This window comes from Mobula hypostoma, chromosome 5, assembly GCF_963921235.1.
Source record: "Mobula hypostoma chromosome 5, sMobHyp1.1, whole genome shotgun sequence".
Taxonomy (NCBI): domain Eukaryota; kingdom Metazoa; phylum Chordata; class Chondrichthyes; order Myliobatiformes; family Myliobatidae; genus Mobula; species Mobula hypostoma.
Window position 1 is genome coordinate 38,028,640 of NC_086101.1, and position 288,358 is coordinate 38,316,997.

The following is a 288,358-nucleotide window of genomic DNA, read 5'->3' on the forward strand; positions in this document are numbered from 1 at the left end:
TCTGGACCAGCTGTAAAAATGGGCTGGAAAATGGCAGATGGAATTAAATGCAGACAAGGGCAAGGTGTTGCATTTCAGTAACAGAGGAGATTTAACAGGATGCTGCCTGGTTTAGAGAGTATGGGTTATGATCAGAGATTAAGGGAGCTAGGGCTTTACTCTGTTATTTACTGTGGTCTTAAGGTGTTATACTTAAATGCACGCAGCATAAGGAATAAGGTGGATGATCTTGTCGTACAGCTACAGATTGTCAGTTGTGATATTGTGGCCATCACTGAGACGTGGCTAAAGGATGCATGACTCTGGGAGCTGAACATCCAAGGATACATGGTGTATCGGAAGGATAGGAAAGTAGGCAGAGGGGGAGGCGTGGCTTTATTAGTAAGAAATGATCTTAAATCATTAGAAAGAGGTGATATAGGATCGGAAGGTGCAGAATCTTTATGGGTTGAGCTAAGAAATCGCAGGGGTAAAAGGACCCTGATGGCAGTTATATATAGGCCTCCAAACAGCTGCAGTGATGTGGACTACAAATTACAACAGGAAATAGAAAAGGCTTGTCAGAAAGGCAGTGTTATGATAATTGTTTGAGATTTTAACATGCGAGTGGATTGAGAAAATCAGGTCGTCACTGGATCTCAAGAGAGAGAATTTGTAGAATGTCTGCGAGATGGCTTTTTAGAGCAGCTTGTTGTTGAGCCCACTAGGGGATCGGCTGTACTGGATTGGGTATTGTGTAATGAACCAGAGGTGATTAGAGAGATTGAGGTGAAGGAACCCTTAGGAGGCAGTGATCATAACATGATGAGTTCACTGTGAAATTTGGGAAAGAGAAGCCAAAATCTGATGTGTCGGTATTTCAGTGGAGTAAAGGAAATTATAGTGGCATGAGAGAGGAATTGGCCAAAGTTGACTGGAAAGAGACACTGGCGGGAAGGACGGCATAGCAGCAGTGGCTGGAGTTTATGCGAGAAGTGAGGAAGGTGCAAGACAGGTATATTCCAAAAAAGAAGAAATTTTCGAATGGAAAAAAGATGCAACCGTGGCTGACAAGAGAAGTCAAAGCCAAAGTTAAAGCAAAAGAGAGGGCATACAAGGAAGCAAAAATTAGTGGGTGGGAAGACAGAGGATTGGGAAGTTTTTAAAAGCTTACAAAAAGAAACTAAGAAGGTCATTAAGAGGGAAAAGATTAACTATGACAGGAAGCTAGCAAATATTATCAAAGCGGATACTAAAAGCTTTTTCAAGTATATAAAGAGTAAAAGACAGGTGAGAGTAGATATAGGACCGATAGAAAATGATGCTGGAGAAATTGTAATGGGAGATAAGAAGATGACGGAGGAACTGAATGAGTATTTTGCATCAGTCTTCACTGAGGAAGACATCAGCAGTATACCGGACACTCAGGGGTGGCAGGGAAGAGAAGAGTGCGCAGTCACAATTATGGCAGAGAAAGTACTCAGGAAGCTGAATAGTCTAAAGGTAGATAAATCTCCCAGACCAGATGGAATGCACCCGTGTGTTCTGAAGGAAGTAGCTGTGGAGATTGCGGAGGCATTAGTGATGATCTTTCAAAAGTCGATAGATTCTGGCATAGTTCCGGAGGACTGGAAGATTGCAAATGTCACTCCGTTATTTAAGAAGGGGGCAAGGAAGCAAAAAGGAAATTATAGACCTGTTAGCCTGACATCGGTGGTTGGGAAGTTGTTGGAGTCAATTGTCAAGGATGAGGTTACAGAGTACCTGGAGGCATATGACAAGATAGGCAGAACTCAGCATGGATTCTTTAAAGGAAAATCCTGCCTGACAAACCTATTACAATTTTTTGAGGAAATTACAAGTAGTCTAGACAAGCGAGATGCAGGGGATGTTGTATATTTGGATTTTCAGAAGGCCTTTGACAAGGTGCCACACATGAGGCTACTTAACAAGATAAGAGCCCATGGAATTACAGGAAAGTTACATACGTGGATAGAGCGTTGGCTGATTGGCAGGAAACAGAGAGTGGGAATAAAGGGATCCTATTCTGGTTGGCTGCCGGTTACCAGTGGTGTTCCACAGGGATCAGTGTTGGGGCCGCTTCTTTTTACGTTGTACATCAACGATTTGGATTATGGAATAGATGGCTTTGTGACTAAGTTTGCTGATGATATGAAGATAGGTGGAGGGGCTGGTAGTGCTAAGGAAACGGAGGGTCTGCAGAGAGACTTGGATAGATTGGAAGAATGGGCAGAGAAGTGGCAAATGAAGTACAATGTTGGAAAGTGTATGGTTATGCACTTTGGCAGAAGAAATAAACAGGCAGACTATTATTTAAATGGGGAGAGAATTCAAAGTTCTGAGATGCAACAGGACTTGGGAGTCCTCGTACAGGATACCCTTAAGGTTAACCTCCAGGTTGAGTCGGTGGTGAAGAAGGCGAATGCAATGTTGGCAGTCATTTCTAGAGGAATAGAGTATAGGAGCAGGGATGTGATGTTGAGGCTCTATAAGGTGCTGGTGAGACCTCACTTGGAGTACTGTGGGCAGTTTTGGTCTCCTTATTTAAGAAAGGATGCGCTGGCGTTGGAGAGGGTACAGAGAAGATTCACTAGAATGATTCCGGGAATGAGAGGGTTAACATATGAGGAACGTTTGTCCGCTCTTGGACTGTATTCCTTGGAGTTTAGAAGAATGAGGGGAGACCTCATAGAAACATTTCGAATATTGAAAGGCATGGACAGAGTGGATGTGGCAAAATTGTTTCCCATGATGGGGGAGTCTAGTACGAGAGGGCATGACTTAAGGATTGAAGGGTGCCAATTCAGAACAGAGATGCGAAGAAATTTTTTTAGCCAGAGGGTGGTGAATCTATGGAATTTGTTGCCACAGGCGGCAGTGGAGGCCAAGTCACTGGGTGTATTTAAGGCAGAGATTGATAGGTATCTGAGTTGTCAGGGCATCAAAGGTTATGGTGAGAAGGCGGGGGAGTGAGACTAAATGGGAGAATGGATCAGCTCATGATACAATGGCGGAGCAGACTCGATGGGCCGAGTGCCCGACCTCTGCTCCCTTGTCTTATGGTCTTATGGTCTTATTACTCTTTGGAGAGAAGGAGGATGAGAGGAGACATGATAGAGGTGTACAAGATATTAAGAGGAATTGATAGAGTGGATAGCCAGTGCCTCTTCCCCTGGGCACCACTGCTCAATGAACATGGCTTTAAGGTAAGGGGTGGGAAGTTCAAGGGGGATATTAGAGGAAGGATTTTAACTCAGAGAGTGGTTGGTGCCTGGAATGCACTGCCTGAGACAGTGGTGGAGGTAGATACACTAGTGAAATTTAAGAGACTACTAGACGGGTATATGGAGGAATTTAAGGCAGGGAGTTATATGGGAGGCAGGGTTTGAGGGCCCAAAGGGCCTGTACTGTGCTGTACTAGTCTATGTTCTATGTTCTATGTAAGACCAGCCAGGGTAGGTCTTACATGGTGAATGGTAGGGCACCGACGAGCAGCGCAGAACAAAGGGATCTGAGAATTTAGGTCCATAATTCATTGAAAGTCGCGGCACAGGTAGTTAGGGTAATGAAGAAACCTTTTGCTACTTTGGCCTTCATATATCAAAGTATTACATCTAGGAGATGGGTCTTTTTCACCTACCTACAGGAAAGATGTAAATAGGTTTGGAAGAGTACAGAGAAAATTTACAAGGATGTTAATTGGACTAGAGGACCTGAGACATAAGGAAAGATTGAATAGGTTAGGACTTTATTCCTTGAAAAGTGGAAGATTGAGGGGAGATTTGATAGAGGTATACAAAATTATAAGGGGTATAGATAGGGTAAATGAAAGCGGGCTTTTTCCACTGAGGTTGGGTGGGACTACAACTAGAGGTCACAGGTTAAGGGTGAAAGGTAAAAAGGTTAAAGGGGAACATGAGTGGAAACACTTCACTCAGAGGGTTGTGATAGTATGGAACGAGCTGCCAGTGAAGATGGTGCATGCAAACTTGATTTCAACATTTAAGAGAAGTTTGGATATATACTTGGATGATAGGGGTATGGAGTCCAGGTGCAGGTCGATGGGTGTAGGTAGCTTAAATGTTTCAGCATGGACCAGATGTTTCTGTTTCTGTATTTTTCTAGTTCTGTGACTCCTCCAATCGAAGTGTGGTCTCGTCATGATCATAGACTGACGTGTGGAATTAAAATGGGTGGCTACTGGGAGATCTCGCCTTTTTCTGGCCGACAGTGTTAGGTGCTTGACGAAGCGGTCATCAATATCCCTGATATACATGAGGCCACACCGGGAGCACCGGATACAGGGAATGATCCCAACAGACTCACAGGTGAAGTGTCACCTCACCTGGAAGGACTGTTTGGGGCCCTGAGTGGTAGTGAGGAAGGAGGTGTAGGGGCAGGTGTAGCACTTGTTCCGCTTGAAAGGATAAGTGCCGGGAGGGAGATCAGTGGGGAGGGACGAATGGACAAGGGAGTTTTGTAAGGAGCGATCCCTGCGGAAAGCAGTAAATGGAACGGAGGGAAAGATATGCTTAGTGGTGGGATCCCACTGGAGATGACAGAAGTTATGGAGAACTATGTGCTGGACACAAAGGCTGGTGGGACAGTAGGTAAGGACAAGAAGAACCCTACCCCTGGTGGGGCGGAGGGAGGATGGTCTGAGGGGCAGGTATGCACAAAGTGGAAGAGATGCAGTTGAGGGCAGTGTTGATGGTTGAGGAAGGAAAGCCCCTTTCTTTGAAGGAAGAGGACATCTCTTTAGTTCTGAAACGAAAAGCCTCATCCTGCGAGCAGATGCAGTGGAGACAGAGGAATCGAGAGAAAGGGATGGCGTTTTTACAAGTAGCAGGGTGGGAACAGTATAGTCCAGGTAGCTGTGAGAGTCCGTGGGTTTACAATAGACGTTAGTAAATAAGCTGTCTCCAGAGAGAGAGACAGAGAGAGCGAGAAAGGGGTGGGAGGTGTTGGAAATGGATCAGATAAATTTGAGGCCAGGGTGGAAGTTGGGGGCAAAGACGAAGACAACGTGCTTCGCACGGGTGCAGGAAGCAGCACCAATGTAGTCTTTGATGTAGCGCAGGAAAAGTTGGGGAGTGATACCAGTGCAGGCTTAGCAGACAAAGTGAAGGAGAATCCTAAGGGATTTTACAGGTATGTAAAGGGCAAAGGGATTGCTAGGGACAAAATTGATCCTCTGGAAGACCAGAATGGTAATCCATGTGTGGAGCCAAAATAGACAGGGGAGATCTTAAATGTATTATTTTTGCATCTGTATTTACTCAGGCGATGGATACAAAGTCTATAGAAGTGAGGCAAAGCGGCATCAAGTTCATGGACCCTGTACAGATTACAGAGGAGGAGCTGTTTGCTACCCAGAGGCAAATCAGAGCGGATAAGTCCCCAGGGCTGACATCGGTTGTGGGAAAGTTATTGGAAGGTATTCTCACGGACCGGATATATAAGTATTTGGATTGACATGGACCGATTAAGGTTGGTCAGCATGGCTTCATGTGTGGCAAGTCATGTCTAACCAATCTTATAGAGTTTTTTGAGGAAGTTACCAGGAAAGTAGATGAAGGGATGGCAGTGGATGTTGTCTACATGGACTTTAATAAGGCATTTGATGGGAGGCTGGTCAAGAAAGTTAAGTCGCTTGGTATTCAGGATAAGCTAGTAAATTGGATTAGATATTGGCTTTGTGGGAGAAGCCAGTAAGTGGTCGTAGAGGGTTGTCTCTCTGACTGGAGGCCTGTGACGAGCAGGGATTGGTGTTGGGTCCTTTGTTGTTTGTCATCCATATTAATAATCTGGGTGGTAATGTGGTTAAATGGATCAGCAAATCTGCAGATGACACCAAGACTGGGGGTGTAGTGAACAGTGAGGAAGGATATCATGGCTTGCAGAGGGATCTGCATCAGCTGGAAAAATGGCAGATGGAATTTAATGCAGAAAGTGTGACATTTTGCACTTCGGTAGGACCAACGAAGGTAGGTCTTCCACAGTGAATGGTCGGGCACTGAGGAGTGTGGTAGAACAAAGGGCTCTGGGAATACAGGTACATAATTCATTGAAAATGGCATCACAGGTAGATAGGGTAGTAAAGAAAGCTTTTGGCACATTGGCCTTCATAAATCAGTGTCTTGGGTGCAGAAGGTGGGATGTTATGTTGAAATTGTATAATCCTTTGGTGAGGCCTAATTTGGAGTACTGTGTGCAGTTTTGGTCACCTATCTACAGGAAAGATGTAAACAAAGTTGAAGGAGTACAGAGAAAATTCAGAAGGATGTTGCTGGGTCTGGAGGACCTGAATTATCAGGAAAGACTGAATTGGTTGGGACTGTACTCTTTAGAACATGGAAGACTGAGAAGTGATTTGACTGAAGTATACAAAATTATGAGGAGTATAAATAGGGTAGACACAAGCAGGTTTTTTCCTTGGAGGTTGGGTGGGACTACAACTAGAGGCCAACGGCTTTAGGGTGAAAGGTGAAAAGTTTAAGGGGAGAATGAGTGGAAACTTCTCTCAGAGGGTCGTGAGGGTGTGGAATGAGCTGCCAGCACAAGTGATCCAAGTGAGCTCGATCTCAACATTTGGATAGTTTGGATAGGTACATGGCTAGTGGGGGTCTGGAGAGCTATGGTCTGGGTGCAGGTCGATAGGAGTAGGTAGTTTAAATCGTTTCAGCAAGGACTAGATGGGCTGAAGGGCTTGTCGCTTTGCTGTACTCATTGAGGCTTTTGTATGCCAGAGATCTGGTGTGAAATTATGAACCAGATTTGGAATTGAATAGGAGAAAGAGGAGATGAAAAATGACAAGAAAATCTTGGTGGTTGTTGTGTATTTAATATTTTAATAATATTTGAGTAAACTTGTATGTATATTGTTTGATTAAGCATTCTTAATCATTTAAATAATTTGTTGTGCGTTTTATGTAAAAATACATTAATTTCTTATGTCATCACGCTTCCACGTGATACGTGCACGCCTTGTTTAAAGTAAAGACGAAGTTACACCCATATTTTTGGACTCGCTGTGTCTTTATTTGAATTAATTAAATGTTTGGAAGTTATAAAATATAACAGTGGTGCCAGGGACAGCAGCCAGTGGGGCCTCTTGGAGAGGAGGTCTTCTTAGTTTGTGTTGAAAATGAGAGCAGAAGCAATGGATTAAACAGATTGTCCTTATGTCTAGACTGCTCCTCGCCTGATGAGTAAAATGTGTGTCAGATAAAGACAGCTGATGGATTAGAAAACACTGCAGATGCTGGAAATCGGAAATAACACAAAAATCGTGGATACCCTCAGCAGCGCAGGCGGCATCCGCAGCGAGTTGACTTTTTAAGTCAATAACCTTTCATGAAAACTCAGAGTTGATGAAGGATTTTCAACCTGAAACATTAACTCTGTTTCTCCTGCTACAAATGTTGCCTGGCCTATGAAATGTCTCCAGTATTTTCTGTTTCCCACTAAAATATCGATTAATTTTGAACACCATCACTACATTCATAACAGCAATATTTACAGATTATTAGGAATTGTGCAACAAACAATATGCTGGAAAATCTCAGCAAGTCCAGCAGCACCTGGGAAGAAAGAATTTGTTGATGGCTTGGGTTTTGATCTGAAACATTGACAACTCCTTACCTCCATCAGATATTACTTGACCCATTGAGTTTTCCCAGTAATTTCCTTGTTGTTCTTTTTTCCACAAGTGCAGTTTCCTGTGTCTTCTTTATTAGCTCTGGTGCCTGCTTCATATAACCATATGACCATATAACAATTACAGCACGGAAACAGGCCATCTCGGCTCTTCTAGTCCGTGCCGGCCTGTGACTGTTGAAGATTACTAACCTCCAACACAGCAGCAAACTCTGAGTTCTACTTTGGCTGGCTGTCGAATGCTCCTCACGCTTTAAATCTTGCCATTTTGCAAGTACGATCTAAAAAACATTTCCGCTTCTAGAAATAAGATCAAGGGCAAGGAAACAAATCTTATTACACATATACGAACAAATAAAATTAAACCTACTGAACCAAAGCAAGTGGACCCACTGTCTCACAGCTCCAGTGACCCAAGTTCAGCTTTGACTTCTGGTGCTGTCTATGTGACGTCTGCACATCCTCCCTGTCAATATGAGGGTTCTCCTCGGATGATCCAGTTACCTCCCACCACCCAAAGATGAACAGGTTATTTGGTCATTGTTAATTGCTCCAAGGTGAGTGGTAGAATCGTGGGTGGAAGTTGATAGGAATCAGAATCAGAATTATTATCACCGGCATGTGTCATGAAATTTGTGAACTTAGCAGCAGCAGTTCAATGCAATACATAATAGAGAAGGAAAAAAAAGTAAATCAATTACAGTATATGTACATTAAATAGATTTAAAATCATGCAAAAACAGAAATAATATATATTAAAAAAGTGACACACACAAAAAATGCTGGTGAACGCAGCAGGCCAGGCAGCATCTATAGGAAGAGGTACAGTCGACGTTTTGGGCTGAGACCCTTCATCAGGACTAACTGAAAGAGATAGTAAGAGATTTGAAAGTGGGAGGGGTAGGGGGAGATCTGAAATGATAGGAGAAGACAAGAGGGGGAGGGATGGAGCTAAGAGCTGGAAAGTTGATTGGCAAAAGGGATATGAGAGGATCATGGGACGGGAGGCCTAGGGAGAAAGAAAGGGGGAGGGGAGCCCAGAGGATGGGCAAGGAGTTATAGTGAGAGGGACAGAGGGAGAAAAGAGAGAGAGAGAGAGAGAGAGATAAAGATAAAATAAATAAATAACGGATGGGGTACAAGGGGGAGGTGGGGCATTAACGGAAGTTGAAGAAGTCAATGTTCATGCCATCAGGTTGAAGGCTACTCAGACGGAATATAAGGTGTTGTTCCTCCAACCTGAGTGTGGCTTCATCTTTACAGTAGAGGAGGCCGTGGATAGACATATCAGAATGGGAATGGGACGTGGAATTAAAATATGTGGCCACTAGGAGATCCTGCTTTCTCTGGCAGACAGAGTGTAGGTGTTCAGCGAAACGGTCTCCCAGTCTGCGTCGGGTCTCGCCAATATATAGAAGGCCGCATCGGGAGCACCGGACGCAGTATATCACCCCAGCCGACTCACAGGTGAAGTGTCGCCTCACCTGGAAGGACTGTCTGGGGCCCTGAATGGTGGTAAGGGAGGAAGTGTAAGGGCATGTGTAGGAGTTGTTCTGCTTACAAGAATAAGTGCCGAGAGGGAGATCGGTGGGAAAGGATGGGGGGGACGAATGGACAAGGGAGTCGCATAGGGAGCGATCCCTGCGGAAAGCAGAGGGGGTGGGGAGGGAACCTCTTCCTATAGATGCTGCCTGGCCCGCTGCATTCACCAGCAATTTTTATGTGTGTTGCTTGAATTTCCAGCATCTGCAGATTTCCTCGTGTTTGTGGTATTAAAAAAGTGAGGTAGTGTTCACTTTTTAACATTAACAGGTTCAATATCCATTTAGTAATTGGGTGGCAGAAGGGCAGAAGCTGTTCCTGGGTGTGTGCCTTCAGGCCTCTGTACCTCCTACCTGATGGTTACAATGAAAAAAGGGCATGCCCTGGGTGATGGAGGTCCTTAATAATGGATGCTGCCTTTCTGAGACACCGCTCCTTGAAGATGTCCTGGATACTCTGTAGGCTAGTACGCAAGATGATGCCGATTAAATTTACAACCCTCTGCTGCAGCCCCCTCGTACCAGACAGTGATGCAGCCTGTCAGAATGCTCTCTACTGTACATCTATAGAAGGTTTTGAGTGTTTTTGTTGACATACCAAATCTCTTCAAACTCCTAATGAAGTATAGTCGCTGCATTGTCTTCTTTATAGCTGCATTGATATGTTGGGATGAGGTTAGGTCGTCAGAGATCTTGACACCCAGGAACTTGAAACTGCTCACTCTCTCCACTTCTGATCCCTCTATGAGGATTGGTGTGTGCTCCTTCACCTTACCTTTCCTGAAGTCCACAATCAGCTCTTTCATCTTACTGACGTTGAGTGCAAGGTTGATGCTACAACGCCACTAGTTGGTATATCTCACTCCTGTAGACCCTCTCGTCTCCATCTGAGATTCTACCAACAATGGTTGTATCATCAGCAAAGCTATAGATGGTATTTGAGCTATGCCTAGCCACACAGTTATGGGTATAAAGCGGGTAGAGCAGTTGGCTAAGCACACACCCCTGAGGTGCTCCAGTGTTGATCGTCAGCGAGGAGGAGATGTTATCACCAATCCGCACAGATTGTGGTCTTCGGGTTAGGAAGTCGAGGATCCAATTGTTGAGGGAGGTACAGAGGCCCAGGTTCTATAGGTTATCATTCAGGATTGTGGTAATGATGGTGTTAAATGCTGGGGTGTAGTTGATGAACAGTATCCTGACATAGGTGTTTTATTGTCCAGGTGGTCTAAGGGCATGTGAGAGCCATTGAGATTGCATCTGCCATTGACCTATTGTGGCAATAAGGCAAATTGTAGTGAGTCCAGGTCCTTGCTGAGGCAGGAGTTCAGTCTAGTCATGACCATCCTCTCAAAGCATTCCATCACTGTGGGTATGGGTACTACTGGGCAAAATTCATCAAGGCAGCTCACATTATTCTTCTTAGACACTGGTATAAGTGTTGCCGTTTTGAAGCAAGAGGTTAAAAATGTCCTTGAATGCTGACATAGGTGCTGGTTGGCACAAGTTTTCAGAGGCTTACCAGGTACTCCACTGGGGCCTTCCGCCCTGCGAGGGTTCACCCTCTTTAAAGACAGCCTAGTATCGGCCTCCGAGACAGAGATCGCAGGGTCACTGGGTGCAGCACAGATCTTCACAGCTGTAGTTATATTCTCCCTTTCAAAACGAGCATTGAAGATGTTGAGTTCATCTTGTAGTGAAGCATCACTGCCATTCATGCTATCGGGTTTCGCTTTGTAGGAAGTAATGTCTTGCAGACCCTGCCAGAGTTGTCATACATCCAATGTGCATCCAATGAGGGGAGTATATTCTTTACTATTTAACTGAGTCATAAATGCACATTATCATTTGTTAATGTATTTGTGATAATATTATTTTATGTGTTGTGTGTGAGTTTAATGTACTGTGTTGAGCATCCTGGTCAGGAGGAACATTGTTTCATTTAGCAGTGTACATTGTCATGTGTGAAGCCAAGCAGAGCTGCAGAACAGATGATGTTAATGAGAGAGATAACGAGACAACAGAGAGCCATTCAAAATGCTAATAAGAGAGAAGAGAGAGATAACAAGAGCGAGACACATAATTTATTATGTGATGTCTGCCACAGACAGATTGCTTTGAACCTGAACTGTTCATTAACAATCTTGCTGAGACAATAGGAAGTGTGAAGTTTGATGGACAGGTGATACCCCATCAGGGGTATAAAAATAGCGGGTTTGCTAAGACACGACACACACGCCACGAGACCCTGGAAAGAGCATTGCGCCCCACAAGTTGGTGGGAGTTTGGAGGACCGATCGCGGGAATCGGTCAGAGGCTCACAGGGTGTAAAGGTACGACTGGTGAGGACCTGTTGTGTGTCCACCCTTGCCTGGGTGCCAGGTTCACCACGGAAGAACGGTCGCATCCGGAACGGAGGGGTCACAGTCGGTGACCACAGCGGGATCAAGAAGGCATTGAAAGGTTTGCCTGATACCTCAACTGTATGTATGTATGTATGTATCTATCTATCTATCTATCTATCTATCTCCTCCACCGCCCCCCCCAACGGTACAACAACAGTGATTACTTCGGACTACACTAGACTGAACTGAAGTCTGCTTCACCTTAAGACCGATCATTTTACCCCTAGACTGTGATAGAGCTTGGTTGATTCCTATTACCCTATTTCTGTGTATATGAGTATACTATCATTGCTAACCTGTTACATTTATATCCTTGCAGTTAGTGTACTGTATTACTTATTTTTGTTAATAAAACTTTATTAGTTTCTAGTAATCACAGACTCCAACGAGGGTTCCATTTCTGCTGGTTTGACAACCCAGTAACGGGGTACGTAACAACATGTATGTGGCTGAAAGACAATAAACAAACTTGAACTTGAACTTGAGGGGACAGAAGTTTATAGATGATGGAATCTGTCAGGAGAGGAAGGAATGCAGGACCAAGTCAGGTGGGAAGGGAAGATGGGAACAGTGTGGGGGTAGGTGGGGAGGGGTCAAATGGAAGAAAGTGTGGACGATGGACAGATGGAGTAGTTAGAGGAGGGGGTAAAAACTGAGCGATAGGGTGGGGTTGGTGTGAGTGTCTATAGGAGGAACTGGATAGATAAGGAGGAGAGAGAAAAGGGACAGGGCAGACCAGGCTACTTGATATTGGAGAATTCAACAGTCATGCAGTTGGGCTGTAGACTACCCAGGGGAAATACGAGGCACTGTTCCTCAAGGTTTCATCTGGCCTCATGCTGGCAGTGGACAGACAGGTGAGTTTGGGAGTCAGGAGGGGAATTAAAATGGCTGAAGATCCCAGCATCTGCAGTGTCTAGTGTCTTGGGCTCATACTTCTATCCTGGGCCCTACGCAAAGAAGGCACACCAGCTGCTCCACTTCATTAGGAATTGGTGGCGATTCTCTATGTCACTAAACATTTTTACAGATTTCCACAGCTATACAGAGGAGAGCATTTTGACTGGTTGTATCTCAGTTGCTATGGAGGGTCAAATGCACAGGATCACCAGAAGCTGGAGAGGGGTTGTAGACTCAGCGAGCTCCATCACAGGCACAACCCTCCCCACCATCGAGGATATCTTCGAGAAGCGGTACCTCAGAAAGGTGACATCCATCACTCGGGACCCTCACCATACAGGACATGCCCTCTTCATGTTACTACTATTGGGGAAGAGGTGCAGGAGCTTGAAGACACACACTCAAAGATTTAGGAAGAGCTTCTACCATCAGATTTCTGAATGGTCCATGAACTCTACCTCATTATTACTTTTTTTGGCATAATTTTTTAATTTTCAATCAAAATCAAATCAAGTTTAATTATCATTCGAGCCATACATAGATACAGCTAAACTAGACAGCAATCCTCAATTTTGTAATTTATAGTAACTTTTTTATGTCTTGCACTGTACTGCTGCCAGAAAACAACGAATGTCACACCATGTAAGACGTGATACTAAACTTGATTCTGATTCGGATTCTCCACACTGAGATGGCCGTCAGGTCAAAAGCTGCTTGCATTATGGCTCCGGTCCTCCTGGGGGCGCACTTGGCACTGGAATTGGCAGCTGTATTATTAGCGGTGCGGCAGAATGGGAAGCAATATATCTTTGTCACACCAGCTGAGGAGCTTGACAACTACCCCTAAAGGGCTCCAATGCGTCAATATGAATAGTAAATGACTTTCATGCACTCTGACATCAGCGATTACAGGAATGAATAAGGGAGCAGATGAACTGCAGTCTATGATAGACCCTGGGCTGTTGGAATCAATGCAAGCATAGATTGTGTGTGGGCCAGTCTAAGCTGATGTAGGGACCAATCTTCATGTAGCTAAACAATGCACTTGCCTCGCAAACTATTGATCTCCAAAGATTAACTTAATTAGCAACCTTTGACCTTGAGCCTTTGAAGAACTATTTAAGCAGCTTTTAGTTTCACATGACTGCTTCTCTGCAATTATTGCCACCAGTAATTGTAATCTTCCGAAAATCATAAAGATACAATTGAGCTTAATGGCAGAAACAAGTGACGGGTCAAAAAGAACAGGGAAATGTTCTTAACTTGTTCTAGTGTCAATGACCAGAATAGAGAAAACTAATGGATGCGGCAGTTAGGTGTTTCTAGACTAAAGAATTGTGAAAGAGAGGTGGGGGAGAGGGAGGGCAACACAGAGAGAGTGATTTCTTCCCCAGGTGAAGTGGGGGTGGGGGAGAGGAGAGACTCCCTTGGTGAAGGAGTGAACAAGGGGCCAAGCAGCTTGGTACTGATGACAGGAGGCCCATCTTCATGCAGAGCCTGGGGCGCACTCCAGAAAGATGCAGTCGAGATCAAATAGAAATGACAAACTGACTCTGACAGATTTTTATCAGGCAACAGTATTGAGTATCACGTGTGCAAGGTGCATGGATAAAATTTCACAATAAGCCAGTGACAGCCTCACTGGATGACAAGACACAGCTCTAACTTGTATTTCCACATGTCTAAGGAGGCCATTCAGCCTCTCAAGTCTGTGCCAGCTCACAGAGCAACCCATAACCTACTAATTTCACCTAATCTTCTCCCATGTCCGTCAATTCTACTTCACTTACACACTAGGGACAATTCATAGCAGCCAGTTAACTTACCAGTCTGTAAGTTATTGGGATGTGGGAGAAACTGGAAGGGTAGCTCCCAAGGTTAGGATTGAGTCTGGGTCACTGGAGTTGTGCCACTACATCGTCCTGTAACTATTCTGAAACAGGGATGTAATGCAAATCGTTAAAGATTTAAAGATGAGCTTTATTTGTCACATGTACATCAAAACATACAGTGAAATGCGCCATTTGCGTTAACGACCAACACAGTTTGAGGATGTGTTGGTGACAGCCCACACGTGGTGCCCTGTAACCAGTGCTAATATAACATGTCTGCAATTTACTAACTCTAACCTGTGGGTCTTTGGAAACTGGAGCACCTGAAGGAGACCTACAGACCTACATGGACATAGGGAGAACGTACAATCTCCCTATCGACAGTGGTAGGAGTAGAACCCCATTCGCTGACACTATAAAGCATTTAGCTAGCCACTGTGCGGTCAGTTCAATCCTCTACCCTCCCACACGACAGCACACACATGAAGACTGTGGCCAGTCTCAATGGTTTCCACTCATAGGGTTCTCACAGCACTCGTCCAGCAGGAGCTCACACTCAGGAAAAAGTAAAGGCATTGCCTTCCTTACCACCCTCGCCCAAGGCACAAGAACCAGTAACCACACTCCAACTACCACTGGGGTTAAAATATTAACTTCGTTTCACTCTCCACAGATGCAAAAGGATCATAGAAAACGATCCAATCCATCATTAAACAAGCCATCCAGCCGGGATAAAATAATCTCAAGTCATTATTCCGAATCAGAATCAGGTTTAACGTCGCTGATGCTTGTTGATTTGTCACGGCTACTTTACCTGAATTTGGATAGTTTGAGGAGTGTGGTGTTACCTGGTTGGATTTTTACATACACCGCACATAGATTGATGTGTAGCCTCTTAGAAGGTGGGTTGCCAGAGTTTTCCATCACACATTCTGGTTGCCCCATTATAGGAAGGACGTAGAGGCTTTACAGAGGGTGCCGAAGTGGTTTATCTGGACTGCAGGCTATGTGCTGTAAGGAGAAGTTGGACGAACTGTATAAGATTATGAAAGGCACAGATAGACAGCCAGTGTCTTTTTCCCCTAGTGTCAAAATGTCTTTAACACCAGAGGGTATGCTTTTAAGGCAAGAGGGGGAAAGTGCAAAGGAGATGTTTAAAAAAAAGCACAGACAGTGGTGGGTGCCTGGAAGGTGTTGCTGGGTGTGGTGGCGGAGACAAATATAATTGAGGTATTTAAGAGGTTCTTACATGACTATGCAGTGATGGAGCGATATGGACTTGAAATTACAGGCAGAAATTACTTTAATTAGTTCAGTACAACATCATGGACTGAAGACGCATTCCTGAGCTATACTATGTTGTGTGTTCTAAAGAATGATTGACACTCAGCGTGGCTTCACCACTAATGGTATGGGCCCATTACCCTGGAATGACTGTGAATTGATTGAAAAACTTTGAGATGATAAGTGCTGACAGCTCAAAGAAACCTATTCAGCAATATTTATCTTGATCTTAGGCGACACGTGAGTTTTACCTAATGATAACAAAAATGAGAAGTTCATTCATACAGATTTTTGAATAAAACTTTGTCACAAATAGAGAAAAAACATTTCCCTCCTTAGCCTGTCACCATGCCGGAACTCCTAAAAATTTCTCCAAATGTTTACTTTTCTGCAAGAATGAGAACATAAGCAGTAGAAATGGAACAGGAAACACGCCCATTTTCACCCCAATTCCAAAGGGACTGGAAGATACAAAAGCCTAACATTGCACGTGCTGGAAACCTGAAATAAAAATAGAAAACTTGGCAGATTCCAGAAGGCCCAGACAGATGGACTGGAAAATTACAGACTGCAAAGAGAAACAGAAATAAATGAGTTACCTGGAAGAAAGGTTATTTTTTCTTACACCCATATCCTTTACTTTAACAAAAGCAGGAATTGGGAGATGTGAGTGGAGGTGTGATCATGCAGCAGAAAAAATGCAAAACACAGCTCACTTCAGGAAACGGTTAGACCATGTGCAGGAACAGGCTTAGGTTAAACATAAACCCAGACTCTGTAACTAAAAGGTGATTGAAAAGGCAACTGAGATGGATTGATCTGCCCTGATTAGCCTTCAGGAAGGAAATATACATGGAAGGGGGAAAGAAATGAGGACTGGAACCATTGCAGTTTATTTTAATGTCCTATGTAGGGTGTGAGGTGCAAGGCCAAAATTTGTTCTCATCTTCAGTGCCGTTGAGAAGACAGAGGTGAATCACCTTTTCGAAGTTTCACAGCTATTCTAAAGAAAATATTCTCTGAACGCGTTGGCAAGGTGTTCCAGGAAGTAAACCCAATGATGATGACAATACCGTATATTTTAGTTGGCACATGCTACATCTGGTGCAAGAAGCAAAATGCTGAAGTTAATAAATCAATTGAAGCTAAATTTGCTGGGTTGTCCTGGGTGATGTTACATTGTTGGAGCTGCACTCACCCAGGCAAGTGGAGGCACAATGGACTCCAGAAAACAAACTGGCAGGGGGGCATCTGCGGAGTGAACTGGACAGTCATTCTTTCAGGTCAAGATCCATCATCAGAATTGAGATCTCTGTCTGGATGAAGGCAAGTGTATCCTATCACACTCATTGAAGTCACTGAAGACTGGTAAAATCCCCAAGGGCTGGAGATGGGCTAATGTTCTCCCAGTATGCAAGAAGGGTGACTGCACTGACCCTGATAACTATAGCCCAGTAAGCTCAATGTGTATCGCAGGCACGATAATGGAAACAATAATAAAGAGTAAGATGGAAAAGCAGCTAATAAAAACAGGCTTGTTAGCAGAAAGCCAACATGGGTTCAGAAAGGGGAAATCATGTCTTACTGATATGCTGGAGTTCCATGAAGAGGCAACTAAATTTATGATAACAATAGTGGTTGATATAATTTACTTGGACTTTCTGAAGGCTTTGGACAAGGTACCCCATGAGAGGTTAATAATCAGATTACAAGAGGTAGGAATTCAGGGAGCGAATGTAGAACTGTCTCAAAAGCAGAAAACAAGTTACGGCGAAAGGATCATTTTCACACCTAGAAGATGTTAAAAGTCTGGTTCCACAGGGATCGGTTTTGGGGGCCACTGTTGTCTTTAATTTACACTAATGATTTGGATAAGCACATAACGAATAAACTAGTGAAGTTTGCCAGTGACATAAAATTAGGGGGACGGGCTGATAACATTCAGGCAGCAGAATCAATACAGTTAGATCTAAACAAAATCCAGATGTGGGCAGGTAAATGGCAGATGAAGTTTAATGTAAGTAAGTATAAAGTCTTACATATAGGAAGTGGAAATACTAGATATAAATATACAATGGGTGGGGGGTGGGTCTTGAGTTAGAAAGTGGACTGTGTGAGAGGGATTTGAGCATCCTGGTAGACTCATCACTATCAACATCCAGACAATGCACAGAAGTGATGAGGAAGACTAGTAGAATGTTGGGCTATATAATGCGCTCAGTGGAGTTCAAGTCTAGAGACCGTCCCCTTAAGCTGTATAATGCACTTGAGGCCACACCTTGAGTACTATGTACACTTTTGGTCTCTATATTTTGTGAAGGATGTAAAGGTACTGGAGAGTGTTCAGAGAAGGGCAATTCGATTCATTCCAGGTCTGCAGGGTATGAGCTACGAAGAAATTTTGAAAGAATTAAATCTTTTCAGCCTACGTAGATGTAGAATGAGAGAAGACATAATAGAAGTGTTCAAAATCCTTAAGGGTATAAGTAAAGTGGATGCCAGCTGCTACTTCAAAATTAATCCATCAAAGAGGACATGGGGACATAGGTGGAGGCTGGTTAAAGGGAGATTTCAGACTAACATCAGGAAGCATTCCTTTAGACAGCGAGTTGTGAACGCATGGAACAAACTACCTAGTTGTGTAGTTGAGAGTGTCACCTTAGAGACTTTCAAATCTGATCTTGATAGTTATTTCAATACAACATGTGAAAAGGAATTTGGCAAGCTTTGTTGGGTTGATAAAAGTTGGCTAGTAATTTTTGTGGCAGGATAGCTCTCCTTAAGCACCTCAGGTAGTATAGTGGCTGTTGTGCCTTCCCTACTTTTGAGGTTGTGTTGACGGACCCAGAGAGCTCCTTGGTGATGTTCATCCCTAAAAACTTGAAACTGAAGATCCTTTCCGCTACCTCACTATTTATGAATAGTATCTAGCTAACAATAAGCTAATTATAACCTCTGCTTCCATGACATATGTAAAGATTTCTGCTTCAATAACTAAACTCTGCAGAAGGATATCTCACTTGACGTTTCTCTGTATTGGTGTATCTTCCCTGAGACCCTTGTGCTGCCTCCCCAAAGTAGGAGGAAATAACTCGTGACCTATATCACAGAGTTAACAATCTTTGATTAATCTACACTTCCCCTTTCTTCTGCGGCGGAAATAAATCAGGAAGTTCAGTACCTAGATACAGTGTCATGCCCCTGCAAATACCTGAACTGGACATTCTTAATGGATTCAATGTGCATAAAATGCTCTTACCAATCTTTGGAGCTAAATTATCTGTTTTCCCCAAGTCTTGAACTTCAAGGAATTATCTACAAAATTCTAATTCGAAGTACTGAGTTCTTCCTGCTGTTTATATGCTGCTTTAAGACTATAGATGTGGTTCAAAGTTTAAAGTAAATTTTGTTATCAAAATACATATATGTCACCATATATAGCCCGAAGATTGATTTACTTGTGGACATATTCAGTAAATCTATAGAATAGTAACTTAACAGAACCAATGAAAGATCAGAGTGCAGAAGACAACAAACTGTGCAAATGCAAATATAAATAAATAACAATAAGTAATAACAAATAACAATAAGACAGAGATGGTAAGAATTGGAGGAGATGGCAGTTGTTTGCGTGGCTGAGGAGTTGGTGCAGGGAGCAGGGATTTAGATTTTTAGATCATTAGGATCTCTTCTGGGGAAGGTGGGACCTGTACAGATTGGATGGGTTGCACCTGAACTCGAGGGGGAGCAATATCCTTGCAGGTAGGTTTGCTAGCATGGTTCGGGAGGGTTTAAACTAATTTGCGAGGGGGATGGGACCCAGAGCGATGGAGCAGTGACAGAAGTGCATGGAGTAAAGCCAGATCTAACATACAGAGAGGCTTTGAGGAAAGAGAAGCAGAATAAACAGTGTAAAGACAGTAAGGTAGAAGGGCTGAAATGTGTGTACCTCAATGCAAGAAGCATCAGGAACAAAGGTGATGAACTGAGAGCTTGGATACATACATGGAATTATGATGTAGTGGCCAATACAGAGACTTGGCTGGCACCAGGGCAGGAATGGATTCTCAATATTCCTGGATTTCAGTGCTTTAAAAGGGATAGAGAGGGAGGAAAAAGGGGAGGAGGGGTGGCATTACTGGTCAGGGATACTATTACAGCTACAGAAAGGGTGGGTAATGTAGCAGGATCCTCTTTTGAGTCAATATGGGTGGAAGTCAGGAACAGGAAGGGAGCAGTTACTCTACTGGGGGTATTCTATAGGCCCCCTGGTAGCAGCAGAGATACAGAGGAGCAGATTGGGAGGCAGATTTTGGAAAGGTGCAAAAATAACAGTGTTGTTATCATGGGTGACTTTAACTTCCCTAATATTGATTGGCACCTGATTAGTTCCAAGGGTTTAGATGGGGCAGAATTTGTTAAGTGTGTCCAGGATGGATTCCTGTCACAGTATGTGGACAGGCCGACCAGGGGGAATGCCATACTAGATCTAGTACCAGGTAATGAACCGGGTCAGGTCACAGATCTCTCAGTGGGTGAGCATCTGGGGGACAGTGACCACCGCTCCCTGTCCTTTATAATTATCATGGAAAAGGATAGAATCAAAGAGGACAGGAAAATTTTTAATTGGGGAAAGGCAAATTATGAGGCTATAAGGCTAGAACTTGTGGGTGTGAATTGGGATGATGTTTTTGCAGGGAAATGTACTATGGACATGTGGTCAATGTTTAGAGATCTCTTGCAGGATGTTGGGGATAAATTTGTCCCGGTGAGGAAGATAAAGAATGGTAGGGTGAAGGTGACAAGCCTTCATGGGTGACAAGCGAGGTGGAAAATCTAGTTAGGAGGAAGAAGGCAGCATACATGAGGTTTAGGAAGCAAGGATCAGATGGGTCTATTGAGGAATATAGGGAAGCAAGAAAGGAGCTTAAGAAGGGGCTGAGAAGAGCAACAAGGGGGCATGAGAAGGCCTTGGCGAGTAGGGTAAAGGAAAACCCCAAGGCATTCTTCAATTATGTGAAGAAAAAAAGGATGACAGGAGTGAAGGTAGGACCGATTAGAGATAAAGGTGGGAAGATGTTCCTGGAGGCTGTGGAAGTGAACGAGGTCCTCAATGAATACTTCTCTTCGGTATTCACCAATGAGAGGGAACTTGATGATGGTGAGGACAATATGAGTGAGGTTGCTGTTCTGGAGCATGCTGATATTAAGGGAGAGGAGGTGTTGGAGTTGTTAAAATACATTAGGACAGATAAGTCCCCGGGGCCTGACGGAATATTCCCCCGGCTGCTCCACGAGGCAAGAGAAGAGATTGCTGAGCCTCTGGCTAGGATCTTTATGTCCTCGTTGTCCACGGGAATGGTACCGGAGGATTGGAGGGAGGCGAATGTTTGTTCCCTTGTTCAAAAAAGGTAGTAGGGATAGTCCGGGTAATCATAGACCAGTGAGCCTTACGTCTGTGGTGGGAAAGCTGTTGGAAAAGATTCTTAGAGATAGGATCTATAGGCATTTAGAGAATCATGGTCTGATCAGGGACAGTCAGCATGGCTTTGTGAAGGGCAGATCGTGTCTAACAAGCCTGATAGAGTTCTTTGAGGAGGTGACCAGGCATATAGATGAGGGTAGTGCAGTGGATGTGATCTATATGGATTTTAGTAAGGCATTTGACAAGGTTCCATACGGTAGGCTTATTCAGAAAGTTAGAAGGCATGGGATCCAGGGAAGTTTGGCCAGGTGGATTCAGAATTGGCTTGCCTGCAGAAGGCAGAGGGTGGTGGTGGAGGGAGTACATTCAGATTGGAGGATTGTGACTAGTGGTGTCCCACAAGGATCTGTTCTGGGACCTCTACTTTTCGTGAATTTTATTAACGACCTGGATGTGGGGGTAGAAGGGTGGGTTGGCAAGTTTGCAGACGACACAAAGGTTGGTGGTGTTGTAGACAGTGTAGAGGATTGTCAAAGATTGCAGACAGACATTGACAGGATGCAGAAGTGGGCTGAGAAGTGGCAGATGGAGTTCAACCTGGAGAAGTGTGAGGTGGTACACTTTGGAAGGACAAACTCCAAGGCAGAGTACAGAGTAAATGGCAGGATACTTGGTAGTGTGGAGGAGCAGAGGGATCTCAGGGTACAGGTCCACAGATCCCTGAAAGTTGCCTCACAGGTGGATAGGGTAGTTAAGAAAGCTTATGGGGTGTTAGCTTTCATAAGTCGAGGGATAGAGTTTAAGAGTCGCGATGTAATGATGCAGCTCTATAAAACTCTGGTTAGGCCACACTTGGAGTATTGTGTCCAGTTCTGGTCACCTCACTATTGGAAGGATGCGGAAGCATTGGGAAGGGTACAGAGGAGATTTACCAGGATGCTGCCTGGTTTAGAAAGTATGCATTATGATCAGAGATTAAGGGAGCTAGGGCTTTACTCTTTGGAGAGAAGGAGGATGAGAGGAGACATGATAGAGGTGTACAAGATAATAAGAGGAATAGATAGAGTGGATAGCCATCGCCTCTTCCCCAGAGCACCACTGCTCAATACAAGAGGACATGACTTTAAGGTAAGGGGTGGGAAGTTCAAGGGGGATATTAGAGGAAGGTTTTTTACTCAGAGAGTGGTTGGTGCGTGGAATGCACTGCCTGAGTCAGTGGTGGAGGCAGATACACTAGTGAAGTTTAAGAGACTACTAGATAGGTATATGGAGGAATCTAAGGTGGAGGCTTATATGGGAGGCAGGGTTTGAGGGTCGGCACAACATTGTGGGCCGAAGGGCCTGTACTGTGCTGTACTATTCTATATTCTATGTTCTATGTTCTATGTTCTAATAAGAACATGAGATAATGAGTCCTTGAAAGTGAGATTATTGGTTGTGTGAACATTTCATTGCCGGGGCAAGTGAGGTTGAGCGTAGTTATCCCCTTTTTATCCAAGAGCCTGATGGTTGAAGGGTAGTAACTGTTCTTGAACCTGGTGGTGAGAGTTATGGGGCATTCTACCTGATTGCAGCAGTGAGGAGAGAGCATGACCTAGGTGGTGGGGATCTCTGGCCATGGATGCTGCTTTCATATGGCAGCGGCCTATGTGGATGTGCTCAATGGTCAGGTGGGTTTTACCCATGTTATCCATGACCTTTTGTAGGATTTTCTATTCAAAGGCATTGGTGGTTCCACAGCAGGTTGTGAAGCGGCCAGTCAATAGACTCTCCACTATACATCTACAGAAGCTTGTCAAAGTTTTCGATGCCATGCCGAATGTCTGCAGACTCCTGAGGAAGTAGAGGCACTGCTGTGCTTTCTTCGCAGTTGCACTCACACACTGGGTTCAGGATAGGTGCTCAGAAATAGCAACACCCAGGAGTTTAAAGTTGCTGACCCTCTCTACCTCTGATCCCCTGATGAAGACAGGCTCATGGACCTTTGGTTTCCCTCTCCTGAAGTCTATGATCTTTGTGTTACTCCCCATCCCACTTTCTCCTGCTGTAGGGGATCCAGCGGAAATGCATGATTGCAGATGCTGGAATCAGGAACAAGACAAAATCTGCCAAATAAATCCAATGGGCTGAGCATCGTCCCTGACAGGGTTTTGATCTGAAATGTTGACAACTCCTTCCTTCACACCCAAACAAGCTGGCCGACCTGCTGAATTCCTCTAGCAGACTCTTCAGTGCTTGGGGATCCAAAGTCATAGTTGAGTTTATTGCCATTTGCACAATACATGTATGCTCAAGTGCAGTGAAAAACTTACTTGCAGCAGAATCATAGGCTACCAAGATCATTAAAACAGCATTCACAAGAAAAACAAACTAACTATAAATTAAGCACACATTTTACAAGAAAAAAATCAAATTAGAATTTTAATAAAGACAACTTTAGTGGAAAGTGATCAGAGTGTTAGGATTTTGCCAGTTGGTTCAAGAACTGAGCGGTTGAAGGGAAGTGGCTGTCTGGAGCATCTGTACCTCCTGCCTGTGTTTAAAATCTGATTTCAAAGTTGCCCCTGATTATCTTCGGTATTGATAACTTTAATGCACCGTGGTCCTCCCTTTGTGGTGTTCATTCTCTGGTTGTACATGGGGTCCATCTTACATGGCATGAACTTCTCATCACTCAGCCTGAAACATCAATTCCACCCCTCCATGTCATAAACTCTGTAATCCTCACTGCAAGCTGAGTGCATCCTTAATTACACTTCCTAAAGCATCCATTCCTGTGACAGGAAACAGACAGTCTCAAACTCCTAGTGTTTTGTGTGCACTGTGCTGTGAGCTTCAGATCAGAAATTTCAGAAGGCCTTCAGTTCAACTTCAGGTCAGGAAGAGGCTTCCCTATCACTCTAGTCAGTGATTATACCAATCTATATATTTGTCAGTGACACCACTATTATTGGTAGAATCTCAGAAGGAAATGAACGAGATAGATCAGGAGTGAACTACCCTTCCCACCATCAAGGAGGTGTCATCCGTCACTAAGGAACCACACCATCTGGGACATGCCCTCTTCTCATTCCTGTGTTACGAGAATACACATAAAATTAAGATGTTTGCTGGCCTGGGCTAGCATCAGTGGCATCAGCAGTTGGTCTGCCACCTGCCCTCAGGGGAAGGAGAGATAAGGAACAATGGAGCAGCGTCTGGAGATGTGTAATGAAGGGATGTGGGAGGAAGAGCTGTCTGGAGCGGCTCCCCCCTTTGAGCCCTGAACTGTTTGAAGTGATGGACAGGCGATACCCCAGCAGGGGGATAAAAAGGGACAGGTTCGCTAAGACACACACACACGCCACCCGAGGTAACGAGACCCTGGAAGCGGTGCGCTTCTCACGAGTGGGTGAGAAGTCCCAGACAACGACAAGGGTGGAAAGGTACGATCAGCGGGAACCCGGTGTGTGTCCGCCCTTGCCTGGGTGCCGGGTTCACTGCAGAGGATCGACCGCATCTGGAGGAGGGGTCACAGTCGGTGACCTCAGGTGACATCACCAAGGACCTGCCCAAAAGCTGTTTGTGAGCCATCTGGCTGGTCTGTGAGTGAAGCCGTTCTGAATGATCAGTTGTTCCTATTCTATGTCTCTCTCCCCCCACCTTGTCCATCGCCATGGCAACGATTACTGCGAACTGAACTACAAACTGGACTGAACTTTGAGTCATTTTGAAATTGGTCATTTAACCCCTAGACAACGATAGAGCTTGATTGATGCTGTTATCTTAATTCTGTGCACATGTGTGGTTATCATTGTTGAATTGTTGCATTTATTATCCTTTCGATTACTGTGTTGCTTGTCTCTTTAATAAAACTTTCTTAGTTCTAGTACTCCAGACTCCAACTGAGTGATCCATTTCTGCTGGTTTGGCAACCCAGTTACGGGGTACGTAACACCTGCCATCCAGGAGCATGAGGACCCACATTCAATGATTCAAAAACAGCCTCTTCCCCCCGCCATCAGATTCCTGAATAGCTCATGAACACTACCTCATTATTCCCTTTCTCCTGTACTATACGTTTACTTTCATAATTTATAGATGTTTATGTCTTTACACTGCTGCCATGAAACAACAAATTTCACACCATACGTCAGTGACAATAAATCTTCATCTGATTCTAAAATGTTGCTTCTCTGCATCATTATGTTCCCAGCATTGATGTACACTGGCATTGGTTCAGTAATACTCCCATTTAAGAACTCTACCCTGAAGTTCCCTCCATGGTCTGGGTACCCTATCTCTGTAGTCTCCTTCAGCCCTCTGACCCATGGAGATTTTTGGATTCTCTCAGTCTTGCTATGTGCAGCTGCACTTTTAACAGCCAGGACTTAAACTCCAGAATTCGTGCTTAAAGTCCCTCTGCTTCTCTCTCCTCCTTTATTAGCACTGGGATATTATTGTCACATGTACTGAGATATAGTGAAAAACTTATCTCGCGTACATATCACAGATCAAATCATCAGAATATGCATTGAGATAGAACAACAACAATGCAGAATTAAAAGTGTTACAGCTACAGAGAAAGTGCAGTGCAGGTAAACAAGGCAGATTGTAAGGTCAAGAGTCCATCTATTGTACAAGAAGTCCATTCAAGAATCTGATAACAGTGGGGCAGAAGCAATCTTTGAACCGTGTGGTACACACTTTCAGGCTTTTCTACCTTCTGCCTTATGGAGGAGTGGAGAAAGAAGGTCTGGAGTGGCTGGGGTATTTGATAATACTGCCTGCTTTGCTGAGACAGCGAGAGGTGGGGACAGAGTCCACGGATGTGTCCACAATTCCCTGCAGTTAGAATTATGCATCAAAAAAATGGTAAAGATTGATAGGGTCATGCCAAATTTTAGTCCTTTGAGGAAATGGAGGCATTGGTGTGCTTTCTTGGCCATAGGATCTAGGTGGTAGGGCCAGGACCACCAACACTAAGATCCACCTTCAACCCAACCTCCTTTAGCAAGATTCCTTCACTTTCTCCATATAATCCACAGGTGAGTACACTTCCAATTGATTATTATTACTTCTACAAAACACTTTGAGATAATCTTCTCACATAAAGGTGTTGTCGTAGAGTATTTCACTAAAACAATGCAGTGACGAACACATGGATTGGCTGCATGGTCAGAGTCCCGTATGTACTTACTGTGTGTGTACAACTGATCCTATCCGCACAACGTGAACCATGGACCTGGCTACGCCTCAGGTCAACCTTCAGAGAGCTGGGTTTCATCCTGACCTGGAGTTTCCCTCTGATCAGTGGGTTTCCTCTGGGTGCTCCAGTCCCCCCTTTTAGTATTTCCAGTTTGTGGACTGCAATATTCTCATTTTAGTCTGGTGACGTGCTAGTTTACTGAGCTCAGACACTGGGGCTTCCCAACTTTTCCACTCAGATCCTTGCAATAAAGGAGATTTCAGGCGTTTCATTAGCTGCTTCTCTCCACGGTCTGAGACTGCTTTGAGCTTGAGTGATGGAGGTCTCCATTTATGCTGCCCAGTAAGAGTTAAAACACAGCCTTGAGACACCTTGCTGCAGAAGTGCTTGCGCAAGACCTCTGGAAGTTCAAAGATTAAAATTTCCTGAATCTAGGAATACCCCTTGTTGTCAAACAAGGATTTTTGGAAAACAGGAAGCAGATTTTCTGTTGATAACAGAAGCCAATGTGGATTTGAAAGACTTTGGGCCTTCAGATTGATATTTTGAAATTTTGTACCATTAATTCAAAACAACATTCAGAGGGACGGGATGTAGAGAGTCATTTCCTTGCATTGTACTGCTGCTTAAGGTCAATGGAGAGTCTGAGTGGAATATTCCAGACGGGGCATTGTTACACTAGGAGGCATTATAGTTAACCCTTTCGTTGCTACCACACTTATTAACAGCAAATGAGAAGACTTACATTTGGATGGACACCTTCAAAAACTATGTGCATTTTAAGACTTTCATTCAACACTGGGGAATGCGTAGCCATATAGGAAATTGATACGTTGGTATCAAGGCACTGCAAAAAACTTTGCTTTGCATGCCATCCATAGAGAACATTTCAAAATATAAGCACTTTGAGGTAGTACATGGGAAAAGCAATAACAGAGTGCAGGATAAAGTGTTACAGTTATGGAGAAAGTGCAGTGCAGGCAGAGTCATAATGAAGTAGATGGTAAGGTCATGGGTCCATCTCATCCTAACGGGGGGCCATTTAATAATCTTACAATTTAATTGGAGAGAATTATGGAGAGTTCAAATTATGGAGAGGTCTGTGTTTCCCCACTGAAAAGTCAATGACTCTTAGCTCCTTGGTGGTCTACTAGCTCAATGAAAGTAGTACGATGGATGTAATATAATAAACAGAAACTTAAGAGACTGCAGATGCTAGAATCAAAAGTCTTGATGTAGGATTTTGACCCAAAATGTCAACAATCCCTTTCCTCTCACAGATGCTGCTCAACCTGCTGAGTTTCTGCAGCAGGTTGTTGGTTGTGTCAAATAATAAATAATCGGCTAGGATAACAGAAGCAGAAGAAGATAGGAACTTGCATAAAAATGCAGAGGTAATAAAATCAACACACAGAAAAAATGCAGGTGAACGCAGCAGGCCAGGCAGCATCTCTAAGAAGAGGTACAGTCTACGTTTCGGGCCGAGACCCTTCGTCAGGACCAACTGAAAGAAGAGCTAGTAAGAGATTTGAAAGTGGGAGGGGGAGGGGGGGATGTCAAGGCCTTAACCTCATTGCCCCATGACAGCTGTTTAAAGTTCTCCAGAAAGTTCCGCTCACTCTGCTCCTTCCTCATGCCCCCCAGTAAAGTCTTCCCTTCCTGATTTTCTCTGATTCCCTTTAGAAAGTCCCCATCAAATCTGCTTGCAGCACTTTCTCAGACGGTGCGTCCCAGAACACTACTCCCCGTAAGGAAAAGTTTGCTCACCTTTGCTCACTTCCTCTGTTGACTACCTCTGCTCCCTCTCTCAAACTCTTGCAACCACATTGATGCTAAAGTTCTTCTTTTGTTGTGATAAATGACTTGTAGAAAGGAAATGCTCAGAGCGTGACATCCAATTGCTAACGAAACAAAAACTTGAATCGGTTCCAAATACCAATCCTAACTTTAGCTTCTCAAGGCCAGATTGCAAAAACTCTACTCTGACCTGTACATACACACACGCACATTCACACATGAAAGTCATCTCTCCGCTGAAGAATAAAACCAAACATTTCTGATTAAATCACCAAGCATCATTCAGAGATGCTCCTCCGGGGCTTTTGTTTTTCTTGGATAGGTGCAGTTCCTTGAGTGGTTAATTACCCTGGATAAGTCAGCAATGGGTTCAGTAGGTGGATTATTCCTTTATTCCATCAGGATGTGATCCCAACGTTCCACCCCGGTGCTTCCAAAGGAGATTCCAGCCAATGGATTGTTGAGAAGAGCAGTCACTCCTGGAGCGTAAGAAACACACTTGTCAGTTTGCACAAAACAAGCCCGCAAAGGCAGGAAGGTGATAATGATGGAATATTTCACTGATCTTGGTCGCAATAATATTGGTCCTTTCCTTCTGCTAACAGTGAGCACACCATAGCCAAAAAAGCACACCAGAACCTAACATACCCTCTGTAACTCTCACTTCGGCTAGTGGCTTAATATAGCGGGTGATAGCCCCCGGCCCGGCCAAACTTAAGAAATCTCCTTTGGGTGGATGCTGCGCGGTATGTCCCCTGTTACAAATCAGTACCCTGAAATAACAAACTGTACACAATATGCGATTAAACGATTAAGCTTTATAATTCTTACTTTGACTATATGGTTAGTAAAGAAACAAAAAAAAGGGAAAAAAAGGGCCCAATCTTATTAAACAGTCTGCTGTGCATTGTTGGAGCTCACCGATGAGCTAATCTACTGTCGCGATGAGGCCACACTCAGCTTAGGGGAGCAACACCTTATATTCCGTCTGGGTAGCCTACAACCTGATGGTATGAACATCAATTTTTCAAACTTCCAATAATGCCCTCCCTCCTTCACCATTCTCTATTCCCATATCCCTCTCTCACTTTATCTCCTTACCTTGTGCATCACCTTCGTCTGGTGCTCCTCCCCCTCTTCTTTCTTCCGTGGCCTTCTGTCCTCTCCTACTAGATTTGCTTTTCTCCAGCTCTGTATCTCTTTCACCAATCAACTTCCCTGCCCTTTACTTCACCCATTCACTCTCACCACCCCACCGGTTTCACCCATCACCTTGCCTCCACCTTCTTACTACAACCCCTCATCTTTCTTCTCCAGTCCTGATGAAGGGTCTCGGCCCGAAATGTCGACTGTACTCTTTTCCAGAGATGCTGCCTGGCCTGCAGAGCTCATCCAGCGTTTTGTGTGTGTTGTGAGGTAGAGGGTGACAACATGCTGTGCAGAGTTTAAATTCCTTTGTGCGCTAGTCGCAAAAGATGTGTGCGTATGCACATGCGCACACCTTAGAGGAAACATTGCCAGATCCTCTACTTCCTCAGAAGGCTGAGGAAGTTCAGCATCTCCCTGATAACCCTCACCAATTTTTACAGATGCACCATAGAAAGCTTCCTATCTGGATGCACCCTGTGGCACGTGCTCTGTCTGTCACTGTAGGAAACTGCAGAGAGTTGTAAACTTAGCCCAGTCCATCGCACAAACCTGCCTCTCTCCAATGACTCTGCCTATTCTCCTACTTCAGATGGATCACTTGTACGGTAAAGATAAGCCCTTGATCTCGTCATGACCCTCTCACCTCATTGTCCATCTGTGCTCCACATTTTCTGTAACTAGCACTATATTCTGCAATCTGTTTTTTACCCCCCCCTTTTCCTGTTGTACTACCTTGGAATGGAATGATCTGCCTAACGTGCAAATGAAAACTTTTCACTGTATCTTGGTACATATGACAACAATAAACCAACTTCCAGTCACAGGATCTTTTACATCCACAATAGAGAAGATGTGGTTAACACTTGGAACCATAAGGAAGATTTCAATGCAAGTTTCTAGAGTGGAACTTGAACTTGCAACCTTCTGACTTGGAGCTGAAAGTGTGACACTGCCCCATGCTAACTTACTGTTTGTCAATGCACTGAACAGGAAGTGGTGTGACTAACAGGATATACCGTCCTTGCATAACGGATGTGTAGAGGATTGAAACAGTATGACATGACACAGAGAGCCCAGGCTGTGGCTGTAGCCTTTATACCAAATGAAGGCCAGGAATAGTTCATAGAGGATATTTTGCCATTTAAAGGAGGGACTCTGTGTACAGCTGACACAATCTGAGCCTGTCAACAATTATTTGATGACTTCTGCACATATCTCTTCGAACACAACAGTACAGCACTGGAAAAGGCCCTTTGGCTCTCCATGTCTGTGCTGAACACGATGAAAAATTAAACTAATCCCTTCTGCCAGCACACGACCTGTATCCTCCCATTCATGCCCAAAAGCCTCTTGAATGTGTAAATCATACTGGTCTGCAGTTCCAAGCATCCACAATTCTCTGTGTAAATAAAAACACACACACCTCCTTTAAGCTTTCTCCCCTCTCACCTTAAATGCATGATCTCTAGTATTTGACATTTCTACCCGGGGGAAAGATTTTGACTGTCAACTCTATCTACACCTCTAATAAACTTATAAGCTGTTCTCATGTTTCCCCTCAGCCTCAGATACTGCAGAAACTACAGCCCAAATTTGTCCAACCTCCTTATAGCTCAAATCCTCTAGTTCAGGCAGCTTCCTGGTAAACCTCTTCTGAACCTTCTCCAAAGCCACCACCTCCTTCCTTTTCTGGGGTGACCAGAATTGCATGCAATACTTGAAATGTGACCTCGCCAGAGTTTTGCAACACAACTTCCTGACTATTCATCAGCGAGCACCCGAAGTCGAGTTTGATTTTTCCTCCTGTTGGTTGATTTGGTCACTTGTGGGTCTTGAGATGACTGAAGAGGCCGATCTGTGATCTGCAAGTCCTACTGCAGTGTTGGCAGATGTATGTCATTGAGGTGGTGGTGGATGTATCTGGTTGGGCCTGTCCCAGTCTCTCCTTACGTTGAAGTCTCAGCAGCACGGTGGAAGTATTCTTCGAGCTGTGCAGATCCTCATAGACAGTCCTTCTCCAGCTTTCCCTATCCTGAACTGATTCCTCCCATCCATTCAGGTTGATGTGGCACTTCCTCAGGTGGGTCTTGATATCATCCTTGAACCGCTTTTCCTGCCCTCCAGCAGTGTGCTTTGCATCATTGATATGGCCAAACAGGAGCTATATAGGGAGCAGAGGGTCAGGCATTCGGATGATGGGCCGATCCATCGCGTCTGGTGTTGAGTCATGTGGCTATTGTGGCTATGGAGTTAATGTTAGCTTCCTCCAGGATGCTGAAGTTAGTACGTTTGTTCTTCCAGCTAACTCTCAGAATCTTTCAGAGGCATCTTTGATGGTAAGTTTCACAGGATTTTATGTGCCTGCTGTATGTTGTCCATGACCCTGCTCCATATAGCAAGGAGGGGAGGACTATAGCTTTATAGACCAGAAGCTTAATGTTAGTCTTGATATCTCAATCTTCAAAAACCCTCTTTCTCAGCCTGGCAAAAGCTCCACCTTGCCTATTCTGCGATTTATTTCAAGGTCAATGTTGGCTCTCGAAGAAGGCTGCCAAGATATGGGAAGCCATCAGTGTTGTCCAGAGGGATGTTGTCAACTTGGATGGTTGGAGGTTTAGGAGCTTGATGTGGAGCAGTTTGGTGCAGGACTTGGGTTTTCTTGATGTTTAGATCAAGTCCCAGGAGCTTGTGTACTCTGGCACAAGCATCCATTATGCACTGCAGATCCTCCTCAGAGTGAGCTACGAAGACATTGTCATCTGCGTATTGGAGCTCCATGATGGAAGTAGTTGACACCTTGCCTTTCTCTTTGCCTTGAACCTGTTAAGGTTAAAGAGCCCCTATCTGTCCTATAGAGAATGTGGACACCTTGTGGGAGGTCTTGGCCTGTGAGGTGAAGAACAGTTGCAATGAAAATGGCAAACAGTGTTGGGGAAATGATGCACCCTGTTTGACCCCAGTCTCAACCTTAAAAGGTGCTGTTTCAGAGCCACTGTTGCTGATGACTGGTGCACTCATATCATTGTGTAAGAGCTCACATCATTGATGTATTTCTCCAGGCACACAATTTTGGACACCTGCTTAAGGGCAGGACAATTTACAGAGTCAAATGCTTTTGTAAGGTCTGTGAAAGCCATATATAGTGAGAGGTTTTGTTCCCGGGCTTTCTACTGCAATTGATGTGCTGTAAAAATCATATCAGATGTTCCTCTGGCTGGACGGAAACCACTGAAACTCAGGCAGGAGATCTTCTGCCAGAGGTGAAAGCCGGTCACATAAACTTCAGGTGAGTACCTTTCCTGTTGTAGAGAGGAGGGCGATGCCTCTGTAGTTTCTGCATTCAGTTTTGTCACCCTTTTTGAAGAGTGTGACAATCAGGGCATCCCTGAGTCCAGCTGGAATCTTCTCCTGGTCCCAAATCTTGAACAGCAGGTCATTCCGTGCCACCTTCCTTGAGGATTTCTGCTGGAATTCTATCAGGCCCAGCGACCTTGTTGTTCCCCTGTTTCTTGCAAGCCACCTGCACCTCTTTGGTACTAGGAGGCTTACTCATGTCATCCTTCATGGGTCGTTGTGGGAGCTGGTTGATGACTTCAATGTCAACAGTGGTGTTAGCATTAAGTGTTCCTTCCATCAAGAATTGATGGCATCGTTATCCTTTAGCAGCCTTTGTCCATCTTTGGAGTGAAGCGGGTTTAGGTCATGATGGCTTGGACAATACACTGCCTTGGTGGCAATAAAGAAACCCCTGAAATCACCAGAGTCAGCAAGCTGCTGTATTTCTAGGGCCCTCAGTCGACCACTGATTTCTTATTTCCCTTACTTAGCTTTGGAGTGGGCTTCTCTCTTTGCCTTGCAGTTGATGTCCTTCTGCCAGGCACAGAAAGCTTTCCTTTTGTTGCTGATTAGCCCTTCTATTTCATTGTCATTCTCATCAAACCAATCTTTGTTTTTCCTGGTCTTGTATCCAGTGATGTTTTTACAAGTATTAAGGATGGTGGTCTTTGGTGTGGTCCAGTGTGCTTCAATGTCCTCAGGATACTGCTTTGGGAGTCTTTCAGAAAAGGCAGCCTGGAGATGTTGTACCTTTGTTGTGACTTTTAGGCTCTCGATGTTGAACCTGGGATGGCTCAGCTTCTTTTGCACTCTACTCCTCCGCTTGATTTTGATGGTCATTTGTGAGCGAATAAACCAATGGTCTGTCCAGCCATCAGCAGCACTGATCACGGCTCTTGTATTCTTTACATCTCTGCGATCCCTCCTCCGAATAATGACATAACCCATAAGATGCCAAGTCTTTGAACAGGGATGCATCCACGGAGTTCTTACCTTATTTGTCTGACGGAACAGGGTGCTGGTGATGTTCAGATCATACTTGGAGAGTATTCCACTGGAGTTGATGTTGCCAACACCTTCTTTCCCAATTGTGCCTTTCCAGGAGTCGCTATCCCTGCCAACTCTAGCATTGAAGTTTCCAAGAAGTATGGCCTTATCTTCCTTGAGAATATCTGATAGTATACAGTCTAGGTCAGTGTGCAAGGTCTCCCTTAACATTGTCTGGTGAATCTAGGATTGGAACATCGGCTCTCAGAGCTGTATCCATTTGGTTGTTAGTGAGCTTAAAGTGCATGGTCATGAGGCGTTCCTTGATGCTAAATGGCAATTCAGAGAGGTGACTGATCATGCTGTTCTTTATGGCAAATCCAACTCCATGGATTCTGAGTTCATACGCTGATTTCCCCTTCCAGAAAAAGGTGTATTCACCATTCTCTTCCGGGGTACCACCACCTTGTCATGGTGGAGAGGCTTGTGTGATCCTGAGAATGATGCCGCCTGGAGCTTAGCTCCTGGTAGGGTCACCCATGGTGGTAAGGTCAAAGGGGAGAATCGTTTCCATGGATGCTGCCCGACCTGCTGAGTTCCCCCAGCCTGTTGTGAGTGTTGCTTTGACCCCAGCATCTGCAGAGTAGTTTGTGTTTACTACTTCCTTATTAACTCTCGTTTAATTCCATTTGTTATTGACTGTAACTATGATTCCATCGCAATTTCCGACCATGTGCCTTTGAAACTTTCTATCAAATTAATGGATACATTTTCTAACAGTAGACAATGGCAGTTTAATTCTACTCTTCTTCAAGATTCGAAATGTGTTAATTTCATTAAGGATCAGATCGATTTTTTCTTTTCAACAAATGCTATGGAAGAAATTTCTAGGGGAATATTATGGGACACTTTTAAAGCATATATACGAGGACAAATTATTTCATATTCTGCTGGACTGAAAAAAACAAATTAATAATGAAATACAAATGCTGGTTGATAAGATCAAAGAAATTGACAAGGAATATTCTACTGCTCCTAGTAAGGAGCTTTATAAAAAGAGAGTTGAGCTTCAAATGGAACATAGCTTATTACTAACATCCTCGATCGAAAATCAGTTAAGTAAAACTAGGAGTCAGTTCTACATACACGGTGATAAATCTGGCACATTATTGGCTAATCAAATGAAAACTGCTTCGGTTAAACACCAGATTCTTAAGATTTGTAAAAGTGATGGTATCCTGACCGTTGATCATGATGAGATAAATAAATCCTTTCAAGAGTTTTATACTTTACTACACCAATCAGAATTTCCTGATGATTTTACTATAATGCACAGATTTTTAAGGAAATTGAATTTTCCAAAATTATCATTAGAAACTCCCATTACTGAAGGTGAAATTAAAAATGCTATTTTTTGATGAATTCAGGTAAAGCACCTGGTCCAGATGGTTTCACAGTAGAATTTTTCAAGTCTTTTTCTAATATTCTCTCACCTTGGCGAAATAGAATTTTTAAGGATGCATTATCTTTTGGTAAATTACCACAGTCCTTTTATGGTGCTTCTATTTCCTTAATTCTTAAGAAAGATGAAGATCCCACTGAATGTGCATCATATAGGCCTATATCTTTGTTGAATGTAGATTCCAAGATTTTTTCTAAAATATTAGCGACCAGATTGGAAAAAGTATTGCCTCAAATTATTTCTGTTGATCAGACGGGATTTATTAAAAATCATTATTCTTTTTATAATATTAGGAGATTAATGAATATTGTTTATACTCCTTCATCTAGAAGTCCAGAATATGTCATTTCAGTAGATGCTGAGAAAGTGTTTGACAGGGTTGAGTGGACATATTTATTTAGTGTGCTTGAAAAATTTAATTTTAGTCCGACATTTGTATCTTGGATTAAATTAATATACCTTACCCCTTCAGCATCGGTATTTACCAATAATCAAAGATCTCCCTTTTTTCAGTTGTTTCGCGGTACTAGGCAAGGTCGTCCTCTTAGTCCATTGCTATTTGATATTACTTTAGAACCTCTGGCCATTGCCATTTGTGAATCAACTAATATATTTGGTATTATCCGTGGGAATGAAACACGTAAGTTATCACTATATGCTGATGATTTATTACTATATATTTCTAAACCCGAAAAATCTATTCCAGCTCTACTATCCTTGCTTGATAAGTTTCATAATTTTTCGGGCTATAAATTGAACCCTAATAAGAGTGAACTCTTCCCTTTAAATATGCAGGTTCCAATTTATAGATGTTCACTATTCAGACTGGTTAATGATTATTTTACTTATCTGGGTGTTAAAATTACTAAGAAACACAAGGATTTATTCAAGCATAATTTTTGTTTACCTTTAATTGATCAAATTAATCAAATTTTTATTAAATGGTCTCTATTGTTTCTATCAATGCTTGGTTGAATTAATGCTATTAAGATGATTCTCCTACCAAAATTTTTATACTTGTTTCAAGCATTACCAAGTTTTATTTCCAAATCCTTTTTGGTACTTTATATTCTAAAATCCCTTCATATATATGGCAGAGCAAAAATCCTAGATTAAGCAAAAAATATTTACAGAAGTCTAAAAAGGATGGTGGTTTGGCTTTACCAAATTTTAGATTTTATTATTGGGCAATTAATATCCGATATTTAATATTTTGGACACAAGATTTGCATATAACTTTACGCCCACAATGGGTAAACCTGGAATGTAAATCTATACAAGGATTTTCTTTGACTTCCATTTTCGGGACTTCTTTACCATTTGTTATTTCTGAATTAAATAAACAAATGGTTAGTCCAATAATTAAACATACAATCCGAATATGGTTTCAATTTCGTAAATTTTTTGGCTTGACCCAATTTATTTTATTAAGCTCTATTACGTCTCATTTTTTCTTTCAACCTTCCATTATAGATCAAGCTTTTTCGGTATGGAAAAGGAAGGGTATATTAAGCTTTCGTGATTTATTTTTGGATACCTGTTTCATGTCTTTTGAACAGTTATCTAATAAATATAATTTGCCTAAGTCTCACTTTTTCAGATATTTACAAATTAGAAACTTTTAAAATATTAATTTACCCACATTTCCAACTTCACATCCAATTGATATTACGGAAAAAATTGTGGGTTTAACTCCTTTTCAGAAGGGTTTAATAGCATTCATTTATGATTTGATTATGAAAATAAATTCAGGTATATGTGATAAAATTAAGGTTGAATGGGAAAGAGAACCTCAACTTCATTTACCTATAGAAAAATGGGAACATTTTTTCAATTAGTTAACATGTCCCCTTTATGTGCTAAACATACATTGATACAATTTAAGGTAGTGCATAGCGCACGTATGTCTAAAGACAAATTAGCTCGTTTCTAGTTACATATAAGCCCAATTTGTGATAGATGTCACTCTGAAGTTGCTTCCTTGACTCATATGTTTTAGTCTTGCCCTTTCTTGCATAAATATTGGAATGATATCGTTTCTACTGTTTTGCATATTAATTTACAACCACACTCTGTTACTGCAATTTTTGGGTTACCAATGATGGAAGATGGTTATTTATCCCCTTCATCCTGTCGGATGATTGCTTTTTTAACATTAATGTCTAGAAAATTTATCTTATTGAACTGGAAAGAGGTCAATCCCCCTACTACATTTCAATGGTTTTCTCAAACTATCTCTTGCTTAAATTTAGAGAAAATTAGAAGTGGTACCTCAGACCCTTCGATTAAATTTGAAGAAACTTGGAGACCATTTATTCAACATTTCCATATGATGTAGCTTGACCTTTTCAAATCCTTTTTTTAAAAGAACTTAAATACACGGATAGAGGAGTGGAGTTAACGACATTAATAATTCTATCCAATGTAATATGCTAGCCAGTGTTTTTTTTCTATAGTTCTGTTTTTTTTAGTTTTATTTACAAACGTTTGTAGTTTAGGTTAATTATTTTTTTTTCTTTTCTAATTTGGATTTTTTTTTTAAAGAGTTTTTCTCATTTATCCCTCTACCATATTTAATTATATTTAGAGTTTGGGAAACTTTATACATCTATTATTTCCAATGCTATATTTGCAATGCCAGTTATTAATAATGTAATCCCAATCTCTGTTCATTAATATTGTTATGTTTGTAATTCTGAAAATTAATAAAAAGATTGGAAAAGAAAGAACAAAGGAGACAAGACATTGCAGAAGGTTGTAGACTCAACCTATGATTGGCACCATTGAAGACAGCTTCAAGGGGCACTGCCTGAAGATGGCATCCATCCCTAGTGGCCCTCACCACCCGAAACATGACTTCTCATTAGTACCGTCAGCGAAGAGCCTGATTCAGAAACCACCAAATACCTGAGCAGCCCAAGAACACTACCTTGTTATTCCTTTATATTGTACTATTTATTTTTTTTAGAATTTAAGTAATTTTTTGTCTTTGCATTGTACCGCTGGTCCAAAACAATGAAGTTCACATCATCTAACTCAGTGACATGTATCCAATTCTCTGGTGATAAATGAAGGCGAACACATGCCCAGAAGTATGGTGACGGGGACACAATTTAATATCATGCCCAAAGAGTGGTATCTCCAACAGTGCAGGATTCCCGTCGCAGGAGAGGGAGAAAAGATGCATAAAGTACAAACTCACATGTTTACTGCACCACTCCTTCATAACCTACACTTGCATCAACACACGTCAGAATCACTGAAACTTTGTCCGTTGTGCATGAGAACTTATTAAAAAAAAGGAGTAGCCCACTTGCCCCCCTCAAGTCTGTCCTGCCATTCAATAAGCTGGCCTCAGCTCCTCTTCAGTGCCAATATTCCCTGATCTTTCTATTTCTCTTTAAATACCTTCCCTCCAGCGATCCCGTTTCCTTAACCCTCCAGAGGGTGGTGAATTCGAGACTTATCACCCCCTGTAGGAAGCTGCCATGCACCTCAGTTTGAAATGATCAACAGCACCCCAACAAGTCTGCAGGCACTGTAAAACTGAAGCAATATGGCCAAAGAAACCTGCTCCAAGCCCTGTGAGAGTGACCTGGTAGACAGCTTGCCCTGGCAAGAGAGACCGCCGCTGGTGAAGCTGTTGAAAATGGCAGTGGTGACCACTGGAGACGTCTTGCAGACAGCACACAGAACTACTAGATACTCTAGTAGATATACTTCTGGGTTGTGATCGCTGCAGTCTGCAATTTCCCTTTTAATGATGTTCGTTTGACCCAACTAAGCAATTTGACACTTTTGCGATCTCCTGGAGGATTTGGCACACTAGACTCTCAAGAGTCTAGGTACAGCCAGAGCAGCCATCACTGGGGGTGGATGCTGCATCAAGGCCTAATAGTGCAGACGAATCCGTGGTTGGCTCCATTACTCTGCATCGATTAAAGCACCAAGCAAGATTAAAACCATCGAGGATGAGAGTGGGAAATGAGCAGGTGTTTAGCGCCGTCTGTCTGTCTTTGACCGGTCTCCCTCTCTTCCCTCCACTACCATAGAGCGGGAGAAGCACACCAGCAAGTTCAGGAGCTGTTGTTGCCCTTCAGCTATCGGGCTCCTGGATAGGCTTCACTCACCTCAGCGCTGAACAGGCCCCACAGCTATGGACTCACTTTCGGGGACTCTGCATGTTCCATCTGTTTTTGTTCACCTTCCCCCCCGCCCCCACTAATTGCACGATTTAATCAAGGCATCAAAGCCGAGGGCGAAGGACGAGCTGGTGTTCAGCTCACTACTCTGCGAGGTTCACTTTCTTCAGCGCTGAACTGACTTTGGGCCTGTCAGCGGCGTCAGCTGAGCTCTACGAGGACGTGTTTCTCACAGGTCGGTGGCGATTATTTAAAAAAAGATAGCTTTGTGGGCGTTTGTCCATTGTACGGGGCCTATCAGCGGCGTCAACAGAGCTCTGTGAACTAGATAAAAGTACAGAAGGGATAAGCAGAGCGGCCATTGTCGGGAGTAGGCCAGTGGCGAGAGTAGAAGCGACAGGCTTTGGCTCAAAAGAGGCTTCAGCTCTGTGTACAGTGTCTGTCAAGGTTTCCTTTGTTTTTTTTTCCTCTTACTGTACTATTTAAAAGGCTGTGGTGTGTACTTCGTGCTGGATGTTGGAGAACTGGGAGATCCAGAGTCTCCCGAGGAACTGCATCTGCGTGAAGTGCATTCGGCTGCAGCTCCTTGAAGACCGTGTTTGGGATCTGGAGCAGCAACTGGGTGACCTTTGGCTTGTATGGGAGAGTGAGGAGATAATTGATCAAAGTTACAGGGAAGTAGTCACCGCGAAGTTACAGGAGGCGAGTAGCTGAGTGACTGTCAGGAGAAATGGAAATGGGCAGTTAGAGCAGAGCACCCCTGTGGCCATTCCCCTCAAAAAAAAAGTGTACCACTTTGGATACTTTTGTGGGGGATGAACTCCCAGGAGAATGCCATGGCGACTGGGTTACAGGCAGTGAGCATGGGTCCATGGTGCAGAAGGGAAAGAGAGAAGAAGGGAGAGGTAGCGATAGGAGACTCAGTAGTGAGGGGAACAGACAGGAGATTCTGTGGACGTGAACGGGACACCCGGATGGTATGTTGCCTCCCAGGTGCCAGGGTCAGGGATGTCTCAGATCGTATCCACAACATTTTGGAGAGGGAGGGGGAGCAGCCAGATGTCTTGGTACATATTGGTACCAATGACATAGGAAGGAAAAGCAAAGAGGTCCTGAGAAGAGAATTTGCAGAGCTAGACAGAAAGCTGAAAAGCAGGACCTCCCGGGTAGTGATTTCTGGATTGCTGCCTGTGCCACGCGCCAGTGAGGGTAGAAACAGGATGATTTAGCAGATAAACATTGTGGCTGAGAAGCTGGTGTAGGGGTCAGGGCTTCAGGTTCTTGGATCATTAGGCTCTCTTCTGGGGGAGGTATGACCTGTTCAAAAGTGACGGCTTGCACCTGAACCCGAGGGGGACCAATATTCTCATGGGCAGGTTTGTTAGAGCTGTTGGGGAGGGTTTACACTAATTTGGTGGGGGGGTTGGGAATTGGAGTGAAGGGACTCAGGAAAGGACAGATGGTAAAAAAGTAAAGATGGCGTGCAGTCAGACAGTCAGGAAAGGCAGACAGGTGATGGGACTTAGTTGCAGCCAACAGGCTGAGTATCAAAACATTAGGGATGCAAAATCAGAAAGGATAGCAAATACGGTACTCAAGGTGTTGTAGGTGAATGCGCATAGTAGAAGAAATAAGGTGAATGATCTTATTTCTTACTCCTTTTTTGTTTTTTTCCCCTCTTACTGTACCATTTAAATGGCTGTGGTGTGTACTTCGTGCCAGATGTTGGAGAACTGAGAGACCCAGAGTGTCCCGGGGAACTACATCTGCGTGAAGTGCATCCGGCTGTAGCTCCTTGAAGACCGTGTCTGGGATCCGGAGCAGCAACTGGGTGACCTTTGGCTTGTACAGGAGAGTGAGGAGATAATTATTACAGATTGCCAGGTCTGATGTTGCGGCCATCACTGAATCGTGGCTGAGGGACGGTTGTAGCTGGAGCTGAATGTCCAAGGTTACACATTATATCGGAGGGATGGGAAGGTAGGCAGAGGGGATGGTGTGGCTCTACTGGTAAAGAATGGCATCAAATCAGTAGAAAGTTGTGATATAGGAACGGAAGATGTTGAATCCTTTTGGGTTGAGTTAAGAAACTGCAAGGGTAGAAGGATGTTGATGGCAGTTACATACAGGCCTCCCAACAGTGGCTGGGAGGTGGACCACGGCTTACAACGGGAAATAGAAAAAGTGTCTCTTAAAGGGCAATGTTATGGTAGTCATGGGAGATTTTAACATGCAGGTCGATTGGGAATATCAGGTTGGCAAAGGACGTCAAGAGCGTGAGTTTCCTGAATGCCTAAGAGATAGCTTTTTAGAGCAGTTTGTCGTTGAGCCTACTGGGGGATCAGCTGTACTGGATTGGGTGTTATGTAATGAACTGGAGGCGATTCCGGAGCGTAAGGTAAAAGAGCCCTTAGGAACCAGTAATCAAAATATGATTGAGTTCAGCTTGAAATTTGATAGGGAGAAAGTAGCAGTATTTCAGTAGAGTAAGGGAAATTAGTGGTATGAGAGGAGTTGGCCAAAGTAAATTGGAAGGAGCTGCTGGCAGGGATGTCAGCAGAGCAGCAATAGCATGTATTTCTGGGAAAAATGAGGAAATACTCTCATGGTAAAATAGTACAACTATGACTGACAAGGGAAGTTAAAGCATAAGAAAGGGCATATAACAAAGGAAAAATTAGTTGGAAGATAGTAGATTGGGAAGTCTTTAAACCCTACAGACAGCAACTAAAAAAAATCATTAGAAGGGAAAATATGAAATATGAAAACAAGCTAGCAAATAATATCAAAGTGGATAGTAAAAGTTTTTCAAGTATGTTAAAAATAAAAGAGAAGTGAGGGTGAATATAGAACCGTTAGAAAATGAGGCCGGAGAAATAATAATGGGGACAAGGAGATGGCTGATGAACTAAATGAGTATTTTGCATCAGTCTTCACTGTGGAAGACACTAGCAGTATGCCTGATATTGTAGTGTATGAAGGAAGAGACGTGGGTGCAGTTACTATTACAAGAGAGAAGGTGCTCAAAAAACTGAAAGACCTAAAGGTACATAAGTCACCCGGACCAAAGGAACTGCACCCTAAGGTTCTGAAAGAGGTAGCGTTAGAGATTGTGGTGGCATTAGAAATTTCAAAAATCATTGGACTCTTGCATGATGCTAGAGGACTGGAAAATTGCAAATATCACTCCACTCTTTAAGAAAGGAGGAAGGCAGCAGAAAGGAAATTATAGACCAGTTAGCCTGACCTCAGTGGTTGGGAAGGTGCTGGAGTTAATTGTTAAGGATGAGGTGATGGAGTACTTTGTGACAGGACAATACAGTACAGCATGATTTCCTTTGGGGAAAATCCTGCCTGATGAACCTGTTGGAATTCTTTGAGGAGATTACAAGTAGGATAGATAAAGGGGATGCAGTGGATGTTGTATATTTGGACTTTCAGAAGGCCTTCGACAAGGTGCCACACATGAGGCTGCTTACCAATTAAGAGCCCATGGTATTACAGGTAAGTTACTGATATGGTTAGAGCATTGGTTGATTGGTAGGAGGCAGCGAGTGGGAACAAAAGGATCCTTTTCTGGTTGGCTGCCAGTGACTAGTGGTGTTCCACAAAAGTCAGTGTTGGGGCCACTTCTTTTTATGCTGTATATCAATAATTTAGATGATGGAATAAATAGCTTTGTTGCCAAGTTTGCAGATGGTACGAAGATTGGTGGAGGGGCAGGTAGTGTTGAGGAAACAGGTAGGATGCAGAAGGACTTAGACAGATTAGGAGAATGGGTAAGAACGTGGCAAATGAAATACAATGTTGGAAAATGCATGGCCATGCACTTTGATAGTAGAAATAAATGTGTGGATTATTTTCTAAATGGAGAGAAAATCCAAAAATCTGAGATGCAAAGGGACTTGGGAGTCCTTGTGCAGAACACCCTAAAGGTTAACTTGCAGGTTGAGTTGGTGGTGAGGAAGGCAAATGCCATGTTAGCATTCATTTCAAGAGGCCTAGAGTACAAGAGCAGGATGTGCTGCTGAGGCTTTATAAAACACTGGTGAGGCCTCACCTTGAGTATTGTGAACAGTTTTGGGCCCCTCATCTTAGAAAAGATGCCCTGGCATCAGAGACAGCCCAGAGGAGGTTCACAAAGATTATTCCAGAAATGAAAGGGTTATCATACGAGGAACATTTGTTGACAAGAGGGCACATCATCAGGATAGAGGGGCACCCTTTCAAAACAGAAGTGGAGAAATTTCTTTCGCCAGAAGGTGGTGAATTTGTGGAATTTGTTGCCACATGCAGCTGTGGAGGCCAGGTCATTGGGTGTATTTAAGGCAGAGGTTGATAGGTTCTTGATTGGACATGGCATCAAAGGTTATGGGGAGAAGGCCGGGAACTGGGGTTGAGGAGGAGAAAAAAAAAGGATCAGCCGTGATTGAATGGTGAAGCAAACTCGATGGGCCAAATGGCCTAATTCTGCTCCTATGTCTTATGGTCTTATGGATTCTGCAGCCTTGGCCTGCACCCATCAGCAGTGAACTGGCTCCGTGTCTGTGGCCTGCAGGCATCAGGTTCCTGACCCGGCTTCACTCGACTCAGCACTGAACTGGCTCCGTGGCTGTGAACTCACTTTCAGGGACTCCGCAATTCATCTTCTGTGTCTTATTTATTTTTTCATTGTTTGCATGATTTGTTTCTTTTTTCTGCACACGAGGTGTTTGTTGTCTGTTTTTTTTTAAAAATGCGTTCTAATGTGTTTCTTCATTTCTGTGGCTGCCTCCGAGAAAACGAATTTCATACAGTATACATACTTCAATAATAACCAATGCACTTTGGTGGAAGCTGGAACAACTGGAAGCCATTTGGTGATGTTGGCTGAGGAATAATAAATCACACTTGATGTGTACAAGGTCTGATTCCCCACTCAGGATCTAGCCAGGAATAAACACTTGCTGTGCAACACCAGTCACACAGTGACCAATTACATTACCTCTCACTTCCATCTCCACCACCACATGCCGGGCACAGAACGTATTAATAAAGAACAACAAACATCTTTCAGAAAATCTCAGGCTGAAAAATGCACCTGGGGTTTCTGCCAGAGCCTGTAAACATCAGCTGATGCCAGGTGCTGCTCAAAGATCAGTGCTCTTACTGTTGTCGATAGGTAATTCTCAGCCCAGAGGACTAGGCAGCGAGAAAGCTTCCAGCAGAGTGTTCAGGGAGTGCGGTAACGTCAGTGAGGAACTTGCTTTACAAGTTACGGAATGCCAAAACAGGCTCTTCAGCCCACTGACGCCGTGCACACCATTGACCCTCCCCGCTTACACAAATCCCATAATTTGTATTCTCCCTACAGACACATTAACTCCAAAGGTCTATACCAGTACTGCAGCCAAATAACCTACTGACCTGTTGGTTGGGGGAGGAAGGGGGAAAGGGAGGAGGGGGAAGCGGGTGGAGGGGGAAGCGGTTGGAGGGGGAGGGGAGGAGGGGGAAGGGGAGGAGATGGGAGTGGGTGGAGGGGGAAGCGGGTGGAGGGGGAGGGGAGGAGGGGGAAGCGGGTGGAGGGGGAGGGGAGGGGAGGAGGGGGAGCGGGCGGAGGGGGAGCGGGTGGAGGGGGAGGGGAGGGGAGGAGGGGGAAGGGGAGGAGGGGGAAGCGGATGGAGGGGAAGCGGGTGGAGGGGGGAGCGGAAGGGGGAGAAGGCGAGGGAAGATTTAAACGTCCAAACCATGAGGGAGGTCATGTGCAGTGGGTGAATTTCAAGCTCGGACCCTACTCCCTGAGAGTTTGTTCTGGTGATGATAACTGAAGGAATACTGATTCCTATTCATCTGCAATCCAACCGACCAGGGTCAGGGAACCCAGGCTTCGTGCGCATGTGTAACTTTCCACTGGCCTCCGGAGTCACTTGTGGAGTCTGCCTGCAGCCTTTTCATTCAAACAGAGCATCATATTCACTGTAGAGTTCCCTTCAAGCTGATTACCGTTTTGAGAGTTTTGTGTAACTGACCAGAAGATGAAAAATCTCCACTTGATATCCCTCCGGCTTTGATCTCCTTCCCACAGCACTTCAAGATCTGTGTCAGTCAGATGAGAGTCTTGCTGCTCCTGTAGGATGCCATCCCTGCATACAGTCAGACTGAAAGGCCTGTCTCTGCTGGACATTCTGTGGAGCAGATCAAGGTCCTACCATCTTCTTTCAGTGGGGAATGGTGAAACTTCAACCTGTTTAGACATTCAAGTCTGCCCGTGGTTCGTAGGTCACAAGCTGACAAAAGATAGCAACTTAATCTCAAGTGTGGTGCAGTTTAAAGTGACATCAACGTCACAAGCAGCTGAGAGGCAGCACAAGGAATGGACACAAGGAAGCTGAAACTGTTGGGCCTGGACACCTCCCTCTGCAACTGGATCCTAGACTTCCTGACTGGGAGACCTCAGTCAGTCCGGAACGGGAGCAGCATCTCCAACACCATCACACTGAGCACGGGGGCCCCCCAGGGCTGTGTGCTCAGTCCACTGCTGTTCACTCTGCTGACCCACGACTGTGCAGCAATACACAGCTCGAACCACATCATCAAGTTTACCGATGACACGACTGTGGTGGGTCTCATCAGCAAGAACGATGAGTCAGCATAGAGAGAGGAGGTGCAGTGGCTAACAGACTGGTAGAGAGCCAACAACCTGTCTCTGAATGTGAACAAAATAAAAGAGATGGTTGTTGACTTCAGGAGGACACGGAACGACCACTCTCCGCTGAACATTGATGACTCCTCCTTTGAGATTGTTAAGAGAACCAAATTTCTTGGTGTTCACCTGGTGGAGAATCTCACCTGGTCCCTCAACACCAGCTCCATAGCCAAGAAAGCCCAGCAGCGTCTCTACTTTCTGCGAAGGCTGAGAAAAGTCCATCTTCCACCCCCCATCCTCACCACATTCAACAGAGGTTGTATTGAAAGCATTCTGAGCAGCTGCATCACTGCCTGGTTCAGAAATTGCACCATCTCGGATCGCAAAACCCTGCAGCAGATAGTGAGGTCAGCTGAGAAGATCATCGGGGTCTCTCTTCCCGTTATTACAGACATTTACACCACATGCTGCACCCGCAAAGCTAACAGTATTGTGAAGGACCCCACACACCCCTCATACAAACTCTTCTCCCTCCTGCCATCTGGCAAAAGGTACCGAAGCATTCGGGCTCTCACGACCAAACTGTGCAACAGTTTCTTCCCCCAAGCCATCAGACTCCTCAATTCCCAGAGCCTAGTCTGATGTCTACATAATTTATTATTATATTGTAACTTGTCCTCTACTATTCCTATTGTCTTGTTTATTAATTTTTGTACTGCCCTGCACTGTTTTGTGCACTTTATGTAGTCCTGTGCAGGTCTGTAGTCCAGTGCAGTTTTTATGTTGTTTTACATAGTCCAGTGTAGCCTTGTGCTGTCTCAGATAGTCTAGTGTAGTTTTGTGTTGTTTCATGTAGCACCAGGATCCTGGAGGAACATTGTTTCATTTTTACTGTGTACTGTACCAGCAGCTTATGGTCAAAATGACAACAAACTTGACTTGACTTGACTTGACAATGGATATCATTTGACACCATCACTTTAGAGAAGTTGACCAAAATCTTGGTGAGAGAGGCCTGTTTTAAGGAGTGCATGGGAGAAACTCTGGAGGTTAGGCTCCATTTCAGTGGCAGATTCAGTTGTCTTCAAAAGGATTGTCAAATTCTGAACATTTCATTCCAACCCCAGATCACAATCCACAGACAATGGCCACTTCGCCAGGATTATTACTTCATGCCACTTTATTCCTCCCTCTCTTGGTATTAATTTAATATTGTCACATGTACCAAGGTACAGGGGAGAAACACATTTCACTCGTGAAAATAGACAATAGGTGCAGGAGTAGGCCATTCGGCCCTTCAAGCCAGCACCGCCATTCACTGTGATCATGGCTAATCATCCACTATCAGTATCCAGTTCCTGCCTTATCCCCATAACCTTTGATTTCACTATCTTTAAGAGCTCTATCCATCTCTTTCTTGAAAGCATCCAGAGACTTGGCCTCCACGGTCTTCTGGAGCAGAGCATTCCATATATCCATCACTCTCTGGGTGAAAAAGTTTTTCCTCAACTCCATTCTAAATGGCCCACCCCTAATTCTTAAACTGTGGCCTCTGGTTCTGGACTCGCCCATCAGCGGGAACATGCTTCCTGCCTGCAGCGTGTCCAATCCCTTAATAATCTTATATGTTTCAATAAAATCCCCTCTCAGCCTTCTAAATTCCAGTGTATACAAGCCCAATCGCTCCGACCTTTCGACATATGACAGTCCCGCCATCCCGGGAATTAACCTTGTGAACCTACGCTGCACTCCCTTAATAGCAAAATCATTTCAGAACGTAAGTATTTTGAGGAAGCGCAAGAGAAAATTAATACCAGAATGCAGAATAAAGTATTATGGTTATGGTTGCAGTTAGTTACAGAGGAAGTGCCATAGACAGAGAAGGTGCAAGGGCAATGATTAGATAGATTGTGTGGTCAACAGAACATATTTAATCTACAATTTATCAGCTTTCCCCAGAACCACTTTGGATGGAGGCACTTGCATTCCGCTGCAATTTGCCTATTGCCACAATAGGTCAACGGCAGATGCAATCTCAATGGCTCTACACACGGCTTTAGACCACCTGGACAATACAAACACCTATGTCAGGATGCTGTTCATTATCTATAGCGTTTTACACCATCATTCCCACAATCCTGATCAATAAGTTGCAGAATCTGGGCCTCTGTACTTCCCTCTACAATTGGATCGTCGATTTTCTAACTGGAAGACCCCAATCTGTGTAGATTGGTGATAATATCTGCCCCTCGCTGATGATCAACACTGGTGCACCTGAGGGGGCACTCTCACTCTCACCACCCATGACTGTGTGGCTACTTGTAGCTGAAATACCATCTATAAAATTTGCTGATAATACAACCATTGTTGGTAGAATCTCAGATGGAGATGAGAGGGCGTACAGGAGCAAGATATACCAGCTAGTTGAGTGGTACTAACTATTCTATTAATTATACTTTTTCTGTTCACTGCAGCGCACAGCCTGTAATTTCCCTTTGGGAATTGTGTTTTTGAACTGTCTGTACAACCTGGTGTCTTTGTGGTATCCGGAAGGATCCAGTGAACTGGACTCTGGAGAACGATCAGCCGCGGCAGCCATTGCTGAAGCAAACTTGGGCCCGGATCGAAGCGGTGGGGCCCGGGCCCAGGCACAAAACACAAACAATGTTTGCCCAATTTAAGCAACGATACAGATTATAGAGGCATAATAAACTAATCACAGAAGAAGGCCCTTTAGCTTATCCCTTAATCTGCTCCGTCCCATCGATCTGCACCTCTCATCCATACACCTGTCTAAATTTCTCTTAAGCATCGAAATGGACACTGCATCCACCACTTGCGCTGGCAGCTTATTCCACAGTCTCACCACCCTCTGAGTGAAGAAGTAACCACTCATGTTCCCCTTAAAGATTTCATCTTTCACTCTGAACCCATGACTCCTAGTTGTAGTTTCACCCAATCTCAGCGGAAAAAGCCTGCTTGCATTTTCCTTATCAATACCCCTGATAATTTTGTATACCTCTATCAAATCTCCCCTCAACTTTCCACATCCTAGGGAATAAAAACCTAAACTATTCAACCTTCCCCTCGGGTCCTCAAATCCCAGCAACATTAAAACGATCAAGGTGTCAAGGCCGAAGGCAAATGACAACCCAGTAATCAGCTCACTACTTCCCAAGCTGTGGCTTGCAGTCATACGACCAGAAGACCCCTGAATTAGGTAATTGAGTCTTCTCTGCCATTCCATTATGGCTGATTTATTGTCCCTCTCGACCCCATTCTCCTGCCTTCTCCCCATAACCTTTGATGCCCTGATTAATCAAGAATCTCTCAACCTCCGCCTTAATGATTTGCCCTCCACAGGCATCTATGGTAATGAATTCCACAGATTCACCATCCTCTGGCCAAGGAAATTTTTCCTCACCTCAGTTCGAAATAGATGTCCCTCTATTCTAAGGCTATGCCTTTTGGTCCTAGGTTCTCCCACTAAAGGAAATATCCCCTCCCCACCCACTCTGCCTAGGCCTTTCAATATTCAATAAATTTCAGTGAGATCTCCCTCATTCTTCTAAGCTCCAGCGAGTGCAGGTCCAGTGCCATCAAACACTCCTCATAAGTTAACTCTTACATTCCTGGGATCATTCTCCTAAACCTCCTCTGAATCCTCTCCAATGCCAGCACATCTTTTTATAGACACTGGGTCGAAACTGGAAGGTGTTAAATTGTTGTGGGTAGAGCTAAGGAACTGCAAGGGTAAAAAGACCCTGATAGGAGTTATATACAGACCCCTGAACAGGAGTAAGGATGGGGTCTACCAATTCCAATGGGAGATTGAAAATGCATGCCAAAAGGGCCACGTTAACAGGGAGTAGGGGTAGTGGTAGTGTGTGTGTGTGTTAAATGGGTTCTATTGTGTTTCTTTCCTTTGCGGCTTCCTGCAAGATGAATCACAAGGTTGAATATACTACAGATACTTTGATAATAAATGTGCTTTAAACTTTCGGACCAAAACATCAACTGTTCATCCCCCTTCATAGATGCTGCCTGACCTGCTGAGTTCCTCTAGAATTTTGTACGTGTTGTCCTGAATTCCTGACATCTGTAGAACCTCTTGTGTGTAGGACTTAGTTCTCGACGTCTCCAATGTACCAACATGAGCTCGGACGACAAAGGCCCTTCAATAGCTTGAAATTGACCTATAATGTGAATCTAAGATGACAGCACATGAAATAAAGATGAATGCATATAGAAAAGTAATTCAATGTGTGGTTAAAAGGTATTAAGAGGCAAGGAAAGAGAATTTTGGCAGGATTATATGCTACACTTCATGAAAAGGAACCCACAACTCACACGACAGCTCTTTATTCAAGGTTTGCACAGAAGATACTCAACAACTAGCCTCCAGCCTAGCAAAGGTCGAGCAGTGCAGATCAGAATCTCAAGGCCCTGTTGCTAAATCTGGCAAAGGTTCAGTACCACAAATTAACTGGACAGTGAGGCAGCACATTTGGCTGCTTTAACCACCAGGCGTTGAGAGCCTTTACCGAAAGGCAAAGCCTCGTGAAGTGGGAACCAGCAAAAGAGCAAATGTAGTTTGATGTCTCTGCTTTAAAAACTAGGCCCCTCTGCAATGGACATCTGAGACCTCTCGGTACTGTTCTGAGAAAGAGCCAGTTGATGGGGTTGTTAGTTCACCCTAACATTCTGGCTGGTATCTCTCTTGACCAATTACCAACAAGACAATGTGATCTGGCTGTGCACAAAACTGGACCCAGCTCCTGGATGAGAGGAGTGACAACAACAAAAAAAATTGCACATTGGTATGTGGAAGGGAAAAAAACAGTGTGAAAGAATGGGAAACTGTTTTCTTTGCAAAAAAAAAATGAAGTCACCAAAATCCAGAGTCAGATCCTGTCAGCTCCGACTGTTCTGAGAGTAAAGCATGAGTGCACTGAGTCAGTGCAGAGACGTTTGCCTGCAGGCACAGTCCAATTACTGGACACTGTTTTTGCCCTTAAAAGCTTATCATGAGATGTGGTATTTGAAGAATTTTATACCCTGTTCTTTCAGTAGTTGCATACTTGCCTCAGCACAGACATCTTTGAACTTGATTAAACTGGGCAATATTTTTAGCTTCTTGAAACCCCAGTAACTGCTATTGATGCTTAATTCATTAACATGCAAGAGCTGTTTCCACTCTCCAGCCGGCATAGAGAGATGCTTTTGACATTAAGGTGCTAAATTCAATGACTGCCACAAAATACCACCTCTATTACAATATTTTGAATCATTTTTAAAATCCTGTTTAATCACTCCGATTTATTTCACTTAAATAAAAATGCACATGCTCCTATGTATTTCTCTGTTCCGGTAATGAATTTCCAGTGGATTTCTTGCACCACTGTTGGAAACATAAGCACGATAGAACAGTGCATCGCTGGAAAGCCCATTTGGCTCACAATGTTGTGCCAATCTAGATACCAATTTGTACTGCGTATCACCCCATCCCCCCAATATTCCCTTCATATTCATCTGCCTATCTAAGAGCCTCTTTAGCTCCACCAAACTGCCAGCTTCTCCTGCTACCCCTGGTATCCTATTCCACTCTACATTAAAAAAATTGCCCCTCACATCCTTTTTTGACCACAGGCATGAATGTGTTTATATTTTTCTAATTTCCTAGGAGTTTTTTCTGTCTGTAGATAATTGGGACCCTCAGTCCCAATTATCACCTCTCCCTCCAAGTTTGAGGCACGGAAGGTAAAAGCTTAATTCATTTTAAAGTGTCAACTTCCTTGTGTTCTTGAACGAGGAACCATGGAAGTGGAGACACAGTTAAGACACAGGAGAGAAGTTCTGGACAAAGTATTTTATATCATTGGTTCATAGACCAAAAGAAAAAACACACTACTGAGATTATGCCAACTCTTGGAAGCTAACCAGTTAGTCAAACTTTCCAATTTCCCCTACAATTCCTGTTCCCCTTTGAACCTATAAAACATGTTCAAAATATCACAGAACAGTACAGTATATGTTCAAAAGATAGAACAGTACAGCCCAAGATGTTGTGCCAACTAATTAAATGAACTAATCCCTTCTGCCTACACAACATCACTATCATTCAATTTCCTGCACATGTATATGTCTATCTAAAAGCCACTCGAATGCCTCTTTTGTATTTGCCTCCACCAACACAACATGCAGCGAATTCCAGGCACCCACCAATCTATGTAAAAAGAAACTTGCTCCACGCACCTTTGAACTTTCCCCCTCTCATCTTAAATGCATGCCCTCTAGTATTAGATATTTTGAGCCTGGGGAAAAAGATACCAACTGTCTACTCTATCTATGCCTCATAATTTTATAAACTTCTAGCAGATCTCTCCTCAGCTTCTGTTTCTCTAGAGAAAAGAACTCGTGTTTGTCCACCCTCTCCTTGTAGAAAATGCCCTCTGATTCAGGCAGCATCCTGGTAAACTTCTACACCTTCTCCTAAGCCTCCACATTCTTCCGATAAAAGGGCAAACAGAATTGAATTCAGAGTCAACTATTAATGTTTTATCCATTAAACCATTCAACAACCAATTTTCTGCTTGCTGCACCCAGTTTCATTGGGGCATCGCCTTTTCCTCCAGAGTCCTCTCGATCCTCATCAAGACTTCGTTCTGTGAAGCCCATGGGAATATGTAGCCATTACCCCCACCACATAACTGCAACTTTCACTCCATATTGTAACCTGAAATATTGGGATTATCATGGACAATCCTTGCTGTGACAGACCTGAACATTATTCAGTTATAGTATCACAGGAATGCACCCACTTACCACCTACCCCTACTCCCCAGGGAGATCTTATCCTATTTGTGGAAGAGTCTATCACTCTCACCTTTAGCTCATCACTCCCTTGAGAACTGCAGGCCCACAAAACCAGAGCTGGACCAAGTCTTTCTCAATCCCCAGTGACTGCCTTGGAAAAGGCTTCATCCAGGATCTCTATAAGCAAGGACAGTACATAATGGGGACAAGCTGAGATGTTGTCACAGACAAGACTGGGGTATGGGACTGAATTGGCCATGATAGAATGGCGGATTGCTGCTCGGTGAAAAAGACTTCTAAAAATACCTTAAAACCTTACAAGCCTTTTTTTTTTCCCCAAGTGGAAAGTTGATTTTGAGTGTGAGTACAGCAAGTTTTTGCTCAAAACTTTTGGGTTCCTTCAAGATGTCACACAGAAGTTTTATTAAAGGACTAAGAAAGGATTGGGGGGGGGGAGGGGTGCAGATTGCAGAAACATAACATAACTTGGAATCCAGCATTATTCTCACCTTTGCGAGATCTGGATGACCAGTGAGGTCTGCAGAAAGTTCAGATCCACTCATAACTTCAGTCAATGTCCACCTACAGAAAGATCTGGACAACACCAGATGCAGGGCAATAACCACTGATCACCTTCTGGCTTCTGTCTCTACCACCTCATCCCCTCCTAGTTCCATCTGCCCCCCCATCTCTCCTTATCTGTCGCAAACCATTACCCAGCAGCCAACATCTCAGGACTGCATCCCTGTCCACCTTGGATCCATTTGTCCACTGTGCCCCTGCTCACCCGCCTCCCCCTACGTTCTCAGGGTTGAGGATTGACTGAATGCCAATGGGGAACAATGTTTGGATCAGCATCAGATTTCCTTAGGAAGGATGCAGGAGTCAAACAAGACAACACAAAAGGAGATTTAACTTAAAAACTGCCGTAATTGCAATTGGGCATGGTGTGAATTCACAGGCCAATAGCACACCTAGTGGCTCTGGTGATGGTAAATCAATGATTTGGATAACCATAGGTGTGAAATACAGGCCAATAACTGCTGAAAATGAAACTCACCCTCAACATTCACCGAAGCTTAGCTGGGCAATATGATGCACTGATAGTCTGTTCACAACTTGTGTCCAAAGTAACACCAAATTCCTTCATATTCCACCCTTTTCCCAGTACATCTCATCCATTCAACATTTACCGACTGAACTTGCAAAGCTCGTAAAATGGGCTACCACCACCCTCACTGGGTAGTCTACAATCAGTGGCTTCCAACTTCACCCCTCCCTCAACCATATTTGCCATTCATCACCTGGTTCCACCTATTATCTGCTTGCTCCTGCCTCACCCCTCCCTCTAACCTCTTCATATTCACCAGCCATAAGATTTAGGAGCAGGATTATGCTATCTGGCCCATCAAGTCTGCTCTGCTATTCAGTCATGGCTGATTTATTTTCCTTCTCAATCTAAATGACAGTGCTAAATTGAACTGAACATTTCTAGATTGTTTCAATGACTGTTGTTTTATATTCTGTGTTTTTCGACGTTTGGTTGATTTGTTCTTTTCTTGTGTGTGTTGGGTGTTTGATACTTTCTTTGAAAGGGGTTTCATGGTGCTTTCTTTGTTTCATGGCTGTCTGTGGGAAGATGAATCTCAGAGGGGTATGTTAGAGTGGATTTCTTTTTGGGTAGATGATTTGTTAATACTTAAATGATTTTGGCCACCAGGCTTCTATTTTAACTGTTTGACAAAGGACTGTGGATTGAGTCCACCACAATGGGCTTCCTAAAAGGTGTAAATACCAGATGCTTCTGGTGCCTGCTGCTGTAGTTTCGAAGACAGTCTTATCTATACATTATAAATATTAATTGTCTTCTATGTTAGCATGTAAAATGCCAAATAAATGTATCGTGGATTGAACTAAAGGCTGTGGATACCAACACAGACATGTTGGCGTCAGAAGGAAAGGACGAAATCTGAAGGTGTGATGTTTGTATGTAGCTTCAAAAGGAAGCATTGTCTGTAACTTTTTAAGTAGCGATTGCCTTTGTGTTTAGCATATAAATATCGAGCCCACATTTTAGCTAGCAGACCTTTCTATGGAAAGCGTCTCCGTCCGTTAAGATGCCTGCTGTACCTTCTTGTGTCGAATAAAGAAGCTGCTTTGTATCTACCAGTGAATCTGTCTCTCCGGTAATTTCATCCACGCTACAACAGGGTATACTGCACACATACTTTGATAATAAATTTACTTTGAATTTTTGAACCTTTCCTGCCATCTCCCTGTAACCTTTGGCAACTTTACTAATCATGAACCTATCAACCTCTGCTTTAAATATACTCAGTGACTTCACCTCCACAGCCATCCGTGGAAATCAATTCCACAGATTCACCACCCTCTGGCTAAAGATATTCCTCATCTCTGTTCTGAGGCTATGCCCTCTGCTCTTAGACTCCCCTACTAGAGGAAATATTGTCCCTTCACTCTTCATTCTTGATGGAGGGTCTTGACTTGAAACATTCTTTCACTCTGCAGATGCTACCTGACCTGTGGAGTTCCTCCAGCAGTGTATTTCTAGCTCCAAAAGTCAGCATCTGCAGTCTCCTGTGAATCTCATTCCAGTTCATGACTCTCTGCAGAAAAATCCCATTGCCCACATTCAAAATTCTTCACTAATTACCTTAAATTGGGTCCCTGACATTCTGCCTCTGTCTACTTGAAACTTCCCCACAGTGTTGATACATTATAAACAAGAGTACTGCTGTGAGATGACTCAAGCATTTAACAGCTTATGATATAAACATAAACAATTGTGTTTTACTTGGCTACCAAAAAGCATCACACATCTACACTCACACAAAAAGCTAAATCACTTCTCTAGACAGGAGCCTTCAATTCTTTGGTCTTCCTTTCAACAACAAACTCAACAGGAAAATTAGAAATCAATGATAGTGAATGGGGGAAGGGACAGCAGGAAACCACTCTTTCCTGGTGCTATTCTCCGTCCAAGCTTTGTTCTTCAGAATTAGGCATACAGCACAGAAACCGGCCCTTCAGCCCATTAGACTATGCTGACCATCAACAACTGATCCCATTTTATCCTCCTCACATTCTACCACTACATTAGGGACAATTTACAGTGGCCAACTAACCTAATGAACCGCAAGTCTTTAGGATCTACAGAATGTGGAAGAAAACAGAGCCCCCTTGGGAAAATCACACAGTGACGCAGAGAAGGTGCAAATGCCACACAGACAGCTTTGGAGGTTGGAATTGAAACCAGATCTCTGGTACAACTCTTTCAGCAGAGCCACTGTGCCACCTTGCTTTGGGTGAATGTTCTATATTGTGTTTGATCAGATGATTCAATCACTTAGAACGGACACATTTTCTACAGATATTACTGAACCACTTTGTATGAATAACTACTTAGCGGCTGGGAGTGGCAGAAATCAGATGAGGTGATTCTCATTTGGCTTAGGTTACTGATAGGACAGTGCCAGCTCAGTGCATTTCCTACTGCTGAGATTGGCATTTTATTTGGGCAGCAATACCAAAGTATTGGACAATAGACAATAGGTGCAGGAGTAGGCCATTCGGCCCTTTGAGCCAGCACTGCCATTCACAGTGATCATGGATGATCATTCACAATCAGTACCCCGTTCCTGCCTTCTCCCCATATCCCTTGATTCCGCTATCATTAAGAGCTCTATTTAACTCTTTCTTGAAAGCATCCAGAGAATTGGTCTCCACTGTCTTCTGAGGCAGAGCATTCCACAGATCCACAACTCTCTGGGTGAAAAAGTTTTTCCTCAACTCCGTTCTAAATGGCCTACCCCTTATTCTCAAATTGTGGCCTCTGGTTCTGGACTCCCCCAACATCGGGAACATGTTTCCTGCCTCTAGCGTGTCCAATCCCTTAATAATCTTATATGTTTCAATCAGATCCCCTCTCATCCTTCTAAATTCCAGTGTATACAAGCCCAGTCGCTCCAATCTTTCAACATATGACAGTCCCACCATCCCGAGAATTAACCTCGTGAACCTCTGCTGCACTCCCTCAATAGCAAAAATGTCCTTCCCCAAATTTGGAGACCAAAACTGTACACAATACTCCAGATGTGGCCTCACCAGGGCCCTCTACAACTGCAGAAGGACCTCTTTGCTCCTATACTCAATTCCTCTTGTAATGAAGGCCAACATGCCATTAGCTTTCTTCACTGGCTGCTGTACCTGCATGCTTACTTTATTGGAGGCATAGATCGGGTAGAGGAGTCATAAAACATAGAACAGTACAGGCCCTCTGGCCCACAACATTGTGAGGTTTTAACTTACTCTAAGATCAATCTAGATACTTCCTCCCAATAAGCCCTCCATTTCTCTTTCATCCATGTTTCTAAGAGTCTATTAAATGCCTCTACCACTAGTCCTGGCAGGTTGTTCCACACACCCACCACTTTCTATACTTTTCTTCAATCACCGTAAAAATATGACCTCAATTTTTTTTGCACAGAATGGTAGATACTGGAACTCACTGCTATAGGAAGAGTGGAAGAAGATATGACAGTGATACTTAGAGGTACTTAGAAATGAACAGGTAGGGAATGGAGAGTCATAGACCACATACAGACAGACAGGGTTAATTAGATTGGCATTAATGTCAGCACAGACAAGTTGGCACAAAGGGTTTGTTCCTGTGCTCTTTAATAAACTGAGCAGCAGATCAAGGTAGCAATCACAGTTATGCTGTCCATGATGGCTGAGGGGCCTTTGGTGAAGTCTTACTCCATACTCAAATACAAAACCTCACTCCAAGCCCACATCCCGTGCAGTGCCAGACATCCTGCTGACTGGACAAAATGTTCAAGAGGTAAAGGCAGCAAACGTAGTATTAGCATTTGTTTCGAGAGGACTGGAGTATTAAAGCAGGGATGTAATGCTGAGGCTTTACCAGGCATTGGTCAGACCACACTTGGGGTGTCGTGAGCAGTTTTGGGCCCCGTATGGGCACTGGAGAGAGTCCATAGGAGTTTTACGGGAATTATCCCAGAATGAATGGGATCATTAATGTATCAGCAGTGCTTGATGTTTCTGGAGGCTTTAAAAATAAAATCTCATTGAAACCTGAGTATTTAAAGGCCTAGAAAATGTGGCTGTGGAGATGTTGTTTCCACTTGTGGTAGAGTCTAGGACTGGAGGGCACAGGCTTGGAATAGAACGTTCTTTTAGAACAGAGATGAGGATGAATATCTTTAGCCAGAGAGTGTGTATCTATGGAATTCATTGCCACAGATGGCCATTGAGTATATTTAAAGCAGAGTATAATGGGTTCTTCATTAGTAAGAGCTTCAAAGAAGACAAGGCAAAGGCAGTAGAATGGGGTTGAAAGGGAAAATAAATCAGCCATGATCAATAGGAGCAGAATTAAGCTATTCGGCCTGTCTCATGGTCTAAGGTTGCAAGAGAACTTACACTGCCATTTCACAGAGTAAAAGGCTGTCTCTCCTTGCAGCATCTCAACCAGAAACATTGACGATTTCTTCTTTCCCCAAAGATGCAGCTTGACTTGTTGAGTTCCTCCAGCAAATTGCTTGTTGCTTTCTCCAGATTCTTAGCCAACATGTAATTCTTAAATATCATCAAAATATATCTGGTAATAAATATGTTGCCATTTATTATGGTTGGTTGCATGCAAATTGTCTGCCTCCTTCCTCACTCAACAGTGAGTGTGCAGCCAAAACACTTCACTGACTTGGGGAGTGAGGGGGGTTGGGCAAGACAGAAAGGAAGGGGAGTGGGGCGGTCGGGAGTGAGGGGGGAAGGGGCAACCCTAGGAAGGGCAGGATTGGGAAGGGCAGAAGGGCTTGATGCAGACGGACAGAGGCACATGGTGCAAGAGGTGGAATGTGACACGACACCTGTAAGGTGGACAAGAGTGAGGGAGGGAGTTCAGATTTCTAGCTAGGCTCTAACCCATGGTCCCACAAGAGCAGAGACAAGATTTGATCAATTGCCACAGGATTCAGAGTAGACAGTACATAAATTGGTGATATTTGTAATCTTGGCATTTGCAGCTCTGTCTCCACACAACTCAGTTCTCCAATGTCAAAGGAAGATTAGCTCCAACTGGCAAATACTTGAATAATTGTAAACCAGCTGTGCCACAACAGGCAGGGTGTAGTGGTGGGCAGGCTGGGAGAGCAAAAGGATCCAGTGTTGCATTTATGTAGCACCACTCCAGATGTCTCAAAACAATTTACAAGTACATTCGCCATTTAACTTCCAACACAACCGGGGCACATCCTTCTCCATATTGGCAATATCTACAAAAGTTACTGCTTGAAGAAGACTACACCCATCATCAATGATCCTCACCATCTGGTCCATGACATCTCCTCACAGCCACCAGACTTCTATAGCTCTTGCCCAATGAAGTCCCATACCACCAGGTTCAAGAACGGGTACTTCCCTTCAACCATTCAGTTCTTGAACCAGCTGGCACAGCCCCATCAACCATTTCTGCGACACTATGACCACTTTGCACCAATTGTGTTCTTACTTATATAAATTGTGTATAAGACTTTGAATTGAGATTACCTGGATAAGGCAGGAGAATGGGGTTGAGAGGGAAAAATGAATCATCCATGATCAAATGGGACAGCAGACTCAATGGGCCAAATGGCCTAACTCTGCTCTACATCTTAAGCATAGTGAGACTAGATTATTGATTTTAAGGTTCCAGTTGAGGGAGATACAACACCCTACTATTCAGAATGAGATGGAAAGGTAAGAATGGTAAGGCCTGTCTGCATTCAAGCACCATGGTAAAGACAGTTCCTCCAATGCTACAACTTGCCAGTGGTGCAGATTTGAATCCATTACAATAACCAAGAAAGAGAAGCAAACAAAATTTACTTTTGTTGCAAGCAGAAGTACTGGTGATGTCTGCAACATGTGGCAGATTAATTTAATCCATGCTCAATTAATACAATTTTAGCGGATGAACATGTTTGGAAATTAAATACCATAACTACAAGCTCCATCATGAACTCTACCAAAGTCGAGTGGTGCGGCAAGTTAAATTAGAAATAAAATAAAATTATTACTGTTGTCATCATGACCTGTGTGATTATTCAATGTACATCTTCAATGTACTTTGCTCATTCCTTGTAATTAAATGGGCAGGTTCCCCAGAACTAAATACTTGTTCTCTGATTTCACAAATATGCAGAACACTAAAATGAGTCTAGTGGCTCTCGAGGTGGTTCAGTAATGCAGAGAATTGCTCAGCCTATTAAGTCATGCACATGTATGGCACAACTGTCTCAGGACTATTTCCTCTCTGACACAGGTGAACATCTCACCTCTTATCTCATCCACAACTATCTCAAGCTCATTTGAAGAAATCCTCAATTACAGGTGTGTTGTCCAATGCTAACCAGATCAGCTTGAGCTCATCTAAAACTTTGCTTCAGCGGTAATATTTCTCATGACAGAAACACTATTCCACAAAATTGGATCCCAAGGTCCATAAGGAACTTTCAAATGTTATCTAATGGAGTAGACTGTCAGTATCTTTTTCCCTCCCAGGGTCGAAATGTCCAATGCCAGAGGGATTACATTTAAGGGTGTGTATGTATATACACATATTTAAGGTGGGTGGGGGAGTTCAAAAGAGATGTGTGGGCCATGTTTTTTTAAAAGCAGTGTGGTGGGTGTCTGGAATATGCTGCCTGGAGTGGTAGTGGAGGCAGGTCAGATAGAGGCAATCAAGAAGCTCAAAGACACATGAATATGCAGATAATGGAAGGATATTGATATTATCTCAGTGGAAAGGATTAGTTTAGGTGGACATTTGATTACTAATTTAATTAGTTTGGCCCAGCATTGTGGGACAAAGGGACTATTCCTGTGCTGGACTATTCTATGCTCTAAAGAAGTTGGTTTTAAAAAGAGATGTTCTGAGGATCCTGGAGGGTCAGATTATCCTCTACAGTTTCAGTTTGTAAGAGATTAAAAGAAACAGACATTCAGGGAACAGTGGCACCATTTTAGCCCAAAGCCTTCAACTTGAGCTGGACTGAGTTGAAAAAAGAGTTTGTAAACAAGCTATTGCCTAAGTAGGAGCCAAAGATTAGCGGACCAAAAGCCAGTAGGCAAACATGACCTGTTTCAGGTCTGCTTTAGCTGAGTAAAGCAAATTTGCACTTTGTTCTGTCCAGACTCTTCTGCTCGTTCAGACATTTCATCATTTGTTTGATCCCCAGCCCAAACTATGACATCTTGTTATCACATCCTTGATAATCCAGGGTTTCCACAGCCCTCCTGTTGTGAGTGGGAATGTTCTGCAGGAATCTGGAATCTGTCTGCAGAAATATTAAGTATTTACTTCCAGTTTAATAAATGACTGAAACATTCAAAAAGACCACAGCACCTGTGAGTGTCTAACCCTTTGGCATTAACAAGGTTAAAATATTTCAGAGGCCTGCAGTTCATTCCCTAAAAGATCCATCACAAAACACACACGTTCTCAAAATTATATGTTATATTGACACCATTTACTCAAGATTTTTTACCTTAATATTTCAAGCAAATACATTATACATTAGATTTGATTTAAAGTAGTTGGGCTTCTTGGTGTATAGATGGCAAATACCAGTCCAGTTGTACAGCTGAGGGTCTGTACTGAAGACTGCACAATGCATTGATACTGGTGCTGCAATAAAATACCAGAAATATTCACTGCCGTACAGTTGGGACTGAGGTTGAGGTAACAGAGTTTTTGATCGAAGAGCAAAATCTTAACTTGCTGACTTGCATGATTCCACATTCTCCATCATAATTAAGAACATTGTATATTTCTGGCATCTTCTTCATAGTATGTTCCACAGTGTTGTGCCAAATTAAATGCCTTTTGTGAATTAAACTAACCCCTTCTGCTCTCTTCTAAACTTTAATTTCACCTCACCTGCACTAACATTTACAGTGGTGTGCAAAAGTTTGGGCACCCCGGTCAAAATTTCTGTTACTGTGAATAGCTAAGCAAGTAACAGATGAACTGATTTCCAAAAGGCATAAGGTTAAAGATGACATATTTCTTCAATATTTTAAGCAAGGTAACTTTCGTATTTCCATCTTTTACAGTTTCAAAATAACAAAAAAGGGAAAGGGCCGGAAGCAAAAGTTTGGGCACCCTGCATGTCAATAATTAGTAACACCCCCTTTGGCAAGTATCACAGCTTGTAAACACTTTTTGTAGCCGGCTAAAGTCTTTCACTTCTTGTTTGGGGGATTTTCGCCCATTCTTCCTTGCAAAAGGCTTCTAGTTCTGTGAGATTCTTGGGCCATCTTGCATGCACTGCTCTTTTGAGGTCTATCCACCCATTCTGGATGTTTAGGTCAAGGGACTGTGAGGGCCATGGCAAAACCTTCAGCTTGTGCCTCTTGAGGTAGTCCATTGTGGATTTTGTGGTGTGTTTAGGTTCATTATCCTTTTGTAGAAGCCATCCTCTTTCCATCTTCGGCTTTTTTTTTTACAGACGGCATGATATTTGCTTATAGAATTTGCTGGTATTTAATTGAATTCATTCTTCCCTCTACCAGTAAATGTTCCGTGTCACTGGCTGCAACACAAGCCCAAAGCATGATCGATCCACCCCTGTGCTTAACAGTTGGAGAGGGGTTCTTTTCATGAAATTCTGCACCCTTTTTTCTCCAAACATACCTTTGCTCATTGCAGCCAAAAAGTTCTATTTTAACTTCATCAGTCCACAGGACTTGTTTCCAAAATGCATCAGGCTTGTTTAGATGTTCCTTTGAACATTTTGAATAGAACTTTTTGGCCTGACCTAAACATTATCGGGAATCTGCAGAAAGACCTCAAAAGAGCAGTGCATGCAAGACGGCCCAAGAATCTCACAGAACTAGAAGCCATTTGCAAGGAAGAATGGGCGAAAATCCCCCAAACAAGAAGTGAAAGACTTAGCCGGCTACAAAAAGCGTTTACAAGCTGTGATACTTGCCAAAGGGGGTGTTACTAATTATTGCCATGCAGGGTGCCCAAACTTTTGCTTCGGGCCCTTTTCCTTTTTTTTGTTATTTTGAAACTGTAAAAGATGGAAATAAAAATGTTTTCTTGCTTAAAATATTGAAGAAATGCGTCAATTTAACTTTATGCCTTTTGGAAATCATTTCATTTTTCACTTTTAGCTATTCACAATAACAGAAATTTTGACCAGGGGTGCCCAAACTTTTGCATGCCACTGTAAATTTTCACTTCATACACAGGACAATTTTGATCTTTTTGCTAAGTACTCTCTTCTCCCATCATAGTCCTCCTTCTTCAGCCTTTCACCTTTTCCAACCATCACCTCCCAGCTTCTCACATCGTCCTCCCTCCCACCCACCCACCCACCCACCCAACTTCTCTCACCTGCCAGGGTATTCCTCCCCACCGCTTTCCTACTTCTCCTGGTTCTGGCTTCATCCCCCTACCTTTCCAGTCCTGAAGAGTCTCAGCCTGAAACACTGACGGTTCATTCCTCTCCATAGATGCTTCCTAACCTGCTGATGCTCTTCCAGCATTTTGTTTGTTCCACTGTATTTGCTCCCTTACTTTCAAAACCACAATTTTAAACACTTATAAAAGAAATCACCCTTCATTCTTCCAAGAACAACCTGATTTCTGATCAATTTACAGAACTGAGCATCCTTGGTCGCAATCTGTTTCCCTTCACCTCTGCACTACATCCCCATCCCGTTTCATCCGATGTGTGGGGCCAGTAATGAACAGTGTATTCTGACAGAGACTTTACCAATGTTTTACAGATGCTTATACAGAAGTGGTAAATTGATGCTCTGCAATGTATTGTGCTGTAGGTTTTTGCAATTTCTCAACCCTTCTGATTAACTGCCCCAAATTCCACTTACAGTTTAATACAGAAGATCACATTGAGTGGCAATAATCTTTTCAAACAGTGCCCTTAAAATTTTCATTGATCTACAAGCCTGTCTCAACACTCCCCCTCCCCCATCTGATTCTACTCATCTCCAACCTACATGCCTCACCCCTCTATTTCTGTATACTGGCCATCTTCTCTGTGCATCCTGTCCTGATACAGGATCTCTACCCAAAACGCCAACCACCTTTCTGCTTCCACAGATCTTTTGCCTGACCTGTAGAGTTCTTCCAGCAGTTTGTTTTTTTGCACTGTAATATTTCCCTGGAGCTATCAGACACTAGAGTACAATGAAATTATATGGTGAATGGGAAAAAACTTGATTACAAAGGGTGTATTCCCACTGCTGTCTGTAAGGAATTTGCAGGCTTTCCCCATACCATGTGGGTTTCCTCTGGGTGCTCCAGTTTCCTCCTACATCCCAAAGACATGCCGGTTATTTGGGTCACATTGACCTTGCTACATCTCTAAATAATAAATAAAATAAAAAGCAAGATTTTTCATGATCAGATTTTTCAAAAAGGTCTTTGGACCACAAAGTGAGCTAAGGCACAATATTATAAGTTCATACTGGAAAGGTTCTCCCACTTTTATGTTTTACTCTCACCCCTGATATCCCCGAGTAAATGTTTCATCACTCCATCTACAAACCAGTGAATAATTCAACCCTGGACAGTAGCAATCACCATTCCTGCTTCCAAACCAACTGCTTTACTGTCAGACTTGTTATATGGAAAATATCAATTCCCAAGTGTCCTCATTTGCAATTGCTGTTTTGATGCTCAGATTACAGATTCATATCTATTAAATCTATCGCCTCAAGGAATGCACATTTTTTTCCCAGTTCCGAAAGCCAAACATTTGCAGTTTGCAGCTGGGAACTTCTGTGTAAAGCTTTAACCTCATGCCACAAAACTGAAATACAGGGGATGTTGGCGATCCATGGAAGCAATAGGAGATACTCAGTAATCACACAGTGAGTGTTCTCATAGCCCCAAATCTCTTCCCCCTATATACTGTCTGAACATCTAGGAATTCCCAACATTTTGTTATCGTTGCTAGCCCACACACAAAACCATGCGTCATTCTACAATCAGCCTTCATTAAAAAGGCATTCAAAACAAAAAGCTGCTGCCTATAGAGCTGTAACATTACTTTTCCCTTCACTCCATTTTATCTTCCTACACAAGGCCATTAATAGCAGAAATCCCTACCTAAACATCTTTATAGTCCGGTATTGCATCCAGTACGGACATCATAGGTGAAAAGGTCTGCTCCTGTACTGTTTTACATTCTAAAAATACCACCTAATCATTAAGGCACAAAAAGAGGTTAGATTTCATTAAATAAATTTAATTTTGTTAAAATAATTTAAATCCAAATACAGTTGACATGTTTGCATCAAATTATATTTACACTTCTTGCTTAATTCAGAAACAAGGCTACAGCACAGTCAACACCTGGTAAAAATGGTGCCATTAAGTATTCAGCTGTGTTAGTGCTCAACAGTGAACTGCCAAAAAGGTTATGTCTTACTTCACTTCAGCAAAGCGCCAAAAATATATGTTAAAACTCAAGAGTTAACTGAACAAAATTCTAGAAAAAAAAGCATCAGAAACCATTAAAGCCAAAATAATACAAAATAGATTTTTAAAAAAATATCAAATGGTGGTTTGGTTTTGGTTTTAACAGGAAAGTAAACAATTTTCTGATACATTATAGTTAATACCAGAACCCAAGCCAATGTGTCCTGTTAAGGCAACATTCTTTACCAAGGTAAATAACTGGATCAATCTTTCCCAAAAAGCTATGGCAGCTATTTGGGTAGTTAATTGGCTACTTCCACGCCCCAACCCACTCCCAGCAGTGCTCACTTTGAAAGGTTAGAAACAAATGCAATGTGTGAGCCAACACACAAACCTCAATGGAATCAGTTGCTTTAAGTTTTCAACAGGAATACACATGGCAAATCAGAATGTTGGATGAATATCCCTGATCACAGTCTCCTGAAGAAGAGACTAATAAATGTATCTGGCATCGAAGTTTTAGTTGTTCAGAATTTAATTGCTCATTTGCATGATTCCGTCAGCTATAATTTTGTTCGAAAATGCATCAGTATTCGTTCCTGAGGTGAAGCTAAACTACGGGCATCCTTAGAACTTAACACAGACCTTATTCCACTGCTTTTGATGGGGTCTTCTTGCATTTACTAGTCGTCACTCCAGATTACAGGGTTCAGTTTACAAAATTAAAATGTCATAACTCACTCCCAAAAACCCTGATGTGAAGATGAAATGGTTTTTACATGGATAGCAACTAACTGATAACAAATATCTACGAAGTGGGTTGAACTCCTTGCCTCTCTTAAAAATAGGTACTAGAACCATTCAGCGGCAGAATAACCTTCTCAAGAATAGCAATACTACCTGAGTGTGTGTGGTGTTTGGGAAGTGGTGATATTATTGCAACCACCCTGTATTGCAGAAAACAGCAGACATTCTCCAACTTTAAAGATTGTCAAATCTTTTCACTAACATTCTAAATCAAACACTGCTGGACATGTGTCAAAGCATCAAACTTCTTAGAAAACAGAGAATGAGTAAGAAAAGTTTGGATGAAAATAGAACAGATTTCTACATTAGTCTACTCAACTAGAATAGGGCTCATTTCCTTCAGAAAGGTTTTTATTAGGCCAGAATGCTAATGTAGTGGTTTGGTTATACTTTGCTCCCAGTACAGACTTATATAAATTGCACACTACCCAGCCAATTCACAAGGCTATATTTCTTCTCTCACAGCACAAAGTGGCCATGGACTCCTTTAGTTAAATTAAATATACTTTATTACTCACAGATACTTTTAAGAATCATGTTTGCGAGAAGCAAGGGTTTTCTTTCAAACAACTTAGGAATGTTACAATTATCTCACATCATTTTCCCACATACACAAAATGAGGCCTGTGTCAAAAATATATGTGGGGGGATACGTTGCATGCCAAATGCATTAAGCATCATCATGTCCATTTCTGTTCTGTGCCTAGACATTTCCAATTCACATTGAGATACATCTTTTTGCTGTGAATAACCAGATTTTATTCCAGCCAGTTTATGTTGGAGGCTCAAGGATTTTAACATGTTTTCACACCCAGTACAAAGAAAAGCATCAGCAATAAAACTCTTCTTTACAAGATTACAAGCATCTTGACTAAAACTATGAACTGTGTTAAGCATCAGTAACACCTGCTTTTATTTGGGAGTCACAACTTGATGGATCTTCCTGCTGTTTTGGGTGCCATTTTGGACACAAATACTTGGCCAACACTTCATTGTATTTCTGAGAAAATGCTGCAGCATCAGAGGTGGATATAAAGAAAAAACACAAAGCACTATTGCAAGTGCAATGAAGCTCAACAGGTCACCCTGAATTAACAAAGAAAGCGGCTGACATGGACTCTGATGCACAAATTGCAATGGGCCACTGGAGGCAGGGAGTTGTGTCAGAACTACACAGGGTCTTGGTGAAAGCACAGAGAGATGAGTACAGTTTTAGTCTCCCTGCAGCGATGCAGTGGCTCACTGGATCAATTCCCGGGTGGGTCTATGTATCCAGGAGTTTAGAGCAATGGGCAATTGCCATAAAACTTTTAAGACTGGAGTTCTCAAAGTGCAGATGGTAATATTATCTGATTGCAGTGGGAGCATAACAGAAACAAAAGTGACTCCACTTTCGAATACAATCTCAAGATCAAGAAGGAGTTACCTAGTTGATCCTTACATGAATATTTTCTTCACTCCAATGTGAACATCCAGAACGCTTTATCTTAGAGCTGTAGATGGCCTGTCATTAACAATATTCAAATCCAAGAGTGATTTCTGGAAATTGGGAAGAATGATGGATGTGGGGCTAGAGATTAGAAGACAGGCCTGAACTTAAGTTTATGGAAGATGGATGAGAATAATGGATATGAATCTGGTGCAGCAAAGAGGTTTGTGCCTAGAAACTGGGAGTATTAAACAGAAGATATGTACAGGAAAGGATGGTTTATTTAATACAGGCAAGATGTGCTGCCCCAGTACCAGTGAAGACAAAGTTTACTAAAAACTGAGAGGCTTAAAGACCACATGGTCTGCTGTTGCTGTTATTTTGTCTGTTTTTATGCACAGCTGTGAACACCAATTTAAAGAAAACACATTTGACTGAAGTCCACTGGAATAATCAGAGGAATGGAGGGAAGCACTTGTGTGAGAGGTATATTTTGTACAAAGCACCAAAGTAATGAACCAAGAAATGGTTGACAGAAGACACTTTAAGTCTTTCTTTTGAGGGTGATTCAGGTGCACATGCCACCGTTTCTCTGTAAAACCAATGCCTAAAGTTCCATAAATTAATCTTAAATTATAGCAAAAGTGAATTGGTAGATGCACAATGGTAATAAAATATTAAATATATCTGATTAGATCTCAACTGTTGTAGTTTCCCACACAGGCTTCATAAAAAAAACACAAAGTCCTCCTCTTTTTAACATTTTCCTTAAACTAACCCAATCCAAATTTCTTAACAAACAAACCAACCTTCTCCACACATTTGAAAACCAGGTGGTCAGGGATTTGGTAAATGGAATGCTTCTTAAACTTAACAGTATCAATGGGAATGCGAACAGTTCAGTCAGCAAACTGCAGTCTACTCATATTTGTTCCAACATTCTCTTTAGCATCTACATCTGTACACAGGACACAAACAAATCCAAGTTTGAGGCTTTGACATATCTGGCTTTTCCCTTTGTGTTTGTTCACTAGGTGACTGTTTCAATACAGCTAGTAGGTTCTACGAAAACACTGAGGTTTTAAAATACTCCTACTTCATAAAATAAATAAAAAAGACAAAAAATGGAATAAAAACACTGATGAATAGCTCCTTTTATCCAGTCACCATAAACATTACATTATCAATGACATAACTTAAGCACACACGTCACATAACTAAATACTGTTCTAACCTGTGTATACAAACTGTATGCAACAGCTTTCTCACTCAGAAGATATTTGGACTGTTCTTGTTACTCCACAGCAAAACAAACAGAACAATCAGCATTTTAAATGGGTCCTGCTCAACCTGTTGTTGGGAACCTTCGTGACCTTATACTAAACAGTGGTCTAACACCAAGATTTCAAGCCTTTCCTAGAAACAGATAGCATGCATGCAACAGGAATTGATTACTTCCACCAAGTATGAAAAAGGCAGATATATAAATTTAGAAAATATTCAAAATAATTCATGAACACGAGAAAATCTGTAGATGCTAGAAATCTGAGCCACACACAAAATGCTGTTGGAACTCGGCAGATCAGGTAAATTCAATGGAAAAGAGCAAACAGTCGACATTTCGGACTGAGACCTTTCATCAGAATTGATGAAGGGCCTCAGCTCAAAATGTTGATGGCTTACTCTTTTCGATAGATGCTGCCTGGGCTGCTGAGTTCCTCCAGCATTTTGTGTGTTGCTGGAAATAATTCATAATTCTGGTTTGAAGGTGTTATTTTGGTACTATGACAAATTTAGGTAAATTTCATTTGTGGGAGGGAGAGAGAATTTCAGTTTTTAGTTTTGCCCAGTTGTTGTTTTAATTCAGATTGTAATACAGAAATTGTTCAAAACTGGGCTATGCAAGAGTAATATGGAATTTGATTCAGTTCAGATTCTGGTGGAAAGCTGTGAGGATAACTAGGACTTAACCACACCAATGGGATTTATATTCTAGTGAACATTTCATGGCACTGGGAACATCTGATCAGGCACCAGGTAATGTGTTTCTGCCCTCACTTGAACAAATTATTAAGAAAGCAATCAGTAAGCTCTTCCAAAAAAGCCTGAAGAAAATAAATGCCAATTGCACCAAGATTTAAATTTGTGTGGCAATTACATTTGACCTTAAACTACTGATCCTCCAGATTTTAAAATTAATGCTGACATCCAATGGCTTGCAACGTTTTGTGTTAAGTGCTCAATGTTTCCAACTTTTAATAGCTTACAATCAGATCAGAGCACAACAGCATCTCATCACATTTGAAAGGGGTGTGATGTGGTCAGGAAGACCAGCCACAGAGCATCAAAGAAATGTGAGGATGCTTGTTTACTATACCATCATCTATCTTAGAGAGAGATTGTTTTTAAAACTAGCTAATTTTACAATGAACGCACCAATTATTAAGGAGTTCTGCAGTACGAGACCCAGTGGTGGAATGTCAAAAGTAAACATGCTAAAAATGATATTAGCATCATTATGAGAGAGGCTGGTGGCAATTGTGCAGATTAGACATAAACCCCCACAATCACTCCCTTCCCTTCACAACTCCCATTAAAGTTACTTCCTTAGAACGATAACCATCATTTTCTGAACAAATGATCTCATCTAATTCCAGGAAGCATCAGACAGAAAAGAAATGTCTGCGTTTACAATAGCAATGTGCATCCGTAGGTCTTCTGTCCTTATGCGCAGGCTACCTTCTTCAAAATGTCATTTTAAGTGATGGCTGAACTTGTATTCTGGAAATTTAAAAGCAAAACCAATTTAAAATTGATATCATGCCAGTCCCAACTAGATTATGTACATTGCAAAGAATGTTGCCCACACAGATGTTTTTAAGGGGTGGGAAATAATAAAAAAATCAAATGAAACATTGCTGTAAATACACATTAAAATTCAGGTAAATAATAAAAACAATGCAAGACACCGTTTAAAAAAAAATGTAAACTGAAGCTGAGATATACGGATAACCAAATATATTTCTGAATGCTTAAAAATGTCCGCACGAGGCTAAGGCTTCCATCATCCTTTACAGAAACGTCATACAGAGTGGATCCCCATTTACTGCATTTTCGTTTATTCGACCAGAAATGATCTGCAGAGATGTCCTTTCACCCAATAAATCTGCGCTTGCGTTTAAAATATTTCTCCAACAGATGAAGTCACAGAATCCACCACAGATTGTTGAAGATGCAGGAAGTCATCCACAGGAAGGGTCAAAGCAGCTCCCTAGAACAGGAAATCCTCAAAAAAAGATCGCCGTGAATCTAGCTGCTTTACTTGTATTGGGTGCACACAAAACTGTTCAGATTTTCACTCAGACCCCAGTAAAGCACTCCCTGGGAAATCCTGTGGCAAAAGCTGAATACGGGGTGCATCATATCTCCACACAAGGTTTGTTTGATCAAGGGTTAGAACTTTTAACGACATTCCTGTTACTATTCTCTTTATAGGGATAGACTTGAAAAAAAACTTCATAATTCCAATTGTCGGTTCTATGCAATGCCATTTTAAAAGATAAAATATAAAATGCTCCTGTAACACAACTGTCATATTTAAAAGCAAAATAAGACAGCAGTGACCAAAACACTTCACTACTGCACTCAATTTTAACAACTACAGAATGCTTCAATGTAAGACTTCAGCAATGATCTGGTATTCAGCCATGCATACATTATATTCTTGGTTCAACAATAAAAAATAAAAATCCCATAATACTTAAAGTACTGAGCACCATTCATAAAAGAAAATATATTTCTGCCATTTCTGTATCAGAAAAGAAGGAAATTGAGGGGAATAATCGTAAAATTTGATCATTTCAAAAGGCTTCCATTCCTACAGAATCAAGCAGCAAATGCAATACCATTTTTCCTCAACGTGCAATACAAGAATCTGAATCACATTTGTCTAGATTGACTGTAGTTCCGATGTAAAGTACATTTTTAAAAATTTCAACTTGAAAGTTGTGGAATTTGAGAAATTGCCAACATGGTACATGTGATCTCAGGGCACACATTCCCCTTCAGCTCCACATACCACTGTACCCACTTAAAACATGCCTGCTAGCAGCCGGAAGTCATGTGTGGGTATGGGGGAACAACAGCCCCTTCTACTCTGCACAGTCTCAAAACCTAACTGAGGGTTCCAGCCAACCCTAGAGGTGCCTTCCCATCCCTCCCCACCCCGTCTTCGTTGCCCACATCTGTCAGAGTAAAGACTGTGCAAGGACATTTCCAACCCCTTTTCTTAGTGGAGAGCCACCACTTACAGGCACCCATTCAGAACAGGACCAAGTCCCACTATACACACCTGGGAAACAAATGTCACTGAACTGGCCCCTTTAATTCATTTACCCAAGAACTGTCATCTACAGGGCAGTGGAAAACCTTTGGTCACAGGAGGATTCTAATTTCCTTGTCTTGGACAAATAACAACATTTTATTTCTTGGCATAGCAAGCAATTGACTAGCTTCCCACTTGTACATCTTTCTGATCTGGCCACTGACATTCCACACAGAAAAGTTTTCCATTCCTTTCTCTCTCCCCTTCCACCCCACCCCACACAAAAAAGTTGCAAGGAATGGAAATTGCCATTCAAAAATGCATTTGGAGGTAAACATTTAAAAAAAAAGCCATTTGAAAAAGCAGGTAGTTTACCAAGTCTGGAAGCTGTACAAAGCCAATTACATTTTTTCCTGCATCACTAATGTGTTGGATAGCATTGATCATACTTTGACAAATTAAATCTTCTGTGCAAGACAGAAATTAGAGAAAACCTTTGCTTCCCCACCACCCCCCTCAGCTCCCTGCAGAGCCACACAAGACCACCACTAAGGGCTTGCACCAACACAATGCAGAGCAGTTAACATGCCACCCACAAAATTAAATAAAACTGAATTAAAAGCATTCTTCTTGTTTGACACAACCATTTTGGTGGATCAACAGTCGATTTGTTTCCCCTTTCCTCTGGCTTTAACAGAGCAACTTAATGTCCATCATTTCTCCTGCATGACATGTGAAATTACAGAACGGATTGTTAACGTCCAACATAATGTACCGAGGAAGGATTTGTGCTCACTGATGGGACCCTGAAGAAAAGCCCGTGACGTCACTGTTCTCGTGGCTCTAGAGTTTAAAGGTTCACTGATGTCTCCTTTACGTTGGTAAACAGCAGCAGTGCGCAGCCTGTTACTTCTTCCACGTGCACCAGGCAGCACGCGTAGGACGCATAGGTCGCTTTCCCTTTCACAGCAGAAGACAAGAACTTGACAAGTCTCTGCTCTCCCATTTTGGTTTTGTAGAAGATTCTTCAGCCGACTTACGTCCCTCTTTAAAATACAGATTTCAATTCCTCATTGGCATCACATTAGAAGAGGGCAGCCAGGCCTGTCAAGCGTGGAGTTCAACCTTGTTATCAAATTATTTGTGTATTTTTTTCTTTTTAAAAAAAAAGCAATCTTATAAAAGCAGTGCACATACACAATTGAAACACTGGCCATCATCTTCAGTCTTAAATTTCTGAATATCTCTTATTTGCTTTTTTTTCCATAATGGGATGAAACAGTCTAGTTCTCCCAGGCTGATGATGTCAGAACTGACGCATTCACATATATCATATCCAATTGAGATTGTTTCAAAAACAACATTACTCTTGTTTTTACTTTTCAACAGAATGAGACTGGAGGAGCGGCACTGCTCATTTAAAAAGCTCTTGATGATATCCTCTCGTCCACAACAGGGATGTCCGGCTGAGGTGGTGTAGGTCTCCCACGTAAAAGTGTTTCAGTGTCTGTCAGCCAATGACACTTGCTTGACTCCCTTTGCTGCAGGACACAGTAAGAACAGCAATTGGCGATTAATCTCATTTTAGTCATGAAGCTCTGCCGGTATCATCATCTTCTTGTAACAGCAATATGAAATAATCGAGTTGTCTCCTAGGATAGGAGAAGGTGCAGTTCTCCCCATCAGGGCTGATTCCATCTGGTCTCAACATTTCTGTTGTTATCTTTTACTGTAGTACACAGGAAGAACAGCACTGATCGTCCTTGTCAGGCTGAGCTGCATAATTCATCTGCCTTACGATTTCAGCAAACAGCTCATCCACCATGGTCTTGCTCTTGGCTGAGGTCTCCATGAAAGGGCAGCCCCACTCCTCAGCCAGGGCTCGACCCTCGAGCGAGGACACCTCCCTCTCGCTCTCCAAGTCCACCTTGTTGCCCACTAGGATGACTGGTACCTTCTCGTAGCGCTTGACGCGGATGATCTGGTCCCGCATGGGCCTGATGTCCTGGAACGACTGCTGGTTGACCAGGCTGTAGACCAGGATAAAGCCCTGGCCGTTCTTGATGTACAGGTCCCTCATGGAGGCAAACTGTTCAGTACCCGCCGTGTCCAGGATCTCCAGCACTGAGGGCGATGAGTCCACCTCGATCTCCTTGCGGTAGAAGTCCTCAATCGTTGGGTCATACTTTTCAATGAAAGTGCCCGTCACAAATTGCACCGTCAGAGCTGATTTGCCCACTCCCCCACTGCCCAACACCACTACCTTGTACTCCCTCATGACTTCCTACTGCCTCCTCCAGCACCCCCCTTTATCCAACCAAAGGCCAATGGATTGGAGCCAACCTCCCCTCTAAATGAGGGCAACCCTGGAGGCCTTTCAATTGATTAAAACTCGGCAGAACAGCACAGCACACCCTTCCTCTAGAGATTAAAAGTCGGCAAAGTCGGCAGCGGTACCTTTAACCGACCACTCCCCTTTAAATGATTAAACGTCGGCAGACTGGAAGCACGGTTGCCCTCCCCTTTAACCGAACGGTAGCCGGGCAGAAAACGGAGAGGGCGAGGAGGAATTAACGCTGGGGCGAGCGAGGATTTATCTGGCGACTGTTCCGTTTCAGAGGGGCGGCTGAAAGACAAAGGCCTCGGGGCCTGCCCGCCCGTCAGCAGGCTGACGGATCCTCACCCGCCCGGATCTCAGGGAGATCGGCGCCGGCTCTTCCACATTCTCCGCCCCCGACCCCGTTTGGCTCTTCGACCACTGGTCGAGTGGCTTCCTCTCCCCACCCCCTCCGGGCCTCGCCGCTCTTCAGCCGCCCGCTTCCTTCAGCACCGCCATTCTCTCTCGGGCGGGGAGTCTCCGCCCGCGCCGACAGTCACGTGATACTCGCCGGCCACCGTAGCGAAAACCGCGCCCCTCAGCTGCCAGACATTCGACTACGCGGACGACCAATCAACGTAGGGGATTCACAATCGGTCCCTCCTCCTCGCTCTGCCCATTGCCCCACTGACTGTCCATCAAGGAGTCGTCGACTGACGGTAGCACGGAACACAGCCAGCACAGCCTTTCTCCTTTCTCATTGGCCCAATAGCCGTCCGTCAAATTGCCTTCAACGAATCGCAGTGCAGAATTATACCAGCCCCGCCTTCCCCCCCATAGTTGACGTCCGTCAAGGATGGATTGTCCAATCGGAGTGGAGGACGAAGGAAGCCTCACCCACAGATTGGGGTTCACTGATTGACGATAAAGGAAAATTACTGCAGAAAATGCGGGAGATACTCCGTCGATCGGACCCCTTCAGTTAGATAACATTTCATACAAATTCTCTTTCCGAAGACGCTGCCAGACCAGGAGAATGCTTTCAGCAGTGAACAGAAATCACCCAATCAGGGCACGGTTGTCTGGGGCCACGCCCATTTGATGGCCATCATGGATTAACGTGTTCAGCCGACCACCCCGGCAACCCACTGCCATGTGACATCAAATCGTTCAATCGGCGGGTGCCTTCTCCCGGAAATAGATAGACTAAACAACCGATTGGACGCGGTATCTCCGACATTCAGCCAATTGGAAAATGACTAGAAGGGACCAGTCACCAGGTTCGCCGCCGGATGCGGTCGTCATGGGAACGCCCAGATTGACAGGTGTGAATTCCGGGGCTGATAGCTCGGCAAACTAATACAAAGAAGTACCGGCATTTGTGAGTCTTCCAAATTAAAAAAAAAGTTATAATATGCTTTTCATATACTAAAGATTATGCATTAGCATAATCAGCGAGTTTGCCCAGGCATTCCCTGTCATCTGGTGGTGGAGGAGATTCTGTCCGCCTACTGCACCCTTCTCGCTTGCAGACTGCAGTGATGCCCTTTTCCCGAGCTCCGACATCCGAAAGGAGAAGGCATTTCTAATAAATTGGATTAGCGGACAGACAGGGAAAGTTCGCCCCCCGGGGTGATGGGGTCTTGCATATATTGACTGGAAGATTGTGAAGATAGACATTACATTAAACAGCAAGTTCTAGACTCTGCAGAGATACGGCCGTGTGTTTGGTCCCAAGCCTTCTTTATTAACTTGCATGGTATCTTTTCGGACCTACTATCGGGCAGGAGGTACAGAAGGCTGAAGTCTCACACCGTCAGGTTCAAGAACAGCTACTTCCCTTCAACCGTTTTGTTCTTGAACCAAGTTGCACAACCCTAATCACCACCTCAGTGTCGCAACACCATGAGCACTTCAGACTAAAAATTGACTTTTTTGTTTTATTTGTGTCAGTTCTTGGAAAATTGAGTATAATTTATGTTCTTCTTCTGAATGCTGCTTTTCTGATGCCATGTGTCTGAAAGTAAGTTTTTCATTGCACCTGTGCATATGACAATAAACTCGACTTTCTCCATTAACAGATACATTGGTCTCCTTCAGATTTCCGGACTCTGTTTTCTTATAAAAATGCTCTATATGATAATAAACACAGAAAATGCTGGAGGTATTCAGTAGGCCAGGCAACATCTGTGGAGACTGAGAGGCTGATTTAGATTGATTTATTTATCGCATGTACATCAAAACATACAATGAAATATGTTGTTTGTGTTAAGAATGAACACATGCTACACATTCTGGTGCCAGCATAACATGCCTACCATGTTCAGCATAGAAATCTACAGCACATTACAGACCCTTCGGTCCACAATGTTGTGCCAACCATGTAACCTACTCCAGAATCTGCCAAGAATTTCCCTCCCACATAGCCCTCTATTTTTCTAAGCTCCATGTACCTATCTAAGATTCTCTTAAAAGACCCTATTGTATCCGCCTCCACCACTGTCACTGGCAGTTGATTCCACACACCCACTGCTCTCTGTGTAAAAAACTTACCTGACATCCCCCTTGTACCTACTTCCAAGCACCTTAAAACTATGCCCCCTCGTGTTAGCCATTTCAGCCTTGGGAAAAAGCCTCTGGATATCCACATGATCAATGCCTCTCATCATCTTATACACCTCTATCAGGTCACCTCTCATCCCTCGTTGCTACAAGGAGAAAAGGCCAAGTTCACTCAACCTATTCTCATAAGGCATGCTCCCCAATCCGGGCAACATCCTTGTAAATATCCTTTGCACCCTTTCTATAGTTTCCACTTCCATCCTGTACTGAGGTGACCAGAACTGAACACAGTACTCCAAGTGGGGTCTAACTAAGATTAGTTGTAACATTACCTCAGGGCTCTTGAACTCAATCCCACGGTTGATGAAGGCTAACAGACCATACACCTTCTTAACAACAATGTCAACAACAAAACTAAACAATAGCAAAACAACCCCCCTTTTCCCCCCACCCACTTACTCTCTCTCACACACACACACACACACGCCTCCAACCCCAAGGCAGGCCACGTCTGGGCCTTCGACCTTCAGACATGGGGCATCCAACAGCCAGTCCTTGGCCTGGGATGGTGTGAACAACCAATCACAGTATTCAAAGAGGAAATAACCCGTAGAGGTGTAGGACTGTAGCCCTGCAGAAGGATCTCGGACTGAAACACCAACTGTTTATTCATTTCATAGATGCTGCTTGACCTCCCGATTTCCTCCAGCATTTTGTGTGTTGCTTTAGTGGGACTTTTGTACGAGGAGCCAGACATGTTGAATGATCTCCTCCAGTGCCTACCCTTTCTCATGTTTAAAGTCCTGGTGTTTCAGGCTCATGATATTTCCTCAAATCTCTACTCCATATTAGAGCTGCCAAGCCTTCTACATTGAAGACCAATTCCTCGGGCATTATTGTCATTGAAGACTTTTCTTTAATCGATTATGAGAATACTGGAGAATGGATGATGCTGTGGTGCTGAAAGTCAGAGACTGTCCTGAGAGCATGCATTTTATGTTCATTTTCTTAACCTAAGTTTAATATGTTAGCTAAAATCTGGGGGGTGGGGTGGGAAAAAGGTTTGACTGGATGGCAAGGTTAAATTCAGAAGTTCTGCATTAATATATAGATGGAGATGGCGACACTAGCTACATCCTCACCTGAATTTCTCCAGCCCCTTCATAACTTAATGAAATTTGCTTCCTGAGGCCCTCACCATCCAGGGCATGCTCTCTTCTCACTGCCGCCATTGGAAAGGAGGTACTGGAGCCTTAGACCCCACACAACCAGGTCAGGAACAGTTACAGTATTAATTGATTGATTGGAATTGATTGTGAACTTCAGGAAGAGGAAATTGAGGTAACACACACACCAGTCCTGATTGAGGGATCAGCAGAGGAAAGGGTGAGCAGTTTCAAGTTCCTGGGCGTCAACATCTCTGAAGGTCTACCCTGGGCCCAACATATTGATGCAATTACAAAGAAGGCATGATGGTGACTACATTTCATTAAGAGTTTGAGGAGGCTAGGTATGTCCCCAAAGACTAGTAAATTTCTACAGATGTACCGTGGAGAGCATTCTAACTGGTTGCATCTGGTATGGAGGGGCCAGCGCACAAGATCAGAAAAAATTGCGTAAATTTGCACACTCAGTCAGGCACATCATGGAAACTAGCCTCCCCAGCGTCGAGGATATGTTAATACCCTTCCTCCACCATTGATGCTGCCCTCACCTGCACCTTCTCCATTTCCCAAACATCATCTTCCTGTTGCTTTAACAGTGATAGAGTTCCTCTTGTCTTTACCTACCTCCTCAGAAGCCTCCACATTCAACATATCATTCTCTGCAACTTGTGCCATCTTCAATGGGATCCCACCATCAAACATATCTTTACCTCTCCACCTCTCTGCAGGGATCACTCACTTTGTGATTTCCTTGTCCATTTGCCCCACCCCAATAATCTCCCTGCTGATATTTATCCCTGCAAGTTGTTCAGGTGCTCCACCTCCTTTCAGGGCCCCAAACAGTCCTTCCAGGTGAGACAGCACTTCACCTGTGAATCTGCTGCGGTAATCTATTTTGTCCGGTGCTCCCGATGCAGCCTCCTCTACATTGGTGAGACCTATTGTAAATCGGGGGACCACATCGTCCAGTACCACTGCTCTATCCACCAAAAGCAGATCCTCCCCAGTGGCTAAACAGTTTAATTCTGATTCTCATTCCCATTCCGACATGTTAGTCTATGGCTTCCTCTTGTGCCAAGAAGAAGTCACCCTCAGGCTGCAGGAACACCACCTTATATTCGGTCGGGGTAGTCTCCGACCTGATGGCAGAAATATTGATTTCTTCTTCTGGTAAACAAAAATTTCCCTACTCCCTCCCCTCTTCTTTTCCCCACTCTGGCCTCTTACCTCTTCTCACTTGCCCATAACCTCCCCTTTCTCCTACCCTATTAGATTCCATCCTCTCCAGCCCTTTACCTTTCCCATCAACCTGGCTTCATCTACTACCATCCAGCTTGTCTTCCACCCCCACACCTTTTTATTCCGGCATCTTCCCCCTTCCTTTCCAGTCCAGAAGAAGAATCTCGGCCTGAAGCATTGTCCATAGATGCTGCCTGACCTTCTGAGTTCCACCAGCATTGTGTGTGTTGCTCTGTATCTTCAAAAGGCGATGCCTCAAAAAGGCGGCACCCATCTTTAGGGATCCCCATCACCCAGGATACGCCCCCTTCTCATCGCTGCCATCAAGGAGGAGGTACAGGAGTCAGAAGACACTCATTGAACATTTTAGAAACAGCTTCTTCCTCACTGCCATCATATTCCTGAATGGACTTTGAGTCCGTGTACACCACCTTTTTTGCTCTCTTTTTGCACTAGTTATTGATGTTTTAAATATATATATATATATAAAATGGTAATTTATAGTTTTATTATTATGTATTGCAATGTACTGCTGCTGCAAAACAACAAATTTCACAAGATACACCAGTGATATTAAACCTGATTCTTCAACCATTAGGCTCCTGAACCAGTGTGTATAACTTTACTCTGCTCAACACTGAACTGATTCCACAACTATTGGACTCGCTTTCAAGGGCTCGACCACTCATGTTCTCCATAATTTGTTATTTTTTGCACAATTTGTCTGGCATGTTGGTTGTTTGTCAGCCTCTGTGTGTAGCTTTTCATTGATTCAATTGTATTTCTTTACTTCTCTATGAATGCCTACAAGAAAACAAATGTTAAGATAGTATATGGTTACGTACTTTGATAATAGTAATAAATTTACTTTAAACTTTGAAAGCCCTTCTGAAATGCAGGTATACTGTACACATTCTAGTACTGGGGATGTTGCACTGACACTTGAAAGCATTTCAGTGACAAGGTGGGAATTCATATAGACATGGAAAATGTAACAGTGGCTAGAAATGGACCCACAGAACTTCAACATCAAAAGCCAGAAAAAAAACCTCAACAGCTGCATAGATAGGAACCTATTTTTATAGGTTTAATATATAAAAGCACACCTGAATAATCAATGTATTTAGTTGATTGCAGGGGCTCATACCCCTGTAGCGTAGCTCTTAATTTAGTTACGACACACAAAGCGCTGGAGGTGCTCAGCAGGTCGGGCAGCATCTATGGAGGGAAATGGACAGTCAATTTGGGTTGACACTAGGAAGCCTGAAGGGTCTCAAACTGATACATTGACTGTCTATTTAATCTCCACAGATGCCATCCTGTTGAGTTCCTCCAGTGTCTTGCAGGTTGCTCCAGGTTCCAGCATCTGCTGTCTCTTGTGTCTCCGTTTTAATTTAGTTGCATCTTTCTCCTGTGCTGTAGTTGTATCTTGTCCCCAAGACTTCCATTCCAACTGGTTTACTGTTAATAAATCGGGAGCTATAAGACCACAGTTTGAGTTGTGCCTGTTTGTGGCCAGCCTTCTTATCATTCGAGCATGACAAATGCTGGCATAAAACTGTGAGCAGACACTCATCTACAGGAAACCTAAATCTTAAATAATGATTACAAACCGTTGCGAAGTGCCAGGGGACTAGATATTATGTGATCAAACCTCCAGACATATGTCCACCAAGGACTGCCAACTCTGCTGGACACTTCCCTTATTTAAAGGGCCAGCACTTTGAAATGGAGTAACAACAATACATATATGCAAGTTTAAAACTGTGACCAGGGTTGGGGCAGCAAGTTTAGGGCCATCAGTAGTGGGCTACCTAAAAAGGTGACTTGACTAGTACGATTAATGAAATCAGATGCCTGGAAGGATGGCCTTGGAGAATGGAGCAGGTTTGATCTGGAGCTCTTTGGATTCTGTTGAATGTGTCAGTGTTTATTAGAATGGGTGATTAATGAAGGAATGGGACTTGCCAGATGCAGCAGGATAAAACATTTTTTCCTCAAAATCACAAACGTAATTTTAAATTTATTTCCTTTTAATTTAATTGTTTACCTTTCCCAGAAGGAATTCGGCCAGCCTGTATTTTTTTTCCCAGAAATGAGATTCCCACATGAATCATGGTATCAGACAGAGATACGGCACAGAAACAAGCCTTCGGCCAGTCGAATCTGTAGAGACCATCCACCTGCAACTGTCCTGTGATTAGGCTAGTATTAAATAGGTGGGTTGTTGGACAGTGCGGCATGTTGGGCTGGAAGGGGTTTGTTCTGCATTCTTATCTAAAAATAAATAAAGACATTAATCCTACGTTCACAGGAACTCCCTCCTCCATCCCAGATTCTAACCCTCGCACTAGGGCCAATGAAAATTAACTGATAAACACAATTTTTTGGTCACAGGAAGAACGTGCAGACTCCACACAGCCAGCACCCGATATTAGGATTGAACCTGGGTCTCCAGGGTTATGAAGCAGCAGGTTTACCTACCACACCACTTTGCCACCACAAGTTTTTGGAGCCAAAGAATGCAAACATAACCATGCAGAATCATCAGAACATTGTGGAACACATGGAATGACAACTATTGATGGAGATCGTTCAGCCCATTGCGTTTATACTGGGCTATGCTCTTAACATTCACTGTAACACCTTTGGGAAGGGCATTGTTGAGCGAATTTTCATTGCCCTTTCCAGAAGCATAATGCAAATCATAACAATTCACTGCACGAACAATTATCTTAAATCGTTTTCCTATACTTACTGCTACAGTATTTCATTGTATTGAATACCTTTATGCACCTCTGATAAATGGAGAGATTTTATATTTTAGTGCCCCATTATCTCAAGTGCCAAGTTATGATCACAGGTACAGGATTGTAGCTGGACTGCACTTTGAGGATGTCCACACAATATAAAGGAAAAAGCAAGTACAAATGTTATGAAAGTTCCCAGGATAGAGAACAATTTACCAATTGATCTATTGATCTCATGGGCTTTAATCTTCTGGATCAGCCTACCATGAGACCTTTGTTGAAATCTTTTTCAAAAGTCCATATATACATTGCCCTGCCCTCATTAATTACCTTCAAGGCATGACTTCCCTTGCACAAAGCCATGCTGACCAACCCTGATAAAACCTCACTTTTCTAGATGCGAATACATTCTCTGCCAAGCATCATCAACAATAATTTCTCTGATGGAAGGCTCACCAGCCTATAAAGTCATGGTTTGTCTCGACTGCCCTTGTTAATCAGAGGACAACATTGGCTGTTCTCTAGTCCTCTGGGACCTTGCTCGTTAATGATGACATAAAGATCTCTGTCAACACCCCCTGCAATTTCCTCACTTACCTCTCTCAATAACCTGGGATAGTTGACAACAGGGCCTAGGGGCTTAACCACCTTAATGCCCTTTAAGTGCCCCAACACCTCTTCCTTGATTTCAACATGCTCCAGAATATCATCCCTCCTGATCTTGCTACCCTCCATGTCCTTCTGAAGTTGGAACGATCATTGAAACCAGTTTTGAAAAAGGAAAAAAAAATCAGCTTCAGGACACATTGGATTTGGAAATCTATTGAATTTATAATTAAGGTGGGAGGGAAGAGCGGTGAAGTACATTAAGCCAGATTTCCAGCATCTGCATTTTTCTTTTTGCTTTGCGACTTCCGGCATGTGAGCTTAATGTGAGTTGTAGGTCTTGAACCATATATCAGCTGTATGAATGGATAATCAAGACTCCTGAAATAATACAACAATTTTTTTCCCAAATATTTATTTATTTTCCCCTCAATGGTCATAAACAAATAGTTGCATCTTATGAAATAAAACAGTGAATCATTCAACATAACTAAACCATAAACAGTATATAATCTGGCAGTAATACAGAAAAAAAATTCGGTACTGTATACCTGGGAAGTGGAGGCTCTGTGTACAGACAATTGTTTCATTGCAGAGTGACATATTACTACACCTAATGAACCACTAACTGCACTCCATTTGTGTGTGTGTGAATGGAGATATTACATTCTTCAACTACTAAGATTCACCAAACAGCATAGCTAGTAAACTTATTTGGCCGCTGTCACTAGATTTCAAACTGGCTTTGTAAAATATTGAACTGAACACTTACCAGGCAACTGTTGCAAAAAACAGCCTGAGTCATGTTCAACTTAGCACTAATATTCTAACCAGAAGCCTGCATCAGGAATCGCAGAGTAGTGACTGTAAACTGTGGTGCCTGACAAAGCAATTCTTGAGATTACAACCCAGTTATCGTTGTAAATATGGTACAGTGAGTGAAACAGGTACATAACAACTTCCTGTTGGGTTGAAGATGTTGTGTCCTAAGGAAGGATGTTGTTTCTGTCAGATTTGTATGATATGTTTGAATATTTTATCTTCTATTGTTGCTCAAAGCAAGCTACAAGCATGAGAGACTAACTATAGTTAGTGCTCCCTAGTAGAGGCATGAATGTTCATTTCTTAAAAAAAAACTGCAGCATACAATTTTATATATAGTTTTAAAAAATAGTTTGTGTTAACTGCCTAGAATTCCAACAGGAAATATATTATATTTCAGTAAACAGTTACAATTCACGTCAAACTGTCTCTCATGACAAAGTTTTGAACGGAGGATTTAGTTTCTATTTAGAAACCTCCGCCCTGGTTTTACAATATAAAGACAGTTTTATTTATTACATAATTATTATGTACATAAGTGCAACTAGATCTGTTATACATATCCGTACATTACATTACCAGGACCAGGATCAGGACCAGGATCAGTTAGTTCAGCTGCATTTCAACTCTCAGATAGTGACAACACTCCTGAAAACAACAAACCCTTCGACGGACACAAACCAATCTGTTCCTTGGGTGAGAATGTCAAAAATATTCAAACAGTATCAATTTTATACCATCTGACAGTACACAGTTGGCGAAAGGCCAATATCTGCAGATCAAATGGTTCTTTTTATCAGTTGGAAAAAAACAGAAGTATAAAGACAAGTTACCTAACATTAAAAGTTTAAAAAAAATACACAGATCTACACAAGTACACATGTATCCTGCCATTATTGTGACATGATTATTTCATGTTAAGGATCAACTTACGTGTGTTAAAATATTAGTTAGGCAATACATTTTGTTACAAGTTTGAGTCTGAGGCCTTAGAAAACTAAGTGCGCTGGATAAGTGCTGTGGCCACAAGTGGTGCTCACTTATCATAGTGCAACAAGCTTTTAAGCTGAGTGCACCATTTCATAACAGAAAATATTGCTATAGCATCAGAAATCTGTAGAAAACTTTGTCCTTCTACAGAAAAACAGAAAAAGAAATATGATGGATATTGAGAATAAATGTGACTTTAAAAATAGCTCATAAATGTTATTATGATGTTAGCATTGAACTACGACAACTGTTCACCTGCACTGTTCTTCTGAAAGTTTCGTAGTGACATAGTTTCTTATCTGTTAATGGTATGTTTTACCACTATAAAATGCAGGTCTAGTTGACTTGGTAATGGACTGAGCTCTGCATGTATAGTATAAGAGCAGGATTTTAAAAAAATGTTACTACTACTATTAATCCTCAATAAAAGTTTCAAGAAAACAAAATCATTACATGTTATCTTTAGTATTAATTCTACTATAAAACCATTAACATTTCATATCATAAAACCAATCTTGTAAAAAGGTAAACCTATTATGAAAATGGAATATATACTTTGAACACAATAGAGATTCTGATCAAACTATTAACTAACTTCTAAGCATTATAATGGATGGACTTATCTATGATCTTCTAAGACTTTAAAAAGAATTCTTTAAATATAAACTATAATTAAAAAAAGAAAATTACCAAGCTATAGGTTTTTGTGTTTGCTATGTTCTGATGACTTTATGTAGTTACTGATTGATTTAACAGTATTTAGATTGTATGGTAGAATTCAAGGTTACATTAGGGTTCTGAGCCAACCTTAGTATATATCCTTGTTTTGTTTCTGTGTTGAGATATTACAACATAAATTTTGTGAAACAGTGTTTATGTCAATGTTACTTCTAAACCTTATATTAGAGTCACAATCACATTGTGACTTGCAGAATGAAAAAATAATCAAATTTACAGTTTTATGATGTAATTTGTTTGAAAGGATGAGAGAATCACCAGCCCCCATTCTTGATATTAGTGAGAAACTAGAGTGTATTTGGGAAGAGCCTTTTCTTAGAAAAAGAATAATTATTTTTTAAAAAATTAATTCTTCTTGTTGTGTACTTCAACTATACTTTCTTTGAATTGTGCCAGCTAATTCAGTCTCCATCATTAACATGAGAAAACACAAAATGCAATTTTGGTAAAACTTACACTTTGCACATATTTGTGAATAATTGCCCCCACCCTCTTTACTTTAGGCACTGTTACATAAATCATGTACTAGATTATAAGTGACTTTATAATACCGTGCATCTTTTGGAGTTGGAAGAATCTTTGGTAATGCAGAAAATATGGTGGCCAAAATTATTATCGCTGCAGTGAAACTGACCTGCTGTTTCCACAATCAATTGCTTTTGCAGCCAGTCGCACCGACTGAAGTTCCACTGTGCAAACCCAAAAGACAACTGCAGGACTGGCAGTGGGAACTTCACTTATGACATGATTCTTCAAGCTTTGAAACAAGCTGCCTCAGTAAATTAAACCAACTTCTCAGTGTAGGAACTACATATCCAAAAATGACTGCAATGCACTGGAAAGACGTCCTTTCACGATTTGCTCATATTACCACAACAAGGCATCAAGAGCATCAGCAATCAATATACAATAAGCTTTGGCAAGTCATTATGTCTGTGCAATATTTCAGATTAATATAAGAACCTTGGAGTTATTTCATAATTCACATCTATAAGATTTAGTTTACTTAATAGTCTTTTTTTTAGAAAATAAAAACTGATCATCATTGATCAAATGCTATTTTTCCCAGTAATTAATTAGGCTATTAAAAGGTTTAAAACCCCATTTTTTTTTGCACTGAAACCCTCAGAGTTTTGTGTACTGTTTGTATAAATGTCCATGGGGATTCTTCCAACTCAGCAGGTGCTGTTTTTTGTATACCATGATATCAGACAACAAATTATTAACAATAGAACCACATCACACTCTTTACAGAATGTAATGGTTTAACAGCTTCACAAAATGAGACATCAGAAATTAGATTACCATTGCCTAGATTGTAATATTTATCTTAAGTGCTAGTTATTTACAGGATATATGAATATTAAATATGTGCCTGAAATCATCTATATCCTTAAATTTGATAATGCATTTCCCATCAAGATCTTGTATTCTTGCTTAATCTAAATAGAATGTGTCTTAATTTAGTTAGCATGCTGGCTGTGGTAAGCCCAATATGGATGCAGGTGGGGAGTGAAGAGGGTAGTATTTACAGTAAGCTTGTTCGTGAGTTTCCATAGAGATGTCCTGGGAATTCAATAGCTTCGGGTTCACTATTTCAGCATGATCTGTTAGGAATACAGAAAAAAGGGATTTAGTGAGGCTTAAGGTAATGCAGACACAGGGAAGAGGACAGGATCTATAATAATTGGAATGACATATAAATTCCTAAATAACTGGCGCGACAGCATCAAACGACACATGCAGGTTGCTATGGAAACCACACATGCATACAAATGTGCACAGATCGTTATTCTCATCAGGGATTTATAAACTACTTAATGGCACCTTTGTCCAGCGCTGTAATTGTCTAAATCTCAAACTGGACAGTGTTAAACCTTAAACCTGCTGAACCGAGGAATGAACTAATTCCATGGGTCTAAACATGAAGATCCAATCTGTTGGACCTTTGGTTTTGCCAATATAGCTCAGTACCAAGTAACGCAAGAAGCATCAGAGTAGCGTACTCATCCCAATACATCATGGCATACCACCCCCACCAAAGGTAGTATTTACAGGAAGTGCTGCCCCAACAAGGGAACATCTATCATCAAAGATCCCCACCACCCAGGCCATACCATCCTCTCATAGCTCCCACTGAGCAGGAGATACTGAAGCCAGATGTCCGACACCACCAAGTTCAAGAACAGCTACTTCCCTTTTAACTATTTGGTTCCTGAACCAACCAGCATAACCCTAGTCACTACCTCAATATAGCGACACTTTGGACTAAAATGGGCTTTATTTTTTGGGTTACTTGTGTCAGTTCTTGTAGAAATCGAGTCTAATTTATGTTTAATAGAAATCTATCCAGCAAATACTCTTAAGTACTTGACGTTAAGTACCTATGATGCTGCTGCAAGTAAGATTTTTATTGTACCTGTATGTATATATACTTGTGCATCGGACAATAAACTCAACTTAGTCTTTTACAAGCAGCATTTCATTTCTCACTAGTACTTCGCTAACTCCAATTTAAACCCTAGCTACAGTGGACACATAAAGGTTATTGAAGTCAGCCATTTATGCTCAGCAGCACTAGAAACCCATCAAACTGATCACAATCTAATGAGAACACAACAAGAGGCAATATTTTGTTGCTTAATTAATTTAATTAAGTCTTAATTAACCCTCATCAGAACAGCAGACTGTAAGTGGCTGAGAGTCAACAAGTTTCAAATGCACAATGAAGCATTGCTGAAACTTAAAGATTGTTTGGCCTCACTGGCTAAGAACGATTAGCACCCATATCCCAACTGTGTCCCTATTTGTCAACGGAGCCGGGTTTTTGGATCTGAGTACCATTTTAGATGTGGCCCTGCTCCCTGCAGGTTTAGGAATGAGCCAGGAGCAACAGCTCTTATTCTACCAGGGTAACCTATGACCCAATAGTGTGAATATCAAGTTTTCCAATTTTAGGTAGCCCACCCCCACCAGCTCACTCATTCCTTTCCCTGTCTGGTCCTTCCATTTTTGTCCCCTTTCCAACCTCCTTCCTGGTTCCATTAACCCTCTACACACAGAGCAGACTTCCCCCTCCCTATTGGTTCTGCTTCTCTCTGCCCTACTAGTTCCCATTCTCACCTCCTTTACTTAACTGAGCCCAGCATTGGAAGGAAGTCTTTGTGTTTCTGCTTGTCTCCACCTTCACCCGCCCCTCCTTCAAACTACCTCTCATTTTCTCTCTTTGTTAGTCTCCATCCTCATTCACCTGCCTCTCTCTCCCACCTCCACCCTGGCCACCCTTCCCTAACTGACACAAACTGTCTGTCTTCTTACACCCCACCTCAGTCCACCAACTGCCTTGGACTCCAGTCTCACCACTCCCATCTCCCACCTCTACTCTTAGTCCTCATAAAGGGTGTCAAAGCAAAACACTGACATTATCTCCCCTTCACAGATGCTGCCCTACCCTCTGAGTTCCACCAGCAGATCACTGGTTGAGCCAGGTTTGGTTTGTCGGCCAGGAGGTGGTGATGTGAGAGAATCTCACTTCAGTTCAAACACTGGACTAGGCTTTTCACATGGAGGTCATATAATCAGAAAAACAAACTCACCTCTGTTATAAGTGAAGTTCTAACATTAAATCTTTAAATGACACCATGGCCAAAAGGGCTACCTTTTGGAAATGGGTGGCATAGAGATGTGCCAAAATGGCAATGAAAGGATGATCTATTTGAAGTATTTAGTGATCAAAGGTTCTCTCAGAATCAGTTTCAGGTTTATTATCACTGTCTTATATGACATGAAATTTGTTCTATTTGTTTTATTACAAAAGGGTGTTTAGAGAAAGGGAGTTAGCAAAGGACCTTAACTACTAGCAGAGGTTCAAGAAAATGTGATTATCTTTTTTCCTTGGAAAGTATGTGTGTTCAGTCAGTCAACTTGCCCAAAATCATCACAACTTTCAGTAGCACCTAAAGTGGTAAACTTGAGACGTACTCTTGCTACTAATCCAATGAGACTCTGAATGGAATAACTGACAGTGATTCTTTTGATTTAAGATTCCCAAATCTAGAGAGCATGTTCTAAAAAAATCTGCCTGATACCCCAGTTCCTTCTTGAGTATTGCATGCTGATGCTGAGGAAAACACTGATGTATCCTAACACTGGACAATCTGGATTTCTGGGTCAGAACATTCTTCACAAGATAAAGAGCCAGGCCATTTCTCATTCACCATGGAGTTCCAATGCAGCTGATAACTGTAACATGAAACTTGAAATACAAATGTCAAAGTATTAATGAGTGGTTTGATCTTGATCTCAATCCTTTGATCTTGACTTTAACGACTGTATTACATTTACAGATGAGTCTGGTGGAACATGTGCATCTAAACGAGCAGGGTGCTATCCCTAAATGCAAGTGGGATACTTTGGAGAAAAATTACTGGAATGGATACTCAAGCATAGCTCTTGATGTAGTCTAACTATCATTTTGGTCTTTGGCTTGTTCAGCTGGTAGAGACAATTGCCTTGAACTCAACTGATTCATTGCCCCTTTGACCACAAAACCCAGTAGGAACAGAAGATAAATAGGTGTAAGAGTTGGCCATGTGGTGTTCAGAGTATGCTGTGCTTTTCTTCCAGATCATTACTGATCATTGACTCAACATCTGCACTGCCTCCACTTCATACTCAGAATGGAACGGTGTCTCAGAAAGGCAGCGTCCGTTATTAAGCACCTTCAGCACGAAGGGCATGCCCTTTTCTCACTGTTACCATCAGGTAGGAGGTACAGAAGCCTGAAGGCACACACCCAGCGATTCAGGAACAGCTTCTTCCCCTCTGCCATCCAATTCCTAAATGGACATTGAATCTTCGGACACTACCTCACTTTTTTTTTAATATACAGTATTTCTGTTTTTTTAATGGATTCAATATACATAATTGATTTGCTTGTTTTATTTACTATTATTTGTTATTTTACTTATTAATTTTTTTTCTCTGCTAGATTATGTATTGTATTGAACTGCTGCTGCTAGGATAACAAATTTCACGTCACATGCCGGTGATAATAAACCCGATTCTGATTCTCATTCATCCCACCGCAGGAGCTCTACTTCTACAGTCCAGGACAACATCCCCTCTGTTCTCTCTGCATCCAGGAAACACCCCATGCATCATCCTAGAAACAACACTCCACCACACTGCTCGGCCTTCATCCAGGAAATACACCTGCCTGCACCCATGAATAATGCCTGTCAAGCCCTGTATGAATTTTGTAAAGTTCAGTGAAATCTCCTCTCATTTTTCTGAACCGGGGTTCCCAATCTTGGGTCCATGGACTCCTTGGTTAATAGTAGGGGTCCATGGCATTAAAAAAAGAGGTTGGGAACCCCTGTTCTAAACTCTTGAGAATACAATGTTAATAAGCTCAATCTCTCTTCACAAGACAAACCTGGAACACGTCTCGTGAAACTTTACTTTCTCTATGATAGGTATATCCTGTTTAGGCAATACAACAAGAAAATTGTACACAACTCTGCAGGTACGGGATCACCGAGACCCATGTAACCGAGGTAAGGCACCTTTATTCCTGTACTCAGACTCTCTTGTAAAGGCAAACAGGCCTGGTTCTGGTGTAGGATCTTTGGCTTGGAACATTAACTCTATCCTCTTCCCAAAGATGCGGCCTGGCCTGCTGTGCATTTCCAGCACTTTCAGTTTTTTATTTCTAACGTCCAGCATCTATATTTTTTCAATTTCCAACATATTGTTCATTTTCCTAATAAACTGCTGCACCCAAATACTGGTGTTCAGAGACTCATGTACAAGGGCCCCTTTGAACAACATTACCCAATCTGTCACCGTTTACACAACTGTTTTGCATCATCGTGGATCCCACATTTGTCCACGTTACACTGCATCTGCCATGTTCTTTCCCATTCATTCAACCTGTAAGACCATAAGACACAGAAGCAGAATTAGGCCAATTGACCCCTTAAGTCTGCTTCACGATTTGATCATGGCTGACTTATTTTCCCTCTCAACCCCAAGATTAGTAAGGTTGACAAATCCCCAAGGCCTGATGGGAACTATCCTAGGATACTGAGGGAAGCAAGGGAGGAGATTGCTGAGGCCTTGGTAGAGATCTTTGTGTCCTCTAGCCATTGCTAAGACCAGAGAATAGGGGTAGTCAGCATGGCCTTGTGAGGAAGAGATTGTATCTCACCATTTTGATTGAATCTTTTGAAGAAGAGAAGATGATTGATGAGGTTAGGGCAGTAGATGTTGTCTATATGCACTTTAATAAAGAATATGACAAGGTTCCTAATGGTAGGCGGTTCACAGTGGATTACTGGATACAAAATTGGCTTGGTCAGAGAAAATAGATGGTAGTGTAGAAGGGTGGTTTTCTTAACTAGCTCTCTGTAACTGGTGACATTTTGCCTGTAATAGATACCAATGATTTGGGTTGTCTGATTTGTAAGTTTGCAGATGAAGTGAAAAAAAATGTGTAGTTGTGGATAGTGAGGAAGGTTGTCAAAGAATACAGCAGGATATAGATACTATATCTACATCCCCTCAAAGCCCCTTTATAATGTTCACCTTATTCACAATCCCACTAAGTATTTATTGTATCAGCACAAACATGGAAACAGTGGAAATGGCCTACTTGGTTAAGTTTGAAAGCTCTGCAGAAGGATCAGCAGCTGTTTTTGATAGCACCTCAGTACAACAAAAAGTTGTTGCAGATATACAGTTCTATTCCTTAGGTCCTTAGAATATCCCACATCATTTCAAAGGGAACTGAGTTCTATCTCAGTGTTGCTGTTGTTGATAAGTGACAAACTCAGCAGACAATTCATACACAGCAAGATAAAGCAAGCACAACTGATCAGCCAATTTGGCTTAGTAATGCCGGCAATGGGATAAATTTAGGCCAAGAAATTAGGAAAACTGCTCTTAAATGATCTCAGGAATGCAAATATGGACTTGAGGGATAGGTCTAGATTTTGTTATTGGTTTCTTTGATGTGATGGTGAAACGTTTTAACCAAGATGACTAAGGTAATAAAAAAAACATCTTTTTGAAACACTTTAACCCCTGGGGAAAAAAAATATTCACCACTCAAAGGCCTCAGAAAGCGCTACCTTTCAATATTACTCTTTGACTATTTGACTACAAATTTAGGGTTCAAGGCACAACGTCAGTGACGTATGCTTATTTGTAAATTCTGATCTTATGTTATCTTCATTTCTTTATTAATATGAATTTAGATTAAAGAGCAAACATTTAACTGTTGCTTATGGTAGGAAAATATTACTTGTTACACTCAGAATACTTCAATATTCAATAATGTGATGCATCAAAATGCGATATTAAAATATTCAACTTCAGAAGTATTTGATGCTGCCACTACCTCCAGGCTTTTACCGATTGAAAACCTCAGCCCACATACAATTTCACGGGACTCAACAGATTTTTACACCTGTGTTGGGAGGCAGCAGTGAAGCTGAATGCATTAAATTACATTTCTAAAATTAATTCCCTGGAACGAATTGTAACTATGTGTGTGAACAAGTTATATTCTAGAAAGGTAAAAAAAAATGCTCCTTGTTTAGAGCTGATAAAACCCACACTATTTAACAAAAATGTAACTGGCGGTTGAGGAGTCTGTGCTGTTGGGATACAAATGTATCATTACACCAGGGGAGGTAGCGGGTGTAGACTAGGCACAGGTTATGCATGAGAGAAAAAGCTGGAAGTGTCAGTGGAGAGGGTGTTTTGAACGGGATAATCCAAAATAACCAGCTGCTGATGCTGGGCACCAGAAATACTAGGTTGTGTATCTGAAAGAAGGTTGATAGCTTCAACTTCTTAGGAGTGAACATCATTAACAGCCTGTCTTGGTTCGACCATGTCCAACCAACGCATTTGGCACAAGTGGCCTATCCTGTTGCTGTAAACTCTAAGCAATCAACAAGTCCAGATGCAAGGGGGGAAACAAAGAAGGGCATTTAAGTGGCAGAACCACTACTGGACTTGCATGTTACATCTTCGAAGTTAACACAGAGAAGAAAAATGTTTAATTGCAGATGGTGAAATGGGTCAGAAAAGTACCAAGGACAGGAGGTGCAAAGGACGGGAGGAGTTATATCACTTCTTGCTGCCTTGGTAAAGCAGCAAATATAATCAAAGACCCCACCTAACTCCATCATTCTCTCTTCTTCCCTCTCCAATCAGGCAGAAGATACGAAAGTGTTAAAGTATGTACCTTCAGGCTGAGGGACTACTTCCGTTCCACTGATATAAGATTAGGTTTCCTGACACAATAAGAGAGTTGTCCTCACAATCTCTATCCTAGTAAATTTGCACCTTACTATTTGCCTGAACTGTACTTTCTCTGTAAATGTAACACTTTACTGTGCATTCTGTTATTGCTTTGTACTGATGTGAAGAAATGATCTGTACGGATGGCATGCAAAGCCAAGTTTTTCTGCTCTACATCAGTACATGTCACAATAATAAACACATTTACAAATTCTATTTAGAAGAACTCTGAACTCAGTAAATGCTCCCCAAGAGCTGCAATGCTAATGCTTTGCTGAATTTAATGACTGGGCCTCATTAACATCCTCACAATCAGAGGGATATTCTGTTTGACCTTGAGCAAAAGCCCTGAGCTTATTCCCCAGTTCTTTTTCTTGATCATCTTTTAAGAAGCTTATCTCTCCTTTGCTGTACAAAGCTTTAACTTACATTAGAATATACCAAACATTCTATTGTTATTTAATTTCATAATATTAAGTTTCTTCAAATTACTGTTTGTCCCCCAAAGCATGCAAAGTTAGTTTCCTTTTATAATCCAGGATTAAATGAAAATATGTATTTTACTGTCAATTATGTTAAAGAAACATTTCAAACAAAATGGGTTCTAATGCAATTGATTCTTGTTCATGGGTTTCCTTAATTAGTTACGTTTATCATTTAAATATTCATCCCGTTCACCACTTTATTAACTACGGTTTGCCTCACACCATCTTCAAAATCCTACACCACAAAGTGCCAGTTGAAAATTAATCAAGCAATTCTAATCTTAAAAGTATCGAACTATTGAAAATACTTCATCTTTGCACCATAAGTTTGCCATGTTAATTTGTCCACATCTAGTCCTTGCATTCTCATTTTCAAATCAAAATATATTAGAAAGAACCCCCCCCCAGAATCAAATAAAAATTGATGAGTATTGATCGGGTGCATTCTTTGTTTCCCTCACTTTCTCAGGCTTACAATTAAACTGTAATGCCTAAATGAACCACTGGTTGTTCATAAAAACACCCCATCTGAATTTAGGATGGAAATACAAAGCTAAAGAAAGAAAGGAAGGTAAATGAATTCAACACTCAAAAATGCTGGAGGGACTCAGCAGGCTAGGCAGCATCTATGGAAAAGAGTAGACAATAGACAGTAGATGCAGGAGTAGGCCATTCGGCCCTTCAAGCCAGCACCGCCATTCACTGTGATCATGGCTGATCATCCACAATGAGTATCCAGTTCCTGCCTTATCCCCATAACCTTTGATTCCGCTATCTTTATCCATCTCTTTCTTGAAAGCATCCAGAGACTTGGCCTCCACAGCCTTCTGGGGCAGAGCATTCCATATATCCACCACTCTCTGGGTGAAAAAGTTTTTCCTCAACTCCGTTCTAAATGGCCTACTCCCAATTCTTAAACTGTGGCCTCTGGTTCTGGACTCACCCATCAGCGGGAACATGCTTCCTGCTTCCAGCGTGTCCAATCCCTTAATAATCTTATATGTTTCAATAAGATCCCCTGTCAGCCTTCTAAATTCCAGAGTATACAAGCCCAGTCGCTCCAATCTTTCAACAGTTGACGTTTCAGGCTGACACCCTTCAGTAGGACTGAGTCGACTGTACTCTTTTCCACTGATGTTGCCTGGTCTGCTGAGTTCCTCCAGCATTTTATGTGTGTTGCTTGGAATTCCAGCATCTGCAGATTTTCTCTTGTTTGTGAAGGTAAATGAATTACGCTTTTAGACCGTAATCTAACTATTTCCACTCTGGTACATGTCAACCTTTAATCATGACTTTTAGTGATCAGACTCCTGCAGTGCAATGCTCCTAAAATGATTCATGTATTTCACATCTCTCATACAACCTCAACTTTAAATGCTCTGTCTATTCACCAACTTCAGAAAACAAGCTTTGGACTCTATCTCTAAATTTCTCCTCCCGTAAGAAATGCTCTTCACCCTACAATCTGTCTAAACACCTCCCCTTACTTTACATACAGATTAGTTTTAGACTTATTTTGGGCCACCCTTTCAATCTACAAGTTCATGTTCAAGTATCATTCAACTATACATGAATCCGGGGCCAAGGTACGAAACACAATACTGACAGCACATAGCACATATGGCTACAATTTCAGAAAACATACAGTCACAAATTAAAAGAATACAGCCCAAGTCCGAGAGTCCTCCTTGTTCTTCTATCAAGTGAACACTGGGGGCAGCACAGAGCAAACACCAGAGGGCAACACTGAGCAAGCGTCGGAGAGCAACACTCAATCAGCATTGGAGGGCTGCACTGGGTGAATAATGGAAGAGCCAGCCTTCAATCCAGAACAGATTCCAATGTGCCCCCTGCTCCCTCCCACATGGCCTACAGCGTCTCCTCCCCCTGGTGACTGCAACAGGTGACTCTGCGGCTTAGACTTAGTCCTTGCCACAACCAAGGCAACGTAGCTCCCCTGCTGTTGGACCTGTCAATAAACCAGTTGACAGATCAATGAAAATAAAATTGCAAATATTCTCTGGATTTCCCAAAAACTATTTGGTTAAATTTTAGAGTACTTGTCTTAGCTCTTATTTCTGTTTCTACCTACAAATATTGTAGCATTTAAAAGGCATAAGGATTGGAAAGGTTTAGATGGATATGGGCAAAACAGGCAAATGGGCCAAGCTCAGGTAGGCAATTTGGTTGGCACAGACAGGTTGGGCCAAAGGATTTAGAGCACTCACACTGTTCTGCACACTCCTCACTCTTACTCAGTTCAGCAAGTGAACATGCCATGTGGAATATCTGCTTCTTGTTATTCCAAGCTGTCTAATTTAAGTTACATGATTATTTTACTTGGCAATCAATACCTAGTGTTTAAATAAAGCCAAGTTATTTTGATAAATTTGATTCTTTTAAATTAAAACAAGGCACTGAACTAGCTAATACATTCCTTTAAGACAGAGGAATCACAGCTTCTTCTAGGATGAAAAATGCTTTCAGTCACATTTGAAACCTTCTGGCAATCTGTAACATTACTCTTGACATGGATGTAAAACTAACCACAAAGACTGCTGCATGACAACATATTGAAATGATTACACATATTTTACTTTCTAATACTGTTCAAAATCTCTTAATTTACATGGGTTTTCTATCTCGTTGTTGTAGTTGAATTGCAAACCATTCCAGGTTTGGAGAAGAGACTTAATTTCCACCCCGAAAAACTGGGATAAGAGATTAGAAATTATTTCTAAACTACCTGACAACAGTTTACACTTATGAAGACTGGTGAGAAAATTTATTTGGTGGTATAAAGACAGCAAGTGAGAAAAATAATTGCAGAAAAAATTACCAAATCTCTCCAAATGCTTGTGAATAAATTGTACTAAGTGGGGTAGTACTTGCCTATGATGCCACCTATAACTTCCCAAGTGGTGACAACACAATCACCAAGGGATGAAAGGAAGTAACACAGAAACACTTCCATTATATCAGACTGGAACTACCATGTCCTCCCATAAGCTGCACAAAGTTTAAATTCAAAGTTCAAGAGTTTCCCCAACCTCAGCTCTTTCAGTGCTCCGAAACTGGCGGAGGACAGTTAATTCTGTGCAATTTATTTGTTGGTGCACCTATCAATGTTAGCCATTATGATCTATAGTGTCAACACAGTAAATCACAAATGTGGAAAATTCATGTGTCAACTCTAATTTAAGATCATGGTAATGGAAAAGAGATAGCAACTTCCCTAACTCAGTTAGAAAGGACATGAAGGAATGTAGAAATGAGTGATGAATGTTTCAAGACTTACTGTGATATCATGTTCCTGTTATAATGAACTTTAATTGATCTGCTGTGTACATTTGTTGAACCAGTACATGAGCATCTCTCACTAAGCTGTCTTTCCAAGAATTACAACTAAAGATTGGCATTGTAATGGCAAAGCGGTAAGAAAAATATTGATGAATGGAGAAACTTTGAAGCAGAACTACCAATAGTTTGTAAAACATGTGAACCGGATTTGAGAACATAGCAAAATACACCAGACGGAGGTATCAGTTACTCCTTAAGAATCTAAAATTATTTTTCAAATTTGTCAATATGTTTTCAAATACAAATCAAAGAAAACCTAACAGGTTATTAGTCACTTTTTGCCAAATGATGGTATCTTACTTCCACTTCAACTAACATATAAGCATTTATAAACCTTCATATGTAAAACTTCATATTAAACCCCGAACACTGAGCAAAATTAGGAACAACATTATTTAACTGTCAATACATTTTCCTGGTAGACTCTTCATAAATCTGTACTTTGAAATCACTCGTGTTGGGTGAAACTGCAGTATCCAGCAAGAACATTCACAGTTAGAACACAGATTATACATTGCATTGGCTATGGCTTTTAGTGCATGCAGCCTGTTATCAGGGATGAGAAGATTAGGTAAGGTCACACAGATTACCTTTTGACTAAAGTTAGTCATAAAATGTTATTCTCTAAGCATAAGTATAGAACAGAAATATTATGAACATGGCAAGCACAATAATAGCAGCTGTTAGCTGGATTGTTAAAAAAAAATGCAAAGCACATGTCTAGCCAGAATCACCATAGCATACCTTTCCCATGTGTCAGAAAGCAGCAGCTTAGGTAAGAACAGTGGCCCGAATTGAAGTCACGACAGATGAGCAAAGCTTCCACTCACTTGGATTAAGGATGGGGTATCAGCAGGTTGAACAGAAAGTTAGTTGAAAGAAGACATACCACAGGGGAATAGGGTAGGTCAGTATAACAAGCAAACAGTGCTAGGTTTAGTTTTGCATTGCAATGACAGAAAAAGGCAGTTTTAAAACACAAGACAAAGGAGACATTAAAGATGTAGATTAAGTTTTCTTTTCCACAATTTTCAACTTAATCTGTATTAAGCTTAAATGATCATAGTAGGTTGACTTAAAATGGTTGAAGCACCATTAACTTCTGTGATCAAGACCAAATACATTAAAAAAAATTTAAATTATGCATATATGAAAAAACTCTGCATCAGATACCCAAACATACTGCAATCCTTTGACAGCAAAATGCTTTGAATGAATGTAAATGTAATTGAAAAAAAAGTTAAGAGTAGATACTGAAAGTTAAGAATAAATACTGAAATCCTGAGCATATTAAAAGAGATTTTTAAAATCTCTTTTAATGCCATGTTGGTATCTATTTAAGTACACACAATGGGTGTGGTGTGAATGACGGGGAAGGGAACTATTTGCGATCCATTTCTCGGTATAATTACAATAATGATTGAGAGGCATTCTGGGCAAATGTAAGTGCTGAGCCCTAAATGAAGAACAGGAACATGCAAACCTTGAGCTGTTATATAAGCAATATAAAAGCTTTGAAGAAAGCAGTGCAACATTACAATCATGAATAAACGTGCAGGCAATTTCCTGGGGGGGGGGGCGCGGTCTGAAACAGCAAAATCCTAGGATTGTTAAATTTGAATTAAAAAAAAATAAAATCAAAGTACTTAAAGCTATTCAAAGATACTGCTTTGTGCTTTATCAGTATTTTCAACTGAACATAGTTAAATCAGTTCTACAAATACTCTGATGGCATCGTGATATGAATCAACAGGTTTTGCCCCTCATGGCTCTGGTAAAAATGTGAAGCACTAACAGTCTAATGACAGACACAAAAAATTCTGCAGATGCTGTAAATCTTGAGCAACACAAAATGCTGGAGGAACTCAGCAGGTCATGCAGCATCTATGGAGGGAAATAAGCACATGAAATTTCACAATGAAACCCTTCACCCGGACTCATGCCTTGGCCTGAAACATCAACTGTTTATTTCCCTCCAAGGGTGCTGCCTGACTTGCTGAGTTCCTCCAGCATTTTGAATATATGGCACTAAGTCTAACTAGACCACTGCAGTTCCAGGTTGCCAATGGCTTCGTTAAAATGCAAAATAATGAACTGGTGGAGGAAGTCAGCTGCACGGTCTTAAACCAAAATGTGGACTGTCCATTTGTCTTCATGACTGCTGCCTGACATGCTGAGTTCCTTCAGCAAACTGCTCTTTGTCTGCAGATTCCAGCATCTGCATTCTCTTGTGTCTCCCCATTTGATTAAAATATTTTTTTCCTCCCCTTTTCCTGTTACTTGTGTTAAACTAGCATTCTATTTCTATTACAGGGTATTACTATGAGGGCAGTATGTTTTAGCACAGTTTTCAAAAAAAAATCCAGCAATAAGAGAATTGTTTATTAACTACCCCATGGAAACACTTTGTTGTAGAAAGCATAAAGGACGACATGGTAGCATAGGGGTTAGCTCATCGTTTTACAGCACCAGCAACCCAGGCTCAGTTCCCGCCGCTGTCTGTGGGCTTCCTGCGGCATGCTCCGGTTTCCTCCCACATTCTGAAGACATACAGGTTAGTAGGTTAATTATTCACATGGGTGTAACTGGGCAACGAGGGCTCACTGGGCCGGAAGGGCCTGTACTGTGTTGTATCTCTAAATAAAAAATAAAGAGCATCACGTCACAGTAAATAAAATATGGAAATACAAGGACCCTCTCAAGTTGGAACTGCTTGTTCTGTAAGTGGCAACTACTTTATTGAAAAACATCCTTTTACATAATTTTGGATAACTGAGATAAAAGTATATTTCAGTTTCTTATCTAAGTTCACTGAAAACTACGTTGAGATTCCAAGAAAAATAGTTGTTATTGGTAACCAGTCATCCATGATAAGCAATAGCTTATGAAGAACACTACCACATTTCCTTTCAGATTACGTAGCCTAAACATGGTCTGTATTCTGAAAAAGGATTACTTCATTGGACTGGAACTCCTTCTCCTACCTCACTGCGCACAGCCTCTAACCCTCCCCACCAAAATGAGATCCTGAAACAGTTGTTAGAGGGAATAATTTTAAAAGAAACAAGTGCATTTATTGCTTTCACAATACACAGTTACTATTTATGCCAAATTGTAGGACTTCCCTAAAAGCATCAATACGATGACAATATTTTTAAAATCTATTTTAATGCCATGTTGGTATAATTGGGAGAGTAATGAGAGTTACAGGATTACTCTCCAGAAGCCAGTGTCAAGTCAATGGCCAAAACATTGAGTTATAAGGGTAGGAAATTGGAGAAGCAAACAAGGATGAAAGGAAAATTGGAAGAGGTCACATTGTGAGGTCTCAACAAAACAGTGTGGTTGGGACCTGTGTGGAACTGGAAATGATCTGTCTTCATGTGGTAAGCAGCAACTAACTACTGGAAACAAAGATAATTTTTTTTTTTTTTTTACACACCTTTGCTTAATTCTCCATATTAAACATGAAAAAGTAACGTTATAATGATAGTAAGACAAGAAATTTCAAAGTTTCATTCAGAATATCTTCTCCATGAATCATTACAGAAGAGAAAATGCAGCCCACTACTATGAAGAATGATATTTTGCTGCAATTATATATTCTACTGTTACAAAACCTTTAGTATGAGACCTCCTTAAGTTAAATAAAAAATGAAGAATCTGAATGTCAATAATGAGGTATCAATTATCCTAAGCTACCTGGCACTAAGTACACTAAAGGAGGCATTAGCTCCAAAAACTCTATGTGGGTACTGTTTAAAAGGTACATTCAATGATAAGTCTTCGCCAAATCAGGCAATGGTCTCAAAGATTTTGCATTTTAGTTTCTCTTTCATTTATTTATTTATTTATTTAATTTTATTTTTATTTGGATAAGGAATTCACAATTATCATGTACTTTTGGGAAGCTAAATCATTAAAATATTTAGGAATAACCCTGCCGAAGGATCTTTCAACACTGTCACAGGTAAATTATGCGCCATTAATCTCAGAGATAAAAGCAGATATGCATAGATGGAATCTGATCCCCTTTTTAAGTTTAAATTCAAGGATAAATACTATAAAAATGAATATTCTTCCTCGGTTATTATATCTTTTCCGTACTTTACCAGTGGAGGTGGATGATAATCAATTCAGGGAATGGGACAAATGGATTTCCCGCTTCATTTGGCAAGGAAGGAAACCTAGAATTCGATGTAACACCTTACAGTTAGGGAAGGAAAGAGGAGGTATGGTTCTTCCTTGCCGGAGAAATTATTTTTATGCCTCACAGCTAACCCCTCTGTTATATTGGTGTAATAGGGAATATAAGGCTAGATGGAAGGAAATAGAATTTGGATTAGTTGACAGTTTTCCTCTTCAGGCCTCAATAGCTGACATAGGATTGATGGCCCAGTTGGAAAAATTTAATAATGCTTGGATAAATCTTACATTAAAAGTATGGCAGAAAGTGGTTAATTCATGTGGAATTAATAACATGCTAAAACTCTTTAGATGGTGTGCATATGATACCGAATTCCTTCCCAACAGAGGAGATAAAAGATTTGAGCTATGGATAAAGAAAGGTCTTACAACCTACCTCTCATTTATAGATAAAAGAGTATTACAAAGTTTCCAAATCCTGCAGGACAAACATGGCCTAGAACATAATGACTTTTTTAGGTACCTTCAAATACGAAACTATGTTAACCAGAGTTGTAGATATACAGACCTATCAATAGTTTCTCTTTTAATGCTTAACAATCCTTCACTGAAATTTAATAAACATTTTGACAAAATTTCAGATGAAATATAGTTCAATGAATCAGGAATTCAAGGACCAACCTCAGAATCAGTAAGAAATTTGGAATGACTGGCTAAAGTAATTGCGGGCAAGAATGAAAGGAAAAATCTAACAGCCTCCCAGTGGGATGACTATCATGCACCATTTTGTTTGTAACCTCCATTAAAATTCTACATTCATTTACTTAGACCAAGAGTAAACTTAGTGTTGAAGTGGCACAGATAGACAGGGTAAAATAAAACTCAACACAAATAGAAGTAAATTAGGATGCCATTTCTTTAATTCTCAAATGGAACCAATAGTTCGTTCTTTGAAGACTGGATATAAAGACCTTTCACAGCCTATCAACATCTTTTGACATCCTTTCAACATCTCCCATTTCAAATGGAATTTAGCCTCCTATCCCTACATCAAATAACCTTCAACATGGGTGAGTTCTGAGAAACATGTTTTCTGCTTTAATCTAATTTTCTTAATGTACTTCATCCATACCTTTCCCACAACTCAACAAAACTTCTGGATAAGCTGGACCTTATTCAATTCACTCCTCTTTATAAGGCTTATGAATCTTTGTACTTAAGTCTCTTTGTACAAGTCACGATTCACAGCAGAGCATTATCTCAACTATTTCATAAGATGATAAATCCACTGAACTCATCTTCCACAGTGTTTCTCCTTTCCTAGTCTCCAAACTTTTGAAGCACAATTTCTATATGTCAGCTAATCACAACTTTTTTGTTCCTGCACCATGAACTTTGTTCCTGCAAAATAGTAATAAAGCATAGGAAACAAATAGCATTAAAAAAAATCCAAAGCCTGGTATGATACAAGAAGATAGCCTGAAATCTAACTTCCAAGGTGTGTGATTAAAGATTATAGGCGTATAAATCTGACAGTAGTTGCACATGTCAACTGCACAAGGTAACAACAGTTGCATGTACTTGTGATGCTGCAGCAAGTAAATATTTCATTGCACTTGTGCAAATGAAAATAAACTTGACTTTGACTTTGCATATTGGTCTGTGGGTCATCCTTTCATGAATGAGTAACGACTGTTGCCAGCACACGATGCTATTTACACTAATGCACACCAGTGTATTTCTGCTCACAGACCCAGTCATAATCTAAATTTGCCCCATTGCAACAGAGGAAACAATATTTTCGCCAAAGGTGGCGGTGGGGTGGCGGAGTCAGCTCTGGGATTTAGCAATGAGGACAGAAAGGGTATTTCTTGTTGCAAGTTAAGCTGAGGGCTAGATTTGTGGATCAAATCATCTTGGTAGCCTAATCACTTCACCTTTGAATATCTACAGTGTGCTGAAGGTTGCTACAGCAGCTTTGCTTGCAGGCAACCTTTGATGATGAGGTACACTTTGTAACAAAGTGAAATATCTACAGAAAATACTCGATTTCTTGATACCATGTACCATTTCTGCTTTCTCAGCAACAGAATTACCATTTTTTGCAGTTGTTTCATAAAAACTAGGAAGTTACAAAATTCCATGTTCATGATTTCCTCCCCTTTCACCAATTCCTGTAAAGAATCAACTTTAAGAGCATAAGATACTAGTTTTTCATTTTAAACTGTTGAAATATTATTTTGAAGTCAATACTCTACATTCAGGTAGGCTTCAATCAAATTCGGTTCTCTGCCATAAATGGACGTTAATGGTTCAATCTAATAGTTGGCAAAATCCAGACCTTTTTAGTGTAGTTCAGATTACTACAAAACTCTGCCATGAACTGTGAAAGGAGCAGGGCTGGGTATGAGGCTAGCAACCCCATTCTGTAGAATCCCAGAGCTACAGAAATGCCAACAGAAGCTCCAAAGACCTCATCCCTGGGAGAGGAAGGAACTATACCTGGGGACAACTTGAAAAACTGGCCCAGGACAGAGAACTCTGGTGAGCTGCTATTGGTGGCCTATGCCCTCGTGGGATGATGGCCACAAGTAAGTAAATTACTACAAGATTTGTATATTGGTATGGCCGATCAAAAGGCTTAGTAGAATTCAACACTTACTTTTCAAAATACTGCTTGGCCATATTTTCACATTTATTTATACTGAACTAAATTTGAAGTACTTAAATTATTAATCATAACATAGCAGATTATTAGTGGAATAAATGGGCTTCAAAGGTTGATTTTTATTCCCACGTCCGATTTAAAATGCTTGGGGGAATAAAGCCAAAGCTATTCTAAACCTGAGTAAGGAATTTTCCCTAAAGCTGAAGCCTCAGAAGGGCTGTGCAACTTTCATAATGCGCAACTGGAGCACCGATTTTTATTGATTTAAAGCTTTAACAACACCATTCTTATTCAGAATTGGTGTCTTAATTTTGTTTCAATAAATTTATCCATGTAACACAATATGTTAGGCTGCAGCAAAATGATAAAACTGGTTGTTGAGGTAACAGAAAGACCTGATGGCAACTGTGTTGCCTTGATCACTAACATTCATTGGCCATCAATCATAACTGTCCTCTTCCCCACCAGAGAAAGTATAATTGACTGCAGGGAAGGATTTAGGTCATTGTTCCAAATCTACCTCTTAAAGGAAGGATCACATATGGCACTTGTCCAGATTTGAGAAAACTCTGTAAGAGCACAAGGCACAGAAGCAGAATTAGGCTATTCAGCCCATCGAATCTGCGCTGCCATTCCATTATGGCTGATTTATTTTCTGTCTCAACCCTATTCTCCTGCCTTCTTCCCATAACCTTTGACATACTTACTAATATAAGAACTTTTGACCTAACTCAAAGGAAGGCAGCATTATAATTTCCAAACTGTCTACTTGCTGAGCAGATCAATACTACACCTGATTTGCCCATATAATTAATTATTTGCCCATATTTAGAAAAGAGATCTTAGGAAATCCTGCATTTTTACATCCATTTTAAATGCTACTAACTCAACTTGTTGCAAAACTATAATGAAAAGCAACAGCAAGCATTCAAAACACAGATAAAACAAATTTTCTCCAATATATTTACTGCACTCAAGAACAAAGAAACTTAATGAGAAGTACTGAAATATTTTCATTTTTGTGTTCAAACCAAAAAAACTTAAAAACATAATAAATTATGTTTTGCTGTATGATGCAACAACAGTGCAACTAAGATTTAATGAACTTCAAACAAAAATATTAGTACAGCAAGGTTGAAATTAATGAAAAATAATGCAGCACAGAACACACAAAAAACATATAACTGTCTGGGATAAATGACAACTCTAAACAAGTGTCCTCTGCATTCGCCAATTTTGAGTTGACAATTAAGTTGTACATCAGGCAGAGTTTTGAAGAGTTTTTTTTTGTGAGCACTGGTTTAGAGTCGCGGGGTGGAGGGTTTATGAAAGAAAGCTGTAAAAGGAGCAAACCTGATTGGCTGCAGCTGCGGCGGCGAAGGGAACGCTTGTGGCAGGTGTTGTTGCTGCAGAGACAGTGGCGGGCGTGGCACTGTGCATCAAGGGTACTTTCAGGAGGGGAGCCATGGAAGCAATGAACAGAAGGGTGCGGCACATGGCAACCGTGACATGTGTTGTATTTTTGGGCATGGCAGGTATCACATAGCAGAAAGCCATCGTGGAGGGAGGAGGAAGTTACACCAGCAGGTGACATGCAATCATAATGCAAAGCAAGGAAGCATGGGAGAAAATTAAAAAAAAGAGAAAGGAAAAAAGCTTATTACAATCACAATTAAAAGGACCAATGCCAACATAATCAGGGTTTCCCAGAGAACACACAATAGGAAGGTAAAACATGGGAATAAATGATCACATATATTATTCAGTATTTCTCCCACCCACTTATGGTTCTGGATTAAAACGTTTTAACAAAGCATTACTCAAATATTTTTCTAAATGGAGTATTAGTAAAGAAAGATTTTTCAGAATGCACCTGCCCACAATTCTCTGGAAGACTCTGATACATAATATATTAAGATTCTCTAATATATTTAAAATAGATTCAGTGTTATCAGGCTAAAACAAGTTTCTTAAACAGGTATTTATACAAAAGATTTAATGTGGAGAATGAGATTTCACATTAATTTTACAGTATATTTTTAAATTTTCAACTATCTTTTCATGGGTTTAGAGAAAGAGTTTTGAGTGGACTGTAGACACCACTTGGGGTAAATGTCAGGAACAGCAATTTTGTTTCCTTAAAAGCTAGTTTTTTCTCCAAAACATCCAAATGATTTAATAACTATTCAAACAACACAGAGATGCATGCAGTAATCTGTTACATCCATACAGTTACTTAAAATAATAGCAATTCATCAAATTGCACAAGTGGATTTAAAATTTGTTAAAAGGGGTAAAAAAAAGATATAAAAATTCTACGTGAACCAATTTAATAATATGTAAAAGGATTTGATGATATAATGCATAGTAAATAATTTAAGATGATTTAAAAAAGAAATTGACAATAAAAAAAGTTTCTCATTAAAATTGATTATATTAAGGTTAGGAAAAGACAAAACCTACCAACAGTTGTAGCTGGAGGAGTCATGCAAAACACCGACCCTGGCATCATGCAGTAGAACATTTAAAAAGATGAATTTGGAAAACAAAAGTATTAACAAATGCATGGTTAGTGTTAGATCTCAAAGGCAGGATTTTGAAGAACAAATATTAAATAACTTACTGTAAACTCAGTTAGTTTTAACAGGTGAAATTCCTAAATGTCCCTCCTTTCACTAACTATGTTACACCAAAGTTGAGCTCTTTGCTAACTTAAAAAAAACAAGTCCTTTTGAATTTTCTTATTTAAAATAGAATGCAGCACTTGTGGATAAATGTGTAACAAAGGTAGATGTGAAACAGGATGAGTTGCGAATTTTAGTTGCCTTTGAGAACACAATCAACTGAAAATGAGAACTTGAAAGATGAAGGAATATCCAAAAACAGCTTACAAATGTTAGGTGGGTAATTTCATTCTAACCATGATTGGCTGCACAACAGTCAAGTATAGTTTGGGGTAGGGCAGCAAAATAATAACAAGTTTTTAAATAGTAAAGGGGCTAATTTTATGTTGTAAAAAGCACTGGGCTTCAGTATTTAGGTAATATAGAAATATAATTACATTGAAATTTGGATAATGCTTTTTTATGGGGAGTTTCATGGGTGATTTTAATTATTTTTCTGATAATTTTTAAATAATTTTCAATAATAATAATTTTAATATAATCAGAGAGATATATAGATAGGTTAAGTGAGTAGGCAAGGGTCTGGCAAATGGAATACAACTCTGGTAAATGTGAGATAATACATTTTGAAAGGAAAAATAGAAGAACAGATTTTTATTTCAGTGGTGCTTGCTGTTGTGCAGAGAGTGCTTGTGCATGAACTGCAAAAGGTTGATTGCAGATGCATAAGGTTATCAATGGAATATTGGTCTTCAACGTTAGAGGGACTGAATTTAAGAGGAGGAGGTTATGTTACAGGTTGCCGGTGAGGCCACACCTGGAGTACTGTTTGCAGTTCTGTGGGGGGGTGGGAGGGGCATGGTTTGAGGGGATAGTATCAGCCATGATAGACTTGACAGGCCAAGTGGCCTAAATTCTGCTCCTATGTCTTATGGTCTTATTTGAGGAAAGGTATACTAGCTTTGGAGACAGTACAGAGGAGGTTCACTGGGTTGATTCCAGAGATGAGATAGTGAAGCACTTTACTCATCCAACTATAAGGGAACAAATGACCAAATGCATCAATATTCTTAAATAGAGAAAATAGATCAGCCAAGCACTTTAAAGACAAATTGTAATAGCCAATAACTCCACATAATCTATTTTTGTTATTATTGTGGTTGAGTACTCGGTGCTCATTATATTATGTGAGTGATCTTTACAACTTATCATCAGTGTAAAACTTCCCTGTTGTTAGTTATTGTGTTTGAGTAGCAATTCAAATACCCTGTGTTTAGGATTTCCTTAAAGAGAGCATAAATAATGAGAAGCATTTCAATTCATTTTCCTGACTTTTGCTTCTTCAATAGGAAGTAATCACTGTCAACTAATGTCAACTTAATAGTGCTAGTGACTAATTATTCAAGGAAAGATAAGGGCAAAGAGCATGGATGTTGGGGATTAATTGGACAACATTTTCATCGGTAGAATAGGATACAAGCCTTCTGTGTCAAAACTTTCGTAAAGATAACCAGGATAAAATAAAACTCCCACAACCTCAATCTCTCTATTTTTATGTATCATTTTAAATCAAAACCTGGCTTTATCTTTACAATTGTTTATTTTAAAAGAATACCATATCTCATTGGTACTTAACAGCTGGATAAATAGCACGTTTCGCCACTGATGGCAGTGTTATTGTAAGGGACGTGCTTAAAAAAACCAGTACATTAACATGCAGAGAAATTAATAGTGCAACCTTAAAGATGCCAAGACATGCACTTTTAAATATATATTGCCAAATAGTTATTTTGTTATGTGCCAATAGTTCAGTATTCTATATATAGGAATTTCACATCCATTGCAACCATTAAGTTATACATTTTTAAATAGCATCAGATTAAGCCTATCTTCATAAAATAATAATTCATAAGAAATACTTTGAAGCTTGATTAAAAAAATCTTTTGATCGATCCTTAAATACAATCTGTCTAGAAGCACAACCAGTCTTCAAGTCATTTAGGTAATCCCAAACAAATGAATGATTCTTTTAACTTGAACCAGGTTCAAAGCAAAAATGCAAAGAGGTTTCACTGCACAACATCAAAGGTTATTTGTTGTGTCTTGTCTTACCAGAATAACTAAAACACAGCACTTTAAAGTCATTTTACTTCATTAGCATGTTATTGTGAGTGCCAAGCACAGATTTAAAAGTGTTAATATATTTCTGAACATTTAATTCCTGCTTTAATAGTTTCATCACCTTATTGATCAAATTTAACAGTGCAGCTTTATAATACTTGCATTAAGGGGGAAAAGGACGTACCTGTTGGAAAAAATGTTGGCTGCTGCATATGTGCATTGGCTAGAGCCTGTTGATAGTGCAAAACACTAGGATTAAAGATTGTGCTGGTGCCATTGCTTTTTTCAAGGGCTGGTCTCTTTGGTAAATGGTGAAGAACACCAGGTGGGAAGGCCTGTGAATGAGGGATTTAGTAAGATATGTATAATAAAAAGAAAATAGAGAAGACAGTATGCAAATTTCTTTCATGCACTGAAAGTATCAATCAAAGCAGCTGAAAACACTTCTGTCTGTACACAAGCTTTCTGTAAGGGCACAGCACAGCTTTTAATAAAAGCAAAATGGTGCAGCATATTTTATACTGTGATATTTGAAAGTGCTACATAATAATAAACTACATTATTTTAAAACCTAAGTTACCCTCAACCTAAACATACATTTGATGAAAATATTGAAATTTGGAAATGAATTAACAAGCAATTTCAAAAAGACTGATACATGACCCTCACATTAAATAGCATCAATACACAAATTAAATATTAATTTAAGTTACAATACATAATAGCAAAGGCTATTTGCTGCTACCCTTGAAATGCAAAGAGCAAAGATCTGATGTTCAAAAATATAACCTTACATTTAGCACACTCCTGCTTATGATCAGTACGCTAAGTTAGTATGAACAATACTGTATATCCTTCCAACATCTAGAAGCACTTTATAATAAAATTAAAATAAAATCTACGTTATCATACTAGTTTACTATGGCTACAGTGCATGCAAAGCAAGAAGGTGAAAGGTCAAAGTACCAGGTCAAAGGTTGCCTCGAGGGGTCGTTTCACAGATTTGGCAGCCGACTGAGTCTTAAATAGCAGGCAGCGAGCATATGATGGCAATGGACCAATGGGATTCAAGCGTATTAACATACAGGTAAACAGCAAGCAGAAGTGCATCATGGCAGCAGCAGTACATTGCAGGTAGGTGAGGAGAAAAAAAAACAAAAAACAAAACCCTGAATGCAGTATACAACATACATAACACATAGCATGCATAAAATGAGTTGTCAAAGGTTGCAGTTACAAATACTGAATTAGTACTGTACAGCAAAATAAGCATTTACTGTACCTTTGTTAAAAGCATAAAGGGAGCAAAACACAAATATCTTTTAACTATTACTAATATCAACATGTGCAAAAGGTGTGCAATAATCATGTTTATAATTTAGTTATTGCATCGTTCAGGCTCTAACAAAATACCAAACAACACACAGATGGCTAGATTCTGCATTGCTCATTTAACTGCATCTTTAAGATTAATCTTAAAATCTTTAAGAGAATCTTAATCTTTAAGAGACAGTTAATCATCAAAAGACCATTTCCCCTCCTCAAAAATTACCATCCCAATAAAGAATTTTTGGAATCTAACCACTTTTATTAGCGTTTTATTTAAAAGGACAATACATTTTCATTTTCCTTTAAACACTGATTATATGATTAACCTCTTGGACATACCCATCAGAAAGATCACTGAGATACAATGTACCACCTGATTCAACATGGCCAGATTCGTAATAACAAACGTCCAGATTTATGTGTAATTTAGTAAAATTTCCAAGAGGGTACAATGGTTTCTGAAGTAGAGAAGATTGTGAGCATGGTGACCGACTGTCAAGAAACAGTTTGTCCAGATACCAACAGAAGGGGAAAGTGTGGTGGATGGGTAAAAGCGGGGATAGCATAACATTTGAGTTAGATTTCTCAGAAAATGCATATTTGTGGTAGAAAGGGTACACAATCATGCTCAGGTTAGAAGTGGGAGACAGAGAAGCTGATTCATCACTGGATGGCTCAAGAATAGGGATAAGAGATATAAAATTGTTAACAAGTTACAAAGGAAAAGTTATTCAGAGTAGCTGTGACCTGGAATATGCCAAGGATGTTCTAAATACCAAGGAGGGTGGAAATAGAATCAATCAGTATATTTGAAGGAAATTGGATGTTAAGAGGGAAAATAAGCACAGGAATGAAAATGGGGGATGGGGGTGACAGCTGGGTATACACTGAGTAACCCAAATGGATTTCACTGTGCTGTTATGATTCCACAAGGGTCCAATCATACTCAACAATTCAAGGGCTGAGCTTCACTGTCAAAATGCTCATCATATAATGTGATCACAGCACCAATTTGTTGTGGCAATTACTTACAGAGAAAGCTATTTCCATATTAATCCAAGTAGTTGGATGGGAAAAAAGAGAGCCTTGACTAGTGTGTGGCCAAGTGAACTGTAGCAGAAGGCCAGTCAATAAGTTATCCTCAATTATTTCTGATGTTTAAACATTTTCCAAGACAGATGGACATCTGTTCTGCCAAAATCTTTGCTGTGCACACAACAAATAACACTCTGCCTTTGGAAAAAGTGGCAAGTAGCTCTCACTTTACAAAATTTAAGGCCACAATCTTACTCTACACTTGGGGAACAAAACAATAAGGCTTTTCACACTGAGCAAAGTCACTAACATTGCAAATGAGTTCAGACAAGCCAGACATGAACTGGACATAAGAAGCTGTTGCTTTGTTTGGACAATGGACTTAATTTAATTTTCTCAAAAGAGATTTCACAAGATGTACAGTAACGCAAAGAGACGCTTGGAGTTCAACCCTCATTTTGTTGCACAATGAACTGAATTCTCAACCATAAGTGCTGGTAAATGGGATTAGGGTCAGCACAGGTATGATGGGCCAAAGGGCCTGACTCTGTGTTGTTTGGCTCTATAACATACTTCTACAAATATTGGTCAGGCCTCTCATCTAGCCTCCACCATATGGGCAGTGCTAATCTTTTGCTCAGCAGGTGAGCAAATTCAACAGAAGCATTTTAGAAAGTTTTCAGTGTGAGGCAGCACCTTTGGTCTGCAAGGTTCATGGGCAAGAGCAAAAGTCCAGAGTGTCAGTGGAAGCACTGCAATATTAGACATTTGACGTACAAAATAAATGGGAAATGGAGACTGCATCTACTCAGTTGGAAAACTTAACCGATACATATAGGGAGCCAGACAACATAGAGCAACATAGCACAGGAATAAGCATTCAGCACAATTAGTCCATGCTGCTGCTTATCCACCATTCAAGCCTCTTCCCATCCCACTTTCCCAAACATATACTTCCTTTCTTCTTTACTTGTCTATCTTTAGTTATATTTTTACTTCACCTCAATTGTTTCCTATAACACCACTGAATAAACATCTACCTATGTTCCTTGTTGGATTTAGGAGTAGCTACCTTATACTTATGACCTCTTGTTCAGGATCTCTCCACAAGCTGAGAAGTTTTCTCTGCATCTGTCCTATCGAAACTTCATAATTCTAGCCTCTCCGCTCACATAAAACAGCAGTGAGGAGAACTAGGCTGGCAGTTTCTGTAGTGATGGGCTTGTGTCCCGAATTGGGAGGAGAAGTAGATGCTCAACAAAGCACTAAGCCCTTCCAATACTAATGCTCAAAACATTCCACTGCCTTTGAAACATTGGATAGTTTATTCCTCTTTTGTAATTTGTGGAATTACACATTTAGGTTTCACTTGTAGCGCAGTTTGACAAAAACAGGATTTCTGAAAGTCAATTTAATGCTGGACAATTGGGCATCCATTTGTCTTCAAAAAAACTGATCATTGACCATCATATTCTAGATCAGGATGGGACACCTAAACCATTCCAGTTTGGAATGATGAAGAATGAGACAAGGGTGGGGAAATCTCAGTGAAACCTAGATAGAGTGGACGTTGAGAGGACGTTTCCTATAGTGGAGGAATGCAAGACCAGAGGGCACATCCTCAGAATACAAGGACATCTTTTTAGAACATAGATGAAGAGTATTTTCTTTAGCCAGAGGGTGATAAATCCGTGGAATTCACTGCTACAGACGGCTGTGGAGGCCAGGTCAATGGGTATTTAAAGTGGAAATTGATTGGTTCTTGATTAGTAAAGGTGTCAAAGAGAGAAAGCAGCAGAATTCCAGCCGCAATAGAATGACAGAGAAGACTCAATGGGTTGAATTGGCTAATTCTGTTTCTCTATCTAATGGAATACATCATATGCCTCAAGCAGAATCGCATGCTTCTTTGACAGTAGGAAACTGACAAGATATACAACTGGGGGCTGGTCTATCATTACCAGCTCTCAACCTGAACCTAAACTGAAGGTTACCCTTAATGAGTGATCTTTTGAGATTCAAAGACTGCAAATACAGCATAGCTAGACAAGTACTAAACTTCTTTCTAAATGGAGAGGAAAGGATTACTCACTACAGAAAAACATTCTTAAAACAAGTCCTTTCAAATTGAGCTTCCTGAGGCACTTTACCAAATAGCTTTTAAAAAATCCTGCGGTCACACATTGCATTTTCTTTGTAAGTATATTTAATCTCCTAAAAGAACACTATTAGGTTTGCGGTACATAACTCACCTTTTACTTGAGGTTGTGTCTTTTATCAACATACTGCATTAATTGCATATTAATTTTATATTACGATCTCTGGAAACTTATGAATAATTGACCAAATGGATTACTCTCCCTGTTCCCTCCTACCTTTCAACTGTAAGGTGCAATACACTCTAGCACAACTCCCGTATTTGAGATAGACTCATACAGCACCAGAGCAAGAAACTGACCCTTCGACTCATCTGTGCCAAACTGTTATATTCCATAGCCGCATCGACCTGCGCCTGGATCATAGCCCTCCTATTGTGTATTAATCCGAACTTCTCTTAACGATTCTGCAATCAGACCCACAGCCACTTCTGTTGGCAGCTCATTCCACACTCACATCACCCTCTGAGTGAAGAATTCCCTCCAGCTTCACCTTAAATATTTCACCTTTTACCTTTAACCTATGACCTCTAATCCTAGTCTCTCTCAACCTCAGGGGAAAAAGCCTGCATGCATTTAACCTATCTATACCCTTCATAATTTAGTATATCTCTATCAAATCTCCACTCACTTTCCTAAACTTTAGAGAATAGAAGTCCCATTGTATTCAACTTTTTCCTTATAACTCAGGTCCTCAAGTCCTGGCAACATGCTTGTAAATTTTCTCTGAGCTCTTTCAATCTTAATGATACCTTTCCTGTAGGTAGGTTACCAGAACTGCACACAACACTCCAAATTCAGCCTCACCAGCGTCTAATACAACTTCAATTTAACATCCCAACTCATGTACTCAATATTTTGATTTAAGAATGCTAATGTGCCAAAGGCTCTCTTTATGATCCTGTCTACTTGTGATGGGACCTGCAAGGATTTGTGATATGTGTTCCAAGATCCCTTCATTTTATCACACTCCTCAGTGCCCTACCATTCATTGTATGTGTCCTACCCCGGTTTGCTCTCCCAAAGTACAATTCCTCACACTTGTCTGCAATTAAATTCCATCTGCCATATCTCCACTCATTTTTCCAGATGCTTCAAATACTCATACAGTATATCCTGTCCTTCAGAATGCTTTCCATTAATTTACCCAGTACTGACCTCAGGCTTACTAGCCTATATTTTCCCAATGTATTCTTAGAGCCTTTCTTGAACAACAAAACATTAGATATTCTCCAGTCCTCTGGAACCTCACTCTTGATTAAAGACATTTTAAATACCTCTGCCAACGCTCCCACATTTTCTGCACTAACATCCCATTAAGATCTGAGGGGGCACCTTGTCAGGCCCTGGAGACTATCCACCATAACTTGCTTCAAGACAACAAGCACCTCCTCTTCTGTAATCTGGATACTGCCCATGACCTCACTACTGTTTTTCTCAGTTCTATAGACTCTGTATCTCTCTATTAAGTACAGATGCAAAAAAAAAAAAAAAAAAAAAAAAAATCCATTTACGGTCTCCCCCATCTCTTTCGGCTCCATGCATTGATGACTGCACTGATCTTCAAATGGACCAATATTGTCCCTTGCTATCCTTTTGTTCTTAATATATCTGTAGCCCTTGGGATTCTCCTTCACCTTGTCTGCCAGAGCAACCTCATGCCTTCTTTTAGCCTCCTGATTTCCCTCTTAGTGTTCCCTTGCACTTCTTATACTCCTAAAGTGCCTCAATTGTTCCTTGCTGTCAATACTTGCTATGCACCTCCACTTTCTTAAACAGGGTATTAATATCTCTTGAAAACCATTCTCTAAATCTGTTAGCCTTATCTTTTATTCTAACAGGAACATGTACACTCTGTACTCTCAATATTTTACTCTTGAAGGCCTCCCACTTGCTAAGCATCCCTTTGCCAGAGAAAAAAGCAGTCCCAATCCACACTTGCCAGATCCTGATACAATTAAAATTGGCTATTCTCCAATCCAAAATTTCATCCTGAGGATCAGTCCTATTATTTTCCACAATTAACTTGGAACTAATGGAATTAAGATCACTAGATCCAAAGTGTTCCCCTACACACACTTCTGTCACCTACCCTCTCATTCTCTAATAGGAGATCCAATATTGCACTCTCTCCAGTTGGGACCTCCATATATTGATTAAGGAAACTTCCCTGAACACATTTGACCAACCCTATTCCAACCAGTCTTTTTACAGTATGGCTGTCCCAGTCAATATGTGGAAAATTAAAATCACCTATTACAAACTTATTTTCTTGCAAATGTCTCCTTTTCTCCACTAAAACCTATTGATGATTGGGAGATCTATAATATTATTCCATTCATGTGGTCATCCCTTTTTTATTCCTCCGTTCCACCCATATAGCTTCAGTCTGTATTATAAAATAAAAATCTTCATTTACTTGAAGACTTAGAGATGAGCATATTGAAATATATAATATTCTAAGGTTGGTTGTCAAGAATGAATTGGAATTGGTTTATTATTGTCACAGGTATCGAGATACAGTGAAAAGCTAGTCTTGCGTACTATTCATGCAGATCAGCTTATTATAATTGATGCACTGAGGTAGAGCAAGGTAAAACAATAACAGAATACAGAATAAGGGAACAGTTTCAGAGAAAGTGTTGTGCATGTAAACAATAAGGTGCAAGATCATAACGAATTAGACTGCGAGATCAGGAGTCCTCTTTATCATACTAGGAAACCATTCAACAGTCTTACAACAGTGGGCTAGAGGCTGTCCTTGAGCCTGGTGGTACGTGCTTTCAGGTTTTTGTATCTTCTACCCAATGAGAGGAGAGAACAGAGAATGCCCTGTGTGGGTAGGGTCTTTGATTATGTGGATTGCTTTGCTCAGGCAGTGAGAGGTGTGGACAATGTCCAAGGAGGGAAGGCTAGTTTCTGTGCAGCGTGAACCCCCACCCCCACCCTAAAGTAGGTGTCTAGGTTCAAGGGTCAATGACTAAATTGGTCTACTGTTCAATCTTCAACAATCCCATAATGGATATTTAGAAGGTCTCTCGCTCTGGAGTCTTCTAATCGGTCATCAGGGTCTGGATTTGGGTAAATGGGGAGGGACGATTCACAGGATGGAATGCCCAGTGGTGATGCAAATATTTTTCAGTAATTGGAGAGTTGAAAGACATTAAATGAAAATGATGCTTACCTACCAACATGCCCCATACCCATCAAGAAAAGAACATGTTTCACTTTCTAATGTCTTTGTATCTTTCACTATTAAAGGTTGAGTTATCAAAGCAGATTTAGAACATTGGAAAGAGTAAGCCGTTTAGCTCCTCCTGAATGCTGCTTCATTCAATAAGTTCATGGTTCATGGTTGGATATTTTAACTCTGTGCAACTATCATTAAGTATTTACAGTGGGTGGGGGGGGAATTGAGAATTCAACATTTAGAATAAAGGCACTCCTGATCATTGCATTTCATAATAATCAAATATGTTTTCCTAAGACTGTGCCTCATTATCCATGATTCAACAGCCAGAAGTAGCCACTAACCGAATTATTTTTCTTCAGAATCTTTAAATGTCTTTGAGATCTCTTCCTCTTCCTAAACTCTAGTGAATATAGATCAGTCTGACTTCAACTCCTCTCAAACAGTAGATCAATCCCTTTGTCCTGGGAATCAATACTCTGAACCTGCAGCACACCATCTCAAGACGTTTCATCTTTTCTTAGGTGTGGAGACTTTAACCCCTCTGTACACAGTCTGAGTGCACAGTCAAAATAATAATATTTTCCCTAAGTCAGTGAGTGACTGAACACTTAGAGGAAAAGTCGTTTGGCTAGGTAAAACAAACCAGCAGAATGGCACAAGTCTGAGGTCTTTATGTAGGAAAAAGGAATCATTTTAGTCCTGCTAATCAGCAAGGTCACATTGGCATTTTCATGTATGTTCATAATTTGATTTCTGTGGAACATTATCAATTTAGGCTACAGTGTGTGAAAGATACAAAAGAACAATCAGTTCTCCACAGAATTGGCACTCCTATACCCTTGGTGACAATAGAAATGGAATATTACAATTATAGTAACTATTGTCCTAGTAATCTTCTGCCAATTCACATTTTAAGCATAGAATAATTAAAACCAGAGGACTTTTATAGGGTATTGTCGTCAAATTTTAGTAAATTTGAATACTATTTGTTAACCCCTAAAATCAGATGCAATGATCAGTAAACTGAAGCAGTACACAATTCTAAATTTATAAGGAACATAAATTAAGTAATCAGAATTCTACATAATAAACCCTTAATATCTAAGAGTAATTTGCTGTTGAACAAATTTCATTCAATGTAGTTAGAATCAGAAAATTGTACGGGTAGTTCACAACTTGCATGGCATTTAAAAAAAGTGAGGTACATACTTTTTCTTAAGAAAAAGTAAAACATTTGGGACTAATAATGACAAACAAATGTTTAGGGATTGAGGGAATCAGCCAATTATAATAAGGCTTCATAATTCAAACAAATATGGCTTATCCGCCTTCATAAGAAGTACAGCAATGCCTTCCTCTTTAACTAAGACTTTTTAAAAATCAAAATCTTATATTTCATATTCAACATCAACTGACTTTCCTCAGTATGCACTGTATCTAAAGTTTATAAGTGCATCAACATAGTGGATCCAGAGCTTGTAAGAATTCTAACCACTGCAATTCCGGTAAACAGTGAGGACGGTACCATTTTTACAATGTCACAGGAGATAGGTGTCAGTTTCAGCTGGTACACAGATTTTAAGATTGAGTACCAGAGGAATCTATTAATTGTTTTGTCATTCAAGAAGCTGAATCTTGCAGCATTGCATCAAAATTCATTGCTTATTTACATCCTGATCACATTATTGTCTAATATATCTTGTAATGTTAAATGTCTGCATGACTGACAGAGGATAAACTCTGCTGCCATCGCTGTAGAGAAAACAAAAATAATTGGATAAATTGCAAAACAGACAATGGGCAGAAAGTGCAACTTCAAACCTGAAACAAAGCAGAAAAGAGGACCTTTAGGCATCGTGTAAAAAAACATTTTCCTTCATCACTCTTAAATTATAGTGGGACTAGAAATTAATCTTTCAAGAATGGTTTATCATTTCAACTACCATCCAAACAGTTTGTATTACAAATCTGCATGAGAATCCAACTTTATGATGATATAATAAAATTATGGATAATACTGACTCATCGAAACCCAAAATATTTGGGAGTAGCTTGACTGAAATCATTATTACTGCTTCAAAGTTGGTTACTTGTGCTACATACTGTAATTGACTTTAAGCATTGCAAATCACTAATAACTTAACAGTACCCAACTGGTTCCACACTTAAATATAATTCTCTTTCCAACCAATAGTCTCCTTTCTGGTGCAATTTTACTTTTCACCCTTGCAATAAGTTTTAAATATGTATATCACTGTTGATTGTGCTGATAAAGGGGAATTTTCAGGTGAAGTAAATCTCTGTTCCCTACATCTTAAACTGTTGAAAGTCCTGTTCCTCACTTCACCCCAGCTGCCTACCCTATTCTGGTTCTCATTTCAGCAATGCATCAATTTTTAAAATCTTATCATTGTTCCCAAACCCTCCATGGTCTAACTCTGGCCTCTTGCTCATCCCTAAATGAATCTAACAGTGGTTTCTGTGCCTTTGGTTATCAACCATTGTATTCTGGGATTTGTACCATGATGGTCTATGCTAATCTCTCTCGTCTTCCAAGACTCCTCAAAACCTCTGTGACCCTGATATCTGCATGGGTTCATGTCAACCTGTGAAGCAGTCTAGAATATTCTTTTTGCTTCGGTAATGGTCACATATAAATATCAGTGGCAGTAAAACACTAAAGTGTGCTCATTATCCTTAACATTTCATGTTTTTTAGAGATAAAGCACGGTAACAGGCATTTCCGGCCCAATGAGCCCAATTATACCCCTGTCACCAATTAATCTACTAACTCGTATGTCTTTGGAGTGTGGGAAGAAACTGGAGCACCTGGAGGAAACCCATGCGGTCATGGGGAGAACGTATAAACTCCTTACATACAGCAGCAGAATTGAATCCGCATTGTTGGCGTTGAAAAGTGCTATGCTAACTGCTATGTTACCTTCAATGACAGAGACAAGAATTCTCCGAGAACAAATATATCAGATACAACACCACAGTGTGGTGCATCTTAAAGAAAATGTTATGTTTGAGCGGTGCGATAGCTTTGTTGTTTAATTGCGGCATTTTATCTCAAGAAATGACCTACCATTGCTGTTGCGGCTGCAGCAGCTGCCTGTGCTACTGCCACAGCCTGGTTGGCCTGGTGTTGAGCTGCCTTTATTTTGGCCTGTAAATGTGCAGGGGGGTGGAAGTACTTGCACTTCTCTCTTGAGCATCGACCTTTGATATAATCCATGCAGACAGTAACGGTGTTGTCATTGGTGTCTACCATTGTGCTGTCTGCAGGGTGAGCGAAGCGGCAGTCAGTCTCACCCCGAGTGCAGTTCCCTCGCTGAAATTCCCTGCACACCTGCCAGAGAAGGAAGAAGTTGTACTTTGCTTAGACTGATGAAGTTGTTTAACACTTAAGAGCTTAGAAACTATAGATGATGTAGAACCAAAGGTAAACACAAAAATAAAAATCAAGTTGATCGGGTGGTTCGGAAGATGTATGATGTGTTGGCCTTCATTAGTTAGGGGGATTGAGTTGAGGAGCAATGACGTAATGTTGCAGCTCCATAAAACCCTGGTTAGACCACACTTAGGAGTAGTGTGTTCAGTTCTGGTTGCCACATTATAGGACGGATGTGGAAGCTTAGAGAGGGTGCAGGAGATTTACTAGTATGTTGCTTGGATTAGACTGCTTGTCTTACGAGGATAGGTTGAGAGAGCTAGGGCTTTTCTCTTTGGAATGAAGGAAAATGAGAGGAGACTTGACAACGGTGTATGATAAGAGGCATAGTAAAGGTGGACAGCCAGTGATTTTTTTTCCCAGGGTTACAATGACTAACATGAAAGAGCATGATTTTAAGGAGATTAGAAGGAAGTATAGGGGAATACCAGAGGAAGTTTTTCTAAATATGAATCCATGGAACGCACTGCCAGGAGTGGTGGTAAAGATAGCTACATTAGGGACATTTAAAACTCCTAGAAAGACACATGAATGAAAAAAATGGAGGGCTATGTGGGAGAGAAGGGTTAAATTGATCTTGGAGTAAGTTAAAAGGTCAGCAAAACCTTTTGTGCTGAAGGTCCTGCACTGTGGTACACTTTTCTATTCATTGCTACAGGGCGCTGAAATATGTAAGTGGAACTAAAATTTAATGTTTTGGAGAATTCTGACTTTGTGTGAATATTATGCACCTCTGTTTGAAACAACTGAAGGAAATCCATGAGAACTTTTTATAAAGGTGAATCAGAAGGTTCATTAGTTTAGGAATCATAACTACTTTTTAAGACAATAATTCAGAACAACTATACAAGATATACTTAGCTCTGCAGGATCAATGCATTATTCATTCTGTTCAGATCCTAATAATCTAACTGTAATCTGATTAAAATTTAAATATATTTTGTGTTCTCAAACATGAAGACATAAAACCAGAAATAAAAATTATAGAAACATGATTAGCATATGCATGGTAAAAATATGCAAAACAGTAAACTCTTATATGACCGAAAAGTATAAAGACTGGTTGCTAACTTAAGTGCATTTTTTTGTTCATCTAATCTTGAAAAGTGACATCAATTCACATTTGATTGACTGACTGTTAGGTCACTAACTAAGTGCATCACGTAGTATATTATTGAGTAACAAACACCAGGCAGGATTTGGATATGAGCTTATCAGGTCCCTAGATTGATGACTTCAACTGGGATCAGATTTGACTAGATACATCACTCCTGGAAACAAAATTTATTAATAACCAGCCAGGGTTTGCTCTCTTGACCTCAATGACTTAACTTCTGTTGGCGAATGCACCCTTGCATTTGAAGAGGGCAAAATCTAGATCTGACAACAGCAATCTCAATACACTGAAACTGCAGGATGTGGACGTGCTTCATTCAACCCACACGAATGCTTGATCATTTCAATTTCTGACATTTTCTCCTTCGGTTCCCTAAGCAAGTTTCATAATAGTACTGAAACAATATCTTACTTATTCCTGGTCACTCGTTGGGTCTCTGATTCTAAATTAACTACTCCATGCCCAGTTGCTATGCTGTGGATATGAAACTACATCTAGTTCTCCTTCTACAAATGCTGCCCGACCTGCTGTTTCCAATATTTTCAGTTATTCTCCCAGTCTTTCTACTTCTGCTGCACTGCTCCAAATGACGAGATACTCTGCACACGTGCTTCTGAAATGCCTTCTTTTTTCCTGAATCGCAGCTTTCCCCTCAACAGTCTTGGTTAGAGCCCTTAACTCTGTCTCATTCTTGAGCTGTCTGCTCCTCCTCCTGGATGTGGCAGGAACAGAGTTCCGCTCCTCACCATCCACCCCAGTCACCTCCACAGTTGGTTCCTTGTAGCTTTTGTCAGCTCCAACATGACACATTCCCCTTCCCTCTCAGCATTTCCCTTTGTCACTCGTTGGTCTGCATCAACCATTCCCCGTCTGATGGCACTTCCTCATGCATCTACACAAGCTGCAGCGTCTATCGTTTCATCTCTTCCCTTCCCACAATTCAGAGAGTTAGCCAGTCCTTCCCGGTGATTCCCTTGCACTTCTTCTCAGCCAGGGCAGAACACTCAGTATTCACAGCGCGGTCTCTTCTACACCAAGAAAAACAAATACAGAATGGGTGATTGCTTTGTGGAGCACTATGTTCAGTTCTGCAAGAGAGACCCCAACTCCTGGTTATCTGCCATTGGAACCTCCCCTTCTAACCCCACTCTCACCTATCTGTGTGTGACCTCTTGCACTGCTACAAGGGCCAACACCTGATCTTCCCAGGGGGAAATGATGCAAATAAAATACAACGATAAATATCAAATTTTCCATCTTTAGATAATTCACTATTTCTTTCTGTCAGCAACAGAACTAGCCACTTCTACCTGTTACTTTGGGTCAGTTTTCAATTTTTTAATATAATCTAGCCTGCTGGGTAGATATAGTCTTCATACCAGTAACACAGTACCACAGACAAAGAAGCTTAATCTGATTCTAACTGCTACATTAACTCTTCTGATCTCATCCTATCAGGGAAATTTCCTTCTCTTCACCATCTTCTCTGCTACTGAAAGCTACCATGTTTTCTCCCTTTGCCAGGTCTGCACACCCAAATTATTCACTGTTTCTCTTTCCACAGATGCTGCCTGACCTGCTGACTCTTTCCAGTACTTTCCTGTTTGCTGAACATCTTGCTGAATGCTCCACCATTTTGTTATTTCCACAACCACTGTGAAACATGTTTAATTCAGTTATTCACATTCTTACTTCTCTCATACTTGTCAGAAATAAGACCTATTTTGTATACACCTTTTAATTCCGGAGTGAAATGTCATTTTTATATTTTATCTATTAAATATGCTGTTTGTTCCTCTCTGAGACAGCTAGGATAAGACCATAAGTAACTTTTGTGTTCCCATTTATCACTGCCTACAGCTGTTTCCACCTTCACTCTCCCTCCCCACTACCTGGCTGCCATTTTCTTTCCTTGTTTGCTTCACCTTTTACCTACCAGCCTCTGTCTCCTGCCCCATCTCTCCCCCTCCTGGCTCCATTGGGTCTGTCATCCTTCAGCATTCCTTGGTCCACCAATCACCTTCTGGCCCGTCTCACCTCTCCAACTCTCCTTTTATTCTGGCTACCTTCCCTCTTCACTCTCAGACCCGATCCAATGCAGGGTGTTGACCCAAAACATCAGCTTTTCTCCCCCCTCCCCCCCCCCGCAGGAGCTGCTCAGCCCGCCGAGCTTCCCCAGCTTTTTGCTCCAGATTCCAACTTCTGCAAGTCTCCTGTACTGCCTTAAGATATACTGTAGGTGCAAACCATGAAGTCACTCAAAATTCTTCTGTCACTCAGCATGATCTTTAATCATTCCCTTGGCCACTGTCCCACACAGTCCCTAATATTCCCACATTCTATAAGCATCCAACATTCTCAGCCTTGCACGCACCCAGCAATTGGTACCCATAGCACTCAGGAGGTAAAGCAATTCAAAGATTACAATATAAAGAGGTTCTACTCAACACAGTTGGAAGTGGTTGAGCCTTAATACTGAGACTATGCCCTAATTCTAGACAACTCTAGTTAAAGGAGCCTCTTGAAAGCTATGCGGTCAATCCTTCCCAGAATCTTTCCAGTCATAATGAAGTTAATTTTTATTTCTTCAGTTTCCAGTGTGCACTGGCCAATCTTAATCTTTCCTCAGCAAACAACCCATATTATGGCACTTTCCCATGCAGTTGAAGATGTAACACCTGTCCTTTCACCTCTTTCCTTCTCATTAAATAGATCTATGAAGAAACCAAATAGATCATCTACGTAGTAGCAGTACAGTATATATCTGAACTATTAAATTCTCCTATTACAATCGTATTAAGTTTTAAAGAGATTCTTTTCTCTGCCATTGCCTTCTGCATAAACAAAAGCAATTCTTCCAAGTGCAGGGATGAATGTCTACTTCTCTCTCTGGAATGAAATAAAGGGTAAAAGCAAGATCAACTCTGATTCTAGCGATTCATTTATCCACAGTGGCCACTTCATTAGCTATACCCGTATATCTGCTCGTTAATGAAATTATCTAATAGCCAATCATGTGGCAGCAGCTCTGTGCATAAAAGAATGCAGACATGGTCAAGAGGTTTAGTTGTTGCTTAAACCAAACATCAGAATGGGGAAGGAACGTGATTTTAGTGACTTTGACAGTGTTGGTGCCAGATGGGGCGGTTCGAGTATTTCAGAAACTGCTGATCTCATGGGATTTTCATACATAACAATCTTTAGAGTTTACAGAGAATGGTGTGAAAAACAAAAGAAAAAAATAAACCCACTGAGTGGCAGTTCTGGGGGTGACAACACCTTGTTAATGAGCGAAGTCCAAGGAGAATGGCCAGACTGGTTTAAGCTGACAGGAAGGTGACAGTAACTCAAATAACCATGTATTACAACAGTGGTGTACAGAAGAGCACCTCTGATCGCACAACATGTCAGACCTTGAAGATTGGCTACAGAAGCAGAAAACCACACCAGGTTCTACTCCTGTACCTAATGAAGTAGCCACTGAGTCTATAGTTTGCATGCTGAGTTTCATTTACTTTACCTCTAATCGGTCTGTTCTCATGTGCTTCTGCACATTTCCTGTTCCTGCAACTGAAATAGGTGGACTTCCAGGGACAAGGACTGGGGGGTTGGAGAGAATTTCTGTTGGAACTAAACCCACATTGGGAGGCATGGGTGCCAGGAAGGGGCTAAAACTAAAAGCATGATTATTTACTCCTGTGCCAGGGTTCATTGGAAACGTGGCCTGTGAAGAAAAAACAAACGTTTATCAAATCAGTATAAAAAAAATCAAGTTGCACAGAAAAAAAAAACTTCTTTTTCTTACATAAACCAAAGAAGAACTTGAATTATTTCTAGGAAAACATATTATTAATACCGCCATCAAAAAAACCTCCCTAAGTTTACAAAAGCTCATTAAAACAGATGAACGATGGTGCTATTATTTAAACAAAAAACTAATTGAACCCGAGAGCTAGTACGATTAAGCTCAATAATTAATATATCAGTCCAGGCCTGGGACTGGAGGTTGGAGGCCTGATATCTGTGAGTCTAAGAGTCTGGGGGAGATCTTGCGGGCTGCCAGCACATCCTTGGGCATGTTGGTTGTTAATGCAAATGACACATTTCACTGTATGCTTCTATGTACATGTGATGAATAAATTTGAATCTGAATCAGGACATCCCAGCCATCTGAGATTTCCAAGGCCCAATAATAGAACTGCAGATTGGTGCTTCTGGGAGAAGGAGAAATCTACAGGCCATGACACTCAGGGACTTGGGATATATTACTACTTTTTAACATTTCTTTTGTAACTATGTTTATCTGCTAACATAATTATAAATGCTATATGTGACGTGTGCTGAATGTAACTGTTGGTTCCGAGTTTTGCACCTTGGCCCCAGAGGAACATAGTTTTCATTTGGCTGCATTCATGTGTATGGTCCACTGACAATTAAACCCGAACTTGTAAAATGTGAGGACATTTCAGCCATTTGAAACAAACAAGTGAACTTTCTTCTTTATCAAATAATGTAACTTCCCCAAACATAACAAGCAAGGCTAAGTTAGAGAATAGCTTGCCAACTATTGCACTCGCTAAACTTGAAAAAGCATGAACGGACTAATACATTGCTCAGATTCTTATACTGTGCACATATAAAATATGATTAGATATTTGAAACCTTAACGATAAAAAGGAGATATTTTGAAACTATAACGGCGGAAAATTGCATGAAAATATTCATTCAAATTTTAATCCATTGGGTATTTATGTTTCTTGAAGTTATTTAAAGAAGTCAATACTATTCAGAAAATGTCTTTCAAGTTAACGAAATGCAATAATGGCTGGCTGGTACAACATATAATAATGATGTCAAGAAACAGCCTCTCAGAACTTTTGATGAAAAATACTAGCGGGCATAGATTTAATGTGAGAGGGGCAAAGTTTAAAGGAGAAGTTTTTATTCCACAGGGATAGTAGTAAAAACAGATACAATAGTAGAATTTAAGAGTCTTTCAGGTAGGCATGTTAACATGCAGGGAATGGAAAGTTATGGATCAGGTGTGGGCAGAAGAGATGATGTTTGATATTGTGTTCGCCATAGATATCGTGGACTGAAGAGCCTATTCCTGTGCTGTACTATACTATGTTTTATGTAAGTCAACAATATTGTTGTCACAGGCATACACATACAGATTATAAATACCATAAAAATCAGCTTTTTGCAGAAACAAAAGATGTGGGATGGTGGAATTTTTTTGGGGTAAAGAATCCTCTATTTCTTCCAGGTGTTCTGACTGTGGGTTGAGTTACTGCATCTGGACCTCCATTAATACAACACTAATCGCAAGGTATGTGAAGTAATATACACAGAATGCTGGAGGAGGATCTCAGCAGGTCAGGCTGCGTCTATGGAAAAGAGTAACCAGTCGACATTTTGGGCCTAGTCCTGCTGAAGGGTATCGGTGGTACGAAACGTTGATGGTTTACTCTTTTTCACAGATGCTTCTTGGCCTGCTGAGTTCCTCCAGTATTTTGTGTGTACTACTTTGATTTCCAGCATGTGAAGATTTTCTCGTTTGTGACGAGGTGTGTGAATACGACTTAGGGTCAATTACAGATTTACCCACTACCTCTGGGATCCTATTTTCCCTTGGGTGACTTCTCCCAACAATGCATTCACAACAAGAAGGAAATTGGCTAACCAAATGATGCCAGCTGGATCAACACTGCACCACAATTAGGTTCTCCACCACAGGATCCTCTTAACTCTCAAAGTTTATGTTTTAGACAAGATACTCACGACTGGCTGAATCTGTGCACCTGGCATCATAAACTGCATCTGCTGTGCCAGCATTGCTGCAGTTGTTTTCTGTTGGATGAGATTGTTACGTCCATTAATTTCTAACTGCGTTTTTAAATGCATTGGTGGATGAAGGTACTTGCAGTTCTCTCTTGTGCACCTGCCCTGTGGGATGCAAAGAAGAACAGTTTAGACAAATATTTTTAAACAGACAAAATGCATATTTATAAATCCCATTATAGTTCCCCAAAAAGCAACTGAACTTTATATGAAGCCAGTGCAAGTGTTCATTTAGTAATAACACAACAAACAAAAAAAAATCTGAACAGTTGGACAGACTAGATTTCATTCATTGTGCTTCCTTTTATTCTTTATATTTTTAGATGATATTTAAAAATGAAACAAACTAGACATTGTGGAAAATAAATGAACGTCCTAAAGCACAATAAAAATGTATCCCAAAATATTGCTTTCTCCATCTTGACACGGACTGGTTGGGCCAAAGGGCCAGTATCTGTGTTGTATTGCTCTATGATTCCACTTAGGTCATTGATCAAATCTATCAGTCATTTTCCATTGCAAAAAAAACCTGTAACTGTACAGCTTCACTGGTGAGGTTACTCTGCAAATATTTATCAAATGATTCCTGAGGACAGAAATTAGCCACTTGCCCTGTTGTAGTTCTGTCACACTGGTCCTTGATATGCGCTCAGTGGCCACTTTATTTGGTACCTCTGCTACTCTCGCCCATATACTTTAAGGTTTGACATGCATGGTTATTTGATTCACTGTTGCCTTTCTGTCAGCTTGAACCAGTCCGGTTATTCTCCTCTGAACTCCCTCATTATCAAGGTGTTTTTGCCCACAGAACTGCAGTTTAATGGATGTTTTTAGTTTTGCACACCATTCTCTGTAAGCTCCAGAGAATGTCGTGCGTGAAAATCCCAGGAGATAAGCAGTCAATCAGATGCTTCTTCCCCGTTCTAATGTTTGGTTTGACCAACAACTGAACCTCTTGACCATGTCTGTGTGCTTTTATGCATTGAGTTGCTGCCACATGATTGACTGATCGGATATTAGCATTAATGAGCAGGCATACAGATGTACCTAAAAAGCGGCCACTGAGTTTATTTTTCCATAGGAAGTATCAGAAGCTTCTTAAAATTTGAAAAAGACATCTCTATTGAAAATGAACAATGCTTAAATACATTATAACTTCTAATTTCATGCATTCACTTCCCAAATTCACTGATACTGCTGAACAGTAAGAAGGTTACTGGTTTCAATTCCCACTGCAGAGTCTTAAAACCTCAGCTAAGACTCCACCGCAATATTGTGATAGCGCTTCCTAAATAGCAGCAGTACCTTTTGTCCTACTTGTACTTTCAACTGAATTAATAAGATCCCATGGCACTACTTTGAATTAGAACTAGAAAGATAGCTCCAGTATTATGGACATTTATTATTCGATGAATATTGCAAAATAATCAACTATCTGTCAAATTTTAGAGTTCCATTAATGGGAGCTGGTTTCATAGACTTTGGTCAGTGTCTCCCACATTATAATAGTGACACTTTTCAAGAAGTCTTCACTGGCTGCAAAGTATATGGGAACATTTTGAAAATTAAGAGAGGCACTGTGCCTTTCGATGTGTCTTTCCTTTGAAACCAGGACATGTTCAATTCAAATGAAGAGAAGGGGTATTAGGCAAGGTATAGAGGAAGAAGGGGGTTAAAATTTAGATGGAGTACCTACTGTTAAGTAACCAGCTAACCTGAAACATTGCATCCCAGCATGAGGAAAATAATAATAATTTCTTGTGTTTATAGAAACAGAGAAAACCTACAGCACAATACAGGCCCTTCGGCCCGCAATGCTGTGCTGAACATGTATTTACTATAGAAATTACCTAGGGTTACCCATAGCCCTCTATTCTTCTAAGCACCATGCACCTATCCAGGAATCTCTTAAAAGACCCTATCGTATCCGCCTCCACCACCGTCGCTGGCAGCCTATTCCATGCACTCACCAGGCTCTGCGTAAAATACTTACCCGTGACATCTCCTCTGTACCTACTTCCAAGCACCTTAAAACTGTGCCCTTTCGTGTTAGCCATTTCAGCCTTGGGAAAAAGCCTCTGATTATCCACATGATCAATGTCTCTCATCATCTTTATCAGGCCACCTCTCATCCTCCGTTGTTCCAAGGAGAAAAGGCCGAGTTCACTCAACCTATTCTCATAAGGCATGCTCCCTAATCCAGGCAACATCCTTGTAAATCTCTTCTGCACTCTTTCTATAGTTTCGATATCTTTCCTGTAGTGAGGTGACCCGAACTGAGCACAGTACTCCAAGTGGGGTCTGACCAGGGTCCGATATAGCTGCAACACTACCTCTCGGCTCTTAAACTCAATCCCACAGTTGATGACGACCAATGCACCGTATGCCTTCTTAACCACAGAGTCAACCTACGCAGCAGCTTTGAGTGTCCTATGGACTCAGACCCCAAGATCCCTCTGATCCTCTACACTGCCAAGAGTCTTACCATTAATACTATATTCTGCCATCATATTTGACCTACCAAAATGAACCACCTCACACTTATCTGGGTTGAACTCCATCTACCACTTCTCAGCCCAGTTTTTCATCTTATCGATGACCTGCTGTAACCTCTGACAGCCCTCCACACTATCCACAACACCCCCAACCTTTGTGTTATCAGCAACCTTACTAACCCATCCCTCCACTTCCTCATCCAGGTCATTTATAAAAATCATGAAGAGAAGGCGTCCCAGAACAGGTCCCTGAGGGACACCACTGGTCACCGACCTCCATGCAGAATATGACCCGTCTACAACCATGCTTTGCCTTCTGTGGGCAAGTCAATTCTGGATCCACAAAGCAAGGTCCCCATGGATCCCATGCCTCCTTACTTTCTCAATAAGCCTTGCATAGGGTACCTTATCAAATGCCTTGCTGAAATCCATATACACTACATCTACCGCTCTACCTTCATCAACATGTTTAGTCATATCCTCAAAAAATTCAATCAGGCTCGTAAGGCACGACCTGCCTTTGACAAGGCCTTGCTGACTATTCCTAATCATATTATGCCTCTCTAAATGTTCATAAATCCTGCCTCTCAAGATCTTTTCCATCAATTTACTCACTGGTCTATAATTTCCTGGGCTATTTCTACTCACTTTCTTGAATAAGGGAACAACATCTGCAACCCTCCACTCCTCCGGAACCTCTCCCGTCCCCATTGATGATGCAAAGATCATTGCCAGAGGCTCAACAATCTCCTCCCTCGTCTCCCATAGTAGCCTGGATTACATCTTGTCCCGGAGATTTATCCAACTTGATGCTTTCCAAAAGCTCCAGCACATCCTCTTTCTTAACGTCTGTATGCTCAAGCTTTTCAATATGCTGTAAGTCATCCCTACAATCGCCAAGGTCCTTTTCTGTAGTGAATACTGAAGCAAATTATTCATTAAGTACCTCTGCTATCTCCTCCGGTTCCATACAGACTTTTCCATCGTTGCACTTGATTGGTCCTATTCTCTCATGTCTTATCCTCTTGCTCTTCACACACCTGTAGAATGCCTTGGGGTTTTCTTTAATCCCACTTGCCAAGGCCTTCTCATGGTTCTTTCTGGCTCTCTTAATTTCACCCTTAAGCTCCTTTTTGCTAGCCTTAAAACCTTCTAGATCTCCATCATTACGTAGTTTTTTGAACCTTTTGTAAGCTTTTCTTTTCTTCTTGACTAGATTTTCAACAGTTTTTGTACACCATGGTTCCTGTACCCTACCATCTTTTCCGTCTCATTGGAACATACCTATGCAGAGCGCCACTCAAATATCCCTTGAATATTTGCCACATTTCTGCTGTACATTTCCCTGAGAACATCTGTTCCCAATTTATGCTTCCAAGTTCCTGATTGTTAGCTTCATATTTCCCCTTACTCCAATTAAATGCTTTTCTAACTTTTCCAATGCTATGGTAAAGGAGATAGAATTGTGATTACTATCTCCAAAATGCTCTTTCACTGAGAGACCAGACACCTGACCAGGTTCATTTCCCAATACCAGATCAAGTACAGCCTCTCCTCTTGTAGGCTTACCTACATATTGTGTCAAGAAGCCTTTCTGAACACACCTAACACACGCTGCCCCATCTAAACCCTCACTCTAGGGAGATGCCAATCAATATTTGGGAAATTAAAATCTCCCACGACAACCCTGTTATTATGACTCCTTCCCGGAATCTGTCTCCCTATCTGCTCCTCAATGCCCGTTACTATAAGGTGGTCAATAAAAAAAAACAGTAGAGTTACTGACCCCTTCCTGTTCCTAACTTCCACCCACAGAGACTCAAAAGACAATCCCTTCATGACTTCCTCCTTTTCTGCAGCCATGCTCCCACCTCTTCTGCCTCCCTCCCTGTCCTTTCTGAAACATCTAAAGCCTGGCACTCTAAGTAACTATTCCTGCCCTTGAGCCATCCAAGTCTTTGTAATGGCCACAACATTGTAGCTCCAAGTACTGATCCATGCTCCAAGCTCATCTACTTTGTTCTTGAAGCTTCTTGCATTAAAATGGACACATCTCAAACTATCAGTCTGAGTGTATCCCTTCTCTATCACCTGCCCATCCTCCCTCTTGTACTGTCTCCAAGCTTTCTCTATTTGTGAGCCAACTGCTCCTTCCTCTGTCTCTTCAGTTCAGTTCCCACCCTCCAGCAATTCTAGTTTAAATTCTCCCCAGTAGCCTTAGCAAACCTCCCTGCCAGGATATTGATCCCCCTTGGATTCAAGTGCAACCTGCCCTTTTTGTACAAGTTGTGCCTGCCCCAAAAGAGGTCCCAATGATCCAGAAATCTGAATCCCTGCCCCCTGCTCCAATCCCTCAGCCACGCATTTATCCTCCACCTGATTCTATTCCTATACTCACTGTCGCATGGCACAGGCAGTAATCCCGAGATTACTACCTTTGAGGTCCTGCTTCTCAGCTTCCTTCTCAACCCCCTGTAGTCTGTTTTCAGGACCCCCTCCCTTTTCCTACCTACGTCGTTGGTACCAATACGTACCACGACCTCTGGCTGTTCATCTTCCCACTTCAGGATATCATGGATGCGATCAGAAGCATCCCAGACCCTGGCACCTGGGAGGCAAATTACCATCCGTGTTTCTTTCTTGCATCCACAGAATCACCTGTCTGACCCGCTAACTATAGAGTCCCCTATTCCTGCTGCCTTCTTCCTTTCCCTGCCCTTCTGAGCCACAAGGCCAGACTCTGTGCCAGAGGCACAGCCACTGTTGCTTACCCCAGGTAGGCCATCTCCTCCAACAGTACTCAAACAGCAATACAGTTGGCCCTCCGTATCCGTGGGTTCTGCATCCGCGGATTCAACCAACCACGGATCGGGATCGAAAAAAAAACCTAAGTTCTCTCTCCAGCACTCGTTGTTTGAGCATGTACAGACTTATTTTTCTAGTCATTATTCCCTAAACAACAGTATAACAACTATTTTACATACCATTTACATTGTATTAGGTATTATAAGTAATCTAGAGATTATTTAAAGTATATGGGAGGATGTGAGTTGGTTATATGCAAATACTATGCCATTTTATATATGGGACGAGCATCCGCGGAATTTGGTATCCGCGGGGGGGGGGGGGGGTCCCAGAACCAAACATGCTGTCTTCAATCTTATGAGAGATGGCGCACATGATCAAGTTTATCTGTGCCTGCTTATGCTGTTTCTATGCCTGATGTGAGAACCTACACACTGGATAGAAGCTTCCTTCACTGTGCTATCAGAATTTGGAACAGCCTTCCTGATGCTGTGGTTGGAAACATCTGTGACAATGGGGTTCAGGCCTTCAAGAGTCGAGTGCACAAACACCTATCATCTCTGGGAGGGAAGTCACATGCTTCTTCATAAGCTATCATGAAGGGGACCAGGATGGCAATGCTTGGTTGTTGGTAGATAAGGTTAATACCTGACTTTCAAGAGCACTTGTGAGCTATGTTCCGGCTGGACTTAGTCCTTAAACTGCTGGAGAACAGTGCGGAAAGAACAGGTGCTGTTTTCTCCCGATAAGGATTAGTTTTTAGTTCCAAGTGCTCCTGCCACGTTTTGTCACCCTGCAACCTTATCCTTCAATCTCTTTGAGTTATGGAGGACAGCATGTGTATAAATGTCTCCAGCAGACTTCATCATGACTCCAGTATTTCTACTATTTTTTTAATGTTTCTTAATTGTACATATGATTTTTTTTGTGTTCTATTGCTGAGCAGCAGTGAACCATCTGACTGGCCTATCAGAGTTCTCTTTGGGAACTAGCTGACTTGAGCAGCATTTCTGATCTGGCTATTGTTCACGACTGCACTTAATATAAAAAAATGCGAAGGGCCGACTGTACTTATTGTTAAGGGGGGGCAGTAACAAGGGTACACTCTAGTATCTGACTCTTGCCCTTCCCCTTCCTGACTGTTCCCCACTTATCTGTCTCCTGAGGCCCTGATGTGACTGTTTGCCTATAGCTCCTCTCTATCACCTCCTTACTTTCCCTAACCAGATGAAGGTCATGGAGCTGCACCTCCAGTTCCCTAACGCGGTCCCTAAGGAGCTGCAGCTCATTGCACCTGGCACAAATGTGGCTGTCCGGGAGGCTGGGAGTCTCCCGGACTTCCCACATCTGACAACCAGTACAGAACACCGGCCTCACAGACATACTTCCTGTTTCTATTCCTCACAGGCAACTTACCTCGCCTCAAAAATGAGCCAAAGCCCTACCACTCTGTCGATGACCACACTGCTAGGCAGTGTCTCCTTTTTATGCCCGAACCTTCCCTGCTATCTAACTCACGATTGGTGCTTCGGTTGTAGCCGCTGATAGGCCACGTATAATGGACAAACACTCTCGAAGCTCCCTTTTTAAATAACCACCACCGACCTGCGAGAAGTCCCACTTGGTAAAGTTCTGTTGACGCCGCTGATAGGCCACGTACAATGAAGAAACTAAGTAGTCTTATAACTATAAAGTACAGGACATGCCCTCTTCTCATTGTTACTGTCAGGCTGGAGGTACAGAAGCCTGAAGGCACATACTCAGCAATTCGGGAACAGTTTCTTCCCCTCTGCCATCCGTTTCCTAAATGGACATTGAACCCATGACACTACCTCTCCCTTTTTATACTATATCTCTTTCTCCACTATTTTTAATTTAACTATTTAATATACATATAGATATACTTACTAAAATTGATTTATTTATTTTTTCTATATTATCATGTATTGCATATAAGGACTCTCTGAAGAAATCCCTTGGTGCCTGTCACATTGACCATCGCCACTAGCCTCCGATCGCGAGGCCTGGTGACACACCATTCACCAGTCTGTCTCCTCCTTCGAGAACACACGCAGGGCTGGCATTGAGCACAAAAGGAGAAGGAGGATGAACCGTGACACAGCAGCACCAAACCCAGAACAGAATTTCCCTTGCAGCCGCTGTGGCCGGACCTGCCTGTCCCGTATTGGCCTCGTCAGCCACCAGCGAGCCTGCAGCAGACATGGGCAGCCTCCTTCCTAAATCTTCGTTCGTGAAGCCAAGCCATGTGTGTGTGTATCGTAATGCTGCCGTTAAGTTAATAAATTCCATGACATATGCCGGTAATACTAAACCTGATTCTGATATAATACCCAAATACGTTGATTAGGGATTATTGATCCTATGTTACTGATCATTTGATTTGGAAGATAAATGAACTCAGAATTAGGATTTGTACACTTACTGTGATCAAATTGTTCATGAACATGGGGTTGAGATGGTATCTGTTCACTGTTACCGCAGAATGCAGAATGAAATGTGCTTCTTAAATCTCCTTACTAACAAAGAATTCTGCATTGCTGCAGATTTTAATTCTCTTAAAAAGTCCTCATTTAAGGACAAAGATAGGTGAAAAATTGAATAACGTTAACTGGGTATTTACATGTTCAGTCAATCAATCAAGTTAGAAATGTTTCAGGTTTTTCATTGGGGAGAGATGTCTGCAGTTCTGCTGCAGTTATCAATCATACCCCATTGCTTGTCAGTTAGTTACTGGTCATGGAGGAAACAATGGAGATCTGACTGAAATTGAAAGTTAAGACATCTCCAGAAATTCAATAAGGTTAACAATTTTAAATCTACTGTAGCAGAAGTTAGTGATTAACAATATTTAAAACTTGTTATACTAAATGAACTCAGATCTGTAGAACCTTGACCCTACATCAGCAAAGGAACACCACAGACCACCTCCTGCACTACTATGGACTTGTCTCGTGTTTTCTTTTGCACTGGTGTCTTGGCTTGTAGACTTCTTTCACTATCATGTACAAATTACTGTAGTATAACTTAGATTCTGAATGTTGCTTGAACTGATGTGCCTGTGACACTGCTGAAAGCAAGCTTTCCACTGTAGCGGCACCTTGCCATTTTATGCATGTGGCAGTAAACTAAACTTGACTGCAGTTGATAGTTTCAGGTAATGAAACGGCCTCAAGTAAATGTAGACCCGGCTGTAACCCTGATCATTTACTCTTTCTTTCCATTGGCATCAGTATTGGCAATTTTGCTTGTCATTCCTCATCACTTTTTCTTTCTCCTTTCATTTGTTTCTTGTGGCTTGCACATGTCCTAGTGGGCTAGACCATACAACATTACCCAGACTCACTGCACAAAGGAGTTCACCTGACTACATTATTTCTCCCCATGCTCACCACTTTCTCTACTGTTTAGAATGCCGGAGGGGGGGGGTGGTCCCAACCTTTTTATGCCATGGACCCCTACCATTAACTGACGGGTCTGCGGACCACAGGTTGGGAACCCCTAGTTTAGACGAACTCTTTCTCAGTTCTGATGAAGGCTCGTTGATCTGATTGTTGACTGGCTTCTCTTTCCACAGATGCTGCTTGACTGGCTGAGTTCTCTCAGTATTTCTGCTTTTGTTTCAGATTTGTTGGATTGGGGTGTAGAATTATTACTTTTCTTGCAGTTCAACTTTCCTATGCTTGCTTGTACGCATGTATAATCACCTATATGCATCTAATTGTTCAGTGAATTTTCCGGGAATTATGTCACAGGTGCTTTTGTATTTTACTAGAAACTTCTTAGTTTCTAGTAGCAGGTGTCATGCTACTTGTGTCTGGCTAGTTTATAGGGTAATTGTAATCAGTGAAATTTTTATTATCTGTAGTCTATGAGGCAACCACAACTGCTTTTTCTTTGTCTGCTCAGCTCTCTCTTGTTCGTTTTTCGTTATTGTAACATTTAATAGAATGGCTGTAAGCAGCAAGTTTTACATCTCATTCTTCTGAAGAACCTTTGGATTGCAAAAGTATTAAGATCCAACAGATCCTTGCAACTGCAGTTCTATTTGCTTCCAAGGTACTAATCCGCAGGATATAGACTCAACAGCGATGAGCGATGAGGGTTCCAGCTTAGGGTGGTGGAAATCTGCAGACTGTAGTACTCCCATTGGTGAAACTACAAACAAGATGCTGGAGGAACTCAGCGGGTCAGGCAGCATCTGTGGAGGGAAATGGACGGTGAACATTTTGATCAAGACCCTTCAACCTGGACTGTACTCCCCCAGCATCTGGTGTGTTGCTCCTGATTGCAGCATCTGCCATCTTTGCATCCTGTTAGTGGCAGAGCCAGAGAGCTTGGGATGGGCAGTTAGAATGGCTTCAGTGAGTATCTGAACTGTTTGGATATGGTGTCTGGTTAACACACAACTATCTTGTTTTGCTTGGGTGTAAAATTTAAATCAGCAATCCTAATGTAAGAGCATGAAATGACATGGATGAAGTTTCACTGGCGAACTGCATGCGACTATATTAGTGTTCTCATTATAGACGAGATAAATTTCTATGCAAATATTCCTGCAATTAACCTGAATAGCAAAACTCTCAATTGGTCCATCAAAATCCACTTCAACAGAGCTAATGATAAAATGATTACTTTAGGAATATTGTTACTGTTGATCTATTTATTAAAGCAGGCCTGAATATACTTTAACTTTAAAACTATTCTCATTGCAACTTGGTGTTCAATTTCCTTGTATCTATTTATGAAGCAGCTTGGAAATTTCCCAATGTTCAACGGATGACTACCAATTTGATCAGGATATCTGGAATGGCAGAATTATATGAACTTGGATTCTGTAGTCTTGACTGAGGCATATAAAATAATGAAAAGAATCAGATTCAGATTGAGAATTAATGAGGTAATGATATTTTTTTAAGCCGATAAAGGAGTGTTTTAAAATTCAAGTGAAAATATTAAAATTCTATTAAACGTTACAATAACAAAAGCAAACAAGAGACAGCTGAGTGAACAAAGAAAAGACAAAGGAAAAGCAGTTGTGGTTATCTCATACTCAGACTGGAGATAATAACTTGCATCCAAGCTGCAAAATTCAATTGTTGGGTTGAGAAGGATGATTAAAATGTACAATGACAAGTAATAGGAAAATGATTTCTTACTGCGAGTGTTCTGATGGCAGACAATAACATTTTCTTGAGAAGAAAAATGCAGCAATAGAAAAGCTTAGCCTAAAAACTCCTGGTGAATGGGCAAGTGTCACCACCCGGATAACTTCTTATAGGCCATAAGACATAGGAACAGAATTAGGCCATTTGGCCCATCAACTCTGCTCCGCTATTCAATTGTGACTGATTTATTATCACTCACAACTGCATTCTTCTGCCTTCTCCATGTAAACTTTGACTCCCTTACTATTCAAGAACCTATCAGCCTCCAATTTAAATACACCCAATAACTTGGCTTCCAGAGCCGTCCGTGGCAATGAATTCCACAGATTCTAGCTAAAGAAATTTCTCCACATCTCTGTTCTAAAGCAACGTCCTTCTATTCTGACTCTGTGTGCCCTGTGGTCCTAGACTCTCACAAAATTTGAAACATCCTCCCCAAGTCCACTCAACGCCTTTCAAAAGCTGGTAGGTTTCAAAGTTATAGCAGCTTGTAAAGTGGTTGTTTTGTGGTAGGGCTGAGCAGAAGGGGCAAAGGGAGAGTCAGAAATTTCCCAAACAATGCCCTGAAGTGCCAATAATGAATCAAAAGGAATTTTTTTTTCCACTTGCATTTTAAATAGGAAAAGATGATAGAGCTACCAAAACTTTCTCTTTATCTCACATTACTGCTGCTGAGCACACAGAGAGCATTGATAATATTGTGTAGTTTGTTATTGACAGTTATGAAAAGCAGCTGATGTATCTTGTACTGGAAGTGACTTTGTTTTGCAGCTGTTGTCAGCTCTTTGTTTGGGTCGAAGGCAGCTGTATATAAAATTAGTTATTTTTCCAGTAACATTTTATGATAATCAAATTAAATGAAGCAACCAATTATGTAAAGCAGATATTTACTGTGTTGTGCCTCAAGTCAATAACCATATAACTATATAACAATTACAGCACGGAAACAGGCCATCTCGGCCTTTCTAGTCCGTGCCGAACTCTTACTCTCACCTAGTCCCACCGACCTGCACTCAGCCCATAACCCTCCATTCCATATATCTATCCAATTTAACTTTAAATGACAACATCGAACCTGCGTCAACCACTTCTGCTGGAAGTTCGTTCCACACAGCTACCACTCTCTGAGTAAAGAAGTTCCCCCTCGTGCTACCCCTAAATTTTTGCCCTTTAACTCTCAACTCATGTCCTCTTGTTTGAATCTCCCCCATTCTCAATGGAAAAAAGCCTATCCATGTCAACTCTATTAATCCCCCTCATAATTTTAAACACCTCTATCAAGTCCCCCCTCAACCTTCTACGCTCCAAAGAATAAAGACCTTCTCATTAAGCTTTCCCTACCATAGGTTTAGGGCACAGTATTTATTTGATGAAAGAAGACAGGAGTTCAAAAAACTATTTATTCCCCTCCATAGATGCTGCCTGATCTGCTGAGTTCCTACAGCATTTTGTGTGTTTTGCTTAAGATTTGCAGTATCTGCAGAATCTCTCAACTTTCATAAAGACGAGGACGGCACAGTAGCGTAGTGGTTAGCACAACTCTTTACAGAACCAGTGACCTGGGTTCAATTCCAGCTGCTGCCTGTAAGGAGTTTGTATGTTCCCTCTTTGACCGTGTGGGTTTGTCCTGGGTGCTCTGGTTTCCTCCCACAGCCCAAAGACGTACCAGTTGGTCACTGTAAAGTGTCCTGTGATTAGATTTTTTAGATTATGAAGACACATAGTCCTCTTTTATTGTCATTTAGTAATGCATGCATTAAGAAATGACACATTATTTCCTCCAGTGTGGTATCACAAAACACAGGACAGACCAAGACTGAAAAAACTGACAAAACCACATAATTATAACATATAGTTACAACAGTGCAACAACACCATAACTTGATGAAGAAGTCCATGAGCACAGTAAAGTTCAAAGTTTCTCAAATATCCCACATCTCACGCAGACGGGAGAAGGAAGAAAAACTCTCCCTGCCATGCCGACCACAATCCGACTCTAAGTCATCCGAAAACTTCGAGCTCTGATCAGCTCTCTGACACCGAGTACTGAGCGCCATCTCTGTCTGAACAATTCGACCTCCTTCTCGGTCGCCAAAGGCAGGCAAGGCCGGGGATTTTGAGGCCTACCCTCCGAAAGATTCCCAACCACACAGTAACAACAGCAGATGAGGATTAAATCGGGGGTTGCTGGGCAGCACGGCTGGGAGGGCCTATTCCACGCTATATCTCAATAAATAAAATGCAATGCTTTTTTTCCAAATAAAAACTTAAACCTTAACCAAAAAAGTGCTGTTAGCTTTCTCTTGCTACTTTCTTTCGAATTTGGTGGTTAAATTCGGAATATCCTGCAGCAGGGTGCATACATTCGAGTCCTTCCATTTTAACTGCTAGCTGTGAATTTTGTAATTACTCTTGCACCTCAGCCAGCAAATCGTGAATCAAAATCCCACTCCAGAGACATGGTGGAGAAAAACATACATTGATACTCCATCAACCAACAAAGCAGCACCAGGCTTACCACCTCTCGGAGAAAACATTACACTGAAGCACCAGCTGATCGCTAGGGGGTACAGAAGATCACAACAGATAAACTGGGATGTTATTCCCAAAGCCAGTATTTACCTCACAATCAATAAAATTCACAACACCATAAAACTGTTTGTGGAAGTTTGAGAGCTCAAATTTCCCTACGTACCTCCCACATTGTAACACTATTAATGTTTCTAAGGTCCTTCAATGGTGATGAACTGAGATAGTGAAAGGCACAACATAATGTCACGATGAAGGATCTTGGCCCAAAACTTATTTTTCCCTTCCATAGATGCTGCCTGACCCACTGAGTTCCTCCAGCATTTTGTGTGTGTTGCTGAAGATTTCCATGAGACCATAAGACATAAGTGCAGAATTGGGACATTCAGCCCATTGAATCTGATCCGCCATTCTATCATGGTGAAGGAGAGGAGGACAATTACTGGAAGCTCCAGAAATCGAAGGTCACACCATCAGGTTGGAAGCTACCCAGACAGAATATAAGGTGCTGGTCTCCAACCTGAGTGTGGCCTTAGCGTGCCAATAGAGGAGGCCATGGACTGGCACATAGGAATGGGAATTGGAAGTAAAACTGAAATGGGTGGCACTAAGAAATCACACTTTTTGTGGTGGACAGAGTGAACGTACTCGACAAGGTGGTCCCCCAATCTACGCTGGGCCTCCTCAACATATAGGAGGCTACACTGGGAGCACTGGATACAGTAGATGACCCCAAAAGACTCGCAGGTGAGGTGTCACCTCACCTGGAGGGACTGTTTGGTGCCCTGAATGGTAGTGAGGGAGGAGCTGTAGGGGCAGGTATGGCACTTGTTCTGTTTGCTTGGACAAGGGAGTTGCATAGGGAGCGATCCCTGTGGAAAGTGGAAAGTTGTGGGGGCGGGAATGGAAAGACGTGCTTGGTCATGGGATCCCGTTGATGATGGCAGAAGTTATAGAGAATTATATGCTGGATGCAGAGTCTTGTAGATGAGGACAACAGGAACCCTATCCCTGGTGTGGCAGTGGAAGGATGGGGTAAGGACAGATGTGTGTGAAATGGAAGAGATGCAGGTGAGGGCAGCGCTGCTGAGGAGGGCTTCTCACTTGTTCTGGAATGAAAAGCCTCATCCTGAGAACAAATGCAGCAGAGATGGAGGAACTGAGAAAAGTGTCAGGTGGGAAGAGGTATCGTCAAGATAGCTGTGAGTCAATGGGTTTATAAAAGATACCAATAGATAGACTGATTCCAGAAATGGTACATTAAGTGTTGGCATGTGGGTAACAGAAGAAACGGCACAATACATAGGTGGTGATGACCAGGACAGGTTCTCCCTCCTATCAGTAAAACAATACCTGGTAGGAAAGAAGGTGAAAGGGCATCAGTTCTCTGGAGACAGAAACAAGCAATTGTCCAAAGGCTTGCAGAAATAGACAACCATCTGCAATGTAATATTTGTTGTAGAGAGGTACAAAGCCAGAAGCATGGAAATGCAGAGAGACGACAGGCTCCTTCTGGTAATTCATTAAAATGTCAACGATATTTACAGAAGGTATCTAAGTGTAATGGTTTTCTGGTCTTTAGATCTATTGGGGAGAAAGAAAGCAGATGTTAAGATCCGGCTACATGAAGCCCTGGAGAATAACACCTGGGGCTTAGTGAACAGTTTTGGCCACCGCACATTGAGAATGATTCATTGCCTTAAAATGACTGCAGTGTAGAATTACCCAAATACCTGGTTACCAATAGTTAAATTATGAGCACCTATTGAACACAATGAGGTGGTACTCCCTGAAACATAGCAAGAGAATCAGCAGCTTAGGGCCACTTGCTTGACCATTTAGTAAGATCATGGCTGATGTTTTTCACAGTCTCAGGAACTGAATCCCTAAGATTCATTATCCTTTGGGTGAAGTAATTTCAGCTAAGCTGTTTCTATGTTGAAACTGTGCTTGGATTGTTGATTACCAGCCACTGTAAAACAACAACCCTGTCATGCCCCTTAAGTATTCTGTATATTTCAACGAGATCTGTTTAATTGCTCCGTAAACTCTTCTCGGGCTTTCAGCTGGGTCCATGTGTCGATTTTAACAGATGTTTTGATGACAAACTCCTCCATATTCGTCAAGGATGATGCCTAGGCACGTCTAGTCCGGTGATATATATACTGAACTCCCGTCATCTGTCCCTCCTGATTGGTTAGTCCTCAACCAATTAGGTTTCCATTGTCCCGTCTTGTTTAGAATCGTATTCCAGTTCTTACCGAGTAAGACATTCTTTACTCTCTGGTCTTAGTTCAATGGTGTCATTCACCAGGCAGTCCCAAAAGCCATTGGCACGGTGCAGTAGCTTTGTGCCGTCGACATCAATCCTGTGGTCATTGCATATGGAATGTTCTGCTACCGCTGACTTCTCCAGGTAACCCAAATGGATACACCTCTTATGCTCGTTGAGGTGGTTTGCACCGTGCATGACAACTTCCATTTCCTCCTCCCCATTCCAGGAATCAATCTAGTGAATCTCTGTTTGTTTTCTTTCTTTTTCTTTTTCTCTCTCTCTCTCTACCCCCCCACCCCCCTCCCTCCCTCCTGCAAGAACAACCTTAAACAGATTGGAACACTATACAATATTCCAAACGTGGTCTCCCTCCGCCTCTGCATAATTAGAGCAAATGATCTCTACTCTTGTAATCAAGTTATTTTACACTGAAGGCCAATGTCTTCTGTCCATCAACCTAACCTCAAACCACTTGAGTATGTGATCCTAAATACTGGGGAAGTTGTGTCTGATTTGATTGTAAGTTCAAAATGAAGTCGAATAGATAAGGTAGATGAAGAGAAATCATTTTAATTGGTTGTACAATTTAAGGCTCAGGCTCATAGTCTTAAATTCTGAGCTAGGTATTTCAGAAGTGATTTGGATACATCTCCTTGTGCATAGGTTGAAGTTCTTAGTTCATTTCCAAAAAATGGCAAAGAATCAAGGTTAATAGGTAATATCAAATCTGTGATTGTTAATTATTTGTAGCCAAAGATCTTAATAAGTTTGAATTAGGCCATGAGATCAGAGAGGAACTCATTATATGATAAGCTAAAGTTGTTTGACAAGAGCCTAAGTGGTTATAATCTTGAGAGGACGGACAGAATAGGCCATGATATCAATCTGTACTCTGCCTTAATATACACAGTCTTAATGATGTCTGAATCATAGCTTCTAGGTCAGGAGGAGGATTCCAAATCATCCTTAATGATTTGCCTTTAAATAAAAGACTTACAAGATCATTATTTAAAAAAGGTATTTTCCTACAGTCACTCGCTATAGCTTGGGTAATAAAATTTGCATTAATGATACTTTCAGTTACAATGCTTATATTCAAGTTTGATAAGTTCATTTTGCATCTTTTATATGAACGGCCGATTTCCTTCATGTGCAAGCATTTCCTGTTCAGCTGCTTTAGTGACAGCCATCCTTATCTTTGTAGTCTTTAGACAGATTCATACCATCTAAATGAGCTATATATTTTGTTCCACTCCCCCACTATCTCCTCATAGCCCTACAAATGTTTTCAAATATAGATTCAAATCTCTCTTGAAGTCCCTATGAATTCTAAAGTCAGTCAATTATAGACTATTCTTCACTTAGTGAAAGAACTGCTTTACATCTCTACCCTGGTTCTTTTGCGAATCATCTCAAATGTGTCCTACTAGCCAGTATCCGCTGTTTCTCTTCATTTTTTAAAAACTCCTTCACATTATTGAATACTTAAAAATCTCCCTTTAAGCATCTTCACTCCAGAGAGAATGATCCCAGTTGCTTTGGTTAGAATATGAATCAGGTTTATTATCACTATCTTATATGGCATGAAATACATTGATTTACGACAGCAGTAAATTACTGTACATTAGAAAATTATTTATTTAGAGTTACAATGCATAATCATTATCAGGTTTAATATTGCTGGCATATGTCGTAAACTTTGTTGTTATGTGGCAGTGTACATTGCAATACATAATAATAAAAAAAATAAATTACTGTATATATATATAAAAAAGCTAAATTAAGTACGTAGCGCAAAAAGAGAAAAAAAACTAGTAAGGTAGTGCTCATGGGTTCAATGTCCTTTCAGGAATCGGATGGCAGAGGGGAAGAAATTATTTCTGAATCGTTGAGTGTATGCCTTCAGGCTTCGGTCGTCCTTCTGGCCCAACGAGTCACACTGCCCAGCAACCCACTTATTTCATCCTAACCTAATCACAGGACAATTTTACGATGACCAATTAATCTACTGATACGTTTTCAGAATGTGGGAGGAAACCAGCATACCCGGAGGAAACCTATGTGTTCATGGGGAAGACACACAAATACTTTACAGATGCGTCTGAACTCCAATGCAGGGGAAGAAGCTGTTTCTGAATCATTGAGAGTGGACCTTCAGGCTCCTGTACCTCCTCCCCGATGGTAGTAACAAGAAGGAGGCAAGTCCCAGATGGTGAGGATCTTTAGTGATGGATGTCATCTTCTTAAGGCACTGCCTTTTGTAGATCACCTGAAGGAGCTGGCTGAGTCTACAAACATCTGCAGCACTTTTGATTCTGTGCATTGGAGCCTCCTTACTGGGCAGTGCTGCAATCACTCAGAATGCTCTCTGTAGAAATTTCCTAGTCTTTGGTGACATACCAAATCTCTTCAAGCTCCTAATGAAGTATAGCTGTTGGCACGTCTTCTTCAAGATTGCACCCATGTATTGGGCCCAGGATAGATCTCCTGAGACGTTGACGGCCAGGAACTTGGAGCTGCTCACTGTTTCCAGAACTGACCACCCAATGATGACTGGTATGTATTTTCATAACTTCCCTTTCCTGAATTCCACAATTAATTTCTTTATCTTAGTTGACATTCAGTACAAGGTTGTTACTGCAATACCACTCAAGCAGCCAATTTATTTCATTCATGTACACCTCCTCATTGCCATCTGCAATGCTTCCAACTGCAGTGGTGTTGACTACTCATCTCTTCTAGCAAATCTGTGCATCCTCCTTAACATCTGAAGTTAAAGATGGCAACCAGAATTGGCCAATCATCCAACTGAGAATTAAAGATATAACATTGTTTTTATTTTCAAGTTTAAACACCAACTTCTGAAGTGAAGGTTCATCCATTTTTTTCCCACGAATGTGAAGGCTTGATCTACTTGTCCTGTCATCTTTATATGAAGCACTTTATTCCTGCTTCCTTTGAAATGTTACAACATTGACTACTTTTCACATTGTTCTTTCTTACAATCTGCAAGCTCTTGTGCAAGTTTGCATAAAACTTGATCTGTCACACAGAAAGCCTGCAGCTTTTTCTTGCAGCCAGATCTTTTACATCACGTCAACATAACATCCTTGTACTTTACTGCCACACAAAAAACACGCTTTGCATTTTTGCATACAGATTACCTGCAAGGTCCCACCCATCTATGTACCCAAGCTGATCATTCAACGGTCAACATAATGGAATAGATCTATGCTATATTATTTGAGATCTGTGACTGTAAGATATAAAATACTGGTGGAAAAACAAGGTGAATAATTTACCATGAAAATATATACTTGCGTCTCTCCCTCTCCCTAATGTCATGCACTTGGACATTTTTCATCGTTTCTTCAATTTAATCCTTCCCTTCAATTAAGGAACCAGTATTTCCTCTCTTTTCACTTAAAAGAGTTAGAACAATATTAATCATCGTCACAAAGGACTTAAAATGTTAAAGCACCTAAAAATCCAATCATTACAGCTTCTTTGAAGAGGATTGCTGAGTGCCAGTACATAATGCACAAAGAATATTAGTATTGTTTTAAGAAGTTTCATAACTATAGGTTCATTCTGCAGGTAACAATGACATTTCTAAGTTTTTTTTTAGTGATAAATAAGCTCAAAAAAATTCAAGAACGGTTTGAGGATTCAGATTTTTTTTGTGTATAACGTGAATAAATTTACTAATGTATAGTAATAGGTGACGGGCTATTTCAGGTGGAGATGATGTTTCTGTGACGCAACAGACAAAAATGAGGATTTGAGATTAAGCTATAGAACTATTTGAAGCAGTGCTGCATTCTCAAATCAGGATCACTATCAGGTTTACCAGCACAGACATATGATATGAAATTTTCAGCATACAGTGCAAAGCCATAACATTAATATAAATTATAAAATAAATAAATGCAGAAGAAAAGGAATAATGTGGTAGCATTCATGGAGTGTTCATGGCAGAGAGGAAGAAACTGTTCCTAAATTGTTGAGTGCCAGTCTTCAAGCTCGTATTCATCCTCTTGATAGTAGTAACAAGAAGAGGGTACGTTCTGGATAGTGAGGCTCCTTAGTGATGGATGCTGCCATTTTGAAGCACTGCCTCTTGAAGATATCTTTGATGGTGGGGAGGGTTGCATCCATCATGGAGCTGGCTGAGTCTACAACTTCTTGTAATCCTGTATACTGGATCTTCCATACGAGGTTGTGAAACAACCAGTTGGAATATTCTCCACCATGCATCTATAGAAATTCGTGAATCTTTGTTGGCCTACCAAATCTCCTCAAGCTCCTAATGAAGTAGAGGCGCTGTCCTGCCTGCTTTAAGAATGCATCTACAGTATGTTTGAGCCCAGGACAGAACCTTTGAGATACCGATGCCCAGGAACTTGAAGTTGCTCACCTTTCCCACTGCTGACCCTTCAATGATGACAGTTGTGTGTTCTCCTGACTTCCTCTTCCTATATTTATTTCCTATATTCTGGGAAACAGCGCAAAGGAAAACGGAGCAGCATTAAGCTGAGAGAGGAATGTTCAAAGGCGATGTGCACGGCAGGTTTTTTAAAAAAATACAGAGTGAGGTAGGTGGCTGGAAGTGTTGCGAAGGATGGTAGTCAGCAGAAATGAAAGTGACTTTCAAGAGGCTTTTAAGTAGGTATCTACATGAGGTGCTGCCTCAAGAAGGCAATGTCAGTCATTAAAGAGGCCCAACATCTTGGGCATGCCATCGACTCGCAGCTACTATCAGGCAGGAGATAAAGAAGACTGAAGTTCCACACCACCAGGATCAGAACAACTACATCCTCTCAACCAGTTGGTTCTCAAACCAACCTGCCCACATCCCTAATCACTACCTCAGTATAGAACAACACTATGACCACTTTGATCAAAACACATAGAATGCTGGAGGAACTCAGAAGGTCAGGCAGCGTCAATGGAAAAGAATAAACAGCTGACGTTTTGGGCCGAGACCCTGCTTCAGAATTGACCACTTTGCATTATACTGGACTTTGTGTTTCTTTTGTACAGATTGTGCTCTTTTTAAAAAATAAAAACTGTGTATAACTTGTTCAATTTGTATTTTCCTTGTGAATGTTGTTTATCTCATGTGTATGCCTGTGATGCTGCTGCAAGTAAGCTTTTCCATTACAACTGTGCACACATGTACTAGTGCAAACTGACAATAAACTGGACTTTGAGTATGCAGGAATGAAAGGGCAGGATCATGCAAAGGAAGAAGAGATTAGTTTAATTTGGCATCATATTCAATAATACAGACTGTACTAAAGGGCCAGTTCCTGCCATCCTGTTCTACGTTTAATATTTCCTTCGCTATTAACAAGTAAGTATCAATACTTCACCGTGTCAACTCTTGAAGTAACACAGCTGTAGTATAATTTTTCCCCCCAGTTTCCTAAACAGAATCTCATATTGGGGTTAATCTATTGCCGAGGTCCATGAGGACTTACCAGCAGACATGCTTGTAACTGGGCTAATCCTGAGCGGAGACTGTACTGCAGATTTCCACTCGTCAGACTGCTGACTACGGAACACCGCACTGCATTAGTGGAGTCCTGATGCAGTTCAACATTGCAGCAGAAACGTCTGCAGGTTTTCATGCGCTCAGGCTGAGAAATCCACTGGCTGAATTTGTGCCCAGTTAACCTGGAATATACAGCAGACCCATTAAAATAAATGGGGGGAAATGGCTGCCAGGAGAAAGGCAAGGGCAGCATTTTATTTGATTAAATTAGTTTAACACATATGGGCTTGTTTAGTCTTCTAACTTTTAAAAGACTTTGGAATCAATTGAATGTTTACATTTTTTTGAAACAGGTCTCAAGTGATTCTGAATGTTTAAAATGTCAATGATATCCACAAATATCCAACATAAATGGAAGCTTTAAGACCAGCGTTTCCAGGGATTTACCAGCTGGAAAAGCTTTTCTGGTATTTGAAAGAGGTAGATACACTTTTAAAAGAATGGGATGGAACTAGTGAAGAAGAGGAGATGAGACCTGGGCTGAATGAGACATGGTTATTTTGAATTGTGGGGCAGCTTTGAGGGCTTTAGTGGCCTATTCCAGTTCCTATTTTTTGTGTCCTTGTATCAGTGTAGCCAGCTATGGGAAAAGTCATGGAATCTGCTAATAACCAACAGCTGACTGGACCAAGCTGAAAGAAGCGCCTTGACTGGGCCTCAGGTCACTGGTAATGTCAAGGAAATGGAAGATTAGCTTCTGTACGTGACCTGCCTTCCTAAGTTCACATCTCAAATAATTACCAAACCCAAAATATACCCACAACACTTCTTTCAGTTATGGGTACTTCAGAATACAGCAACCTACTTAACTAGATGCATCTAGTCCACAGCAGGCAAGGATGACCACATTTAAAATGACATTAGCAATGAATTACTAACTCAGAATCTATCTACAGCACTGTGCAAAAGTGGGAGGGGTGTGGGACAGGTGGCAGAGAATAAGTAGCATGGGTGCAGACACACCCTGCCTTGAAACATCAAGCAAGGTCATTTCATTCCAAACAACTGGTTTATTGGCTATTGCGGAGCATCTGCCTGGTGCTTCCTACTTCCTCTCTTCTCCTTTTCCCTACCACAATTCCCCTCTCACTGCCCCCTTCCCCCCTTCCCACTCTCGGTCCACAATACAGACCCATATCAGAATCGGGTTTATCATCACTCACATATCATGAAATTTGTTTTTTTTTTTGGTGGCAGTAGTACAGTACAACACATAAAATTAGTACCGTACTGTGCAAAAGTCTTATATATATACCTAATTACTGTATACAGTAGAGTACAATATTGTATTTGCTCACAGGTAGAGGGATCCATAAAAAAATCTGTCCTAGTACAATTGTCTACAAATACAGAAACTAAATGCTGTTAGATATCAAGTATGGCCCAGCAGATCAGCTTCAACACATCAGCAGGTAACATTTGTCTCATTTCTTCTCAGTTTCTTATCATCTCACCCTGACCATCCATGCATGCAACTTGCTACATATCCCCACTTCCTTTCACTTCTGACTTCCTCCCCGTCCCTTCTGCTAATTCCACTGTAGCATTGTTCAACACTTTGCATTTAACAAATAAAATACCTCTTAATTCCCTTACATGTGTAGTTCATCAAGGATAGGCACCACTTTCCATATTGTACCTTTAGCAGCAAACCACCCAAGGGACTGGATGCAGAGGAAGACCATATAAGATACAGAATAAAATTAGGCCATTTGGCCTAACGAGCCAGTATCGCCATTTAATCATGGCTGATTTCCTTTTTAAAACCCAATCTCCTGCCCTTGCCCTTAACCCCATTACCAATCAAAAACCCTAACCCTAACACATCCAATGACTTGCCAACCACAACCCTCTGTGGTAATGAATTCCAGTTTCACCACTCTCTGACTGAAGAAGCTCCTCAGGAAAGAGATGTTCCTTTATTCTGAGGGTTTGCCCTTGGATCTTAAGCTCTCCTACTGATGGAAACATCCTCTCGAGGTACACTCTATCCAGACCTATCAATAAGTTTCAAGTGATCCCCTTGATACTTCTGAACTCCATCCAGTCAGGCACAGAGACAAGAAAAGACTCCTCATATAAGAAGGTAATTAGATGAGAGATGAAGGAAAAGCAAGTAGATGTCCAAAGCAGGAGAGAAAAAGAGATAAACAAATCAGAATGAAATAAAAAAAATCTTCTATCTTAATGATAAAACTAGAAGATCTGGTAAAAAAAATCAATTTGCAACATTACAGTATTGAGGAAGAAGTTAGCACTATATTCCCAACAAACTGTTTGAATCAAAAGTAAGGAAAGCTACAGTACTTAGCCCTATGATGTTCATAAAGGCTGCTTTCCATCTGCTTAATATATTGTCAGACAGCTTCAAACTTTCTCTTTAAAGACACCTTTTTAAAATCCAACAGCTGCCATTGATTATAATTTTCTTTCAATCAGTCACTGCCAACAGCATTTACTACATACTCACTGCAAGTTCAAACATAAACTCAGACCTTGCACTCCCCTTTCCTCAAAAGTGGTCACTGAGCACACTTCTGTATGTTCATGGTCTCTGTTGCTGTAGCCCATCCACCAAAGTTTGATGTGTTGTGCATACAGAGATACTCTTCTGCACACCACTGTTGTGTCACCTTGAACCAGTCTGGCCATTCTCCTCTGACCTCTCTCATTAACAAGACATCTTCAACCCCAGGACTGCCACTCACAGGAGATTTATTTTTATTTTTCACACTATTCCCTAGAAACTCAAAACTACTGTGTGTGAAAATCTGAAAGGATCTGTGATTTCTGAGATACTGAAACCACCCCATCTGACACCAACAAACATTCCAAAGTTCCTTCCCTTCCTATTGTTTGATCTGAACAACAAATGACCCTCTTGACCATGTCTACATACTCTTAGGCATTGTGCTGCTGGCACATGATTGGCTGATTAGACATTTGCATTAATGAGTAAATGTACTGAATAAAGTGGCCACTAAGTGTACGCATAGGGCAGAGGAAGAATAAAATGAAATTGAAAGGGCTTCCTATTCAGTGGTATTGTCTTCAGTACAATAGAGTATCTCTATTTAAAAACTGGCGATGTTCTCAATATCTTTTGAACTCTTCAGTTGCACTTTGTAGGATAAAGAAGCAAATTACAACAACTTTATCATTCTGCAACTTTAATCTTTAAAGTAATCTAAACTTTACATTTTAACTTTCATATTGTTACCGTCGGCATGATGATTAAAATTCAGAATTAATAATAAAAAACCTATATTAGAAATATTGTCATACAACGTACCTTTCTCATCACCATATAATTAGATACATTGAATTTAGATAGAATATTTTCTCCTCACATATAAACAAACAACAAATGGTTAAGGTCCCTTCTTATATTTATAGTTACATTTGCGATGAATAACCCAAATGTGCAGATTCATAATTGATCCGGTCAATCTGTAATACCATTATTTCACAATTTCCCTGCCAGATATACAATCCATAAATGCTAATGTTTTGCTGCTGGAACCTGCAGGAATCAAGTCAGCGGAAATTCTATTCAGATGACAATTCTTGTTTTTGGCTTGGAGGCACACTGTAAATAAAACATACTTCAGTTTTCCATAGTAGAGACCTTGAACATTTCTCAATAGTTCCTATCTCCTTCCTTTGTGTGTTCTATGGAGACAGTATGTTCTCTACAGATAGTGCAGGTCTAAGTATTTAAGGACTTTCCTTCCTGACAAGTTTCCCACTTGATTGGCTCTGCGAGGTCAGGTTTCCTTCTGAAACCAGCCAAGTAATTTTACCTGAATATTTCTCAATATTCACATTGTATACTTCCACAGTTTTGCCATCCTTCGAAAAAAGTATCAGGTAGCTAACAGCATTAAGGATAATGACAAAAAATGATACAATACTGTGTACTTTAAAATTAGAATACCAATTCATACAATTTCATTTTGAAGAACTGGATTCCTTCTACAAAAATAAGATGTGATTATTTTTAATGGTAAATATTAGGAATAATTGCTAACTGAATGTATGTATACGTACACACACTGTGTATGTGAAACTGTGTATGTATACATACACAAATGCGCGCACGCACACGAGGGGTGATTGATAGGTTTGTGGCCTAAAGTAGAAAAAGTCAACTTTAGAAAACCTAGCACATTTATTTTTCAACATTGTTCCCTCCTACATTTACACACTTAGTCCAGCGGTCGTGGAGCAAACGGATCTTGGACCTCCAGAAAGTGCCCACAGCAGGGGTGATTGACAAGTTCATGGCGTAAGGTAGAAGGAGATGAGTTATACAGCTCTCGTTACATGCACATGCAGTTTAACTCTGAGTGATTACGCAGAAAGTTTGAAGTTAATAACTTGTGTGTGTGTGTATATATGTATACATACACAAACACATACATACCCGATGCGCCAAACAAGGTACGGGGAAGAACTTTACCTTTACTATGACTTTTGATACAGCAACTGCTGGCCAACGGTGGAAGGCAAATACTATCAGAAGCTTTTATTAAGTTTTCATCAACTGAACTTTGAAGTAGTTTACCACTTTGATAATTAAAGATAACGATCTTTAAAGATTAGCTTTTGTTTGTCACATGTAGATCGAAACAAACAGTGAAATGCGTAGTTTGCATCAAACCAGATCAGCAAGGATTGCACCAGGCAGTCCAATTAAACAATACTTATTCCTGTAACAGGAGCCAAAGGAAGAATGGATAACCCAAAATAACACCAACATGAGTTTAAAAGTGACAATTTTAGCATTACAAGTGGAATAATTTATTTTTCTTTGTTGAATCTTGAACACCTTGCGAAATGTTTTAACCAGTCATGGTCATTGTTTAATACAGCATTAAAACAGTCCTTTCAGCCCAACTCAGCCATACTGACAATTTTGCCCACACACTCATACGTTTGCCCGTGTTTGACCACTGGACTTCTCGACTTTTCCTATCCCTTGGCAGAAGGTGAAGGTTGAAGGTCGATTCTCAGGCTGGAGGCCAGTAACTATTGGATTTCCCCACAAGTCACTTTTGGGACATCTGTTATTCATTATTTATGCAAGTTATTTGGGTACAAATATAAAAAGTCCAAATTATCAAAGTACATATACGATATACAACTTTAAGGTTCATCTTCTTAGAGGCACCCTCAAAACAAGACACAATTAACAAGTCTGCTGATGAAATTAGGGGGTCTTGTTGATGGTGAAGCATGTTACAATGAATAAGATCTTGCTCAAATAGCAAGAGTGGTGTGACCATCTCCATCACCGTTTGATTTCCCGCCATGAACTCTCTCTTTCTAAGTCTAAGTTGCAGTGAAAGAGAAGGAAAAATTACTGCTGACTCCACCCACCCTAGCAGTCACCAATTTACCAACTTGCTATCAGGGAGACACTACAAGTTCACCACCACCAGGACTACACATCATCTCTGAAGCTTCTTTCCTATAGCTAAGCAGCATCTCAACAAAACTCACTCAGGTGCAATACCTTAACTGTCCCTGCACAATGTTCATTCAATGGTCTTTCCTGCTCTCCTTGTGCTGTTGATAATTATTTAGTTGTTCATTTGTTCACATTTAAGTTTATTGATGTTTGTGTTGATTGTTCATTCCTCATGGCGGTTTGCACTATTGTCTGGTAAATTGTTGGTTGCTATTGTATTGTCTGTTATGGTATTGTCCTGTGTTTTATGTTTAGCACCAAACCACAATCAATTCTGGTTTGTTTCACATTCTGTCAATAAAGTGATTCTGATGGGCTGAGGAATGGCAAGCTGATTTCAAATTAGATAGTATGAGGGGACGTGGTTTGGACAGTCACACCAGGGTTGTATTGTGAATGGCAGGGCACTGCGAGTATAATCAAACAGCAGGACTGGGGAGTACAAGTACACAGTTCACTGAAAATAGCTAAGCAAGTAGATTGTGTGGTGAATAAGGTGCTTAGCATGTGGCTATTCATGAGTCAGGGCATCAAGCTTAGGAGCACGGACATAATGGCTGCACTTGGAGTATTGCGTACTGTTTTGCTCACCCTGTTATAAGAAATAATAACAATAATGGCATGTTGGCCTTCATAACAAGGGGAGTTGAGTATAGGAGCAAAGAGGTCCTTCTGCAGTTGTACAGGGCCCTGGTGAGACCACACCTGGAGAATTGTGTACAGTTTTGGTCTCCAAATTTGAGGAAGGACATTCTTGCTATTGAGGGAGTGCAGCGGAGGTTCACGAGGTTACTTCCCGGGATGGCGGGACTGTCATATGTTGAAGGACTGGAGTGACTGGGCTTGTATACACTGGACTTTAGAAGGATGAGAGGGGATCTGATTGAAACATACAAGATTATTAAGGGATTGGACACGCTAGAGGCAGGAAACATGTTCCCGATGTTGGGGGAGTCCAGAACCAGAGGCCACAATTTGAGAATAAGGGGTAGGCCATTTAGAACGGAGTTGAGGAAAAACTTTTTCACCCAGAGTGTTGTGGATCTGTGGAATGCTCTGCCTCAGAAGGCAGTGGAGGCCAATTCTCTGGATGCTTTCAAGAAAGAGTTTGATAGAGCTCTTAATGATAGCGGAGTCTAGGGATATGGGGAGAAGGCAGGAACGGGGTACTGATTGTGGATGATGGTACTGGCTTGAAGGGCTGAATGGCCTACTCCTGCACCTATTGTCTATTTCAGGGGTCCCCAATCTTTTTTGCACTGCGGACCAGTTTAATATTGACAATATTGACCGGGGGGGGGGGGGCGGCCAGTGTTCAAGTAGGGTTAAACTCACCTCAACATGTCTTTTATAGTTAGGGTCGCCAAATTTCTCACTCCCAAATAAGGGACAAAAGTAGCAGTCAAATCCTGGGACACTTTACTCCAGGAAAGACTACCATGACCATGAAGCCTTGCGCAGGCACCTGTGTGTGCATGTGATGTGCGCATGCGTGTACATGCCAATTTTTTTCCCCAGAAGTCGCTTTTCCTTTCATCTTCCTGACCATACTGTACATATATTATTTCTACTTTATATAGGCTGTGTATTTACTATATGTTAGTGTTATTTATTTTCGGTTTTATGTGTTATTTGGTATGATTTGCTAGGTTATTCATTGGGTCTAGGAACGCTCAAAAAATTTTCCCATATAAATTAATGGTAATTGCTTCTGCGGTTTACGCCATTTCGGCACGGAAGATTTCATAGGAACACCCTACCTTAGCGGGGGAAATACAGGACAAGGGCGGTCCTGTATGGGACAAACCAACTTTGCCCAATATACAGGATGTCCCGGCTAATACGGGACAGTTGGCAACCCTATGTTCAAGTTCAACTGTGCATGACAGGGAATGAGGAAAGGTGCAACTGACTCATATCGTTTCCTCACGGCCCGGTAGCGCATGCTTTGTGGCCCGGTGGTTGGGGACCGCTGGTCTATTGTCTAAATACATTGTCAAGCTGGAGGGAGTGCAGAAGGGATTTAGAAGGATGCTGCCAGGACTGGAGTGCCTGAGTTAGAGGGAGAGGTTGAACATGCTAGGTCTTACTTCCATGGAATGCAGGAGAATGAGGTGTCACAGAAATTTATAAAATTATGGATAAAGTAAACAGCGATAGTTTTTGCCCCAGGGTTGGAGCATTCAAAACTATAAGGCAGATACACGATAAGAGGGGAGAGAAAGACCTGAGAGGTAATTTCTCTCCATCTTAAAGACCATTTGGCACATGTCCTCTTTGCCTTACTGTACTGTAGGGAGCAGGTACAGAAGATGCATACTCTACATTTTGAGAACAACTTCCCCTCTGCCATCAAATTTCTGAACAGTCCATGAGCCCATGAATACTACCACATTATTCGTCTTTTACTCTTGTAATATAGTAATTTTAATCTTATATTGTAGCCACAAAACAGCAAATTTCACAAGATCTCAGTGATAATAAACTTTATTCTGCTTCACAGGAGATTGAGTACCTAGAATGAGTTAGCAGAGGAAGTGGTCGAGGAGGGTATAATTGCAATATTTATGAGGCATTTGGATAGGTACATGGAGGGGAGAAGCGTGAAGGGTTATGGGTAGAATGTGAGTAACTGGGACTAGCAGGGAGGATGTGGTTGTTGTGGACCAGATGGGCCAAAGGGCCTGTTTCTGTGCTGTACTATGCTCTGGATCTATGGAGGAGGAAAGCTTTGAAGAAAAATTCAGCATCTTCCTTCAGCAAAAAAGAATACAAGATGCAAATGAAAACTTAATAGTTGAAAAACATTAAATAATAACTGACTTTATCCAAAATTTAAATTGCCTTTAAAACACTGAGCCACAAAATAGATGCCTATTGAGTACAGATGCCTACATGCCCTTTACAAGTAAAAGGTGGACAAACAAGAACTTTGCAGAAGATACTGGCACCTGATCAGTTATTTATTTAAGCCTGACTTCACAGTAACATTTTAATAGCCAGCTGCTAAGCTTGGCTGTTTGTCACAAAAGGCAGCATTTGCATTAACTTAGGCAGCTTATTAATTATTTATTCTGCCTTTTAATTTCCATTTTTATGATTTTCCAAGCTCCAAAGTGTTACTTTACAGCCCGGAAGACAAGCATCATGGTCTGCAGATCTCTGCATTTACCACCAATTCCATTCCACACCGGTTAGCACAAACCCTCAAGAGTTAAAAAAGGTTCCTCTCTGCTCATTTTATAACAAAATTTGACTTACACTCTTCCATATTTTCAACAAAACATTGCAAATTAAGGAAATGAACAGGTTAGGCTCCTTTCTCAATAAAAATAAAACTAAATGCCTTAAAAAGGTTGTTGTATGGGGATTGATGGCAGAGAAGAGTTGAAGTGGTAAGAATGTTTTCACCTATGAGTAAGTCTGAAGCAAGAAATCATAAATGTAAGAAGGTCGCTAATAAATCCAATAAATTCAGTGCAAGGTTCTTTACTCTCCGCTGAGAAAGTGGAAATTGTTTACACATGCATATGGTTGAAAGGAAAGCATAATATATACTGTACACGAGAGAAAGGACTGAAGGATGGATTTATAACAAAAGATGAACGAATTGAGGGAACTTTGTGTGGAACATCAACAAGGCAATATCTTTTTTTGCTATAAGTGCATAAAGCAGGCTGTTCTAAAAATGATTTAAAATTTTTATTTATATGTTTGCAGTTAGCAGCACCAGTACTTTAAAATAATCATATTTTATTTTTGTAGAAGGAATACAGTTCTTCAAAATGAATTCACAAGTGAATTAGCTTCTAGTTTTTAAAAAATCCACAGCACCTTTTTAATACTAGTGTGAAGCAAAACTATTCTCATCAAAAGGTGAATTCTGTCTCAAACAGTTAATGCTTAATAATCAATTGACAAAAGGCTCCAAAGATAATTAAGACCACTGGTCCTGAAGAAAAACAGTAGTGGCAGACAAACATTCCAAGCATTCTTCAAAAAATCGAATAAGGAATTCCATGCACATTTCTCGTTTTGAACATTTATTAACCTTTAGGTATATATTCATTAATTTAACTGGATGAAGCTAACCACTGCAAGTTTTGGCTTAGCATCAATCTTCAGCTAAGAGAAAGCTTTGATGTTGCTCTTCAAGAGTAGCCAGTAGTCAGTAGCCCTGTTTTGTGAAAAAAGATCCCTTTCATTTTATATAGTCATCAAGAACAACTAATTTGGAGTCATTTCTGATGGGCAGCATACTCAACATTATTTTTAAAAGTAAAGGAACTGATATAACATTCAACAGTGCCAATTCTTTAAATTGCAACAAATAAATTTATTTCTTGGCAAATCCAATTTTTCACATCAGAATCAGGTTTAATATCACTGGCACATGGCATGAAATTTGTTAACTTAGCAACAGCAGTACAAATCAATACATGATAATATAGAAAATATATATATAATCAATTATATATTAAATAATTAAAAGTAGTACAAAAACAGAAATAATAAAGTGAGGTAGTGTTCATGGGTTCAATGTTCACTTAGGAATCAGATGGCAGAGGGGAAGAAGCTGTTCCTGAATCACTGAGTGTGTACCTTCAAGTTTCTGTACCTCCTTCCCAATGGTAACAATGAGAATAAGACATGTCCAGGATGATGAAAGTCCTTAATAATGGATGCTGCCTTTCTAAGGCACCACTCTTGAAGATGTCTTGGATACTACAGAGGCTAGAACCCAAGATGGAGCTGACTAATTTTTCAACTTTATGTGGCTTCTTTCGATCCTGTGTAGTAGCCCCCACCACTTCATACCAGACAGTGACGCAGCCTGTCGGAATACTTTCAAGTGTTTAGGTGACAAACTAAATCTCCTCAAACTCCTTATGAAATATAACCGCTGTCTTAGCTTCTTTATAACTGCATCAATATGTTGGGAGCAGGTTAGATTCTCAGAGCTTGACACCCAGGAGCTTGAAATTGCTCACAATCTCTACTTCTGATCACTCTATGAGGATTGGTTCGTGTTCCCTTGCCCTCCCCTTTCTGCAGTCCACAATCATCTCTCTGGTCTTACCGATGTTGAGGGCAAGGTTGCTGCTGCGACACCATTCAACTGCCACTGGTTTTCTACTAAAACGTTCAACAAGTTACATTTAATGATTTAAGGTAAGATATCGCAAACATTTGTGACACAGAAAGCGACTTATGCAGAGAAAGATGTCAATGGTCTCTCTTCCAACCATCAGAGGTATTTATCAGGAGCACTGCGTACACAGGACCCTTAGTATTGTCAATGATCCCTCCTATCCATCCAACAATCTTCTTGACCCTCTACCCTCAGGCAAGAGGTATCATAGCATTAAGACAACAACAGCTATGATAGGAAACAGCTTCGTCCCCCAGGCCATAAGATACTGTACTCCCTGCCACCATCCAGGCTTTTTCACGCGTGCAGCGCCAGTAGTGTAATCCTGTTTACTTTTTAAACAGGTATCATGAATGCATCTTACTACTTGTTAATTTATTTGTGGTAATATTACTTTACGTGTTATAAGTGTGAATTATATGTAGCTTGGTCCAGAGGAACGTTGTTTTGATTGGCAGTACACATGTGTACAGTTGAATGACAATAAAATGAACTTGAACTTCCATTTGGTGGAATGATTTAAAATCAGCGACATTCAGAGATGTCAGGAATGGAGAACTGACTCTTGTGGGATTGGAAAGCATTACAGAAGGAGGGACAAAGAAAGAGATATGAAATCATTTTAAGAAATGCATTGTTGGACTGGAGCCACCCAAGGTCATCAAATACAAGGGTGAACAAGATTTGTTCAGCTACAATTATCGAGTAGCAGAGATCTGGATGACCATATTAATGGGAATAAAAGGGCTAATGTACGAGGAGCATTTGATGGCTCTGGGCCTCTCCTCACAGGAGTTTAATAGAATGAGGGGGATCTCAGTGAAATCTAGTGAGTATTGAAAGGCCTTGATACGGTGGATGTGGAGAGGATGTTTGCTTTAATGGGAGAGTCTAGGACCAGAGGGCACAGCCTCAGAATATAAAAATGCCACTTCAGAACATAGATGAGGAGGAATTTCTTTAGCCAGAGGGAAGTGAATCTGTGGAAGTCATTGCACAGACAGCTGTGTAGGCCAAGTTATTGTGCATATTTACAGTGGAGGTTAATAGGTTCTAGATTAGCAAGGGTGTCAAAGGTTACAGGGAGAAGGCAGGAGCATGGGTTGAGAGGGATAATAAATTTTACAAGGATGCTGCCAGGACTTGAGGACTTGAGTTATAGGGAAAGGTTGAACAGGTTAGGAATTTATTTCATAGAGTGTAGGAGAATGAGGGGATATTTGAAGTCAGGTGAGACTACAACCAGAGATCTTGGATTAAGGGTGATAGGTAAAATCTATAAAGGGAACATGAGGGAACACTACAGCTATATAGGACCCTGTGACTTGGAGTACTGTGCTCAGTTCTGGTCACCTCACTACAGGAAGGATGTGGAAACTACAGAAAAGGTGCAGAGGAGATTTACAAGGATGTTGCCTGGATCGGGGAGCATGCCTTATGAGAATAGGTTGAGTGAACTCGGCCTTTTCTCCTTGGAGAGGTGGAGGATGAGAGGTTACCTGATAGAGGTGTATAAGATGATGAGAGGCACTGACCCTGTGGATAGTCAGAGGCTTTTTCCCCCAGGGCTGAAATGGCTAACACAAGAGGGCACAGTTTTAAGGTGCTTGGAAGCAGGTACAGAGGAGATGTCACGGGTACGTTTTTTATGCAGAGAGTGGTGAGTGCGTGGAATGGGCTGCTGGCGACGGTGGTGGAGACGGATAAGATAGGGTCTTTGAAGAGACTCCTAGATAGGTACATGGAGCTTAGAAAAATAGAGGGCTATGGGTAATCCTGGGTAATTTCTAAAGTAAGTACATGTTTGGCTCCGCATTGTGGGCTGAAGGGCCTGTATTGTGCTGTGGGTTTTCTATGTTTCTATGAGGGGCAACTTCTTCATTCAGACAGTGGTGAGAGTGTGGAATGAGAAATTTGCAGAGGTACATGGATGGAAGGGGTATGGAGGGCTGTGGTCTGGATGCAGGTTGATGAGACTTGCAGATTAATAGATTGGCATGGACTAGATAGGTTGAAGGGCCAGTTTCTGTGCTGTAGTGTTCCATGACTCTAAATCAGCCATGATGGAATAGTGGAGCAGACTTGATGGACCGAAAGTCTGCTCCTATATCTTATGGTCTAAAATGGGACAGAAATTCAAATTGAATTAACAGGAGCCAAGCAAACTGGCAAGATAATATTGTTTTCTCAAGAGTCGCAAGTTTACAGATTCAACCCCATTATAGAAAATGCAATCCTGATGAATACTCCAAGGTCATACTAAGGAGAATTTCATTGAAAATAATGTTCTATTCTATCAGTTTAATAATCCCAAAGATGACATTTAAATAGCAGGGATGGGAATGCGGGTCAACATTTGTACCACATCTCAACCAACATTAAGGTCATCCACTCACTTATCTGAAATGCTCTCCGCACTGATGCTAACGAACCAATACTGCTCATATTTTTTCCTAATTTGCAGCACATGCTGATATTTGCATTTAGTCATTTATCTCAGTGCGGTACCTGACTACATTCAAACTAGCTGTCATGTTTCCTCATACAAACACAAGTGATGATAATTGGGAAATATTCCAGGTTTTGCAAAGAATATTAGAATAACTGCTGTCTGTAAGGAGTCAGGACATTCTCCAAACTTCCTTATTAAAATATTTCAACAAATGATCAGCCATAGAAAAGCAATCTAATATTAATGGAACATGGAAGTTGCATAGCTGATGTGTTCATTTTATCTCAGAATCAGGTTAATATCACCGGCATATGTCATGAAATTTGTTAACTTTGCAGCAGCAGTATAATGCAATACATGATCAATATAAAAGACAATTACAGTAAGTATATATGTATATTAGTCAAATTAAAATACATAGTGCAAAAACAGAAATAAAGAAGTAATGAGGTAGTGTTCATGGGTTCAATGGCCATTTAGAAATTGGATGGCAGAGGGGAAGAAGCTGTTCCTGAATCGCTGAGTGTGTGCCTTCAGGCTTCTGTACCTCATTCCTGATGGTAACAATGAGAAGAGGGCATGTCCTGGGTGGTGGGGGTCCTTAATGATGGATGCCATCTTTCTGAGGCACCGTGCCTTGAAGATGTCTTGGATACGAAGGAGGATAGTACCTAGTACCCATGATGGAGCTGCCAAGTTTTACCACTCTCTACTGCAGTTTACTTTGATCCTCTGCAGTAGCAATGATTGTATAATTGTTTCTTAACCAAGAGCAATTTATTTTTATTTTATTCTGATATAATGTGCAACATTGTCAAAGTGTCAGCATTTGTAAGAGTAACTGTTAGGTAGAATGGGGCAGGAGAAAATGGACTAATAATTGGACTGCTCATTCAAAGGACCAGTGAAGGTATGAGTGACAACCTTATGTGCTGCAGAATTCTATATAAGTATTTGTAAGAATACCTAACCAACATGGACACTGTTTTCCATTGCCTCTCCAAACCCACCAAAATCAAACAGCCATATTCTTTTGGCCACAATTCCTTGGCAGTCTTTTGGGTTTGAGAACAACTTGCTCCTACTCCAGTTCAGTGGTTCTGCAATGACTGGGGAAACCAGCCTGGATCCAGAAAATCTTCCGTGGTAGGGCAGGAAGCAGCTGAGAACACTTGCAGTTTTAGAGGTGATAATGCTCTTTCACAGAAGGTCTGCTCCTGATGATTCCAATCCTGAATATTTCTTTTCCAGTTTGAATATTTAAGGTCCAGGTATTCCCAAGCATCAGTGAGGCTGCTGTAAATTTTCAGAGGAGGCTTTGAGCACATCCTTCAATCTTTATTCCTAACTTTCTGGTCAAATTCTTCCGGTGGCAGAGCTTAACATAGACTGTCTGGTTCATGAGTCTGATGTCAGGCATGTGAATGATGTGGCTTGCCCAACGATGCAGACTGCATGTAACTGGGGCCTCAGTGCTGGGAACATCATCCTGGAGAAGACACAGACTTTGGTTCACTTATGCCTCCAGAGAATTGGAAGGATTTTGCAGAGACTGACCAGCAAGATCTGGTCCATTCATTCTTTCTCTTCCCTCTGCCTGACCCAAACTTTTGCTCCTCAGTTTAATTATTTCCCTTCTGAGTTCCTGTATCATATTTACTTTGCACATTCTCCTGCTTTGGTGTGAGTTGCAATACTAGGAGGCAGGCTAAGTTGTTTACATCAGTTTTTTAGAATTCTTACAAAAGATAAATTTTTAACCCAAGTCTATTTTCAATACTAAAAATATATTTTGGTTCAGTTTGTACTTAGAAGGTCAAGAATATACAGGGATAAAATTTGTCAATATTTACCCATAAATCCCAGGATCCAGAGAATCCATGAGAAGCACAGATAGTCAGATAAAGATGAAGATCTATGACTACATTCTAAGTAAGCAAAACTCGGCAAATATAAATGAATAAATAACTTCAGCAGTGTAGCAGTGTCTATCCAGCAGGGATTCCTTGCTCTTCCAAACACTAAACAGTAAACCAGTCACTGTACACACTGCACTTTGGTTAAAAGGATTAATAAAAAGCATCATCTGGGAAAAAGCATGCCAACAAATGTTTTACTTGGATCACATTTCAGTAAACAATGGATGAAATCAACCCGCTGACAAGTCTTTGTACAACAGGCCATTTAGATCAGTGAGCCAACTTAAACAGAAATAGAAAACTCCTGAAAATGTTTTACACAAAAGCTGCTTCAATTTAAAAAAAAGGCCTAAATGGCATTGTGTTATGGCAGCTCTTTCACCTTGATGGGGAGAGGGGTGGTAGCAGTTGTGCCTAAAACCAGTTGCAGAAAGAAAATCTTGCATTTTTGGAGTCTCTTTTGCAACATTAGAATAGCCTAAATCAGCTTACAGCAAAAGAACTGAATGTAGTGTACTATCACTGGCGTTGGGAAATCTAGCAGCTAATTTGCTGATTGCAAAAGGCATCAGTGAGATCAGCCCACTTATTCCTGACCAGAACATGTAAAATATTTTAGTCTGAATCTACTTCCTTTCCCACAAGATGATAAAACAAAACTGCTAGCTTAAATAGGAATAGTAAATATTAAAGGTCAATTTCTTATCAAAGTATGTATGTCACCATATACTACCTTCAGATTCATTTTCTTATAGGCATTTACAGGAAAATAAAAAAATACAATCAAATCTATGAAAAACTATATATAAATAAAGACTGACAAACAACCAATGTGCAAAAGACAAATGGTGCCATCAGGATGGTACCTGATGGTAGCAGCAAGAAAGCATGGCTTGGATGGTGAAGGTTCTTGACAATGGAGAAGTCTCATCAGAGTACTGATGAAAGGTCTCGGCCCGAAACATTGACTGTTTATTCCCATCCATAGATGCTACCTGACCTGCTGAGCTCCTCCAACACATTTTGTGTTTTGCTCTAGATCTCCAGCCTCTGCAGTACCTCTTGTGTATTGACAATAGATGTTACTTACTTGCAGCAGTGCTCCTTGTGAATGCGGTCAATGGTGGGGAGGGTTTTGACATTGGAGAGGGTTCAGAGAAGATTCACGAGAATGATTCCAGGAATGGAAGGATTACCTTATGAGGAACGTCTGGCAGTTCTTGTGCTGTATTCCCTGGAGTTCAGGAGAATGAGGGAGGGGATCTCATAGAAACATTCCGAATGTAAAAAAAGCCTGAACAGATCAAATATGGCAAAGTTATTTCCCATGGTAAGGGAGTCTTGGACAAGAGGGCATGACTTCAGGATTGAAGGATGTCCATTTAGTTAGAGGGTGGTAAATCTGTGGAATTTGTTGCCATGGGCAGCTGGAGGCCAAGTCACTGGGTGCATTTGAGGCAGAGATAGATAGGACATCAAAGGGTATAGGGAAAAGGCAGGGGAGTGGGGATGACTAGAAGAATTGGATCAGCCGTTGATTAAATGGCAGAGCAGACTCAATGGGCTAAACGGCCGACTTCTGCTCCTATATCTTATGGTCTTATGGCTTTGCCTGTGATGGACTGGGCATTGTGTTTCCATACCAGGCTGTGATGCAAGGATACTCTCCACAGTCCATCTAAGTCTGTGAAAAGTTTTAGATGGCATGCCGATCTACACAAACTTCTAAGAAAGTAGGGGCACTGTTGTGCTTTCTTTGTGATGGCACTTACGTGGTAGTCCTGGGACAGATCCTCTGATATAACACCACCAAAAATTTTACAGCTACTGATGTGGAATATGTCACTGAAGTTTACAATTAGGACAATGGTTTAGAATCACATTGTCAATCCAATTTACTGGCTGGGAACTGAGCATGCTGGAATGAGTGCAATGATTCTTTATCATTACCATTTCTCACCTGGGCAGTCCTACTATTGAATTTTACTTTGGTACAGGACATAAAAGGAATAGAAATTCATCTTCTGCACAAGACTACAGACCACACTCTGCCTGAGTTCAACTCCATTGAGATAGAGTGGAACAACCAACCACCACCCCTTACCATATTTGGACACATGATCAGAATCAGAATCGGGTTTACTGTCACCGGCAGGTGTCGTGAAATTTGTTAACTTAGCAGCAGCAGTTCAATGCAATACATAATAATGTAGAAAAAAAATTACAGTAAGTATATGTGTATATTAAATAGTTAGATTAAAATAGTGCAAAATAGAAATAATAAATTAAAAAGTGAGGTAGTGTTCATGGGTTCAATGTCCATTTAGGGATTGAATGGCAGAGGGGAAGAAGCGGTTCCTGAAACCGATTTTCTATATTGTTCCTTTGTAAAATCATTAAAAGATATGCACAAGAAGGTGGGTCACAAAATCAGAGCGAGACAAACAGAAAACTCTGTTCATTAGTAACACACACAATATATCAGAGGAACTCAGTAGGTCAGGCAGCATCTATGGAAATGAATAAACAGACAATGTTTTGGGCCGAGACTCCTCTGCAGGACTGGAAAGGAAGGGGGATGATGCCAGAATAAAAAGGTGCAGGGAGGGGAAGGAGGATAGAAAGAAGGTGATAAGTGAAGCCAGGTGGGTCGGGAAGGTAAAGGGCTGGAGAGGAAAACATCTGATAGGAGAGGAGAGTGGACCGTAGGAAAAAAGGGAAGGTAGAGGGTTAAGGCTGTATTCATTTGTGCCTTAACACACTTCAAAATTAATCCAAAGCATTCCGCATGGAATACGTTTGAAGTCAGTTACTGCATTATTGACAAACGTGACAGTGAGTTTACATATCAAGTTCTGTGAAGAATAACTGGTTACTTTGTTTTTCTTTTGAAAGTTGTTGCAAGGAGCGGTGGACAGGACAGCTGGAGAATCATTCATCATCATCATCAGGTGCCGTGCCCAGTTTGAACTTTGACTGCCATGGCCCACACACTCCTATTTCGGGTCAAGTGGATCAATTCATTGATATTCATTTCCAGTTCTCTGGCTGCTGTCTCCATCATCGTTTGTCTTTGTCTTCCTCTTGCTTTCTTCCCTTCAATCTTTCCCATAATTACCATGCATTCTAACTCCTCTTTCCTAATCACATGTCCAATGAAGTTACATTGCCTTTTCATGATCTCATACATTATTTCTATTTTTGTGTTTGCTCTGTTCATGACATCCTCGTTAGATATTTGTTTCGTCCATGATATTCTTTGCATGTTCCTCAAAAACCACATTTCTGCTGCTTCAATTGGTTTCCTCATGTTACTAGATATTGCCTAACATTCTGAGCCATATAACATAACTGGATAAACATAACATTTCAGTACTCTGAGGCAGGTTGTCATGCCTAGTTTAGTATTGGTCAGTATACTCTTCATTCTCGTAAAGGTGTCCTTTGCCATCCCTATTCTTCTTTTGATATCCATGTCGCACCTGCCATCTGATCTCACCCAGCTTCCTAAGTAGCAAAAGTTCTGTACTTGTTTTATGTCTTCCCTGTTTATTCTCAGCCTGCAGATAGGATTCTCCTTCTTTTTTGGATATCACCATACATTCTGTCTTTTTGCAATTGATAGACAGATGCATTTTTGCACTTTCTTCAACAATTATATCAATTAAGTTTTGTAGTTCTTCCTCCGTACTTGCAATTAACAGTGTCATCTGCATATCTGAAATTATTGATGTTTTCACCGCCAACTTCGATTCCCAAGATGTCTCTTATCTTTTGTAATATTGTTTCACTGTACACATTAGATAAATCAGGGAGAAAACACACCCTTGTCTAACACTTCTCTTGATTTTCATAAACTGACTCACTTCTCCATCTATTCTTACAGCGGCGGTTTGTTCCCAGTACAGATTTCTGATTAGGCGGAGGTCTTTCGAATCTAGATCTAGAGTTTTCTGTAATATTTCAAATAACTTACTGTGCTTCACTTTATCAAATGCTTTTGTATAGTCGATAAAACAAACAAACAAACCTTTTTGCACTTGAATAGCTCGTTCTGGTACCATCCTTAACATCAATATTGCGTCTCTTGTACCTTTGTCTTTCACAAAACCACATTGTTCTTTACCTGCAACACACATCAAAGTTGCTGCCTGGCCTGCTGCGTTCACCAGCAAAGTTGATGTGTGTTGCTTGAATTTCCAGCATCTGCAGAATTCCTCGTGTTTTTGTTCTTTACCTATTTCAGCTTGAACTCATTACCAAGAAAAACAGGGGAAAAATGGCATTTCATCTTTGGGAGAACTTGTATACCACTGAAGTCAGCACTTTTATATGGTGAGAAGTAAACATGGAATGCTATTTGAAATCAAACAATGCTAATGAAAGGTGAACAACAATCCTTGACACAAGGACAAATACTGTTCACAGCATACTCTTCTCAGATATCCTTTCCATGAATTAAGGTAACAGTAGCATTATAGGAGTTACACTGGAAGACTTTTGATGCAATGAAGATGGGTTCACTTTATAGATAGATACTTTATTGATCCCAAAGGAAATTACAGTGTCACAGTAGTATTACAAGTGCACATATTAGAAGAGAAGAAAGAAATAATTTAAAAAATGTTACCTCAAACAGTCTAACGGTGGGGGGGGGGGCAGGGGGGGGGTCATGACTTCCCTGGCTACAGGTTGAAAGAACTAGATAGGGTCAGATTGGAGAGGATGTTTCCTGTGCTTGTGGTATCCAGAACTAGAGGGCACAGCCTCAAAATTGAGGGGTGACCCTTTAGAACAGAGGTAAGGAGGAATTTTTTTTCACCAGAGAGTAGTGAATCTGTGGAATGCTCTGCCATAGAGTGTGATGGAGGCCAAGTCAGTGGTTATATTTAGGGTGGAAGTTGATCGTTTCCTGATCGGTCAGGGCATCAAAGGATTGGTGAGAAGGCAGGTATATGGAGTTGAGTGGGATCGGAGATCAGCCATGATGGAATGATGGAGCAGACTCGATGGGCTGAATGGCCTAAATAAGCTCCTATGTCTTATGGTCTTCTGGACTTATTAAAGACCCTAAGGGTAAGAATGACATCATAACAACCCAGGTAAATACACAAGCTAAAAATAAGCTGTTTAACAGCCCGCTAATTTAAGAGTTTTGGTCTTCAAGTCACTTAAGCACTGACACATTTATTAGTGCTTCTTTAGCACTTTATAGGAGCAATATTCATGAAGATTCACCAGGATGATATTCAGGTAATTAGCCAACGGGCTTAATCAGTGAACAAAGTTTTAAGGAATGTCTTAAAGGAGGAAAGAGACAGAGGCAACATTTCCACTGATGCATCTATATCTGGAAATGCTCAACAGGTCAGAACAGCAGCAACTGCAGTTATCATGGAGGGTTGCAGGTCTGGATAACAATACAGAGAGAAGATGTATTTGACATCAAGGATATTAGGTTTAAAAATACTTACAAAAGCCACAAACTTAAACCTGTGTTATTCCCATAGTAACCCTCCCTTGTTCGTTACACCAGCCAGAAGCACCAAAAAGCAAAGATATTAAGAATGCACTGATGTTGTGCCTACCCTTGTTTGCCCAGAGTCAAGAAGAAATGAGGATTTACTTTTGTGTCCTATGCAACATGATCTAGCACAGACCCACTGATCTGTATCTCCTGCCTATACCTTCATACCTCATTTATCTCATCAAAACTGTTGCGAGTCAGCACAAGGAGTCAAATATCACCTGTTATTAGTTCAGAAAATTCTCACCTTTAAATCTCACTCAACCCACTGAAAATGGCATGAAAACAATTAGTTCCTCTTAATACATATCATAGACTAACAGCAGGAGGATAGAATAACTGAGAAAAGTTTGAGTTGGTTTAATTGATGACCTGTATAAGAAAATGGAGTTATTGAAAAAAAGGAATTGGAGAGCATAATGGTGTGGTGGTAGTACAGAGTTTGGGGAGGGGATTCCAAGTACATATGGTCAATGTCAGTAAATATTCTGCCACCAATTGTAGGTGTTTGCCAAATGATTTATAGGGATACCGGCTAAACCCAGGCAAGAGGAACTACAGCAGGTACATACACGGACGAGTTGAATTCAAGGGCCTGTTTCTGCTCTACTTGACTCTAAATAGCATCAAGAGCCATGGGTTTGATTTGTTTGATCTTCCACTGAAGTAACCTCTACATCCAAGACGATGTCAGATAGTGCAGGAATGGTACAAGTACAATTTGCTATCAGCAGTATACTGGTTTTGACTGGACTTCACAACTGTGGAAGATGTCCACAAAAGCACCTAAATCAGGGAAGGGAGGAAAAAGAAGTGTTCAAATCACTGATCAGTATTAGTGAACATCACTAACAGCCTGCCCTGTTTTAACTATGTAGACACCATAGTCAAGAAAGATCACCAATGCCTCTGTTTCTTAGGAGGCTAAACCAATTTGGCATGTCTCCATCAACCCTTACCAACTTTTATCAATGCACCATATAAATCTTCCTATTTGGATGCATAGTGGCTTTGTATAGCAACTTTTCGGCACATGACTGCAAGAAACCGCAGAGTTGTGGACACAGCTCAGCAGATAATGGAAACCAGCTTCCCCTCCATGCACTTTGTCTATAATTCTTGCTGCCTCAGTAAAGCAGCCAGTATAATCAAAGACCCCACCTACTGCAGACATTCTCCCTTCTTCCCTCTTGTATTGGTCAGAAGTTATAAAAGCCTGAAGCACGCATCTCCGAGTGCTCTGCCCTGCTGTTACACGACTATTAAATGGTTTACTAGCACAATAAAATGAATTCTTGACCCCATAATCTACTACTGTATCTGATATGGCACCTTATTGTTTACCTGCAGTGCACGTTGTGCTTTGCTTTTGTTTTAACTTGTTCTATCTCAGTGCACTGTGTGATGAATTGATCTCTAAGAACAGTATACAAGTCTTTCATTGCATCTCAGTACGTCACTATAATAAACGAATTCCAATAATCTTGGGACATTGAAAAGGAGAAGAAAAGTGCTAATGATCTGCTGGTTACCCCGCAGGTAGTTAGGAGTGACGATGATGTACAAGATCAAAGGCTCCGAGAAAAGTGATGGGCAGATATTGTAGCTACCGTCGTAAAGAATGCTACTCACTGCAGCAAAATGGTAATTTAGAGCAAAGTAGGACCTACAGTGCTGAGACAAGGATGGAAATTCTTTGAGTAAAGAAACAATAACTGTATTAACAGGAAGAAGGATCATGTTTAGAAGCACTGGAATCATTGACACCACTGAGACTGACAGGGGAGACAGAAGATGACTCTGCCAGGGAGGAAACCTGCACAGCAGGAGGTACCTTCAAAGGGATAGTACATACAGGACAGGAAGATCACCAAGGGAAAAAGTACGGCAACAATGAAGTGGAACAGCTGTGACAGAAAGATGGAAGGAGGCTGCACACCACCACCACAAGGTAAAAATACTCTATGAGCTCTCCACCACTGAATACCATAATGAAGAATGTAGAGGGAAGTAGTTGTTTGTGGGGAAATAGGAGACACAAGACAGACTGCAGACTCTTGGAAATTGTGTGTGTGTTGGCTGTGGAAAAAAGGTGTCTTTGTTGTTCAAGGTGACACCTGAGCATTAACTTTGATAGTAAGCACTGAGCTTTGGCAAAATATGATATAGAAGCACTAAATTTGGGAAATAATGACAACCAGTTACACTCATTCAGTTCTGATTAAAGGAGTGATAAGTACACTGTAGCAGCACTATGAACAGAATTGTGATTGTTTAAATGAAATGTGTCAAAGTCAGATGTCAGAACGTCAAATTCAAAATCGTCTTTATCATTAACATGTTGTGAAATTTGTTGTTTTGTGGCAGCAGTAAAAAGCAAGACAAAAAAATAAAGTTACAATAAAAAAATAGAGAGTACAAAAGAGGGAAAAGAGGAAGAGCAAAGTAGAGTTGTTCATGGACTATTTGGAGATCTGAAGGCAGAAGAGGAAGAAACTATTAAAAGCATTGAGTGTGGTGGAAGGAAAGCACTGGGAGTTAAAAGAACACAAAAATGAGGAAATTTGCAGATGCTGCAAGTTCAAGCAACACACATGAAATGCTGGTGGAACACAGCAGGCCAGGCAGCATCTATAGGAAGTGGCACAGTCGACATTTCAGGCCGAGACCCTTCATCAGGACTAACTGAAAGAAGAGAGAGTAAGAGATTTGAAAGAGATTTCAAACGTCGACTGTACCTCTTCCTATAGATGCTGCCTGGCTTGCTGCGTTCCACCAGCATTTTGTGTGGGGAGTTAAAAGAAACTCTGTGGGAACTTTTCCCTCATTCAATGTTAAGGGCAGTGGGGTAGGGAAAGGGAATCCAGGTAATAAGAAAATAATGGTCATGGGTAGCTCATTTTGTTGAGACAAAGTTAACGATGTCATAAGAGAGAATTTTTTCTGCGACAGGTGAGGTAGATTTCTCGTTACAGAAACATGAGGAGAGGGACTTTAGGTATCAGTTGAAGACAAACAATATTGTTAGGAAGGATATTTGGAAAGAGGTTTTTATTCAGCTTTTTAAGGCTGATAATATTTTAGAACTTTTTACATCTCTATGAAAGTAAATATCTGGACTTTAAGAGTTAGCTATTGGAAAATAATCGCTCACAAGAATTTTAAACAAATACTATGATATACTAAAGTAGATAAAAATCTCTTTTCAGAGGCTACAAGGTATGTATGTTAAAAAAAAGTTACATTCTTAACCTGACTTCTAAAAAAATTAAAGCTGTCCATAGAAAAGTGCTAAGGTTCAATATACAATTTAACTTGTCAAACTCAGATAAACATTCACAGGAATAAAATATGGTTATAATCTCCCAAGTCTCCAAATCAGATCAATGGACAATGTGCCAAACAAAATTAGAAACCGCACCATTGAAATGCTTGAAGTAAAAATGCCTTACCTTAAGGGAATCAAAGCATGCAATAACTCGTCCGTTTTCAACTTGACAGCTTTTTGGTGGATGTGCAAACTTGCATTCCTGGTCTGAACGTGAGCATGTCCCTCTCTGAAACTGTCTGCACACTTCTAATGTCAGCCATTTTGTATCACGTACTGGAGTAACGTTTACAGCCATAATAAATCGAAGTGTTTTAACGTGTTTTAGAACAGCTTCGCGTTAGGATTCTGAGGGAAATGCAGCAGCCAAAAGAACTAAAAACAAAAAAAAGTTATCTCTTTCAATATATAAAATGTTTCTTACTGGTCATTAATCAAAAAAAAACTTCATAAAATGCTGCTCGAAAATTGGTTTGCCATGAATTAGTCAACATCAAAACAGTCAAGTAAGCAAGTAGTCGATCGGTCACTAGTTGAGTTGTGGCCTTCAGTTTGTGGTGACTTAACCCCTTCTTTTTCCAGTATGATTGTTGAAAATTTATTTCTGCTGACACACTTTATTGCTTTTTAATTGAAAGTTATTTCGATGCAATCACACCAGTAGATTGTTTATGAATCGTGCTCGAGCCACTTTCAGTTATTGACTTTTACTGTATTCAACGTACTCAGCTCTCCATATGTTGGCCTGTTCTTCCTGCAGTAGTTTGTTGATCCAAATTTTTTTTTTGTTGAAATGTTCAGCTAAAGATGAAACGGCAGCCACAGATGTAGGAGAAATTTCTGTTTTCAGTTGCACATTAAGCCAGGCATTTGTCTAATTGGCAGCAAGCAAGGCTCACGAGAGCAGACCGACCTACAAGCAGTTCCAAGTAACACAGACTTCGGCAAAGGCACTTTTTATGACATACCTGTTGAGGAAAACAAAAATAAGACAAAAATCATGCTTCTGTAACACAGCTTTCACCATTTAAACCAGCATACGTTATAATATGGACAGCCGATCACTTTCCATGTACTTAAGAGGAGAACGGAAGCAGTACTAACAAGGCAGCATACTGCAGTCAGCCATGCTATTGCAGATTAAAAAAAAAGGAGTTGGCTTCCCTCGTGAAACTATGCTTGATAGAGGGAACAGCCAATCGTAACATGTATTGCAGCAATATTCTGGGCAGCAGTCCAATAGTCTGATATATCTCAAATGGCTGAGTGTGCCAGATGACATTATGCTCTCAATACTGAAAATGCCTCAAACCCAATGCGACCGGGCCTAATGCTATATGGAGGTAGTGTGTAGGCCTGGTTTCAAATTGATTGGGAATACATCTCCACAGACTGCAGTGCTCCACTCAACAAGCGCTGCCTCTACTAACTCGGTTCTTTCTGTTCGCTCAGGAGTAGTGTTTCTCCCCAGCAAGGCACAAATACAGTCGCAACATTCACTTCCCTTATCTGGAAGAAAATGGACATACAGTAATTCAGTCAATATTTCACTAACATCTGCGAACACTTACATCTACAGATGCCGAGCAGAAGGGAACCACAGAAGGTAATGATGGAATGGGGGAGGGGAAAGTAAACAACACAAATTCTGTCAAATAGGCAGCAGCTATATTCTACTTCCTTCATGATTTAACCCTATGAATGCTAACTAAGAATGAACATATCTAAATATTGAATTTATCAGAGCATGATCATTTCAAAATTACTCTTTCCAAACGCTGCTTTGAAATTTATACAGTTAATTTACAATTGAGCCCTAAAACTCTTATGCTCTGACTGGTTAGCTGAATGCTGTTCTTCGAACAATTGAAGATGACCTCAATACAACTGTCGGGACAGTCATATGACACACTGGAAGCGACAATGAAGTACAAGAGAATTGAACTATAATCTGTAGGCAATGAACCAGACAAAATCACCATTCACAAATAAGACTTCTAAAGTATAATGTACTGATTAATATTTCAATTTCCTCACAGAACATTATATATCATCTAATTAAGAGAACTAGCAAATATTTCATGTGGCTCCAGAAACGCAAGCAATATTCAGAATCACTGATCTTGGATCAAAAAATTCAATTCAACGGTAACTGCCTTGAAGTGCCACTGATATGAATAAATAACACAAGATTGATATATCAAGATAACTTTAGTTACTTGTTAAAACTGCAAGTTTAACAGAGAAACTTACTATGCTTTTAATAGGCCATAGGATTTAAATGTGATGGAGAAGTCAACATTTTAATATGAAGAAAAGATTAAGAGCAGTTAAATTCCATGAAATGTCTGCATGTTATCAGCAGAAGTATAGCAGCAAGGTAAGTTTGGCTTTCAGTAGGTTGTGGAATGGATTGGCATGACCATGCGCACTTATCAAAATGCTAAATTCCTTCATCAGAGCTAAACACTAGGTCCTGAGCAACCCAAGAAGAGAGTTACCCAGGCTAACCTTTAGCTGCTCAATAAGATTTTTATTTTATTTATTTTAGAGATACAGCACAGAACAGGCCCACCACCACACCGCCCAGTAGCCCATCTACTTAACTCTAACCTAATCACATGAGTTTACAATGGCCAATTAACCAGGTACATCTTTGTACTATGGGAGGGAACAGGAGCACCTGGAGGAAACTCGTGCATTCATGGGGAGAACGTAGAAACTTCTCACAGAGATGCCACACTCCATCCTCTCAGGAGAGCAGACACACATAAGGGGTGCAGGGCATCTGAGAATACTTACAATTTGACAAGCTCAATTTTAGTAGCAAGCCATATACAATGTTTTTTTTTGGGGGGCTGACTCGGGTGCCAACTAAAAGGAGGAAACCTTACTTATTGTGAACAAAATGGGAAGGGGAAAGCTAAAGAATCACTGATCTTGGATCAAAAAATTCAATTCAACGGTAACTGCCTTGAAGTGCCACTGATAAGAATAAATAACACAAGATTGATATATCAAGATACAATAATTTATCTCAACTGAAACTTGAAAATAAATGCAACTTACAACAACAATGCGACTTGAAACTAGTAAATTTGTAAAGCAGTCTGTACTAATAATTTTAATATAGTTAATTTACAAATAATATGCCTAAAACATTACAATAATAAAATTTGTTAAAATCAATACTTCAGTAAAACTAAAGGATCAGATTAAAAAATTCATGCTAAAAATGCAATATCTTTCTATTGGATAATAGGGCGAATATGATACCAATTGTGAAACATTGCAGATGGTTGGGATGGAAAATAATGAAGAACTATACAACAGCCTTGCACAAATTTCTATAGATGTACGGTGGGAAACAGTCTGACTGGTCCTGTCACAACCTGGACTGGAGGCTCTCATGCACAGGATTACAAGAGGCTGCAACGGGTTGAATAATCAGTCAGCTCCGTCACAGGCACAACCCTCCCCACCATCGAGGGCATCTTCAAGTGTTGGTGCCTCAGGAAGGCGGCATCCATCATCAGGAACCTTCACTATCTGAGTCACATCCTCTTCTCTTTAATACCATTAGGGAAGAGGGCCAGAAGTAAAAAGGACGTCTGCTTTATTAGTTACATACTTATTTATAGGTTACTGATGTTATTTATTTTTTGGCTCATTCCCACTTTCCTTGCACTTTAGAATTCCTTGAGAGTATTTTCAGATTCATTTATAAAACTATGAACTCTGCTTCACTGCATAGTTTCTAACAACCTTTTTTTCCTCTGATCAATCTTCTGAGATGCATGTTGTTACCATCTCATTATGGCTGAAGTAATTCACCATTCCTCTTGCAAAATATATTTGCATCTTAGACCATAAGTCACAGGAGCAGAATTAGGCCATTCAGCCCATCAAGTCTGCTCTACCATTCCATTTATTATCCATCTCAACCCCATTCTCCTGCCTTCTCCCCATAACCTTTGACATAGGAGGGAGGAGAAGATGGCGGCGTGACGCAGTGCGCTCGGCTGTTCTGAATGAATATCGTATGTGTAACTAGGAGGCCATGCACAATCCGGATTTGATGGAGACAGCTGTGACAAGCACGGAGGAACACCTGGAGTAACTTCTGAAATGCCCGCTTTGCTGCCGCTGCTACTGTGCGATCGAGAATCTCCGGAGATGAAGGCCCCAAATCCTTGTCTTTGCCTATTTCCTGTTGCCGGGGCCGGGGTCGAAGCGCTTGGCAGAGATGGTGCTCGGTGTTGGAGAGCTGGTCGGAGGCTCGGAGTTTTCGACGGACTCCGAGTCGGACTGTGGTCGGATGCTTCCAGTATGCTGCATCAGCAAATTGGCGGCGCTAGAGGTTCACCGTCTGTGTGAGATGATGGGACTTTCGAGAGACCTTGAGACTTTTACCGTGCCATGGTCTATTCTTATCAAATTACGGTATTGCTTTGCACTGTTGTAACTATATGTTATAATTATGTGGTTTTTGTTCATTTTTAAGTCGGTTTGTCATGTGCTTCCGTGATATCATTCTGGAAAAACATTGTATCATTTCTTAATGCATGCATTACTAAATAACAATAAAAGAGGACTGCGTGTCCTCATAATCATAATCGTTATTAATCAACAGCTTATCAATCTCCACTTTAAATAAAACTAGTGACTTGGCCTCCATAGCTGTTTGTGGCAATAAATTCCAGATTCACCACCCTCTGGTTAAAGAAATACCTCCTCATCTCTGGTTTATATGGATGCCCTTCTATTCTGAGGGTGTGCCCCAGGTTCCCCCAATATAGGAAACCCTTGGGAAATCTGTGTTACATTTCTTCGACCACTGAAGAGATGTTCAAATTGCCATCTTTCTGCTCAACATCAAAACGAGTTACCTCTGTCTATCCATAAATATTTTAACTTCCCAACTAATGTAACAAAGGGAAATTTAAATGCTTGATTACCTTCATGTGTTTCAAAAATTCAACAGCATGAACACAGGTATCCATCGAGAAAGAAAGTGGAAAAAAATGCAGTGAGTTACATGAAGCCTTGCTACAATGTTCCAATATCAAGGGTTAAATATTAACAACAATTTTATCTGGACTCGACTTTGACATGCTCATAAGTATAGATAATCACGAAAGTGCTGATTTGTGTCTCTACGAATATTGAAATTGCTCTTCTCACAACCAGCTCTGTAAAGAGAGTACTTTAAAAATCGGAGCAAGTTTCCAATATTTCAAAGTTTCTTTAAATATTTTTTGTTGTTACTGTGATCAACACTTAATTTACATCTAGGACTGGAAAAATCTGGTTTTATATTGCTGAAAATTTCCTTAGAAATCTGCCCTGTTAAACTCTTCTACTTTTGACTTCTATGCACTAGAAATACTATTATGTACTAGACAGAAGATCCAAGCATTTCTGTTTTATACCACTGCATTTAATACTTGTATTATGCAAGTGAAGCTGCTCTCTGTTGTAAATGTAATAATTGCCTAGCTATCTTGATATTAAATCTTTTCCAGCTGATGCCCAGGTAGCCAGTTATTTCTTGCATTTCAGCCGAGATAAGTTTCACCTGAATACTCTTCATTGCCAGGTGCATCAATAGCAAATTAAACCAGGAACTGACCCAGACAATGCTATCAAAACTGACGAAGTTCAAAACCAACCATTTTACAACTAGGAGTTCAATATTTCACAGTTGCACTTCCTGGGTTCAAATGCCAGAAGTTTACATGTTTTAATTTTTGGTGAACGCAGCAGGCCAGGCAGCATCTATAGGAAGAGGCGCAGTCGACGTTTCAGGCCGAGACCCTTCGTCAGGACTAACTGAAGGAAGAGTGAGTAAGGGATTTGAAAGCTGGAGGGGGAGGGGGAGATGCAAAATGATAGGAGAAGACAGGAGGGGGAGGGTTAGAGCCGAGAGCTGGACAGGTGATAGGCAAAAGGGGATACGAGAGGATCATGGGACAGGAGGTCCGGGAAGAAAGACAAGGGGAGGGGGTGACCCAGAGGATGGGCAAGAGGTATATTCAGAGGGACAGAGGGAGAAAAAGGAGAGTGAGAGAAAGAATGTGTGCATAAAAATGAGTAACAGATGGGGTACGAGGGGGAGGTGGGGCCTTAGCGGAAGTTAGAGAAGTCGATGTTCATGCCATCAGGTTGGAGGCTACCCAGACGGAATATATGGTGTTGTTCCTCCAACCTGAGTGTGGCTTCATCTTTACAGTAGAGGAGGCCGTGGATAGACATGTCAGAATGGGAATGGGATGTGGAATTAAAATGTGTGGCCACTGGGAGATCCTGCTTTCTCTGGCGGACAGAGCGTAGATGTTCAGCAAAGCGGTCTCCCAGTCTGCGTCGGGTCTCACCAATATATAAAAGGCCACATCGGGAGCACCGGACGCAGTATATCACCCCAGTCGACTCACAGGTGAAGTGATGCCTCACCTGGAAGGACTGTTTGGGGCCCTGAATGGTGGTAAGGGAGGAAGTGTAAGGGCATGTGTAGCACTTGTTCCGCTTACACGGATAAGTGCCAGGTGGGAGATCAGTGGGGTGGGATGGGGGGGTCCACCAACGGGATCCCACCACTAAGCATATCTTTCCCTCCCCGCCTCTCTCTGCATTCCGCAGGGATCGCTCCCTACACAACTCCCTTGTCCATTCATTCCCCCCCCATCCCTCCCCACTGATCTCCCTCCTGGCACTTATCCGTGTAAGCGGAACAAGTGCTACACATGCCCTTACACTTCCTCCCTTACCACCATTCAGGGCCCCAAACAGTCCTTCCAGGTGAGGCATCACTTCACCTGTGAGTCGACTGGGGTGATATACTGCGTCCGGTGCTCCCGATGTGGCCTTTTATATATTGGTGAGACCCGACGCAGACTGGGAGACCGCTTTGCTGAACATCTACGCTCTGTCCGCCAGAGAAAGCAGGATCTCCCAGTGGCCACACATTTTAATTCCACATCCCATTCCCATTCTGACATGTCTATCCACGGCCTCCTCTACTGTAAAGATGAAGCCACACTCAGGTTGGAGGAACAACACCTTATATTCCATCTGGGTAGCCTCCAACCTGATGGCATGAACATTGACTTCTCTAACTTCCGCTAGGCCCCACCTCCCCCTCGTACCCCAGCTGTTACTCATTTTTATGCACACATTCTTTCTCTCACTCTCCTTTTTCTTCCTCTGTCCCTCTGAATATACCTCTTGCCCATCCTCTGGGTCACCCCCTCCCCTTGTCTTTCTTCCCGGACCTCCTGTCCCATGATCCTCTCGTATCCCCTTTTGCCTATCACCTGTCCAGCTCTCGGCTCTATCCCTCCCCCTCCTGTCTTCTCCTATCATTTTGCATCTCCCCCTCCCCCTCCAGCTTTCAAATCCCTTACTCACTCTTCCTTCAGTTAGTCCTGACAAAGGGTCTCGGCCTGAAACGTCGACTGCGCCTCTTCCTATAGATGCTGCCTGGCCTGCTGCGTTCACCAGCAACTTTGATGTGTGTTGCTTGAATTTCCAGCATCTGCAGAATTCCTGTTGTTTGTTGTTTATGTTTTAATTTTTGTTATTTTTTTCCCCTTGCCATTGTGATTTGTGAACACAGTAGGATGAAGCTTCTATTCTAGTGTAATTAAGTTAACATGAAACAATTTCCTCTTCAAAACTAGATACATTAAATAACTTATTACCTTACTAAAGACAAATTCTTGAACCAGATTATTTTTTAAACTTTCTTGTCTCTCCGCAAGTAAATGGTTCACTTAAAAAGGAGGGAAACAATTTTAAATGAAACAAAGTAAATGCCTCTTAAACAACAGAGGCATTAAGGCAGGCACGTGAAGATGAAAGAGATGGAGGGTTACAGACCACATGCAGGAAAATGGGATTAGTTTGGATTGGCATCATGGTTAGCACAGAAATAGCATGGCTAAAGGGTCTGTTCCTGTACTGTACTGATCTACCTGCTAATATAATACTGTACAATAACCTAACAGCTGCAGCAGATCAGCGATATCATTTATCAACCATCAACAATTTAACTATGTTAACTCTGTTAATAATACTTGCATACTACCAGAATTAACATAATTAAACTGTGTTATTAGTAGAACAGGGTGTACTTTGACATTCTAACTTCCTGGATCCTAAGAGTATTGTAGGAAAAGTTACATACACTAACGAGTACATAAAATTTCTGTACACACAAATGCCTCAGTTTTGACTCAACTCACCCTTGCTGACCACGTTGTAGCCCTGAGCTGGTGAAATTTGCCTGTGTTTGGCTCAAATCCCCCAAAACCAGAGGTTCCCAAAGTGGGTGATATTGCCCAATGCCAACACCACTCCCCACCCCACCCCCAGGCAGTGGGAGGTTGTAAGGGAGTGATAAAGAATAAAAAAGGGGTGGAGGTGAGGGCTGCGCTGTAGCAAGGGGATCAGCAGAGGGATTTATAAGCTTAATTTAAGAAATGAATTACTTCTTTTATGCATCTGATCCTCAGTGTCTCATATTTGATTACAATGATTATGTAATCACCTCATCTCTTGCTAACCCACCGTTCTCTCAGACTTTGCTCGAAGCACAATTTTGATGTTGAAAAGCAATGTGACCCTTCTGTATCTGGCACATCAAGAGAAATCCGAACTGAATAAATCATGCTATTTCTGGGCCTGGCATACCCTGCCCATTATTGCCATTCATCACTGTAGTACAGAGTTAGCTAGCGCAATTCCCATACTCTAATCATGAGTGATGCAATTCCTGTGAATTAGTAAACAGAGCTCAATGGGGTAAGGTTCAGAATCTGCCCTTTCGAATAGTCTTGACAACATTTCTCTAGCTATGGCCCCAAGATATCAACACCCCACTTTATGTACCCTCAAGCAGACAGTCAGGTTTTGCCTGAGCTATGATGATGTTATAACTTTCCCTTTTCTTGATCACAGCACTTGAGGTTGGACTTAAACAATAGGCAACTGACCGTGGTCAATCCAAAACAAAAATGGCAGAGGCAGACCAAACAAAAAAGTGTACACAGTATAGTGTGGAGTATTTGAAATAAGGATTCATACCAGCACCAAGCAATCAACAGCAGCCAATGTGTCTGTTGTGTGAAAAAGTTTTTTTTCAAATGAGGCAATGAAACCATCCAGGCTCCTTGAACATTTGGAGAATACACTGATAAAAACAAACAAGAACTTGGCTTATTTTCAGTCACTTCATGAAAACTTACAGAAACACAAAACATGTTTTCCAGCACTTCACAACAAAACAGTGATGGTTGGTGTATTTCATAAAACATTTCACTGCTCATTGCTAAACGTGGAAAGCCCTTATACAACTGAAGAAGAACTACTTCTGCCAGCAGTAAGGAAAGTTCTGAATATGGTCACCAGACCAAACAATAAAAGCGATTCCACTCAAGAGACAAACATGAGAAAATCTGCAGATGCTGGAAATCTGAGCAACACACACAATATGCTGGAGGAACACAGCAGGCCAGGCAGCATACATGGAAAAAAAGTACAGTTGACGTTTCGGACCAAAACCCTTTGGCAGGACTGGAGAAAACCTTCAAATTTACTCCTCAGCTTTTTTACTCCAGTCCTGCCGAAGGGTTTCGGCCCAAAACGTTGACTATGCTTTTTTCCATAGATGCTGCCTGACCTGCTGAGTTCCTCCAGCATTTTGTGTGTGTTGCTCCACTAAGTGACAACTCTGTTCAAAGACAAATAGATGAAATATCTGAGAATATAGAAGACACATTGTGTTTCACACTTAGGGCAACAGAGTTTGCTCTGCAATTGAATGAGTCAACTTTGCCAGGCAAATCTTTGTTTCTTGGTTATGTTTGCGTTATAAAAGATGAAAACAGGGTTCAATAGTTATTTGCAAGGGGACTAGACACAGATACAAAGAGGGAAACAGTATTTTAAATTTTGGAAGAGAGGGACATTCTACTCACTAACATTCTTGCTTGTGCAACAGATGCCACGGGATGCCACCATGGGGTTACTTACTTTACTTTATACTTTATTGTCACCAAACAATTAATACTAGAACATACAATCATCACAGCGATATTAGATTCTGCGCCTCCCACTCCCTGGATTACAAATAATAAAAATAGTAAAAATTAGTAAATATTAAAAATTTAAATTATGAATCATAAATAGAAAGTAGAAAAATGTAGTAAAAAAAGGTAGTGCAAAAAATCCGAGAGGCAGGTCCGGATATTTGGAGGGTACGGCCCAGATCCGGGTCAGGATCCATTCATCAGTCTTATCACAGTTGGAAAGAAGCTGTTCCCAAATCTGGCCGTACGAGTCTTCAAGCTCCTGAGCCTTCTCCCGGAGGGAAGAGGGACGAAAAGTGTGTTGGCTGGGTGGGTCGTGTCCTTGATTATCCTCGCAGCACTGCTCCGACAGCGTGCGGTGTAAAGTGAGTCCAAGGACAGAAGATTGGTTTGTGTGATGTGCTGTGCTGTGTTCTGCAGCTTCTTTTGGTCTTGAACAGGACAGCTTCCATACCAGGTTGTGATGCACCCTAGAGAATGCTTTCTACGGTGCATCTATAAAAATTAGTGAGCGTTTTAGGGGACAGGCCAAATTTCTTTAGTTTTCTCAGGAAGTAAAGGCACTGGTGGGCCTTCTTGGCAGTGAACTCTGCTTGGTTGGACCAAGTCAGGTCATTTGTGATATTGACCCCGAGGAACTTAAAGCTTTTGACCTGTTCCACTTGCGCACCACCGATGTAAATTGGGTCGTGCGGTCCACTACTCCTTCTGAAGTCAACAACCAATTCCTTCGTCTTGCTGATGTCGAGGGATAGGTTATTGTCTTTGCACCATGCCACCAGGTTCTTAATTTCCTCTCTGTACTCAAACTCATCATTACCCGACATACGGCCTATAATTGTTGTGTCATCAGCAAACTTGAAAAAAAGCAGTACCTTACATATTTAACATTCATTGTGTAATTAACAGTCAACATGTTGTCGTAAAAAACCTAAGTGATTGGCTGCACAAATTATTAAATACTACTACCACAGTGGTAAATAAAATCAAGTCCCATACTCTGAATTCTCAACTATTTTGAGTGTTGTACTGAGAACGATGAACAGTTTGAACACTTGCTGTTGCATACAGATGTCAGATGGCTCTCAAAAGGAAACTGCTTGAGATGCCTTTAAGTGCTTTTTGAAGACTCAAATGCTTTATTCAGTATTCAACTCAAGAACATTAGGCATGACGTTGCCTATTTGTCAGAATTATTCGCAAAGTTTAATTAAATCAATCTTCAATTGCAAGGAAAATCTTATCAAACTAAAAATCAAATCAGTGATCTTCACATTTCTGTCCAAGTTAACCCTATTTAAGCAACATCGGCCATTGCAACCTGTTCCAATTTCTGAGAATCTCCGAGTTGGAAGTGAAAGAAAGAAGACCAGATGATGACCTTTCAGTATACTGTGCCCACCTGGGTGAGTGGCATAAAGACATGCCAGAGGATTTCAGGATCATCTCTTGATCCAAATTCCATATTGAGTAATAAAATCCATTTCTGAACACTTCTGATTAGGAATTAACAGGAAGCTGGAGGAAGAACTGATCTCACTACAAAATGACTTTGAGCTGAAACCAGAACTCAAAAATTCCTATCAAGACTTTTGGTTGCAGAAAGAAATCTCTAAATGCTATCCTGCACTGTGGAAAAGGTCAAAATTTTCTTTATTGTCTTTCCAACATCATCTTTGGTGGAGCATGGTTACAGTGCAGTCGCCAACTTCTTTCAAGGCAACAAAACAGGCTGCAAATTACTGAAGGTGGAGATCTGAGACTCCAGGCTGAATCTGACTCAGAAGATGTTGAGAAACTGGTATCTCTGCACCAAGACCATCTATTTCTTCGAAAGATGAAAAACAATGAAGTAGTGAATGGTTGGACTACTGCTGTACATTCTAAAATCGTTGATAGAAATTCTTTTTACTGTAATTAAATAAATTTATTTAAACCTATAAATTTGAATATTTTTTGTAATTATTTGTCACTGCTTTGAACTCGCAGTTCCTATTTTCTTTCACTGTGCATCGTAAATCAAAAATTCTTTATAGTTTTTATGCTGGAAAGGGAGGGATGTGGCCTGGGAGCCAAGGAGGCAGTAACCCAAAAATGTTTGGGAACCATTGCTCTCAACTTTTCCTATTTATGTACCTGTCTAAATGTCTTTTAAGGATTGTAATTGTACCCCCATTTGGGACTTCTTCTGGCAGCTTGTTCAAGCACATGTGCATTCTGAAAGTTGAAGTGCAGTGCTAACTCCACATTACAAGTTAAGCACAACACAGTCATCAGAAAGAAAGCAGTGCTCACTGGAATGCCATTTCCCAACTCAAATATTCACACAGAATATCCTGATACATTTTCATATTTCATTTCACCTAGAAATCAATGCAGATATCAAAACTTAGATCCAAATAAAATAATTGACTTTTTTCCCCTGTTCACATAGGCAGAGAGCAATGGCATTTCAAGCTTCATCTCAAAGTGAATGACATGTACAACTATTGTACATTTTCATATTTATACTGAACAAAGGAATAACATCTTTTTGGAAAGAAGTAGCTACCTTGCTCTTAAGCTTTTCACTACTGAACATTATTAAACCTGATCATAATGCTGGTAATAAAGATCAAGTGGAGCTAGTGAGGAATGGTATCTTTACCATAGCAGTTACAGTGGCCCAGCTTGACAAAAAGGAATGACAATAATGCAGAAACCAATGGACAATCATTATTTTCATTACTTACTATATACCTGGCTGAAGAAAATTGAGGTAGTCCATGTTAGGGATGATTTTAGCTGACAACTTCAAAGTCAATTCCTTTAAAAACATAACAGTACTTGTTTATTACTGCGATTTCTTCCTTTTGTCATTGGAACACCTTGTTCCAAAACTATTCTAATGGAGCCTGAGAATCTGATCTGGTTTTCATACCAGAGCATTAAAAATTTGAAGAAACTGCACAACTTGTAGACTTTATAGAATAACCTTCCAAAGGCTACAATTTCTAAATTTACCATTTAGAAATTTGCTGATGTCTCTCCACTATTTCAGAAGTGTAGGAGTTAACCCACAAGATCAATTATCAACTAGCCAAATAGCCGAACAGCCTGAATGACCTACTCTTGTTCCTTTGAGCAATTCACTTCTTATCTTTTCAAGATTAACATTCAAATGAGAGAGAGTATACATTTCGGATGAAGAATTGCATAGCAGGCAATAAAGATCAAAATTAGAAATTAATTATCCTCAGCTTTACTCAAGATAATTAATCTCCAATTTGGACCTTTTCTGAAGTATTAGATTTGCTCACGGTTAATTCAATACACATCTAGATATCAACTGGGAGCTACACAGAAGACTCAAGTACCTTGTACTTTCTACCTATATTTCAATGTTGAGGAATCCATAAAATAAATTTTTAGAAATCCAGACTGCATCCAATGCTGCAAAATTCAAATCTTCCAAAGGAAACCTCATGACCACCACCCCATCCATTTCAAGGAACTTTGCCATAACCTTTTCAAAAGTGCCAACATATCCTGTACATGTGTTAATTCATCTGACAAAATATACACATTCTGCTTCTATAAAGTCACTATTATTTTCTTTAATTCTCTTTTTCAACAAATCTGCCTGATACCAGCAGTGTGGCCTCAACATATGGATAAAATGGACGGACACAATTTTGACTCCCACCCCGCCCCCCAACTTTTACAGCTTATACTGAAAAACCAATAAACACCTGCTTCTGGAAATACTTCGCCAGTCTGTTTCTTTCCCCACAGATATAGCCTGACCTACTCAGTACTTGTATTATTTTCCGTTTTCACAAAATAAGAATGTTGACAAGACTTGCAGACCTAAGTTACAGGGAAAGGTTGAATACGTTAGGATTTTATTCCCTAGAGTGTAGGAGAATGAGGGGAGATTTGAGAGTTGTACAAATTATGACGGTATAGAGAAGGTAAACACAAGCAGGCTTTTGGATGAGACCAGAACTAGAGGTCATGGGTCAAGAGTGAAAGGTGAAATCTTTAAGGGCAACTTCACTCAGAGGGTGCTGAGAATGTGGATGAGCCTATGGGCCTGTTTCTGTGCTGTAGTGCTCTAGGACTAACTTTCTTAGTTATTCAATGGGCAAGCACCTAATCAACAGCTTGCACTTTTTTGTCACTTTTTCTTCTGCTTTCCCCTCACTTCAATCAGTTATACCAAAAGGAGGAGAAAAATAAATTGTTCAGAACTGAGATACCAACTTGGCGAGGCAGTCAGTATTTCTGACATTGCTTGCTTTTTCCTTTGGTTCCACAGCCGCCCTATCCTGCTTCCTACTGGTCATCTTCACTATCTTCCAATTCTGATACAAGGTCGGCATAGCAATGTCCTATCCTTGCAACATACATCAAAGTTGCTGGTGAACGCAGCAGGTCAGGCAGCATCTATAGGAAGAGGCGCAGTCGACGTTTCAGGCCGAGACCCTTCGTCAGGACTAACTGAAGGAAGAGTGAGTAAGGGATTTGAAAGCTGGAGGGGGAGGGGGAGATGCAAAATGATAGGAGAAGACAGGAGGGGGAGGGATGGAGCCGAGAGCTGGACAGGTGATAGGCAGAAGGGGATACGAGAGGATCATGGGACAGGAGGTCCAGGAAGAAAGACGGGGGGGGGGTGACCCAGAGGATGGGCAAGAGGTATATTCAGAGGGACAGAGGGAGAAAAAGGAGAGTGAGAGAAAGAATGTGTGCATTAAAAAGAGTAACAGATGGGGTACGAGGGGGAGGTGGGGCCTAGCGGAAGTTAGAGAAGTCAATGTTCATGCCATCAGGTTGGAGGCTACCCAGACGGAATATATGGTGTTGTTCCTCCAACCTGAGTGTGGCTTCATCTTTACAGTAGAGGAGGCCGTGGATAGACATGTCAGAATGGGAATGGGATGTGGAATTAAAATGTGTGGCCACTGGGAGATCCTGCTTTCTCTGGCGGACAGAGCGTAGATGTTCAGCAAAGCGGTCTCCCAGTCTGCGTCGGGTCTCACCAATATATAAAAGGCCACATCGGGAGCACCGGACGCAGTATATCACCCCAGTCGACTCACAGGTGAAGTGATGCCTCACCTGGAAGGACTGTTTGGGGCCCTGAATGGTGGTAAGGGAGGAAGTGTAAGGGCATGTGTAGCACTTGTTCCGCTTACACGGATAAGTGCCAGGAGGGAGATCAGTGGGGAGGGATGGGGGGGGAACGAATGGACAAGGGAGTTGTGTAGGGAGCGATCCCTGCGGAATGCAGAGAGAGGCGGGGAGGGAAAGATATGCTTAGTGGTGGGATCCCGTTGGTGGACCCCCCCATCCCTCCCCACTGATCTCCCACCTGGCACTTATCCGTGTAAGCGGAACAAGTGCTACACATGCCCTTACACTTCCTCCCTTACCACCATTCAGGGCCCCAAACAGTCCTTCCAGGTGAGGCATCACTTCACCTGTGAGTCGACTGGGGTGATATACTGCGTCCGGTGCTCCCGATGTGGCCTTTTATATATTGGTGAGACCCGACGCAGACTGGGAGACCGCTTTGCTGAACATCTACGCTCTGTCCGCCAGAGAAAGCAGGATCTCCCAGTGGCCACACATTTTAATTCCACATCCCATTCCCATTCTGACATGTCTATCCACGGCCTCCTCTACTGTAAAGATGAAGCCACACTCAGGTTGGAGGAACAACACCTTATATTCCGTCTGGGTAGCCTCCAACCTGATGGCATGAACATTGACTTCTCTAACTTCCGCTAGGCCCCACCTCCCCCTCGTACCCCATCTGTTACTCTTTTTAATGCACACATTCTTTCTCTCACTCTCCTTTTTCTCCCTCTGTCCCTCTGAATATACCTCTTGCCCATCCTCTGGGTAACCCCCCCCCCGTCTTTCTTCCCGGACCTCCTGTCCCATGATCCTCTCGTATCCCCTTCTGCCTATCACCTGTCCAGCTCTCGGCTCCATCCCTCCCCCTCCTGTCTTCTCCTATCATTTTGCATCTCCCCCTCCCCCTCCAGCTTTCAAATCCCTTACTCACTCTTCCTTCAGTTAGTCCTGACGAAGGGTCTCGGCCTGAAACGTCGACTGCGCCTCTTCCTATAGATGCTGCCTGACCTGCTGCGTTCACCAGCAACTTTGATGTATGTTGCTTGAATTTCCAGCATCTGCAGAATTCCTGTTGTTTATGTCCTATCCTTACCCATTTACAACTTGATGAATAGTTCTACATGCATTTTACCTTCTAAAAGAGTAACCTGCACTACTTCCTTAAAACTTAATACACCTTGTATAAGACACAAATATGTGTTTTTATTCTTTTCAAATATCAACAGGCCTGTTGTGCAGTTCTATTATTTTCTACTTTTGTACCACGTATTTTGTTTAATATTTGTCTCAAAGAATTAACTTGGTTTACATTAGAACAGTACTCCCATTTTACTTCAATAACTTTTCAGTTTACTTCAATAACTCTCAATTCAGTAATAATCCTTGATATTTGATTAACAAGTACCATCACTGATGTAACCTCCTACTTCTTATAGATTTGGAAAAGGCATCATTTCATAATATAATCTGAATCTAGCTATTAGAAAGCAGACTGGCAGAGTCAGAGTTTGGATGGATTCCAGACTCGCTAAAAGAGCCATTCTCACACCTTGTGTCTCTATTTGGCTTCCACTGTTGAGAGTTTCCTGATCGCACCTTGTTTATCACCACCAAGAACCGTCAATCGCCCCACCCCTCCCACTACGTCCAATTCCTCTACAACTCCATTCCACATCAGACAGTCTGAAAGCCTTTCAGTTCTGCAGGAAGAGGACCATTTACCACCACCCTCATTCATCTGGGTCACCATGTTCTTGCATTAAACGATTTCTCCTTCAAATTTCCTCACTATCGCCAAATCAGAACTGTAACAATGGGAAGGTGAATGGGCCAAATCCCATGTGCGGAATACTCAAGATTCAAGCACATTACCAAAGAATGTATAAATTATACACCCTTGAGATTTGCTTGCTCACCGGTAGCCACAAAGCAAGAAACCTGAAACTACCCAATTTAAAGAAAAATACATAAAAATTAAAAGATCAACACCCAATGCACAAGAGAAAGAAAAAAAAACATAAAACATGCAAACAATGGAAGCGAACAACAATATTCTGAACCAAAATTGAGTCCTCAGATCCAAATCCCGGAGCAGCCTGGTGTAGGCCCAAAGCCTCGCTTATCAGTTCATCATATTAGCAGGCACTAATATTTGACACAGTCCTCATGCCAGTCCTACTCAATACTTCACTTTGTTTTTAATGGTACATTGATGACTGCAATAAGCCTTGCTTCTCCCCTCCAAAACAGAAGCCAAAAGTTTTACTACCTTTTGTTTTCACATTCACATAGTATATATCTGATTCTTCCCTTCCGTTTCCTGATCTCTCCACTTCCATCTCAATGGATAACCGACCAACATACATTACAAGCACACTGCAACATCTTCTCCCAGCCTGCCCCTTGTAAGAATTCCATTCCATTTTCCCGTTTCTCCAACTTCTGATAAGACTTACTGCCAAAGTACTCCAGAGAAGGAATCCAACTGGGTGGTTGCTTTGCAGAAAACTGGCCAGATCTAATGCAGGTCATTAACCTGAAATGTTAATTCTTTATCTCTCTCTGCCTGAACTGATAATATATTTCCAATTTTCCCTTTTATTTTAGATTTCCAATAACTACTCTGTTTGTTATCTTAGTTCCAGAACTTCTTTGATTCTCCCCTCCCCACCTTTAATCACCTCCTCCAAATAGATCAGGTGTGATAAACAAGTGCTCATTCATAATTCTATCTGGGCCATCAGGTTTGCCCTAGTCTCTACAACATCATGGATAATCCTTTCATCTTTCCAATCCTCCTCTGCAGTGTAAAACATGCCCATTTTACCACTTAGCAAAAGGTTGATTCTGTTTCCCTTTCCATTGATGCTGCCTGAAGGCTAAGTATCTCTTTAGCTTTCTGTTTTCATTTCACACCATTTGTGTTTGACAAAATGCCAGTAAGGATTGAACTTCCAGTGAAGTTCAAAACTGCTAACACCCATACCAGCATACCCAAGGTTAATCCAAATCTTTTGCCAGAGTGTACAATTTTACTTTTACTTCATAACTTCAAATGAAAAACGGAGTAAATTTAGTAAGTGGTCACTTGGATATAACTTTGCATTGAGTCTCCTGCGTAACTGCCAAATCAGTGTGTTAAATACATCATGACCTGTTCCCTTGTAGAAATACTACAGATTCACAGCAGTTTTTACATCAATCTGAAGAGACATTCTGAAACACTGGCCCTGCTTCTCCCTCTCCTGAGCTGCAGGACATTACTACAGGTTGAGTACCCCTCAGCCGAAATTCCAAACTCTGTAAATCTCAAAAATCAAACTTTTTTTGAGCTTTGACAGGTCGTCACAAATAGAAAATTCCAGAAGATGCTGGGAAGATTCCCAGATGATGCGCAGATCTTGCGCACCACAGACAGTGCTGAGAAGTGACCTCACATATGCAATAGACAGAAATTAATGAAATATAGAAAAACACTGCATAGAGCGAAAGATGGAAATCTCGACCGTATATCATCAGCGATGAAGTGAACATATGGCCACTTAACAGTATGCTGATCATGAAACAAGCAAAGATCTATCATGACGAAATGAAAATTGAAGGCAATTGTGAATATTCAGCAGGCTGGTTGCAGAAATTTTAAAAAGGCACAGCGTTAGAATTTTAAAGTGTCTGCTGATCGTGAAAATCCAGAACAAGTCTACAATGCTGATGGTTTTTATACTTTACATAAAACCTAAAAAAAGTAAATACAAATGGTGTATTATCACCTTTTAGACAAAATACGGCATCGTGGAGACTGAAAGGGTGCCGTTGTTTGTTGTTATTCAACAGTTTATTCAGGTATTCTCCGATGCTGCTGTGCTGCTTCTGCACCTTGTAGACATTTTGTTTCCATTATATTAATGGCATGTAATAATTTTTACTTTAAGTACATATGTGAGATGAACAAGTGTTTACTTGTTACTGCTTACCAGTAGCACGCAAATTCAGAGTCAGAAATGATGGCGATCGCAAGCTATCTCAATATATATTCTAAAATAAGAAAAAATACGAGACCCAAGATACTCTGGCCCCAAGCATTTCAGATAAGGGATACTCAACATGTAACGTGTTCTGTTTTTAAGTCTAATTCTAAATCTCCCAATGTTTATATCTGGAGTAAGTAGAGGTTGGCTGAAGGTAACACAGGACCTCCACTTCACGCACATCTGCTCTCACCCCATCCTCCCGCCACCCCACTAGGAATAGGGTTCCCCTCGTCCTCACCTACCACCCACCAGCCTCCGGGTCCAACATATTATTCTCTGTAACTTCCGCCACCTCCAACGGGATCTCACCACTAAGCACATCTTCCCCTCCCCCACTCTGCTTTCTGCAGGGATCGCTCCCTATGCGACTCCCTTGTCCATTTGTCCCCCCCATCCCTCCCCACTGATCTCCCTCCCGGCACTTATCCTTGTAAGCGGAACAAGTGCTACACATGCCCTTACACTTCCTCCCTCACCACCATTCAGGGCCCCAGACAGTCCTTCCAGGTGAGGCGACACTTCACCTGTGAGTCAGCTGGGGTGATATACTGCGTCCGGTGCTCCCGATGCGGCCTTCTACATATTGGCGAGACCCGACGCAGACTGGGAGATTGTTTCACTGAACACCTATGCTCTGTCCGCCAGAGAAAGTAGGATCTCCTAGTGCCCACACATTTTAATTCCACGTCCCATTCCCATTCTGATATGTCTATCTACGGCTTCCTCTACTGTCAAGATGAAGCCACACTCAGGTTGGAGGAACACATTATATTCCCTCTGGGTAGCCTCCAACCTGATGGCATAAACACTGACTTCTCTAACTTCTGTTAATGCCCCACTTACCCCTCGTACCCCATCAGTTATTTATTTATATATTCTTTTTCTCTCTCTCCTTTTTCTCCCTCTGTCTCTCTCGCTGCACTCCTTGCCCATCCTCTGGGCTTCCCCCCTCCTCCCATGATCCTCTCCCTTCTCCAGCCTCATATCCCTTTTGCCAATCAACTTTCCAGCTCTTGGCTCCATCCCTCCCGCTCCTGTCTTCTCCTATCATTTCCGATCTCCCCTTCCCCCTCCCACTTTCAAATCTCTTACTAGCTCTTCTTTCAGTTAGTCCTGACGAAGGGTCTCGGCCTGAAACGTCGACTATACCTCTTCCTAGAAACGCTGCCTGGCCTGCTGTGTTCACCAGCAACTTTTATGTGTGTCAGTTAAAGATTTACGTTTCCCAAAGGAACACACCATATATGCAAATCACCATTATAAAATCCAAATTCTTAAATTTACTAACAGAAAAACTAAAATAATGACTCCTTAGCACCAATGCGCACAAAATGCTGGAGGAACTCAGCAGGTCAGACAGCGCCTATGGAGGGGAGTAAACAATTGACATTTAAGGGTGAGACCCTTCCTCCGTACCAATAAGGTGCTACTGCGTTGTCATAAGCAAAAGACTTACCTGAAGAAATAAAACAGATAAAGTAGATCCCAGATCTTCTGCAGCTGATATTATCTGACTATGGTATAGATTCAGACAATCTACAGTACAGGATATCTCTAGGATTTTAAAATTACATTATTTATTGAGCCAAAATGATTTCTGTTCAATTGTGGTAATTTTCTGGATGAAAGTTTAACTTATAAAGAAAATCTGTGTATACAGGAGTAAATTTTAAATAGAGAAATCATTTAAAATCTAACATACAAAGTGAAATTGACTGGAATATTAAAATAGAGAATTACAGTAAATACACAACTTCGTTTCAATTTTTGTCCTGGCTTTTGTTTTGAATCATCTCAGAAAGTAATTTCAATTTTCTATCTTTCAACAATATCCAGTTTTTTGCCCTCAAACTGCTGCACATTCATCTGAATCAGTATAACTCCAGAATTCCCTGTGTGAACTAAGCTACTCTGTCAAATCCTCCATTAATCCACTGCTTTGATCAAACTTTGGCGGCTCATCCAGATATATCATTCCTTGACTCAGCGTCTTTTACTTTGAGTTACTTCCGTAAGAGTGTCATAGAGCACTTCTTTAGAAAGGCCCTGTATTACAGATATTGGGACATGTTTGTAGAAACAGCTGTGAATGGGAAAAAAAAACTCTACAAAATTTCTACCAAAGACTATGCTCCAGCCTTTTTCTTTCTCTGCAATATGGCACAAACGCACAGCTAGAAAAGTTGTTGCCTTAACAGTTGCTGGGTTCAATCACGACCACTGTGCTGTCTGTGTGAAGTCGACATGATCTTCTAACTGTGTGGGTTTCCCCCGGATGCTCTGGTTATCTCCCACGCTCCAGACTTGCTGCCTGGTAGGTTAATTGCCCATTGTTGTGTGCGTCGGTGAATCCCGGGGGAGCTGACATAAATGTGGTCAGGTATCAGTGGAATTACTTTGTGACTCAGCGTAGACTTGATGGGTCCAGGGGCCTCCTACATTGCAAGGAAATATGGCTAATACTTCTGAGGTTGTTCCCTAGGTGGAGAAATCTGAATTGCTTCTTGTATGAAGCAAATGGAAGTGAAAAATAAGCTACAATTTTTCTAAAGCAAGCCTATTACTTAACAATGGTTTGCAATACATATCATAAACATGCGAAAATCTGCAGATGCTGGAAATCCAAAGCAATTCCTCCAGCATTTTGTGTGTGTTGTCTTGTAACACATTATGTTTAATTATTTCCGTTTTATATTCAGTCTTAAATAACTGTCCATTTCAGCTAGACTGACAGAATATACATTATTTCTGGGTAGCAAAACAAGCTTGTTTTTCCCAAAAGAAAAATTATCCAGAATAGTGGGCAATAACATCAGGAACATTTTTAAGTGTACATACTAGCATATCTTGCTTTGTCCAGTAATTTTTATTTCACAACACACTAAACTTATTAACAAATAAGTATGATTAAGGTCAAATAGTTACAACATGAATTTTCCCAAAACTTAGAACCTTTATGTACATTTCCTTTTGAATAATTTCCAAAACACAAAACACAGGGCTTTAACTTTGCAAGGTAAATGTTTGGATTCCACTTTTCCAACCAGCGTTACATTTATGTCAACGAAATGCCCCAAACAAAATGTCTGAGGGAGGTAGGGGTATTGCTGATTTACAATCTTAGACTTCCCATTTGGAGACAAATTACTTGTTCGAATTGAAACCAACAAAACATAATTTTTAAAAATTACTTACATCCCCCTCATGGCTCTTCCAGTTTTAACAGTAGCCGGAGTTCAGCACACGAGTGGTTTCTAGATAAAAAGAGTCTACTTCATGCCAAAGGCACCGAAATGAACACTGTACGGTTTCAGAAATATCTAACATTGATTTTGTTCAGTGCTAGAATAAACAATGCTTCTGTAAACAGTGCTACATAACCAAGTGCTTGTATGAAAAACTGAAATGAAAGACCACACCCTTGCTAACTAGAGCTGGATTTTCAGCAGAAAGACTTGGACAATGTCAGATTTTCCTTCAACAACCACCACACCCCCCCACCCCCACCTCCACCCTGCCCCCAGTGGAATGTATGCCATTTTAAATTGCTCCACCCACACAGCCAGGCCAAGAACTGAGGAAATCATTCCAAAACCTGGTCAGACATAAAATCTGACTGACATGTACCCAGGGATCTCAACTTCACCACTTCAAACTGAAAACTCCAAATCTTGCATATAACTTTATCATTTGTTAAATCAATGTAAAAGTTAGAACATTTTGTTTTAGATTAAGAAAACTGAAATGAAATGCAATGCCCAGAAAAGAAAAGAAAGGAAAAGCCTCCAGGCTTCATTCCTGGGTAATTTCACTTAGAGCAGGTGCAGTGTGAAAATGAAGAAGTTTGCTTTCACCCTATATTAAAGCTGAGCACCAAAACACAGTGTAAACCTTTCTGCACAGATGGAAACAAACAGAGATAAACCAGTTAACTTCCTGCTGCAAAAAGGAAGCCTTCTTTTTTTTGCAGCAGGAATGAACATTTCAAAAGTTACTTTACATGGTTCCCAGGCTCTCGTTTGTAGTTTCCTCAGGTTGGAGAGAGCATTAACTTTGAACCTTAAACTGAACCTGAGAAAACACCTTTAGAACTATATAACTAAATGCACATAACCTGGGCAAGACTGAGATGATTTGGAAGGATTGGGTCAATTCATATTGCAACATACAGTTCCAGAAGCCACAGATGAAAAGGATTACGGTTCCCCCACATGATAGTTAAAAGATAATGAACTCTTACAGAGAAATACATATTAAATTGCATGAACATGTTTTTAGTTCAAATACAGTACAGTATACTCCTGTGGGATTTTCGAGACAGGATGGCTTTGTTCAAACAGATCCCGTAATTATTACATTTTAAGTCCCGAACTAGGGTGGGGCATCCTGTGCCTTTTTATTTTAAAAAAACTGCTCTTGTCAACAATGCATTTAGACAACAAATCAGGCTCAAGCACAGAAATTCCAAGTTGGCACTTAATGGTTAAGCCCAAAATGTGAGTAAGCCCTAAAGCTTTAAATTCCTGGTAACTGCACTCACTGGAAGGGGAAGTCTGGAGGTGGGGCAAGGCCATACCAATGGGAGGTAGTTAGTATTTCCTTAATCATGCAAAAAAAGGACTTTAAAAAGAGGCATGCTTTCTCACTTTATACTGACCATTTTTACACAGCCAATCCCAGGGCATACAAATGAATTAATTTTAAGGCATCTCTGCATCGTCAAAAGAAAACTCACAAGTGCTGGTTTCTCAGTCCATTTTGCCTAAAGGGCGTTTTCGAGAGTCAGTCGAATCAGAAATTAACAGCATTATATCAACTCATCCAACACCTCAGCAGCTTCTCTCCTCAACTTCAATAGACAGTGGGGATGAAAACCCAAATTAACTGGTTGGTGTCAGGGAAGGATTATAAAATCCTGTCATAATTCTACACTACGCAATATACTGACCACTAATGTAAAAGCTTTTGCACTGTTTCTTCTGTGTGTGTGTGTGTGTGTGTGTATATATGTATATATATATATATTTTTTTTATCATGAATAAAGTCTATCTTTAAAATAAATGGCACTAAGGGATTTTCTGGTTCAATTAATCTAGTGATTAGTGAGATGCGATTACAGCCCAGGGTGTTCTGAGGTTCGGGGTTCAAATTCGGCGCCATTTTGTACGGAATATCTGTACGTCCTCTTTGTGCAATGCGTGGATTCCCGCCCGCCCCCCCCCCCCGAGTGCTCCAGATTCCTCCCACAGTCAAAAGACCTACCAGGGAGGTTAGCAAGTCATTGTAAATTGTCCCGTGATTAGGTTAGGGTTAATAAGGGTTGTGGGGTTACGGCTCAAAGGGCCGGAAGGGTCTACTCCGTGCTGGATTGCTGAATAAATCAGTTAAATAAGTTAAAATACACTTCATGTTCCCAGCATAAACATTTTGCGCTGGTGACAGTAATGAGAATTATTTTTTGCATTCTTAACAGAGTCAAAGACTACTTAAACAAAGCTGCATACCTTTCATTATAATGACTCACATCAGCGTGCAATAACTAGACTGCTTGGTACAGAAAATGTGTTGAAAATGCCAAAGATAAGAAAATATAAACACTGCATTAATTATGCATAGATTCAGGTATTTTAACCAGACTACAACACAGGAATATCACCTGTTAGTGAGTGTATCATTCCCAAGATGAGCTGATCTGGTAAAAAAAAAATGTTGTTCAAATGGTATTGCCAGAATAGTAAATGTGCTGCACCATATGGGTCATTCAGAAGGATGCCAGCTGTAGCCTTTGTATCCAGGTCAAAAATTTGTTAGTTCAAATCTCAGAGCCTTGAATTGATAAATCTAGGCTGACACTCCAAAGCAGTGCTGAAGGAGGACTGTTTTGCCCGCGGTGCCATCTTTTGTACGAGACGCCAAATACAGACGACTTTGCTTCTTCAGTGGATTTCGAGGAGTAGCAAGGATTTTAGTGCTTTGCTTCAATTTCAGTCAATACTACTGAAAGACTGAGTAGCTGGTCATTACCACAGTATATGAGAGACTGCAGTGTGTTTCTTACAAAAAATGTAATGACTGTTTCAAAACATACTACTTTGCTTGTCTAACTATTGGGGCACCTGGAAGAGGGAAGTGAAAAGTGCTTTGGGAATACAAGTGCAGGCAATCCTGGCACTATAACCATTTAGGTATCGGAAATTTATTTTTACCAAATATATGGATTTATGATGTGAAACACCGAATAAAATTCACCCTCACTGAATTTATGTGAAAAAGGGAAATAATAAAACACAAACTTTAACCTTTTTTCAACTCATGTTTCTTATCACCTCCACATTATGGAAAATCATGATGTGGACCGTTCTAGGCAGACAAACCCCCTCTCCCTTACTACGCCAGAGCTATCTGCAGTCTTCTCCCTCAATTTGGAATGAGACGTGGATGCAAGCAAAAAAAGTTGTAACAATTTTCATCAGCTTCACTTAATGATGCTGCTCTCTGTTATATTTAGAACCAAACTACAGCACCTTGGTCTGATCCAGAAAGGCAAAAAATTAGAAGTGTTTAGTTTTAACTCTGCATTAATGCCACAGCTCTCCATTCATTTATTTTACCAGCTAGTTTACTGAAGTAACATTTTAGTGCTAAGATTCCTTTAATTCTTAAATGTTCATAGGTTTTTGTGGGTGGAAGTGAGGAAAAGATATGGAAGGGAAGACTAATTACGTAGATATATTGTAAAATTAAATGTTCAAAGTATCAGACAATACAGAGTAAAGATGCTTCTACACTTGAGTGCCTGGGTTCTGCTAGAACCTTAAGTGTGGGTCTCGTAAGGCCAGTGTCAACACCACAAGACCAGCTAGGTCTGCTGAAGTTGGCTGCAAAGACTTGTATTTAAGTTTCAGAATTAGCAGCAGGCAGTAGGCATACAGCACCAAAGAAAAATAAAAACAGTTATTACCGTTATTATTCTGAAAGGCTGTCTTGTTCACCAGCAAAATAATTGTGACAACTGGGCAAGGCATCAGACAAAAGCTGCTTTCATACTGAATGGAGCTGGTGCTGCAGTCACTGCTTTTCAATGTATAGGTCAGGTGCAGCTAGTGACAACCCCTCAGTGAAGTCTTGAGATTCCTAAAGCTCTTCCTTAAATAAAAAATATTCTTGACCACTAATTTAAGTTAATCCAACATTTATTGCAATGCTGCTTGACATGCCAAGCATTTTCAGATTTGCATTATCCACAATATTACATATTTTGTACTTACTTAAAAGAGCATAATGACATTGGGCAAGCAATGAATGAAAAATACGTATCAATGAAGTATGGATGACAGCACCAACACAAATTTCGAAACAAGATACCACTAACTGCTTTTGCAGGTTTCTGTCAAAGTACTTTCAAATCAATTTGTTGCACTGAAGAGTTTTCTGGGTCCTGCTAAAAATGAAATTCTCTGAAAAGGATAAAGTTCCCTCCTGTACACATTTTGAAAGTCCGTCCTTGATGCAGACCTACAAAAGCCTAATTCTTCCAGCCAGAGTTCATTTCATGTATGAACGTCGTCATAAAGTGTCCGTGCTTCACTAAAACCTGCTGGACAAATCAATTATAACAAACAAATAGCCACAGTGATCACACCATCAATTAGCACTGTAATTATTTTGATATTGTGGGATTGTGTTCCTAAAAATGGGTTTCAGATTGTGATTTTTCATAAGGCAATGTGTCATCATCTGCACATGTGTAAAAAAAAGATGATTAAAAAAAAAGTAAATTTTGTGTTTCCTTGCATGTTTTCACACACACTCGGTGGCCACTTTATAAGGTACAGGAGATATCTAATGAAGTGGCATCTGAGAGTATCTCCTGCACTTAATAAAGCTGGTACTGAGTGCATGATTGTGGTCTTCTACTGCTGGAGCCCATCCACATCAAGGTTTCAAATCCTGTGTGTTTCGAAATACTCTTCTGCATACCACTGTTGTAATGCACGGTTATTTTAAGTTCAAGCTCAAGCTAATCACCATTCAGTTATACACTTGTATACAGCAAACGAGACAATGTGCACGTCACAGTACATGTAACTCGCAAACATTATACATAAAGTAACATTACCACAAATTAATAATAAGTTGCATATGTAATGCAAGTTAAAAAGTAAAAAGTATAATGCTACTAGCGCTTCATATGTAATGAGACCTGGGTGGTGACAGGGAGTTCGGTAGTCTTATGGCCTGGGGGAAGATTATGTTTCCCATCCTAATGTCTTGTCCTAACACTCCGGTACCTTCTGACTATTACAGAAGGTCAAAAAGATTGTTGGACAAATGGGAGGGATCACGGACATTGCTAAGAGCCCTGCATACACAGCACCCCTGATAAATATCTCTAATGGGTAGAGAAAACACCCTGATGATCCTCAGCAACTCTTTGTGGGGACATTGGTCAAATGCTTTTCAATTCCTGTACCAGGCGCTGATGCAGCTGGTCAGGGCATTCCCTCTATGGTGCTCTTGTTAAAACTGTTTAAGATGGGGGAGCGGGACGGGCAGCCTCACTTGTCTCAATCTCCTCAGGAAGTGGAGATGCTGCTATGGTTTTTGACCAAATATGTGGTGTTGACGGATCAGGTGAGTTCATCTATTATAAGCACTCCCAGAAATTGGAGCTCCTAACTCTGTCCATGAAGGTACTGTGGTATGTACCGGGAGGAGTGGTCAGCATGCACCTTCTTAAAGTCTACAACCATCCATTTGGTCTTGGCCATGTTGAGACTCAAGATGTTGTGCTCATACCATTCTACCAACTGCTCTAACTCCTCTCTGTACACCGTCTCATTGTTGCTGAGGCGGCCAAGCACTTTCCTGCCATCAGTGAACTTGATGGCTCAGTTTGAACTGGATCTAGCAATGCAGTCACGCATCAGCAGCATGCAGCCCTGGGAGCACTGGTGCTCAGTGTGATGGAACTAGAGATGTTTCTGTCAACAAGTCCAGGATCTAGTTATAGAGAAAGGTGTTACGACCCAAACAGGACAGTTTTCCCACCACCTTCTGAAGTATGATCATTCCTAGCATATGAGGCACCATTTTCCAAGTGGAGCAGGACAGAGTGGAGTGCAGAGGCTATGGTATCATCAGTGGACTGATTGTAGCAATAAGCAAACTGGAAAGGATCCAGTGTAACAGGAAGATGGGATTTAATGCAATCCATAACCAACCACTCAAGGCATTTTGGAGGTCAGTGCCATTGGATGGCAATCGTTGAGGCAGGTTACTGTTGCCCTCTTGGGCATCAGGATGATAGTGGCCTTCTTAAAGCCTGAGGGACAATGGACTGCTTCAGAGAGATCTTAAAGATGTCTGTCATAGCCTCAGTTAACTGGGCTGCACAGTCCCTTGGCACCCAACCAGCTATCAGGCCCCACAGCTTTACGTGAGCTGACCCTGGCAAGGGTCTTCCTTGCTGGCATGTTGTTCCGTGTTGAGTTACTGTCGCCTTCCTCTCAGCTTGAACCAGCCTGGCCATCCTCCTCTAACCTCTCTCATTAACAAGGAGTTTTCACCCACAGAACTGCCACTCAATGGATTTTTTTTTTCCATATGATTCTCTGCAAACTCTAGAGACTGTTGTGCATGAAAATCCCAGGAGATCAGCAGTTTCTGAGATACTCAAACCACCCTATCTGGCATTAGGAATCATTCCATGGACAAAGTCACTTAGATCACATTTCTTCACCATTCTGATGTTTGGTCTGAGTAGCAACTGAACCTGTTGGGCCATGTTTGCATTGTTTTTTTTTTGCACTTGATTGGCTGATTAGATATTTGCATTAACGAGCAGATGTACAGGTATACCCAATGAAGTGGCCACTAAATGTAAACTCCATGGCAGCAAATTATATTCCACATCTCAGATATTTGGATAGATTTTGAATTTGGTAAAGACGAATTTCCCTTACCCATAACGTAGGGGTGGCCTGTATTCATAACTCAGGATCTGGGCACTGCTAGTATTGATCACCTGCCCTCGGTTGCCATTAAAAAGACGATACTGAACTACCTTCATGAGACTTTAATTCTTCTGATGAAAGTGCTCCCGCAGAAGTTCTCGGGAAGGAGTTCCATGTTTTAGAAGTAGTTTTGAGAAAAACATAGCATATCCAAATCAGAATGGTATGTAATTTGGAAGGGATCATGCCTGTTCCACCTCTGCCTGAAGCGCTCATTCACATTGGCCCTTTGTCAGTTTTTAAGTACAGTTTTTCATAAATTCTGTTTTTTAAAAAAATTTTCTTGTAAATACCTGCAAGAAAATGAATCTCAAGCTAGTATATGGTATAAGTACCTTGACTTTGTGTTCTCTATGGCAGAGGTCATGGACTTAGGAGGTGCTGCTGGCATAGTCAAGGTGAGTAAATGCACAGTGTTTTGTAGATGGTACAGAAGTCATTGCACACTATTGGAGAAAATCAATGTCAATACTGTGGGAGGGGTTCCAATAAAGCAGACCGCTTTGTCTTCAATGGAATTAACCTTCTTGAATGTTGCTGACACAACCCTGATCAAGGCAGGTGGAGGGTGTTCTATCACAGGCCTAATGGAATATCAACCTATAGCACCTCTCAAGGTAATGTCAGACCACATCCTTTAACTCAGCTTACAATCCAGTTCCAGTGAGAAGTTCAACATTTTTCTGGTGTTTTAAATACTTTTATTAGACCAAGCAATTATGAGATCCGAAAAAAAAGCGAAGTTAAAGTTTGAAGAACTAAGTAAAAACACATTGACCTCTTAACTACTGGACAATGACAACCACTTCTGTATTTCTATGGACACACTTGAGAAACTGCTGTCAGATTTCATCCATTAAAATGATGACCAACTCCGTGTCATTCTCACAACAGATTAAGGCATGTTTCGATTAAATTACCCGTTCTAAACTCCAAAAAAATAGACTCATCCACACAAATCTCTTCTGAGACAATGACCTCATTCTATAAACTAGACTAGAGAAATGCACTCCCACTGAGCCGAGTTGCACTCTCCCTGAGGCAACAAAATGAGAACAGTATTATACGTACCTCTGTGTAAGAGCCCAAGCCCTGCATAATTTCCACAAAACTTCAAACTACATTGCAATGAAGGGAAACATATCATCGCCTGCTAAACTGTTCATTGCACCTATTTCTGAACTTCATATACCAATATTTAATCCCTCTAAATGACATTAAGTGCATCAGCATTTGAAAACTATTGATAAGGAAGAATAGAAACACAATGAATAATCACACATTTCTTCACTTATACCTCAGCCCACTCGCATAACATTGCTTTGCAAACTATTCCCCTCAAAACTTATTTTCCAACCATCTTTGCATCACCAGGAAATTTCAATACAATAAAGTTTCCCCTTCACTTAATTCAATAATAATATCAAAGTTGGGCTTTATTGTGAGATGACTCTTCCCAGTAATGCAGTAAAGTACAACCTCACCAGGTTTCTTCTGTGGACAGAAAAAAACCATGATACTAATCCCATAAGCACTGGAAGTTAGTGTTCGTGCCAATATTCTTCCGATATTTATCACACTGATATTTGTGGAATTCTGATATGCACAAAATGGCTGCTGCTCTGTGACTTGTGGCTAACATTTCAAAAGATATTCTTGGGTTAAAGTACTTTGGGACATCTAGAAGTTGTCAATGTCATAAATAAATGCACACACAGCTTTTCTTTTTTCCAACTCTCCTGGATGAAATGGTAAAAGAAACCAGAAGTTTAGGACAGTAGCAAGATGAAGTAAAAACATCACAAAATATAAGAGGTAAGCAGTGAAGGGAAAGTGAAGTGAAAGGAAACGAAGAACAAAAAGAAAAAGCAAAAAAAAAATGGTTCAGAGCATGAAGTCAGAGTTACCTCTGACAATATTTCAAATGCTGTACCAAATAATTGCATAAATCTCCCAACTCTAGGACCCACACAATACAACAGCAAAAAAAAAGACTAGTTCCTAGTTCCTTTGCTGCTTCAATGTAGTTTCTCCAACTCAAAGACTTGTAAAGCTACAAAGGGCTGAAAGGCAAAGCCAAAAAAGAAAAATCCTAGCGGGTGTTGATCATTAGTTTGTTCAATGCATGTACAGCCATCTCACAATGACCTTCAAATTGCCTATGTCAGATAATAATAACCCTCGAATTTTCTGACTGTGTGTAGTGTTGTCCCCAAGTATGGGAGATATAACAGCTGCACAATTGGGGGAAAAAAAGAAACCTTCAAGCTCTTCAAGGTGCTTTGGGACCGCTGAACCTCCAATATGGTCAAGGAAAAGACTTTGTGCATAACAACCAAATGCAGAACAAATATTTTCATGATTAAAAATACCAGAAATTCTGCAGATGCTGTACATCATGAGGAAAATACATAAAATACTGGAAAACTCTGCAGGTCAGGCAGCATCAATGGAGAATAGAGTTAATGTTTTGGGCTGAGACCCTTCATCGGGACTGGAAAGGAAGATGACAGAAGACAGAATAAGAAGGTTGGGGGGCGGAATTAGGGAGGTAGATGGTGTGTGGCTAGGGAAGGTGGGAGGTGTGAATGATGTGAGAAGCTGGGAGGTGGAAGATGGAAAAGGTGAAGGGCTGAAGAAGAAGAAATCTTACAACAGAGGACAGCGGACCATGGAAGAAAGGGAAGCTGGTGGTGAACCAGGGAGAGGTGATGAGCCAGTGAGGAGAAGAGCACAGGTGAGAGGTCAAACAAAATGGGGAATGGAAAAAGAGAGAAGGAGGGAAGGGGGCCAATTAGAGGAACCGATGTTCATGCCATCAGGTTGGAAGCCACCCAAACAGAATATGAGGTGTTGCTCCTTCAACCTGAGTTTGGCCTCATCATGAGAGGAGATCATAGACAGACATGTCAGAGTGGGAATGGAAAGTCAATTTGAAGTGAATAGTCACCGAGTGATCCTGCCTTTTACGGCAGACAGAGCCAAGGTACCTCCCTCCCCTCCCCCCCACCTTCTTATCCTAGTTTCTGCCCCACCCCCCTTCCGTTCCAGTCCTACTGAAGCGTCCTGGCATGAAACATCAACCATAGATGCTCCTTGACCTGTTGAGATCCTCCAGCAATTTGTGCGTGTTTTTCAAGATTACATTCATGTGCTTCCGTTTTAAGATTACACTTTAAAAACAAAATCAACAACACCTAAGAATAATCAAAATCGCACAATTGTTGAAATAAGGTAGACTCAAGAGACCGCAGATGCTGGAATCTGGAGCAACAAACAATCTGCTGGGAGAACTCAATGGATCGAGCATTATCTGTGGGAAGAAAGGAATTGATGACGCTTCAGGTTGAAACTCTGCATCAGCCCTGATGCTGCTCAACCCACTGAGTTCTTCCAGCAGATTGTTTGTTGCTGTTGGAATAATGCAGTCTTGACAGAAAATTAAACAGACATTTTGAACTATTACAGAGCTAGAGAGATTGCTTTGGAAGAAAATTAAAATACAACAGTCCTAAATACAAGTTTATCATAGTGATTTGATCATCTTTAAATTTAGGACATTATACTTTTCCTCCTAAACAATACGTAATAGAAGATCCAGGACTGATGAAACTGTGCCTATGGGCAACTTACACACCTAGTTAAACATTGGGGCTTCATGTCTTGCTCCAGTAACTTAACAAAAATCTAAATGAATATCTTAATACTGCACCGAGGAAGAGCTGCATTGTTGGATGCCGAGTCTTTCAGAGGAGAGATTAACTGGAGTTCTTTGTCCCCTCCTAAATGAGCAAAAACGATCCCATGACATTATTTCAAAAAGGAGTAATGTGTTCAGCATCATTCCCTCACTTGTCATCACAATAACATAGAACTTTTATCTAGAACTTGCCAAGTCACTGCTGTATTTTCCTCGGTACAAGAGTGTTTCAAAAATATACACAGCTTGAAAATGCTTTAGGATATCCAAAGATCAGGAAAGATACTCTAGATATGCAATTATATTTTTCCTTTTGAAGAACAGTCAAATCTAACATTTATTCAGATGATATCTGAAAGGCTTTGTAATTTACCAAACTTTACATAATTTAAATTTAATATCCTTTTTACATTCTCTAATTAGACCAGTGTACAAGTACTGTATAGCAAAAGCAATATTATTTCTGTTTTAGGCCGCTAGTGACATAGAACTTACCTGTGAAGACAGACACTCCAATCTCCACAATGGGACAAGAAAATTAAAATAGTCTTATGAGATTCCACCCCCTTCCCCAAAGGATTTGGATGACAAGTGTGGCTGAAGATTTGCTGGCTCTGTAAAGCTCTAGTAAAGAAACATGGAATAAAATTTACTTGTGTCGTATGTTAGTGAAATAGTTTTAAAAGAAAACACTGCATTCAGGTTCAGAGAGATGAAATAAGCTTTTATAGGACTTTAACGGAAACACGAAAAACAGTAATTACTAGATCATGAAAGACCAAGTTCACCTGCCACTGCCCTGGGAATTGGATGATACAATAGTGGAGTTGTTGACTAATTATGGCTATTACACTCCATCAAGTGGTTTTCTAGCAGTCTTAGACATAAGGCAAGGTGAAAAGCTTTGGGAATCATAGCGCCAAAGTCACTGCTCCTCCCAAAAAGGTTACACCTCCCATGTTGCATTCTGTATGCAAAAGGTCATGATGGCCTTTCAAAGATCTTTGTAAAAAGCATAGCTTCTCTAAAATCTGTTTTCGACAAATCATGTCCAATCTTAACACTGTTTCCTCAAGGCTGCATAATTATTTCAAAAGATATCAAAGCTTCACAATTAAAATGACTTGCAAAAGAATCATAACATATGTGCCAAGGCTCCGCTAAAATTACTTCAGTGTTCTTCGAGACTAATCAGATTATTACAAGAGGATGGTATTAATCTGCAGGACATTCATATTGTACACCAGTTTGAATAAACACGTTCACCAAGACGAACAGAAAAGCTGCGATGTACCTTTTCATAAAGCTGTCTTTTTTTAAACCCTGATACTACAGTCCTAAGTCACTCCTAAATTGTTGGACATCATTAGCTTCATTCTAAGATACACAGACCCAGCCACCTGCGAGAAATTAGTCAGCCCAAGGACTAAGTAGCCCTTCCAGATCCCTGATGCCTTTAGAAACATCCTGTCTTTTCCAACTGCAATCATACAAAATATTTTTGATAATTAAAATGACTTGCTTTTAAATAAAGCAATATAATCCTCTAAAGAATATCTGTACATATTCTATTATCACCAGAATAATTTTGAATTTGCTCTCACCAAATGACTTGCAACCACTTTGATGCCATGGCAAAGAAAGCTCACCAGAACCTCTACTTCCTGAAGACACTAAAGAGATTTGGCATGTCCTCTTTGATCCTCACCAACTTTTATCAATGCATCATTGAAAACATCCTATCCAGATGAATTACAGCTTGGTATGGTAACTGCTCTGCATGTGAAGACAGGAAACTGCAGGGAGTTGTGGACACAGATCAGAAGATCATGGAAAACAGATTACCTTCCATGGACTCTGTCTACACTTCGATAAACCAGCCAGCAGTATCAAAGACACCACCCACCACAGATAGTCTCTCTTCGTTCTCCTCCCTCAGGTGGAAGATACAAAAGCCTAAGATCAGATATCAGCATGCTTTTATCCCAATGTCATAAAACTATTGAATAGCTTCGTCATACAATAAGATGGATTCTTGACCTTACTTCTTGTTATGACCTTGCACCTTATTGCTTACCTGCAATGAACTTTGTCAACACGTTAGTCTGCATTCTGTTATTGTTTTACCTTGTGCTACCTGAATGCACTGTTGCAATGAATTTATCTATACTATAAACCAAATTTCTAACATACAGATAAAAGTTTGAAGCGCAACACACATCAAAGTTGCTGGTGAACGCAGCAGGCCAGGCAGCATCTCTAGGAAGAGGTACAGTCAATGTTTCAGAAGGGTCTCGGCCTGAAACGTCGACTGTACCTCTTCCTGGAGATGCTGCCTGGCCGGCTGCGTTCACCAGCAACTTTGATGCGTGTTGCTTGCATTTCCAGCATCTGCAGAATTCCTGTTGTAAAGTTTGAAGTGCTTCTTTATAATATTATTATGAAACTTAGGAAAGCTCCATTTGATAAGATTAGGGTAGATTGGGAACAGGAATTGGGGTCTATCATTTCCGTGGATGACTGGGGGCAGATTTTACAATTAGTCAATACTTCCTCTGTCTGTGCTAAACATTCCCTAATTCAATTTAAAGTTGTTCATAGAGCACATATGTCCAAAGATAAATTAGCTCACTTTTATTCTCATATTAATCCTTTTTGTGATAGATGTCCGGGGCAGATAGCCTCTTTAACTCATATGTTTTGGTCTTGTCCTACTCTGGAAACTTTTGGAGAGATATTTTTAATATTATCTCAAAGGTATTGAATATAGGTATCTCTCCTCACCCTAATACTGCTATCTTTGGACTACCTAAAATTTCCAGTAATCTTTCTCCTTCAGCCCGTAGAATGATTGCATTTCTTACTTTAATGGCAAAAAGATGTATCTTGCAACATTGGAAAGAGCTTAATGCTCCAACCACCTTTTTTTGGTTTTCTCGGACGATATTATGCTTGAATTTGGAGAAAATTAGAAGCAATCTTTATGATTCCTCACTTAAATTTGAACAGACCTGGAGATCTTTTATTCAATATTTTCATTTAATGCAATTTTTTTCCTTCTCTTTTTTGCTCCATATTTATATACCCTTCTTGTTTTTTTTTTGCTGTTTTTAATGGAGGTCGGGTTTGAGGACGTGATTTTAAGTTCTTTAACTCTATTTGGTTCCAAGTTAGCCTATTGCTTTGCTTTGCTTTTAGTTTAGTTGCACGGTGGGTTTTTTTTTCCCTTTTCTCTCTCTCTCTCTCTCTATATATATATAAAAATTAGTATACTATTATGTTACCTTAGTATGTTATGTTTAAATTACATTGTTTGTATCACTTTTTTTGATGTATTAATATTTCCTGTAATTTTATTATATTCTAACAATGTATTAGTGCCTATATGGCTTACCCTTTTGTATACTTATTCAATAAAAAGATTTAAAAAGAAAGAAAGAAAGAAGTGCATCAGTTTTGCTTTAATTTACAACAGTAGGAATAAAAGATTGAAATGCAACTGTACACTGCTATGAATAGAGGCCACAAAGAAAATCCACTGTTTTTTGTCCACTACTACAACAATCTGAAACCAGTTAAACTACTCCAGAGTTGCAAAGAAGCCAGCTCATCTGGAGGACAAGACCAACACACCAATCTTTAATCTTCTGGCAGGTAACAGCCTTAACCATTGCTTTCCCACTACTACAAGAATTGTGTGCACGTAATTTTTTTTTGTAAATAGAGTTCTCATAAATCATCACCCAAACCCACAACAATATACACTGAAAGTAATATGGATGTTGGGACACCACTCAACACAGAAATGGCAAAGTTACCTCTGCTGCTAGTCAAATTTGAACGTGCAATATAATCCAAACTAGTGAAAACTAATTCACTAACAATTAAACATGCGAAAATATGCAGATACTGAAAATCCAAGCAATACACACAAAATGCTGGAGGAACTCAGCAAGCCAGGCAGCATTTATGGAAAAGAGTAAACAGTTGACATTTCAGGCTGAGACTCTTGATGACGTGTCTCGGCCTGAAACATCAACTGTACTCGCTTCCATAGATGCTGCCTGGATTGCTGAGTTCTTCCAGCATTTTGTGTGTGCTGCATTACATTTAAAAGTTGTGAATCACTTCTTTACATCAGAAAAATTTTCCAAGGTCTTATATGGTTTCACCATGGCTGTTAAGTATCGACAACCTGTGACTTATTGCGGAGAGATATGGACATAAAGTCACTGCATGTTGAATTCAAAAGTCAACCTGGGTACTTCAATAAATCATCTCTCCAGCTTGTTATAACATTTGGGCCAATATCAGTCCTTAACAAATGAGATTTAAAACATACTCAATTAAATGAGAAATCTTCAATCAGTCAATAAACTCTACATCAACAAATACTTCACTGAAAGCATTATCTGTACTCTGCTACCCTTGCTGCCATTTCGTTTCTCACCCCAAAACCTCATAAAATATACTGATGCAAGCGGACTGCTATTCTTCAAAACCAGCTCGACATCAGAATGCCAGCTTACGAAACAGAGGTGCTGTACAGCTTACGAGCTGTCTGGAAGTACATCTGGTTGTACACCCAGACCCTCTACAGCTGTGCTACTGACCACACATGAAAGGAGGAATTGAATCAACTGTTGTTGGATGTGAAAATAAAAGCCAGTTGAGTTTAGACACCGATACAAAATATTGGCAAGGTATTTCCTGACTGCACAAGTCACCTCCCAGTATTAGAGTCAGCAGAATAACAAACTTTAATGAGATTGAATAAATCAGCTTACTTATGTCCCACTTCCCTTTAAAGTAAACTGCTCTTTGTTCTAATACAGAGCCAGAATTATCATCTGTAATTCAGACCACATTTCCAACATTTTGAAATTCACTAATTTCAACTTTATCGATGTACTATAAAAAGCATCTCAGCTGGATGCATCACAGTTTGGGATGGCAACTGCTCTAACCATGTCTGCAGGAAACTGCAGAGTAACAGACACCACTCAGAACCTTATGGAAACTAGCCTCCACACTATGGACTCTGTCTATGCTTCTCACTGCTTCAGTAAGACAGTCAGCATGATCAAAGACCCTACCCACCCCGGACATTCTTCCTTCTGCCCTCTCCCATGAGGCTCAGGGACAGATTCAATCAGTTAAAACAGTGGTCCCCAACCACCGGGCTGCAAAGCATATGCTACCGGGCCGCAAGGAAACGATATGATTTGGCGATATTAAATGATATGAGTCAGCTGCACCTTTCCTCATTCCCTGTCACACCCACTGTTGAACTTTAACACACGCGAGGTCATCAGTGACCCAAGACGTGCAAAGGAATGGGTCCGTGATCCATTTGTGAATGCTTCCAGTGAATCATCCATGTCAGCGCGGGAAAAAGATCAACTCCTCGAGCTTGTAAATGACGGAGGGCTGAAAAATATGTTTGACATAACATCTCTGTCAGCATTCTGGATCAAAGTCAAGGCTGAATATCCTGAAATAGCCACGAAAGCACTGAAAACGTTGCTTCCATTTCCAATATATCTCTGCGAAGCGGAGTTTTCTGCAATGAATGCAATGAAAACTAAATTGTGGAATAGACTGGACATAAGGAACCTCCTTCGAGTATCGCTGTCTCCCATTACCCCTCGATAGGACTGCCTTGTTGTAGGAAAGCAAGCCCAGGGCTCCCACTGATTCAGCAATATTGGTGTGTAGCAATGATTTTATATGTTCATACAAGGAAAATATTTAATATCCAAACGTTACTTAAAATGTTATGATGCTATTGACTTATAATTCAGTTGTCCCCAACCTCCGGGCTGCGAAGAATGCAGCGGTACAGCGGTGGCCGGAATGCACCCAGCACGTCTAAGAAAAGAGCCGAAATAAACAAACTAATTGATTACGTGCCAGGCAGCACCTAATCAATTAGCTTGTTTATTTTGGGTCTTTTCTTAAAGACACGCTGGGTGCATTCCAGCCACCGCTGCCCCGCTGCATTCTTCGCAGCAATGTATCAGCCCGTGGGCCGGAGGTTTGGGACCACTGCTATAATTGACTTATCACTATATTCGTGAGAGGAAAATATGCAGTGTGTTTAATATTAAATTCGTTAGATAAACCCCTTTAGAAACAAAATTGAGTATATTAGTCACTTATAAGTGACTTCATCACCTATATTTTAGTCGTGTTTAACACCCACTACCCCCCCCCCACCCCTGGTCGGCCGGTCCGCAAGAATATTGTCAATATTAAACCGGTCTGTGGTGCAAAAAAAGGTTGGGGACCCCTGAGTTAAAAGACTACCAGTACAATAAGGTGTAATTGACCTCACAATCTACTTTTTATGACCATGCATTTTATTGTCTTACCTGCACTGCACTTTCTCTCCAGTTGTTGCACTTTATTCTGCAATCTGTTATTATTTTACCTTGTACTTCTCTGGTACAGTTTGTAATGAATTGATCTGTATGAAAAGTATGTAAGACAAGCTTTTCACTCTATCTCAGTACGTACGACAATAATAAAACAATTTCAATACGTCAGGCAATGAGCAGTCAGTTTAAAAGACTGGTCAGCAGTTGAAAACGAAACATTCCTCTTTTTGCACAACACTTTACTGTACCAGCAACCCAGGATTAAATCCTCTCACTGTCTGTAAGGAGTTTGTGTAGTTATTTCAGGAGTTTCCTCTGGGTGCTTCAAGTTCCACCCACAGTCCAAAGACGTACCAGTTGGTAGGTTAATAGGTCATTGTAAATTGTCCCTTGATTTTGTTGACTTTGAGCAGAAAAATCCTACAAAAGGTAGTGGATTCAGCCAATTACATCACGGGTAAAACCCTCCCAACCATTGAACACATCCACATGAAATGTTGCTGCAGAAAAACAGCATCCATCATCAAAGATCCTCACCATCCAGGCCATGCTCTTTTCTTCTTGCTGCCATTAGGTAGAAGTTAGAGGTGCCTCAGGACTCGCACCACCAGGTTCAAGAACAGTTACTACTCATCAATCATCAGGCTCTTGAACAAATAGGGTTAACTACACTCATTTAAGGACTCTTATCTTGTTATCTGATGCTCATTATTTATTGCTTGTTATTTCTACCTGCATTTGCACAGTGTGTTGTCCATTGATCCTGTTTAGTTACTGTTCTATAGATTTGCTAATTATACCCACAGAAAAAGGAATCTCAGGGTTGTATGTGGTGACATGTATGTACTCTGATAATAAATTTTACTTTGAACTTTGATTAAGCTAGGGTTAAATTAAGGGTTGTTGGGTGGTATGGTTCGAAGGGTTGGAAAGGCCTACTCCGCACTGTATCTCAATAAATAAATAAATTAAATAAATAATGTGTAATCAATAACCACTTCACATTAGCTCCGTTTTCGTAAAAACATCTGATAAGGTGGAACCTACTATCCAATGATTTGGCTTTGAGAAGCTCAAGACAACCAACACAGATCAGTTGGACAACAGAGAAGATCACATCAGGAATAGCTGAAACAACTTACAAAATTCTTCTCACAGCTACTGTCGAACAGGAAGTACAGAAGCCCAAGGTTCCACACCACCAAGTTCAAGGACAGCTACTTCCATTCAACCAGTTGGTGCTTGAACCAACCAGCAAATTCTAATTTCTGCAGTTTAGCAACACTATGACCATTTTGTACCAAAGTGGATTTTGTTTGTTCTAGTTGTGTTCTTTCTGGTAAAAAAATGCATGATTTACGTTAACATTCTTCTGTGAATGCTGTTTAGATAATGCTGAGTGCTTGAGATGCTGTTGCAAAGAAGTTTTACATCGATTCTGTGCTTACGCCTACTTGTGCATATGACAATAAACATGCTATTGACTTACTGAAACACTTGAAGCCATCACCAGGTTAATGGACAAGGGTAGCCAAGGGGCCAAAGTTTTCCCTGGCAAAATGGAAACTTGTTGGAAAATCTTCATATGAGAAATGGCCAAGTGTCCATGAAGTTGTACGCAGTAGCTCTTAATCTATTTGGAATGAGATTACCAAAAGTGCATCACAAAGGTCAATGGTTCAATGGTTTAATTTAATATTGGAGAATATATACATTATAAGACCTGAAATCTTTTCTCTTTGCAGACATCCATGAAACAAAAAAATCCCAAAGAATGAATGAACCCCAAAGTATATTTATTATCAAAGTACATCTATGTCACCATATACAACTCAGAGACTAATTTTCTTGCGGTCATTTACAGTAAATTAGCTGGCTGGTGGCACAGTGACATCAATGCCGGACTTCGGAGCAAAGGCTCCTGAGTTCGAATCCAGTCGGCTCCCTTGCACGCTTTCCATCCGTGCTGGGTTGAGCGTCAAGCTTGCAACTCAGCCTCATAAAAATAAGAAAGCCTGCCAAAAAAAATGCCATCAATACGGCATCCTGATGACTCCACTTGGAGTTAAGGGCTTTCTTCTCCTTCACAGTAAATTCAAGAAACACAATAGAATCGCTGAAAGACTGCACCCAACAGGATGGACAATCAATGTGCAAAAGATATTTTATTGATCCCAAAGGAAGGGATCGTTACAGTGTCACAATAGCATTACAAGTGTACAGATATACAAATGTTAGAAGAGAAGTGAGAAAGAATACCTTGTATAGTGCTTTTTCGAGCATCGTAGTTGTCTTAGTCTATTACTAAAAGTGCTCCTTTGTTCAGCCAAGGTGGCAAACAGTGGGTGAGAAATACTGTCCAGAATTACCAAGATTTTCTATAGGGTCCTTTATTCTAACAGCCTCCACTGTGTCTACTTTGACTCCTATAACACAGCCAGCCTTTCAAATCAGTTTATTAAGCCTGTTGGCATCACTCTTATTGATGCCATTGCCCCAGCACACCACCACACAGAAGACTGTACGTGCAGAACATGCGAAGGAGAGACCTGCATACTCCAAAGGACTTCAGTCTTCTCAGGAAGTAGAGGCGACTCTGGCCCATGTACACAGCCTCTGTGCTCCACTCAAGTCCAGTCATCCAGGTGCATCCTCAGGTCTTCACCACATCCACGTCCTCAGCATCAATAGTAACAGCGAGCACTGCAGGCTTAGTCTTCCGATAGGCCATGTTGAGCTGCAGGTGATTCAACTGGCATCATTTGACAAAGTCCTCCACCTGTATTCATCCTCCCATCTCCTGCCCTCCTTTTAAACACCTATCTATTGCAAAGTCATCAGAGAATTTCATTCAAGGCTTTTGGTTGGCACTTTTTGGGTACTGGGACCACACAATGTTTTCCACACAATCGGGACCCTTTCCAGGCTGAGACTCAGAGTGAAAATGTGCTGGAGAACTCCACACAGCTGCTCAGCACAATTCTTCAGGACCTTGGGGTTCACACCATCCGGTCCCAATGTTTTGCCGTGTCTGAGTTTCCCCAAAGCCCTTCTCACATACTCAGTTGTGAAGGCAAGTCCATGATAACTGCAATGGAAAGACAACAGACTGTGCAAATACAAAAAGAAAATAATAATAATTAATAATAAGTAATATCAAGAAAACAAGATGAAGAGTCCTTGAAAGTGAGTCCATGGGTTGTGGGAACTTTTCAATGATGGTGCAAGTGAAGTTGAGTGAAGTTATCCCCTCTGGTTCAACAGGCTGATGGTCAAGGTAATAATTCTTCCTGAACCTTGTGGTGTGGGTCCTGAGGCTCCAGTACCTTCTTCCCAGTGGCTGCAGCAAGAAGAGAGCATGGCCTGGATAATGGAGTGCCTTGATGATGGATGCTGCTTTCCTATGACAGTGTTCCATGCAGATATACTCGACGGTGGAGAAGGTTTTACTTGGTGTTTCCACACCAGGTCGTGATGCAACGAATCAATATACTCTCCACCACAGTTTGTCAAAGTTTTACATGACATGCTGAATCTTTGTGGACTTCTAAGAAAGCATGTTGGGTCCGGTTACTTATAAAATGCATTAATGGTGACTAATGGTGAGTGAACAATCTACAAGTCGGCGTGGTTCAAGATGTAAAACATATTGTTATCCTCTGATCTGTGAGTGTACACAACAGGCATGACCGTTGGAATGCTCAGTTTTTGGCAAATCATATTTAATTTACAACCACATGGTTTTATTTATTTCATAAAATAATCGACTGTTAAATATTATACACATAAGCATGGGTTAGAAAAGAATTCAATGGTTACACAATTTAGAGAGAAACCAAATGCTGACCAGCTGGCATTTCTAAATTGTATATGGTTGCACGCCAGACTGCTTGCTTGGGGAACAGTCCACCCATAGAATAGTTTGCTAACCTGTACAATGAATACTGACTCACCGTATGGCTGGGTTGGATATCAGTTATAAGGCAAGCATTCTTCTAAAAGCAATACTTGCATATGATCTGCTATTCTAGTATCCTTCAACCAAAGGGATCAGAGGAGTTTTCCAAATGACATGCCTATGTGAATCGAGGAAGACAATTTATTTTTCTGCCTCATCTTGGAAAGTGCAGATGGATGAGAAGTGCCTGCATTGTGATAGATGAAGCTTTATAAAACAGTTGCAAGAAAAAGTTTGCAAATCCTTTACAATTACCTGGTTTTCTGCATTAATTACTCATAAAATGTGATCTGATCTTCATCCAAGTCACAGTAATAGACAAACACAATCTGCCTAAACTAATAACACACAAACAATTGTATTTCTTCTCGTCAATACTGAGTACACCATTTAAAACAATCACAGCCTAGGTTCAAAAAAGTATGTGAACCTCTGGGATAATGCCTTCCACAAAAGCTATTTGGAGTCAGGTGTTCCAGTCAATGGTGTGGGTTGTGGAGGTGCCCTGGCCTATAAAAAGGACAAAGTCAAGCAACTGACAGAGCCTGCTCTTCTCAAGTAAGATCTGTTTATGTGCACCATGCCACAATCAAAACAACTTTCAGAGGACCTTAGAAGAAATGTAGAGATGCATAAAACTGGAAAAGGCTACAAAAGCATTTCTGAAGATAAGTGTTCATCAGTCCACAGTCAGAGAAACAGCTTACAAAATGGAGGAAATTCAGAACTGTTGCTACTCTCCCTAGAGTGGGCATCCTGCAAAGATCACACCAAGAGCACAGAGTGTAATGCTGAAGGAGGTGAAAAAGAACCCGAGGGTAACAGCAAAAGACCTGCAGAAATCTCTAGAACTTTCTGAAGTCTATGTTCGTGGACAACGTTCTGTGAACAGATGAGACAAAATTTGAACTTTCAGGCAGAAATGCACACTGCTATGCTCGGAGGAAAAAGGGCACTGCACACCAACACCAAAACCTCATCCCAAATGTGAAGCATGATGGAAGGAGCATCAGGTTTTAAGGCTGCTTTGCTGCCTCAGGGCCTGGACAGTTTGCAATCGTTGAGGGAACAATGAATTCAAAATTGTATCAAGACATTTTACAGGAGAATGTCAGTTGGATGACGCAACAAGACAATGATCTAAAACACAAGAATAAGTCAACAGAATGGTTTAAAAAAGAGGAAAATTTGTGTTTTGGAATGGCCAAGACTGAGACCAGACCTTAACCCAATTGAGATGCAGTGGTACGACCTGAAGACGGCTGTTCATACAGAGTTTCCCAGAAATACCAATGAACTGAACAGCTTTATATGGAGGAATGGTCTAAAATTCCTCCTCGCCATTGTGCAAGTCTGATCAGTAGCTACTCTTTTCCATAGATGCTGCCTGTCCTGCTGAGTTCCTCCAGCACTTTGTGTGGATTGTTTGTGTGTTATTAGTTTAGGCAGATTGAGATTTAGATGAAGATCAGACCACATTTTATACGTAATTAATGCAGTAAATCAATTAATTGCAAATGGTTCACAGAAAAACAGAAACCATTTCTGAAGAAACTATAAGAAATGATTATCAGGTTTTTATGGGGGAATCCCTGCTACTGTCCACACTATTCTCCACAAGTAAACAAATCAGATGCCCAAGACACTCAAATGGACACTGGCAATTAACTTTAGAAGTTGCTCATCTACAATGCCTTGTAAAAGCATTCAGCCCCCAACCGCTCGTTCACATAAATGAGTATTACAATCATGAATTTTGATCAATTTAATTGAGAATTTTTATTTGTGAATCACATGCTCCCCTTTTCACAGTACAGCCCAAAAGAAAAAGAGAGGAAATTGAAAAGCATGAAAAACTAAGAATTCGAAACTGAAATGTCAGCAATTCAATGAGCACTTCCCCTTTGCTCAGTACTTTGTTGAACCACCTCCTGCAGCTACTACAGCCAGTAGTCTTTTGGGATAATTCTCTATTAGCTTTGCAAAAGGTGATGGAGTAAGATTTGCCCATTCCTCCTTGCAAAATTGCTCAAGCTGTGCCAGGTTAGTTGGGGAGTCTTGAGCTCTTGCCAAAGATGTTTGATAGGGTTAAGGTCAGGAGTCCTGCTGGCCCACTCAAGGACGTTAATTCTTTTCATTTGAAGTCACCCCCGTGGTTGCTCTGGCAGTGTGCTTTGGGTTGTTGTCTGCTGAAAGTCAAGCAGTTTAAACTTTCTGGGAGATGCTAGCAGGTTTTTATCCACGATTGCTCTGTATTTAGCAGCCTGCATCTTCCCATTAATCCTGACCAGATTTACAGTCCCTGCTGCTGAAAAGTATCCCCACAGCATGATGCCACCTGTATCCCTACCATACTTTACAGTAGGGATGGTGTTACCTGGGTTAAGGTCAGGACTCCTGATGCGCAGCATTAGATTTATGCCACACTTACCACTTAGTGTTGAGGCCAAAAAGTCAGTATCATCCAACCCACAAGACCTTTTCCACACCTTTACAGCATCTTCTAAGAGATGCTTTGCAAAGTCTTTACAGGTGGGGATATAAGACAAGGTTTCTTTCTTGCCACTCTTACATATATATCCTTTTTATACAAGACCTTAGAGATTGTGAAGCCAAAAACTTCATCTCCAGTTAACAGTCACTGACTTCTGCAGCTCACTTCAGAGTGAATGCTGTTATCACAGTAGCCTCTCTTACAAGTGTCATTCTCTCCAGTAATAAGGTTTAGCGGGGCAGCCTGATCTAGGCAGTGTTGTTGTGGTTTCACGATGGACAGCACTGAGCTCTGAGGTACATTTACTGCCTTTGAGATGGTCTTGTACCTGCCCCAGCTTTTTGCTCGCCATTTACATTTCACTGACTTGTTTTCAATGCTCTTTTATCTTCATTTTGGTTTGGTCTGTTGAAAATCTATCATACTGTTCGACCTTAAAGAGAGAGGGGTATTTATTCCTAGGAATTTACTGTAAACAGGTGACCCTCCAATTTTCTATATTAACAAATTGGGTGAGTTGGTAAGGTGATGCACAGAATTGCAGCAGAGAAAAGTCAGCAACAGTAATTACAAAGGGGTGAATACTTTTTTAGTCTCACAATTTCAGTTTTTAAATTTTAGTAAATTATTGACAGGTTTTGGAATTTTTCATTTGATTTGAGATGATGCACAATGCTTTGCATGTTATCTCAAAAAATCCAACTTCAATATATTTTAAATTTAGAGACAGTATAATTTAAAAATTGTTGTGGGCGATGAATACTCTTAAGGCACTGTATCTATTGGTCACAAAACATTCTGTATTTGCTGAACATTGTTGTAATCTCTATAATACGCAAATTCTCAGTTAGTTTTGTTTCTGTTACAATAAGCCACAATGCCCACAGCACTGGAAATATTGACCTACCATTATGAAGAAAGGCAAAGTAGAACAGTTCTGGTGAATTACTTTATTTGCAATGTTGGAAGTGCCAGTTCGAGATAATATGTTTTGGATTAAACATGTCCCTGATCAATTCTCAGCCCCTTGCAAGAGTGTTGGGTGGGCTTAGTGAAGGCAGCAAAAGAGGGAAAAGAGGAGAATTCAGCAATACTGTTCTGATTGCTGGCTAAAGGGAAAACAGTGTCTTAACTGACATTTTAAAAGGGGATACATATTTTAAAAACATTTTTGCATCCATCTGGGTCATCAAGGCATTGGCCTACTGAACAAATATCCGTTTGGTCATGACATCTGCAAAGCCCAAAGCACTCAAGGCTCGGTGAGACTGAGACACGTGGTGTTTAATCCTGCCCTGTGAGATCATTGAAACTTGTTCTCAGAATGGACATGTGGTTATGACAGAATGCATCTCTTTATACACCACACTGATACATTGTACGAATGGCAACAAATACCCAGCAGGTCAGGCTGCTTATGTGATAAGAGAAACAGAGTTAATGTTTTAGATTAAAGGCCCTTGTGATGCTCTACAAAAGTGTCTGACCTGAAATACCAACTTAATTTCCCTTCCCACTGTTGCGGCCTGACCCACTGAGTATTTGCAGCTGCATGTTTTTATTTTAGATTTTGAGCATCTGCGGATGGTCAACTTTCACGCTGCTTGAATAAGTCGGCACTAGCACATCAACTACCAATACCAACTGATAAAATCCAAAAGATATAAAATTAAACAGATTGTACCTAACTATCCCATTTCAAATGAAAATACTATCAAAAAGATTGCTTAACTAAACCCTCAACATTACAGCTCGCTCACTGGATTACCCAATTACACATAGAACATGACAGCACAGTATAAGCCCTTTAGCCCACAATGTTGTACCGACCTTCTAACTTATTAGAACATAGAAAACCTACAGCGCAATACAGGCCCTTTAGCCCACAAAGCTGTGCCGAACATGTCTTTAACTGAGAAATTACCTAGGGTTACCCATAGCCCTCAGTTTTTCTGAGCTCCATGTACCTGTCCAGGAGTCTCTTAAGAGACCCTATTGTATCCGCCTCCACCACTGTCGCCAGCAGCCCATTCCACGCACTCACCACTCTCTGCATAAAAAAACTTACCCCTGATACCTCCGCTATACCTACTGCCAAGCACCTTAAAACTGTGCCCTCTCATGCTAGCCATCTCAGCCCTGGCGAAAAAGCGTCTGACTATCCACACGATCGATGCCTCTCATCATCTTATACATCTCTTATCAGGTCACCTCTCATCCTCCATCGCTCCAAGGAAAGGACAAGTTCACTCAACCTATTCTCATAAGGCATGCTTCCCAGTCCAGGCAACATCCTTGTAAATCTCCTCTGCACCCTTTCTATGGTTTCCACATCCTTCCTATAGTGAGACGACCAGGGTGTTACTCCAAGATAAATCTAAACCTTCTCTCCTACATAGCCCTCCATTTTTATATTATCCATGTGCCTATCTAAGGCACAAGGGACTGGTGATCCTGGAAATCCAGAACAATACACACAGAATGTTGGAGGAACTCACCAGGTCAGGCAGCATCTATGGAAATGAATAAAGAGTTGACGTTTTGGGCCGAGACCCTTCTTCAGAACTGGAAAGGAAGAGGAAAGATCCCGGAATAAAAAGGTGTGGGGAGGGGAGGGAGGATAAGCTAGAAAGTGATAGGAAAGGCCAGGTTTATTGTAAAGGTAAAGAGCTGGAGAAGAAAGAATCTGACAGGAGAGGACAGTGGATCAAGGGAGAAAGGGAAGAAGCAGGGGTACTGTGCGAGGTGATAGGTGGATGAGGAGAAGAGGCCAGAGGCCAGAGTGGGGAATAGCAGAAGAGAGAAGGGGGAGGGAAAAAAAACCAGAAAGAGAAATTGATGTTCACAGCATGTGGTTGGAGGCTACCTAGATGGAATATGAGATGTTGCTCCTCCACCCTGAGAGTGGCCTCATCGTGGCAGAAGAGGAGGCTATGAACAGACATGTCAGAACAGGGATGGGGATAGGAATTAAGATCATTGGTCACCGGGAAAGTCCGTTTTGGGCAGATGGAGCGGTCCCCCAATTTACATTGAGTCTCACCAATGTAGAGGAGCCTGCGTCGGGAGCACTGGATACAATAAGATGACTCCACCAAATTCGCAGGTGAATTAGTGAGGGCAACGTCAATGGTGGAGGAAGGGAAACCCTATTCTTTGAAGTAGGAGGACATCTCTGATGTCCTGGAAAGTTTCTTAAAAGTCCCCAATGTATCTGTCTCTACCACAACCTTTGACAGGGCATTCCATGTACACATCAGTCTCTGGGTAAAGAACTTACCTCTGACATTCCCCACCCCTATACTTTCTCCAATCACCTTGAAATTATGCCCCCGGGCATGAGCCGTTTCTACCCTGAGAAAAAGTCCCTGGCTATCCACTCTATCTAGTCACCGCTATCAAATCACCTCTCATCTTCCTTCGCTCTAAAAAGAAAAGCTTTAGTTCACTCAACCAAATTGAATATCCCATGTTACATATTTTATAACATGAGATCTCCACTGTGCTAATATTCTTCATTGCATATGAATACTTTAATATTCAAGACTGACAAATTGCCATATAATAAAACATAATTCCAAGAGTACTTCAAAATTTTGCATTTGGTTTAAATATAGCATTCATACACTAGAACAGACCTAACACTCCAAAATTCCTGACAAACCGTACAATTGTACATTTTAAAAACAGAGTAAGCTTGTCAGAAAGATAAAACAAGATTTGATTTACTCTTCACGGTATAAAATAGAGGAGGTACCTATTTAAAGTAACCAGTGAGTGTATACTTGAATCTTCTGCTGCTATAGCTCATCCATTTCAAATTTTGATGTGTTCTGCATTTAGAAATGCTCTTCTGCACACCACTGTTGTAACTTAAGCTTATATGAGTTACTGTCACCTTCATCAGCTTGAATCAATCTGCCTTCCTCATTAACAAGGAGTCTTTGCCGACAGAACTGCCATTCACTGCACGTTTCTGGATTTTCACACCATGCTCTGTAAGTTCTAGAGACTGTTGTGTGTGAAAGTCTCAGGAGATCTGTGGTTTCTGAGGTACTCAAAGCACCCTGTCTGACACCCACAATCGTTCCAAGGTCAAAGTCACTTAGATCGCATTTCTTTCCCATTCTGATATTAGGTCTGAACAGCAACTGAACCTGTTGATCATGTTTGCATGCTTCTATGCACTGAGTTGCTGTCACATTATTGACTCATTAAATATGTGCATTAACGAGCAAGTGTACCAGTGTACCTAACAAAGTGGCCACTGAGCATACATCAAAGAATGCATCAGAAAAATCTTCGAATCAGAATCAGGTTTAATATCAGTGGCATATGTCATGAAATTTGCTGCTTTGCAGCAGTTGAACCTTGCTGTATATAATAAAAAAACTACAAATTACAATAATTATATATATTAAAATAAGTTAAATATGTAGTGCCAAATGAGAAAAAATAGTGAGGTAGCATTGTCTATTCATCAGTCTGAGGGCGGAGGGGAAGAAGCTGTTTTTGAAATGTTGAGTGTCCCCCTCCAGGGTCAGATTCAATGTTTCAGATGCAATTGTAGATAATTTAAGGAATCGGTAAACTTGTGTGCAGTGACAATTATTCATTGGTCTTTTTCTCTGCTGCTTGCAGAGGGGGAATGCAAATGGAAAAGCCCTACATCTTTGTCAAACTTTCAATTAAATGTACACTGAAAAGAAAATATAACATTAGCTTAAAACGTTTGAATCTTTTAGTATAAATAAGTGCATCTGAAGCATGTTCATTCATCTTTAAGTTCAATATTGGCTCTTTTATTAAAAAAACATTATTGTTTTATCTTGTTCGGTTCAAGCTATGCTCCTGCCTGTGGTAATCTTGCATGTTGGATCTTGCAAAATAGTACAGTGTCCTAAACACATTAACACTGCAATTTTGCAATCTCTCTCTGTATTTCAGGACTGGGGAAATTGAGCTGGGTTCCATTATTTTATGCTGTCATTTTATACTGTACTACTGAGGCAATAAAAAAACATCTAGTCACTCATCATTTTTCCAGCTGTCTAAAAGTCTTAGGCACTGACACTGAGAGTACAGTGGGTCAGTCAGCTCATTTCCACAGTGGCCAATAGTGACGTTTTTTTAGGTTGTTTCTTTTTCCCAGCTCCCTGCTGGAATTACTTAATTTACTGCTAGCACAGTTCTCAGTTCAATGCACTGCAGTTACACTTCTTCAAGTACTTTTTAAATACAATCAAGTTGATTTTGCTTCCTCCACCCACTGAAGCAATAAACTCCACATCTCCAATACTCAATGAATGAAAATACTCTATCTTAGTTTCCATAAGACTAGGAGAGGCCATTCAATCCATTCAGACTACTCTGCCATTCAACTACTCTGATTTATTTTCCCAATCAACCCCATCCTTCTGTTTTCTTCCCCATAAACTTTGACACCCTTATTAATTAAGAACCTATCAACCTCTTCTTTAAATATAGCCAAAGACTTGGCCTCCACAGCCATCCGCAGCAATGAATTCCACAGATTCACACCCCTCTGGCTCTAAAGAAATCCATCTTCATCTCTGATTTCCTCTCCAATTGCATCCCTTTTCATTTATCCACCCCTACCAAGGTAAATATTGCTCTCGATCACAAGAGGCACTGCAGATGCTGTGATCTGGAGCAAAAAAAAACAAACTGCTGGAGGAACTCGGCTGGTCGAGCAGCATCCGGGGAGGGAAGTGATGTCCGATGTTTTGGGTTTAGGCCCTTCATCAGGACTGGAGGTGGAGCAAAGGTAACCAGGATAAAGAGGCAAGAGGGAGGGGTGAGGCAGGAAGTGGCATGTGGTGGGTGGAACCAGATGTGGAGGGAGATGATGAGCAGATGGGGCCAAGTGGAGTCATGAGACAGTGAATGGTGGGCGGTAGGTAGCGAAGGCAAGAGGAGGAAAGGGATAGTGGAGACAGCTGGGGAAGGAGGAGGTATGTGATAAGTGGAACCATACAGAGCAGGCATTGCCAACCTGGGATTCACGGACTCCTTGGTTAATGACAGGAGTCCATGGTATAAAAAGAGCTGGGAACCCCTGATATACAGGAAGGTTGATGGACAGTTGCATTCAGTTTGGGATTACTTTCTGCAAATCAAAGGTGCAGTTGCCTGTACCCTAGCTGTGCACGTCCATTTGTCAAGTATGTGGAATAGTCCTTGTTCCAAACCTACTAATACCAAACCCAATCCTTTCTCCACTACAGCAACAACTTCATTGGTGCTGCCTCCTGCAATTGTGCAGAATTTGTCAGTTTTATCACCTTGGCTACCAACATCCACTCTGCCCTCACATGTGCTTGGACCATTTCTGGCATTTCGCTCCCTTTTACAGATCTCTCTCTGTCTCTCCATTTCAGGAAACATTTAGTATTACCCGCAGCTACGTTGACTACGTCTCCTCCCACCCACTCCCGAGTAATAATGCTATTTGTTTTTCTCAGTTTATCCATTTCACCCACATCTGTTCTGAAGACAAGTCTTTCCCTTCCGGCAATTCTGAAACGTCCTCCTTCAGGAAACAGGCCTTCTGTTCTCCCATGGCTGGAGCCCACACTCACTTTTCCACAATTTCCCTGAATTCCTGCTTTTACTAGTCCACCCCCAAAGACAGAACAGAGATGGAGTTTCCTTGTTCCCCATCAGTCTTCACAGCCAGCACAACACCCTCCACCATTTCCGAAAGGTCCATAAGCACATAAACACTACCTCATTATTCATCTTTTGCACTGTTATTCATTTTGCAATTTACAGTAATTTTTATGTCTTGCACTGTACAGCTGTCACTAAACAGCAAATTTCATGATGTCTGTCAGTGACAATAAACCTGATTCTGAATCCTTCTCCTTCCCGTTACTTCCTGTCTTCCGCAGGGACGAATCTTTCTGAGAGACCCTGCTTCACCCACCCCTCTTTGGCATTGGCACTTTCCACTGCAACTGTAGCAGGTACAAAACCTGGTCCTACACCTCTGCCCTCACCAGCAACTAGGTCCACCAACATATTTAACACTCCCAATGTGATCTCCTCATCAGTGAGACCAAGCACCGACTAGGTGAACGTTTTGCATTACATGCTGTGTGATATCAACGTGATTTCCCAGTTGCATGCCATCACAATTCCCCCTCCCATTCCATCTGTCCTCACACTCCTCCACTGCCAGGATGACGTCAAACATAAACTAGAAAAACAACATCTCACACTCCACATTCAAAGTCTACAACCACAAGGTACGAAGAGTGAATTTCCCAACCCACACTCGCTGGGCTCCATTCTCTCTCCTAGTTTGCCCCAACACTGCTCCTTCTCCTCCCCTGTGACTTACCCGGTTCTATCAGCTTATCACCTACACACACCTTCTGGTTCTCCTATAACCTCCCCCCACCATCATCTTCCTCTCCCCCATTTATCTGTTTCCTTCTCATTTTACAGATTCCTGCATCTGCACCCTTGTTTCCACTGATCACCTTCTAGCTCCTGTCCCCATCTCCACCCACCTGGTTCCATTACCTCCTTTGTTCTTATCCATCTCTACCTATCATCCAATGCAGTTCCACTCCAACTCCACCCTTTCCTCCTCCGGCTCCATCTCCTCATCATCTCCCTCCTTACTCGGCTCCACCCGTCACCTACCAGCCCCTGCATTGCCCACTCCCTCTCAATTCTTTACACTGGCTCTTCTCCCTCTCCACGCCCAGTGCTGATGCAGGTTCTCCACCTGAAATGTGGATGATCCATCTGCCTCCTCAGTTGCTTCTTGACCTACTGAGTTCCTCCAGCAGTTATTTTGGGATATTTTACCTCAGCAAATGAGATTTCAATTTAAAATCTCACCCTCAATGGAGTGAAAGGTGGTGAGATTGAAAGAGACCGCTCAACATCCTAAAGATATGGCCACCAATAGTCAACGATTCAACGGATACTCAAGATATTAGATTTGGAACACAGATCTCTGCTGCACCACAGGAGGTCATTTATATTCATACCAACTCACAGCAGAACAAACCTAACAAGATCCTGACTCACTCTTCCTTCAGTTAGTCCTGACGAAGGGTCTCGGCCTGAAACGTCGACTGCACCTCTTCCTACAGATGCTGCTTGGCCTGCTGCGTTCACCAGCAACTGATGTACGTTGCTTGAATTTCCAGCATCTGCAGAATTCCTGTTGTTTCCCTATCTTACCTCCCTTTGACCCAGCAACTTACTCTCTCTTGCTACTTTTCTGTTAAAAGCTAAAGTCTGTCCTGAGCCTCATAGGCTCATCAGGCCTGCGCTTATGCAGGGTACAGTAGCCAATTAATCTACTACGCAAATAAAAAGAAAACAAGGATGAGTAAGTTGAAAGATACGGTACTGCGTATCTGTTAGCTGGTGCACGTTGGAGGGAAGTACTGACAGACATTGCAAGTGTGGGAATAAATGACAGAGAATTAGAACTCCAGCCAAACACTACTGGCAGAACTCCTTAACAAACAGTTTGGACATGCTCGAAGTATGATTGCTCGGAACAAGGCGGCCCACATCCGGTTTCACTTTGAACCACACCCTGGTGAAGGGTATTTAATTACAGGCAGGTTGGATCAAAGATATCATGATCAAATAGGACAACTTAGGTTGAGCAGGTGAAGTGAGGTATTGGAAGCGTTGGGGAATACACTGAAGGGAGACAATAGGGACAAAAGGGATTGGGGATAGGGTGCAAATGGAGGACAGTGGGTAGGGAGGAGAAACAGAATCAAGGATAGGGCGGCATGGTGCATAGCGGTTAGCACAACTCTTTACTGTACCAGCAACGCAGGTTCAATCCCTGCTACTGCCTAAGGAGTCTGTACCTTCTCCCCGTGACCACGTGGGTTTCCTCTAAATGGTCCAGAGACGGAAGGATTGCTGGGTTAATGATTAGGAATTGTCCAATGCTGAGAATAGGATTAAATTGGGGGAATTGCTGGGCGGCGCGGCTCGAAAGGCCGACTCCACGCTGTATCACAGTAAATAATAATCAAGATAAATGGAAGTTGGGGGGAAATCATGCGAACAAGGCGCGTGTCACTGAAGGGGAGAGGTAACAGTGTTGGAGAGGGGTTATGCTAGGGCAGGGGCCATGGTGAGGGGGGTCACTGGAGAAGGGTCCACATCTCGGAGAGGAGGTGTCACGCTGATGGCCCAAAGTGAGGGGGGAAGAGGCCAAGATGAGGTCTCGGTACCAAAGTTAGGGGGCGCGTTCACGTTGACGGGAAGGGGGCGGTGCCAACGTTAGGAGGCGTGGTCACGTTGAGGGGGGCCATGGTGATTGGGGGGGCATGGTGAAGGGAGCAAAGCGGGAAAATACTTAACGACAGGGCTGGGAAGAGTTACCACTCACCGCGACATGGCCTCGATCTTCAGCGATCTGACGCTCGGGTCTCCGGTGCAGCCAGACCGGGCGAGTTGGGAACGGAGCGGCCGCGGTGGCGCCTTCTCACTGCGCTGCCATCCGAACGCGGAGGTGGAGCCGTCAATCATCAGCACAAGCCCCTCCTCTCGTAACGCCCCGCCCCTTGTCCCCGCCTCCTGATTGACAGTCGGCCCGGGCCATACCACCGAATAGGGGTTCCATGATACTGGTGAGTCCCACCAACTGAAGTGAAAACGCAATCCTGGGACAGCGCCAATGCCTAACCGTCAGTACAACGCATGGAAAATCACAAGACATTTGAACGAGCCTTGGTTCTCTCTTTAGCCTCATCCTTGTTTATACTCATTGGCTGTGCTCTACCTGGCGCCCTGTTTGCCGGCAGCCGGCGGGAGGCTGTTGCCATGCCAACCCCGACAGGGCCCTGAGCTGGAATCTCGTGCTCGGCCTGCCGCGGTTTTCCTGCAAAACACCTATTTAATATACCAAACATGTTTGTAAAAGAAATGTTTCTTTTCCGTCGGAGACCCTTAAGTTGCCTTATGCTTTTTTCCCAATAAAATTGTTTATGAAAGCACTTGCAGGCTTTCTGTCATGAAATACCTGATTATTATTTCTACTCATTTCATTTTTTTGCTGCAAAACTTTGCATAAATAATTGAGTACTTCCGAGTAAAACAACTGCAGCAGCTTTGTCGGCTTCCAGAAATTTCAAACAGCCTGTGGGCCAAAGTTGTTGCTTATTCCTGCTTTTGAAATTAACGTTCTTAACTCAAAAACTGTAAAAGGCTTACTATTTTGGAGGGAGATTGGGGAGCGAATTCATGCTGCTAATTTTTTAATTACACTGCAGATGTGCATCAGCATGGTGCGCTACCGTCAGAACACGTTTCTGTTGCAGTGTACGATTAGGGTTCGTCAAGGGGTTTATCTTTCACGTCTTTAAAAATTGCTTTAAAGTCTTAAAAGATTATTCCAATTGCAGTGCAAGAAGCGCAGCAACGATCATTTGTTTCTAATGCTGTAGATTGAGTTATAAATATTGACAGCGGAATCCGTGGAGTGCTCCAACCCTCTTAACTTGAAACGTGTCATGGGACCCTTGCATTCACCTGACGGAGCATATGGCGCCTTAATTTAACATCCCACTGGATAAGTGACACCTCTGATATTGCAACACCTCCTCTCCTACATCTGGGATAGGATTCACACCAGCAGGACATTCCCCCACTCCCAAACACGCTCACCTAGAGGCAAAAGTGCTGTCAGCTGAAGCAAGAAACAGCAGGAAAATGCCTTTTGTATTTGGTCAGCGATTCAGAGGATGTTAGATTGGTCTGTTGTCACATACACCAGGGTGCAATGAAATTCCTTGACTGCATGAAGATCTCAGAGTAAACAGAGAACGTGGTAATAATAAATACAGTGATGAAAGCACAACAGCAGAATGCTGCTAAGTTTGTAATGCAATCTGAAGTATTTACTGGCATTTATTTACTGGCATAATTTAGAACATAGAATAGTACAGCACAGTACAGGCCCTTCGGCCCATAATGTTGTGCCGACTCTCAAACCCTGCTTCCCATATAAGCCCCCACCTTAGATTCCTCCATATAACTGTCTAGTAGTCTCTTAAACTTCACTAGTGTATCTGTCTCCACCATTGACTCAGCCAGTGCATTCCACGCACCAACCACTCTCTGAGTAAAAAACCTTCCTCTAATATCCCCCTTGAACTTCCCACCCCTTACCTTAAAGCCATGTCCTCTTGTATTGAGCAGTGGTGCCCTGGGGAAGAGATGCTGGCTATCTACTCTATCTATTCCTCTTATTATCTTGTACACCTCTATCATGTCTCCTCTCATCCTCCTTCTCTCCAAAGAGTAAAGCCCTAGCTCCCTTAATCTCTGATCATAATGCATACTTTCTAAACCAGGCAGCATCCTGGTAAATCTCCTCTGTACCTTTTCCAATGCTTCCACATCCTTCCTATAGTGAGGTGACCAGAACTGGACACAATACTCCAAGTGTGGCCTAACCAGAGTTTTATAGAGCTGCATCATTACATCGCGACTCTTAAACTCTATCCCTCGACTTATGAAAGCTACCCTATCCACCTGTGAGGCAACTTTCAGGGATCTGTGGACATGTACCCCGAGATCCCTCTGCTCCTCCACACTACCAAGTATCCTGCCATTTACTTTGTACTCTGCCTTGGAGTTTGTCCTTCCAAAGTGTATCACCTCACACTTCTCTGGGTTGAACTCCATCTGCCACTTCTCAGCCCACTTCTGCATCCTATCAATGTCTCTCTGCAATCTTTGACAATCCTCTACACTATCTACAACACCACCAACCCTTGTGTCGTCTGCAAACTTGCCAACCCACCCTTCTACCCCCACATCCAGGTCGTTAATAAAAATCACAAAAAGTAGAGGTCCCAGCACAGATCCTTGTGGGACACCACTAGTCACAATCCTCCAATCTGAATATACTCCCTCCACCACGACCCTCTGCCTTCTGCAGGCAAGCCAATTCTGAATCCACCTGGCCAAACTTCCCTGGATCCCATGCCTTCTAATTTTCTGAATAAGCCTACCGTGTGGAACCTTGTCAAATGCAAATTTACATATTACTATTTAACTATTTATGGTTCTATCACTATTTATTATTTATGGAGCAACTGTAATGAAAACCAATTTCCCCCGGGATTAATAAAGTATGACCATGACTATGACTATGGCTATGTATTGCAAAAAGAAACAAGATGTAGGGTTAAGGGTACAAGAATGTAAAAGGTAGTGTTGAGGTGGAAGACTCTCCATTCTCTTAATCTAAATAACAATTTATAGTTAAATGCGCATAAACATCAGAATAGGCGAAAAAGCCTATGAAGTAATTCTTGAAGTGAGGCTGTTGTTGTGTTATGGAAAACAAGGCAGGCCTTTTGTGCACAACAAGCTCCCATGAACAAGCGTGACAACAGCAAAGGCTTATCTGGCCAGGATGACTGGAAACTGAAGTCGAAGATGCCTATAATCACCAAGATCAATTCAATGTATTCCCTATAGATTCCGGTGTTGTTAATAAGATTAAGGAACTATTTCCCAGTTATATCAATCACTAAAACAAAATCAGTGGTTGGATTTCACTGAAGCATTACAATAAACAACTCTTGTCCCTGATTGCTGGTCAACTTATGCAAAAGTAAAATTGAACATTCTGTTCCAGAAAACAAATAACTAATTTAAATAATAGATTCAAAATCAAAATATCTTTACAAATAAAAAGTCTTAAGGCATACGGGGAGAAGGCAGGAGATTGGGGCTGAGATGGAAAATGGACCAGCCATGATGAAATGGTGGGGCAGAGTCAATGGGCCAAATGGTGTAATTCTGCTCCTATAACTTATGGTCTTATGGCCTTAATAGTTCTCTTCCTAATTTTTTTTCCTCTAAGAGAACATCTTTACTAAGGTAAATTAACCCTCATTAACACCTGGAACCTTTCATTTCATTTTAAATTGAAAGTATGATCAGATAACTATGGTCTGTAAGCTGGTATTCCATAATGTACATATGCACACGAAAATAAACACAACTTTGACTTTAACTTTGTGCTATCTGTGGTAAATGCTATCACAAGGTCAGAATTACGCAGGCACTGAGACATAATGCTCCTTCTGCAGGAGTAGACGATGCCCCTGCAGCTGCAATACACATCTTGCTCTTTATTGCCCACTTTCTCTGTAACTGTAACACTATATCTCTGCATTCTGGTATGGCTTTTCCCCTGTACTGCCTCAAGGTAATTCTGTTTGGTAATGCTCTGTATGGATGGCACTGAAAACAGATATTTTCACTGTCCCTTTGAACTGGTGACGATAATAAACCAATTTACCAATTAATGTAAATGGACGCCTAATGGCGAATACAGACTCAGCAGGCTGAAGAAAGATCTTCAGTTTTACTTAGTTATCCTTGGTATTGCTGGATGCATCACTGCTTGGTACGGTAACTGCTCTGCCTATGACTGCAAGAAATTGCAGAGAGTTGTGGACACAGCTCAGCACATCACGGAAACCAGCCTCCCCTCCATGGACTCTGTCTACAATTCTTGCTGCCTCAGTAAAGCAGCCAAGATAATCAGAGACCCCACTCACCCCGGACATTCTCCCTTCTCTCTCCCATCGGGCAGAAGATACAGAAGTCAGAAAGCACATACCACCAAGCTCAAGGGGAGCCTTTATATGCTTTTAAATGACTATTGAATGGTTCCCTAATACAATAACTTGAACTCTTGACCTCACAATCTACCTCACCGTCGCCTTGTCTGTGTCCACTGTAACTGCAACAGTTTTCCCTTGCACTACCTTGAGATACCGATGTGATGAAGTGTCTGTGTGGACAACTTACAACACTGTATCTTGGGACACATGGCAATAAGAAACCAATACCATGAAGTCCGCGAAGGAAAAACTTCTTGCACTAGTCACATCCATCTTAAAATTATTCTGTGCAACCGAAAGGCATGCAGCTAGCTCAGATATCTTCTGTACTCATAAGGCTGAAACATGCAGAATGAGATCTGTGCAGTTTTGCAGATTAACAGTAGCTTTCTGCGATGGAGCTATTGAGTTTTGCTCCAGGTGTCTATCAGCTGTTTACATCAAAGTAAAAGGGTTGCCCTATCACACGCAGGCAACAAATTAGATCTATATTCTTTGGAGTTTGGAAGAATGGGAGCAATCTACCATTAACATTCTTCAGAGTAGTTGGCGAAATGTTTCAGTGAGTGGGAGACTATCAAACAAGGGAAAGAGTTATTTGATGGGGGGACTGTCGCTGAAAATTGAGACGAGTGGGAACTTTGCAGAGGGTGGTGAATTTCTGTAATTCTCTACCCCAGTGGGTTGTGGAGGGAGTTTCATTGGACGTACTTAAAGAGGAAGTAGAAACAGTTTTGAAAGACCGGGGAATTGAGGGTAATGGGGAACTGGGACAGAAGTGGAAATCAAGCCTGAGGCAATCTTACTGAATTGTGGGGCAGACTTGAGGCCTACTCCTGCTCCTTTTACTTGTGTTCTTACCTAATCATATGCAGACATTTAGTTCCTTTCATAGCTTTATCAAATATTTTCTTACACAGATTCTTTTTTCACATTTGCAACTTGCCACCCTGTGTCTGAGAAACATCATGTGCAAAGTTAGAGGAATTATCCTCGACCGCTGACTCTTCATGAGGACTTGCAACGTCTTCTCACCCTTTGCTCAAGGTTTTCTGGTTAGCAGTTATTCCTCTCCGCACCTTGGGCGGCAACTTTGCCATTCCTGTAGCATTTTGTCTGTTCTTTACGAAGCCAATTTTGCTAACTCGACACTCAACCTAGCATGGATGGAAGGCATGCAAGCAGCTGGCTGGATTTGAACCTGGGACCACTCACCTCAAAGTCTGGGGCTGATGTCACTACGCTACCGCCGGCCAAGACCTTCTGGTCTTTGAGACCATTTGGAAACAAAATCCTATTCTTACTTCTTCTCCTGTATATGTGAATAGCTGCTTGCTGCCAATAGTTACTTGCAGTGCTTTATTGCAGACACTCCATATACCTGCAGTGCCTTCACTCTAAGAGACTTTCTCTCCTTTAAAAGTCTGTTTCAGAGTTTTTCAGATAGTCCACAGTAATACTGCAATCAGCATCCCAAAATGTAGGCCAGTTAAGTGCCTTGTGAGATGCTTGGCAAGAATTAAAGAATTATTAATTGAGGTATATTGCAGTTAGCTCTTATTTTGCTAAGTGCTGCTACATTTCCAAAAACTCCACGTTTAAAGATAAACTTTACATTCTGCAGATGTATAGTGGAGAATATTCTGACTGATTTGTCTCGGCTTGGTATGTGAACTCCAATGCACAGGAACACAAGGCTACAGTGAGTGGTGGGTTCAGTCAGTTCCATCGTGGGTTAATAGAAACATAGAAATCTACAGCACATTACAGGGCCTTCGGTTGTGCCGACCATGTAACCTACTCTAGAAACTGCCTAGAATTTCCCTACTGCTTAGCCCTCTATTTTTCTAAGCTCCATATACCCATCTAAGAGTCTCTTAAAAACCCTATAGTATCTGTCTCCAACACTATCACCAGCAGTGCATTCCATACAGCCACCACTCTCTGTGTGAAAAACGTACCTCTGACATCCCCCTTGTACCTATTTCCAAGCACCTTAAAACTATGCCCCCTCATGTTAGCCATTTCACCCCGGGAAAAAGCCTCTGGCTATCCACACAATCGATGCCTCTGATCATCTTACACAGGTCACCCCTCATCTTCCATCACTCCAAGGAAAAAAGGCCAAGTTCACTCAATCTATTCTCATAAGGCATGCTCTCCAATCCAGCTGACATTGTTGTAAATTCCTCTGCACTCTCTCTATAGTATCCACATCTTTCCTGTTGTGAGGTGACCAGAAATGAACACAATACTCCAAATGGCATCTGACTAAGGTCTTATATAGCTGTAACATTACCTCATGGCTCCTGAGCTCAATCCCACAGTTGATGAAGACCAACACACCATATGCCTTCTCAACAACACTGTCAACCTGCGCAGTAGCTTTGAGTATCCTATGGACACAGACCCTAAGATCTTGCTGATCTTCCACACTGCCAAGAGTCTTACCATTAATATTATATTCTGTCTTCAAATTTGACCTAACAAAATGAACCACTTCACACTTACCTGGGTTGAACTCCATTTGCCACTTCTCAGCCCAGTTCTGCATCCTATGAATCTCCCGCTGTATCCTCTGACAACCCTCCAGACTGTCCACAGCACCCCCAACTTTTGTGTCATCTGCAAACTTACTAACCCACTATTCTATTTCCTCATCCAGGTCATTTATAAAAATCACAAAGAAGACGGGGTCACAGAACACATCCCTGTGGAACACCACTGGTCACCAACCTCCATGCAGAATACGAACCATCCACAACCACCCCTGGCCTTCTGTGGGCAAGCCAGTTCTGGATCCACAAAGCAAGGTCTCCTTGGATCCCATGCCTCCTTACTTTCTGAATGAGCCTTGCATGGGGAACCTTATCAAATGCCTTACTGAAATCCATATACACTACATCTACTGCTCTACCTTCATCAAAGTGTTTTGTTACATCCTCAAAGAATTCTATCAGGCTCGTAAGGCACAACCTGCCCTTGACAAAGCCATGCTGACAATTCCAAATCAGATGATGTCTCTCCAAATGCTCATAAATCTTGCCTCTCAGGATCTTCTCCAACAGACTGAAGTAAGTGGGGTTCAGCTCTCCCCACCATTAGGGACTTCTACAAGAGGTGATGTCATAGGAAGGCGATATCCATCATTAGGAACCATACCTCTTCTCCACGCTGTCATCAGGCAGGAGGTACAGGAGCCTGAAGACTCACACCTTAAGGTTCGACAACAGCTTTTACCCTACTACCAACATGCTCTATCTTGGACTATATTTCCCTCAACTTGCACTAATGTTGTCCTATTTATTTTTGTTTATTTTGTTCTATAGATTATGTATAATTTATGTTAATTTAAATTAGTGCAATTTATGTTTGTCATATTTGTAATGCACTGTGTTGCTGCTGCAAAGAGCAAATTTCATGCCATTTACAGCATGGATGTGTATGCCAATAACAATGAACTTCAACTTGTACTGCAATTACAATTGCAATTCTTCCCTATCAGGGTTTAACCCTATTTAATTTTAAACTAAGGATGAATCTGCACTAAGATTGCTTGACCACTGGAAAACAAACTATATCCTTCAACAAACAATCTGCTGGAAAATTTATTATGATAGCGTGCAATATCTTTAAATAGTGAATGAAAAGTGCTTTGTACTGGGTTGGACAGCATTTATATGGGGAAAGGAATGGCCAACATTTCAGGATGAAACCCTGCTCTGGTGCTCCGTCTTTCCATGCTGAACCTGCAATGTCTCTGAAAGCAACTTCTAGTGGAGATACCACAAGCCTCCCCACCACTGAGGACATCTTCAAAAGGTGGAGCCTCAAGAAGGTGGCATCCATCATTAAAGATCCCCACCATCTGGGGCATGCCCTCTTCTCATGACTACCATCGGGGTGGAGGTACAGGAGCCTGAAGATCCACAGTCAATGTTATGGAGCTGCTTCTTCCTCTCCACCATCACCATCGGGGTCGTGTTCATGGCCTCATGGACCAATTCATCGGAATGGTCCATGAACACGACCTCACTATTCCCCTTTCACATTATTTATTTAGTATTTATTTATCTTTCTGTTTATTTGTTTATATTTGCTGACTATTTGTTCTTTATTTTTTGCTATTTATTGAGGGAGTGCAGCGTAGGTTCACAAGGTTAATTTCCGGGATGGCAGGACTGTCATATGCCGAAAGACTGGAGCGACTGTGCTTGTATACTCTGGAATTTAGAAGGCTGAGAGGGGATCTTATTGAAACATGTAAGATTATTAAGGGATTGGACACGCTGCAGGCAGGAAGCACGTTCCCGTTGATGGGTGAGTCCAGAACCAGAGGCCACAGTTTAAGAATAAGGGGGTGGCCATTCAGAACGGAGTTGAGGAAAAACCTTTTCACCCAGAGAGTGGTGGATATATGGAATGCTCTGACCCAGAAGGCTGTGGGGGCAAAGTCTCTGGATGCTTTCAAGAAAGAGATGGATAGAGCTCTTAAAGATAGTGGAATCAAAGGTTATGGGGATAAGGCAGGAACTGGATACAGACTGTGGATGATCAGCCATGATCACAGTGAATGGCGGTGCTGGCTCGAAGGGCTGAATGGCCTACTCCTGCACTTATTGTCTATTGTCTATTTATAACATTTAGAGATTTGTTACGCCTGCACTGTACTGCAGGCACAAAGCAGCACATTTCATGACTAATGTCAGTGACAATAAACCTGATTCTGATCGTGTTTCTGATGTACATTTGAGAAGACTACAGACTATCTTTCAACACCCTGAGCTGTCTGCCCGACATGATTTTCAGCATTATGTTAAAGTAGTATTTAAAATATGTCTTGTTCATTCCCATTTAAATGCAGTAAAACTCAGATAATAATGTGGTGTCACACTGGCAGACTTTTCAGACCATTACAATGAAGACTCCAACACACTTTTAACTCACTTTTTAAAGATATTATAATACATTTTCCAGCGAATTCAGTATGTTTAAAGGGAGCGTGGGTAAAGGGGTCCTGACAAGTGGAAAGGGAGTGCAGGAGTCAGAGCCCTAGTGAGACAGAAGGGAGTGTGGGGATGAGGGTTCAGTTCCAAGAGTCGTGGGTATTGAGGCCCCAGTGATATGGGAAGGTGTGCAGGACATCAATTCTGGCTGCCCCATTACAGGAAGGATGGGGAGGTATTGCAGGGAGTGCAGAAAGGTTCACCAGGATGCTGCCTGGATTAAAGGGCATGATCTATACAGAGACAATGGAAGAACTGTTTGTTTTCTCTGGAGTAACAAAGATTGAGGGGAGACCAGATAGAAGTTATGAGATTATGATAAAATCAGATGATAAGATAATATAATGAGAAGCATACATAGAGCAGACAGCAAGTATATTTTTGTCCCAGGGTGGAAATGTCTAATACCAGAGAGCATGCATATCAGGTGAGACTGGGTTCTTTCAAAGCAGATGTAAGGGGCAAGTCGCTTTACCCACAGAGTGGTGGGTGCCTGGACTGTGCTGCCATGGGCAGTGGTGAGGGGAGACACAATAGAGGAATTTAAGGGGTTCATAGATAGCAGATAAAGAAGCAGAGAATGGAGGGATTTGGACCATGTGCAAGCAGAAATGGATTAGTTTAATTAGGTGTCATTAGTTAGTTCATTTAGTACAACATCATGGGTCACAGAGCATGCTCCTGTAAGAGGATAGCAGGGTTTTGGATTTTTACTGCAGCTTGCAACCCCCACATTGGTCTCCTCTATCACTGTGCCCTGCAAACTCAGAGACATCACCAATCTTCCAACCTTGTCCATCTCTGGTTTTCATTGTCCTACCACAGGCACGCTGCGCCCTGAACCCGAGGCATGCCCTCCACCTCTCTCTGCTCTCTGAAGACACCCACGCTTTTTTCTCTGAATATTTTGTCCAACAGTGTCTTGTGCCTCTTTTCTGCTGCGCTGTTTGATCATCGACGAGTACTATTTCTTCAGATCAATGTAGTACTGGGCCAATCAAGAACTAGTTTAATGAGATGGACTGGATCTCAATCCATTGATTCCAAATGGGCCTGAAATGGGCGCATGGTCAACCAACAAATTCGTGCTCAAGGGGAATGATTAAATAAGGGAATTTAAGAGAGAGATTAACTGATGAGGTAGGTGGATGAGTCAGGGTGTCAGGACCTGAGGCGAGGGGCGGGCCGGATCAGCTCGCTGTTCTATGATGATTACTCGGCTCTACGCTGAACTAAGGGGCTGTGGACGGATTCTCTTTGTGGACTTCAGTTCAGAATGCTATTTGCTTGTGTTTATTGTTTGCATGATTTGTTTTATTTTTTTCCCTCTCTCTGCACATTGACTGTTTGACAGTCTTCTTTCTTAATGGGTTTCTTTGTTCTGTGGCTGCCTGTAAGGGGACGAATCTCAAGGCTGCATAATGTATAGATACTTTGATAGTAGATGTACTTTAAGCTTTGCATAAACTCCCCTAGATTTAGAAAACTGAGGAATTATCTAACTGAGGTATTTAAAAAGGACAAAGGGGTTTTAGACAGTAACTACAGAAATGGTCTTCTCCGCCTTGTAACGGAGAGGACCCAGAACAGGGGGACATCATCTGAGAGTGGTATTGAATTGAATCTTGTACATCATTGATATATTATTGCCACATGCATTAAGATGGTGAAAAGTTTTTCTGCATGCTATTCAGACAGATGATTCCATACATTGAGGTAGTACAAAAGGGAAAACAATAAGAAAATGCAGAATATAGTGTTACAGTTGCAGAGAAAGTGCGGTGCAGGTAGTCAAATAAAATGCAAAGGCTGTGACATGGTAAATTAAGAGATAGGGAGTTCCTTATTGGACAAGATGTCTATTTAAAAATCTTATAACAGTAGGATAGAAGCTGCTCCCTCAGAGTGGTGATAGGTGTTAACAAGCTCATACATTTTCCGTCTGATGGAAGGGTTGAGAAGAGATAAAAGGCATGTTAATAAAAGGTATGATAATAATAGAAAAGGCATGTCAAAAGAGGAATGTTACAATATTCATGGGGTTTTCAATACGCAGGCAGATTGTGAAAAGCCAGTTGCTGTTGGCTCTGAAGAGAGAGAATTTGTAGAATGCCTATGAGATGGCTTTTTAGAGCAGCTTGTGGTTGAGCCCACTAGGGGAAAGGCTATTCTGGATTAGGTGTAGTGTAATGAACAGATTTGATTAGAGAGCTTAAAGTAAAGGAACCCTGAGGGGCTGTGATCACAATATGATAGAATTCACCCTGCAATTTGAGAGGGAGAAGCTAAAGTCAGATGTATCAGTCCTACAGTGGAGTAAAGAGAATTTATAGAGGCATGAGAGAAGAGCAGGTCACAGTTGATTATAAGGGGTCACTAGCAGGGATGACAACAGAACAGCAATGGCTGGAGTTTCTGGGAGCAATTTGAAAGGCACAGGATAGATACATCCCATGGCTGGAAAGGTATTCTAAAGGCGGGATGATGCAACCATGGCTGACATGGGAAGTCAATGACAACAGAAATGCAAAAATGAGGGCATATAATAGAGCAAAAACTAATGGCAGGTTACAGGATTGGGAAGCTTTTAAAAACCAACAGAAGGCAACTAAAAAAGACATAAGAGGGGAAAAGATTAAATATGAAGGTAAGCTAGCCAATGATATCAAAGAGGATGCCAAAAGCTTTTCCAGATATACTGTATAAAGAGTAAAAGAGAAATGAGAGTAGATATTGGACCGCTGGAAAATGATGTGGCGAGGTGGCAATGGGTGACAAACTTTGAAAGACAATAGCAGTATGCCAAAAGTTCAAGAGTGCCAGGGTGCAGAAGCGAGTGCAGTTGCTCTTATCAGGGAGAGGTGCTTGGGAAGCTGAAAGGTCTGAAGGTAGATAAGTCATCTGGACCATATGGACAACACCCCAGGGTTCTGAAAGAGGAAGGTGAAGAGATTGTGGAGGCATTAGTAATGATCTTTCAAAAATCACTAGGATCTGGCATGGTTCCGGGGGACTGGAAAATTACAAATGTCACTCCGCTCTTCAAGAAGGGAGAGGGACAGAAGAAAGGAAATTATATGCCAGTTAACCTGACTTCAGTGGTTGGGAAGATGTTGGAGTCAACTGTTAAGGATGAGATCTCAGGGTACTTGGAGGAACATGATAAAATAGGCAAAAGTCAGTATGGTTTCCTTAAGGGAAAGCCGTACTTGACAAATCTATTGGAATTCTTTGAGGAAAGAACAAACAGGATAAACAAAGGAGAATTGGTGGATGCTGTGTACTTGGATTTTCAGAAGGCCTTTGACAAGGCGCCACACATGAGGCTGCTTAAAAAGATAAGAGCCCATGGTAGTACAGGATAGATACTAGCATGGATAGAACATTGGCTGACTGGCAGAAGGCTAAGAGAGGGAATAAAGGGAGCCTTCCTGGTTGGCTGCTGGTGACTAGTGGTGTTTTGCAGGTGTCAGTGTTGGGACTACTTCTTTTTACAGTATATAGCATGTCAAAGATTTGGATGACGGAACTGTGTCTTTGCGGCCAGGTTTACGGACGATACTCAGACATGTGGAAGGGCAGCTAGTGCTGAGGAAGCAAGGAGGCCTCAGAATGACTTAGACAGATTAGGAGAATGGGCAAAGAAGTGGCCATACAGAAATGGGAAGCCTATGGTCATGCACTTTGGTAGAAGGAATAAAAGCGTAGACTATTTTCTAAATGGGGAGAAAATTCAAAAACCTGAGGTGCAAGGGAACTGGGAGTCCTTGTACAGGATTCCCTAAAGGTTAACTTGCAGGTTGAGTCAGCAGTGTGGAAGGCAAATGCAATGTTAGCATTCATTTTGAGGGGACTAGAATATTAAAGCAAGGATGTAATGCTGAGGCTTTACAAGGCACTGGTGAGTCCTCACTTGAAGTATTGTGAACAGTTTTGGACCTCTTATCTAAGAAAGGATGTGCTGGCATTGGAGAGGGTTCAAAGGTAGTTCATGAGAATGATTATATTTATTTACCAATACAGTGCAGAGTAGGCCCTTCGAACCACATGGCCCAAGCAACCCCCGACAAACTTGATTAACCCTAATGTTACAATGGCCAATTAACCTATCTGGTACAACCTTGAACTGTGGGAAGAAACCAATGGACCCGGAGAAATCTCACAAATTCCATAGGGAGGACGTACAGACATTCCTTAAAGAACAGCACTGGAAATGACCTTCGAACTCAGGAACGCCCTGAGCCGCAAAAGCATCGCACTAACCACTATGCTACCATGGTACCCCAATATTCACGGCCACCAATGTAGAGATGCTGGGGATTGAACCAGGGACTTCATACATGCAAAGCATGTACTCTTCTACTGAGCTACATCCCCAATAACCCTTTCATCTGGGAATGGAGGGATGACTATTTAGAAAAGAGACGAGGCAGAACTTTTTCAGCTAGAGGGTGGTGAATCTGTGGAATTTGTTGCCACAGACGGCTTTGAAGACCAGTTCATTGAATGTATTTTATGTGGAGATTGATAGGTTCTTGATTAGTTAGTGCATGAAAAGTTATGGGGAGAATGCAGGAGAGTGGAGTTGAGAGTGAAAATGGAACAGCTATGATGAAATGGCAGAGTAGACTCAATGGGCCGAATGGCCTAATTCTGTTCCTATGTCTTATGTTCTTATAATGGCTGGGATGGGAGGGGTTATTGATTACTTTGGTTGCTTTCTGAGGCAGAAGTGACAGGGGACTTCCAGTCAAAATGGTGTCTGCGTACAATGCTCCTTCGGAGAACATTTTCTGCATAGATCATGAAACCATGTATCTCACTTCTTTTATGCCTTTTATGTTTGTTTTTTCATCTTGGATATGATTCTGGACCTGTCGGAGCCTGTGATTTGCTGTTTGGAGATTGTTTAGGTGTTTCAGTGCTTTGCAGTCTCTGAGAGGATTCCAGAGGCAGAGGCAGAGTGCGTGAACCTCATGCGCCAAACAGGCTGTGAGCCAACATTTGACTCCATTCCGCCAATTAAAGTGACGAGGGCGACTGAAACATCGAGGGGAATGCCGACGTTTGGAGATGGTTTGGGTGCTGCGTTTGGGGATTCTGGGGGGAAGAGTCAGCATGCGCGAACTTCATGATGAGAAGGCTGTGGGACCTTTTATTCAGTCTTACGGTTTTTTATGTTCTGTGTTTTTAGCTCGATCTTTCTTGTTTTTTTTGTGTGGGGAGAGGAATTTGGGGGTTGTTATGTCTATTCCATTTGGTTGGTATTTTTGTGCAGGAGGAGGGATTTGGGGGTTGAGGTACCTGTTCTGTTTTGTTTTTTTTGTGCAGGGAGGGGGTGTTGATGATTGCGCTACCTTTCTTTTTCTTTCTTGGTTTCAAGGCTACCCAGAAAAGAAGAATTTCAAGATGTATACTTTGATAATAAATGAACCTTTGAACCTTTGAGATGGAGTGAATGGAGGGGAGGCCGGTTTGTGAGATAGGCTGGACTATGTTCACAGTGTTCTGCAATTTATTGTTATCTCAGTTAAAGTAGTTGCCAGACCAAGTTGTGATGGTCCACTGAACTCATGGCATTGCTCATCAGAGAGTTATGAAGTGGTTACTTGGTATTTTGGGGAGTGAAATCGATCAATTTCATTATGATTAAGGATTTTGAGATTTTCAAAGTTCAAAGTAAATGTTTAATATCAATGTACCTATATGTCACCATATACTCCTACCCTGATATTCATTTTCTTGTGGGCATTCACAGTGGAACCAAAAAATACATCAGAGTCAATGAAAGACTACATACAAGGCTGACGAACAAACAATGTGCAAAAGAAGACAAACTGAAGATACAATAAATAAATAATATTGCGAATATGACTTGTAGAGTCCTTGAAAGTAACTCCATAGGCTGTGGAATCAGTGCAGTATTATGGTGAATGAAGTTATTCACGCAAACATGAGGAAATCTGCAGACGCTGGAAAATCAAGCAACACACATAAAAAATGCTGATGAACGCAGCAGGCCAGGCAGCATCTCTAGGAAGAGGTACAGTTGAGGTTTCGGGCTGAGACCCTTCGTCAGGACTAACTGAAAGAAGAGCTAGTAAGAGATTTGAAAGTGGGAGGGGGAAGGGGAGATCCAAAATGATAGGAGGAGGGGGAGGGATGCGGCTAAGAGCTGGAAAGTTGATTGGCAAAAGGGATACGAGGCTGGAGAAGGGAGAGGATCATGGGACGGGAGGCCTAGGGAGAAAGAAAGGGGAGGGGAGCCCAGAGGATGGGCAAGGAGTTATTGTGAGAGGGACAGAGGGAGAAAAGAGAGAGAAAAAATTAATAATAATAATAATAATAATTATTAATTAATTAATAAATAAATAAATTAGGGATGGGGTATGAAGGGGAGGTGGGGCATTAACGGAAGTTAGATAAGTCAATGTTCATGCCATCAGGTTGGAGGCCACCCAGACAGAATATAAGGTGTTGTTCCTCCAACCTGAGTGTGGCTTCATCTTGACAGTAGAGGAGGCCGTGGATAGACATAAATTCCCATTCTGATATGTCTAATTTAAGGTCTGAATGGTCTGCTAATATTCCTGAATTATGTCTAATCATCTCTATAGTATATTGATATATCTGGTTATAATCCTCTCTTCTTAATTAGATTATCTTCCAAGAGGCATTCGTATGATCTGAATTAATTCATAGATTTCAGAATGGGCATTGAACCCACGAACATTACCTCACTACTTTTGTTTTTCTTTTTTTCTCTACTTATTTAATATAACTAAGCGCAGCGCGCGCAGCTCTCCGGTGAAATGATACCGTATTTGTAAGTAGGATGCCGTGCACAATTCTGATTTGATGGAGACAGACGTGAGAAGCACGGAGGAACATCTGGAGAAACTTCTGAAATACCCAGTTCGCTGCCACTGCTACTGTGCAATCGAGAATCTCCGGAGGGAAGGCCCCAAAATCCTTGGCTTTGTCTGCCGCTGGCGGCCGGGGCTGGGGTCGAAGCGCTCGGCAGAGATGGTGCTCGGTGTCCGGTGTCGGAGGGCTGGTCGGAGGCTCGAAGTTTTCGGACGACTCAGAGTTGGACTGTGGTCGGGCATGGCAGGGAGAGTTTTCTTCCTTCTCCCGTCTGCGTGAGATGTGGGACTTCTGAGAGACTTCGACCTTTTTTTACCGTGCCCATGGCCTGTTCTTCATCAAGTTATGGTATTGCTTGCACTGTTGCAACTATATGTTATAATTATGTGGTTTTTGTCAGTTTTTCAGTCTTGGTCTGTCCCGTGTTTCTGTGATATCACACCAGAGGAATATTGTATCATTTCTAAATGCATGCATTACTAAATGACAATAAAAGAGGACTGTATGTCCTCATAATCTAATCTAATCTAATAACTTTAAAAAATATATATATACTTCTTACTGTAACTCACAATTTTAATTATTATGTCTTGCTGCTGCAAAACAACATATTTCAAGACATATGCCAGTGGAATTAAACCTAATTCTGATTCTGAAAGGTAACCACTGTCTAAACAAGTTCTGTCTGCCTGTGGATGATTGCTGCCAGCTTGCAGTTGTTACCCATGTCTGACAGAATGAGTCTCAGGTAGACCGGCACTGTGCTACTAATGTCCAGACAAAGTCCCAATCACGTCCACTGGCTGATGTAAGCTGTCATGTTCTCTTTGCCTGGCGATTTGTCTTTCTTCCGGACCCGAATGCACAAAATAGTCTAATGAAATGGCAAAGATGCACTCCAGGGAAAGCTGTATGAACTCACAAAGGCAGGAGAGTTAATGCTGAGGGGACGAGATGGAGAAGGGAGAGGGAAATGGCTCATGTGCAGTATAAATTTTTGCCTGGGTCATTTGCCTGTTTTCATGTGGTCCACTATGAAAAAGTGCAGCATTCACCTATCGAATCTCTAATAGTATTCTCTACGTGGAATAATAAAAAAAAGTGCTGTAAGGGTCTTCAACCTGAAACATTAACTCTGTTTCTCTCTCTGCACAGACGCTGCCTGACCTGCTGAGCATTTTCTGTTTTTATTTCAGATTTCCAGCATCTGCAGTATTTTGTTTTTGGTTTTTATTCTTCTGGATGTTGAGTCAGATTCTGTCCTCACTTTCAGAAGGATGGGAAGGCACCACGGAGGATGAAAAGCAGATTTACTGGATTTGTAAACAGAAGAGTTTCTGCAGATGCTGGAAGTCCAGAGCAACACACACATAATGCTGGAGGAACTCAGCAGCTGGTCAGATAGCTCTTATGGAGAGAAATAAATAGTCAGTACTTTAGGCCGAGGACCTTCATCAGGACATGGCTCCAGCGTCATGTGACATCAGCTTTGGGGTAAGAATGGAGTAACCAGGATTGGTTTCCTTCGGGCAATGAAGGCTGGGAGGAGATTTGACTGAGGTGGGCAGAATGATGTCTTTAGATAGGGTCACTGAGGAGGCTGTTCCCAGTAACTGCTGGTTGCAGGGGAATTGAGATTTATAACATCTTTAAAAAATTTACATGGGAGACTTGGCAAAACCATCTTCATACAGAGTGGTGATGAACTGGAGCCCATTGCCTGAAGGGGTTGGAAGCTAAATCAAATAGCTCCTTTGAAAGAGAACTGGAAAGTGAGAGAGTTAGTAGACGTGCTGCCTCACAGTGCCAGAGGCCCGGGTTCATCCCAGCCTCAGGTGCTCTCTGTATGGAGTTTGCATGTTCACCCTGTGACCACGTGGGTTTCTGCTTTCCTCCGGCATTTGAATAGCGTGCAGGTTGGTAGGGAAAGAAATGGGATCAGTGTAGGAATGGGTGGTTGATAGTCAGTGCAAACATGATGGGCTGAAGGGCCTGTTTCCAAGCACTTTAACTTTAAGAAGGAATGACTTGCAGGGTTATGGAGAAAGAGAAGGAGAATAGGATTGATGGGATTGTTCTTCTAGAAGCTGATGCTGGCTCGATGGGTGAATGGCCTTTATCTATTCAGTAGCAATTTATGATTCTACAAGTTAATGAGCTTTGCACATTTCTCTCTGAAGACAGAATGCATTGAAGAAGTGGATTCTATGTCTTCTATCTTTTTTTCAGTAAGATAATGCTAGGGAAGATAATGGAGTCTTTGCAGGAATCTGGGAGGGTGGAATTCATGGAAAAAGTCCCTTTGGCCCAACGTACATGCTGATTAAGACACCTACTGAAACGAATCCCATCTGCCTGCATTTGGTCCATATTCTTTTAATCCCTTCCTATCCATGTAAATGTCTTTGATATATTTTAATTGTAACTGCCCCGCCACATTCTCTGGCAGCTTGTTCCATGTCGCCAACACCCTCTGTGTGAAAAACCCTGTAAATATTTCCCCTCCTGTCTCAAACCAGTGCCACCTCATTTAAGACTTCCCTACCCTGGGGAAAAATGTTGTAACCATCCACCTAATCTATGTCCCTCGTGATTTTATAAACCTCAATCAGGTCACCTCTCGGCCTCCTTCACTCCGTGGAAAACCATTCTAGCCTATCCAATCTCTCCTTATAATCCAAGGTTAGATCTGGTGTAAGATATGGAATAGCTGGTGCCTACAAACACTGCTGCTCTGTGTTACTGGGCTGCAGGATGGATAGTGTGAATGGCTTTACTAGAAGGAGAAATATAAGCACAGGGCCTGTGAGCAGTTTTACATTACAATCATTAGAAATGAGAATAAACTCAGTCTTTAGAAATTACATCAAATAGAGATGAGGACTCCCTCAGGGTGGAGGAACAACCTGGGTGCCATCCAACCTGATGGCATGAATATCAATTTCTCCTTCTAATAAATCCCACTCCTTTCCTCCATTCCCCACTCTGACTTTTCCCTTCTTATAACCTGGCTTTTACTTCCCCCTGGGTCCCCTTCTCCTTCCCTTTCTCCTTTTGTCCACTCTCCTCTCCAGTCAGATTCTTTCTTCTCCAGCCCTTGACCTTTCCCACACCCACCTAGCTTCACCTGTCAGCTTCCAGCTAGCCTCTTTTCTCCCTTCATCCCCACCCACCTTTCTATTCTGGCATCTTCCCCCTTCCATCTCAGCCCTGAAGAAGGGCCTTGGCCCGAAACGTCGACTGTTTACTCTTTTTCGTAGATGCTGCCTGCCCTGCTGAGTTCCTTCAGCACTTTGTGTGTGCGTGTGTGCTGCATCAAATGGAGAACTTGGTCCTTTTTCAACAGTGAAGGTCAGCATGTTCAAAGAAAGATTACGGATCAATGTAGTGGGTGTCAGCTTCAGCAAGCTGCTGCTTGTCTCTCCTGATACCTGTCAAATGGTTAGTCATCCCAAACGCTCAGTCACTTAAATGTTCTTGTCAATCACTTACGTTTAATTGGTCAAAAGTGAAGGTTCTTAATGTTTTTTTTTCCCTTGATTAATTTTATTTAAAAAGAAGCCCGGGGAAGGCTTTTAATCTTCAACTCATGCCCACATAGAGAAAAAGCTTGCTACCTGTATACGTCAGATTTATTTGGATAGCTTCACTATGACAACATTCCCCACCATGCCACCATCTGACAACTTAACTCCCACATTTATTATGTGTCGAACTTGGCACTTGTCTCACCATAAGAACTTGCAACTCCAGATATATGCATATTGAACAGTCGATCTTACATATTATTTATAATTTCTTATACGTCAATTAAGTAGCCAAAGTAATATATTCATTTTGAAAGTAGGTGGGATGATAAACAGTGAGGTGCTGAAAGCAACAGTTGCAGTGACAGATGAGAGTCCCCACTGACAGATTATAGCCCTGGCATTATAAGTGGTTGCTACTTCAACGAAAGGGGGGAGAACAAATTTTCACACAGCAAGGTACCACAAGTAGCAATAAGATAAACCGTTAGTTAATCTGTTTTCAATGGCATTGCTTGAAGGATAAATGTCGGACTGGACCGTAGAGGAACAGCAAATTACAGCAGTGCAGATGCTGAAAACCTGAGATAAAAAACCTGAAAATGCTGGAAACATTAAGACGGTCAGGCAACGTCTGTGGAGAGAGAAACAGAGTCAACGTTTCAGGCTGAAGAGCCTTTGTTCGAACTGGAGAAGTGAGAAAACAAGTTAGTTTTAAATCACAAACATGAGAAAATCTGCAGAAGCTGGAAATCCAAAACAACACACACAATGCTGGAGGAACTCAGCAGGTCAGACAGCATTATGGAAAAGAATAAGCTGTCGACAATTTCGGCCAACTTTAGCCAATTTCAGGACTGAGAGGGAAGGAGGGAAATACCTGAATTAAAAGGGAGGGGAAAGAGGCTAGCTGGATGGTGGTAGGTGAAGTCAGGTGGGTGGGAAAAGTCAAGGGCTGGAGAAGAAAGAATCTGATGGGAGAGGAGAGTGGGCCATAGGAGAAAGGGAAGGAGGAGGGGACCCAGGGTGAAGTATTTAGGCAGGTAAAAGGTTAAAGTGGGGAATAGAGGAAGGGGAGGTTGATTTTGTTCATTGGAAGGAGAAATCAATATTCATACCATCAGGTTGGAGGATACCCAGACAGAATATAAAGTGTTATTCCTCCACCTTGAGGGTAGACTCGTCTTGGCACAAGCAGAGGCCATGGATTGAAATGTCAGAATAGGAATAGAAATTGGAATTGAAATGTTTGGCCCCAGCTAACCCCAATTTTCTGCATTAGGCTCATTTTCCTCAAGCCCTGCCCCTCTGTGTAGTTAAGAATTTTATGTCTTACATTTTTAATAAATTTTCAATTTTTTAATAGATTTTTTTTTCCTGTTTAGTGAAAGTCTTTGACAGCCAGGGCTGTGTCTAAGCCAGCTGTCAACTGCCTTCTGGGTGGACCTTGTTCTAGGCCACATTCATACCATGGTACTTATGCCTTTAAGCAGCCGCCTTGGTATTAAGGACCTGGCTTGGGATCAGCAGATCCACTTGGGTTAAGCGCAAACCAAATATTGATGGCAAGCACAAGCCACAGGGCTGGGAAAAAAAAGATGCGAAGAATACCAAAATCCATGGGGTAAAGCTAAGAAATATGATTACTAGTGAACATTATGGCAAATTCAGGAGGAACTTCTTTACCAAACAATTTCACAAACTCACCTCGAGATGCTTGTCCAGTAGTTTAATCTATAGACTACCATTCCCTGAGTATCAATGTTAAAGTTACAGTATAAACTTAATATCAGAGTACATTCTATACTAACTCTTAAACAATCATATGATTTTAGGTTCAATTCCAGTAATGTAATAACCGTGCTTTCATAGCCTGCCCCTTATTCCCAATTGGATTCACAGGAAAGATTATCTGTTTTGGGTTCTCAATGGCCACAGTTATTGTTCTCAGTGTCCTTAGCATAAGAACAATGGTAGTTTTAAAAGGCAAATTTAGTCTAATGTTGCCTTATGTAAGTTAGTAAACTGAGGTTTAAATAAAGAATGAATGACTATTTATTTTAATTATGTATTTTCTTGATGCATTTTCATATTTTTAAGTATTTTTATTGTTTAAGGTAAACATTGTAGTTTCTCGGAGTGAGCATTACCAAAAGCCTGACCTGGTACAACCATATTGATGCCACCGCCAAGAAAACACCACACTTCTTCAGGAGACTAAAGGAATTTGGCACCTCCCCTTTGACCCTCACCAATTTTTATTGTTGCACCATAGAAAGCATCCGATCCAGGTGCATCACTGCCCAGTGAGGCAACTGCTCTGCCCATGCCAGCAAGAGACTGCACAGGGTTGTGGACACAGCTCAGCACATCGCGGAAACCAGCCTCTCCTCCATTGGTTCCACCTACAGTCCTCGCTGCCTCAGTAAAGCAACCAGCATAATCAAAGACTCTACCCAGCCCTGATATTCTCTCTTCTCCCTTCTCCCTTCTCCCTCCCCCTGGGCAGAAGATACAAAAACAGGAAAGCATGTACCACCAGGCTCAAGGACAGTTTCTACCCCATTGGATGGTCCCTTAGCACAATAAATTGGTTCCCTGGCACAATCTACCTAATTATGACCTTGACACAAGAGATTCTGCAGCGACACAGAAACTATTGAAGGAACTTAGCAAGTCAGGCCGCATCTATGTAAAAAAATACTCGGTGTTTGAGGTGTCAGGGAGGGGTAGCACCTCTGGTGGGGGAACATGTCGCGTCCTTTTCAAGGTGGTTTGTCCACCTTTGGTCCCCACCTGGCACTCAGCTCTCACCTGTGGCTCCCTGTAGCTGTTTGCATGCAACAGCGGCCATATCCCGGGCAACGGCTTCGACAAGCCGGCTAAACCAGGTGAGGGTAGCCGACGGGTCTCAAACCCTTGGTGAGATAGGGAGTTGTCTATCCCAGCATGTGAAGACAGGCTCCGGCAGATTAAGCGGACAGGACCAATGGAAGGTTCAATGGTCAAGAAGGCAGTCTCAGCAAGCGTCATGGAACGCGTAGAGCACGCAAGACACAGAAGACGTCCTGGTCATCCACTGCGCCTAGTCCCATCTCCAGCCGTCTCAACTCTTGTCTTGCCACTGGATCTAGATGGGAATTGGGAAGAGAGAGTGAGGCTGACGCTACGCAACTCTCTCTCACTTAAATCCAAATCAAGTGCTCGTCTCGACACCATCAGCCGGCTGGTGGCGTAGTGGCATCAGCGCTGGACTTTGGGGCGACAGGTCCCGAGTTCGAATCCAACCGGCTCCCATGCAGGCTCTCGAGTTCTTCATCGGTGACGATGGACGAACCTTATGTATAAACAAAGAGTCTTGGCCTGAAACCTTGTCAGCTAATTCCCCTCCATAGATGCTGCCTGAGTTACTCATTGAGACCTTGCATCTTATTGTCTACCTGCAATGTACTTTCTCTGACCGTGCCACACTTTGTTATTGTTTTCCCTTGTACCACCTCAGTGCACTAGTCTGATGAATTGATCTGTAAAAAGTTTTTCACTGGACCTCAGTACATGTGGCAATAATCAACCAGTTTACCAACTTACCAATAAATTTAGATCTAGCTCTGATGTTTAGAGTGGACCACCCAGATGCTGTGCTCCAGATGGGAGGCTAATCCAGTAAGCACCGCTGATACCTTAGCCCTTTTAATACTTTCATAGATCAAACATACAGTAGAGCCTTTAAGCATACTAAATAATATTGTTTTAGGCTTGCATTAACATTTGGAGCAGCTACGCCCATTCCTTAACCCAGAACATACCTGGGATTCACATACATTTTTTCATAAGCTGCTTTTGTGAGCAGGCCCTGCACTTGAAGTAAAGGTCTGACTGCTGTTGTTTGGAAAGTGATGAATTATTAACGCTGATGCTGCTGATCTGCGAGGGCATGTGAAGTACACAAAGCATTAGACTTTCTACAAACTCTCAATCAATAATCTCTAAAGTGAAAAGCCTGAATTTTCCAGGTGTGCACAGATGGGCCTCTCGTCCCAGTCAGAATGAAGGTGACTGGGTAATTGCCGTGTCAATCAAGCCTGACTGTACATGGCTTTGGCTATTTGTAACCATTTTTTCCTCACTTTATTTTCCTGCGTCACTCAGGAGACTTTGCTGGGATTTAGATCAAGATGCATTTACTCTAGTCTGTGGAGAGTCTGTACACAGCTTGGTTGGCAACTGCCCTGCCCATGACCACAGGAAACTGCAGAACTTCAGCACATCATGGAAATCAGCTTCCCCTCCAAGTCTATACTCCTCACTTACTTGGTAAAGCGGCCAGCATAATCAATAACCCCCTCCACCCAAGACATTTTCTCTTGTCCCCCACCCCCGATCGGGCAAAAGATTCCAAAGGAATCTTACCACCAAGCACATCTTTGCCTCCCCTCAACTCTCTGCTTTCTGCAGGGATCACTCCCTCCTTGTCCACTCACCCTCCCCACTAATCTCCCTCCTGGCCCTTTTCCCCACAAGCGACCAAAATGCAACACCTACCAATTCACCTGCTTCCTTACCTCCATGTATGGCCCCAAACAGTCCATGTTCGTCTGTTGGAGTCGTCTATTGTATCTGGTGCTCCCAATGCAGCCATCTCTACGTTGGTGAGACCCGTCGTAAATTGTGGGGGGTGGGGGGGGCCCTTTTGTCGAGCACCTCCGTTCCATCCGCTAAAAACATAATTTTCCAGAGCGCAAACATCTTAATTCTGATTCCCATTCCTGTTCCGACATGTCGTCCATGGCCTCCTCTTGTGTCACGATGAGGTTACTCTTAGGGCGAAGGAGCAACATCTCAAATTCTATCTGCATAGCCTTGAACTTGATGGCATGAACACCAATTTCTTCTTCTGGTAAAAAAAATTCTCTCCCCCTTCTGTCTTTTTTTATTCCCAACTCTGGCTGCTTACCTCTTCTCACCTCCCCCCAAGTGCCCCTCCTTCTTCCCTTTCTCCAATGGTCCACTCTCCTCTCCTCTCCTATCAGGTTCCTTCCTCTCCAGCCTTCTACCTTTCCCACCCACCAGGTTTCAGTTATCACCTTCTCGCTACCCTCCTTCTCCTCACCCACCTTTTTATTCTAGCGTCTTCCCTCTTCCTTCCCATTCATGAAGAAGGGTTTCAGCCTGAAACATTAACTGTATATTCATTTCCATAGATACGGCCTGACCTGCTGAGTTCTTCCAGCATTTTGTCTGTGTTGCAGAAGATACAAAAGCATGAAAGCTGATACCACCAACCTCAAGATCAGCCTCTACCCCACTGTTGTAGAACTATTATTGAATGGTTTTGTAGTATGATAAGATGGACTCTTGACCTCATTATGATCTCGCACCTTACCGTTTACCTCCACTGCACTTTCTCTGGAGCTGATGCACTTCATTCTGCATTGTTATTGCTTTAACTTGCACTGCCTTGAGGTCACATTCTAATGAATTGGTTTGCATGAAAAGTATGCACGACAAGCTTTTCACTGTATAAAACAACAGATTTCACACCATAAAGACGATGATAATAAACCCAATTCTCTGATTCTCAGCCATTAGTTTAAAGGCTGAGTTTAGAGGTGGTGTTGCAATAGATTCTTTGTGGCTGAGTCTATGAAGTGCACAAGGAAGAGCCTGGGTTTTGACAGCTTTAATGAAGAGATCCTGTTGCTACACTACTTTCCAATTTGTGGTGCAGTCTCTGATATTGCTCCCAGGCGGATTCATTAGGAAATTCCAGCATATGGCCTGTTAAAGGTTAATTACTGCAGAGTAGTATCTCAAAAGCAAAAATCCAGACGCTGTACTTTAGCGTTCTATTGTTGGTCCTACGCAGAATTTCACTGCACCCATCGCAAGGTGAACATTGCATCAGTGAGGATCCCAGTGGGGCCAGATTGCAGTCCCTTCCTCTGCAGCTCTTCCAGCTTCGACTGACCACTGACTTGCATCTCAGTCTCATGCTGCGTCCATGTAACCAACAGTCTCCACCATCTGCCACCATCCGGGTCTGAAACTTGGTAAGAGATATTTAAACTATCTCCACCTGCATTAGATTGCTCATATTTTTAAGCACATGGACAATGATTTGAGACTTGGAGGAGCAAGGTTGTATGTGGCATGATTTGGACATTCTTCTCTCAATTATTAACTCCGGAAATCAATGAACTTTTACAAATGTGGTAGAGAAGGTAAGACTATAAGATTTAGGAGAATTAGACCATTTGGCCCATTGATTTTGCTCTACTATAAAATCATAGCTGATTTTTTCAACCCCAATATCGCACTTTCTACCTGAAATCCATAAACCTCTTATCAATCAAGAATTTATACATCTCTGCCTTAAGTACACACAATGATTTGGCTTTGACAGCCCTCTGTGACAGCAGATTCCACAGATTTACCATACTCTGGCTGAAGAATTTCCTTTTTGTCTCAGTTTTAAAGGGACATCCCTTTATTCTGAAGCTATGCCCTTGGATCCTTGACTACAATCTAACTAGATCATAAGATCATAAGAAATAAGAGCAGAATTAGGCCATTTGACCCATTGAGTCTGCTCTGCCATTTCATCATGGCAGAGACAATGTTCCTCTCAGCCCAATCTCCTGTCTTCTCCCCGTATCCCTTCATGCCCTGACCAATCAAGAATCTATCAACCTCTGCCTTAAATATGAATAATGACTTGACCTCCAAGGCTGCCTGTGGCAAAGAATTCCACACATTAACCACTCTCTGACTAAAGAAATTCCTTCTCATCGCCATTCTAAAAGAATGCCCCTCTATTCTGAGGCTGGGTCCTCTGGTCTTAGACTATCCAACCATAGGGAACATCCTTTCCACATCCATTCTATCAAGGCCTATCACTATTCGATAGGTCTCAATGAGGTCACCTCTCATTCTTTTGAATTCTCGGCCCAGATCCATCAGATGCTCTTCATATGACAAACCATTCAACCCTAGAATCACTTTCATGAACCTCCTTCGAACCCTTTCCAGTTTCAGCATATCCTTTCTAAGATAAGTGGCCCAAACTTGTTCACAATACTCCAAGTGAGGCCTCACCAGTGCTTTATAAAACCTCAACATTGCATCATTGCTTTGATATTCTAGTCCTCTTGAAATGAATGCTAACATTGCATTTGCCTTCTTCACCACAGAATCAACCTGCAAATTAATCTTTAGGGAACCCTGCACAACCACTCCAAAATCCCTTCGCACCTCAGTTATTTGTATTTTCTCTCCATTTAGAAAATAGTCAGCCCTTTTGTTTCTTCTACCAAAGTGCATGACCATACACTTCCCAACACTGTATTCCATCTGCCATTTTTTGCCCACTCTCTTAATCTGTCTAAGTAGTTCAGTAGCCTCTCTACTTCCTTAGAACTACCTGCCCCTCCACCTATTTTCATAATGTCTGCAAACTTTGCAACAAAGCCATGAATTCAATTATCCAAATCATCGACATATAACATAAAAAGAATCCGTCCTAACACAGACCCCTGTGGAACACTACTAGTCACTGGCAGCCAGCCAGAAGAGGCTCCTTTTATTCCCACTCTTTGTCTCCCGCTAAACAGCCACTGCATTATCCATGCTAGAATCTTTCCCGTAATACCATGTGCTCGTAGTTTGTTAAGCAGCCGCTTTTGCTGCACCTTGTCAAAGTCCTTCTGAAAATCCAATTACACAATATCAACCGATTCTCCTCTGTCCCCTGCTTATTATTTCTTCAAAGAATTCCAACAGATTTATTAGGCATGTTTTTCCCTTGAGGAAACCGTGCTGACCATGGCCTATTTGATCATGTGCCTCCAATTACCCTGCAACCTCATCCTTAATCATTGACTCCATCATCTTCCCAACCAATGAGGTCAGACTAACTGGGCGATAGTTTCCTTTCATCTGCCCCTCTCCCTTCTTGAAGAGTGGAGTGACATTTGCAATTTTCCAGTCTTCTGGAACCATTCCAGAATCTAGTGATTCTTGAAAGATCATTACTAATGCCTCCGCAATCTCTTCAGCCAACTCTTTCAGAACCCTGGGGTGTACACCATCTGATGCAGGTGACTACCTACCTTCAGACCTTTCAGTTTCCCAAGAACCTTCTCTGTAGATATGGTAACTTCACACACTTCATGCCCCCAGACACCCGGAACTTCCACCATACTGCTAGTGTCTTCCAGAGTGAAGACAGACCCGAGATACTTATTCAGTTTGTCCGCCATTTCATTGTCCCCCAATACTACCTCTCAAGTATCATTTTCCAGCACTCTGATATCCACTCTTACCTCTTGTTTACACTTTATGTACCTGAAGAAATTTTTGGTATCATTTTTATTACTATTGGCTAGCTTACTTTCGTATTCCATCTGTAGCCCCTCTGGCCAGCCTCAGGGTCACTCGGCTTGCTGTCGTCGAGGGAAACAGCCCTTGGCCCTGCCAAACTGGGTCATTAGTTTGTGTGGGTGCTGTATGATGTACCCCATCCCGCCCAAATAACAGACAATACACCAGATATGATTAAATGATTTACAGTTTATAGGTATTACTGGAACTATATAATTAATAGAGAATAAAATATAAATGGAAAATAAAAGACGCCATACTTATCAAAGTTCAATCTCTTCGTGCACAAACAGTTGGAGCTCAGGACCCTTCTTCTTCACCCTGCGACCCCTCGGACCACCTCGACTGGCTGCCTGGGACCAACAACGGTGGTCGTCCAGACGCTCCACACGAGTCCGTCTCCATCTCCTCTCCTCGCTGAACGCCCCGCTCGGGGTCCAACCCCGTTAGCGGACTCACAGCACCTGGTCCATCCTCTCTCTCTCTCCTGCCTTTTGCCCCCAAACCCCGCGCATACAATATACTACAGATACACCATAAGCATAACAACTATCGCAATTGGTTCATAACATATTCTTATCAACTCTAACCCAAAACAAGCTGCTAGCTCAAGAACTTTCTCAGCGTTTAACATAACAAAGAAGCATTCCCAAGTATAACATAACAAAGAAGCCATTTTAATTAGCCTACACAGTAACAGAAAAGACGAAACCTCCTTCACATCTTTACCTTCTTAATAACTGTTTTAGTTGCCTTCTGTTGGCTTTTAAAAGTTTCCAATCCTGTAACTTCTGCTGTATTATATGCCCTCCCTTTGGCTTTTATGTTTGCTTTGGCTGCTATCCTACTTTCTTACTTACATATTGCCTGTTATGCAGCTGGCGTTTAGAGCAGCAATGAAGGTCCTCCATTTCCGGCGGCGTTCACAGCTTCCTTCTTCTGTCAGTAGCTCCCTCTTGGTTTTCACTACTGTCAGTCATGCAAGTCCTGGGGGGGGGGCTGTGGTGCGAGGGACTCAGGAATACTATTGGGCTCAGATGTAGAAGGATTCTTTACTGCTGTTTCTATAATAATTTTGTTTTATCAGTCAGGGTCATTAGCCCTGAGCTGAACCCCTGACCCTGGAGGACTGGAAGACCATTCCTAATCTGTCCTTTACCCTTTGACCTGCTTTGCATGGGCGACCCTGTCATGAGCCAAAGCACAAGGCCCTGAATTCAGCCAACGTAGGTCTCCGAGTCTTTGAGGCATGCAAACCTCCAAATCACCAGAAGTTTGTGGTCCTCTTGGAGGATCCTATGCTACTCATGGAAACATTCTCTCCAAGTCCCCTCTATCCAGGCCTTTCAGTATGTGGTAGTTTTCAATGAGATCCCAGTCACTGTTCTGAACTCCATTCAGTACAGGTCCAGAGATGTAAAATGCTCCTCATACATTAAGCCTCCTCTTCCTGGGATCTTCCTTGTGATCCTGCTCTCCAGAGACAGCACACCCTTCCTTGGATAGAGGGCACAAAATTGCTCACAACTGAGTATTTTTGGGCTCTGTACCTTGACAAGTTGCGTCTCAGCATGGTATGGTAGCTACTCTGCACCGGAACGACAGAAGCTGCCGAAAATGATAAACACTCAGCAGTCCGTTTTGGGTTCGTCATTTCCGTCCGTCCGGTGCACCTTCATGGGACTCTGCTTCTGGAAGGTTAATAGTGTCGTCAAAGAGGCCTGCCAACACAGCTATTCCCGTTTCCCTCTTCTGACTTCTGGGGGAAGATACAGGAGCTTGAAAGCCCAGGAGAACAGAACAGCTTCTTTCCCCATTGCTATCAGACTTCTAAACCAATCACTCCTTTCACACCCTCTTCCCAGAGATGCAGCACATCCTTGCATTCTTAGTTCTATTTCTGTTATTGCCACCTCAGCATTTCTTTTGTCACTCTGACAATCTTTGTACCGTTCTGTTGTTTTGCACTGTCGCTGCATTTAGTGTTGTATTTATTATTACCACGTACACATTTTACTCTGTGAGCTTCTCGCGAACAAGGAGTTTCCTTGCACCCTGGTGCACATGGCAAAATAAGCTAATCTGATCACTGTCACAAGAGATACAGCAGATGCTGGAAATCCGGAGCAACGCATACAAAATGCTGGAGGAAAGCAGCAGGTTCGGCAGCTCTATGGGCCGAGTCCCTTGAGCATCATTCCCACCACTAACATTTAAGAATGGGACCAAAACAAAGGACCAAGTTGATCAAATTAACTGCTAAAGGAGAAATTTACAGCTAGCATATGCACAATGCTATTACAACACCAGTGCTCAGTGATTAGGGTTCAGTTTGCGCTGCTGTCTGTAAGAAGTTTGCATGTTCTCCCTGCGACTGTGTGTGTTTCCTCCCACAGTCCAAAATCATAAGGGTTAGGAGTATCGCTTTATGGGCACGCTATGTTGGTGCCAGAAGTGTGGATTGCCCGGCACAATCCTCACCGATTCGATTTGACGCAAAGGACACATTTCACTCTATGTATCTGCATACATGTGACAAATAAAGCTAATCTTCATTTAAAAAAAAATAGAAGAAAGGGAAAAGACAGAAGAGTAAGAAATAATTTAACAAAATTTAGCAAATCTCTGACAAGAATTTACAACTGGCAGGTTTGAATTGCACAGCTTTACCTGCTTTCTGGGTCTCCAGGAGTGAGAGGCATTACAGGAGTTTTAATCACATCATTTATATAGTCCTTGTGACATGAAAGTACAGTCCAACTTTCTGCGAGAGGGCTTAAGCTTCCCGAGAAGGGATGTGAATGGCTTCTGTGTCCTTTTCCGCTCTCTTTCAGTGTAATCTTTCCTTAATGCAGAAGAATCGGCAAAGAGATTGGCCAATGCAGCACTGAATGAGGTGCAATTAATAGCAGAAAGGTCTTGGGGTGCAGATCCATAGTTCAGTGAAAGTGGCTATGTAAATTGATAAGGCGGTAAAGAAGACATGTGGCATGCTTGCCTTCATTGGTAGCGTTGTTGAGTGTTCAAAAAGAGGAAGTTATGCTGCAGCCATACAAAAATTTAGTTAGACCACACTAAATATGAAAATTCATTCAGACCAAGTTACACTGCATCTATATAAAATATAGCTAGACCATACTTGGAGCATTGTGTTTGGTTCTGCTTGCCCCATTACAGGAAGTAGGACAACAGAAATTACAGGAAGGATGAGGAGTCTGTGGAGAGGGTGCAGAAGAGCTTCACTGAGAATGCTGCCTGGATTAGAGGGTATGAGCGAGAAGGAAAGATTGGACAAAGTTGAGCTGTTCTCCCTGGTGTGTTGGAGGCTGAAGGGAGACCTGATTGAGGGTTATAAAATTGAGAGGGTCAAAGCTAGGGTAGGCAGGATAGAAATGTCAAACACCAGAGGACATGGTGTTAATGGTCAGAGGGGGGTTTTTAAAATGATGTGAGGGGCAAGTTGTTTTACCCAGAGAGTGGTAGGTGACATGAATAAGTTACCAGGAGTAGTCATGGAAGCAGGCAGTTTGGTGGAGCTTAAGAGGCTTTTAGATAGACACGTGAATATGAAGGAATGGACAGATAATGGCAATTGCAAGAGGAGGACAATTAGACCATAAGCAGTAATAGGCCATTCAGCATAATGAGTCTGCTCCACCATTTGATCATGACTTATTTGTTTTCCCTCTTAGTCCCATTCTCCTGCCTTCTCCCTATAACCCTTGACACCATTACTAATCTAAAACATATCAACCTTTAAATACACCCAATGACTTGGCCTCCAAGGCTGTCTGTGGCAATAAATTCCACAGATTCACCACTCTCTGGATAAAGAAATTCCTTCTCATCTCTGTTCTAAAGGGCCTTTCTTCTATTCTGTGACTGTGCCCTCTGGTCCTAGACTTCCACTACTGGAAACATTCCTTCCATGTCAACTCTATCTAGGCCTTTTAATATTTGACAGGTTTCAATAAGAATACCTCTATTCTTCTAAACTCTAGTGATTAAAGGCTGAGAGCCATCAAACACTCCTCATATGTTAACCCTTTCATTCCCGCGATCATTCTCATAAACCTCCTCTGGATTCTCTCCAATGCCAGCAAACCTTTTCTTAGATACGGAGCCCGAAACTGCTCACAATATTACAAATGTGCGTTGACCAATGCCTTATAAAGCCTCAGTTTTACAGCCTTTCATTTAATTTGCTGCCCTTTGGATTTAGTATAAATTAGTATCAAGGTCAGCACAACACTGTGAGTCAAATGGCCTGTTCTAGTTTATTCTATGTTCTATAAATGACGCCGAGCTCAAACCGGCAGTTATTTACTGTCAGGTTTCGGGCAGGATAGACTGGGGAAGGAGTCAGTTATCTTCGTTCTGATTTGGAAAAGTGATTTCTCTCTAGGTTTGCCAATGAATCGCAGACCATCCGGCTCACCTTCTATAAAACCCTGACAGGTGGAACTGAGAAAGAGCATTGCTCTAATCTTGTGATATACCTACCCCAGGACTAATCCTGGCTCCAGCCATCCTACCTGGGTGAGCAGACAACTGTCCACTCTTGCTGCTGGCCTCCTCCCCCCACTTCAGAGCCTTCCGGATGAGTGAGGTCCCAGCATGGTTGCCATTGCTTGGCAGTCACCTTGGGAAGGAAACATTTACTTCCAACAGGGCTCTGAAACAGGTCCCACTCATCAAAGGTTCTCTTGATATGTAAGTACCTTGATTTTAAAATTCCTAGCCATTTCAATCCTATAGTAGTTTCTCTGTAATGTCTGACAGCTCTCCAGTTCTCAGCATTCTTCCATTGCCCTGCATTTAATTGCTGAAACACTGGGGTTGGAATTGCGTCACAGGTACAGTGGAAAGCTTTCAATCAATCAATTCATTACACTGGGCAGTACAAGGTAAAAGAATAACAGAAGGCAGAATAAAGTGTTACAGCAACAGAGAAGGTACGGGCAGACAATAATGAGGTAGATTGTGTGGTCAACAGTCCGTCCATCATAATAGGGAACTGCCTTTGTTTGTTATGCAAGACTTGACCCTTCAGCTTGTCACATATAACAAGACAACGCTGCAGCTGACAGCTGGAAGGAAGTAACTGCACCCAAGAGTGTAGCCAGTCTATAGATGTCCAAAAATTTCTTCAGTTCCATTGGAAGAAAAAGAATGATATTGGGGGCCCATGTCACAGTCTCTTTAAAATTTAATTTACACTAATTATAAATACTTCACAATAACATTATACACTTAGCACCTCACACCAAGCAAAATTAATAATGCCTTCCCCCTTCCTTTCCATTCCTGATGAAGGGTTGCAGCCCCAGATATTGACTGCTCAGTCTTTTCCGCAGATGCTGCCTGACCTGTTGATTTCCTTCAGCATTTTGTTTACTTTGGTTTTTCCAGAATCTGCAGAATATCCTGTGTTTAAAATTCATAACACGAGTCTTTAGCAATTGAAGCAGAGTTGGATTCTTTTAACAGTTGACATTAATATGCCAGTGGTTAAGTCAGCACAGAAACTTCTTCCTGCAGAGGTGCTGCACCTCTTGTGTTCTCTACCATAGAGGGGTGTGGAGACTGGATCCCTGGTGGTTAGTACCTTTTTGGAAGGCCAGTGCACTGGGAAAGTGGCATGGATGCCTGAGGAAGGGCAGCTGAGATCATGGACAATGGAGGGGCAGGTGCCGTACCCAGCTCCTGCTGTTACCTATCAATGCTTATCCCAGATTCCAGAGGCATCAAACAGCACTGACCTCCTATCTAGTATAAGGATTGGGAATACTCCTTTCTCTCCATCTCCCTCCACAGATGTTGCCTGACCCGCTGCGTTCCTCCAGCAGTTGGTTTCTCACGTGCTTTCCTTTCTAGCCTTGCAGTTTGCCTCCAAAATGATGATGAGCAGAGGAGTCAGTCTAACAATGTCAACTGATTCTTGCATCAGTTGCTGGTGAGTAGTGGGTTAACCCTGAGCTGTACACAACACATCAGGCTTGTTGCAACAGCAAACTTCAACTCGATAAGCACAGACAGAACAAGTGAGGCAATAGGGACACCATCGTCTTCGCTGAGTCACATGCTGAATGCCTCTGACTTCTCACACCGTGCTGGGAGCAATATTATCACAAGGGTACTGGAACTTCAAGCTAAAGGCCCAGTATATCAAAATCATGATGAAAACACAATAAATACAAAAGTTGACAATGCAATTCAAAATGTTCAATCCAACAACATCCTTGAATAAAAGCCTTTGTGACAAAAACTTCCATTCAAGGTTACCAACTTATTCATTATGTTGAACTTCAAGGTTTGCACTGAAGTTTTGCAACGGGATTCTGCAAATGATGGAAAGTTTTGCAATGGTTTGTCCTGAAGCCAGAGCAAGCTTTTAAGGAGCCAACAAATCTACGACCTCATTTGTTATCTAAGTCCCTTAAGGGAAAATATATATTCCATCACCGATTTTATTTTTTTGTTCCAGTCTGAGGATTGCAGTGCCCGTCTTGATAGGTCAAGTTCTATGTCACTAATTGCCAAAAGCAGAAATATTATTGCTTTCGCTATACTTATTGTACACCAGTCTAACGAGAGAACATAAAAAGGATATTAAATTAAAATTATGTATAGTCTGTTACATTGCAATGCCTTTCAGATATCATCTGAGTAAGTGCTAGATTTGACTGTTCTTCAAAAGGAAAAATGTACAAACATACCTGGAGTACCTTTCCTGACTTTTGGATGTCCTAAAGCATCCTCAAGCTAATTACATCTTTCTGAAGCACTCTTCTAACAAGGAAAATGCAGCAGTGACTTGGCCAGTTCGAGATAAAAGTTCTGGGTTATTGTGATGACGAGTGAAGGCGTGATGTTGACATCGTTACTCCTTTTTGAAATAATGTCATGGGATCGTTTTTGCTCACTTAGGAGGGGACAGAGGACTCCAGTTAATCTCTCCTCTGAAAGACTCTGCATCCAACAATGCAGCTCTTCCTCTGTTCAGTATTCAGATATTTATTTGGATTTTTGTTAAATTATTGGAGTAAGACATGAAACCTCAATGTTTAACTAGGTGAGTAAGGTACCTATAGGCGCAGTTTCATCAGTCCTGCTGGATCTTCTGTTAGATATTGTTTAGGAGGGAACGTATAACGTCTTACACTTAAAGACGATCAAATCACTATGACAAACTTCTATTTGCGATGGTTGTATCTTAATTTTTTTCTCTTCCAAAGTGATCTATGTAGAGTAGAATCAGTTCAAAATGTCTGTCAAGTATACATTATTGCCTCTGACCCCTGTCATTAGCAAGGCATTTTCACCCACAGAGCTGCTGCTCACTGGATAATTTTTGTTTATTGTATCATTCTGTGTAAACTCCAGAGACCGTTATGCATGGAAATAGTAAAAATACCAGAGGTTCAGCAGCTTCTGAGATACTCAAACCACCCTGCCTGGCATCAACAATCATTCCACAGTCAAAGTCACTTTGGTCACATTTCTGCCCCATTTTGAAGTTTGGTCTGAACAACGACTGAACCTCTTGACCATGTCTATATGCTTTTATGCATTGTCTTTCTTTCTTTTCTTTTTTCAATCTTTTTAGTGATTTAAAAGAAGTGTGTATACAAACAAGAGGAGAATATTTCTGGTATATATGTCAGTAACAGTACACACAGAAGGTAAAATAAACTATCAAAATCACATATAGTGTTGATTTACAAAGTATAAATTTGATATAGAATGTATAATACAGAGAAAAAAAATGTAATTCATTCTCCTCTTATCAATTGATGAAGAAAGGAAGGAATATTAGACATTTTTATATATAAAAAAAGAAAAAAAAACACTATTCTAAACAGAAAAAAAAGGACTGGGCAGTCCATCCTGAGAGAAAAACCAAGAGAAGAGAGACTCTCTGATCAAATCCAAGGTTCTGAAAAAATAGCTGGAAGAGAATCAGTACAAAAATCAGATCATATGAAAATATTGAATGAAAGGTTGCCAGATTTCTTCAAATTTAAAGGATGTATCCAATGTCCGACTTCTTATTTTCTCTAGACTTAAACGGGACATGATAGCGGAAAGCCAACAAAAGGCGGTAGGAGGGTTAGGGTCCTTCCAGTTAGGAAAAATGGCTTTCCTAGCCAATAGGGTTGAAAAATCTATCATTTGCTGAGCGGAAGCAGGAGTATATCCGCTTCCGGTGGAATAATCCCAAAAATAGCTGTAAATAAGCTTAGTTGTAAGTCCAGATCCAGCACTTTTGATAAGGTTTTAAAAACATCTTTCCAAAAATTCTCCAACTTTATGCAAGACCAAAACATGTGAGTTAACATGTGAGTTAACAGGCCTCCTGAGTATTATATCTATCACAAATAGGATTAGTATTGGGAAAAATACGGGCTAGTTTGACATATCCAAATCATTATCCTTTGACATATGTGCCTGATGCACTATCCTGAACTGTATCAAGGAATGATGGGCACAAATAGATGAAGTATTTACCAGATGAAAAATTTTACTTCATTGATTATCTGAAAGTAACGCTTGAAATTCCAATTCCCAGGCAGCTATGCATTGTCATATACAGTGATGCATTCCCACCGTTGCCTGTAGGGAGTTTGTATATTCTCCCCGTGACCACATGGGTTTCCTCCCACAGTCCAAAGACGTACGGGTTGGTTGGTTAATTGGTCATTGTATATTCTCCCTTTATTAGGCTAGGGTCAAACTGGGGGTTGCCGGGTGGCCAGAGGAGCCTATTCTGTGCTGTATCTCGAGAAATAAATAAAGTCTGTAGAGGGGAGGCTGGTTCCTGTCATGTGCAAAACTGTGTCCACAACTCTCTGCAATGTCCTGCAGTCACTTGCAGAGCAGTTGCTATGGCAAGCCATTATGCACCCAGACAGAATGCTTTCTATACATCAGTCACATAAGAGCATAAGATAAGACCATATGATAAAGGAGCAGATTTAGGCCATTTAGCCCATTGGGTCTGCTCCACCATGTCATCATGGCCAATCCAATTTGAATCTCAGCACTAATCTCCTGCCCTCTCCCTGTATCCCTTCAAACCCTGACCAATCAAGAATGTAGTAACCTCTGCCTTAAATATACATAAATATTTGGCCTGCAGAGCAGCCTGTGGCAAAGAATTCCACAGATTCACCACCCTCTCGCTAGTAAATACCTCCTCATCTCCATTCTAAAATGACGCCCCTCTATTCTGAGGCTCTGTCCTCAGGTCTTAGACTCTCCCATCACAGGAAACATCCTCCCCACGTCCACTCTATCAAGGCCTTTCACTATTTGATAGGTTTCAATGAGGTGACCCCTCATTCTTCTGAATTATAGTTAATTCAGGCCCAGAGCCATTAAACACTCTTCATATTTCAAGCCATTCAATCCTGGAATCATTTTCATGAACCTCCATTGAATCCTCTCTAGTTTCAGCATATTCTTTCTAAGATAGGGGCCCAAACTTGCTCACAATACTCCAAGTGAGGCCTCACTGGTGCTTCATAAAATCTCAACATTATATTCTTGCTCTTATATGCTAGTCATCTTGAAATGAATGCTAACATCACATTTGCCTTTCTCACCACAGATTCAACCTACAAATTAACCTTCAGGGAATTATGCACAACGACTCCAAAATCCCTTTACACCTCAATGTTTTTTGCATTTTCTCACCATTTCGAAAATAATTGACCTTTTCACTTCGTCTGTCAAAGTGCATGACCATACACTTCCCAACACTATATTCCATCAGCCATTTTTTGCCCATTTTCCTAATCTGTCTAAGTCCTTTGAAAGCTTCTCTACTTCCTCGAAACTTTCTGCTTCTCCACCTATCTTCATATTGTCTGCAAACTTTACAACAAAGCCATCAATTCCATTATCCAAATCATTAACATTTAACATAAAAAGAATCAGTCCCAACACAGACTCTTGTGGAACACTACTAGTCACCGGCAGCCAGCCAGAAAATACACCCTTTATTCCCACTCTTTGCCTTCTGCCAATCAGCCACTGCTTTATCCATGCTAGAATCTTTTCTGAAATACCACAGGCTCATAGCTTGTTAAGCAGCCCCATGTGTGGCATTTTGTCAAAGGCCTTCTGAAATCCAAGTACAGAACATCAACCAATTCTCCTCTGTCTATCCTGTTTGTTACTTCTTCAAAGAATTCCAACAGATTTGTCAGGTAAGTATTTCCCTTGAGGAAACCGTGCTGACCATGGCCTATTTGATCATGTGCCTCCAATTACCCTGCAACCTCATCCTTAATAATTGACTCCATCATCTTCCCAACCAATGAGGTCAGACTAACTGGCCTATAGTTTCCTTTCTTCTGCCTCCCTCCCTTCTTGAAGAGTGGAGTGACATTTGCAATTTTCCAATCTTCCCGAACCATTCCAGAATCTAGTGATTCTTGAAAGATCATTACTAATGCCTCCACAATCTCTTCAGCCAACTTTTTCAGAACCCTGGAGTGTACACAATCTGGTGCAGGTGAGCTATCTACTTGCAGTCCTTTCAGTTTCCCAAGAACCTTCTTGCTAGATATGGTAACTTCACACACTTCATGCTCCAGACACCTGGAACTTCTAGTATACTTCTAGGTCTTCCACAGTGAAAGCTGACACAAAATACTTATTCAGTTTGTCCGCCATTTTGTTTTCTCCCGTTACTACCTCTCCAGCATCATTTTCCAGCAGTCCGATATTCACTTTCACCTCTCTTTTACACTTTATGTATCTGAAGAAACTTTTGGTCTCCTCTTTAATACTATTGGCTAGCTTACTTTCGTATTTCATCTTTACCTTCTTAATGACTTTTTTAGTTGCCTTCTATTGGTTTTTAAAAGCTTTCCAATTCTCTAACTTCCCACTACTATGTGCTCTATTATATGCCTTCCCTTTAGCTTTTATATCGGCTTTTACTTATCTCGTTAGCCACGATAGTGTCATCTTTCCTTTAGAATACTTCTTTCTATTTGAGATGTATATATCCTATGTCTTCCAAGTTGCTTCTGGAAATTCCAGCCATTGAAGCTCTGCCATTGTCCTTTTGTCATTGTTCTTTTCCAATCAATTCTAGCCAACTCCTCTCTCATGCCTCTGTAATTTTCTTTACTCCACTGTAATACTGATACATTTGACTTTAGCTTCTCCTTCTCAAAGTTCAGGATGAATTCAATCATATGATGATCATTTTCTCCTAAGGGTTCTCTTACCTTTAGCTCTCTAATCAATTCTGGTTCATTGCATAACACCCAATGCAGAATAGTTGATGCCCTATTGGGTACAACAACAAACAGTTCTAAAAAGCCTGTAATCTAGAACCAACCTGATTTTCCCAATTTCTCTGCATATTCAAGTCCCCTGTTACTATTGTAACATTGCCCTTTTGGCATGCATTTTCTATCTCCCATTGTAATTTGTAGGCCACATCCTTACTACTATTTTGGGGTCTGTATACAACTCCCATCAGGGTTTTTTTTTACCTTTGTAGTTCCATGGCTCTATCCACAATGATTCAACACCTTCTGACTCTATGTCACGTGTTTCTAATGATTTGATTTCATTTTTTACCAACAGAGCAGTACTGCCCCTTTGCCTTCCTGCATGTCCTTTCGATACAATATGTACCCTTGGACTCTAAGCTCCCAAGTATTATCTTCTTTCAGCCATGATTCAGTGATCCCTACAACATCACACCTGCCAATCTGCAACTGTGCTGCAAGTTCATCTACCTTATACTGTGCACATTCAAATATAACACCTTTTGCCCTGTATTCACCCTTTTTGATTTTGTCCGCCTTTTACATCGCAACTCATCCTGTTGACTGCAATTTTGCCCTATCAACAGCCTCTCCTCACTACACATTGCCTCTGTTTGTAAACCAGCTGCCTCATCTTCAGCACTATTATCCGCCTTTCCTACTTCTTTCACTGAACTACATGCAGCTCAGGACATAGATCCTACACTCTGGAAATTCTTTTCTGAACCATGACGCCTCTGTCTTTGTGACTGAAGCTTCCTTCAAAACCAAACCCTCTGATCAAGCCTTGAGTTTTAGAGTCAAGAAGTCATACAGCCCATGAACAGGTCCTTCGGCCCATAATGTTCATGTCGACCATTACGACTAGTGATTCTAATCTCATTTGACTGCATCAGGTCTGTAACCTACTCTCAATCGCTTGAGGACTGTTTTTTCCCTCCTCTCCACTCACCTGACTACTAAGGACAGGAAAATAAATAAAATTTGTCATTTTTATTTCTCTTTAGAAGTGAGTGGACACCCAATGATACTAAAGTTTTATTAAAAATATAAGTACAGGTACTTTAAGATTAGTTTTAATAGCAACAAAACTTTCTAACATTAGAAGAGTTAATGATCAGAAACATCCCGATTTCAGAGTTTGGTGCTGAGTGCCCTTATCTAAGTGACACTCAACTCATAAAAAATATCCCCACTGTTAACTACAGAATTTTATGGTGGCAAAGGTCAAATATTTGGACTTTAGCAGAAGAATTGTAGTTCAGGAGGCCTGCCATTATCAGTCTGGGTGGTAACACAATGACAGACTAGATTCTCTTTAAAAATGAGGAAGCTAAAGTTTTCTGAAACTACATCAATAAACTAAATCTCCATGATCCCGAGGCATAGAACGGACCGAGCACCTCGGGGAAAGGAGAAATTCCAAAGGTAGACATGTAAATTCTGCCGAGACACAGACTGAACTTGCAGTCTGCTGTCAAGGTTATTAGTATAGTTTAGGGAGGCTATGACTGCAGAGACGAAAGGTATATCTTATCACAGACTAGATGCAGTCAACCTTTTCATAATGTTTGCCGCACTTAAGAACAAACCACACAACCTATTCCATGCAATAATTTAAATTTTATTTTATTTAGTGGACAAGATAAATCATTCCCATATGAATCAGAGCAGACCTACCTGTTTTGTGGAATTTTGAACCTCAAATCATTTATACTGGGACATTACAATTGTATAACATCTTGCAGCATTATGAATGCAAAATTGAGCTAACAACTTGGGAGCTAATGTCAGGGAAAGGCTCTGCTGTCACCTTCCTCAGTCCTTGAGAGCCACCGGTTTGCTTCTTTTTAAAACGCCTTAGCTTTGGTCTCAGCAGATCTCCCTGAACAAATGGAAACTTTGCAGTCAGGGACAACTGGTTCTGTTCAATTCAACATACAATGTGCTGGAAAAACACAGCAACACACCAGGTCAGGCAGCATCTGTGGAGGGAGATACACAGTCGGTGTTTCAGGTCGAAACCCTTCATTTGGACCAGAAATACCAAACATTCTTTTCCCTCCACAGTGCTGCCTGATCTGTTGAGTTTCTCCAGCGTCTTGTCTGTTGCTCCAGATTTCAGCATCTGCAGTCTCTACTGGCTCCTCTGTTCAGAGCAATATTAAATATTTACTGCAACATACAGATGCAGTCGGTCAAAAAAAAATACTGTGGATTCCGGTTAATTGGGCCTTCGGTTAATCGGGGCAGCCATTTATTTGGGACAACTCCTAAAGAACAAAAACTAAATTAAGAAAATAGCCAGGATTCCCTTCGTTTATTTGGGACACAATGCCACTTAATTGGGGTAGGAGACCGTTGCCAAACAGTTTCTAGCTAGCATCAGTCACAAGCACTTGTCTGGCCATTAGACCGTACTTAGAGCAATCAGTTTGTAAATAGCATCAGTTGCGTGTGTTTCTGTTCAAAAGGCAGTGATTTTTGTCACTAATAATTGGCAAGAAATAAGCAGTAAGACAATTCAGAACCATTTTGCTCACTACATTTTCAAGCATTCAGGCTTAGAGATCCCAGAAAAGGCCAGGAGTGAAAATGAAACAATTTCACCACTTCAATACGTTAGGAATTATGAAGAATTTGAAGATATTGACAATCACCTTGAATGTTCCAATGAAAATGAAGATTTGCAGGATGTAATTGTTGAAAGCTTTGTATAAAGGCAGTCCATTATCTGCACTAGGTGTCTGTGTTGATTTTGTTCAAATACAGTCAATCAAAAGAACACCTCTGCCAATAACTATTAGGAACTAACAACAGTTATAGTACCTTGAAGGTATTGGCAGTGTTCTAATTTGTTCTGTATTTCATTTAAATACATGAATTGTTTCTCAGTTAAATAGTAGTTTTCCTTATTTATACCTTTTGACTATTTCTATGGTACTTTGGCTAATTGGGACAACTGCTTAATTGGGCCAAAATATTCTGGCCCCAATGTGTCCCAATTAACTGGAATCCACTGCAGTTCTTAAAGAGGTACATACCCAATATTCCATAAGCAACTTACGTTACAACCTCAGCCTTGCGTTTTTACACTCCTATATGTCCCTTGATGGTGGAAAAGGCTCTGGAGTGTCAGGTGTGAGTCATGATTGTGGATACCCTGCTCCTGTCCTGTTCTTGTTACTTGAAAGTGCCACTTGCTACTTGAAGTACAAAGGAGAAATTTGTATGACAATGTGGAAACAGTGGAATTAATAGCTAATTTATCAAAAGAAAGATACCAATTTGAAGGGGCAATTGGCCTCCTTTAGATCTGTTTGATTCAAGATGGATTATTCTGAACATTTCAAAACAAGGAAGAGAAGTTCAGGGAGGGAATCAGAGAAATACACACAAAATCCTGGAGGAATTCAGCAAGCCAAGCAGCATCTATGGAAAAGAGTAAACAGTCATTGTTTTGGACCGATACCCTTCATCAGGAGTGGAAAAAAGAGATGAGAAGTGAGGCCTGTTGGTATGACTAATGATTTCTCTAACTTCTGGTAATGTCCCCCCTTCACCATTCCCCATTCCTCTCTCTCACCTTGTCTCCTTACCTGCCCAAACCCCCCCCCCCCCGGTGTTCCTCCCCTTTTCGTTCCATGGCCTTCTATCCACTCCTATCAGATTTCCCCTTCTCCAGCCCTTTATCTCTTTCACCAATTGTCTCCTCTGCTCTTTACTTCACCACCTCCCGATTTCACCTATCACCTACTACCCTGTACTTCTTCCTCCCCTCCCTCCACCTTCTTATTCTGACTTCTCATCTCTTTTTTCCAGTCCTGATGAAGGGTCTTGGCCCTAAACGTCAACTGTTCACTCTTTTCCATAGGTGCAGCCTGACCTGCTGAGTTTCTCCAGCATTTTGTACGCATTACTTTGATTTCCAGCATCTGCAGATTTTTGTTTTGTTAGGGAATTAAAGAGCTTAGTTAATTGTGCAGTTGTAAATGTTGGAGAGTGGGAAGTTTTAAACTGGGAAACTGCTGCACTAGGAGCCTCACAGGGTTGGTGGTGGCCTGCAACTTGGTGTGAGGTAGGTTCTAGAAAAGGAGTTCTGAACATTTTCTGTGCCATAGACAAATGCCATTAAGCAAAGGGTTTGTGGACTCCAGGTTGGAAACCCCTGTTCTAGAAAGCAGTCTTCTCGGTAAGTCAGAGATAAATGTGAGTGATCAGCCAGGAGAGGAATGGAATGGTCATCAAGATTCGTTGAAAACAGAAGATGATGGGTCATACATATCATTAGTATTTTTGTAGGATTTTGTGCTATGAACTCATTGGGTCTCCACGCAGCTTTGGATCAACTGGACAATACAAATACCTATGTCAGGGTGCTGCTTATTGACTATAGCTCAGTGTTTAACATCATCATTCCTACAGTCCTGATCGATAAGCTGCAGAACCGGGGCCTCTGTAGCTTAGCTCTCTGTGCAAATGCATTCTCGACTTCCTAACCAGAAGATCACAGTCTGTGCAGATTGGAAATAACATCTCCACTTCGCTGAAAATTAACTGAGCCCACTGCTCTACTCTGTCTACACCTATGACTGTGTGGGCTAGAGACAGCTCAAATGCCACCTATAAATTTGGTTGATGATGCTACCATTGTTGGCGAAATCTCAGAAGCTGATGAGTCGGTGTGTGGGAGGGAGATATACCAGCTAGTGGAGTGGTGTCGCAGCAGCAACCTTCCACTCAACATCAGTAAGACCAAAGAGCTGATTGTGGACTTCAGAAAGGGTAAGGTGAGGGAGCACACATAAATCCCCTTAGAGGGATCAGAAGTGGAGAGAGTGAGCAGTTTCAAGTTCCTGGGTGTCAAGATCTCTGAGGACCTAACCTGGTCCTAACATATTGATGCAGCTATAAAGAAGGCAAGACAGCAGCTATATTTCGTTAGGAGTTCGAGGAGATCTGGTATGTCACCTAAAACACTCACAAATTTATACAGAGGTTCTATGAAGAGCATTCTGACAGGCTGCATCACCGTCTGATATGGGCGGGGGTGGGGTGCTACTGCACAGAATTGAAGTAAGCTGCAAGGAGTTGCAAAATTAGTCAGCTACAGCATAGGTACTAGCTTCCGTAGTATCCAAGACATCTTCAAGGAGCAGTGTCTCAGAAAGGTGGTGTCCATTATTAAGTTCCACATCACCTAGGACATGCCTTCTTCTTATTGTTACCATCAGGAAGGAGGTACAGAAGCCTGAAGGCACACACGTAGTGATTCAGGAACCGTTTCTTCCTCTCGGCCATCTGATTTCTGAATGGACATTGAACCCATGAGACTACCTCACCACTTTTTCATTTCTGTTTTTGTTCTACATATTTAATTTAACTATTTATATATACATATATATATACACATACACACATACTGTAATTCACAGTTTTTTCCCTATTTATCATGTATTGCATTGCACTGTTAACTCAAAGTTAACAAATTTCACGACGTATGCTGGTGATAATAAACCTGAGTCTGGTGTTCAGTAGCTGTAGCACTTTTGGGTTTAATAATGCCACCCATTGTACAGAAGTGAATTAATTGGGCTGAGCCACCAGGTTGTGATTTACACAAGATGAGTGTCTTTACTTTCTTAGAAGGTTAAGGAGGTTTGGCCTGTCACTGAAAACACAGTGATAAGCCAAGCCTCCTTAACCTGAGAAATGATCCTTAGAAGCCCTGATCCTTATCACACTCCTAAGAAATTCCCCTGTTGGACGTACCCCGCTGGTTGCATCATGGTCTGGTATGGTAATTCGAGTCTGCAGGAATGTAAGAATCCGCAGAGAGCAGTGGACTCTGCCCAATATATCTCAGACACATCCCTCTCCTTCCTTCCCCTCATTAGTATCTCCAGGCAGCTCTCTTTCAAGAAGGTACCACCTGGAATCAAAGATCCTCACAATCAGTGCCATGCCATCTTCTCACAGCTGCCGTTGGGCAGCAGGTACAAAAGCCTTTAGTCTCATACCACCAGGTACAGGAATGGCTATTTCCCTTCAACCACTGAGTCCTTAAACCAACCTGCACAACCCTAATCCCCGCCTCCCTTTAGCAACACTATGACCCTTTGCAATGAAGTGGATCAAGTCTTTTTTTTCGCAAACAACAGAAAATCTGCAGGTGCTGGAGATCTAAGCAACACACACAAAATGATGCAGGAACTCAGCAGCCCCGGCAGCGTCTATGGAAAAGAGTATAGTTGATGTTTTGAGTTCAGACCCTTCACCCTTCATCAGGACTGGAGAATAAAAGATGAGGACTCAGAGTTAGAAGGTGGGGGAGGAGAGGAAGAACCACAAAGTGATAGGTGAAACTGGGAGGGGGAAGGGTGAAGTAAAGAGCTTGGAAGTTGATGGATGAAAGAGATACAGGGCTGGAGAGGGGGGAATCTGATAGGAGAGGACAGAAGGCCATGGAAGAAAGAAAAGGGGGAGGAGCACCAGAGAGAAATGATGGCCAGGTAAGGAGATAAGGTGAGAGAGGGAAAAGGGGATGGGGAATGGGGAAGGAGGGGCATTACCAGAAGTTCGAGAAATTGATGTCCATGCCATTAGATTGGAGGCTACCCAGACGGAATATAAGGTGTTGCTCTTCCAACCTGAGTGTGGATCATCACGACAGCAGAGGAGGCCCTGGGCTGACATATCGGAATGGGAATGGGAAGTGGAATTAAAATGGGTGGCCACTGGGAGACCTTGGACGGAGCATAGGTGCACAGTGAAGCGGTCTCCTAATCTATGTTGGGTGTCGTCGATATACAGGAGGACACATAAGGAGCTCCAGATACAGTAGATGACCCCAACAGACTCACAGGTGAAGTGTTGCCTCACCTGGAAGTACTGTTTGGGACCCTGAATGGTAGTGAGGGAGGAGATGTAGAGGCAGGTGTAGCACTTGTTCTGTTTGCAAGGATAAGTGCCAGGAGTGAGATCAGTGGGGTGTGACACAGGGACAAGGGAGTCGCATAGGGGGTGATCCCTGCAGAAAGCAGAAAGGAGGGGAGGGAAAGACGTACTTGGTGGTGGAACCCATTGGAGGTGGCTGAAGTTACAGAGAATTATGCGCTGGATGCTGAGGCTGGTGGGGTGGTAGGTGAGGACAAGAGGAAATCTATCCCTACTGGGGTGAAGGCAGATGTGTGTAAAATGGATAAGATGCCATTGATAGCAACATTGATGGTGGAGGAAGGGAAGCTTCTTTCTTTGAAGTGTTTTTTTTTGTTACAATGGTGTTCTTGTGAAATTGATGTATAATTTAATGTTAAATTTATGTTCTTCTTGTGAATATATAATGTTCTGTGCCTGTGATGCTTCTGCAAATAAGCTTCTCATTGTAGCTTTGTATACATGTTTCTGTGCAAATGACTATAAACTCGACTTTGATTTTGACTTTGAATGAGACCCGAGGCTTCTTGCAAAGAGAGAGAGAGAGAGAGCATTCAGAACTATTAAACTTTTATTAAAAACAAGAGATAAAAACATAAGAAATAGAAGCAGAAGTAGGTGATTCAGTACATCATGCCTGTTCCTTCATTCAATAACATCATGTCTAATCCTTTACCTTCCTGCTCTGACCCAACATCCCTTGCTATTTCAAGGCCCACAACATAATCAATCTTTATCTTGAATACAATCTGTGACTGAAACTTCACAGTCCTCCAGAGTAGAGATTTCTAAACACTATCATGGAAGATGAAGGGATTTCACAGAACATATAACACAACAGCACAGTACAAACCTTTCAGCCTATGATGTTGTGCCAACTTTATAATCTACTCTAAGATCAATCTAACCCTTCCCTCCCACATAGCCCTCCATTTCTCTATCATCCATGTGCATTTCTAAGAGATTCTTAAATACCCCTAATATATCTTCCTCCACCACTACCCCTCGCAGGACATTTCATGCATCCACCAGTCTCTGTGTAAAGAAACATATCTTTGACATCCCTTCTATACTTCCCTGCAATCACCTTAAAATTATGCCCCCTTGTAATAGTTATTTCTTCTTATCTCTGTTCAAAATGGCCCACCCTCATTCTATATACAGCTGCCAAGGGCAACGTCATCCCTACGTTTACTCAGACCTTCTGAGAATTTTGAATTGAGATCAGACTGTTCCATAATGTTTAGTATATTCAATCCTAAGTATATTCTTATTCCCCTGTGAATAAACTGTCACCGGTGACTTCGGTTAAAGATAATTATCTAGGTCACTCTCGAAGGAAATATGATTGGGTTTAATACAGGATTACTGGAGGATCAGTTTGATTTAAGTTAATCAGATTATATCCAGTGGGTGTTCAAGAAAAAGGTGCATTAAACTGGATGCATGTCAGCATTTTCTGACAGTCCCTCACTCTGGTTAACACTAGAAATGATCAAAGTTACACCTCATGAACCAGAAATTTTTGCAAGGTTTCCTCAATAGCTGGATGAAGAATGCAGGGGTACTAGGGAATGAGCAAAAATTTACAAAGTCAACACAAGAATCAAGGAGTGAATGCAACCTGAAAAGGTTGGATTATGGGGTTCTTTGTTTCAGGAAAAGGAAAAATAAGGGAATATTATAGGTGAGCCACTTAAAATTTTAGAAGGTTCCTTCGAGAAAATACGGAGAAAATAATTTCATGATGGGAAGTTTGAAAGAACGGCCTTAATATGAAATTTTCACTTTTAAATTAAAAAAGAAAGTCCTTTATTCAGAACATGTTGTGAAAGAGTAACATCCAAGAGCAGTTGAAGCAAAAATCTGAGATGGGTTGAAGGGGAAGATGGATAAACATGAGAGAGAGAGGGGTGAAGGAGAGAGATAGTGGTAAGGGAAAGATTAAAAAGGGTGGTTGGTGGTTCAAGTGAAACTGAAACATAAATAGGTGGGTAGGGTGAATGGCCTACTTGTGTGCTATTAGTTTTGTGTCATTACAAGATAATTAAAAGTGTGTTCTACAGGTCCGCTTGAACAACAGTCCTTGAAACCGTATGCCACAATTAGTGCTCCAACACTGCAATCTGATCTTTGAAATTCACCTCAAATTGTGAGACTATGAATGATGACTATCTCCCATTATAGTTTTAGACAGGTACATGGGAACTAAACATTTGGCATCAAGATGCTTAATTCGGCAGTGGTTCTCAATCTACACCAGTAAGCAAGAGACCTATGAATGCATGGAAATGGCAACCTAACTTCCGAAACACTTGCTGCCTCGGTAATGAGCAGCTGTCAAAGATGGGCCAAGGACCTATGAATAAATTCAGATCTTGAGTCCCAAGATCCAAGCAGGAAACCAATGAGAGTTCAACTTCCGTTTTAGGTACTTCAACGTCACCAAGAGAAGCACTGGGCCAAGAGGTGCTCAGAGTGTTAAATTTTAGGGTAACTTCAAGTTCAGTGGGCCAAGTTACTCCTCCCAGGGGAGTTTGGAGTTTCTATGTAGTGATAAAGCCAAAGGGGGCAGAGAGAGGGGTAAGGGGGCAGCTGAGGAATTACAGACAATTAAAGAAATGAATTACTGATTATAAGCATTACATCTGCAGTGCCTCATAATTAATTACAATGATCATGTAATCTCCTCATCTCTTGCTAACCCACCGTTCTCATAGACATTGCTCGAAGCGTGTTATAGTTGTTGAAAAGCAATGTGACACTTCTGTATTTGGCATATCATGAGAAAACTGGACTGAAGAAATTGTGTAATTTCCAAGTCCGGCCTTTTCATTATTGCTATTCTCTACTGTAGTACAGTGTTAGTTAGTACGATTCCCATACTCCAATCAAGCAGTGACGCAGTTCCTGTGAATTAGGGTATGGAGCTGAATGGGGTAAAGTTGCGAATCTGCCCTTCCAAACGGTCTTGACTGCATTTCACGACCCAACCGAGATATCACCGCTCCAATTTATGTAGGGTTCAGGTTTTGCCTGAGCTATGGTGATGCCATAACTTTCTCTTTTATCGACCTCAGTGCTTGAGGTTGGATTTAAACAATCTTGATCGACTGTGCTTATTAATCCATAAAAAAGTGTAGACAGTAAAGTGTGGACTTTCTGAAATATGGATTCATACCCACCACCAAGCCAACAACATCAGCCAAATTATCTGTTGTGTGAAAAACTTTTTTCAAATGAGGCAATGAATCCTCAGGCTTATTGAACGTTTGAAGAGAGTACTCTCTGATAAGATATGCAGTTTTGCAGAAGTCAGCAGACCAAATAATTTAACTCAATGACAACTCTGTTCAAAAATGAATAGATGAAATGTCCGAGACTGTGGAAGACACATTTGCTCTGCAGTTGGATGGGTCAACTTTGCCAGGCAACAAATCTTTGCTTCTTGGTTATAAAAGATGAAAGCATGATTCAAGAGATGTTATTTGAAATGGAACTAGAAACAGATATGAAGGGAGTCAATATTTTGGGGTTGTTGAACAATTTTTCAAAGAAAAGGACATTCCACTCATCAACATTCTTGCTTGTGCAATAGATGGGCCACCATCAATAACAGGACACCACTGCAAGGATATTACTTTCTTGAATAGAGCTCTGCCTAACATATTTAACATTCACTGTATAATTCACAGAGTACATCTTGTTGCAAAAAACTCAAGAGATAGGCTGTACAAATAATTAAATAGTTATCCTAGTGATAAATAAAATTAAGTCCCATGCTCTCAATTCTCAACTATTTCAAGAACCTTGTATTGAGAACGATGAACAGTTTGAACGCTTGCTGTTGCACACAGAAGTCAAACAGCTCTCAAAAGGAAACTGCCCGAGATGCTTTTTGAGACTGTGTTAAAGTTATTTGAAGACTTAACCGGTTCATTCAGTAATCAGCTCAAGAACATTAGGCATGACAGTGCTTATTTGTAGAATTATTCACAAAGTTTAATGAAATTAATCTTCAATTGCAATCCTATGAAAGTCAAATTAGTCATCTCCACATTTCTGTCCGAGTTAACCCTACCTAAGTGGAACAATGGCCATTGCGACCTTTTCCAATTTCTGAGCCTCTCTGAGTTGGAAGAGAAAGAAAGAAAACTAGATGATGATCTCCAGAAATACTGTGCCCATCTGGGTGAGTGGGATAAATAAATGTCAGAGAGATTTCAAGATCTTCTATCAATACAAATTCCAGATTGGGAAATAAGTCCATTTCTGAACACTTGCAATGAGGAATTAACAGGAAGAATGGAGGAAGAAGTGATCTTACTACAAAATGACTTTGAGCTGAAGCCGCAATTCAAAAAATCATATCAAGACTTTTAGTTGCACAAAGAAATCTCTGAACGCTATAGTGCACTGTGGAGAAAATTTTAAGGTTTTCTTTATTGCCTTTCGAACATCATATTTAGTAGAGTGTGGCTACAGTGTAGTTGTCCAACTTTTGTCAAAGCAACAAAGTAAATTACTGAACATAGAAACATAGAAAACCTACAGCACAATACAGGCCCTTCGGCCCACAGAGTTGTGCCCAACATGTCCCTACCTTAGAAATTACTAGGCTTACCTATAGCCCTCTATTTTACTAAGCTCCATGTACCTGCCTAAAAGTCTCTTAAAAGACCCTATCGTATCCGCCTCCACCACCGTTGCCAGCAGCCCATTCGACGCACTCACCACTCTGAGTAAAAAAACTTACCCCTGACATCTCCTCTGTACCTACTCCCCAGCACCTTAAACCCGTGTCCTCTTGCGGCAGCCATTTCAGCCCTGGGAAAAAGCCTCTAACTATCCACATGATCAATGCCTCTCATCATCTTATACACCTTTATCAGGTCACCTCTCATCCACCATCGCTCCAAGAAGGAAAGGACAAGTTCACTCAACCTATTCTCATAAGGCATGCTCCCGAATCCAGGCAACATCCTTGTAAATCTCCCCTGCACCCTTTCTATGGCTTCCACATCCTTCCTGTAGTGAGGCGACCAGAACTGAGCACAGTACTCCAAGTGTGGTCTGACCGGGGTCCTATATAGCTGCAACATAACCTCTCGGCTCCTAAATTCAATTCCACGATTGATGAAGGGCAATACACCATACGCCTTAACCACAGAGTCAACCTGCGCAGCTGCTTTGAGCGTCCTATGGACTCGGACCCCACAATCCCTCTGATCCTCCACACTGCCAAGAATCTTACCATTAATACTATATTCTGCCATCATATTTGACCTACCAAAATGAACCACCTCACACTTACCTGGGTTGAACTCCACCTGCCACTTCTCAGCCAGTTTTTCATCCTATCAATGTCCCGCTGTAACCTCTGACAGCCCTCCACACTATCCATAGCACCCCCAACCTTTGTGTCATCAGCAAACTTATCAATCCATCCTTCTACTTCCTCATCCGGGTCATTCATAAAAATCACTAAGAGTCAGGGTCTCAGAACAGATCCCTGAGGCACACCACTGGTCACCGACCCCCCAAGCAGAATATGACCCGTCTACAACCACTCTTTGCCTTCTGTGGGCAAGCCAGTTCTGGATCCACAAAGCAATGTCCCCTTGGATCCCATGCCTCCTTACTTTCTCAATAATACTTGCACGGGGTACCTTATCAAATGCCTTGCTGAAATCCATATACACTACATCTACTGCTCTTCCTTCATCAATGTGTTTAGCCACATCCTCAAAAAATTCAATCAGGCTCGTAAGGAATGACCTGCCCTTGAAAAAGCCATGCTGACTATTCCTAATCATATTATACCTCTCCAAATGTTCATAAATCCTGCCTCTCAGGATCTTCTCCAACAACTTACCAACATGGAGATCAGAGATGCCTTCTGAGAGATATTCAGCCAGATGTTGAAAAGCTGATATCACTACACCAAGCCAATCCAGTAAATAATTTTATCTGTTGCTTTAAATAGATTGGAATAATTTTTGCAATTATTTTTTCACCGCTTTGTATTTGCAGTTCCTATTTTCTTCCACGGTGCATCGTAAATCAAAATTCTTTGTTTTTATGTAGTGGCTGGAAAGGGAGAGGGGCCGCTAGGGATGTGGTCTGGGAGCCAAGGGAGTAGTAACCCAAAGAAGTCTGGGAACCATCGCTCTAAATCAAAATTTTTCATCAGTCACAGGAGTCTCTTTTACTTCATTGTGGACGATGTAGCTGGAACCTTTGTTGGGTTTTGTTAGTTCTCTGGAGAATCTTTATCAAACAGTTGGTGCAGTTGATTGTGTCTGTACATTAGTTGTATTTTGTTAGAGTGAAAATATAGAGTATTATATCTTTGAAACAGGCTTTTTGCCCCAAATGGTCCACCACTACCAAAATGCCCATCTAATCTACTCCTATTTGCCTGCATTTGATCCATATCCCTGTGTGTGTGTGTGTGTGTGTGTGTGTGTGTGTGTGTGAGAGAAACTTATTATTTTATGCACTTCTGTAATATCATCCCTCATTCCCTTACCTTCTAAGGGGAAAAATATCCTCCAAACTCTCCCTTTATTCAGTCCCTTGAATCCTGGAAACATCTTTGTAGATCTTTCCTGCACTCTTTCTAGTTTATTAACATCTTCCCTGCACAGGACAACAAAAACTGAACATAATATTCCAAAAGTGGCGTCACCAACATCTTGCGGAGGATGAGAAGCAGATAGGTCACAGGGAAGCAGGGAGCATGCTGGCAGAAGGCCTCAGCCATCAAGGGTTCAGCTTCCTTGACCTGAATGAGCAGCCGTGCCACAGGATGAACAGACTGTACTGAAACCTTGCTGTCTCAGGTGGATTGCCATTCCCCGAATGGTAGCAGCAGGTGCAACCCCCACCCTCAAACTTTGCATCTCTGGTTTCAGCAGCCAGACTCCGAATCACTGTGGTTTCTGTTTCCTGCATAATGTCACTCAGCATTTTTTTTTGTCTTTCACACCATTCTCTGTAAACTCCAGAGACAGTTGTGTGTGAAAATCCCAGGAGATCAGTAGCTTTTAAGATACTCAAACTACCCCATCTGGCACAATCATTCCATGCTGAAAGTCTCTTAGATCACATTTCTTCCCCATTCTGACATTTGGACTGAGTGACAACTGAACCTCTTGACCATGACTGCATACTTTTATACACTGAGTTGCTACCACATGATTAGCTGATTAGATACTTGCACTAACAAGGAAATGTACAGGTGCACCTAGTAAAGTGGCCACTGAGTGTAGCTGAGGGAGTCAGAAATTGATTAGTGTATTGACAATAATATCCATATTTTGAAAGCCACATTCTTAACACAACCTACATTCTTAAAATACATTGCCAGCATTGGTGCAAAAAAAACCCTTTGAAGTTCTCAAGTACATCTATAGGTGTGCTTTTTGTCGCCACTATTCGTTAGAATCAAAAATAATTGGGTGCTGCCTATTGTTAATGATCCTGATTTGGAACTAGTATAAGGAACATGTGTGGGATGATTGATTGGACAAGCAATAAGCAGGTGGAGAGGCTGATCAATAGGCGATCAATATTTAGCTGGAGACTATGGGACTGATGGATTTCATAAGGTTTATTCTTTATTCCTCCCCCTCATGGTTTATTGGAAAGAAAGGTTCAATAACTTTGCATTCAGTGTGGATGAGCAGATACCGAAAATCACAGACAGTGCCCTAAAATCACACCACTTTGAGAATGACCATTTTCACTGCCTGTTTAAAAGAATCATCAATTCAGAACTATTTTGTTATTATGCATTTTTCAAAATCCCTCTTAGTTATTTATTTGCAAGTACGCATTACGTACGGTTCTGGTTGTCCAGCTATGGGGAAGATGTCATTAAGCTGGAAAGGGTGCAGGGAAGTTTCAGGAGGATATCACAGGTACTGGAGGGCCTGAGTCATAAGGAGACTGGGCAGGCTTTGGCTGTTTTCTCTTGAGTGATGAAGGTTGAGGGGTGATCTTAGAGGGTTACATAAAATCATGGAGGTCTTAGATAAGGTGCATGGTCACAGTCTTTTACTCAGAGTAGGGAGTCCAAAACTAGAAGCCATGGGTTTAAGGTGTAAAGGGAAGGATTTAAAGGGGACCTAAGAAGCAACTTCACACAGAAGGTGGTGGGTATATGGAACAAACTGCCAGAGGAAATGGTTGAGACAGGTACAATTACAATTGTTAAAAGACATTCGGACGTGTACATGGATAGGAAAGGTACAGGCCACATAAGCAAATGGGACTAGTAGGTGTCTAGCTTGGCATGGATGAGTTGGGCCATGCTATATAACTTACAACTCTGCATATATTGTCTTTTTGACTATTTACAAAGATTATGGTACTTGATGGATCTGATATCCCATTTCCCCAAACTTACTATGGCACTAAAAGAGATTATTTGGCCCCTCAGAAGCAAACTCTCTCCCAGGGAACAATCCCATCAATCCCTTTCCCTTGCTTCTTATTCCCCTGTAACCCTGAATCTCACTCTTTCTCATACATGCCCATGAATTCCTCTGATTTTTTTTATTATCTGCCCATATGTATTTGGGCTGTGGAAGGAAATGGAGTATTTGGGAGAAACCCACACAGTTATTGGGAGAACCTGTGACTGCATCCGAAGTCGGCATTGAACTTGGGGCTCTGGGGCCGTGAGACAGCAGCATTCACCCACTGCTTCTCTGTGCCACTAGAACTGAGCAATGAGATGTGGAAGTTCTCACCCCATCTCCTGGTTTTCCATTGAACCATAGTGAAAATACGAGCAAGTCCTCTCAACATCTTAACCAGGAGGTATTTCTTTTTCTACGGCCTTCAGTACAGAGCATTAATAAAACAAATTCCCTGAACAGAGACTGCACAAACTCAAATGAGGAAATCACATTTTAACTCTTCTCAGCCTATGAAATGTACATCGATGTAAGTGCGACAGAGTCAGGAGTCTGCTCAGGCATACATAAAGATGAATGGAAAATATAACTGCAAAAGCACTGACAGCACTTACCCCAGGAGTTACTCGGTGCCAAAGGGTCTGTGTAACAACACAGTGCACTGTGGGTGGAGCTCAGATTCTGCCTTCGCTGACGTCAGAACTATGATTTCTGCATCTCTAATGTGCTGCTTGTCTGGCTAGCCGGGAGCGGAGCAACAAGTGCTGCAGTCAGTGTCCTGATCAAGGTCTTTCCCAGCTCACAGTTGCCATTTCCAGGCAGGTCCACAGTGCGGGCATCTGATCAGAAAAATGCACAGAGGGCATTGGACCACAGAGCTGGGGCGCGGTCTTACTGGGTCTGTAGTTAGGCTGCAACCAGAGCACTGTTCTACTGGAGAGACGCAGAAAAGATTTATGGAAACAATTCTGGTCCTTGAGAATTACAAGGACTGTTTTGGTTGGGGTTATTTTCTTTGGAGCAAAGGAGAGTGAAGAGAGATTTTATAGAGGTGCTTGAAACAAACAGCAGCCCAGACAGAGTGCAAGAAGGAACCCTTGAAGACCAGAATCTTTGACTTAGAGTCATAGAATCATACAGGTTCTTCAGCCCAACTAGTCATGCTGTCAAGATTTGCATCTAAGTGCTCAATTTGCCCTTACTTTGGTATTGGGAAATGAGCCTGGTCAGGTGTCAGATCTCTCAGTGGGAGAGCATTTTGAAGATAGTGATCATAATTCTATCTCCTTTACAATAGCATTGGAGAGAGATAGGAACAGACAAGTTAGAAAAGTGTTTAATTGGAGTAAGAGGAATTATGAGGCTATCAGGCAGGAAACTGGAAGCTTAAATTGGGAACAGGGAAAAATACGGAACAAATGTGACAAAAGTTCAGGGGATAGATACGTCCCAATGAGACAGGGAAGTTATGGTAGGGTACAGGAACTGTGGTGTACAAAGGCTGTAATAAATCTAGTCAAGAAGAAAACAAAAGCTTACAAAAGGTCCAGAGAGCTAGGTAATGTTAGAGATCTAGAAGATTACAAGGCTAATATGAAGGAGCTTAAGAAGGAAATTAGGAGAGCCAGAAGGGGCCATGAGAAGGTCTTGGCGGGCAGGATTTAAGAAAACCCCAAGGCATTCTACAAGTATGTGAAGAGCAAGAGGATAAGACATGAAAGAATAGGACCTATCAAGTGTGACAGTGGGAAGTGTGTATGGAACTGAAGGAAATAGCAGAGGTACTTAATGAATACTTCAGTATTCACTGTGGAAAAGGATCTTGGTGATTGTAGTGATGACTTGCAGCAGACTGAAAAGCTTGAGCATGTAGATATTAAGAAAGAGGATGTGCTGGAGATTTTGGAAAGCATCAAGTTGGATAAGTCGCTGTGACCTGATGAGATGTACCCCAAGCTACTGTGGGAGGCGACGGAGGAGATTGCTGAGCCTCTAGCAATGATCTTTGCATCATCAATGGGGACGGGAGACGTTCCAGAGAATTGGAGGGTTGCAGATATTGTTCCTTTATTCAAGAAAGGGAGTAGAGATAGCCCAGGAAATTATAGACCAGTGAGTCTTACCTCAGTGGTTGGTAAGTTGATGGAGAAGATCCTGAGATGCAGGATTTATGAACATTTGGAGAGGTATAATATGATTAGGAATAGTCAGCATGGCTTTGTCAAGGGCAGGTCGTGCCTTACGAGCCTGATTAAATTTTTTGAGGATGTGACTAAACACATTGATGAAGGAAGAGCAGTAGATGTAGTGTATATGGATTTCAGCAAGGCATTTGATAAGGTACCCCATGCAAGGCTTATTGAGAAAGTAAGGAGGCATGGGATCCAAGGGGATATTACTTTGTGGATCCAAAACTGGGTTCCCTACAGAAGGCAAAGAGTAGTTGTAGATGGGTCATATTCTGCATGGAGGTTGGTCACCAGTGGAGTGCCTCAGGGATCTGTTCTGGGACTGGCATCTCCTGACTGCAATGGGGATAGATGGGGCTGAGTTGTCAGGTGTGTTCAAGAAGGATTCCTGACACAGTATGTGGATTGACTGATGCAAGGAGAGGCTATACTGGATCTAGTTCTGGGTAATGAACCTGGTCAGATGGCAGACCACTTGGTGGGGGAGCATTTTGGTGAGAGTGACCACAACTCCCTTTGCTTCATTATAGCTATGGAAAAGGATAAAAAAGACAAAATGGGAAAGTGCTTAACTGGGGAAGGGCTAACTATGAAGGAATGAGGCAGGAACTAGGAAGAGTAAATTGAAACAGATGTTCAAGGGTGAAAGCACAGCAGTAATGTGGAGGAAGTTCAGGGACCACTTGTGCTGGGTCCAGGATAGGTTTGTCCCACTGAGATAAGGAAAAAATGGTAGGAAAAGGGAACCGTGGCTGACGAAACACGTGAGGCAATTCGTCAAGAGGAAGAAGGAAGCATATGTTAGATATAAGAAGCAGGAAGCAGGAGGGGCTCATGAGAAATATAGGGTAGCCAGGAAGGAGCTTAAAAAAAGACTTAGGAGAGCTTGAAGGGGGCATGAGAAGGCCTTGGCACGTAGGATTAAGGAGAACCCCAAGGTGTTCTATGCGTATGTGAAGAACAGAAGGATGACAAGAATGAATGTGGGGCCGCTAAAGGATAAAGAAGGCAACATGTGCCTGGAGGCGGAGGAGATTGGAGAGGTCCTAAATGAATACTTTGCTTCAGTATTCACAAGTGAAAAGGATCTTGATCAGGGTGAGGTCAAAACAGAATAGGCCTGTGTGCTGGACAATGTGGAGGTTAAGGAAGAAGAAGAAGTGTTGGATCTTCTTAAAAACATCAAGATTGATAAGTCCCTGGGGCCGGACGTGATATACCCCAGGTTGCTGTGGGAAGTGAGAGAAGAGATCGCTGGAGCAGTAGCTATGATTTTTGAATCCTCCTTGGCTGCAGGGGAGGTGCTGGAGGATTGGAGAATGGCAAATGTAGTTCCCTTGTTTAAAAAAGGTAATAGGGAGAATCCTGGGAACTATAGGCCGGTGAGTCTTATGTCGGTGGTCTGCAAACTATTGGAAAAGATTCTTAACAATAGGATCTACAAGCATTTGGAGAGGTACAGTCTACTCAAGGATAGTCAACATGGCTTTGTGAAGGGAAGGTCGTGCCTCACGAGCCTAATTGAGTTTTTTGAAGAGGTAACAAAAGAAATTGATGAGGGTAGGGCGGTAGATGTGGTCTACATGGATTTTAGCAAGGTAAGGTCCCCCACGAGAGACTCATCCAGAAAGTCATGAGGCATGGGATCCCTGGAACTTTGGCTGTTTGGATAAAAAATTGGCTTAAAGGAAGAAAGCAGAGGGTAGTAGTGGAAGGAAAGTATTCTGCCTGGAGGTCGGTGACTAGTGGAGTGCCGCAAGGATCTGTCCTGGGACTCCTGCTCTTTGTGAGACGGAAGGATGGGTAAGTAAGTTTGCGGATGACACGAAGATTGAAGGAGTTGTGGATGGAGCTGTAGGTTGTCGAAGGTTACAAGAGGATATAGACAGGATGCAGAGTTGGGCAGAAAAGTGGCAGATGGAGTTCAATCCGGAGAAGTGTGAGGTGATACATTTTGGAAGGACAAACCAGAAGGCTGAGTGCAGGGTTAATGGTCGGTTACTTAAGAGTGTGGATGAACAGAGGGATCTTGGGGTTCAAATCCATACATCCCTCAAGGTCGCTGCACAGGTTGATAGGATAGTTAAGAAGGCCTATGGGATGCTAAGCTTCATTAATAGGGGGATTGAGTTCAAGAGTAGAGAGGTCATGTTGCAACTCTACAAATCTCTGGTGAGACCACACTTAGAGTATTGTGTTCATTTCTGGTCACCTCATTATAGGAAGGATGTGGAAGCTATGGAGAGGGTGCAGAGGAGATTTACCAGGATGTTGCCTGGATTGGAAAACAAGTCTTCTGAGGCAAGGTTAGCAGAGCTGGGACTTCTCTCTTTGGAGCGTAGAAGGATGAGAGGGGACTTGATAGAGATCTACAAGATCATGAGAGGCATAGATAGGGTGGACAGCCAGTACCTGTTTCCCAGGGGACGAATAGCAAACACCAGAGGGCATATGTACAAAGTTAAGGGAGGGAGGTTTAGGGGAGACATCAGGGTAAGTTTTTTACACAGAGGGTTGTGGATGACTGGAATGACTTGCCAGGGATGGTGGAAGAGGCTAAAACATTAGGGGTATTTAAGAGCCTCTTGAACAGGCACATGGATGAAAGAAAAATAGAGGGTTATGGGGTAGTGTGGGTTTAGTACGTTTTTTTGTAAGGAATATATGGGTCGGCACAACATCGAGGGCCAAAGGGCCTGTACTGTGCTGTAGTATTCTAGTGTCTAGTGTCTAGTATCTAGTGACCCTTACTCTGTGATTTTTATAAATGACCTGGATGAGGAAGTGGAAGGATGGGTTAGTAAGTTTGCAGATGACACAAAATGCCTCAACCACTTCCTTTGGCAGCACATTCCATGTATGGACTCGCCTCTGTATGAAGAAGTTGGTCATCAGGTTCCTAATGTATCTGTCTTCCCTGTCCCCTCCACCTCACCCATCCCCTCAATTTAAGCCGATGCCCTCTAGCTATTGATTCTCCAACCCTGGGGAAAAAGACTGATTGCACTCACCCTGTCTATGCGCTCATGATTATATGCACCACTATCATATCATATCTCATTCTCCTGTGCTCCAAGGAATGAAATGACAACCTGCTGAACCTCTCTCCAACATTCATGTCTTGGCAACATCCTCACAAATCTCCTCTGCACTCTTTCCAGCTGAATTGTATATTTATGTGGGTTGATAAAAGACTTGTTGGGGTTAGGGTTTAGGGGGAGGGAACCCTGATGGAGTTGAGAACTGAGTATTAGGGGTCTGCACTCACTGCCTGATAGAGTAGGAGCATGTAGAAATTATCATATTTATAATGCACTTGAATGAGCGTGAGCAGATCCATATCCTACCATGGAATAAGATTCATAAATACCCCCATTTTTGGCCCACATGGACGTTTTGTGTTGAATGGCCCCCTTTGGTGCTATGGTCCACGATTCTAATGCAGGAGGAGACTGCTTGGCCTAAATTAACAGCACCATTTTTTGAAAACCACCCATTGTAAACCTTCAGCTGAACCCCGCCCCCCCCCCCCCCCCGGCATGCTCTCATGTCATAGTCCTGACCTATGCCAGGTTCCAGTCAGCCTCTGCTTGCGGAGCCACTCTGGTCTCGGATCAGCAATACCTCGTTTTTAAAATTTTGGCTCTTGTTTTGAAACCTCCCTGCAACCATGCTTCCGACTATCCCTGCAAACCCCTGCAGCCACTATCAGATTTCTGCACTTCTTCAATTAAAGCTTTTTAATCATTCATGAAATTGGTAATTTGCTTTATTGAGTGGTGGAGCCCTACTCCTGCTCCTATTTCTTATGTTCTTATCGAGAGCACATTAGTTACCTTCCATGATGTACTGAGTGGTGTCTACAACTCTCCTGGAGTCACAGAGTATTAAAGCACAGAAGCAGGCTCTTGGGCCCATCTACTCCATGTTGAACATTACTCTGCCTAGTCCCACGAGCATAGTCCTCCATATCTCTTCCATCCTTGTACCAATCCAAATTTCTCTGACATGTTGAAATCAAATCCGTATCCATCACTTCTGCTGGCAGCTCATTCCACACTTGCACCACCCTCTGATTGAAGAAGATCCCCCTCACGTTCCCCTTAAGCATTTCGCCTTTCACCTGTAAGGGCTTCTTTTATGTTACTGCTAAGGTGAATAAAATGGCTTCTCTACTGTTAACTGCTGAGACAGTGGTTCTCTATAGCAGTATGTCTGGATTATAATTAGTGATAATGGGATTTGTATTCATTTGTTAACCAGTTGGGATAGATGTTATTCTTTCTGTCTGTGTGAAAGTTGTTAGTTGTGCGGGCTTTGGGGAGAAGGTGCAAAGAGGATGAAGAGGGAAGAGGTGGCTTGAGGAGACGGTTGCCGGACCTGGTGGGCCCGGCGCTCAGAGCGGGAGCCCAGGGGTCGACGACTCGCGAAGGAGGATCAGCGACAGGGAATCTGTGAGCTCCAACGTTTGTGCACTGGACATGTTTATGAGATTATTGGCACCTTTTATTTGTTTTCCTTTTCTTTTGTTCTCTACTAACCCCATATTTATTTATAAAATCTTAATCATTTAATCACACATTGTGGACTGAATGTTATTTCGGGGTACTGATGTTACACAGGGGACACAACACACAGCATCCACCCAAACTTGATTACCCAGTTTAGCGGGGCCGAAGGCTGCTTTCCCCAGACGGAAGCAAGCTGAGAGAGCCTGAGGCTTACCAGGGGGCTACATGCCCTTAACCCATGATCTCTAGTTCTAGTCTCATCCAACCTTAGTGGAAAAAGCCTGTTTGCATTTACTCCATTTATGCCCTGCAAATTTTGTGTACTTCTATCAAATCTCCCCTCATTCTCCTAGTTCTAAGGAATAACGTCCTAACCTATTCAACCTTTCCCTATAACTAAGGTCCTAAAGTCCTGATAACATCCATGTAACTTTTCTCTGCACTCTTTGAATTT

The 288,358-nt window shown here is 41.5% G+C and overlaps 2 protein-coding genes across 12 annotated transcripts; both read right to left on the reverse strand.

Annotated features, from left to right (window-relative positions):
• Nucleotides 1-64,832: 64,832 nt before the first annotated feature.
• On the reverse strand, nt 64,833-74,524 carry LOC134346781 (ras-related protein Rap-2a). Its single transcript, XM_063048418.1, has one exon. It carries the CDS (start codon nt 73,862-73,864, stop codon nt 73,313-73,315), a length of 552 nt encoding a protein of 183 aa, XP_062904488.1. The 5' UTR covers nt 73,865-74,524; the 3' UTR covers nt 64,833-73,312.
• An 8,106-nt stretch (nt 74,525-82,630) lies between these two features.
• On the reverse strand, nt 82,631-226,647 carry mbnl2 (muscleblind-like splicing regulator 2). 11 transcript variants are annotated; one of them, XM_063048426.1, is made up of 10 exons: nt 226,512-226,647; nt 171,444-172,287; nt 126,562-126,726; nt 124,298-124,501; nt 119,295-119,558; nt 109,460-109,513; nt 108,678-108,828; nt 106,212-106,250; nt 105,102-105,196; nt 86,223-86,383 (listed from the first exon to the last, which is right to left on the reverse strand). In XM_063048426.1, the coding sequence occupies exons 2-10, from the start codon at nt 171,615-171,617 to the stop codon at nt 86,369-86,371; spliced, it is 1,161 nt and encodes a 386-aa protein (XP_062904496.1). In that variant the 5' UTR covers nt 171,618-172,287; nt 226,512-226,647; the 3' UTR covers nt 86,223-86,368. The 11 variants fall into 11 exon arrangements, with proteins under 11 accessions (XP_062904490.1, XP_062904492.1, XP_062904493.1 ...); XM_063048420.1 differs by lacking the exon at nt 105,102-105,196 and having other exon boundaries at nt 82,631-86,383; XM_063048422.1 differs by lacking the exons at nt 105,102-105,196; nt 226,512-226,647 and adding an exon at nt 193,755-193,929 and having other exon boundaries at nt 82,631-86,383.
• Between the last annotated feature and the right edge of the window lie 61,711 nt (nt 226,648-288,358).

Coding starts and splice junctions, on each gene's coding strand:
- LOC134346781 (XM_063048418.1), bottom strand. CDS start 73,864: ATGAGGGAGTACAAGGTAGTGGTGTTGGGCAGTGGGGGAGTGGGCAAA.
- mbnl2 (XM_063048420.1), bottom strand. CDS start 171,617: ATGGCTGTAAACGTTACTCCAGTACGTGATACAAAATGGCTGACATTA. Junction 124,502..126,561: donor GTGCACAGATTCAGCCAGTC/GTGAGTATCTTG, acceptor TTTTCTTCACAG/GCCACGTTTCCAATGAACCC. Junction 109,514..119,294: donor CTGCAGCCGCAACAGCAATG/GTAGGTCATTTC, acceptor CTGCTATTTAAG/ACTCAGTCGGCTGCCAAATC.